We start from the raw sequence: 258,028 nt of genomic DNA, 5'->3' as shown, positions 1-258,028 counted from the left end.
TCTGAAAGATAAGTTCTATTAATGCCCCACGTCCCGTAGTGCCAGCTTAGGATTGGGATAGACGAAGATCCCGTGCCGCTCCTGATATCCATCGTAAGTCTTCACAAAGGACCTCCCGCGGAGAAAGAGAGAGTGACGCTGCAAGCCAACGATTGGAGATATGGGTGCCTTGGCCTAGGATAGCCTCATTTGAAAACTGCACACTTTGCGTGTAGTAAAACCAATACAATTGCAAGAAATCTCGAACATGTTTTCAAGCTCATACTCATTATGGCGATACCGCGCTGACAAATCCCCATCAAGCAGTAGTTATCTGACAGCTTTCGTACTGCATTATCCATAGCCACTTGAGTGGGTTGGACTATCTCACGCAAGACATGAGAGATAAAATGCCAATGTCGCACGGGCTGAACGGAGCTGCGTTCCTGGTTTGATGTCAGATCTGCACCTCACAAATCCCCGCACCGTGTCCGCTCCGGCCAGCAGTGCGGGTCACGGCCAGATAGCATCAGCTCGCTCAGGGACCAGGGCTTTACTGGAGCCGCCAGCCTCGGGCGGACGAATCGCGCTGCAGAGGTGCGTGCCGAATGTTGGCGCTTATCTAAAACCATGCTTCAATCTGCTTTGTAGAACCGAGAGTAATAGCACGACCTTACGTATTACATTTTGTTAAGGCGGCCCAAGCCGTAGTTTTTTTGGATTTCCCAGCTATTTTGGAATATAGGACAAGAATATCTCCATAGTTAATGCCGCATTTCGTAGAAGGGGGATTTCCTGTGTGAGCTAATCGCATTAAATCAAGAAAGGTGTGCGTTTGTTGGCAATGGAACACCAACCTAGCGACCTTCAATGGTTAATGAATACCACACTTTTGTAAGATAAAATACCTAATGACTTCAATGAGATTAAATTGACATCCATTGTCGCATAGCCTTCTTTGACATGCCGGTTCCGCGACTAGGCGTTCACAGTTACGACATAATCATTGTTGGGGCTTAACCTTGGCCTTTAGGTACCCTGCCTTACGTGGCCTTGGTTGGCAGGATGGTGCCTGACCACTGCTGTGCTGTGGCCGTAACTATCCCGATAAATGACCAGTAAATGTTGGCAGCATGACAGTCAGTGTTATTGACAGGTGTGTGAGCTATACACTTGTGCATGTTCATGAGGCTGAGAACGAGCATAATCGGCTGGATCGGTCCATATTTTCAGATCAGAGACATCCTCAGAATTGCCAGACAGGTGACGGCTTCATAACACCAGCATGCAAAGTATTGTGACGTAAAAACTCGTCTGCTTGAACACTTGGGACGATTTTTCCAAAGAAAGGGTGTGATACGTGAATATTACGATTTTTCGCAATGTGAACAGATCGTAAATGTTATGGCCCGAGCAAGCATCAAGTACTCATATGACAAGATAGGTGTCACCGATGCTATTCAATCCGACGCCAAGTGTCCAGTCCATGGAATTGAATTTAGTGACACTCTAGATTGATTAAGTGAACCGCATCGCGGCCACATTTTTTTGGCACTGGCACAAAAGCAATGACGTGGAATAAGACAATTTGAAATAACGTGCTATTTATAACCGTTACAAATTTACCGTAAACGTTAAGTTATAAATACTTTAAGTTTTTCGTCATCCGCTGCTTTTTTTATCAGCCAAATTCACTTTCTGAGGCTCACACATCCGTATGTATGGTCCTCTACGGTGGAGCAGCAACAGCTTCTTGGAAGCATGAGCTCATCTCATATTGCAGCCATGTCAGTCCATCAAAGGGCACAGTTGCTGCTGACAGCTGCATAGGCTGGAGCTAGGGTGGACCTTGACCAGTATACACGAATAAACGTTGCTGAAACTGCTCCGACTCTGAGCAGACCGAGAAGACCTTTGACCGTTCTGTGCAGACAGCTACTGCTGAAAGCTGTCTAGTGCCTAATGTAGTTTTTTCTTGACCTATGCGTGGGTACAACATGTACATTTCTCAGTTTGACCGCCTGAATATACTAATGAAGTGTTACCGAATGACGATACATGTGTGTCGTATCCTTTTACACTGTTTGGCACGATCAGACATCCTTTTCAGCATTCATTTAATAGCGGACCCTTCCAGCATCACTTTGGTCAGTTCAAAGTCAGTGTTGGTCAATATATGCGAGTTGCAAATGCATTAACATGTACATTATGTTCTTGATTTGCATATGGAATGTAGGGCTAGAAGTGCTCAGATGATGTCTGCACGCGAAACATACTTGTGCTTATTCAAGCGCCGCCATTTTATGGCCTCCGTTTTCTTTCGGGATTCAGGTCCGTCCGGGAAGCCAGGGGATGTGGATTGGGTGGTTGGTGGGGTTGCTGACAGGTCCTTTTATCGAACTGGTAGAGGAGGAAATTTCAGGTTCAAGCTGCAAAGCTAGAGACTAGCTCTGATTACATTCCCAAGACCACATAATTTACTTACCAGGAAGCTCTTTTCATCGAGCAAAAAATGACATTGCTTGAAACAAGGAGACAAAGCGTAGCGCCGAACAAATTTACCAAGAAATCGAAAACTTCTCCAGCCGATTCATTGAACCATTTGAAGAAACGTTTCGAATTGCAAAACGATCAAGCGAAAACATATGCAGAGGTATGTCAAGACGAAATCGAAGCTAATCAAGAGACGATTCGAAGGCTACGCAGCGAGATATCAGACGCTAGAAAAAGCCTCATCAGCGCAAAAACCAATGAAGGCTTGATGAGACAGGCTCTTCGTGATCATCACCCTGGAAGCAGCATATTTCGGGAATGGGAGCCAAGAGATGTCAATGAAAATGTTGATTACAAGCTTAGCGGCATGCGGAGCAAACTCAACAGGCTAAAGCATGCACACACGATGAAGATGAAGCATCTCAAAAGTTTGTTGCGCACATTCAATGAAGCTGTCGACGACTCTGGGTACCTCGATCTGGAGGGACCGATGGGGGATACGAGATGTCTTGCTATTGAAAATGAGATATGCGTGAACGACAAAAAGCTTTTGGAGGCCGAAATGATTGGTCACACTTACCGGCGCATTCGAGATCAGCTAGCAATGGAGGCGTTATCTAGTCAATCAGCTTTCGATGCTGCCAGTAAACTGCTACGCAATCACGAAGAGGAACTGGCCATGTGTCAACGATCACAAGGAGATGCGGTTAAAGGAAAAGAACTAGCTGACGCAGAAGTGTACAAATCAGAGTTTGACTTGCATCATTTCCGAAAGGATAGGAAAGTTGAGATTGCTGAATATAAAAAGAAAACCGAGGAAGAGAAGCATGAATTTACAATTCTTTGGAAAACAATACAGGCCCATTTCGCTGCACAAGAGACTATGCCACTGTCGCAAATGACGTACCACTCCAAGCTTTCGATCATCTGTAGTACAGAACTGCATGATGCTGGTGGTCTTTTTGAGTACAGTGAAGAGGAGCTCGAGCTAATGAAGAACGTAACAGGAAGTCATACAGTGCCGGAAGTGGCCGAGAAATACGAAAAACAAGAGGGCACGTACCAGTACGCCAAGGCGTTCGTGAATGAGCTGGAGGTGCGCAAGTCGGCACTGCTGCAGCGCCTGGACGAGCTGACTATCGTCAGGAATTCCCAGCTGCTCCGGGCAGAGTCTGAGCAGGAGGCCCAGCTGCGCAGCGCCGCCGGAGACGCTCGCGCCGCCGCCCAGCCGGCCCGCTGGAGCCGGGTGGCTGCCTGTAGCCGCGTCACGCAGACGCTGGCGCGGCTCCGGCAGCTGCTCGAGTACCTGTCGACGGTGTTCGTCAGCGCCGGCCTGGTGGAGCCGCCGCCGGCGCACGACCCGGCCGACACGGAGAGCCACCTGCACAGCCTGCTGGCGACGGCCGGCGCCGGCGTCAGCGCGCTGATGGCCTCACTGCGCGGCACGGAGCCGGAGCGGGCGCAGCGCGCCGCTGCCGCCGCCGCCTTCCTGATGACGCGCTCCGAGCACCGGGTCTCCAAGCGGCGCACCCAGCTGGAGGACGACACGGCGCGCGACGACATTGGGTACGTCGGCACCGACGGCGACACGACCGGAGACGACGCCGTGCCGTCGCGAGCCGCCATCAAACGGCAGGCGCACATGATCCTGATGGCACGCCAAAAGTCCGGCTCCAGGAGCAGGAAGAAGTAGCCTCCGGTGCAGACAGACGTCAGGTTCAGCTAACGATGGGGCGCCGCCCACTCGTGATCAGCTCGTAGGCCATCAAGGCGGTTGCCGGAGAGTGACTGCTGGGATCAATGACCAGGGCTGTAGAGCACGGAAGACTGACAAACGTTAACAGTCTGCAGGGTCTGCAGGTGCTGAGGAATAATCATTGTGACTACTAGGTCGGTAAAATGATGGGACCCTGAACCCTAGACCCTAGACAGTTCCTGGACCCTAGATCTATACAGTGGGAAGATGGGACTTCCAAACGCGATCGAGGCTGAGAGTCACCAAAGGTCGACCAGCGCAGAAGAGTATTCAATTCATCGTGTTAACTGACATGCATGCTCATCAATGGGGTGACTTTTAGTGAATGGAAGTCGGAGGCCGCAAGCCACAACGAAACCTGAAATCGACAACTCTTCACCTTGAACACTGATGAAGCCAATAATGGAAAATGCGACTTAAGTGAATTTACAGCAATGTTAATGGTAAGCATGTTCGTGGTTAGTTGGTTAAATGATGATCGAATTCACGTGTAAGCTTTCTTCAATGTGAATATATGTCCACAATCCCAGTTGTGTTGCGTAAAATACCTATACTTGTTCAATGCATACTGATTCATGCTAAGCACGCTTAAGCACACCAACCGCTGCATTTCATTACCAGCCATCAGCGCTCCTGACCTTGGGCGGTGTCCTGGCATCGGACGCGCTGCAGATCATATCTGCAGCTGGTTAGTGGACCAATCTCTTGTACCGACAGCATATCCATTCATCAGCGCGAGTCTACCAGACGCAGCGCCCAAAGAGCGCCTCGGTGGCATAAGATATGCGCAAGTGAATTTTATTTTCACTAAGCCGATTAAACATGAGCATTTTGCAAGAGATATGGGTTTATTTCGAGTCTATAGAAGCTCAGACGGTATGAGCGTTAAGAAAAATTGGGATTTTATCCAGCTGATGAATGACAAACGAGACTGTTTGAAACTTAATCACCGGTGCCTCATCAACTCCAAACTTTGTTTTGTTAAAGAAAAACTGGGACACCCTGATTTAGAGGTCATTGATCCAACCTGAAAGGTTGTACTTAAGGTCTTTTTATCATTCAAATACAATAATTTGTCATTGAAAAAGGCTGCCAAAGCAAAAACATTGACAAATTTTTCTTTCTATCTCAAGCCTACTGCAATTTATGTTTACCTTTTTTAAAGAAAAAAAAAAAACATTGATTTTGGGCGAGCGAAAGGCGCAAAAGGTACGGTTGTAATGTTTCCGTAAGGATGCTTTTCAGTGGAGTCATCTATCTGAAAGGACCTGGACGATATGAGCAGATCAAGAACGAACGCTTCGATATTTTACACATTAACGCCAAAACCACGACCACATGCACTTGCACATGGTTATGAGAACATGCTCTCGGCGACTGAGTCCACCGACGGCCGGGTACTCAGCTGCTCCTTGTAAACTTTTCAGTTCTTTTCAAAGATTATTGACAAATCACAGGTTTTATAGCTGATCGGAAACATCGTGTCAAGTATCCATGCTCTTCAAATATTTTTTCCTTTAATGCATGAAGTTCAATGAATGTTTATCTTTTTAATGTGAGAGAAAACATAGTGGCTGGTTCTGTGAGAAAAATATACAACTTCAAATTTTTATCAGCGATCAGTCAGCTCTTGTCACTTATGAGGCACTCCATACAGTCTGCACCAGTCGACATGTTACGACTCGAGATGAGGCACTCCATACAGTCTGCACCAGTCGACATTTTGCGACTCGATGAGGCACTCCATACAGTCTGCACCAGTCGACATGTTACGACTCGGCCATATCTCAGACGTCCGGCGCCCTGCCAGTCGATGGCCGTGATGCGACGGCGACAGTCGAGGACAGATGCTTGCCTTGACCTCGTTTGCTTTCTTTCAAGATCTGCATTGGTCTGGGCAGTCTACAGAGTACGTTTAATACTAAGCCTCGTCTAAAACTAATATTTCCGAGGCTTTACACATAGCCTCGGAAATAATAATTTTGAAGTTACAATGAACATAGCATGTGGCAATATTGATGGTGAGCTTATTCGTGGCTCTTGTATGAATGATGGAATTGTGGACACAATCAAATTCCTGCTTAACAGCACTTACTCTCATTCGCGCAAAATTCTTAGGCTCATAACAGTCACAAATGAAAGCACACAGGCACACAACTTGAACTAAAGAATACTATTGATGGTTTTAGAATGTCCAATGATTGGCTCTTGTGAATGTTCCTGCGTGGCCTAGCATTGTTCTGCAGGCATTAATGTATGTACCTAACTGGCCCAATGTATATGTACTGCTACTTGTTAGAACTGTCACCTCACCTTGTCACCTCACATTGTGTGTGTGATGCAAATAAATGTGATGATGATGATGATGATGATGACTAAGAGCAGCATATTTCTGAGTTTTGCACAGCTAGGATGGGAGGACTTTGTCAGACCTCAAGCGCCAGGATATTCACGAATGTTTAAAGTCACGGCGATCAAATAAGCATGCATGCAATACGCCAATGCCCTGCCTGCATAAGAATGTTCCGTGCCTCCTTATTATGCATAATACTTTTTCAGCATTATTTGCTTTTGGTACTAAAAATGTATTGCAGTTATTGGTGACATTTTGGTGACATATTACAAAACAACTGTAATATTTTGAAAGGAAGAACGTCGGTAAAAGCGGTAAAAGTACCAAAACAGCTTCTCCATCTCATGCAAGACAGCAGCTGAAAGCTGGCAAACGTCATATGACGTGCTGCTTCTTTTCAAGGGTAAAACACAATTTGAATGCAGTCCGTCACACTTCTTTTTATGGTGCTCCATTCGTTGCACGTCTCGAACCGTGATGGATCAGTTTGCCATGGTTTTGAGCCGCGCAACATCAGAAAATGTCTACCAATATGTTTTACAAAGGCTGTCCGTCGTTCAGGATCATATAAGCAAATAGTTTTGAGGTTGTTTGTTTACCGAAGTAACCACATACAAAACCAGAAGAGTTTTGAAGTTATTAAACACTTCTAAATCAGCTAGAAGTGCTTGATATCGATATTGCAAAGAGCAATACTTACTTAAACTATTTATAACCCTGTGCAACGTATCGTTAAAAAGAAGATTTTTTTTCGGCTGATGCGAAACGCATTGCACTTTTTCAACCGCAAAATCCGAGTTTATCCCCCGAACAGTGATTCTTGGTATGTGCGGCGTGGGTGCGGGTCCGAGCTGTGACACCCACTGACCACTCAATCCCCCACTGTGCAGACCCTGCTGCAGCGGTCACACAGAGAGTGAGCGATAGCCGTCAGTGCGTGGCCTTGGCGTCATGTTCTGCGTCGGGTGCGCAGCTCCACTCCATGTAGATGTTGTCGACGTCAAGGCTAACCGCCAGCTCATGGAAGGCAAGCGCGCGACTTCTTGCGCACACCAAACACGGCTTGACCGCGCTGCAGGGATCAATGTCTGCAGAGCGGACCGGGTGCGTGAATCTAGCACGCGCGGAGCTCCTCAAAGGTTGTTTCTTGGACCGGCTGAGGTGATATTTCCAAATGTGCTCCTGACATGGCACTGGAGCTGCGTTTGGACAACGGTGAACGACGGTGCGGCTGAACGGGATGGTGATCTATACATATAGTTCGTGGCTGCTTGCCGAACTCAGGAATGCTGCCAATGAAAATTACGTGTTGTGCAGTGACGCTCGCACGCTGGCATTATGGTTATGAGAAGCGCGATCATAACAGAAAGACTTATGATCAAATTTATTGTCAACTGCATCGCTTGACATCTTTGTCATGTACTGGCAAAACTTTTATGATGATCATTAGTGAGTTATTCAGTCGAGCTTCTCCTTTGGTAGATCATCTGATGGTCTCTGGAGACATGCAGAAAAACAATAGAATGTAATCCTAACGTGACAATTGGCTAATGATAGTCTATCCTTGCTTGACGTGCGACGATGGTAGAAAGGGCAATCCAATTAGCAATGTGACGCTTTTTTACCAGTTATTTTCAATGGACTGCAAGGTCAGCTTATTATCCTCTGCCATAAATATTATCGATGATGCTTTTATGGATAACTGCATTGCTATGAAGATCTATCACCTTTGGAGCTGTCCCTATCTCATACAAAGTTCGGAGAAAATGGGCATTGGCTCGCTGATCGGTTGTACTAATACACTCGACGCCAAAAGGAAAAAGCATGACATCTTACATCTTCCATTTAGGTATGTTATTTGTAAGTGTGGCATAGTTGAGCAAAGAATCTTGCGGTAACCGAAATACAAAGTGTGTGTGTATGTGTGTGAGTGTTTTTATTTTAGACGTTTGTTGTGAATAATGACGTAGCTTATCGTCTCCGAATAATGTTCTCTCTGATCTAGGGAGCTGACACAACTCACTTCGGACTAAAATTGCGAAAGCGTCGCTCATTGGCAGCCAGGAGACACTCCAATGGGCGTGCTTAGCCTGCTCGGTTGCCGGATATGCTTGCTAGATTAAGTTGACGTTGAACCTGATGATACTTGACATTTGCAGAGTACAGACACATTCCATTCGCGCTTTGTACGCGGCTTCGGCCGCATTCATACGTTTATTACCCTGATATGCCCTGACATTTATTGCTCAGGACCAAACGCTTACCCGGCGCCTGTCCGGTGACCGTCCATTGGCCGTTCCTGTGCTCTGGCTGTCCCGCAAAGCACGCACTGCGCATCAGCACGACACACACAATAAATTATTGCCAGCGAGTTGAAGCTACCTACCTACGAGACCAAGATTACTATCGCACCAACCAAGCATATCCACTTACGGGTAATTAATCGCTTCACGTGTAACACGCTTGTCATGGATTCAGTTGGCATTGAGACCTCCCCTGGCTCATTGGCGTGTGTCTGGCTGCAGGGATATGGGACTGACTACGCTAGGGGAGCTTTGTGAAAGGTGATGCCACTAATCCCCTGTAAATGCATCCGGGATAGCAGCGTCTTCAAGGTCGCCTCGTCTCGTCAAAGCTGGCTTAGCAGCATTGTGGCACCTGTGAGCAACGGCAGTCTGGGATCCATGCTGGACGCGGCTCTGTTGCTAGCAACTGCAGGTTGAACTGAGTATTGCACATAGTTACATCATAAACACTGCAACCATACCAGTGCAATTCAAAGCTAAATAACGAGTTGAAGACTGCATCGTTTCGAAAAATGCTACAAATGTCAAAATTTCAAAACCAAGGGCCAAAGGGCGCTTGAAATTATTAAAAAAAACGTGACGAAACATAAAAAATAAAACTTAGTTGCACCCCTTAACCCTCACCCGCACATGGAGGGGGGGTGGGGGTGGTTGCCACCCCCTTCAGGTAGTCTTTCTACTCTGTACTCAACATTTTTAGAGCTAGAAGCCTGATTTTTCGTATAGCTGCTCCTCTATTCTTTCTTGATGTCCACTGAAAATTTCAAATTTCTGTGGTTTTTGGTTTCGGAAATATGACCTTGTTTTTCATGTCATGTCATGACCCAAATGACCAATTCTCAACATCTTGCGTTGGCTATGGGCCTTGTGAGCTTTTGACACCTTGATTTCGGCCTTTTTTGCCAGTCTTACCTCCCACCTACCATGGAACATGTTGTTCGACGATGCACAGATGTCAAGGTCAGGGTCAAGGTCAACCTAGGTCATCCAAAATAATGGCGTTTTAGGTAAGCTGAATTTACTTTTCGTGAAGTTTTTTTTTGACAGCATTTTTGGTAAAAGCTACTCAGATCATGATTTCATGTAATATGGACACGTAAACAATCGGAGCACAGTGCACACATCAGAATACACACAGATACACATAGACATACAAACACATATCATTGACCTTGACCTAACTTGACCTGAAATGACCTCAGCAGCAAAAACTTGGTCGGGTAGTGTGACAAAGAGGTTCTAGCTGGCTTGGCACCAGAAAACGGCATCGTTATCGGTATATGATAAGCAGCGCACTTGATATCCAACGGTGACCCAAAACAGCAACATTTTTTGGTTTGACCTGACCTGGAAGGTCAATGACTGACCTGAGAAGGTAAAACTGGGTATCATTGGATTTGTCTCTTCCCAAAGAATCTCTTTGGTCTTACCGCGAAGGTCTATCTCCAACAGGAACGAAATGGCGCGGGGGTGCAACTCCCCCCATGTGCGTTCAAGGATGGGAAAATGGCATGTGCGGGCGAGGATTAAAAGCCTCCTATATCGGAGCATTGGTCATCGAATCGTAGCACCGCACTCTTATTCTGATTTAGAGAACTGTATCGTTCAGAGACATAGTTTACCTTGTCGTTAGTCGGCAATAGTTTTCAATAGCAATAGCTTTCCTTGAAGCACTTTTGCACTTAGATTCATCCTCTGGCGTATGTACCCCCGACTCATTTCCCTTGGTTAGCCAACTGACCCCGGCGGCCACCACTATCCACTAACCCATGTTGATGTTCAGCTGCAGCTATCATCGTCCCTGTCCCTGTTATCATCCCTCGTCTCTGCTGTCCCATTCTCGCTCCGTAAGGCTGACAGCTGCCTGAGCTGCGGTCGAACACCCCCGCCCCATCAACTGTTCAATCCTCCCCTCCTGCACCTCAGTGTCTCGTCAAGATAACGGTACCGCCAGAGAAGTCCTGGTGGTAAGTACCGTCACCTAGCAGTCTGGGAGAGAAGCTGCTGCCTACCCACAAACATCAATCGTGACTAATACCACATTAACCCAGATAATACCCGACTGGGATGACAAGAAGCATTCCAATTAATGATAACAATGTGTCGGGACCTGGCATCCCATGCTTTTATAGGGCATACTTGTTGTGAAGGCCTTCGTGTTTATTTTTAGGAAAGCTTGCTTCATGGCTCATACCTTGCTGCAAAACTTGCTTCATGCATCAATAACACGAGTATGCAGATTATTTCCGTTGTTTCTTTTTTAGGGCTTCGTGGCGCGCTGGCTGCTGTCATTTTGCGCTCATTTTTTGTTGTTAGCATAATGTAGAATCACCAGGACATGTATGTAGATGTATACACCTCATACGTAAAACAGTTTTAACAAAAGCAGATATGTAGGTAGCTGCACAGGGAAAAAATGGTATAAAAAATTAAGAACTTAATGAAGGTGGAAGAGATTTTTGTGTCGTGGAATGACCGTCAGGGCGGATGGGCCACGGCCACTTGATGTCTGAACCTATAACATATGTAAATTTTCCTTTGGTTTCTGCTGCATTTGGATCAGAGTGGCAGTTTAACCTCGGTAAATTTGCAGTGCTCTCACAGCACCGGATCCGTGTTCCCTCGACAGCAACACCTGCATCTGCACTTACTGCCCTGCAGCTCAGAGTTCCACCAGACTATCGGGGATTTCCTGAGGCTCGAGGAATGAGCCCTGTCATGCGGATATGAGCCTAGTTCCGTGGGTGTTCACCATAGTCGGATAACATCGCGAGCTGTGGAAAAGTGTCTATCGGAGACCGTTACTGAAGGCGTGGGTAGTTGCTGTGATAATGTTAGTCATGTGCTAATAATAATTACGGAGCGAGCCAAGCGAGCGTAGTCTTTCCTTAGATTAACGGAAATTTCTGAGTATGAGCGGCCGGCCGGCCGGCCGGCCGGCCGTGGTCACGCTTTTGCGACGCTTATATCTCAGCAACCACTTGACCGATTTACACGCGGTAATTTTTGTAGGGTAGCTTCATTCCTTCTACCAAGTATTGGACTATTCCCGATGCATGTGGGTGACCCCTTATGCACGTGCCACGTGCAAAACGAAGAGGTGTCACTTTTGTAATTGTTGCAATATCTCGGTAACTACTTGGCCGATTGCGCTGAAAGTTGGCATGTAGCTAGGCACCCACTTGGCAATGCATATCCATGTGCCAGAGTTGGGGTGCTGCTGCACGTGCGCACGTGCAGGGGTCGATTCCAGATCTCGAGAACGGCTGGACCGATGGCGCTCAAATTTGGTACATGGTTAGGGACCGGTTAGTAGGGTGCAGTGCAAAAGTCAGTTGGGACCCATTTTGCACGTGCGCACGTGCAGGGTGCCGCTTCCAGATCTCGAGAACGGCTGGGCCGATTGTGCTCAAATTTGGCACATCGCTAGAGACTGGTTAGTAGGGTGCCGTGCACAAGTCAGCTGGAGGTACCCCCTCGAAATTTCGCACGTGCAAGGCTCACCCTCTCGCTCGCTCCGTTAGTCGCCCCAAAAGGCGTTATACTGGTATTGTATATAGGCATGCATACGCCGAAATGTGATAAATGGGTGGTTTGCATTCAAACTGCACTTTGTTAATCACCTGTGCGACATAAACCCTGTGGCATGTGTTGCCTGCAAAAGTGTCGTCAGCAACCCGGCGTTGTTACGCTAAACTATAAGCATCATCTCATGACACCCGGTCCGTAATAATACGGCTCATATTGCGACAAGCACGGTGAAGCCCTTGTTCCATGCAACACTTACTGCCAAGACGACCGCTCTGGTTTGGAGGATGGCTGACATATGGGTGAGAGTTGGCAGATTTCATGTCGGCCGTGCGCTGTCGCGGTTACCACACATAGACTGGATCGAAATGGAGTCTCCCTTGCACTGGCAGTTTCGGATATTGTAGTGTTAATATATAATAAATAAACTCAACTATGCAGTTGATTTCAACAATATAATCCTACCACTCTGCTTGATTTATGTTCTTTCGTCTGGCATAACAAACTCCACATTCATAAAGCAGAACAATCAGCACGCTAATCGCTGTAAGAAATAGTTATTTGTTTAGGGTAATATGTTCCACTGTGTTTATTTTCTTTGTATCTGGCTCAGTAACACGAGACCACCTTCCAAAGCTCTCATACAATACGTTTATCAAACTCAGCCGATTCATGCCGTTCCTTGCATCGTGAAGCTGATGCCGCTGCTTCCTCCTACAAAGCGATCCGCCTGTTTGCTGAACACTGCGATTAGGATGAGATACATCCAAAGTGTATTCCAAAACGGTTACGATAACAGCTCAGATTGAATACACAAGGTCTCTCGCTGTCTAGATCGATGTAGGTCCGGATGGACTGAGGCGGGCCCCATCACTCAGCAGCCTTCTCTATCCTCCGTCGACGCCTGATGGTCAGGTGGTAGCTATATGAGAACTGAGAAGCTAACCGCTCACCTAAGTTCCTGCGCAACATTACCTGCATCAGAGAAAAGTATTGGACTTGAAGAAGAACAGCATGAAATTGAGTCAGGACTGCAGAGAGGCTCGTTACTGCTTCCTGATAGTCAAATTCGTGATAATAAGTGTAAATATGGTGACATTGAACGGATCCGTCTAATCCTTCCACCTTCGCGTCTCGGTTCGTCGGTCTGACATTTAACTATTTCTTGGTCTGCGACCTCGCGCCTCCCAAACACCAAAGGCCTTCCCATCCATGAACCGATCAACTGTCCCCTGGCATCAATAAAAATGTCCATCCTCCCCCGGTTCCTTCAAAGAGCCCTTCCCTGCGTCCCCCTATACGACTGGTTCCCCATGCCTCCCTGGAGGTCCCGCGGCGTCTGCCGGCTGCGCCTCCTCCCTTCCAAGGCCGGTGTCCGGCAGCCACAGACGTCACCGCGATGGCAGACCGGCGTCTCACAGCACGAGCGCTGACTTTTACACCCGTCACCGTCGCCCATAGCTTCGGCTTTGGAGTGGTGCCGCCAGAGTCACGCTGGTGGGACTGGCGTCACCGCAACTGTCGACGGACCGCTGCAGTGCAGACATGAGAAGGCCGCAAACGGCGTTTGTAAACCATCCGGGGCCTCACGGACGAATGGAACAGAGACGAGGACTCGACATTTGTCATATTGACTTTGCAAATATGCCTGTACGATATGCAAAATACAATAATCTTATTATTCTGATAGACAATGTTGATATGCATACCTAACTAATATCCGTTTTCACGACGGGTTATCTGGCGAATGCACCTAACTTGACCAATTTTGCAGCAAATCTTTTTTTACAGCAAATCTGTTCATATCATGAAATTATTTCAGTTTTTTTTTAAATAAAAGATAAGATGTGATTATTTGCAAATCAGGCGTACCTATAAGCAACTGTGCAACCCAAGCTGATAACTACCAAGAAACACAATGAACCTAATTTGAACAAAAAAATGCACGGGCACCAAAGTTGCACCAACTGTGAACCAAATGTGTACTGCAGATAGCCGTCGTGAAAACGGCTATTGTGCATCCTGGCTGTTACAGGTTGGATTGTTAGCGAAGGACCCTTGTCAATGGAACGAAAACAATGTTGTGCTCATTCAGCGGGGTAAGGGCATAAATGTGAGAATGGGCACAAGAAATAAATAAGAAAATAAGAAATGTTTCACATGCCCATGATTGACTGAGGACTGAGTAAAGATGTCTTTGCCAAAAGATGTGACAAACAGTTTTAAAAAGACGCTATATACACACAAGGTGAGTCGCTCTCGAGGAACAGTTCTGTCATTGAGCCTACATACGTGCATAATGCAGCTGGCCTTCTGAAATCCGTGGTTCCCAAGGTGACAACAGTACAGCACATCTGAAGAGCTATCATCGGAGGCTGTTCGATTTTTAATGCCATAAAACTTAGCTTAACCGACTAAACTACTGAAAATGAGCTTTTCGCGTCTCCAAAATCCTCTAGAAGCGTTTGATACATTAAGCGATGACCTTTGCGGCTCGGCTATGCATAGCCTACAATTGCCGATGATAATCCCATATGCATGTGTAGGTACTATAAAGTTCTTAGTCGTGAGTTTATAGCTCTTACGCCCGTAGAAAACGTTAATTTTTGTTTGAAATCGTATCTCAAAGGCATTGAAGCAAACAAGCTATATTCATATGCTATGTATGTACCTTTTGTTAGCCAAGTGTTTTATGCGTGATTCTTACATGGATGATCAAAAGTGGGTTTATTTGAATAGCAACAAGCATATAGCTAGAGGAAAAGGTTCCGTCGGATCACAGCGTTTGTCCTCCGAGCTAAAGAGTTTCTCGGAGAAAAAGATGAGTAGGGGAGAGTGGGGCAAAGCGGCCACCCGTCGTTTTAGCCCTCCACAGCTGGCGTCGGCTCCAATTTATGGTTGCCAATTATACTTCTTTTCACGGTCGTTCGAATGAGCCACACCGGGTTTCTAGCCCATTGCAATTGTTCTGTGATACACGGATAAACATTTCTTTCCAGGTTACTAGCTGTTTTTACGGTTTGAAATTTTGTTTTATTCCACTACCGTTTCGAATTTTATTCAAGCGATTTCGTCTAATATCAAATGTGGTTATAGTAAGTACATGTCTTTTACCAGTTTTAATGCTTTTGCCCACTAATAGCTGAGCTGTTTTTTTTTTGTCTCGCACGGTATGCTCGGGGAAAAATAGACGGGGCAAAGTAGCCAGCTATAAGAATTGGCCATAAATTGCTTTCATCTGGACAACAGCCGTTATTGCTATTGAAATGTGCTGTCATGTATTAATCTCGGCCACTTTTCGGTTACATAAGCTACCCAAATAATGCAATTAAATGTTTTTTCCATGAATGCCCTTTCTTCGTTCACCTACAGGCGGGAAGATGACAAACTAAACATCTGTCCTCGCTTAAACCTTGCCACCATCAAATACCCTAGTCGAACAAACGTGAGGCAACTATTCTGTTTCTCATATCGGGACTTTAGAAGTCGCCGGTGGCCGCTTTGCCGCAGGGTATGGGACAAAGTGGCCAAAATGCATAGGTTTAAAGTTTTGCTGATATCTCCCATATGTGAACCCCTTTGGAAATGAAACGCAGTTGAATCTTTCCAAGTTTGAAAATCAAGCGTCGGCATCGTAAGAAGCGTTAGGGTGGCCCTTTGCTGCTCGTGACGAGACGAAGCCGAAGGTATCGATTTCAAAACCGCAGGTCCTTATAGTTGGCCCTCCAGATTACAATAAAGTAACTGAATCTCAAGAAAATTAAGAACCCGGGCCCAGACCTCATTTTTTACGAAGCTCCAGCTCAAGCAACGGCAAAATGTCAGGAGTTCTACCCGTCTTCTCTCCGCTGCACATAGAAAACCGATAGGTCTGGCGTGAACAGATCATGTATCCAGATCATGTTCCATGTGCCAGGAGACGGAAATCCGCACTTCACTGGATTGTACGGATAGTGTAAATCACTTTTACTGATCTCCCTCCAGTGTTTGACCACGACACCACATCTAGTCGGAGGTCACGGCCGCGACTTTTGTTGGAAATAGAGGAGCCCACTTCCTCCTACATTCCGTAACAGATAGCTTGCCAGGTAGGCGCTAAAAGGACATTTTCACACTTGAGCAGGCCTTGGGTAACATGTTTCCAAGAAGCATAAACAAGCTAGGCACCACACCTAGCTATTTGACCTAGAGAATGATAAAAATATGACACAAAACGAAATGTTAATGAAAATCCACTTACAAGTTGGATCAAAAGGAGTTGACTTGCAATGACCCCCGTCCGATGATCTCCTTCGCGGATTTTTTTTCCAGGCACAAATCTCGCATCGATGATTCCAGATCAAGAGGACAGCTTGGTACCGCCAGCACTGACCCGGATCGGGCGGTCAGGTGACCTCACATCTGAGCCAGGTCACGCAACCCCAGTTCTGACCTAAGTCAACCAGTCAGGTGACCTCATGACTGACCCAAAGTCAGTCGGTCAGGGAAACTTATTTCTGACCCGGGTAGGTCAGTAAGGTTAGTCAGTTAGCTCTGACACAGGTCGCGGCTGGTCAGACGACCCCAGCTCTGACCCGAAGTTGACCGGTCAGCTGACTTCAGCACTGAGGTCGGTCAGGTGACCTCAGCTGTGACCCAGTCAGATGACCTCCGCTCTGACCTAGGACAGTCTATCAGGTGACCTCATCTCTGACCCGAGGTCGGCCGGTCCGGTGACCTCAACACTGAGGTCAGTCAGGTGACCTCGGCTCTGACCTAGGACAGTCTATCAGGTGACCTCAGCTGTGACCCAGTCAGGTGACCTCCGCTCTGACCTAGGACCGTCTATCAGTTGACCTCATCTCTGACCCGAGGTCGGCCGGTCAGCTGACACGGCCAGTCAGCAGCTGCTGCTGCAGCGGGACCGGTCCTGCAGTGATCCTGGCCGCCCCCGCCCCCGCCCCCGCCTCCGCCTCTCGGCGTATCACGGCCGCCGCCGCCCCCTATATAAGCGGCGGCCACTGCTCAGTGGCGGAACCTCTTTGCTCTCTCGGTGGGACGTCGGAACCTCTCCGGTCAGTGCTAGCGGCGGCCAGGCCAGCGGCGGCCCGCCACTCTCTAAGACATTTCTGTGTGCACCTGCGTCCGCTCGGGTCGGCTGCGCCCTGTCGCTGACAGTGTTCTCCGCACTCTGTTCCAGTGCACGATGCGTCTGTTGATCCTGCTAGCGGCGGCGGCCGTCTGTGTGAGCGGCCAGCAGAGGTACGACTACAGGCCGCCCTGCTCCTACCTGCCGCCGCCGCCCACAGAGCCGGGTGAGTGACACACGCACACTCTGCGAGTGGGACAGATACTCTGAGTGGGACCAACACTCGGCGGTGCTTACAGAGTGATATGCATTCTCCGTGGAGCCCTCTGAGTTGTATATGATAACGCCGGAACTACAAGGGTGCAGAAAAACATCAGCGATCTCTTTGTCTTAAAAGTAATCAGCGATCTCTGAAGAATGCATTACCCGAGTTCTGAAACATATTCATTCAGCAGTAAGCATTCGTCCAAGGTTTACGTGTGGTATACAAAATCACCAGAACTTCTCAGCGAAATGCAAAGACAATCAAAATAACTCTCGGAGTTAATCAAACACTCGTCGTAAACGCCTTTTTGGATGGACAGTAGTTTCTTTTCAGAGAAATAAGTATAGCTGTAACCCCAATATCAGAACAGAAAACCGAAATTCCGCCATTGGAACACACACTCAGACTATATCATTGTCTCAATGATACTTTCGATATGAACACTTTCGTTTTCCTTCGCCCACCAACAACTAAGCTAACAACCACCACTCTTTTAACCGTCAGTCTCATAAGTCCTGCTCGTTAAGGCGTCTGAACCATCTAAGTTACGAAAACATTCAATAATATGAATTTCTAATATGATTGTAAAGTGTAATAGAGAAATGTCAATAGTATCAATAACTTACACCTTCATTTTAAACCGAATGAATGCCCGGTCTTTAGAGTTGCCTTTTATATGCATTGAACGAAGTGCACAGATGGATTTTAGATAAAAAAGCAAAATGATAAAAAGAAGTGATGGCTTTGAAAACGGCTAAAATTTGTCAGCTCATAGCCCTAAATTTTACTACGTAAGCAAATTTAAAATATATACACGAGAACTAACGATGAGCCAAATTTTTGCGTTTGCAAAGAAGTATGATATGACGAATGGAATGTCACATCAATTTGGAGCTCCCTCTTTTTAATTGGCTAAATTATGTCAGAAAATATACGATCTAAAGCAATAATTTTGTCACATTACGCTAAAAAGGATAAACCTTAAAAAAAACTTATAGACCAGCCACTTTTCAGAGTTCTTTGAAGATTTGGAGCTTCCTCAGAAGTCATCTAATTATCCGACAAGAACACCCTACGACCAGTTAGACCCCCTTTTGACATCCATGTCCATGTTTCAGTGTGCACCAAGCAATGCCCGTCGAACAGCCGCTGCGAGATCCAGCAGGTCTGCGTCCCCCGTAAGTAAACGTCTTTTACCAAGTTATCACATCCGGTGGGCTTGGAACGTGCCGTGACTCTGACTGTATCGGTCTCATTTAAGATAAATTTAAAAATCACTTCCCATTTGAGTTTCGCATAAATAGTTCACTCGAAGTTTTTAAACATTTACGCACATCATGCGTCTATGCTTCATGTTTCCGTTTCAAATGCTTCTGTGCAAATTCTTTTGCACATTTATGAAGAATCAACGCCAGAATTTATGGTGTCAAGTCATCGCGCTGAGAAATGTTTATTCGACTTAAGGAAGACAGCTAGAGATTCTGATGACAGCTGCGAGTTCTCAGTGAAATTAAGCAATTGATTATTTAATTCTAGAGAGCCGTGTTTTCTTTCATGGCACCACGCGTTCAATGAAAACGGTCACACTTATCTGGAACCGCACGTGTTTGATGCCCTAGATGGTTCATTTGCATGTTTCCCACGATCTCAACTACAAAAACAGCGTGTCTGCGGGCTCAAAACGCACGAACCTTGTTACATGCTGACGTGACGACACTGACCTACTGTGACCAGATAGCTTTCATTCATTGGAAGTTAAACAGTCGTGCACGTCGGAACCGCATGAAAGAACATCTGACGGATACCGCAATCCATTTGCTATCCCACCTCCCGCTCACCAAGACTGTGAACAGGGGCTAGATTGGGTTATCTGGGGTTATCCTGGCATTTCCTGACGGAAGTGCTAAAGGGACCGAGACAAATGCGATAGAACCGGAGGGGCGACGGAATCTGATTAGTTCCTTTCGTTCCAGTGGAGAACTGCTCGACCAAGAAATGCAAGGTCAACGAGTACTGCAAGGATGAGCCCCAGGGCCCCGTCTGCTACCCCAGTAAGTGACCAGCTCGGAGCGGGGAAGTTGGGCTGGATACGCTGTTACTCTGCGTTGCAGTCGCCAGAAGCGGAGCGAAGCCTCGCGACAGGCCACCCACCCTGGTCTAAATATTGGTTTATCTCGCAATGTTTCAGGCAAAGTAATTTAGCATTTTGATTATAATTTCCCATCATTCCAAGCTTAACTCATGCAATGATGCGCTTATCTTAAAAAAAGTCTGATCGGCGTCGTCTGCCGTTCAAATTCCAAGCAATTCAAGAACTAAAAACATCCCAGCCAACAAATGCCGCGGGGGTCGACGTGCATAGCTGGGGCCAGCGGGCACAAAGGCCTCTCGTCAATTATACGCCGGCTGGCACGGTCAACTTTTTACGGCAACATGCATGTCGCATAAAAACAATCCAGGAAGGCGGCTGTCGACGGCGTGTCGGATGGCTTCCCCTCTCGGCCTGGCCGTGAGCGGGCGGCGTCTCCACGCGGCTCCCTCAATCCGTCCATCTGTCTGTTCACAGAGGAGACGTGCGCTAACAAGAGGATCCCGTGCAAGGTTGGCCTGGAGATTTGCCGTGACACTGCCAGCGGCCCCATCTGCGAACCCCGTGAGTATCGACCGACACCGGCGCACGATCCCTGTGTACAGATCTATAACACACGGCAGGTGGGGACAGTCTGCCACTCATAATCCGGATTGATCTCATCCACACAGTCGTGTTGTACAGACTCAGCCTTGTCTATACGGATGGCCAACCAGTTTTACCCTCCTTTCACTCTATCCCTGTCAGTACGCATTACGCATAAGCGGAGCCTCAGAGTATAAGTACCGTTTAGATTAACACTTTGCACGGTCGACGATCACCGTCTCCGTAACCGGATCCAGAGCAGGTGACCATCTCCGGAGCGCCCGTGACCGCTCCGCCGGCTTACCTCGTCCCCGGATTTCGCGGAGATCCCGCTGGAGTCTGAGGGGCTGAGCCTGCCGTCGGCCTCGGCCGGCCCCGCTGCCACATGGGGGTCTATCGGCGGTGGCCAGTGTCTTCTGCCGCCGCCGGGGGTCGACCTTGGTGGAGGATCAGCCGACTCGGTGCGGTGGCAGAGCCCCCCCCCCCTCCCCCTCCCGCGAGCTCCTGGAGGCGCGCCAGCGGCCTTGGGCCATTTGGCGACGTCGTAAAATACCTCGCCGCGGGATCTAAAAAACCAGCTCTGCCTCTCGCTGGCTGGGAGGTCGCGACGGCGCGGCCTTCCGTAACAGTGCGATCTTGTCGAGATGCACGTCTTTGGGCGATGTCGCCGCCGCCTGCATAAAAAATCAGCGGCCGGCTCAATCACGGCCGGCTGATACAGCTTCTGCAACCCATATCCTACTGTGGGCGACATGGATTCCGTGGGCGGACGGACTAGAGAGCTGTCGATAACAGTTGAATCACATTCGGCTCGGCAGTGATGCCCGATGATATTTCCTGGGACCAGCCAGTCCTTTATCCAAACATAGGAATCTATATTTATTTATGGCTGATACCTACGTGTGTTGTTTGTACATAACTCATCCACTGTTTCATATCTTGTATTTATATAAGGCCACCATATGTATCATGCTGCCAATATATTGGATATTTGCCTTGAGCCTCTGTACAGTTCCAAGCCACTGGGGCTGTTTTGTATGTATGTAAATTGTATGTAATTGCACAATTACATTTGCCGCTTTGCGCGCGGTGGCTGTACATGCCCCGCCCAGAGGTCGATTTATGCACGTGCGCACGTGTCTCAATGTTCATCGGGTGGTTGCAGTGAAACGCGAGAAGGAGACATGCGCCAACAAGAAGGTGCCGTGCAGGTCCAACGAGCGCTGCGAGGACCGCAGCACGGGTCCCGTCTGCGTGCCAAGTAAGACCTCAGAGCCAGCGTCTCTCCATGGGCCATCAACAACTCCATACAAACATACAAACGCACAGACATGCATGCACGCACATATTCGTGCATACATTCATACAAACATGCATGCATTATGCATTCGTACATACATGCATACATTTGTTACATTTACAGACCAGATACACTGACACACAAATATGTAAATACATGCACCTGCCGCGTAAAATGTACATAAACATGTGTTATAACTTATAAGTATGCTTACGGCTCGCAAATGTAGTATATATGATTCAATGTACATATTTGTTTTATTATCATTCGTTCAATATTTTCGGTTCATTTTGTGCATATTACGCTCCACGTCTTCTATTCTCTGTATTATTCGATCCTTTATTCTGCACTACTTCTCTGTTCTTTTACTTGCATGCAATCCACTTCTACGCTTTTACTCTACCATTTACTTTTCTTACCTGCCTGGTTTTCTTTTCTCTTTCTTTTCTTCTGATAGTTTTCTAATAGTTTTTTTCAAGTACATCAAGGGGTTGTACATAGAATCACTTACTGTGATTATACCGAAATCATGGCTGAATTAGATACACTCGTATTTACCGCGCTAGTGTGTAAATAGTTGTTTTATTGTACAGTGGTTGATGAGTCGGGTTTGAAAGTGTAAATATCATCCTCGGCTCCCTGACGGTGGATTTCCATCTCAAGCTGTCGATGGTGATAGCCACAAACCCTGTGAATATGATTCCAGTCGGCACCAAGGAAAAGGAGACGTGTGCCAACAAGAGGGTGCCCTGCCGCACGGGAACCGTCTGCGAGGATCGCTCCTCTGGCCCTGTCTGCGTCCCGGGTAAAAACGCTCCCGAAACACCCCTGTAACACCTCCCATAAATATCGCCGCGAACTAATCATCCAACGACTCCGACAGGTAAACTTTTCTAGCTAGCTGGTGTGTTGTTGTCAAGAACAAGTGTACATATGTAAATAGTACGGATGCACAGTGTACATAATTTTCTTATAAGGAACGATGTCAAAAAAGCTCTCGAGCACACTTGTTTATGGTATACGAAGCATGAGAAAAGCTACAACGATCGTGCATTTTCCTGAATTACAGTGGAATCCCGACCAAACAGCAAGGGACTCGTAATTATACGACGCCCGATGCAGGAATCCTCCAATGCTCTTCATTGTTTCCTCTGATGATATTTCATCGATTCCAACTTCCCCGTCCGTTTCCGCTTGTTTTCCTCCCCATTTCACTCTTCTTTGGTCCGTGACAACCATCTGCAGTGTAAGCAGCAGTACAATGTAGCCTGCAGTTCAGCCACCAGCGATTGCAGCCGGCGTGTTTTGCCACTTTGCTGCGGTCCATGGCTGGCAGCCTCTCTGCCTCTCCCTCCTAACTCTCTGGTTACCTGTACCTCTCACTGGTAACTGATGGTCACGCGCAGTGTCCTAACCGCCGCACCGCGAGGCCCGCCGTGCGTGCCGCCATAAAACTGCAGCCACACGGGCACGATCACCGATTTACCCTTCCATTCCTCTGTACACCTCTCATCTTACATTCCCTTTCCCTTGCCCAGTTGTATCTTCCCTTGTCTACCCTCCTTTCGTTACCATATCCCACTCCATTTTCCTAACATAATTCCCTCCACTTTTTTATACGAAACTTGCTAGTTGCTTTAAAATAAATCACACTTTCTACAATACTGAAAATACTGCACTGTAGCTGGTTATGTAAGACATACTCGTCCGCTAAAATAAGCTCACTTTCGATGTATATCATTGTCCTATATGTTTATGATACCTTACCAGTGTGATATTTACACAATGTAATTATTGCATCAATAGCCGGTACGATGATCATCTCTTCAGCAGAAACAATAGTTCGTTGATCGTATTTATAAAGGATACACGTAGAAGGAAAATAAAACTCGTTGCTGAATAGGTACTCGCACAAAAAGTTTAAAGAGCGACCCTTACTTCTTTAGCCTTCATATGACTCATTATTTGTTTTAGATTTATCAGAATTGCCTGCTGAAGAAGTATTATAATCGTACCGTCTATTTGCATGTAACAACTAACTAGTCCAAATACACCCCTGGACAAGCGGACAGTGCGCGCCGCCGCCTATACCAGGTCAGTCTGCACCCCATGCACCCCATGCACCAGCTTGACCAGTGAGGTCAGCTGGGCGACTGTGCATGGCGGCCTGCCGCTCTAACGCGTCGCGCCCCTCCGCCCCTCCCCCTCTGCAGTCCCGGAGACCTGTGCCACCAAGAGGACCCCGTGCCGTACCGGATACAAGTGCGAGGACCGCAGCTCGGGCCCCACCTGCGTGCGCAGTAAGTTGGACCACCCTCCTCACCCCCTCTAAGGTCTAGGTCCAGGCGGAGGTCGCTGCTCCAGGGCATCCAGACTCGCTGGACTCCGGTCATGGCAGCACCGCGTGTGAAATAGCTGACCGGCGATGGCCGCAGCTTTGTAAATTTGTTTCCCTAACACTGTATGATTTTGTACGATATGCATTGCATGATAGTCATACTTTCCGGCATCAGCCGCCGACCGCGTTCGGTCGGGTCGTGCTGCGAACGACAGGTCTGATAGCCTGTGAGATCCCACTCCCGACGCTGTTTTCTACGCCTTCCGCTGACTGTTGCTCTCTCGCCGCAGTTCCTGAGACGTGCGCCAACAAGCGTCGCCCGTGCAGGGCCAATGAGAAGTGCGAGGACAGGCCCACCGGCCCTGTCTGCGTGCCTGGTAAGTGTTTCACGGCGAAACCCGCAGTTCCAGATGTCCCTCGGATCCTTCGATCCCAAATATGTCTCGCAATGTCAGAGGGACTGAAATCCTGTCGTAATCATTTCCGGGATTTCTTGGGTTGTCTGATCTTCATCTCCTCGTTTCGCTTACTGGTACTCGTTACAAATGCAACTTTATTTGCAAGCTACACATTACATCGTTTAGGTTCTGTATGTCATCATGCACCATGATGCAATGCAATGCATCTGCGCCATAAGGGGTATGTAATGTGATGCTGATATGTGAGGGACAGGTTGATATGTCAAAACGTACCCGTCTGTCTTGTTGCTGATCGTAGCGCGTTTGATCCACAGACCGCAAGACGTGCGCTGACATCAAGTGCTCGGCCGGAGAGATCTGCAACGATCTTCCCGACGGTCCCGACTGCGTGCCCGGTACGTGGCTCCAAAGTCAGACAGCAGGCCTAGTGGCTGACACATAAACCTCTGAGAACTTCACCGAGTCAGGTATCACCATACAGTGCAGCTTATTCAGTCAGGGTGATGCATTCGTTAAAAAGTTACGCATTTCAGTCTCAGGGGAAAAGTATAACGGACAAAGTCTCGGTATCCGATTACAATACAAGGAAGAAATCGAAAAGAAACGGTGTCGGGTGTGCCATAATGTCGTGCTGACCAATACGCCCTCGTTCCCTCAGATGTGCCTTCCTGCGAGGGCTTCTTCTGCCGGCGCGGTACCAACTGTTACATCCGTAACGGCTCGCCCACGTGCCTGCCCAACACCTGTGAGGTCCGCGAGTGCCGCCGTGGCCTGAGCTGTATCGACACCCCGAGCGGCGCCCTCTGCCGGCGTGGAACTCGTGAGTACCGGGGAGGGCGAAGTATTTACGGAGGGTAGCACATTACATGGCTAGAGATATACTGCAAGGACGTCTGATAACATTCGTCAACTGATTTGCCTCAAAACGTATGCTATTCAGTGCTGAGTTAAATCGAGTTTTTCCTTTTTTCCTTGAGGGATTTATTTCCTCAGATCTCGGATCTTCTCTCTGCTCCTTAGTTACAATTTAGTCTATTGCAACCAATAAACCGTCACCTTTCAGAACTATCATGCCATTTCAATGTTTTCGCACAACCCACCACACCTCATTGCGCTTTGGCTGACCATCGCCCTTCCTTTCGTTACAGCTTCCCGCAGCTGTGAGGGCAAGTACTGTCCGGATGGCTCCAAGTGTGACGAGTCTGGACCCGAGGGTGCCCACTGTGTCAAGATCTAAACTGCCATCACGTTCACGGGCACGCGGAGCGTCCACCTCCCAGGGAGGCGACCGCTACCGCTGTGCCCTCCACATCACCAAGTCCGGATCAGAGCAGACGACATCAATAACTGCAACAAAGTCTCATTGAAAGAGAGCTACACCGACGTACCGGCCAAACTTTCAAACCGCGGCTGCGACCGCGCAGAAATGGCCGAGAGAGAGTGAACCCATCAACAAACACCATTTCCTTTACAACGAATCATCGTCAAAAGTTGAAATATATTGTAGAACGAGAGACGCCGTTTTTGTCTGCCGGTTGCTTTTGTTGGGAAGACTGGGAAACGTATCTAGGAATATCCAAATGTAAAAATATAATTTTGCACATGCTCTGCAAAGTGTGCCCATGAGCTGAGCGCACTAGAAAATAAGCTGGCAAGGGTTATGAATAGTTAGGTGCAGAGTCCGTAACGTAACGCGTTAGCCATAAGTTCCTTGACGCAGCGGACTTGTAAACTTCACCAGGGCTGTAGCCTGTATGTGGCTCGATCGTGGCACATAAAAGCGGCATATTAGGGACGTTTGGTAAGCTCCTGGACCACTAACGACATGACGTAAATCATAACTGGTGTTAGAAAGAGCGTCAAAAATAATGTAAAAGTATTTCAATCACTTTAAGCAGACATGTGCATGGATCCGAGAACATGGATCTGGGATCTGGTCCCACGGATCCTGATCTCGGATCCGACTGGATCATAGATCCAGCTCTGGACTTTATCGAGAGATCCGTAGGGATCACAGATCCGAGTCTCATTTTTTGCTTGAGATCCAGTGAGATCATAGATCCACACTTAATTTTTGTCAACACATACACCAAGAAAAAACTTGTTTCAACTCACAAACATACTGTTTTAGTGATTTTATGTGATACTGATTTCTGGTCATCTCACGACCTTAACCTTAGGGAAAAAGCTTAAGCTGACCCGTAAGGTCAAAATCGGTCCATTCAAGGCATCTCGGTGAGATACTGATAGCACGTCATAATCCATAGTTTTGTGGCACTTATTGGCATAGAAACCTTATAAAACATGGTTTCAAATGTGGTGCATGGTGGGATCCACTCAGATCATAGATCCATGCTCTTAATCTATCGTCAGATCATATGAGATCATGGATCAAAAATGCATTTTTCACGCCGGATCCGGTGGGATCATAGTTCCCAACCTGTACTTTGCTTCGAGATCCACTGAGATCATAGGTCCATCACTCGGATCCATGCACATGTCTGACTTTAAGATCAATTCAAAGAATAGGTCACCCGAGATCACTTAAGGCAAATTTTTCCGATTTTCAAGTTCCTTGGCGATTCGTCTCATGGCTTGTACACGACGTCGACAACTGGAATATCATACAAAAGGACTCGACAGCTCTTTTGAAGCCTTTCCGCCTCTTGTCTTCGAACTTGACCTAAAGTCAACACTTCATAAGATAATCTTGAGCGGCGCAGCCTTCTGAGAGCAAAAACCGTTAAAACCGTCCTTTTGTAAAACATGTTTTACAGTAGTAATGGCAATTAATACTGCGTAACAACTAATTACTGCGAATTGTTTTGCATACCTAACAAACATGTTTGCACGATATTGATTTTACCACCAGCGTGGTTTTCTCACCGAGATGCCTTGAATGGACCGATTTTGACCTTACGGGTCAGCTTAAGCTTTTTCCCTAAGGTTAACCCTCGCCCCGTTGGGGGGGGCCATTTTGGCCCCCCCCCCCCTGTGGTTTTTCCTGAATAGCAAGAAAACGGCGGCGCGCAGCGCCGCCAAATTTTCAGTACCTTTTCGGGCATCAATTTGACACCTTCACACCAAATTTCAAGTCTTAGGTCACCTTAGGTCAGGAGTTATTGAGGTCAAACTGAGGTCATGTTCGAGCAAAAATGAGCAAAAAACATGCAATCTTGAAACGCTCACCAAATCTACAGTTATCAAGCAATTTCAAAGTTCTTTATATGGTCTAATAGACAAAAAGCGGCGCTACAAAACTGCTATCTCGGATTTTCAAAATTTTGGGTTTTTGACCCAAAAAATTTCAAAAAATTGATTTTTTTAGAAAAAACTAAAAAAAAAAAATCCAAAATTTTTCCGAATTTCGAAAACACCGGAATATATGTGATAGTCCCTGCGCTCTTCTATATACATACCGAATTTCAGATCGATATCTCGTTTTTTGGCCAAGTTATAGCGAAAAAACTGTTCAAAAATGATAACGTCAAATTTTTGAACTCAATTTTTTAGCGATTCTAGACCTCGTACGGCAAAACAAAGACCACCATTGAACTCCCCGTGACGAGCTGCATCGATTCGATACCCATTTTATGCAAAAATATCAACTTTGAAATTTGACCTTATTTGACCTGACCTTGACCTGACCTTGACCTGACCTTGACCAAAACGTGACCTAAGCTGGTCCCAAAGGCTGCCTGACCCACATAATCGCATTTGTCATGTAAAATGGACCATAAAACATGTATCACACGACACTTTCACATTGTGACCCCCCAGTGACCTGACCTCAGTGACCTGACCTGGTATCAGTGACCTCAACTAGCAAAATATGTGTTTGAAGAACATTGCACCATCGATGATTTTCAATGAAATGCATTTTACTCGATTTTACAACGCATTTCTTGAAATGCCTGTAAACGGTGAAAATTGGACCTTTGACCTGACCTGTGACGTCATCGGTTTGACCTAGGTCAATAAAATTGGGTCACAAGGTAGTTCCCTGATAGGGTTATCCAACACCGTTTCCGCTTGTCGCTACGTTGCGTGGTTCTCGAGATCTTAGGGGGGGGCTAAAATGCCCCCCCCCCCCAACGGGGCGCGTTGCTCGGCAGAGCCCAACGGGGCGCGGGTTAAGGTCGTGAGATGACCAGAAACGATTCCGCGCGCCATTCGAGTCGCATTGCTGAGCTGAACACATCCAAGTTTTCCGATGGCTTTAGTTGCTTCATAACTCACTGTTGAATACCTCCCTATCTCATCCCCCACTGTTTTCTGGCTACCACAAACAGCGTACCGATGCGACATCTATAGGGGAGAGCGGGGAGAGTTGTATCATGTCCAAGTTGTATCAGGGCGAATTGTGCCAAACTTATCCAATGGATGGCGCTCGCGACACGACCAGCCGACGAGGTTTTCCGGGCGCCATCTTTCCCTGTTCTGTCTTGTGGCTGAGTGGACGCGTCTCGAGGTGAGAGCCGATTTTATGTTTTTTTAATGTCATTCTAAAAAAATAAGTTGCAAGAAAATGTGTGTTCTGGGCATTTAGATGTGCACGAATTTGAAAGATCTCCGTAGCGGTGGTGAGGGTAGGTTCTAAGGCTGCGTGAGTGAAAACGGATTTCTCCAGCTGTCCGCTGTTTTTTAGCACGAGGATGTTTTTTCCAAGATGGCGGCTAGGTACATGTTGTATCAGAGCCGGGTGGGGTATGTTGTAACATGTATGTGTGTATGTATGTATGGGTATGTTGCTTTTGATCGCGAAAGCTAAGCCCTGGCTCGCGTTTGTAGGTAGCTAGTCAATGCTCGTTCCATTTCGGCACAATGTGTTGGCTTCTTTGCTCTTAACGGGCCACTTTTGCGTCTAGTCTGTTGATGTTTCGTTCGAATTGCATTGACCTAAGTTTGGTCTAATAAAGTGAAGCCTTTGAGCATACCTATGCATTGTATTAACCCCATTTAATGTTGTTGTTATGTTCAAAACCAGTAGCAAGCACACTCCCTGAAACGTGAAATAGTGATACAAATTACCCCACCATGTGATACAACTCACCCAAGCCATGGGGCAAGTTGTATCAAAAACATTGTCCTATTCGGGAGACCGTAGAAGAAAAACTGGTAGAGGTAGCGGAAAAGTTACTTTGCACAAAAAAGCAGAAGAATCAAGGATGGGGATGGTATGGAAATAATGAGTTTATCACGGATAGTTACGAGGTTATGGGTCTCGGAGTAAAAACTGATACAACCCACCCCACTCTCCCCTAAGAGACCAGTCTCATTAAAGCTTTTATTTTGTCCGCATCTCAGTTTTATACCAAGAACGATCATATGCAATGTGCGTAGCGTATGCAATCGTTGCCAAACCATATGCTGGAATAATTGCTTACATTTTGTCGATATCCATGAAGACATGGCCCGCATGTCGTCCTCTTTCGCCAAAGAAGTTTGGCTTGAAGTGCGTTCAAAGTAACGCACTGACTTTTCGAATTTATATTCAGCCCATGTTGTTTTTAACGTACCTACCTATTTTTACAGACATACGTACGGTTTAGGTTGTATTATCTATTTAACAATTTCGTTAGCCTCGTAGTTGGACGGCTGCAATTTTTATGTCTAGTTGCGTCAGACGTCGGAGCACCGATGAATGTTACCAGGAGGATAACAAATTTCAACTATTCTTGGCGGAATATTTAAATGAAAGGTTTAAATGATCTTCATCCAAGCTGCGACTCCCGTGACAAAGCGTCCATGTCTCCCAATTTACATTTTATTTAAAGACGTGACTCTCGACCACAATTCCGGAGCCAAATCTGTGAAGTCAGCATCAAAGACGGTCGCTGAGCGGTCGGCTGAGGGCCCTCGTCGGCTGACGTGAGGACGGAGCGGTGCGCGCGGTGACGCCGGCGGTCGAACCGTCGCCGCGGGCCGCCCGCGGCCGCCGCGGCGCCGTGCCGCATCGACACGATCAGAGCCGCTCCTGGGGCCGGCGCAGTCAGCGACGGAGATAGATCTGACTGCTCAGCGGTACATGGGGATGTCTACAGTCAGCGATGGGGATATGACTGGTGTGCTCAGCGGTATAGCTGTACTGAGCTGTCTGATCAAAGTTGTAAACTGAAATAGCGAGTCAGAAGTCCAGACTGGCCCTTCTGATTAGCGGTACAGACTGAAACATCGTTTCATAAAGTATTTATTCACCAGAAGTACTTACGGGCTGAGTTTTTTTCTGCATCGATTCAATAGCCATTAATTTCGTATGAAAAAAATCCACATAAAATACGTCAAATTTAAAATACAAATACCACATTCACACTGTTCTCAATAAACAGAACATTACTTAGCCCTTAGGTAGTAAAAAACTGACGTTGTCTTTTAAATTAACTTCTCTGCGTTAAAGGCACTATCCCACCTTTAACATGGGGTTTGAGTTGAGATAGCCAAGTTTGCGGCGAGGTTCAGAAACCACTATCTATCTAGGTTGCAACCCCCGCAGCCTCTTGGTGTTAAAGAAATTCGTTCCCTTCATTTGAAAATGGGCCTTGTACAAGGCCCTATCTTCAACATGGAGCGACCGTTAGTGTGACGTCACCTCGTTCAGTCATTCTGATTTAAATGGGTTTGTTCGTTGAAAAATTGCTTAAAACTTGGTCTGAACTTTGTTGTGGTGCCTACAGAGTAAAAAGAATCAGCTTTATGACAGTTATGTGGCCTGGGGAAGGAGGTAATTTTGGGCTGTGACGTCACATATTTGAAAGTTTGTGTTTGGAATATGGGAAGCCTAAGATGTTTAATGCAAAATAAATGCCAGAACCGTGTTCCTGGTCATCCAATCTATAAAGTCGGGCACAATTTAACTGGTTTTAACAACATTTTTGAAGGTGGGATAGTCCCTTTAAGAATCGATTAAAATAGATTTGCTTTTTGAATGAACACTGCATTATAGGCCACCTAAGAGGCGTTCCACGACAAATCGACAAATAAAAAATTAAATTTGCACCCTCATATTTTATTATTCGTTGAAAACTGGTGTAAGGGGTTGTGATGGGCGGGGAATCCAGCTGTGGCAAGGATTTTTTTCTTCGAACAACAGTTTCCGAGATATAGCCTCGGGCAATTCCTGGAGTTCGCGCTGCAGCCCTATGTTTGGCGGCCTATAACTCAGAAACTATTGGTTTTTTACGATCAAAACTTTATATGGTTCAACTCACAATCAACCAAGAAACATTTTGGCTATCTCGGATTTTCAATTTTTGAAAATTTTGATCACGTGACCTTTTGTCCTATTTTTCGAAGAGTGACCTTGATATTTTCCCCACTGAAAGTTGCAATTTTGTCTGATGACGATTAAAGCCTTTTCGATTGTCACTCATATGCGATAATAAAAAAGTGGTTATCGCCCTGCGTTGACCTCGGGTCAGGTCATTTTTATGACCTGTCCATTATTACGAGCGGGAGCGACAGCGAGATCTCGAGAATAAAGCAAGATAGCGACACGCGGTAAACGGTAAAGGGTACACACACACGGATAAGGTCTATAATTTTTAGTGAGGTCATTTTCAGGTCAGGTCAAAGATGACGTCACAGGAGCTAAAAGGAAGTCAAAATAGCGGCACTATACATATATATGAAGTTTTTCTCGAATAACTTTCAAGGTATCCCAGCTAGGAACAAACTAATAGCACCATCGTGATCCTCTCGTCGATCTGCATCGAAACATATGTATGTTGACCTCGAAAGGTCGAAAGGTCAAAAGTTGACCTTAGATCACGTGACCTAAGGTCAACTTTTGACCTTTCGACCTTTCGAGGTCAACATACATATGTTTCGATGCGGATCGACGAGAGGATCACGATGGTGCTATTAGTTTGTTCCTAGCTGGGATACCTTGAAAGTTATTCGAGAAAAACTTCATATATATGTATAGTACCGCTATTTTGACTTCCTTTAAGCTCCTGTGACGTCATCTTTGACCTGACCTGAAAATGACCTCAGTAAAAATTATAGACCTTATCCGTGTGTACCCTTTACCGTTTACCGCTTGTCGCTATCTTGCTTTATTCTCGAGATCTCGCTGTCGCTCCCGCTCGTAATAATGGACAGGTCATAAAAATGACCTGACCTGAGGTCAACGCAGGGCGATAACCACTTTTTTATTATCGCATATGACTGACAATTGATAAGGCTTTAATCGTCATCAGACAAAATTGCAACTTTCAGTGGGGAAAATATCAAGGTCACTCTTCGAAAAATAGGACAAAAGGTCACGTGATAAAAATTTTCAAAAATTGAAAATCCGAGACAGCCAAAATGTTTGTTGGTTGATTGTGAGTTGAACCATATGAAGTTTTATCGTAAAAACCAATAGTTTCTGAGTTATAGGCCGCCAAACATAGGGCTGCAGCGCGAACTCCAAGAATTGCCCGAGGCTATATCTCGGAAACCGTTGTTCGAAGAAAAAAATCCTTGCCACAGCTGGCTTCCCCGCCCATCACAACCCATTAGACCAATTTTAAGCAAAAAAATAAAATATGAGGGTGCAGGGCACTTGTCGATTTGTCGTGGAACTAAGCTAAGCTAGTCGATGGCGCTAAATTAACACGCGCAGTGAAAGGGGGGGGCGGATTCCACCCACCCCTCCTGTTTTTCGCCAATAACTCGCGCCGCAACCATAATATTAATGTGAAATTTTGGCTACCTGTCCCAAATTGAACTGCAGATCTTCTCGTGCAAGAAATAAGAAAATCGGGTCGCAACTTTTCTAGTAATAGCGGTGTAAAGTCAAACATCCTGCCGCCGCGGCGGCGCGCCGGCGCGGCGGCCGGCGCTAGCCGTTACGCGCCGCCTGAATTGTAGACTGTGCCGGGGCGGGACGGTTCCGTCTTTACATCGCGCTCCCACTGGCGGATCCAGGGGGGGGGGCCACGGGGGCCATGGCCCCCCCCCCAAAGGCCTAAAGTGGCCTGTTTGGCCCCCCCAAAACGCCAGAAAAATTGCTAAGAAAATATACCTTGATGGAGGTTTTTAGCCACTTGGTGAAGTAAAGCTTTCCACAGCATTATATGGAAGCAATATAGTAGCAGTGAGGGTCAGTCAAAAGTTGCGCGAGCGGAGTCGACCTTAAAAAAAAAAGACTGTTGTTGGCACGTGTTTATGGCGCGGCAGCTGGTAGTTGGCGGTGTTTCGCGTGGTGTGGCATCACTGGCGGATCTGGGGGGGGGGAGAAGGGGGGGGGGCACTGGAGCCTGAGGTGCCCCTGACAGGCCCGTGGTGCCCTTGCTAGACCTGTGGTGCCCCTGGACCCTGGCAGGCCTGTGGTACAGTCCACAGCAGAAGTAATGTGGGGTTTCAGTCATGGGTATGTTCTGCTTCTGAAGCTTAGGAACGATTAGCCAGACTACAATGAAACTTTGAATGTAGCTTATATGTATCGTCACCCTTGCAGCTGCAACTTTAGCTATTGACATCTTCTTTTCAATCACTTCGCATTAAACAATCGCCAGTCAAAGCCAACCGTTGAGTTTGGTAAAACCCTACATTACTTTAGCGGTGGGCTGTACCTCTGGCGGGCCTAGGGTGCCCCTGCTAGGCTGCTGATGCCCCTGGGACCTGACAGGACTGTGGTGCCCCTGACAAGCCTAAAGTGCCCCCAACAGGCCCGTGATGCCCCCGACAGGCCCAAGGTGCCCCTGCGTGATGCCGTGATGCCTGCGAGGCCGGTGGTGCCCCCTGCGAGGCCGGTGGGGCCCCTGACAGGCCCATGGTGCCCCTGCTAGGCCGCTGGTGCCCCTGGGCCCTGACAGGACTGTGGTGCCCCTGACAGGCCCAAGGTGCCCCTGCAAGGCCGGTGGTGCCCCTGTAAGGCCTGTGGTACCCCTGCTAGGCCTCTGGTGTCCCTGACAGGCCCATGGTGCCCCTGCGAGGCCGGCGGCGCCCCTGGGCAGGTCTCTGGTGTCCCTGACAGACCTGGGGTGCCCCTGACAAGCCTGTGGGGCCCCTCACAGGCCCGTGGTGCCCTTGCTAGGCCTGTGGTGCCCCTGGCGGGTTGGTGGTGCCCCTACTAGGCCGGTGGTGCCCCTGACAGGCCTGTGGTGCCCCCGGGCACCAAGGGGGTCATGACCCATGTGGCCCCCCTTGGATCTGCCACTGATGCATAATATATTGATTTGTAAAGGCGTTATGGCTTATGCAATATGCAATTGCAGGCACTTGGTATCCCTCACTTATCCCTCATTGGGGCTCTGGCGGGCTCCTGAGGGCCCACGTCTATCTCCGGGAGCCCATATAGACAGGCTCCTTTGGGTCCTCTCCTTTGGGTCCTTTCAGTACACTATAGCATAAGAGGTCACCATGCGAGTCCTATACATACATCTGAGGGCGTACCCTGATGTCTGAGGTACCCAACTGCAGCTCTAATGGTCTCTTCTTACACTGGCGGATCCAGGGAGGGGGCATTTAGGGCCATGCCCCCTTCCCAGAGGCCTAAAGTGGCCCGTTTTCCCCCTCCCCCAAACGATAATGAAACATAGTTCAATCAGGGCGTGGCCCAGGAGCCGAGTTAGACAGGGCTGTTTTACCACCTCCCGGCCCGCAAAGGGACCCAAGCACTGACTCGAAGCGGGTTAAAGAGACCCTCCCACCTTCAAAAAAGTTAATGAATTGGCATGAAAGTGATGTCGCTAGGTTCAGAAAGGGCGAAAACGAATATCTTCCAAATTTTATCGAAAAATATTCACCGGTTTTCAAGAGATTAGACTTTTATTTTTGTTTACTTTTTGGGATATCCGCTGCTGTTCCTAGCGACTTTATTTGAAAGTGCGGCATTTGTTGCGCGCAAAGCAGCCTATACCACCGCATGCTACCAAACGTTTTAGTAAAATATTAAAAAATCATTAGATCTCCGCTGAAGTCACACATTCAGAGGGGTATCCAAAAGCATTAGCCCCTCTGAATCAAATGCAATTTTGAAATTCAATATTTCCGATTTAAGGCATTTCTCGATGTTGTGAGTGCGTGCCGAAACCGGTAATTGTGAGCCAGGGACCCCATTTTGGTTATCTCAGCTCAAATCTAATGTTAAGGTGGGAGGGTCCCTTTAACTGGTCGATAAAAACAATGGTAAGTGTTTACAAAGTAATATAAAGGCATGGGTCGGGTGGGCTACCATAATACCATTTATATATTTTTCTTTTTAGTTAAAAAAAATTCATAGTGTCAGGGCTGTGACGAAAAATAAGTGGCCTAAATCCGATGAGAAAACAGGATTTGGGGGTACCCTAGGTTTGGCTCCTGCATGAGTTGGCCCCCCCCAAAACGCAAGCCTGGATCCGCCAGTGCGCGCTCCTTACCGCTGATTATCTTCGATTCGCGTCGAATTTTGTGAGAAGACTAAAAAATGTACAGGCAATCTCATGGTAAAAGAATTTTGAAAATCAGCCGGTAACAACTTGAGTTATGAGTATGTAAACACAAAATTGTGATTGCCGCGTTTCCCGCGTCGGCCGATCCCGCTTCAGACGGCGACATCTTACCCTTAGCAGGCTTCTTGCTGCCATACTTATTGTTGGTTTAACTTAGAAATTCACATTACATACTCACAAATGTATTTTCTGTCGTATAGTGAAAGAAAAAAGAAAATCGGCCGGTAACTTTTTGAGTTATCGGCGTGTAAACGCTAAAAAGTCACTCATATGGCAGATTTGACCACATTTGACCTCATTTGACCTTGAAGATATTGACCTAGGGTCATGAAATTCACACACAACAGAGTTCTCCAGGGCTTTCACCTGCCCTCCAAATTTCGTCTTTCTTGCTCCAGTGGGAGCTGAGATCTTGGGGGGGGGGGCGGCATCCGCCCCCCCCCCTCCACTGGGCGTAGTACTCGCAACCCTTCCACTGCGCGTGTTAAATAAGCAGCAATAATGCTGACGTGAGGACGGTCCTACACTTCGCATTACGCATAAGTGTCCTGGCTTTTCCTAGAGTCTGAGAGGAAGAGTATATTTCTTCCTATGACTACCTCTCGTACAATCCTAAAACATGTCACGTTCCCGACAAGACAGACGTGAGATTTCGACGCCCTCAGCTCATGAACTCCCCTACGTTCGAAACGGGACAATGGCCATCCCAGCCCGTAATTGACGCTCCACAATGGGCTGCGGCCGTCCGCCGGCCGCCTCGGGCCGGAAGTTCGCGTACCGTGTCCCCCTGTCAAGGTGGCCGATCGGCGATCGCGGCTAACGAGCGGTCGGATCTCGGCGTCGGTCGGCAGCGTCGAGCGCCGTCCCATTCGATCGGCACCGGTGGCCGCGCGCGCCGCCCCTCTGCCGTCGGCGGCGACGGGACGAGTCCGTCGGCGGCGGCGGCGGCGGCGGGCCAGAGCAAGATGGCGCCCCGCTGAGAGGAGTGCGCGGTGCGATGGTGCTGCGGCGGCGGCCGCTGCAGCGCGCTGATGCCGCCGGCGCGGCGCCGTGACCGGCCCGGAGCGCAGCTGCAGCTCGGCCCGCTGCTCTTCGGACTGTGGCTGCTGGTCGCCGAGACGGGCCGCCGCCACCCGGCCGCCGCACACCGCCTGCAAGAGTGCCTTTCCGCCAACCGGAGCCAGTGCGCGGCCCCGGCCGGCGGCGACGGGGCCGGCCTGGGCTCCGGCTGCCCGGCGCTGCTGCTGCTGCGCCGCCACAGGCTCAAACACTGTCCGGAGGTCAGCCTGTGGTTCACGGTGCCGTGGGACCTGCGCAGCGCCGCACCGCTGCGGTGTGACCAGAGCAGGCTCGAACACCACCTGGCCAGCCTCGCCGTGCGTGATAGAGAAGTGGGCGCGATGTATGAGAGTTTCGTGAGCATCCTGGACCGATACGATTGTGACGCGCGTTACTCCGTGCTGCACAACTGTTCAACGTGTAAGGTGAGTGCGGCGCACGCTGCAGACCGCAGAACCAACGATCCGTTCTGAGTTAAGACGCACGAACTAGGTATTGCGATAAACACGCTACCGTTACCTAGTGAATGGTTGAATGAATGGCCGAAGCGATGCTTTCTTATTTCCAGCCAACTGTTAATAATGACCCCTGTGGCCTTCAAGCAGTTCTCGTGCTATCAAATGTAAGGGTAAGTGGTAACGAAACTGGCAAGACGGCGTAAGCTATAGAAGCTTAAAAACTTCACAGCACCGGAGTCTAAATGCGGCTGCAAATGGGACGTTAGACCCGAGGCTCTAAACGTTTATCTTGGTTAACACTACCTGTAACTGATCGGAGAGGGCCAGGAGAATTGTCGTGGCTTAGTGAATCTCGGCGGAGTGAAGCGAGAGAGGATTGGGACGCTTAAGTCCAAAGGTGACACAACAGGTTTATAGGATCCAAGCGTGGACCAAACGAGCAGGAGCCAGACTCCATCGAGGCACATCAGTCCTAACGGTGTGCCCGGCGCACCAGCCGCTGGTCGAATCAGTCCAACGTGTCCTCCCCTCATACTTTGATCCCACGTCCCTTGAATGAATATGAGGAAAAACAAACTTAAAAAGAGATACGAAATATTTTTCCGCGCTGCTTTTTCATTAGTTCAGAGCCAAACTGTCAAAGAATGTCAAAATCAGGGAAAATTTACTTTGATGACCCCGGATGATTGTACCCTTGGCATGGTCTGAAAGATAACCTATATTTTTATGTTTTACTGTTTTGACGACCTTAGGGATACCGCTTACGTTATGTCGCTACGTGGCCCAGTTAGCGCCGAGCTAGATGGAGCCGGGAGGGGACGTAAAAACTTCCCGGCGTACACGTAAATGTGTTACGATCAGACCGGGTCCGGCCTGGCTCAAGCTAACGGAAATCTCAGAGCGTCCGGCTGTCCACCTGCCTGTGAGCAATGACGCATTGCACTATTGCCATGTGTCGTCGTTGTCGGTGGGGGTACTACACTTTGCGCACGTGCAGGGCTCGCTTCTGCATTTTGAAAATGGATTCACCGATGACTTAGAGTTGACACATCATTGGGAACCATCCAGATGGATGACCGTTGCGCTTAGAACCTACCAATATTGCAAGTTTCAGCGGGTATTTCCCCGCTGTATCGGTACATTCGTCCTCACTCCACACATTTAGTGGTAACAGTGAAGTGTAAGCAATGAAATTTCCGACCGATATTTATAGGTGCTTTCCTCCCAGGCAGCGTCTCTCTCACAAAACCGTGCGTGGGTACTTGAAATGCATGTAGGTATTTGAGTCAAAGGCCACCGTATGTCATTGACTTTTGCTGACCCCATGCACACGGCAATGTTTCAGGTTAGACTTCAGATTGAATAAGCTTGTGATTCCATGTCCAATTTTCCGTATTCAATCCCTCCCGTATTGGCCTTCAGCGTCGAATATATAGGTGGTAGTGGGGGCGGGGGGCGGTGGTAAGGGCACAGCCATTTGGCACCTGATCAAGATAGAGCTTCGTGGAAAATCTAGCGTGTTGCCAGGTTGCCACCCCCCCCCCCCGGTAGTGTTTCTGCTCTGTACCTACTAAACATTCACGTACCTAATACGATGGGTGGGAAAGGGAGCGGGGGGGGGGGGGGTAAGACTGGCAAAACAAGTGTCAAACTGTCAAAGGTGTCAGACTGGCAACTCAAGGTGTCAAAAGCTCAAAAGACCCATAGCCAACGCAAGATATTGGGTAGGCCCTATTCGTCATTTGGGTAATGAGTCATGACATGATCTGAAGAACAAGGTCATATCTCCGAAAAAAAAACAGAAACTTGAAATTTTCAGTGGACGCTGAAAAAATAGAAGAGCAGCAATACGAAAAATCAAGCTTCTAGCTTTAACCTGCGCCCCAGTGGCGGTCTCAGCCAACTTCGCCATAATTGGGGGGGGGGGGCATATGTTACCACCCACCTCTAACTAAAAAACTAAGAGGGCTAGAAAGACGCAGTAAAAGGCAGTCAATAGCTCTCAATGCGTACGTTTGAAAATATTTCAGTCATTTTTCATCTTAGAGCAATATTGGGGTCACCAGAGGTCATCAAAGGTCAAAATTTGCAAAATGTCATAATATTTTTCAGGAAACATGCCGTTAACTCAGGAACTATGATAGCTAGAAAAGCGCATGAAAAAGCAATCGATAGCCATTTAACTCTTCTTTTGATAAGGCCATATCAAAATTGACCTCAGGTCAACGGTTAAGCCTCCATAGGTCAAACATTGTGAAAACAACTGTTTTTGGATAAAACTTTTTCACGAATACCTTTTGAACCAGCAAAGATGAAAAATTGGCCATGGCACTATCGTGTTGCTCTCCTTCAGTTTCTTCGAATATATATATATATATATATATATATATATATATATATATATATATATATATATATATATATATATATATATATATATATATATATATATATATATATATATATATATATATATATATATATATATTACCCGGAAAGGTCAAGGTCAAACTTTGACCTGAGGTCAAGGTCTCGTGGTGACACAAATAGGTCATGTTGCATATAATTCGATGCGTCTCGAGTCTCGACAAGACAAACACAATGAAGCCATCCCCAGCGTTTTATCTCTTTCCAATCGAGAGTTATTGGCAAAAATATGTTTGTAGCCTCAAATGACTTCGGATGACCTTTCTAGAGGCTATCAGCAAAAAGACACCTTGGTCGTCACGGGTGGTCCAATCCATTGATTCTGAAATACTTGGCCTCTTCCTATGCATACACACGGATCTAGAGGCATTTTCATTTTTTTCCATTGACTTATAATGGATAGGTCACGCCACTGGCCTGACCTTAGGTCACGGATGTAAAAAATCCGAGATATACAAAGTAGGTATACCTAGGTGCCCATAACATCGTGCAATCCACCAAGTTTAAAAGCTCTCTGACAAACACTAGCTGCATGCTGGACATGATTACAAACTTTTTTAGGCTTGGTCAGTTAACTTGACCAAGTGACCTGACCTGACATGACCTGGGGTCAAAAATTTCACACCTTGTCAAAAATTGATGTACAGCAAGCTACGCCAAGCGGCGCGGCGCTTTTTTATTTACAAGCAAAAAACGCGACAGGGTGGTAACATATATACCCCGCCTCCACTGGGGCGAAGGTTAAAAATGTTTAGTGCAGAGCAGAAAAACTACCTTGGGGGATTTTACACTTTCCGTCAAGATTTGGAAGGCACATAAAGGTTTCATCAACTCGTTATAAAGCAATGGATACTATAGGTGGCCGGCGTTATACCTATGCCGGGCTTACCCCGGAAAATCAATGCTTTTATAAAACTCGGATTACGCAACTTTACGTTCGTTCCACAAAACCGATTTTTTGGGGAAAACACGGCCAATTAATTTATCTAGCTTAGAGGATATCAACATTTTATGCAGCACGCAAGGAATGTGATGAGAACGAAAAAGAGCTTACCCTGCCGGGCTTCCCCCGGCTTCCGCTATCCTCATATTTGACCTCAGGTCAACGGTTTGACTCAAAGAGGGCGAAAACCGTCAAAATAGATTTTCCTAATACAATATCCCGCAATAGCTTAGGGCTTTATCAATGTGTAGGTAATTTTACCTCCGTCAAAACCGTCAAAATAGATTTTCCTAATACAATATCCCGCAATAGCTTAGGGCTTTATCAATGTGTAGGTAATTTTACCTCCGTCATGTTTCTCTCGTCGGCACCCACCAACTGAACTATAATTTGACCTCAGATCCTAATCAAGGTCATGATCCGACCTGAAAAGGTCATGCTGCATATAGATAAAGTCGTTTTGTTGAGCTGAGCGTATTTCAAATGCTTTTATTCATTTATTTAGTCCTCAGAATCACCGACGGGATGGCCCATTGATTGACGAAGTCATTATTTAGAATTAATCTTTATTTCTCTTTCATGTGTACAGCAAGTTACTGTCGGAAAAGTGCCAGTGGCCTTTAAAGGTAGTGTGCCACCTTTGAAAGATTTCCCATTTATTTTTCTTAGGATAAGAAACTTCTATTTTTACCTAATATCGCAAAAAAAAATCAAAAATGGGCCTGGAATAGTGCCTTTTTCGCCTAAAAGTTTATCGGTTTTTCGATATGTATAACAACTGTAGTGGGCTAAGCTGCAAACAGGCGTCGGCAACAATCGCGAATGCGGCGCACATGTGACAATAAGCATAGGTCATTACAGAGTTACGACGTACGGGAATGAGTTATCAGCTGTCTAATCGTAGACAACACAATGTCGAGCCTTGAACTGTAAGCCTGTGTGTATTGGTATTGTTTCTTTTATTTGGCTGTCGAACATTATTTATGGTTTGAAATATGATTTTATGTAAAATAATTGATATGAAAAAGCCGTCTCTTAAGTTATGACCACATTTCACCACACGCAAGTGGCAGGAATGACAATGATCAGCTGACGCATTTTTCTTGGCCGAAGTCAGAGCGCGCGGCCCGACGCACCACCACCGCACCACAAAGTATGAGCAGAAGCCGCGCCCAAAGCCAGGGCCCCGGTAACGTGAGGTAGCCGAGTCGGGGCAGCGTGCGCTGACCCAAGCCGGGGCCGCAGCTTTGGGCGCGGTCTACCGCATCCCCGCGGGCAGCCCCGGGCTATCACATGACACCGGGAGGACGCGCGGCCCCGACTTGGGTCAGTGCACGCTGCCCCGACTCGGCTACCTCACGTTAGCGGGGCCCTGGCTTTGGGCGCGATCTACTGCACCACCTAACAGGCGTGTTCGAAACCGCAGGAGATGATGATGAACGGGTTTATCGAAACTTGATTGGATGAGCATATCGGTAATAGCGATTTCAGTGTGTGCATTTATTGTTCATAGTGGTGTGAAATGTGGTTGGGGTACGACCGACAACCCGTCGGGGCGAATTTCGCACTGGGGTAGGGTAGCCTGGGGCAAGACGCCCCAGATAATTTATTTTGCTAGATAACTTTTGTCCTACATCACCTGGAAGGCCAAATTTGTGCTCAATGCGTTCTTTGGACATTTTACTTTAAATTCCACCCCTCAAATTCATTCACTTATGATCGGACTCCCAGCTATGAAGTGATTTGTGAAGCAACTGCAAATGAGGCATTTTGCCCCAACCCCAGGGCAAAACGCCCCACGGCCTGGGGCAAGAAGCCCCATACTCTAGATTAAAGATTAAACATGCTAGTTGACTAAATCTTATATGAGAGGTCCGTTAGACCTTGGGAGGCACGGCACTGAAGTTAGCACCTTCCATCCTATCAGGTGTTCAGCTATGACACTATTGTATGAGCAGGTTTTTCACCTGCCTCATAAGGCCAAGTAATAAATTATTGCCATGCAACTGTCAACCAAATACTTCCTTCGCCATCCGGTTGCTGAGAAAACTACACATAAATGCATAGAAACTTACTGTTTGCCAGCTACCGAACATTAGGAAGTGGGTAGTACGAACAACACATGAGGCAAAACGCCCCATGGGGCTTTTTGCCCCGCGACCTACTGGGGCGTTTTACCCCATCACGTAGTTCGGTCAGAAAACAACGCCTTGCACTCCAGCAAGACATAATTTAACACGAACCAACCCGGCATTATAAGCGTTAGATAATAGTTGTTCAAAATACATAAAAGTCGTTAACCTGATGTGGACCATAAAAGAACGCTATGATGCATAACCTGACAACAAAACATAAAAATCACTCCAAAAACACATTTTTGGCTATATCTCCCTAAGGAGTCATCACAATTTCTTTCCAGTCTGGTCATATAATGATCATATAGTGCACGTTTTATAGAAGAGAGAATATTTCCCCAGATCCTTGCCAGTTCCGAGAAACATCGGTGAGGCGTTTTACCTCGGCGGGGCGACTTGCCCCGGTCTACCCTACTCAAAATTTGAAGAATTTAAGACGTTTCCATGAGTTTTGAAGGTATGGATAAGTTCTAAAAATCCGGTTCTCCTTATCTGGGCCATTAACTCCATACGGTCCAGGAAAGCTGGCACACTACCTTTAATGTCATTGCAAGGCCTTTCGAGTGGTCCTTGGTCATCAGCTGCAACCCATGTCCATTGCATACATATAGGTAGATATTTTGTGATTCTGAAAATATATTGTGATTCTGACATGTTTGTTCGAAGTTTGCCTGTAATCTGTTGACCGTCTATTGCTAGCGTACATACAGCCGAGGCGTATATCGCCGCCGTTGTGTAGCTATGTACATTTGCTTGTGTATAGAACTGGTATCAGCGTGATCTGAATTATGAGTTCTGACCGTCTCTGTCCCGTACAGAACGCGTACCGCCGGTGGCTGTGAACTATGTATGTAATAGTATGTGTACTTGTATAGTGTCATTGTGTTCAGTAACTGTAAGCTGTTCTGACCGTCTATCTCCTGGACAGGAGATAGACAGCAGAACTAGACGACGATCTCCTCGACAGGAGGCGTGCCGCATCCGACTGTGTGGACTATGTAGTATATAGTGTCGGTGTGTTCAGTACCTAATTGTGGTCTGTCTGTCCATCTCCCGTCCAGGAGGCGAACCGCCGCTGGCTGTGTGACTATGCATGCATAGTGTCTGTGTTCATTCAGTAGGTGTACATGCAGTGTACGCTGTTCTGACCGTCCATTTCCCGCACAGGAGGCGTACCGCCGCTGACTGTGCAACTGTGCAGTGTGCGTACATATGTAACATTCAGTTGCTGTACAGTGTACGCTGTTCTGACCGCCAATCTCCCGCACAGGAGGCGTACCGCCGGTGGCTGTGCGCCGTCTACCTGCCTTACCACGGCGCCAGCCCGGGCGGGGGCCGGCTGCGGCCGTGCCGCTCCGTCTGTCAGCGCGTGCAGCAGACCTGTCCGTACCTGCTACCGGCCGAGAGGGCCGAGAGCAGTCACCAGTACGCCGGAGAGCCCACCTTCTACTGCGGAGGTAACTGCTCAGCCAGCCACGGCCTCACCACAGCTGAATTCGCTGAATAACGTATATATTTAGGATGTTATTTTCTAATGATGCAACGTGCCTTTGAAAGGGCAGCTTATTAGCTTTTGTGTCTATATTTGGATCTTATCCTCATAAGGTCCGTCCAAATATGAAGTGTGTTATAAGATAAAATCATATTGATTATGTAGCGCGGGATGTCGTAAGCCAACCACTAGCCATCAAATAGCTTAATAAAATTTAAATTCACCCCTATCGCAATTATATCAATTTAACGAAAAGGCCAGCATTAACAACTCAGTAGATCTTGGACAACTAGCCGCTAATCAAACATTCAGAGCGCACGTAGCATTTCATCTGAAGCACCCATTCATTCAGTTGTACGTACACCCATTGTATTCAGTTGTATGTGTGTGTTCGCAGATAAGGACATCCCCGAGGTGGTACCTTTCGTCACGGGCGCGCCGCAGTACGGTGACGACGACTGCTGCTTCCACCCGGGCTGCGTCCGCGGCGCCGAGTGTGACCTGCACGGCTCGTGTCCGGTGCCGGCGGGACGCCGTGCCGCCGCCCCCTGGACAATACAGCGCCGCCGGCGCCGCGCGCTGACCTCTGCGGCCGACCGGCCGACGGCCGCCCCCGGCATCACGGCGGCGGCGGCGGCGGCGGCGGGGGCGGGGGCGGCCCTTTGGCTGGCTGTGAGGTGGAGCGCGCGCCGCCGCCGCCGAGCTCGAACGAAAAGTGCGCGCAGTAGTGACGGTTAGCGTATGCCTCCTAGTGGCCTAAGTTGTGAGTGAGCGAGTGCCGTGCGTGTTTCGCAGAGAGCTGTCCATTTGTGTGTGCGTGTGTGTGTGGGTGTGGGTGTGCGTGCCGGCGGTGGGCGGGCCGGCGGTTTTGTACGGCGCGCGGCGCACGGGTCCGGCCGGCCGGACCGTCTCCCGGCGCTCGCTGCGTGCCCACTGCCAGGGGCCGGGTAACGATCGGCCGACGCCGACGCCAGATCGATGGGCCTCGCGCTCCCCTCTCCCACTCCGGCGCCCTCTCTCCCGCTCTCCCACGCTCCTCGCAGCTTCTCTTTCTGTCGGAGAGACCGCTGAGCCAGCGCCGGTGACCACCGATCCTTTGTTACACGGGCCAGACGCCAGCGAGCGCCCGGCCGGCGCCAGCTCGCCCGTTATCACGCTGTTATGGTGGTGTGTTTAGACGCTCTGTACGAGAGCGAGGACAGTTGACCAAGTTTCAATCATGACATGTATCAAAGTGATGCCAAATAGAGGTTTCAAGTCAGGGATGTTTACTGTCTCGCCAATTAGTAGAGCGTTGCCGGAATGACATAGAATTACACATGAATTCAGAAGTCTGCTATGAAGGAGTGATGAGGTTATGAAGAAGCTCAAGTGAAGGTAAAGGCACTTACTATAATACTTACTATGATGTTAAATGCTCTAAGATGTTTATCATTGCTCTTTTTAGTAAAGGTGACATCGGCTTTATTATTGCCTTGAATCTTCTCGCAAGGGTGGGTAAAGTTGGGTACAAAATGAATTACCGGAACCCTTTTTACCGGTACGCAAAACCAGAACGTATGGCCCAGCGCCAGGCAGCAGCCGCCTGGTATTGGTAGACTGTGCCGCTCGACTGAGATGTAATGCGGCACAGCCTACCACGCCGTATAACTCCAGCCCGGGTCGGCGAATGGATTGCTGTATGGACTGGCCGTGACGTCAACATGTAGCGGTAGGAGCAGATGTCGGTGACCTGGGTCGGGTCACCGGGACTCGGGATCGTCAGCTGCAGAGAGGGAGCGGTGCCGTCAAGTTGAATAATGTGATAGGTACCCCTTGCGACACCACCGATCAGTGCAAGTGGAGTGACGAGTGACTATGGGGAGGGAAGCGACGTCATGTCAGGACTCCCACCGAGCGCACTCTTCTGTCTGGGCTTTGCTTTTTCCCACATACGTTCACTGAAGGAGACCTTAGCTTGACTTTTGATTGCTTCCACCAGCGTGGCTCGCGCCAGCCGGTCAGCGACATCTTTGAGCAACGAGGACACAATGTTCAGTGGTGCTGACTGAAGTAGGTGTAGTTCAAGAGTCGCTGGCAGGCACGTACCCAGGATTTCGCCCAGGAGGGGGCCACCTGCTTCCGAAGGGCCCTTAGGTCACCCGGGGGCCCCCAGGTCGCCCAGGCGACCAGGGTCCCCCATGCGACCAGGCCCCCGCTACCAGGGGCCCCCTTGGCGACTACATAGGGGCCCCATGCGATCAGGGGCCCATGCGATCAGAGGCCCCCATGCGACCAGGCCCCCCGGCTACCAGGGCCCCCCAGGCGACTAGGGACCCCAGGCAATCAGGGGGCCCCATGCGACCAGGCCCTTGCTGCCAGGGGCCCCCTAGGCGACCAGGGGGCCAGGAAACCGGGGGCCATCGGATGACTGCAGGGGCCCATCGGGTCATCAGGGGCCCCTCGGGTAACCAGGGGCACATAAATGAAACTTCGATATCACTTTTTCTTCCTAGTAAAAGACGTTTTATCCAGTGTTTGAAAAAAAAAATACCAAGGCCTGAGCGCCTGGAGCGCCTTCGGCGCTCAGGAGGGGGCCATGGCCCCCGTGACCCCCCTTGGGTACCTCATTGGTCGCTGGTTATTGTGAAGTGGAAGAGAAAAGAAGAGAGCTGTGTTACGGTGCCAACCAGACATTTGAGTGACTAGTGAGCCCATAGAGGCAATAGTGGCAAAGCGGCCATTAACTATTTAACCCACGCCATGTTGGGGAAGGGGGTGAGCACCCCACATCTCACGCCCCCTGCGGTTTTACGCGAATATCTCAAAAACTGCCGGGTGGAGCGCCACCATTTTTGACAAAGCTAATCATACATCTTGGTTACACATGTTAAAATTTCAGGCAAAGCTCTCTTAAGGTCAGCTCACTAGGTCAGGTCAAGTAACGTAACCTCACCTCAAACAAGATCCAGTGCATGCCATAGCTCTACAGCAGATGCCGGATCGCTTTAAAACAATCAGCAATTCATAAGGGCACAGTATGTGCAAAATCTTATCACAGCATTTTGAAATCGGTGACTTAAGGTCGGGTCAGTTTTGCGACCTCTTCATTAGGTATATATTTATATAAGTCAATTGAAGAAAATTGAAAGGCGCCTTTTTAACAAGCGCCATTCTAAACACTCACTCTCAAATACCGATTTCCAAGTACAAATGACATACTTAACCGGAAAGAAGCACACGTGTCCCCTCCTTAACCCTATTCCTGGCGGGCTCCGCCGGCACAAGAAACTGGCGGGGGGGGGGCCGATTCGGCCCCCCCCCTGAGATCTCGAGAACGAAGCAAGATAGCGACAAGCGGTAAACGGCATCGGATACGCACGGCCAAGATCTACAATTTTTACAAAGGTCATTTTCAGGTCAGGTCAAAGATGACGTCACAGGGGTCGAAAAAGTCAAAATGGCGGCGCTAGATATGGAGAGAGTTTTTCTCGAATAACTTTCGAATTAGTCAAGATAGGAACAAAATAAGGGCATCATCGTGATCCTCTCGTCAATCCGCATCGAATGATATATATGTTGACCTCGAAAGGTCAAGGTCAAAGGTTGACCTCAGGTCACGTGACCTCGAGGTCATCATGTATATCATTCGATGCGTCTTGACGAGCTGAACACAATGAGACCATCCACGCGTCTGTATCTTGTTCCTGTACGGAGTTATTGGCCAAAAACCTTTGGTGACCTTTGATGACGTCACATGACCTCACAGCTGCCCAACAGCAAAACAGACCTCAAGGTAGTGAAGGTTGATCATATATGAAGTCATGTATGGTATATGGGGCCATTCCGACCCGTTTTAGTGGTAAAAACAGGGAGTTGATTTTTCCCCCATTGACTTATAATGGGGAGGTCGCGAAATTGACCTGACCTTAGGTCACCGATATCAAAATTCCGAGATATACAAATTGCACATACTGGTACCCTAACTAAACCCTGAACAGAAGAAATTGATCGGTCAAAAACTCTAGCTCTGGCGTGATTGCAAACTTTTCTGAGGTAGGGTCACAAAACCGCCTCTGGTGACCTGACCTGAGGTCAGATCAACTCAAAATTTTCAGACATGTTGCGTAGAAGCCTTTTAGGAAAAGTCAGAAAATTTGAGCTTCCTAGCTCAACGCGTTTGGGAGAAATAACCAAAAAACCTCAGGGGGGGGGGCTCCTGAGGCCCCCCCCCCCCGCCAGGAATAGGGTTAAGTTAAGTCCCTGAAGTCATCTCAGGTCACGAAAGGTATGCAACAGTTTTCGCTAATAGCTTTTGATAGAGGCATATTAGAGCGGTGAAAACACCTTAGATGTGTTCAGCTCGACGATACGGGTCGATTAATGTGCAACACGACCTTTTCCAGTCAGGTCATGACTTTGACCTGAGATAACATTTACAAGTTGACCTTTCAATGTCAATTTAGAGTTCATTCGATGCGTCTCGACGAGAGGAGCACGATGCTGGTAAGAGTAAGCTCGTGCTACTTTTGAGTCAAAAGTTATTGCAGAAACAACTTCTATGTATTTTGCCGTTTTTTGCCCCCACCTGCACCCGGCCTTCGTGGTGCCGTCTGCGTGGCGCCGGGCGACCATCAGAGGTAAACTTCGATTGTGAATACGGCCACAAAAATAACCCCGTTACTCCTACCCCTATACCCATAATGGCCCTGATTGTGAATACGGCCACTGCAGGCTAAACCGTTAACCAATATAGGTCAAATCTGACGACACGATAGCGAATGGACGTTAAGAGAGCTATCGAATGCGCTTTTCCGCGGCGCTGTAGCTCTATCCGTTTGGGCTATGCGGCGCGCGGTTTGTCGAGTATGACCTGAAAATTGGCGAAATTTTTCCTTCGATGACCTCTGGTAGCCTGGCGTTTGACCTGACCTAAAGTGCTCAAAGTAATTGCTTCGTTATTTTTTTTAGCTCTTTCGAGCGCTGCCTAAAAGGTGGCCTGCCTAAGTGGCCCAGCCCCAGGAGCCAAGTTAGAAGCGTGGATGTTCAACATCAACCCCCCCCCCCCAGCAGGGCGTGGAAGTCTAGGAGCCCCAGTGGGTACGGGTTCATAAGCAATTTACCGAATGCTCTTGTGATTAAGAATATGTAAGTACGTTGCCCATAAGGTATTTGACGGCACGTTTAGCGGTACTGTTGACCTAAAGAGGTCAACAAAGGTCACTGCATATCAGATTGTGGCCCACCCAGTGGAGCCATATATGGCTCCCCGCTCCACTGAGCGCACTAGAGCGCACTAGAGCACACAAGGGCGCTGAAAATGGCACCAAACCACTTGCCAATGCCCCTAAAGTTTCTTTCCCACGATCCTCAAAAGGCCACGCGATGATCTAAGGTCATTTGCGGGCCAAGTCAGAAAAACGTCTGCACAGAAGCTCTTGAATCTTGAATACCATAGGCTCGAGTAAAAGGAATGATTTCGATCGAAAGCACATCATTCGAAATTCGAGCTAGATAGTCCATAGCCGTTTGATGCCTGACTTTCAACACTCTCTGGCCTCTGGGCTCTGAGTCTGCTGGGTGGATTCCAATCTTCTGTGCAAAATTGGGGATCGTTTGACGATCTTTGTTGATCTCAATAGGCCTGAAAACGCTTCATTTTTCAACTGTCGATCCCAAGCGTCACGAATCTGGACTGGGTAAGGTTTGTTTGTTCCCAGGGGCTTCACCGACCACCATGGTGGTCGGTGAAGGGGCTTCACCAGCCTTCACCTTCACCAGGGGCTTCACCGACCACCACCTTGGTGCACCAAGGGGTCGGAGGAGCCAGGAGGGGAGGGGGGGGGGGGGTCTGGACTCTGGACCCCAATAATTTTACTTTCATGATGCAGCCTTGTATAAGAGTGTGCACTTTTTGGTCGGACCATCCAATCCTGAAACCGTTGTGAAGCCCCTGTTTGTTCCTCATCTTTTTTGTTTGAGGTCCAACTGCACGCCGTGCACCCTTTCTTCCTCCACACAATTTACAATATTTGTTGACGAGATTTTTAATTTTCTCGTTTCTCAGACATTTGTCTCGAAGGCTAAGAGTAGTTGCAGAATACAGTGCCTGCAACCTGCATAATGTGGATAGGATAGGCGCTGCCACGCTTACCACGGTTCAAAGGCAATGATCCGCCTTCAAAGACACCGAAAAAAAAACTTCATCTGGTAGCGCAGTGCTACCATATTATAATTGAGTGAAAGTAGCGCGAAGTATTCAGTTACTGCGCAGACACGTGTTGTTCTGTCGACATCATTTACAGGTTTTATTTGATGTTGATGACGATAATCTTTCGCTTACTGGCTTATACTTCTGCTAAAAGAAACTAAATAGGTAATCGCAGTATCATTTGAACAGTGTCTCTTATTACCGGTATAATTGCCTACGTGTGCTGTAATTTGATTTCAATTTGTCTGTTGATGCATAGCAAGGCCGTATAAGAGATGCATAGTTTTGAATTTTTGGTATCGTCTTGATGTGGTTGGATTTCTATTTTGATTTTTGAACGAGGTATAAAAACGGTTGAAATGTTATTGCCATGCATGTCTGTGCTGTGAGGATAACTAAGAAGTAATCCAATGCTGGCGTTCTCGAGACGCCAACCGGCAAGACAAGTCCTAGAGGCGCCGAAAGGGCGATGGCCTCGCAATCACAGGAACAAGTGTAACTGCATTGCAAAAAATAATAGACGTTGCAAAAATAATAGCCTACAATGTCTTAAACTCAACAAGCTACAAGATTTAAGACTAAAAAGTGTCAAAAGTCCCACAATTTGTGTTCCCAATCCCATCTTCAAATATGCGCCCTCAGGCTACCTCTCTCGTCTCACTAACAGCCATCAAAAGGCCAAAAGTCTGGTGCAAGGCAGTATACTGTATACCATATACTGTCTGCTGATTGTGAGGTGATGTGATGAAGGTACCTACCTATTGCTTGGAAATTGGCACCTCCTAATTTCACTATATTTTTTACTTTTGTTTAACTTAACATTGGGTTGCATTTTATTGGACGGCTTTTTTGAAGTGATGGCAGCTTTATGATGTGTGGTCTAGTGCAAATTTTGACATTGCTTTGGGGTGTGTTCTGCTGCCTGCATCAATATCAATATCAATTATCTTATCAACTACTGAGATGGTTTTCAAGTCTGGTTAGACTTGAGACCTGTATGAGCCCACACTCTAAAGGAATGTATATTGCAGCACAAAATTTGAAAGATCACACTTTGTGCTGAAATGAGGTGAAGCTGTTTTCAGAGAAGATGTGGGACTGCAGTCTGTATTTTGATTTGCTAGATTGTAAAGCATTACATTACAATTATGGTTGACAAGATGCACCAGCTAGGATGATGAATTCGCATTAGTTCTCACCATCTAGATAGGAAATCTGCACCAGTCAGAACAAGCAAGACCTAATAACTTGTACTCACCCTTTATTATGTTGGGCAGCTTTGCATTACAGATTGTGTTGTTCAGCATGTCATTATCTATTCCTACACTGTTATGTGCAAACTTTGCACTGTACAAAAAAAAGGTGTCCACTGTCCATGGTGTAGAAAACGTGTCCATGGTGCACTGCACCATGGACACCTTTTCTGGATGTCCACACTGTTGACTGTACTAGAGGAAATCTTCAAAACCAAAGTGTGATTGCTAAATTTTGTGATGGTTGATTTTAATGAATATAAGAATTGTAGCCAATACATTTTTTCCTATCAGTATCTGTAATATGTATTTCTCCTTTGTAGTGCAGGTAAATTCTGAGAGAAAAGGTCATTGGAATTGCCAACAAGAAGAATATACTGTCATGAATATTCCACTGATCATTTTCCTGGTGATGCTGGGATGCTGCTCCAATGTTGTATTTTTGGAGTGTTTGACCAAGTGAGTACTTCCTATTCATTTAACTGTTAATAGTTATCCATTAGTGGTTTGAATATAAGAAATGCAAATTAGTTCATTATCTTCCCATTATTTTCTGAACTTTAGCAAATATTTCTTATATTTATAGATTAACAACAATTAGCTCATAATCTACAATAGAACTTGCATAAGGGCTGCATACATGCTTTTGCATAATGCCCTGTTTAGAAGCAAATACAAAGTTAAAATTAAGCTTTCTTTGACATGATGTATGCCTTTAATGTGTTGTGTTGTCTTCATTTGCAGGGTTCATCCAGGCTGTGGAAATTTGGTCACATTTTCTCAGTTTCTTTTTATTGCCTTACATGGTTTTATCTTCACCATGAGGTGTGGCAAAGAGCAGTCCAAAATCCCTTTAAGGTGAGTTTTTTTCTTTGTTCAAAATAATAGCACACCAAATTTAGACTCAGTACCATATGGCCTAATATGTGTATTTGAATTAAACATTTGTCTGATATAATGCATGCTTACATTGTAGACTTTATGGCATTGAATGTCCAAAGTCAAAAGTGCCTAAAAATATTTTACACTCAGCTATATTCATATGATCCTGTAAATCCTCATTCTACTATGTTATGAATACCCACAAGGTAAATTATCACAATCATTATTGTATGAATGATTTTATTGCAGAGAGTACATCATTATGGTCTGCTTGTTCTTTGGCTCCAGCGTTCTCAACAACTATGCATTGAACTTTGGGATTCCAATGCCTCTGCACATGATCTTCAAATCGGTAAGCATTTTTTTAAAATCATGTTCTACCTTATTTGTTTAGATGCTGTGTCTGTGTGACGAGACTGTTTATTGCACGTGTTCGGCTCCTCGTTTATTGTTTTCGTTTCGTATTGTCGGCCTTCTCATCGAGGACTGTCTGCCTGTTTCAGGGCTCGCTGGTGGCCAACCTGTTCATGGGAATGGTGGTGCTGCGCCGCTTCTACCCGCGTCACAAGTACGCCGCCGTGGCGCTCGTCACCGTCGGAATCATACTGAGCACCATAGCCTCCCAGGTGGGTGATGGGTCACCACGATAGCCTCTAAGGTGGGTGATGAGTGACCAATGACCATAGCGTCGCAGATCGGTGATGGACTGGACCACCCACCTGACCATGATGAACCAGCTGCGCCTCACAGGGCGCTTAAAGTAGGTACTTTAAAATAGTCCATGTATTTACATGAAAACAAATTAATCACGTTAGTTTTATGACACCGTGTCTGCGCATATCCCGTCTGACCTACCGTGTGTGTGTCCTACAGTCGGTGAAATCTGCCGAGAAGCCGGCGGTGGATGGTCCGACCAAAGCGCCCCCTTCCGGTCTGGACCGGAGCAGCCCGGCCACCCTGGCGCTCGGCGTGGCCATCCTAACGGCGGCGCTGCTGCTCGCCGCTCGGCTGGGTATCTTTCAGGAGGTGCTGTACCGTGACTACGGCCGACACTCGCAGCAGGCTCTCTTCATAACGGTCAGTGCAGCTCTGTTCTGTATATGTGGGTGGAAGGGTGGATGCTCTGCCGGCGCTGCTACGCAACTTATGGCTAACATGTTCATTGTTGACGTGTTCACGAACACGTTTCATTCGTGTTTCGAACTTTTATCGGCAAATCTGATATACCAATCTGATGGCTACTGCATCGGGTACTACCGTTTGTCTCGTTGGAACACGATCCATTCTAGTGTCAAAGCCTCTTATCTTAGAAGTCAGCTCATCTTGGTTTTTTAAACCTCAGTGTTTTTTTCTGCCTGGTTTAAAAAAAATCAACTGCTGTTAATTGCAAAACCCCCAGCCCTTGCTTTCTCGACAGCATTTGCTCCCACTAATACCGCGGTTCCTCGTACTTTCTCTGGAACACAAGACCGGTGCCTGACAACACTTTGCTTCTTCATAATTTGTCCGTAGCTCACGCTGCCAGTAACACCGTGGTTAATACGTGACTTATGGTACGTGTGGGAACGTTCGTTCCTCTTCTTCCCCGTCTTCCCCTCTCGCTGTTAATGCCGCTGTTACCTGCAGTATACGCCGCCTATAATAACGTTCTTCTCTCGGCAGCACACTCTCCCCCTGCCACTGTTCGTGCCGCTGCTGCCGGACATCTACCACCACGCCCAGCTGTTCAGCCAGTCGGAGCCCGTCCTGCTCGCTCCGTTCGGGGCCGTCCCCAAGCTGTGGCTGCTGCTCGGCTGCAACGTCGTCACTCAGTATCCTTTCATGGGGACAGCAGACATGGTGTTGCGCACTGAACAATGGTCGAGTGAAAAAAAAATGCGTTACGTCATCCGTGATATCGCTGATTGAAAGTCCTGCTTCTATCATCTGCTATCAGCTTGTGGATTGTCATTTGTGATATCCTTTGTGTCTGTTGTCGTGATCAGTAGTCTGCTGTTGCTTTTTCGCACATCTGTTTGTCTGTTGTGTACGTCAATAATTCTGTGTATGTGTCTATTATGGTCTGCTTGTGCCTATCTTTGTTTTTCTGTATCTGCTCCTATGTCTGTGGCCTGTGTCAATTTGAGTTTTGTCTATGAATGCGTGAGTGGATGAATTCATTGGTGTTTTACATGCGTACCACGTAACATGAGTTATTAAATCGTTCATCTGTATTTTACCATGCGCACCTGCATTCAGTCTGGTGTCTTTCCTTGACCTGCCTTCCGTCCAGATACCTCTGCATCAGCATGGTGTTTCGGCTGACGGAGCAGTGCACCTCTCTCGTCGTCACGCTGGTAGTCACACTCCGTAAGTTTGCCAGTCTGCTCTTCTCCATCTGGTACTTTTCGAACCCGTTCGTGGCGCAGCACTGGCTCGGCGCGGCGCTCGTACTCGCCGGGACACTGCTATTCACTGATCCGTGTGGGATGTTCGCCGTACAGACAATTATCTAGATGGCAACCGCGACAACTAGCTAGATAGCTACCCCGGACACTAGCTATACAGCCACGCCAGTAAGTAGTAACGTGGCTGCGGTGGCAACTAAATTGGAGGTTACCCCGACAACTAGGTATATAGCCATCCTGCCAAGTAGCTAGCCGCGATATGGCCTTAATCAGCTAGCCACAATGTTGCTCATAGCTACCCAACGCGGTGGAAACGAAGTTAGAAACGAAACGGTCTCCAGCTAGCCACCATGGCTTCCAGTTAGCTGCGCTGCAGCCAGGCGACGGCCCTCCACCAGAGCAGTGTGCTCGTATACGAGCTTTGCTGGTGACGACGGTGTGTTTGTCTCGAGACGGGTGTATTTATGTTAATATTTGCGCGCATTTTGCGGCATTTTTTACATGTTGCTTATACTCTGTGCCATGCGCCAGTTTGTGTGCCAGTGTGATTTATAAATGTAGTGTGGGGTGTCGGCATGGGCATTGCAAACACAAAAGTGCATGTATGCGTTCTTTCAGCTAAGGGCTTTATCCTGTATGATCAGCCAGTGGGGATGGTTTCTAGCGGCTCCTGCTGGCTAGTTCTGAACGGGGAGAGGTTTTCTGTGTGAGACCATCCCGTAAGTCGTCGCGTTCGGCCGGGTAAGGTTGTGATGGTTAGGAGGTCCAACTTGTTGTTCCGTCCGGTTTGGGTTGTAACACGCCGTGTGTACGTTTAAACTTTCATGCAGTGCGACGGAATGGGTAACCCTTGACGGGCAGCAGTGTGCAGGGTATGTAGCCGCGGAGTCGGCTGGGCATTGTTGTCTGACTGCCCCTCTCAGATGACCCGATGTCACGCCGACTGGCGGTCGGTGATCGTTCCCGATGCCGGTTATCATACAGGGTGCTCAACCGCGAGCTTGTTGCGGGTGTGACCGTGGTCCATTTTTCTGTACAGGGTGACGCCATAACTGCTTTCATAATGCTGTGCTGTTTTTGTATCATTGGGTCAGTCTAGCTGACATTCAGTAGGATGATTAACAGCCACAGAACATTTTACCTAGGCTAGTATGCATGTATTCATGCACTCATTTCCGTGCATCATGCCAGTTTAGTTCAAATACGTCCAAGTGTACAAATGCTTCCTTTTTTAGCCTTTGTAGATATACAAGTTATACCAGCGGGAACAGTTGTATCTTGGTACATTTGCTGCGCGTGGTTTCTCCCTATTTATGATTTTATCATGATCTTTAATACACGATTTCCCCTCAGACCTTATATATAAGAATAACGAGTGCTTGACTTAAAAGAGGTTTAGATTCAGCTTAACCTGCGAGTTGTTTGGCTCGCGAGTTGCAGGATAGTTTTAAGGGTCATTCTACAGGTGTTCAAGTCTTGAGCTCGTCGTTAAGCGTCGTGTGAATGGCTTGTGCCAGGTTGCAGTGCCTTACGTCCCTCAAACAATATGATTATTAGCTCTCGGAGGGAGTCCTACTCTTACCTATATCGTTCGTCACCAAGGCTATAGCACGAACACCTTTCCTGGGTACTGAAATGACATCAATCGATCCCGGCCTGACCGGTTTTCTTGCCGCTGCCACACAAAATATTGCTTTTTACCTCGAAAGCCTAGAGCCCGCATTTTCATGCTGGAGATAATCTTCAACAATGTCAATATCTGGCATAACAATTAACGTGCATTTTTGCTGTGCATGTGTTTTGTGTGCTTTATCTGCAAATGTTATTTACAAGTGTAGGAAGTTATAACTAGCTCCTAAGTAGATGTGTAACTGTGGTCAGTGGTGCCGCACCACCGTCAGTCTCAGTCTACAATCTACATACTGAGCAGCAGGACCTCGCCCCTCTCAGTGGGAACCGCTGTCTCCACGGGCGGGGTGGGTGCCGGTGGCGGCGTGGTGCGCCCTGTCCCCACCTTCCTCACACCGAACTCAGCCAGAAACGACAGCAGACTGAGCACCCAGCCGAGCAGCAGCAGCAGGAACACACCCTGCATGTGCTCCAGACTCAGACTGCGCCGGCGGGAGTCGGAGCTGGAACCGCGCGCGATGTCCACCAGCTCCGTCTTAACGGCGTCCAGCGACCAGCTGAACCAGATTGGAATCAGACCGGCCTCGCGAACCCGCAGGATGGTCCTGCTGAACAGGTCCGTCAGCATCGAGTACTTGGGGAGCATGACGCTGATCATGAAGTTCTGGAAACATTCGTCCATGATATGCAGCTGCTTCTGGCCGGTTTTGGTGGTGTAGTACTTCTGGATGTAGTAGATGAGCGTGTTTCGGTTCTCGATGTAGCCGTACTCCTGTGCGAACACTCGGCGCAGAGCGTTGTCGAAGTCGTAGTTGGGGATGTAGCGGGTGGCCAGCTGACGGTCCCAGGGGTTGGTCGAGGCGGCCATCAGCTCTCCGAGCGTGCCACCCCAGCTGCCGACCTCGACGCCGGTCTCTGCCAGCTCGCGGTGCGAGTCGATCGGCTCCGGCACCGTGGGGAACGTCAGGAACGAGATCAGCTTGGCGCAGTAGGCGAACCCCAGCACCATGGCTGCCAGCCGCCAGCCGATGTCGAAGCTGCGACTGGGCGCGCGGCGCGGCTCGATCAGGTGGGTGCGCGCCAGCAGCACGCCGAAGTTGTACATGGCGGCGCGCGGCAGAGAGGTGAAGGCGGCCCGCTCGCCGCCGGCCAGTCGCGCCAGCACCACCATCACGGCCACACTCAGCGTCAGGCTGGTGAGGATCGTCAGCCAGGCCGGCCACGAGAAGGGCCGCACCACGGCCAGCCAGTGCGGCAGCGGCGGCTTGTTCCACACCGCGAAACAGGCGTGCTCATGGTCGTACGGCCGCGTGTAGTCGACGTGCTTCCAACGGCTGAGCGTCAGGAAAATGTTGGCGATGCCGAAGTGCGCCCGCCGCTCCTTGACGTCGCCCACGAGGCCGATCCAGGTGCCGTTGGGCAGCGCCTCGCCCCACTTACCGCCGTCGGTCGGCTCGCGCATGTCCAGGGTGAAGTTATACACGTCGGCGAGTGCACGTGCCAACCAATAATCCATACCCACGTGATCGCCGCCCAACTTGTGATCTAGGTAGATGTTGCTAGGTTCGTGCTCAAAGCTGACGAATTTCAATCGTCTGCCTACAAAGTTAGCTGGAGGCGGAGACAGGCTAGGCGCTTTTCGGTTCGGTTTCCACCCTTGAACGTATCTCATAGAGAGGTCGAAGCCTGAGTAGAGCCAGAGAGCCACCCGTCGCACGGGGTCTCCAATCGGGTGTGCCACGTGAAAGTAGGGGAGGTTTTCCAGCACGCCGCTAGAGGCGGTGGCGGCTGCGTCGCCGGGTGGCACTGGGGTCAGTAGGATGTAGTGGCCTCGGTGGTCCCATACGCTGCCCACCAGGTAGGTGACCGTGTGCAGCCGGTCCAGAGAGGAGAGGGACGACAGCAGCAGTACGAACAGACGACACGCGCCGGCCTGCACCGCCGCCGTGTAGTGGGTGTTGTTCACGTAGCTACCCACCGAGGAGTACTGAAACGTAATGACGGAGGTGTTAGGGGTGATCGAGGAATCGTCCGTCTGGTCGGATTCTCAAGACTAGCTCATTCGCAGTATTACTTTCGTCTGGCTGGTAAACTTACCCAGACAACAGGTAATACAGTTACACCCCTCCGGCCTCCAGGGTGGCTCTTTGAGGTCTGGGTTACTTCTCCCACCCTTAGAATCGCTCCCCAACGGATTTGACCAGCGAGTTTCTACTCACTGAGGGTCGAGGGACGAAGGTTCAGTTCACTTTTACCTGATTAGACTTTCAGCGCGATGCTTTCGTTTCTAGATACAACTGCTTACCTGCACACTATAGCCTCGTCTCTCTGCCGAGACGTGTTGCGCTATCTTCTCCACCATGGAAGCATATCCCTCGTCAAAGATGATGCTGGCAGCACAGTTGTCCTCCACCTCAAGTGCGGCCGCCACAAACCCTACTGTTATGTGATCGCCCAGCGTATTGTTCCGTAAAGTCTGGTATGTTTCGAATGGATCAATATTCATTGAAGCTTCGGTGTCCATTTTTGTATGGCTAATTTCGACTGAAATGGACCGATTGTTTGCTCCTTTTGTTTTCGTGTCTAGTCGTCTGATAACGTTATCATCTGCCAGGGTTGAGTTGGCGAGTGAATCGGTCGGGGTGGCAATCTCTCCGTCTTCGAGTCCCACTCCGGGTTGGGGGAGCAGCGGAGTCGTCTGTAGGCCGCCCTCCGAGATCAGGTCAGGTGTCGTCACCTGCTGGAGACTGAGCTGTGCTCCATTCAGCACTAGGACGCTGACCAGGAGGGTGGTCATCCTGTGGCTGAACCTGTGGAACACGACGGGACACAGACAGGTGTCAGAGCCTGTTTTTTGAAGTAATCTGGTCTGAGTCAACTTTCAGACCACGACATGGATGTCACGGGGCATCATAATTCATATGTAGCGAAGAGAAGATCACAATTCAGACGCAATGCAGATACGATGGAGCAACGTTATGATAAAAAATGGGCCATGATATGATACCCGGCGCGTTTAATCGTACACTGGGGATGGAAAGGGAGAGGGTGTCACCCCTGACCATTTTCTTGTGATTGCTAGGGAAGCGTTACCGATAGAAAGCAGAAAGAGAAGAGTTGAGCATGCTCAACTTTTGATTCGAGCTTGATCTTTTGACACCAACCGCATTTTAGGGCCAGGGTTTAAGCTGACCTCAGAGATCACCGGCTGACCTGAGACTTTGTAGTTCGGGCCAGTGCTGTCTCGTGACGGTGCATGCACACGCTCGTATTTTTGCGAGTTTCTAGCTCGGTTGGGGGTGATAGGGGCAGGGCGAAACGGTTGTTCCCCCACTTCCCTTGGGCGAGACTTGTGTATAAAACCGGTAGGTAGGACCGTCGGCGAGGGTTGATCTGATTTCAAAAAGGTTACATAGCTGATTCAGAGCCGAGCAACATAACTAAATACGTTGTGTACAAAGTAAAGAAGTGAGTGATTCTTTCACTTTTTACGGTTGGTTGCACAATGCACATCTGACATCATACTTACCGACTGAAGTGTACGGGATGCCACGGTATCCTCCCGTAAGTTGATGCCGCTCGCCGATTGTCGACTCCCCTGGGACCGGGCTCTCTCGTCCCCGCACCAGCGATCCGCCGTCTGCACGGAGAATGTGCACGTCGCGCAACCGTACCCTTGTTTGGACAGAGAATCCATACATATCAGTGGGGAAATCTCGTATCGGTACTGACCAACTCCGCCCCGACTAATTGGTATGCTAATCGAATGCAAATGTCAGGCGTATCTTCTAATTAGGGTAATCAGGTGGGAGCCTTTTGCCTATACCAAGGGTGATAAGCCAGACTATCAAATAAAACATTAGGCAGTGATTTGGTATGGGGTCACAAAGTCCAAAGCAGCATGCATAAAACGGCAATGAGCTTGCGGAGCTGCCGATAGCAGTGGTACTTAACCTGGATGCTATAGTGACCTGGTGAGCCGGCGAAGTGCTGTAACTCCGAGCTGAGCACCCCACGGGCGGAATCTGCGACCGTAACCGGTAGAGCACCGGCCTTTATCGAGACCGTTTTAATTAACTACTGAGCTGTGGCGGCCAATCAAGCGAGCTTCCACCGTTTTTCTGATGTCACCTATTGAACTCTTGTCGACCTTTTCAAATCGAGCACTGGAATTTTTATGACACCTCTGTTCGCCCGAACAGTGGAGTGGAAATGTGGGGTCGATTTCTCCTTCTGAAGGCTCCACGTTGGTGTCTGAAGGTCTAACAGGGTCCCGGACTCCCGATAGCGTACGAGGTTTACTTAGAGCCCACGCTGGCTTTAGAGATCCGATCGTTCCCAATTTTTTTTTTCGTAGATCTCACTGGCTTCATGAATAAAGTAGGTACTGAAAAAAGAGCAGTGGACACTGCGTGTGTCATTGGTTATGTTTTTTTTTTGTGTGATGAGAATATGTATGATAGAACTCAATAATTACCCGACTGTTTGCAAAAATGACGTGAAACTTAATTGTCAAAACGCCAACAGGACCAGTTAAACTGCCGTTTTTATTTTCCTGAATGCCATGCCATACATTTGGTTTGTATTCGTTCACGCAGTGATAAGATCACTGACGAATAGGTAGTAGCCGTTAGCTCAGTGGCTAGTGTTCAGCACTGAGACACCTCACCGCTCACGCCGTTTGTGAGGGGTGGTCACCAACGCTCCGCCGTGTTGCTGACCTTCACTGCTGCTGTTGCTGTTGTTGCTGCTGGCCTTCACTGCTGCTGCTGCTGGTGCTGCTGCTGATGCTGGTCGCGACTCCACCGTCTAGTTAGACCCAGCCCGTGAGTGCTGACTCGGCTGACCCTCCACAATCCACCCAGCTGGACACTGGACGGTCAAACAGTGATTCCCGTCTAAAAGTATAGCAAACCGTTTGCGTTCACTCTCTGCCATTTGCATTAACCTCAAGGCTCAATCGACCAGGGGGGAGGTGTACGATAAGATATATGTATCCCTCGCCGGACCTATTGGTTTTCTACATACGCGCCGGCCGAGGGGGGCGGGGCGGGTACGACCCCCCCTCGCCGTTTCGCCCCTGGTGGAGCTAGCGCGTCGCGGAAAAAACGAGCGTGTGCGCCGTTACGAGACGCAGAGATTGGTACCCAATTTTAAGGTCCTAGGTCAACCGGTGACCTCTGAGGTCAGGTCAAGTGCCCCAAGGTACGGTTCAGTTTTTGGTGAATAACTTCGCAAAAAACGGCCGCAGAGCGCCGATTTTGGCAGCATCGTGTTCCCCTTGCTCAGGCGCGTCGAATGATATACTTTTTGTCCGGGTCAGGTCAACTTGGGGTGTTGACCTCAGGTCAAGGTCAGGTCAGCACCCCCAGGTCACGAAGTTGGTCGAAAGAGGTCATGTCGCATATCATTCGATCCGGCAGGCCTTCCTGAGTCCATTGGTGGCTTTCCCGACTCGCTAGATCAATTTGATCAAGAGTTATTGACGAAAAACTAATATGACCTTGATGACGTCATAAATGACGTCACGCAAGGTCAACATTGCGAAAGTGACGCATCTAACCTTGCAAGGAGTGCATCAAATCACGATTCTGTGTGCTTGAGATAGTTGGAGATCGTTCCCGGCGCCAGAATAGCAGTTTTCATTTTTCCCCATTGACTTATAATGGTGAGGTCACGAAAATGACCTGACCTCATATGACCTTAAGGAAAAATCCGAGATATGCAAGTTGTGGGACTCATAATGGATACTAGATCCTGCAAGTTTCATTTCCCTGTGACATCTCCTCTGGCAGTGAGGGCGTTGCGATGTTGCGACATCTGAAGACCGTGCAGAGGTTCACTTATGACGTCATAGGTCAGTGACCTGACCTGACCCAAAAATGCGGTTGGTGTCAAAAGATCCGGCTTGGATCAAAGGTCAGGTATGCCAAGTTTCAGCTCTCTATCGCCAGCGTGTTCGGAGTTATCGCGAAAAAAACCCTATGGGGGGCGGCACCCGCCCCCCCCCCCCCCCCATTGCATCGGCCGGCGAGGGATATACCTACCTACCTACCTAGGTAGAGGTTCCACAACTCATTGGATTTTGTTGGGGCTAATACGACAGATTTTATTTCAGCTCGGGGCTTATGAATGAGCCGGGCTGAAATCGGTATGGGGTTTATCTTATCCATTTTATATGAAGAGGGCAGTATTTCACCGCCTATACTTCTGCGATTAAAAGCTAACGTCTTACATTTGGCGCCCTGGACCGTTTTGCTATGGAAAGAAAACGTTAAGCGTCTAGTCAAAAAGCTCAAATTTTGAAATAGAAAGTGGGCGGAAAATGCATCTGTCAGGTGCAGTTTGGGCTGAGGCAAGGCTATCTAAACCGGCTCAGGAATCCTGGCGCCAGTCGTCTCAGCACAGAGAATCGGCTAAAGGCGGTACGGTTGACACGGAGACGGCAGGCCCCGGGCTACAACCATAGGCGGCGGAACGGGGGGGGGGTGCACCGTGCCCCCTTTGATTTTGGCATTTTACATTAGCCTACGGGCGTTGCATGGAAAGAATGGGACCAAAAGTCGCAGTAAGCATAAGCAAGTAGCCAGTAAGCACGCAGTATAGCGACCGAAGATGCTGGTTACTGTGGCGCGTGCAGCTGCCGTCTCCGTGCGGACACTAGTCCTTTGCCACGGCCCACGGGCATCCCTGTCCGAAAGTAATCTTGTCCCCGACGCCCCGTCCACGCACCGGCCCATGACAATAGTGATCTTGCACGACAATGTCGTCGGAGTCGGCACTCGCCATGCGCAGGAAGGCAAGCGGCGCAAGCGCCGGGCTGATGCCACCGCCACTATTTGGGAAGATCTTTTTCTATTATGTCCGTGGAAACTGGATGCCGATGCATGGCTGATCTCCATGTCCGTCATTCTTTATTATGCTTTCCCCGAAATAATTCATCTCCCTTCGAAATATATGATGTGGCAGCATTTCTCCCTTTACACTGGCTTTAGCCATGTCGTGCTGCCATATTCAAAAATTGACGCAACGTAGACGAAACAAAACATCAAGAAAATTTTTGATTGAAGTGTACGTTTATGCGAGAAAACCAAAATTTTGTAAATTTCGGGACCGTTGATGATTGTGAAAGTGTGAAAATCTCTCAAATATATCCTTTGAACTTGTCAGTGGCTCTGAACCGAATTGGAATCGCATTCGCATCTGTTATTACTTTTGCAAAAGACAAGCTGCTGCACCAAAGTCCAAAAGTAGGAACCAGTAAGATTGGTATCAAGTAATTTATTTTTCCTTGCACGCTGGCTTTTGTTTTGAGAAAATATTGTTTAGTTCAAATTCTACAAAATTTGAATGATAACAGTTGAATGATGCAGAATAATATCCATGCCAGATGAGAGATATGGTCTTAAAATTAGATATCTACGAAGTTTGATTTGAGCTATAATTTATTTTTCAGTTTGTTTGTTATTTGAATTATAATACCTGGCTATATTGAATGTCACCAGTTAAGTATGTTTAGGCTCATAATGTGTCAATCACTTGGCCATCAAAAAACTTAATTGGAGTGATGTAAGCTGTTCTTTGTCATTGAAATTCCATCCTCGGCGAATGCTTAACTCAGTGCTGAAACAGAAAGGATGGAATTCTTCACCCCTCCCCCATCCTTGACCTTCCACCTGAATTTCAGCTGTGTTATGTCTGATTTTGACCTGTGACAGTGCACAGCTTTGAATTCCTGTTTTCTGCACAGCAGTTTGAACCTAAATCAAAGCGGCTGAGCCTTGGCCTAGTGTCACTAGGCACTAGGCAGGGCTGCCTCAGCAGACAGCCATGGGCCAGCTGTCAGCTGCATGGGGCACTGCCATCGCGGCTGTGCTGATACACACCATTGGCCTGTGGAACCTGCTCACTCTGCTGCTCTGTCTAGTCACAGTCGCTGTCAGGTATGCTATATTTTACTTAGTTGTGAGGTCTGATAAATTTTACCATGTTTCCAGTCAAACAATTTAAGCACAATTGCTTTTTAAAACAGTGGTTAGCTCCTGTGTAAGGTGCTAGGGCTTCATCTTTATGCTGCTTTTGGACTCAGCATTTCTTTGAAAATTGGAGAGTAACAAGGCATTATTTATTAAAGTCTCTAATGATTATTCCTTCGCTGAATAAGCATGCTGAGTATCTATGAACTAGCATTACTTTGAGCCAAAAACTGTGAGCTGTTATCTATCAGTGTTCCTCTGAACTATATTCCATTGTTTGCAGTTTTTGTCTTACGCTGTATTGGCAAAACGTGCGGGCGGCGGACGAGTACAGTGTGGAGATATGTCGTTCCCGGCTGCCACTGCCACAGCCGGGTCTGCCATCTGTGAGTTCCAGGGTGGTGGGATGTTAAGTTGAAGTGTCCAGATTTTTTAACGAACGAATTGTCAAAGCCTATGCTCGCAATAAACCAGGAGTTGACTCACAGCCTCTGATCACTTTCCGTTCCTGCCAGTCGCAATTTTTTTCGGAAAATTAGAAGTAAAATCAGATAACGGACTATTCTCGCTAGGTTTCTCATATATTTGAGCGCCGGAGGATCACGAACCAGGGCTCTCGCTACGGATAGATAGTCGATATATTTAACGACCTGCGGAGTGCGGGACGTCTTTCAGTTGTGCACCTGACTGATGCTCCACTTATTTTGTCGTGCCGAAACATCGAATGCCTGATTTAGCCTTCTGCGTGCAAGCTCGGCCGTGACAATTTGTTAATGACGATGCCCCCGTTCCCAGATCCTGGCTCAGCTGAGGTCACCGGCACGGGAACTGCGGCTGGACCAGCGGTACACCGGCTCCAGTCCCATAGACGAGCAGATCAAACAGGTGCTGCAGTACGCCTTCAGGGACTTCGTCAAACCCTGGTCAGTCAGCACATCGGCGCAGCACATCAGCGTCGGTCTTATCGATATCAGGGCTGTGAAGTCGATGGATTTTTGGTGACTCCGATTTTGACTCCGGCTCCGGTTTCCAAAATCGACTCCGACCCCGTTCAGTTGATTCTGACCTACTCCGACTCCAACTCTGACTCCGACTCCGCAACCCTGACCAATATCACTGTCAACGTTAGGATCCAGTGAGATAGCTTTTAGTCGTACAGTTTTTGAACGTTTACTATGTGTGACTGTTTTAGGTTCAGGTGTACGATGTTACCGTGTCATTGGTTGACGACCCGGTCTTGCCTTTCAGGTACTCCACGATCTCGGATGACCCGGAGTTCCTGTACGAGCTGCATCAGCTGGTACAGCATCTGATCGTCGGGCTGGCGTCCAGGTGAAGCGGCCGCCCGTGAATAATGCGATGAGGGTCGACTGAGGGTGCGGTGGTGTGGTCTGCGCGTGGATTGATTAGAGTGTGGCCTCCGCATTACCCCGCAGCTAGATTCAGAGATCATGCAGCTCGCATATGACGCGCAGTGCACCATTAAACTGCACTATAGGCAATTTACGAATGCATATCGCAGCGACGGATAGTTAAGCCTGCGCTCATGGTTCATATGTGCCTGATTGCACCGAACTGGATGGTTCCAGTCACTGAGTTTTACCTCATCTCGCTGCATTTCTCAGGGCGAAGGAGGTGGACTGGGTGCCTTATCTGACACGGAAGCTGGTCGAAGACGTGCTGCTGCACCTGCGGATGTTCCGGCAGGCTCGAAACAAGTTCCGGGTACGCGCGGGTTCGTGGGGCAGTGGCATGCCTTACGATAATTTCTGAACGACTTATCAATGCTGGTTGTACTTGTCTAATTATTCTCACGCGTTTACCGGTGTCGGAATTACTTGTGAGGTTAATTTCAAGTATCGAAATGTCCCAAGTGTTCTGTTCAGTTTACGCAGATGGCGTGTAACTATCGCTGAAACAGTGCCTCCGTCTGTTTAGGACCAGCTGGACACCAACAAGCCGCAGGACCTCGAGTCGATATTTTTCGACCTTGAGGCCGAGTTGGAGAAGAAGCGACTCTGCCGTGACCTGGTGTGCACGGTCGATACATACGAAAAAGGTAACGGGCGGCGTACTTACATCGGTGATTGATTGCTCACTCGCAGTGGTTAGATGCAGTGTTCCATTTTTCAGACTTTTTAATGGCAAGTCACACCTAATGGGAAAAATACTTTCATCCCTAAAATATGAATGACCGACTTTACTTCATCTCTGAAAAAGCTTCATGTATTCCCAACAGCCAGTTTACATGTCACTTGACAGTTGATGCACCCACATCCTTTTGTTTCACACCGTCAAGATTCTGACATGAAATCCTGGTTTATCAGTTGGCATACAAATTGGCATTACACCATTTTGCAAATATACTTCGGTTATTTATTTCCTTTTTCTCATCCTAGGATTGTTTTTCTTCATCGGCACACCCAACCAAAATCCAATTTTAGAACGCTGGTTAGATGCATCGCTTTGTCAATGAAATCCCAATAACTGGGTAGTGATAGCGTTGCATATGCCTATTGAGATTGTCGATGTGGAGCTATTTACGGACTCATGGCCCACTTGACTACTCCACAGTTTATTTATCCCTAGACGGGCCGAACCAGCTCTTCCCCCAAATCACCTACGATGCTTGTCTCGTTGATCTCAGAAGTACCCTTTCTCTTCACAGACTCCCTGTTTGACTGACCAACTGACTGACTCTCTCCCCTTCCCCTCTCCCTCCGGCAGATTACCTGCGGGACGTCTCCCGCGTGCTGCTCCACCAGCTGTTACCGGACGCCGAGTTCTCGTGCCGCGTGCAGCAGGCCGCCGCCGTCGAGCTACTCTCCCAGCTCGCCCTGCTGCCGCTCGCTCAGATGCTCAGCGAGCCAGACTTTGTCAACCGCACCATCGTCTGGCTGGTGAGGCTGCTGGCGGCAGTGCCGCCGACGCCGTTTGATGTGCTAGGCTATAGATATATGTCCCATTATACCCTAGCAGCTAGGTTGTGATGGAACGCTTAGACCTTGTCAGATCCGTGCGTGACATTCGTCGGCATTGTAGTTCAATGTGTGTGATTTCTTGGCAGGCCGCTTCGGCAGCCTCGATGTTTCTGCGATCGAGATATGGTTCTCATTGCGGGCTCATTATCGTTTCCTCTTGTGCATCTTCAGTCCGCCTCAGCAGCTGTTATTTAACCCCCGTGTACCTGCCCGAATTTGCCATCCACAACTTATCCTCTGACCGTTTACGCCCACTTACAGTGTAGTGACGTCACCATAGCCAGTGACGTGTTTCTGACGGCGCTGCGGCTGTCGGACGACATCGGCGAACTACACGCCACCCGAGACGCTGTCAACAAGGAGATAGCTCTGCTGGTCAGTCAGTTACCCAAAGCTCGTATATTAGCTTGGTGGTTTTAGCCCGTAAGCCTGTAATTTTGTTTCATGACGTACCTAATAGCATTCAAATTTAGCTGTGATTTTTCTTTATTTTACTTGCACATGAGCTGAAAGATTGAAACAGTGACGAGCTTGATTGTGCTTTGCCAGCGGTCCCGTGACATCGGTGGGGATGAGACTGACGAGGTCAAGGATCAGATGTCCAGCATGTTGTACGTCAGGAAGACCATCGACCACCGGATACACCGGCTTCAGGAGGGCTCCGACACCGACTCAGCCGGTAAATATACACCTGATGTGGGCGTTTATACAGTTACACCGGCTTCAGGAGGGCTCCGACACCGACTCAGCCGGTAAATATACACCCGATACGTGTGTACACACGCACAGTTACACTGAATTCAGGAGGAATCCGACACGGACTCGGGGTACCCCCGACGTTCCACCGCATATACCGGCTTCATGAAGGTTCCGACAGAGACTTAGCTGGTGCATACTTATTACTTACACACCCGAATTGAATTTAGTTTCGTTAGTTATGGTACAATATTGCGTCCCGTTACAAATACCAACGGCGAAAAAGACGGCCGGCAAGTGCCCTCCTCAGCTGGAGATCTGTCTAACTGTCCCCGCTCCGCAGGTCTGCCGTCCCAGATCGACTGGAACCGACTGCAGGCGCCGGGCTGCAAGCTCTTCAACCTGCCGCTGGACGTGATGCTGAAGAACAACGTGGCGCTCTCCTACTTCCTCGAGTACATGGCCACCATCGGCGAGCAGCACCAGCTCATCTTCTACCTGAACGTCGAGGGTGAGCATACAGAGCCGGTTGACGGACGACGGCGGCCGTTTGACGTGCAGTTACTGACTTTGTTATTGGAGTAACGAGGCTAGCGTTACCTAAGCAGCTTCTGAATTTCGGTGGCGACTGGGTAATGTGGTCCGTGAACGAATTTTCAGACAATGACGGGCTGCCCTGACTTGACTTTATCAATTTATCGTAGTTTGACATGGATAACCATCACCAGCTGACGCTGTCTCCGCAGGCTGGCGGATAGCGGCCGAGCAGCAGCTGAGCTCTCTCCGGCCCACCCAGCGGCGCGGCCGCAGCGCCGACATGGACCGACTCAGAGAGGCCGCTCAGAGCATCTACGAACAGTGCCTCTCGGAAAAGGTGCGTGACAGCATCCGACTGAAGTCTGATTGGATGCGTCGGATCGGATTGGAATTGTAAACTCCGTGGATTTACGGTGTTTGTACCCAGCAGTGAGAACACAGCTATTAGGGATGGTTCTTCGTTGTTGTATTACGAATGTGTTTCGTTGGTTCACGTATAAAATTACACTTTTAGTAATTTTTAACATTTCTTAGCTTTCCCTTAGTTCCATTCCGTAACTAGGTGTGCTGTTATATCGTTGCAGGCTGTCCAACGAACAACAAGCTCATATTGCATTTTAAATTGCGTATTCACTTCTGATAACCACAACAACCCCGTCCACTAGGCCCAGCCGCGAGTCCGGCTGGACGAGGCGATGCAGAAGCGTCTGATCTTCAGCATCAGGAGCGAGCCAACCGTCTGCGAGTCGTGGTTTGATGAGGCACAGCAGGCCATTTATGGACGTTTCCTGGTGAGTTGAGACGCCGCTGAGTCAAGCTGAGCCGCAGATGAGTCGACGTGAGATTTGAGAAGGGGCTGAATCAAAGGAACGGCTAATTTTAACTGAGCGACCGATGAATCAGGCTGTTGGCCACTAGCAAATGCTTCTTGGTCAACAGTGCATGCCTGGCTAGTGCGTTTTGCTTTATTGGTTAGGGTTGGAACTCTGGAGTTGATTTAACTGTATTCTTCACTCCGCTTATGTCAACAGGAGGAACGCATCTACCCGGCTTTCAAGAAGACCCCCTCCTACCTCAAACTTCTGGCCGAGCTGGACCTGCTCAAGGACCCGACCGGCGACGACGACGACTCGCAGTCGACGGGCAGCGGCGGCGACACGGCGTCAATCGGCTCGGGCGACCTGGCTGCCGACGAGCCGGGCGAGCCGCCGCCGCCGGCGCGCGACCTGGCCAAGGTGTGGCGAATCGAGACCGACGTGGCGGTGTCGGTGGCGCCGCGCGACACGGCTCGGTCCTACACGGTCTACTCGGTGACGGTGACGGTGATGGGCCGGGACAAACACCAGGAGACGTGGACCGTGCCCAGGAGGTACTCAGACTTCCACGACTTCCACGAGAAGGTTGTCGAAAGGGTGAGTGTCTAGATCCTATCAAACTCAGTGTGCTACTCCGTATTTAAAGCTTACCTGATACCCCTGCCACGTTGAATTTTTGATCATCCGTGATTTTCAAATGCTCAGAGACGCTAAGATTTTACGGTTAACAATAATTCCCGATCAGCCAACTGTCTTCGCAGCCAACTGTCCCGGATCAGCGTTTGCCATTGTTTATCCGGTAACCCAGGCTTTCCATTTTCCACAGTACCCGAGTTTAGCTGCTCTCCCGTTCCCCGGCAAGAAGACTTTCAACAACCAGACACAGGCGTTCCTGGAGCGCCGCCGTGCGGGCCTCAACACCTTCCTGAACATGATGCTGCGGCCGGACCGACTGGAAGACAATGAGGGCCTGCTGGCTATGGCCGTGGCGTTCCTGGAGATCCCCCAGTACGCCCGGGACCGGGGGAACCTCGAGAAAACGGTGAGTCACGGTTGAGGTGGAGCTATTGGGGTAGCCAGGGGAGGTGGACGGATAGGCGGACGATGCAGTCTGTCATGGCGCCGGGGCCGCTGGAGGATTAGTCACGGGCTAGGGAGTTTCTGTATCAAAGCAGGCCAGTGCGATTTTAGGCGAGATGCTGTCTCAGGTCAGGACTTTCGTACGCTACTGCCACCAATCTGTTGTCCTCACGTTTGCGACGTAGATACTCATCTCGTCCGTCTGTCTGACAGGTGGACAGTATCGTCACTCCTCTCCGCTCCTCGATGCGTTCGGTGGGAGACGCCGTGAAGTCTGCACCCGACAGCCTGCTACAGACCGTGGATGGCGTGGTGGGCGGGCTGAGCCGAGCCATCCGCGGTCCGGCCGGGTCGCTGAGGCAGCAGGCCGACACACAGCTGCTGAGGGACCCGGCGCTGCTGGACACGGAGGTGAGGGGATCCGGATACTCAGCTGGATACAGAGGTGAGGGGACCCGGCGCTGCTGGATACAGAGGTAAGAGGAAACACGGCACTGCTGGACACAGGTGAGGGGATCCGGACACACGGCTGCTGAGAGGCCCGGCGCTGCTTAATACGGAGGTGAGAGATTCGGACACACAGCTGCTGGATACAGACTTAGGTGAGCTGACCGACCTCACAGCTGCTGAGGGACCCGGCGCTGCTGGATACGGAGGTGAGCGGAAACACGGCACTGGTGGACACAGATGAGAGGATCCGGATACGCAACTGCGAGACCTGCTCTGCTGGACTTAGAGGCGAGAGGGCCCGGACTCGGCGTTGCTAGATACCGAAGTATGAGGACCTAAATGATTTGTGATATGGCTCAGTCTCATTATCTTTATTTATCACACGTCCTGTTTGTCGCTCTATTTTGTCTTGTCTGATCGGCTGTGGTATCCGACAGGGTGACGACTCGCCACTGCGGATCGTCCTGCTGTTCTGTCATGTCCTATTCTGTTTTGTCCTGTCTTGTCTGACGGACTGCTGTGTCTGCCGACAGGGAGACGACTCACCACTGCGGATCGTCCTACTGCTCCTGGAGGAGGTATTTGACCTGAGGTCCCGTAACCAGTGGCTGCGACGGCGAATGGTCACCATACTCAGACAGATCATCAAGGCCATGTTCGGCGACCGGATGAGCCGGCGTATCGTCGACTACGTGGCCGAGCTGACTGCTCCCGACCAGGCGGCCGAGTACATCAAACACTTCAAGTAAGTTCACACCTGTTTATCCCGGAACGAGGTGGGGACAGTCCTTGGGCGAGACGATGTGTGTTGAGGGGGCTCGGAGCTGGTGACAGGTATAACTGTAGACCAGTTGGGTTTACCGTTTAGGTAATGGACTATGGAGTTTGGTTTGATCGGCTTTGACGTATTGCTGATAGTACGCATTTAAATGCACGTCTTCTTTCTCTACTATCTACAGGCCCTCACCATCGCCCTCCCCTCTGACGGCTAACCGCTCGTCTGTGTTGCATTTTCAGGAACACTTTGTGGCCCAACGGAGCGGCGGCGCAGCACCAGCCGCCCCGCGACGACGCCACGCGCATGCGCACTCGAATCGTCGCCAAGACGGCCATGCTCTCCAGCGTGACAGGTGAGAGTTCATTCCAGATGCTTAGGACGTTACTTAGTACAAGACAGTGTTGTGAGTTCAGTACTTTCGGATAACTTCTGGCGACATTTAGCTTGGAATAACACCGTTCTCCAACAGTTCAGCATGTTCCGTGCTATTTATTCTCTAACTTCGTTCCGTCTCTCCTCAGACGAGATGAAGCATATCCTGGGCTCTGAGACGGCGCGCCGCGGCGTGTTCCTGGTGTTCGACCTGGTGCAGAGCCCGGTGCTGAACCGACGCCTGCTGTACGTCCTGCTGGAGGGAGTGCTGGAGCTGCTGCTGCCCGACTGCGACGTCACAGGTCTGATGGCGCGCCTGCACGCCCGCTCGCCGCGCGTCTCGGCCGATATCCCCGGCTGCCAGCGACGCCAGCCGGTCAGGAAGTGAGAGGGCGGCACGGGGAGAGGGCGGAAGGGATGGGGGAGATCACGGGGGAGGGTGCATGGCCGGTACCGTGGTCCTGTGGGGTGGGATTGGCGAGAGAAGGGGCCTCGGTGGTTGAATGAGTCATCGATAGCTGGTTCTGATGTCCTGAGTCCGCGCTGTGAGGTCCAATCTCTGAACTGTGATGGTTTATTCTCTGACCTGTGCTGGCACCGAGTAAAGTTCGAAGGACCGGACTCACCCAGACACAGCACCTAAACACGCATTGCCAGCTGGGACCAGTGATACGCGACTGTGAGGCAGATATCATGATGGGCAACAGCAGCTCCACGATTCCTTTCTTGCTAGCCAACTTGCCAGTAGAGTAGCTACAACTAGCGACGCTCTGTTAGCACAAACAGTAAATATGCACCATCGTTTCAAAACGAGTGGACCCAGGCCGAGGTGGGCGGTCATTCAGTTATCGACATAACGTTGGAATTGAACAATGACTCGAGATATTACGCTCCCGTGTGTACGTGTTTTATTCCATGCTTAGTTTGTAGCCACAGCTCTTGCAGCCAAGCGGCTTGTCGCCTACTCAGCGTTCAATCTCTACATAAGGATACAAACTAATCAGTTACAGTCCCTAGTCACAATTCCTCCTCGTACCAAGATCCGCGCCGACTAGCTTCGTCATCTCGGCCCAGGCGCTTATCCGAACGTGCACAGGTGGTAACTAGCTTCTGAGTAGTTTCTTGTATTTAGTTTTAGGTAATAATCGATGAGTTTAAGTGAGTTGCACGTTCTGGTGTGGACTGAGAACGTAAAATGAGATGTGTTTTGCTTTCACTTGACAAAGACTTTTGCTGCGTTCGACCAAAGATGTAAGCGAAAACTCATCCCGATGTCGCTAGATAATGGAATGCGGTGCACTTACATATGTGATGTTAGTCTTATGCCGGGCGTCGTGTCAGTACCTGAGTATTTGAGTAGCCTATTTTGTGTTATATTCTATCCAAGTCTAAATGCGTCAACAGCTGCGAGCCTGCTTGACACTAATATTTTGTCAGCAATCCATTTTTACTCGTGATAAATACAAGTGGTAGGGGTTTATGAATGTGTTTTATAGAACAACACTGGATCCAAGCATGCGTGCTTTTTTGCACAATCACGACATCGACTCGTTGAACTTATAATGACACATTCTGGAATTCTGTAGCAGATGCTTGTAACATGATTCATCCAGTCGATGGCTAAGAGAATAACGATTTAATTGTGATTCACCCAACATTTCCCGAGTTGAGAAAGACTCGTCCGACTAAGTGGCTTTATTTTATCATGACTCAGGAGTGTGGCAACGAACGCGAAGAAGGGTTGGTTGGTTTGAATTAGTAGCTTTGGCTGAACAAGTCGCTATTGGCTGAAACGAGAACGCAACCCGCAGCACGATGGTAAAACACGCTGACTCCCGTAAAAAAAACGCGATGTAGTGGGCGATACTAAACCAGTATTAATTCATCATTGTGCTGTTATAACTGGTTTGGGGATTCTCCGAACCTCGCTACAAAAGACGCAGTACATAAAATCTGCCGACCGGACAGTCGTCTGTTGTGGTTATTCCATTATACCACGCGGTCGGTAGCCCAGCTATCAATATAAACCGGTCTTTTCCGCCGGTACCGGGCAGTGTGCGCTGAGAGACCGTGCGGACACGGCGTGCATAATTACACTGCTGAGGAGTGTAGTGGGGCTGCACCAGCGTCCAGCACAAGTCGGCTGAGTGACGTCTTGTTCTACCTCTGGTTGGCGAATACAGGAGCGTCGCCATGCTGCTGCTCTGCTTGATAGCTGTCTTCGCAGGACGTCTTGCCTATGGTAATGTATGATAGGTTGATGAATGAAGTGCAGGAAGTGAATAGGAGGCATTTTTTTTTGCCAAGACCTAAAGCAAAATGGCATCTGTCCGTTGTTAAAAAATGTGTTCAAGTTGTATTTTCCGTGTAATGAGTTGAAGTGCATGCGACACTACGAGAACAGATACGTGGATGGACAGTAACGAATGCGCTATTCTCTGAAATAACCCACCTTTCTTCCTTGTTTTCAGGCCTACCCGGTCTGGAGTGCACTCTGCCCAGCGCCGCTCCCGGCGCCTGTGTTCTCCCCTCTGTCTGTGATCGGCCCCAGTCGGAGTCCCCCCTCTGTCCTGAGGGGTACGTCTGCTGCGGCTCCGGCGCCGATATCCCACCACAAGAAGCTGGGACAGGACGCCGGCAGCGCAGGCAGGCACAGTTCCCCGGCTTTGGAGGTTTTGGAGTCCCGCAGCAACAGTTCGGGCAGCAGCAGTTTGGGCAGCAGCAGTTTGGGCCTCAGCAGTTTCAAAGAGGCGGAGGTGTAGGAGGAGGAAACGATGTGGTGCATGAAACCAAATTCGTCGGAGGAAAACCGGTGAACCCTCGACTGGGGCAGGGCAATGGTATTATCGGCAGCTCGCCGTACAGACAACTGGACTTCAACAGCGTCCTCCGGTTTCTACGGAGAGGATGACGTGGAAACGGTTCATAGACATGAATTACGAGATTCTATATCGTCTGTCTCAGATGAAGGTCGATGAGGGCATTTGAAATGCTTACCAACCTGCCAATATGTCTTCGCTGGCGAAAATTATATGTATATTACTGGTGCAATAAACGATAAATGCCGATAAATAGTCGTACGCCGTTTTTGACAGTGCAACACAGCTAATTAAGAGCTTATCCATGTTTCATGCGTCCTCACATGCGGCGTCTACATACCTAGCCCCCAAGAGAGTTACATCTCGTTCCGTCGCCAGGATATTAAGCTTAAAAAAATATTCAACAGGCTCTTTATTTACAATAGATGGTCGCTGCGTATGACTTTCCCACGAAAGAGGCGCAGTTTCATCCAGGCCTCGACTCCCATCGACTTATGGAAAGGTTGTCAGACTCGCGGTGATCTCATCCATAGAGATCTCCACGAAAACTGACCTGACTCATGGCCAATGATAAAAAATCGGAGATATACAGAGATGTACGTTTTTCACAAATCTTGTCACTCATCAATCGCTAACAGCTTTCACGAAGAAATAAGTGTGCGGGGAAAAAGCATGCATAATACGGTGTGGCGCAGTCAGCACCGCGGGGGTTTAAATGTATCTTTCTTGAAATTCCTACTTCGTTTCGTCCACCGAAATGTTGGCTCAGATTAGACCGTATATACCTCATCCCCTCGTCTTTATCACATTCTTACCATGTGTTTGGTGCTTGTGACCTGCCTTGTGGCTTGATCAGTGCAGCTGCAGTCAGAGGGTACCTTAGATAGAAGGCTAGTAGATTATCCGGAGCCAGCTATCGCGGTGTTGTCGCTATTTCTGTTATTCGCCGAAGCTGGACAAAGGAAGGGATCTGGAACATCAGGATCATATTGCGGTGAAGTGTTGCGGTTGTTGACACCACAGTCGGATGGCGGGATATCCATATAAACCCGTGTCGCCGGTCGCAACCAGTGCAGTTTACGCTGGGCGGACCGGAGCACAGCATTCACTACCCGGAGAGTGTAGCGGGACTGGACTGAAGTCCGATACAGCAGGGTCAAGACCGGCATCCCCGAGTGACGCCAACAGCGTCACCATGCTTCACGGCTGGATACTGGCTGTCCTAGCAGGACATCTCGTCCACGGTAATACTCATTCTTAGCTACTAACTACGATGATTGATCATTCATGTCATATCAGGTTTTGTCATTCGTGGATAATGGATATCAGTAGGTACTATGAACTATGGTTTTTCATGTTTCGCTGCTAATTACCAACCAAAGTGGATTTATGTATTGATGCATGTCTGTCCTTTTCTTTTTGTCTTATGTCGTCTGATCAGACTTTTTGAGTGAAACCCCCCTCGCTTTTCAGGTCTGTTCGGTCTGGGGTGCCCTCTGCCCGGCGCCTGTGTGCGTCTCTCTGCGTGTGACCGGCTCCTGTCGGAGTCCCCCGTCTGTCCCGGTGGGCTCGTCTGCTGCGTCTCCGGCGCCGGTACCCCGTCACAGGGGGCTGGAGAACTCCGCCGGCGCAGGCAGGCACAACTCCCCGCGTTGGATCTCTCTTCATTGGGCCCAGGGGGTTCACAGGAGCCACTTCCGCCAATTGCCGGAGGGTTGCCAATTGACAGGAGCCAGGGCCAGGGCATAATCGGAACGCGGCCTTCCGGTGGGCTAAACTTTGATCGAATCCTGGGATTTCTTCAAAGACCTCGAGGCTAGAAACGGGGGACTTTGATGCTGAACGTAATTGATGCAATATTCTTTCTATGAAGGTCGGTTTAAAAAGCAAAGCATCTGCACATGGCTGTAACAAATTGTCTACCTGAACTAAAACAGCACGAATGATACACGACCGTTCGTTTAAAGCGGGATTATTTTTGCAAGACTTTCTTGCCTAGAATAGAGGACATAAACCTGTCATTTTCTTTGTGTCCTGCTTGCAAGTTCAGGCCAACGCTTCATGGCTATAGGTTGCAAGATGCGTTGCTGTGAAGCCTTATAGCTCCGAAGTAAAATGACAAGTTCGCGAGACTTCTGAGTACATGAATGAAACCGTTATGTATGTACCATTGAGTAACCTCCTTTGTGACTGAACCGCTGAACAATAAGATAATTTGGATGTACAAGCTTATCAGGCTGGAAACTGCGGTCGTGTAGTCAGCCACCATGAGATGTTACCACAATAGTTAAAACACTCCACACCCGGGATTCACGCTGGCAGTTCTGCTAAAACCGACAAAAGGTTGGTGTTGTTACGCTGTGCAGGGAAAACCGGTGAATTGTCCACCGCAGACTTGTTCATTAGACAGTTGGCTAGACTGTTCGACAAACTGAGGAGAATCGTGTCACAACATACCGGGACAGGCCGTTGACAAATACACAAATAAATGTATATTTGTCCGGCCTAATGAAATTCAGCAGGGCATAAGTTCCGCCTGAGTTCGAGCCTGAGCTCGGGCAGGGTTTCTTCCTTCGTGAAGAAAAGTCGTTAAGATTTGTGACCAAATGGCAAATATATTTGACGTCAGTTTTAAATAGAACCGTGGTGAGGCAACAACTTTCCTTCAGTTTCAAACGCCCGATAACGCTGTAACCTGCTTATCACCGATTGACTAGAATATTGGTGTCACACACGAGGTTATATCGGAACGTCCGGCCGTGTCCCGACTCGACTGAAATCAGAGCAGCTGGGGGCGAGCACAAATCATTGGACGGTGTTTTACTTATACGGTACCGCAAAGGTACAGATAACCGCGAGAGTGAGCGTTCGCTACAAAGCAGAGGACCAAGTGAGATCAGCCAATAGTGGACATCCATAACACACAGCGAGCTGAAACTTAGCACAAACCGAGCTCAGTTGATTGAATAGCTATACGAATGTGCTATACGAATACGCGGATGGACGTGAATAAGTCAACGATAACATAGTGGTGGGATACATTTAGTTGCTAAGCCAAGTGACAACACGACACACAAACTGAGATCACATGCGGACTGGACGGAGATCGTTGGTATTCCACCGTATCACCTGGTGGAGAATCACATTCACCGACTGGAGATTACACGCTCGGTACTCCAAGAAGCACCCACTCCATGCGTGCCTCCCATCTTCTCTCTTCCTCTCCCGCCCCTCAGAGAGCTCAGAACACACCTCTTTCTTCCCCTCCCACCTCTCTCAGAAGACGTCACTCTCGTCCTCGATGTTAACGTTGGCGCCGCTGGCCACTGGCCAGTTGATACCGTACGTGTTGGAGACGGACTGGCCCACCGAGGCGGCGTCCACCCGCTCCTTCTGCATCTCCACCTGCACCTTCAGGATGATCTTGTTCCAGTCGGCGTCCATCTGAAGTGAGGTTTATTGGCGTGAATGCGCGTATGGGCGCAGCCGCTCGACCGACAGGGTCAGAGAGAATACAATGGTTGAAGAAGGTGGCTAAAGCCCTGCAGATTTTTTGCACTCGTGAAAGTTGAGAATGTGATGGTGGCAGCGGCAAATTGCAAACCTGATCCATGAACGGTATCATATTTATCTATAATTAAATCCTCAAACAGGTACGGGATAATGATATGATTTATCATGAAATCAAATTCCTCCAGTCGTTTATGGGAGCCTTCTACAGATAGCCTGTTGGTTGGACGATCAATACTGAATGGCCATAAATCAAATACATCAGTTATGTAACCGGCTGATTAAAATGTCCTTTCGTAAGAACAGTTGATATTCGATCCATTCATTACAGGAAGCGTGTTCTACGTAGACTTCTACGTGGTTACAAATTCTAGAAATCGCAAACATTATAGGAAGAAATTAGTAATCCAACTTATATACCGGATGCATACGTTGCATAACAGTGGTCTCGGTGCCCGAATGACGAACGCAAAAAGAGAAAAAGACGTCGTGCTGAGAGGATAAAGTGCTCATAAGCATTAGTCCAGTGCAGTGCGCTGTGAATGTGGCAATTTCGTTGCAACTGCTGCAGTAATAAACCGTGCAACAACCATCGAAACACCTCACAAAACAACATCTGAGTGGAAACAAGTAAACACACCATAAGCCAGTGTGGTGCAGGCTGCACAATGTGTGGGAGAGAGCATGTCAGGGCCACCTAGCCAAGAACCACCGGCTGCTGTCTCGGGAGTACCGCTGCAGCAGCAACGACCGTCGAATACCGTCATAATGCTGACAACCAGCAGACCAAACACCATGCAAAAATGTGCTGAGAATCATCGAAGAAGAGCGTCGTGCAGTGAAGACTCGGTGGTTCCACAACAGGGACAAACACAGCCATGCATGGAAAAGCGACAAACTCGCACACAGACACACATACGGACTGTAAGAGCGACTGACGGCTGGCAGCTACTGTTCCGTCATGTCCTGAATCTCCTCGTTCTCGTCGGACTCGCGCTCACGCTTCTTCCGCTTGGACTCCTTCACCATCTGATGTCAGCACAGAGCTGGGTTAGGGGCTCGTGGAAGGGGACCCGAACGCTCCGGGGAGGGCGAAGGGTGTCCGATACGGCCTTCACCCTAGCTAATGTTTACTAGGTCCAGCGAATATTTGTGATTGGCACACGACGACCTGGAACTTAATGCATAGTTGATGGCCATGGTCTAAGATTAATTGTGTCTAACATTCAGATCTGCGGTGCCTAGAGAGTAGAGGTTCACACATGTCATCAGCATACCGCCGAATCAAGTTCACGTACTATAATACCCGAACACTCGAAAAATCTAATCCCCATGACTCATGATGCCGTAGGAGTCAGACACGAGCAACATTCGGTCTACGAAAGTCTGCTGTTTCTGCTTCACCTACCGACTTGTACTGCAGGAACAGCTGGTTGGTCTCCTCCTTCTCGAAGCGCTCCAGGTACTTCTTGCGGAACGCGATCACGGTGTCAATGTGCGTCTTGTACTTGACGGCCATAGCCAACGCCCTGACAAAGTAAAGGAATAAGGCAAGGAATGACTGATCTGTAGTGAGCGTTTAGGTCAACAGTAATAAGCGATAAAGGCATAAGGCCGGACAGATTAAGGTCCACTCGGCGTTCAACAACAGCGATTCGTTCAACAACAGCGATTGGATACATAAAACAGGAGTCTTTTGAGAACGGGAGGTTAGAATATATTGCCCTAAAAGGAGTACAAGAATTAGATGAGCGAATTGAAAGTTGATGGGGCCGGTGAAAGCTGCTACGCATTAGTTACGTTTGTCAAACGTCTTAACGGGAGCCTTATGAGCCGGGATCTGATGCGGCACTCACTTGTCCCACTGGTAGAGCTGTATGTTGAGCATGATGGCCCGGAACACCTGGTTGGTGTGGATCAGGATGGCCTCGGCGTCCAGCGGCGACCCCGCCAGAAGCGTCAGCTCGGCCGCCTGCGCCTCGGCCGACGACAGGTCCTGGAGACAGCGCGCGGTCAGAGACCACAGATATCGGTGCAAAAAGCACGGCGTCTTACCCTACAACCGGGATTGTGGCTCTGTGACAACGGAAGACATACTTTATGGTTGGAGCATCAAGTGAGTTATGACTTTTGAGTTTGCGACACTCATTTATTTTTCACTCACTATAGGGCAAAAAATTCAACCTTCGATGAGGCGAGCGAGCTAGATAGCCACCGGTTTTCAAGGCACAGTCTAAGCATCGGTAGGAGCTACGACAGTGCATCCCGTCCCTCCCATCCACACTACGAACCAGTGAGGCCGACCGGACCCACCTTGATGTATCGCAGGTACTCGACTTTGTCGGCCTGGTCGATACACGAGTAGGCGATCTCCGCCGTCTCCAGCTCCCGGGCCACGGTGGCCATGCCGGCCAGGCAGCCCCACAGCGAGTCAGACTGAAACAGAGGGAAGATACGGAGAGTCAGACGGACTCACAGAGAATCAGACTGCGACCAAATGAGGAACAATGGGTCAGACAGACCCACAACAAGTCGAATTGATGAGAAAAGGGGACAGAGCGAGTCAGACAGACCCACAGCGAGAGCATAACCTCATAGATAATCCGACTGAGACCGACTGAGGAAGAGAGCGCGTTAGACGGACCTTCAGTGTGTCAGACAGCTCCATGTCAAGTCAGACAAGCACACAACGACTCGGAAAGACCCACACGGGAACAACGAAATAGGTCAATTACACTATCCACGATCATGACTTCCCACTCAAACCCCCCTATCCAATTCCCTGGGCAGTGAGCACCCTATCAGCCAGTCCGTGGCTCATCCTCAGCCCACGACACACACCTTGATGAAGCGGCAGAGCCGCACGGCGTCGTCCCACTTCTCCTGGGCAACGTAGTTGTGGAGGACGGCCGGGTAGGGGGAGATGCTGGTGGCCACCTGACAGCCGTCGGAGCGGCGCAGTGACACCTGCGAGCCGCCGAACGCCGAGATCGACGGGTTCTTGCCGAAATCACTGCGAGAGAGAAAAGAGGGAGAGGGCGGTTGTTTCTCAAAATAAATAGTTTGCAGCCCGGACTCGCGGACGTCGTCTTTGGCCTCTGGTCGAGACATTGTATTCCGCTGAGCAGTTCCCAGTTCCCACCGTAATCAACGAGCTAGCTTAATTCCAACCCATCGGCCGTTTTCCGGTCGTATCGTCCGTTCCTGTTTCCTTTCGTCCTATCCCAACTAAAGTCCCAACGTCTTTTGAGCTCATCCTTCCGAGTCCAATCCCTTCTCCGCCTGCTAATTCAGCTTCTGTCTCACCTGCATTTTCCATCCCATCTGTCTAATCCCGTTCCGTTCCCCGCATCGCCCTATTTCCCCTTCCCCATCCCACTCACGGCGACTCCTTCTGCAGGATGGTCTTGGTGAGGAGCTCCTTGTCCACGAAGATGACGGCAGGATAGTACCAGACGGAGAGACGCGACTCCTGCAGGCCCGCCAGCATGTTGGCCTGCGCGCTCCAGCACAGAGAGTGCACCATCATACCTGACGTGCACGGGACGCACATTGGCAAGACGACAAAAACACAGGCAGGTTTATTGCATAAGCTTTAATCGGAACGTCAGGCGCAATATCAATTTCAATAATTCAATAATCCTGGTTGTGCTCCAACCATCGCATTCGTAAGTCTTCACGGATTAAACATTTTTTCCAGTATGTACGACCACAACTCGTGGAAACCGAAGACCGCAATTACCTCACTGAAGCAAAATAATAATTATCTAAACGCCTTCTTATTACAACAAAGGCCAAATGGGAGGCAGCAGACAATCCAGCACACTTCTATGAATCTTTCCACATAACAGCATAAATCTGAGCTACAACACGGAATTACTGACGCCCGAAGCTGAATATCGCCACGTACCGAGTCGCAGCACCTTGCGCGAGCCCCCGACGCGGCGCGTTGTGAGCAGGAACAGGTCCTTGTTGGCGTCCACGAAGGCCAGTTTCCGCTGAGAGGCCGGCAGGTGCTGATCGAGGGCCAGCTCGAGAACATCACATTTGTGTGTGAACGGTTTGTCAGTGACCGCCTTCCCCGTGGTGGCGTCCATCAGTTGGATCACTGACGATGGACGGAGGATGTAGTTATAATGTGGTTTAGGGGAGACGTCATCGGAAGACGTCAACGGTGAGGGATAGGAGTCGTCAAAGGTGATCTTGAGCGACACTGCAGCGGACGTGATACCACCTCAAAAACCGTCAACGGTTATATGTAGGGGAGCGTCTGATCGGTGATACTGAGTGAGCGTCAGCAGTATGATATGGGAAATGTCTGTGTGAACGAGAAGATATGTGAACACTATGAACATTCGTGGCGTATAACTGCCGTCTGCCGAGAACGGTGGTGATGCCCGTCCCGTCGTCACATACCCTTCTCGTTGTCGCTGTCCCGGCAGGCGAGTGTATCGTTAGCGAGCGACATGGTCTGTTCTGAGACCGAGTCCAGGCGCATTCCCGACCAGCGAGGGGAGCTCTGTAGACGCGCCTCGTACGTGTAAATGTACACACCGTTTCCGTCCACCAGTGCAAACACCCTGGGGAAAGGGTAGTACCCGGTGGTGAGTGGTAGGGTTAGGGTCAGGAACACTGCCGTTGCCTGCTGGTGACAGTCAATAACTCAGCGGAATTCCACGAAATCAGTGATCTTGTTAACCGAGTGGCCAGTAGGAAATGACATCAGCCACCGTTCGTAATAAGCCGAAGTGAAGAAAATTCAAGAAGACAGCAGAAAATACCGGTTTAGTTTGAATTAGCGGATTGACTATGAAGTGTAGAAGCAGCACGGACACATTAATCATACGGTAATAAACTTTGTTTGCAAACGAATGATGTATTTTTCAACCAACGATCACGTGTCAGGAGGTCTGTCAGGAGGTCTGTCTCAGGCAGTCGCGTCACTCACTGGGATGATTGCAGGATCAGGTGGACGTTGCCCTCCTTCAGCTCGAAGATCAGCGGCGTGTTCCAGTTGCGAGACGAGTAGATGAAACACTGGCCCGTCGTCGCCACGATGAGGAACCTGCAGCGAATACAATTCACGGCGATAATGGATGCATGTATAGCCCGGAACATGGAATGACAATTACTACAATCGCTATAATTAGTGTTGGATATAGCGTTATCGGGCATCCTGACCGTCACAGAAATGTGCAGTATTTTCGTTGTTGTTTGTGCACATTGCACAAGTTTCGCTGTACATTTTACATTCATAACAACCGACGGTAATAGCGAGTTACTCGTACCGGCCAGAACGCCGTTCCTTTCGCGAGCAGACACATTTCTGCGGGTTTCGGTAAGTCGCCTGACTGTAAAACTTGTACCTAGTTAGTCGTAATGACCACCCATCACGACAACATATTGACCACAACGACCGGACTTCGTTCGAAACGGGGTTACGACGGTATTTCCCTGGGTGTACAGAGCTGTCTCTTAGGAAACCAATCGGTTATGACTTGCATGATCATAAACATAGGATAGGACGGCGGGACACGAAAGTCGCTGACGTAAACAGTGAACTGTCTGCCCTCAGACATGACAACTTGACATGCTTACACTGCGAAGGTCATGCTCCTTTCAAGATTACATAAGCATCCGGGTGTTGGACGCCGAACTATGGGTTCTCATGCGGCCCCGGACTTCCCTTTCGTATTCGAACTAAGGGATTTCATGCAGCCCCGGATTTCCTTTCGTATTTCCGAGCTCCAATGATTGCCTGCACCTACCTCCTTCTGCAAAGCTCTCATGAGTCAGGGAAGTCAGACTGATTGTCTGGTGATCAGGGGAGACCCAAGATTGTACCTACATAGCGGATAGGTGCATCCCCGATTGACAGTTCATAATGACCATATCTTACAAGAACTGAAAGTAAAATGAACGTTAAGTAATACCTAACACGTTTAAAGGGACCCTCCCACCTTCAAAAAAGTTTATGAATTGGCATGAAAGTGATGTCGCTCGGTTCAGAAAGAGCGAAAACGAATATCTACCAAATTTCACCGAAAAATATTCACCGGTTTTCAAGAAATTAGACTTTTACTTTTGTTTACTTTTTGGGATCTCCGCTGTTTCTAGCGACTTTATTTTAGAAGTGCGGCGTTTGCGGCAGATGTTGCGCGCAAATAGCATATACCACCGCGTGCTACAAAACGTTTTAGTCAAACATTTAAAAATCATTAGATATTTGCGCTGACGTCACACATTCAGAGGGGTATTCCTAAGCATTAGCCCCTCTGAATCAAAATGCTGCATTTTTGAAATTCAATATTTCCGATTTAAGGCATTTCTCGATGTTGTGAGTGCCGAAACCGGTAATTGTGAGCCAGGGACCCCATTTTGGCTATCTCAACTCAAATCTAATGTTAAGGTGGGAGGGTCCCTTTAAAGTTGGACGGTAGTTCCTTCGGGCAATTTGACCTTTAGTGGCTAGCCTCCGATGAGACCTGTCCCTAAATTAAAATACCTACTGAAGACATGATGTCGAGATAATGCTTTGCAAGGTTGTGTTGTAATCGACACTTATACGGGTATTTTGGCTAAGAGTAAATTTTAACGCTGCTACCCATCACCAGCCGTTGGCACGGAAAACCAAGAAAGACCAAAATACTCCACGATATATGTGATACCTATTGTGTAGGACATTTTTTTTCGACTGGTGGCGTCACTGGCGGATCCAGAAAGGCGGTCTTGGACGCTGCGGGAGCATACCCCTAAAAAAATTCTCCAAATTATAAAAAAAAAACTAATCGGATTTCGATTTCTTACGCACTGTTGTGCGGTTTAAAACAAACTTTCCTCACAAAAGTTGTCAAGTTTTCGTTTTTAAACCGCAAATTTTCGTCGAGTTCGGGCGCTGCAGGGGGGGGGGCAACTGCCCCAAATGCCCCCCCCCCCATATCCGCCCGTGGGTGACCCCCGACCGACCGGGCCACGATATAAACCGGACAGAATCCTCTAGCGTGGCGGTCCCGAGAAGCGAACACTCGACCCGACAGCGAGCACTCCCTGGCGGACACACTCCGAACTAAGCTTGTGTTATGTGTCGCTAGTGGACACAGCAGCACAAGGGCTTCACGAGCGTTTCCAAAAATGGATGCTCGATCCGCCAGCGCGAGCAGCGGCGACCCGGCTCTGGGGGAGCGAGCGAGCGAGGGAGGGGGGGGGGGAGCGAGCGAGCGAGGGAGGGGGGGGGGGCTCTCACTGAGAACGGGCAGAGGCGGGCGGCGACGCGCGACTGACAGTTCGTTTAGGCCTTCGGGGACGTTGGTGGATGATTTTATAAAGGAAATTAATTGACGAACCAGCAGGGAGGGGATCTCGTCGTGAATGATTTATGTTGTTTCTCGAGCAGTGAGTGATTTGAGCCCGCCTACGTAGTGCTAAAAATATTTTGTTTTCGGAAGACCTCTGATTTCATGCATATTGCATATTCTTGTGATAAAAAGCTGTTTACTTTGAGCACATTTCAGCCTGACGACATGGAGGAATTGAGGAAGATAAGTGTGAAAGATAAGATTGGGCTCACTCGTCAACGGCTGGTGCGCCGCAGTAGCTGTGTAAAGCACGTCCTTAATGACGAACTCGATGGAATAGGCCAACCAGTCTACCAAACGGTTACCTCTGAGGAACATGCTAAAATTGCAACTGCACTTCACCGGGTCAGGTTGTCTGGTAGGGACGTGCGAGTGTAGCCCGGAATAGGGAGGTGTGGCCAGGGATGAGGACAGATTAGTTTTGATGATTTAAGACGATATTTATGTTTCTGTACTCACCCATATGCGAACGAGGTCATGATGATGCGATCCTGGAACTCGAGTTTCTCCCAGACATCGGACATGACATCCCGTACGCAGATAGTCTTCCGTCCAGTGAGGGTCGCCTCGAAATGGTTCCACTCCATCCGCCTGAGGGCAGCGAGCGGGCCACCCAATCAATCACTGAACTGATACGGAATGGGGTCAAATCGCTAACCGAACCGTCTGCAACGGCATTCGAGGCATAGACTAGGCCGTCTTTGCAACAAACAGATCACTCAATGACGTAAGAAATGTGTCATTTAGGTGTGAGCTACCTAAGTAATTTTCATATGTTTTTTCAATGTGATTAGACGAACGAGCCTTCTCATAATCAGCTGGACATGTTCAGAAATTACGAATTTTAGAAATTCGCCTTGTCAGCTGAACATGTTTAGAAATTATGAATTTAAGAAACTCGCCTTGTAAGACTGACAGTGTCCATACAGCATCATACTTATCTCTCGCATCACACAATCGAGCCTGCCGTGTCTGCGCCTCCAGGATCCCCTCCCTCCTCATCCCCACTCGGCACTCCATCCCTGCTGCTGCTGCTGCTGCACCACCCATTCTCACTTTTCGATGACGTGCGCGAAGATGACGTGTCCATTGGAGCACGCGCCGGCCACCTGGGTACCGTCGTTAGACCAGGCGATCCTCAGGATGCTGCCCGTGTTGGGCTTCTCCAGCGAGTGCGACCAGCCCTTCTTGTCGCAGAGGCGCAGCGTGTTGAACGAGCCGACCGCGAACTTGTCGCCGCTGGGACTCCAGGAGATGGCTGTGACCGGGTAGTCGTGGGCGACAGAGTTGTACAGCATGCGCCCGTATCGGTCCCAGATGCGGTACCTGTGTGAACGGGGCAAGTGTGCAGGGTTAGATGCGCGGGTGGGTAGCAATGGGTGCCATCGGGGGAATGGGAATGGAACGATGGGCAATGGAGGCAACTTCCGATGAATATATCGAGTAAAGGAATTATATATGCGAATGATGGTGCTAAGGATAATACCACTAAATTCGATTATTTTAATAAAGTTACGCGAATAACTGCAACAACACTGTTAATTATCTTATAAAATAAATATCAACCCATTTGCAGCATAAATGGATTGTGTGTATAACGAGCATTTATCCCAATCCCTTTCACTCCCAAACGACATCTCACCGAAACACCAGTCAACCGGCTAAAGAGGCGTAATTCCAGTTAGCTCACACACGTGTGCCCTCATCAATGTCACCGATGCAGTCTCAACTTTCAATGACGCACTACACATATCTGTACGGAAGGCTAAAATTACCGCGGCGCAACACCGCACGTTGCGGCCGATTCCCATTCAGCCGCCTGACGGATCAGGATTGTTCCGCTGGTTTGCGTCCGTGTTGCTGGGTCTGATCACCCGGCGGTATAAACGACGCCCAGAAACAGCACCAGCCCGCCCAAGCCGACACGTGGATATCAGGATAGCAGCCACCACGTGTAGTTCGGAGACGGAAGCCGACATACGCGCTGCAGTATTCGCCCGGTCGCTCCGGTTCTAACGGCGTACGGTCCCGGTCGGACCAGCTCAGACAATGCGAAAACGGCCGCCGCAACCAGTTCCCGAGCCAGGTCACACGTGCGGCGGAGACCGGCGTGTGCCGGCTTTGTCTGCGTTCGAGTATATAGTCCGCGATCGGACTGTAGACAGCACTCACTGCCAGTCCAACCTGCCTCGCAGGAACTCCCCGCCTCCCAGACCTCTCTCTCGTCAGCACACCGTTCGAAGACCGCCGGGATGGCCGCCGCACGAGTCTGGGTGTGGGTCGCCGTGCTGCTCTGCGCCTCTCTACTGCTGGCAGCGACCAGCGAGGCGGCAGCAGCCCGCTGGACTCCGCGCTCCGCCGCTGCCGCCGCCGCCGCGTGCGACAAGTCCCATCCCTGCTACAACTGCGGCATCTATTTCGACACTTACGTCTGTCTCTGCAACTGCAACTAGTCAACTAGGTGACGATCTCCACCGAAAGGGATGATCTTTACCAACCGCAGCCGTGGACGCAGTGGTGCATCAACACCAGGCTACCCACGGGGCCGGTCTACCTCAACTCGCATAGGCGGAGGCGAAACTCTTCAGTCTTCAGTCGTCTGGTTCAACCACCGACACAACAACTACAGTTTCTGCCGGGAATGGAGGAGCTCTACCGACCGCAGCCGTGGACGCAGTGGTGTATTAACACTAGGCTACCCACGGGGCCGGTCTACCTCAACTCGCATAGGCGGAGGCGAAACTCTTCAGTCTTCAGTTGTCTGGTTCAACCACCGACACAACAACTACAGTTTCTACCGGGAATGGAGGAGCTCTACCGACCGCAGCCGTGGACGCAGTGGTGTACCTATTGACACTAGGCTACCCACGGGGCCGGTCTACCTCAACTCGCATCGGAGGAAGCGAAACTCTTCAGTCTTCAGTTGTCTGGTTCAACCACCGAGACAACAACTACGGTCTCTACCGGGAGGAGAGGATGTCTGCCGACCGCAGCCGTGGACGCAGTGGTGCATCCAGCATCGACACCAGGCTTCCCACGGGGCCGGTCTATCTCTATTCGCATCGATGGAGGCGAAACTCTTCAGTCTTCAGTTGTCTGGTTCAACCACCGAGACAACAACTACAGTCTCTACCGGGAATGGAGGAGCTCTACCGACCGCAGCCGTGGACGCAGTGGTGTATTGACACTAGGCTACCCACGGGCCGGTCTACTTCAGCTCGCATCGGTGGAGCCGAAACCCCTCAGTTGTATGGTTTAACATGCATCCGGATCTCGAGTGTTCTGCTCTTGGCTATGAGAGACTGGCAATGATCTCGAGCCATACCTTGTTTACAGCTCGACATGTTCATTGAAAGCGTTATTTATTTACACAAATGTCTTTCAGTGGTTTTTCATCGCCGCATTCTACATCGTCATGCAGTACAACTACAGCCATCGTTATTTAATAAAGAATAATGACCGACGGGCATTTTATATTTTCATCTGGCAACGAGTTGTGGGAGCGTAATTAAAATTGAATGCCAGAACAGATTACAGAAGGTCAGAATCTCAGCTTCAAAGCGGCATAAACGTATTCCAATGGGTGTCTTCTGAGTATGTCCTTTCGATCAAGTCAAAACATACTGACCTCTATAATCTCACCGAACTTTCTTTCCCTCTCAAAGCCGACCCAATTACTTGTCCGCACCATCTCTATAGATTATCGCACATTAGCACAATCAAACGGAACCAAGCCACCTGCCTCAAACTTACCTGCAGTTTTTTGTTTTGTTTGTTTTGTTAGGTTAGGCCCTTTCGGTCGACAAGACCATTGCAGAGCCGGAAGGATGATAGGAATTAGGGGGAGACATTGGTCTGGGCAGGCACCCTAGTGAGTCGCCGGGGCTGAGCCCGTCCAGAGGACAGGCCACCCAGCCCCAAGGCACTCACTGCACCCGGCTACGGGGTGCGCTCCCTCAGGAGCAGCGGTGCCGCTCCAAGGGAGCAGCCCGCATGAGATAAAGTTGCCTGTCCAGCCCGGAAGGGGGTTGCGGCGTGGAGGAGAAGGATTTCTGTATCCTGAGGATAGAAGCACGGATAGGTGTGTTACCTGCAGTCCTCTGCGCCAGACGCGATGAAACGGTTGTTGGAGTTCCACGCCAGTGTGAGAATGGGACCGTCGTGGCCCTTCCACTGAAACACAGCATCATGTTAGTTTAATATTAATAGCACATGCAAGCTGTGGGGCGGCAGCTCAGTTGAAGTTTATATTCGAACAAAGTATACGGGTCATCAAACACGGAATTAGTCGTTGGGCTGAGATGCCTCTTTTCATCATAAGAATACAAATAATGTAGAACGGGATGTCGAATTCGATTCATGATAAGCTGCTGGAAATGTCAAAAAATACAAATTTTGTATTGCTCAGTGTTGTTTGTTCACTAAATTCAGCCCATACCGATTGAGGTATCGAACGATCCACAAACCGGTGGCTAAAGAAAACGGGACACCGATATCCAGTATCCAATCACAGTGCCTGTCTTGCTCTCAGAACTCTATAGCGGAATGCCGTACATTTATTTCATCCGCTCACCCGAGCCCGATCCTGAACGCACGAGTGGACAGTGGACGACGACCTGTCGATCTGGGCTGCCCACGTTGGGGCCATATGGGACCCATATGGAAAAATGGACGGGTCGTTAGCTGAACATAACCATTGAATAAGGTCTAAACGGGCTGCCCACATCGAACCCATGTGGGACCCATTTGGTGAAATGGACAGGCCATTAGCTGAACATAAATAATCGTTCAAGGTTCATTAAAATATTTGGGGGCCCGCCAGCCTATCACGGCCGGCACTGCGGCCTGGCGAACAGGCCTGGTGAAATATTCTGCGAAGTTTTTTATATTCTAGACAATATTTGAGGGTTTAGATTTTTTCGTATGTTTTTTTTTTAAGCTGATGTAGGATTAAAGGGACTATCCCACCTTTAACATGGGGTTTGAGTTGAGATAGCCAAGTTTGCGGCGAGGTTCAGAAACCACTATCTATCTAGGTTGCAACCCCCGCGGCCTCTTGGTGTTGAAGAAATTCGTTCCCTTCATTTGAAAATGGTCCTTGTACAAGACCCTATCTTCAACATGGAGCGACCGTTAGTGTGACGTCACCTCGTTTATTATAGTTATTCTGATTTAAATGGGTTTGTTCGTTGAAAAATCGCTTAAAACTTGGTCTGAACTTTGTTGTGGTGCCTACAGAGTAAAAAGAATCAGCTTTATGACAGTAATGTGGCCTGGGGAAGGAGGTAATTTTGGGCTGTGACGTCACATATTTGAAAGTTTGTGTTTGAAATATGGGAAGCCTAAGATGTTTAATGAAAAATAAATGCCAGAACGGTGTTCCTGGTCATTCAATCTATAAAGTCGGGCACAATTTAACTGGTTTTAACAACATTTTAGAAGGTGGGATAGTCCCTTTAAGGGAATGATATCGTTAAAACAGGCCCGCCAGGTTCGCTTTGCGACTTGTGCGCTTGAGCCAGAAACCGTTGAAGACCAATTTGAAGGATCTTCTTTCAAATCTATCTGGGCTTGCCCACGTCGAGCCCAAGTCGCGCCCATGTAGTGTGCGAGCTGAGTCATTAGCTGAACATAACCATTGAATTCCGGTAGTGTGGAATGCCAAGAAGGCAGAGTTGGCCTTGTCACAAGAGTCCCCACTCGAACCCTATGCCAGGGGAGGGTCACCCCAGCGTCACCTGTCGAGCTGAGCCGTGCCTGAGCCGGCGCCCCCGTGACAGGAGTCAGGACGGCCATCTGGGACCATGGGACGGCGCGGCGATACACCACGGAGGAGGGGGGGGGGGGGGAGGGAACGATGGGTGTCTGTGGAGGCCCTAGGGTAACAGCTAGTGGTGTCAATCGGAACTTGAATCCTCGGAATTCCGATTCTGTCCAATGTCTAATTCGGAATTCGGTTGGACAATGACAGTAGGCTTTGGACAACTTAGGACAATCGCTTGCTACACCTCAATATTTTTATCAAGTAGTCGCGTTTAACATTGCTTGGCTATTAGAAAGCTCAGCTTTCGATATGATTAACACTTTTGAGCGCTGGTAATGGTACATTAAAAGCAAATTAAATAGCAGTGTTGAGTGTAAACTATTGCGTAGGTGTCGGCCATCTTTGGAAAAATGGCTAGCTTGGACATTTTTGGATGGACAGTCCACGTAAGTATTGGACATTGGACGGACATTGGACATACGCTTTCTGAAATTGACACCACTAGTAACAGCTGTAAAGGCGCGCGTTTCCTGTTTTGGTTTCCGCGTCAGACGAAGAAGCAGACGAAAGAAGCAGCGCGCACATTTATTATGATATTGTAAGAGTTTTTTAATGCATGATGAGGCGTGTTCGTATATTATTAATGCTGTAAAAATAACCTCACAAGTTTGGAATATTTATAGCAAATTGACAGGTATAGCATAACAATTCATTTGACTATTGGTGGGCAGAATGGTCAAAAAGGCATTTTTAAAAATGCAAAGGGCATCAGGCGACATACGTTACATACGTTAACGCGCCTGATATTTGATGCCAAAAGAAAAGCACCAATCGGTAAGTCAAGACAATCGTTGAAATAACGTCGGAACAAGGAGGAAAATGAAAGAAATGAAACAAGGAAGAAATGAACAAGGAATAAATGAAAACAAGGAGAAAATGCGCGGTGACCATTGACCGCTGACGACTCAGTGTCCACGCCACGACGGATTCGGCACCAGCCGTCTCATTTCTGTCCCAAGGCCCTCCCCGGTGTTTGTTTTGTTTTTTGTTTTGTTGGGTTAGGCCCATTCGGTCTGACAAGACCATTGCAGAGCCGGAAGGATGATAGGAATTAGGGGGAGACATTGGTCTGGGCAGGCACCCTAGTGAGTCGCCGGGGCTGAGCCCGTCCAGAGCACAGGCCACCCAGCCCCAAGGCACTCACTGCACCCGGCTACGGGGTGCGCTCCCTCGGGAGCAGCGGTGCCGCTCCAAGGGAGCAGCCCGCATGAGATAAAGCTGCCTGTCCAGCCCGGAGGGGGGTTGCGGCGTGGAGGAGAAAGATTTCAATATCCTGAGGATAGAAGCATGTATTGTATGTATGTATGCATTACCTTCATGGACAATCCACGCGGGGCGTGGCGATTACAGTCCAGAGTCTGAGTCGGGCACAAACAAAAACATGCGGGAACAAGAAACACAGGCATACAAATTCAATCGCTGGACATTCGCTCTCTCTATATACAAACGGACGATTCAAGACAGCACACCGCACACGGATGTCGCACCTCCTTCCCCTGACACGGGTCATCGTCGGGCGGTCGTCATCGCCGGACAGACTGCAGCCTTGGCCGCACGGGCGAATTGGGCGGGGCGCTGTTCGATGACACCGGGAGGCAGACTGTTGAGTAGCGCCACGGCCCGGTAGGCGAACCGTCGCTTGCCAGTCTCGAGCCGCGAGCGTGGAAGGTGGAAAAGGTGGTCCTGTCGTGTGGATCTCTCTCGCGCGTCACTGTTATTCGTGAAGATGGCAGCTAGTGCTTCGGGCTCGCCGTTGCTTATTATTTTCTGCGCAGTTACCATGGTTTTAACATCGGCCATAGCTTTCGGAGGCATCCATCCGAGTGAATCGCGGAGGCCAGAGACGTGATCGAATTTCCGGCGGCCGAATATGACCCGTGCTGCAAACTTTAGAATTTTTTGGAGTCGGTCGAAGTTTTTCTGGGAGCCGTTTCCATATACAGTGAGGCAGTACTGGACGCGCGAGATGACGAGTGCAGTCACGATCGTTTTGAGGATACCGTCTGGGAGGCAGTGTCGTGCGTGGGAGAGGCCGATCAGTACGCCCGTGCAGCGACGGCTCAGCTCGGCCACGTGTGCTTCCCAGGTGAGTGCGCCGTCGAATACAACACCTAGGTTTCCCACCTGCGCGCACGGCAGGAGCTCAGCGTCACGGAAAGAGATTTTGAAGCGAGGCAGGTTACGTAGGTTTTGTCGGCTACCGAATACCATCAGTTGAGTTTTAGAAGCGTTGACTTTCAGGGCGTGTGCGCAGAACCATGCGTTAAGTGACTCTAGCGATGCCTCCATGCGCGAGATGAGACTCCTGATGTCGTTGCGTGGGCCGCTCACCAATATCTGGGTGTCGTCTGCGTACTGATAAGCGGTGGCGTCTCCGGCAAATAGTGAGAGGTCGTTGGAGAATATAGTGAAGAGGAGGGGACCCAGAGCCGAACCCTGGAAAACTCCTACGGTGTTTAGGAGCGGTCGAGAGGTTATCTTACGGCCGGTTTTGTCTTTCAGGGATACACTCTGCGTGTGTCCCTGAAGATAAGCGGAAAACCAGGAGGTCTCAATACCGTAGATTTGGAGCTTTTTGACAAGGAGTTCATGGTCAATGACGTCAAAACATTTGCTGAGGTCTATGAGGCATAGCATTGAGATCTCACCCCTATCGGTGGCGGCAAGGATGCTATCTGTGACTGACAGCAGTGCAGTCTCAGTGGAGTGTCGGGGGCGGAATCCGTGTTGGGTAGACGAAAGAAGGTGGTTATGGGTGAGATAGTGATAGAGCTGCTGATGGATTACACGCTCGATGATTTTCATGATTACGGGAACTAGGGAGATCGGTCTGAAATTGCTGGGGTCAGATGGGTTGCCAGACTTGAAGATCGGTTGAACGATAGAGTGTTTCCAGGGGTCAGGAATGTCGGAACGGGTGATTGAGACGTTGATGATGTGTAAAATGATGTCGCCAATAGTTTGGAAGCATACTTTTAACATGCGGATGCATATACCGTCAGTGCCACGCGCGGCAGAGTTTCGCATGTTGAACACTGTGAGTCCGAGTTCCCCGAGAGTGATGGCCCTCGGCCTAAAGCTGCATACGCCGACACGGGGTAGACGTACATTTAGATCAGTATCGTTGTTTTGGGTACTCAGTTCGGCGGCAATGCGGGGCCCGACAGAGACGAAGAAGGAGTTCAGATCGTCGGGAGATAGATCGGGCTGAATATTTGGACCATCTTTCTTTCCGGCGATCACTGATTTGATGCTTTGCCAGACTTTGTTTACCCCACGCTCGCTGATCTCGTTTTGGAGGACGTGACGGCGGTCTCGGCGTACTGGCCGCCGTCCACTGCGACGGAATTCCGTCCGGAGTCCGTCCGGAATGTCGCCGCACGCTGGCCGCATCCGGTCCGGATGCGGTCCGGATGCGGAGAGCTAATAAATGTTTCCTATCACTTATTACCAAATAGAATATTGCAAGTAACCAGCAGCGAATACGCTTGCCATTCTAAGGAAATAATTTTTACTTACTTCATGATGATCGAGTTCCAATTCTTCGTACAATTCACAATGTTCGACTCCGATACGGCCCCAAACCACATCTATTCCGGACGTTCCGGATGCGTTTTCCGCAGAAAAGTTCAACGCGTCGGACATCACTCTTCCGTCTCCGTAGCAACCGCATCCGAAACGCATGCGGAGAGCTGACGGAAAATCAACAGCTGATTGCCGTTCGGATGCGGTCCGGACGGAGCGCACACGATTTCCGTACGGACCGGATGCGCCCATAGGGTTCTGTGTTAAATTCCGTACGGACCGCACGCGTTCCGCACAGTGGACGGCGGCCTTAAGGCGGCACGGACGGAGCGGTTAAGAGCCTTATACTCGGGAGACTCGCGGCCTAGCCGACGTAACGCGGAGCGACGCCTGGACATAATGTCGCGGGTGGCGGCAGATACAGGGGGCGCTGTAGGATTTCTTATCAGCACATTTTTGAGGGGGGCATGGTCGTCGAAGACAGGTAGAAAGTTGTCTAAAAAGACCTGCCACTTGTCAGCAACAGACGTCGAGTTAAAAACTTCCTGCCAATCGACACTCAGCAGCTCTTGGTTGATAGAGTGAACGTCCGCTTGGAGTGAACGTCCGCTTGGACGTTCACTCCAAGCATGGAAAGGTGCCTCCCCGGCGGCCGGTCCTATGTCCATAAACAGGCCCGTTTCAGACCTCGCGGGACCATTCGGGGCTGGACAGTGGACGTGACATCACTGACTCCGCCCCGTCGGGGGCTCGGTCGGACGGAAACAGGCTGGGGACGGCGCCCACGGACGGCCCTCTTGTTATGGGCAGCTACTGGGACAGCACTCGCGATTTGAAGAAAATGAGCGGAAAGACCACAAGTGCACCGTGGCGCCATCTGTGTCACAGTGTGATCGGTAAAACGCTGCCAAAAATCATACGACGGGACGCTCATGCTTCATACCAACTAGTAAAGATGAAAACTAGTAAAATGGATCTAAATTTAATAAATCTTGACTAAGCAGCATTCCACGGTTCATCGACGAAGGACGGAGCAGTGCTGACTTATCAAATGATATAACAAGCATTCGCAATGCTCTATTTACTGTATTTACTAAGCAGGTGTACATTGAACAAAGTGCAGCAGTTTAGTGTAGCCATCAGCTGGATGATTTCACACGCAGCATCATCGATGCGCTGTTTAGTACGATTCCGCCCTTCTTCCCAGTAGCTGAACATAACCATTATGAACCGGTAGTTGGAAGACTTCCCGCCAGAGCAGAGGTCCGATTTCGAGGGCGAGCCCGGCACGAGCCTGCTAACTGCTTACGCGTGCGTCTGCCATACGTAGGCGTAGGAACCTCACGAAAAGTGTGTGTGTGTGTGGGGGGGGGGGGGGCAGCGAAACTTCAATGTTACTTTGTGGGAGCCTCAACCCCTATGAAGAAATTATTTGTAATTTTGTGCTCATTTCACCTTGTTGAAACCATTTTCTGCTCTTCGTTTTGTATTAAGATTAAAAATAGAGTATTGATTTAAAAATGTCTGAAAAATGGCGGGCCACCCCCCCCCCCTGTTCCTACGGCTATGCTCCCATATATAAGAATCATCCACTGCACCATAAGTATAACATAGAGCGGGAAGCGAAGCGCACTATTTACCCTAAGCGCACTATGCTACGCGTGAGCTTGTCGCCAGACGGTGTCAATTGTCATGGTGAACAACGCGAACACCGAGCGGTCACAGGTCATATACCTACAGCTAACTAGTGCATGTGAATCGCACTGCTATCCGCCATGAACGCTACAAAATCAAATACATTGCTTATGACTTGAGCGCTACACAGCGCTACAAAACACGCAAACAAGCCCATTCCAAATAAACCCATACCCCATCCATAGATTGCTGTTAGAGGCAAGCTCCATCATGTCCGATTTGGTCCGATTCGTCGGCCGCTCCTCCTCCCGTACCACGACCCTCCCCTCCTTCTGGCTCCGGCCGGAATGTTATCACAATTCACAGGGCTCCCAGCGGAGCCCAGGCCGGCGGTTCGGACCCACGCGCCGCCGAACCTCAGGGCTCTAGCGGAGAGATTGGAAACTATTATCCCGGACAGTTATGTTTAGCTACTGAAAAGGAGTCGGAACTGTACTAAACTCCACAGCGTCCACAGCCAGCGGAAGAATCAGCTGATTGTACGACTAAATTGCAGCACTTTCCTGTTCAAGAGAGTTATGATGATTTACACGCCTTTACGACGAACATGCCACAGTTTTCTAGTCTTTCTTTGTCTTTGTCAGAATAAATCGTTGCCAAGGCAAGTAGGGCTCACAACGGATAGTTATTGCATTCATGTTCGCGATGAAACAACAAAATAGTGGAGACAGTCATTATCCACATATCATGACTCATGAGCCGTTAGTAGCATAAACGGCGTGACTCCTAAGTTTTTGCTGGTATTCTTAACAAATCAAACAGAGTCGGTGCTCTTCCACTCTGCATCACTTAACACTTTCGTACGAAAGGAAAATGAAATAGAAGCGTAAGGAAGCCTCCACTATTTCCTAACTGCAGCATTTTAGCCTTACGTAGATGGCGCCACAGAACAATGTGGACACATCCACCCGCTGTTTCACCACACATGGGTGTGAATTAGCCGGCCGGCGCAGTAGCTGCCCATAACACGCTCAAGAGCTGGGCGCCATCTAAATAAAGCAACTATATATACCTACCGTACCTAAAATCTACCAGAATCTTGGCCATCGAGTAACGAAGTAGTATCAATGGCTGAAACTATTACGAAATAAACCGACCGTCTTTTCAACCAGGGCTGCGAAGTCGGAGTCGGAGTCGGAGTCGGCAGTTTTGCCCGGAGTCGTAGTCGGAGCTGGAGTCGCTACAATCTTACCGACTCCGACTCCAGAGTCGGAGTTAAAGGGACTATCCCACCTTCTAAAATGTTGTTAAAACCAGTTAAATTGTGCCCGACTTTATAGATTGGATGACCAGGAACACGGTTCTGGCATTTATTTTTCATTAAACATCTTAGGCTTCCCATATTCCAAACACAAACTTTCAAATAGGCCCGGGCAGCGCTTGTCGAACAGCTCTGCGGATCCGAAGGTTGGGACTTTAATTGTGAAAAACCGCCCGCCCGCCGCCAAACGCAAACACCGCCAAACGCACGCCCAAAACGCAAACGCAAACTTCGCAAAAAAAACAATCAACCGCCCGCCGAAAACCGCAGAAAAAAAAACGCAAAAAACGCCGCAAAAAAAACGCCCGTCCGCCGCAAAACGCAAACACCGCAAAAAACGCGAACACCGCCGCCACAAAAAACGCCCGCATCGCCCGCCGCCAACGGCGAAACGCCGCAAAAAAAACGGCCGCCCGCCGCAAACCGCAACAACGCAAATAACGCCCGGCCGCCGGCAACCGCAAAGCGCCGTAAAAAACGGCCGCCCGCCGCAAACCACAAAAAAAAAACGCTGCAAAAAACGGCCGCTCGCCGCAAACAGCAAAACGCCGCAAAAAACGACCGCGCAAACCGCAAAACGCCGCAAAAAAACGGCCGCCCACCGCAAACCGCCGCTAAAACGGCCGCCCGCCGCCAAACGCAAACACCGCAAAACACCCGCATCGCCCGCCCGCCCGCCGCCAAACACAAAAACCGCAAAAAAAAACGCAAATACCGCCGAAAAAAACGCCCGCACCGCACGCCCGCCCACCGCCAACCGCAAACCGCCGCAAAAAACGGCCGCCCGCCGCGAAACGCAAACACCACAAAAAACGCAAAAACGGCCGCCCGCCGCCAAACGCAAACACAAAAAACGCAAACACCGCCGCAAAAAAAACGCACGCCGTCCGCAAAACGCAAACGTTGACGCATTAAGACAAATATGGCGCCTTGCGGCAAGTGTGGTGCATTCATTTCTGCTGTTTAAGCAACCAACCCTCCATCAGCGCATCCTAATCGTCCCATGTTCGACAAAGTTACGCACATTCTGCGCTTTGCGGCAAAAATGGCGCTTTGAGACAAACGTGGCGCACTGCAACAAACTTGGCGCATTCGTTCCTGTCGCTTAACAATTCGTCCACCCATCAAATTCTAGCCCAATCGGACATAAACTGACAAAGTTATGTTTATTTGAATATTTCACTATAAAATATCTCCGCAACGGAGGTGCCCAGATTTGCACGTGTGCCACGTGACCACCGGTGGTGTAAACAGGACTTGTCCCCTCACCGACTGACCCAATTTAGTGTTCTTGGCTGGTTCTGTTTCCACGCTATACGGCCACCAGTTGGCCAAAACACCAATATGTGGGAGGTACTTGGCTCAAACACGTGGCCACGTGGCACGTGCCGGACCTCTGACAGCTTAACGGCTCACGCCACGTCATGACCAATACAAGTGGCCATCGGCATGTAAAAGATGACCCCGGCCGGTGTCACCGTCTCTGAACAGTGGACGGCTAAACTTGAAAAACGGGAAAATTTAGGGAAATTTCACCTTTCGAATATATAATTTCCCTAGAATTTTAAATTTTTCATTTTACAAAAAATCCAAGATAGCAGTTTTCTAGCCCCCTTCATTCTGTGTCCATACCCGTTTTCAGATCGACCCTATCATAAAAACTGACGGTCTGACGGCTATTTCCCCCATTCCTTGTATTTCACAATGCTAGTATATTTAAGCACCAAAATTGACCCCATGCCACGGCACGTGCAATAGCACGTGCGCAACGTGACTACTAGTGCGACAAGCTGGACTCATCTGCTCACCGGCTGCGTTGATTTGGTGTCGCTAGGTGGAGTGGTTTCCCCGCCATAGGACCCCCAGTTGGCCAATATCGGATTTTCCCGGAGGTTACCCCATCAAACACGTTTGCACGTGGCACGTGCTTTTCAATCGCCCCATATCTGACCCATACCATGTGGTAGCCGACACCCCGGGGCACAACATATTGGAGCATTTTCAAAATCTAACGTGGAAATTTTTTGCCAAATCGATTTCAAAATAATTTTTCGAAATCGCCATAGGCTCAACATGGGGTAACTGTCTGTGCCAATTACCCGAAAGTTCTCTAATTATATTTTAAACGGTTACCACCGACGGGTGGGGTGCCAGCCCAAGAACTGACCCTAAAAAAGTGGACAAATATTACTGAACAGATTTTGCGCAAATCGCATTTTCAATTTTTCCCCATGTTAACCCTATGGGAAAATGCACGTGACGATTACCCCAAAACGTGTCAATTATATTTTTTGTAACTTTGCCAGCAGGTAGCTCCCCCACACGGGACCAAACGCTGAAAATGGCAAGAAAATCTAACTATCCGTTTTCGCGGGGATCAAAATGACCAAAATCGCGGCCGAAACGCTAAACACCCCCCTAGAGAGGTAGCTCAGGTTGGGATTTTCAATAGAAAATCACAATTCTAAAGAATAGTGATTGTCTAATTGAAAAGTCCCAACCTTCGGATAGGCCCGGGCAGCGCTTGTCGAACAGCTCTGCGGATCCGAAGGTTGGGACTTTAATTGTGAAAAACCGCCCGCTCGCCGCCAAACGCAAACACCGCAAAACGCACACCCAAAACGCAAACGCAAACTTCGCAAAAAAACAATCGCCCGCCCGCCGAAAAGCGCAGAAAAAACGCAAAAAAACGCCCGTCCGCCGCAAAACGCAAACACCAACGCCACAAAAAAACGCCCGCATCGCCCGCCGCCAACGGCGAAACGCCGCAAAAAACGGCCGCCCGCCACAAATCGCAACAACGCAAATAACGCCCGGCCGCCGGCAACCGCAAAACGCCGCAAAAAGCGGCCGCCCGCTGCAAACCACAAAAAAGCCGCAAAAAACGGCCGCCCGCCGCAAACCGCAAAACGACGCAAAAAAAACGCCCGTCCACCGCAAACTGCCGCTAAAACGGCCGCCCCCCCGCCAAACGCAAACACCGCAAAAACACCCGCATCGCCCGCCCGCCCGCTACCAAACACAAAAACCGCAAAAAACGCAAACTCCGCCGCAAAAAAAACGCCAGCCCGCCGCCAACAGCAAAACGCCGCAAAAATCGGCCGCCCGCCGCCAAACGCAAACACCGCCAAAAACGCAAAAACGGCCGCCCGCCTTTGAACGCAAACACCGAAAAAAACGCAAACACCGCCGCAAAAAACGCCCGCCGTAGGCAAAACGCAAACACTGACGCATTAAGACAAATATGGCGCCTTGCGGGAAGTGTGGTGCATTCATATCTGCCATTTAAGCAGCCATCCCTTAATTACAGCGCACCCTAATCGTCCCATGTTCGACAAAGTTACGCACATTCTGCGATTTGCGGCAAAATGGCGCTTTTAGACAAACGTGGCGCACTGCAACAAACATGGTGCATTCGTTCATGTCGCTTAACAATTCATCCACCCACCAAATTCTAGCCCAATCGGACTTAAACTTACAAAGTTATGTACATTTGAATATTTCACTATAAAATATCTCCGCAACGAAGGTGCCCAGATTTGCACGTGTGCCACGTGACCACCGGTGGTGCAAGCAGGGCTTGTCCCCTCACCGATTGCACCATTTCAGTGTTCCTGGCTTGTGCTGTTTTCGTGCTATAAGGCCACAAGTCGGCAAACACACGATAATCTTGGAGGTACGCGACTCAAACACGTGGCCACGTGGCACGTGCCGGACCTTTGACAGCTTCACCGTTTACGCCACGTGATGACCCATCGACGTGGCCATCAGCATATAAAAGATGACCCCGGCCGGTGTCACCGTCCCTGAACAGTGGACGGCTAAACTCGAAAAACGGGAAAATTTAGGGAAATTTCACCTTTCGAATATATAATTTCCCCAGAATTTTGAATTTTTCATTATACAAAAAATCCGAGATAGCAGTTTTTTAGCCCCCTTCATTCTGTGTCTATACTGGTTTTCAGATCGACCCTATCATAAAAACTGACGGCCTGACGGCTATTTCCCCCATTCCTTGCATTTCACAATACTAGTATATTTAAGCACCAAAATTGACCCCGTGCCACGGCACGTGCAATAGCACGTGCGCCACGTGACCACTAGTGCGACAAGCTGGACTCATCTGCTCACCGGCTGCACTGATTTGGTGTCGCTAAGTGGAGTGGTTTCCACGCCATAGGACCCCCAGTTGGCCAATGTCGGATTTTCCCGGAGGTTACCCCATCAAACACGTTTGCACGTGGCACGTGCTTTTCAATCGCCCCATATCTGACCCATACCGTGTGGTAGCCGACACCCCGGGGCACAACATATTGGAACATTTTCAAAATCTAACGTGGAATTTTTTTGCAAAATCGATTTGAAAATAATTTTTCGAATTCGCCATAGGCTCAACATGGGGTAACTGTTTGTGACGATTACCCGAAATTTTGTCAATTATATTTTAAATAATTACCACCGTCAGTTGGGGTGCCAGCCCGAGATCCGACCCTAAAAATATCAGCAAATATAATTGACGAAATTTTTCGCAAATCGAATTTCCAATTTTCCCCCATGTTAACCCTATGGGAAAATGCACGTGCGGATTACCCCAAAACGGGTTAATTATATTTCAAGCGACCGATGCCAGCCGGTAGCTCCCCGATACGGGACCAAACGCTGAAAATGGCAAAAAATTCTACCGTGCCGTTTTTGAGGGATTCAAAATGACCCAAATCGCGGCAGAAACGCTAAACACCCCCCTAGAGAGGTAGCTCAGGTTGGGATTTTCAATATAAGAGAGGAGCTGTCTCTACAACAGATAATATGCGGGGTCGAAGGCGAAGCTCACTTTGTTGATCGCTTAAATCTACTGATTTTGGTAGCCAAACAGTAGGCCCGGGCAGCGCTTGTCGAACAGCACTGCGGATCCGAAGGTTGGGACTTTAATTGTGAAAAACCGCCCGCCCGCCGCCAAACGCAAACACCGCAAAACGCACGCCCAAAACGCAAACGCAAACTTCGCAAAAAAAACAATCGCCCGCCCGCCGAAAACCGCAGAAAAAAAAACGCAAAAAACGCCGCAAAAAACGCCCGCCCGTCGCAAACCGCAACAACGCAAATAACGCCCGGTCGCCGTCAACCGCAAACGCCGCAAAAAAACGGCCACCCGCCGCAAACCACAAAAAAACGCCGCAAAAAACGGCCGCCCGCTGCAAACCGCCGCTAAAACGGCCGCCCGCCGCAAACCGCTAAACGCCGCAAAAAACGACCGCCCGCCGCCCGCCGCTAACCGCAAATAACGGCCGGCCGCCGGCAACCGCAAAACGCCGTAAAAAACGGCCGCCCGCCGTAAACCACAAAACGCCGCAAAAAACGGCCGCCCGCCGCAAACCGCAAAACGCCGCAAAAAACGGCCGCCCGCCGCAAACCGCCGCCAAAACGGCCGCCCGCCGCCAAACGCAAACAGCAAAAACACCCGCATCGCCCGCCCGCCCGCCGCCAAACACAAAAACCGCAAAAAACGCAAACACCGCCGCAAAAAACGCCCGCAACGCACGCACGCCCGCCGCCAACCGCAAAACGCCGCAAAAAACGGCCGCCCGCCGCCAAACGCAAACACCGCCAAAAACGCAAAAACGGCCGCCCGCCGTCAAACGCAAACACCGAAAAAAAAAAACTCAAACACCGCCGCAAAAAACGCCCGCCGTAGGCAAAACACAAACACTGACGCATTAAGACAAATATGGCGCCCTGCGGCAAATGTGGTGCATTCATATCTGCCGTTTAAGCAGCCATCTCTTAATTACAGCGCATCCTAATCGTCCAATGTTCGACAAAGTTACGCACATTCTGCGCTTTGCGGCAAAAATGGCGCTTTGAGACAAACGTGGCGCACTGCAACAAACATGGCGCATTCGTTCATGTCGCTTAACAATTCATCCACCCACCAAATTCTAGCCCAATCGGACTTAAACTTACAAAGTTATGTACATTTGAATATTTCACTATAAAATATCTTCGCAACGGAGGTGCCCAGATCTGCACGTGTGCCACGTGACCACCGGTGGTGCAAGCAGCACTTGTCCCCTCACTGATTGCACCATTTCAGTGTTCCTGGTTTGTGCTGTTTTCGTGCTATAAGGCCACAAATCGGCAAACACACGATAATCTGGGAGGTACGCGACTCAAACACGTGGCCACGTGGCACGTGCCGGACCTTTGATAGCTTCACCGTTCACGCCACGTGATGACCCATCGACGTAGCCATCAGCATGTAAAAGATGACCCCGGCCGGTGTCACCGTCCCTGAACAGTGGGCGGCTAAACTCGAAAAACGGGAAAATTTAGGGAAATTTCACCTTTCGAATATATAATTTCCCCAGAATTTTAAATTTTTCATTTTACAAAAAATCCGAGATAGCAGTTTTTTAGCCCCCTTCATTCTGTGCCTATACCCGTTTTCAGATCGACCCTATCATAAAAACTGACGGCCTGACGGCCATTTCCACCATTCCTTGCATTTAACAATGTTGGTGTATTTAAGCACAAAAATTGACCTCGTGCCACGGCACGTGCAATAGCACGTGCGCCACGTGACCACTGGTGCGACAAGCTGGACTCATCTGCTCACCGGCTGCACTTATTTGGTGTCGCTAGGTGGAGTGGTTTCGGAGCCATAGGGCCCCAAGCTGGCCAATGTCGGATTTTCCCGGAGGTTACCCCATCAAACACGTTTGCACGTGGCACGTGCTTTTCAATCGCCCCATATCTGACCCATACCACGTGGTAGCCGACACCCCGGGGCACAACATATTGGAACATTTTCAAAATCTAACGTGGAAATTTTTGGCAAAATCGATTTGAAAATAATTTTTCGAATTCGCCATAGGCTCAACATGGGGTAACTGTTTGTGACGATTACCCGAAATTTTGTCAATTATATTTTAAATAATTACCACCGTCAGTTGGGGTGCCAGCCCGAGATCCGACCCTAAAAATATCAGCAAATATAATTGACGAAATTTTTCGCAAATCGAATTTCCAATTTTCCCCCATGTTAACCCTATGGGAAAATGCACGTGCGGATTACCCCAAAACGGGTTAATTATATTTCAAGCGACCGATGCCAGCCGGTAGCTCCCCGATACGGGACCAAACGCTGAAAATGGCAAAAAATTCTACCGTGCCGTTTTTGAGGGATTCAAAATGACCCAAATCGCGGCAGAAACGCTAAACACCCCCCTAGAGAGGTAGCTCAGGTTGGGATTTTCAATAGAAAATCACAATTCTAAAGAATAGTGATTGTCTAATTGAAAAGTCCCAACCTTCGGATAGGCCCGGGCAGCGCTTGTCGAACAGCTCTGCGGATCCGAAGGTTGGGACTTTAATTGTGAAAAACCGCCCGCCCGCCGCCAAACGCAAACACCGCAAAACGCACGCCCAAAACGCAAACGCAAACTTCGCAAAAAAACAATCGCCCGCCCGCCGAAAACCGCAGAAAAAAACGCAAAAAACGCCGCAAAAAAACGCCCGCCCGCCGCAAACCGCAACAATGCAAATAACGCCCGGCCGCCGTCAACCGCAAACGCCGCAAAAAAACGGCCGCCTGCCGCAAACCACAAAAAACGCCGCAAAAAACGGCCGCCCGCTGCAAACCGCCGCTAAAACGACCGCCCGCCGCAAACCGCTAAACGCCGCAAAAAACGACCGCCCGCCGCCCGCCGCTAACCGCAAATAACGGCCGCCCGCCGCAAACCACAAAACGCCGCAAAAAACGGCCGCCCGCCGCAAACCGCAAAACGCCACAAAAAAAACGGCCGCCCGCCGCAAACCGCCGCCAAAACGGCCGCACGCCGCCAAACGCAAACAGAAAAAAACACCCGCATCGCCCGCCCGCCCGCCGCCAAACACAAAAACCGCAAAAAACGCAAACACCGCCGCAAAAAACGCCCGCAACGCACGCCCGCACGCCGCCAACCGCAAACCGCTGCAAAAAACGGCCGCCCGCCGCCAAACGCAAACACCGCCAAAAACGCAAAAACGGCCGTCCGCCGTCAAACGCAAACACCGAAAAAAACGCAAACACCGCCGCAAAAAACGCCCGCCGTAGGCAAAACGCAAACACTGACGCATTAAGACAAATATGGCGCCCTGCGGCAAATGTGGTGCATTCATATCTGCCGTTTAAGCAGCCATCTCTTAATTACAGCGCATCCTAATCGTCCAATGTTCGACAAAGTTACGCACATTCTGCGCTTTGCGGCAAAAATGGCGCTTTGAGACAAACGTGGCGCACTGCAACAAACATGGCGCATTCGTTCATGTCGCTTAACAATTCATCCACCCACCAAATTCTAGCCCAATCGGACTTAAACTGAAAAAGTTATGTACATTTGAATATTTCACTATAAAATATCTCCGCAACGGAGGTGCCCATCTTCGCAAGTGTGCCACGTAACCACTGGTGGTGTAAGCAGGACTTGTCCCCTCGCCGGTTGCACCATTTCAGGCTTCCTGACTGGTGCTGTTTTCGTGCTATAACGCCACAAATCGGCAAACACACGATAATCTGGGAGGTACGCGACTCAAACACGTGGCCACGTGGCACGTGCCGGACCTCTGATAGCTTCACCGCTCACGCCATGTGATGACCCATCGACGTGGCCATCAGCATGTAAAAGATGACCCCGGCCGGTGTCACCGTCTCTGAACAGTGGACGGCTAAACTCGAAAAACGGGAAAATTTAGGGAAATTTCACCTTTCGAATATATAATTTCCCCAGAATTTTAAATTTTTCATTTTACAAAAAATCCGAGATAGCAGTTTTTTAGCCCTCTTCATTCTGTGCTTATACCCGTTTTCAGATCGACCCTATCATAAAAACTGACGGCCTGACGGCTATTTCCTCCATTCCTTGCATTTCACAATGCTAGTATATTTAAGCACCAAAATTGACCACGTGCCACGGCACGTGCAATAGCACGTGCGCCACGTGACCACTAGCGCGACAAGCTGGACTCATCTGCTCACCGGCTACACTGATTTGGTGTCGCTAGATGAAGTCGTTTCCGCGCCATAGAACCCCGAGTAGGCCAATGTCGGATTTTCCCAGAGGTTACCCCATCAAACACGTTTGCACGTGGCACGTGCTTTTCAATCGCCCCATATCTGACCCATACCATGTGGTAGCCGACACCCCGGGGCACAACATATTGGAACATTTTCAAAATCTAACGTGGAATTTTTTGCAAAATCGATTTGAAAATAATTTTTCGAATTCGCCATAGGCTCAACATGGGGTAACTGTTTGTGACGATTACCCGAAATTTTGTCAATTATATTTTAAATAATTACCACCGTCAGTTGGGGTGCCAGCTCGAGATCCGACCCTAAAAATATCAGCAAATATAATTGACGAAATTTTTCGCAAATCGAATTTCCAATTTTCCCCCATGTTAACCCTATGGGAAAATGCACGTGCCGATTACCCCAAAACGGGTTAATTATATTTCAAGCGACCGATGCCAGCCGGTAGCTCCCCGATACGGGACCAAACGCTGAAAATGGCAAGAAATTCTACCGTGCCGTTTTCGCGGGGATCAAAATGTCCCAATTTCCGGCAGAAACGCAAATGTCCCCCTAGAGAGGTAGCTCAGGTTGGGATTTTCAATAGAAAATCACAATTCTAAAGAATAGTGATTGTTCTTAATTGAAAAGTCCCAACCTTCGGATATGTGACGTCACAGCCCAAAATTACCTCCTTCCCCAGGCCACATTACTGTCATAAAGCTGATTCTTTTTACTCTGTAGGCACCACAACAAAGTTCAGACCAAGTTTTAAGCGATTTTTCAACGAACAAACCCATTTAAATCAGAATGACTAAACGAGGTGACGTCACACTAACGGTCGCTCCATGTTGAAGATAGGGCCTTGTACAAGGCCCATTTTCAAATGAAGGGAACGAATTTCTTTAACACCAAGAGGCCGCGGGGGTTGCAACCTAGATAGATAGTGGTTTCTGAACCTCGCCGCAAACTTGGCTATCTCAACTCAAACCCCATGTTAACCCGCGCGGGGCTGGGGGGGGGGTAAATTTTACCCCCCCTCGCGAATTTTTGCGATATCTCAAAAACGGCGGCGCGCAGCGCCGCCAAACTTTCAGTACCTTTTCTTACATCAATTTGACACGTTCCCTGAAAATTTGAGCGAAATCCGTCGGAAAATTTTTGAGAAATTGACGTTTTAGTGACGTCATGTTCGCCATTTTCGCCTCAAAAACGGCAAAAGTTCAAACGCCGCTAACATCTTCATTTTTAAAGGAATCAAGACGTAACAAAAAAGGTTATACGTAATTTTACTTTGTCTATCAAATGGCTATCTCGGTTTTTTGAAAATTTTGGATTTTGGCCTAAATTTTTTCAAAAAACTGATTTTTTTGGGAAAATCATTATAAAATCCAAAATTTTGAGTCTATCGAAAAAACCGGAATATATGTCAGAGAAGTGGTCTATGTGCACCCACATACCAAATTTTAGAAGAATCGGTTCAAAAATGTGGGAGTTATTCAAAATTTTATGACGTCACGACACACAAAATTTTCGAAAAATGACTTTTTTGGAAGTTCTAGACCTCGTACGGAAACAAAAATAGCACCATTCGATTCGCCGTGAAAAACTGCATCAGATAGACACCTTTTTAGGCCTTAACAACCAACTTCAAAATTTGACCTCACTTGACCTGACCTTGACCTGACCTCGACCTGAAATTCATCCAGAGGTGGTCCATATCACTTATTGAGTGAGCCTATTGAATTCTATGAGTAAAATGACCCATAAAACATGTGTCGCACATGCCCTTTTCTATATTTTGTTTTTTGGTGACCTGACCTGACCTGACCTGACCTTGACCTTGACCTCTGAATGATATTGTATGCAACGAATATTGTATTGGTAGCCTAAGAACACGTTTTGGGCGATCAGTCTCAGTCCATGACTCCATTCTTCGGCAACTACGGTGCAAGGCCGATACTGTAGAAACTTGCAATTTGTACCCTTGACCTGACCTTGACCTTGACCTCAAACTTTAAATTAAGTACATGTTTTTAGTAGTTCGTGATGAGAGCTTTCGATTGGCGTTTGAATTTTCCAAATCGGACCATTAGTTCGGGAGATAACAGGGGGGGTAAAATTTACCCCCCCCCCCAGCCCCGCGCGTTCGGCTGGAGACCCCAGCCCCGCGCGGGTTAAAGGTGGGATAGTCCCTTTAACACTGCATGGCTCAAATACATGCCCTTCACGTGGTTGTTTGGCGATATTTCGCTCGTTGACCTTTCAAAATAAGAGCTTTTGGACTCTGTTTTGGACGAGCATTGTCATTTAAAAAAAAAAAAAAACTGAAGACGGCTGCTGCGTTTTCAGCTTTTTTGACAAGCACTTATTTGCAATGCAATGCAATGCAATGCCTTAGTACATTCAAAGGGGTCGCTTCAGGCAAAATAAAAAGATCTCCGATATGAAGATGATTTCATTATATGGACTTTATGAGCAATGCCCGGAGTCGGGGCTGGAGTCCGCGTCGGAGCCAGACTCGATTTTTGAAGCTGGAGTCGGAGTCGGAGCCGGGGTTACCTCAAAATCCATCGACTCCAGTAGCGGCGGAACACCTTCAATTAAGGGGATTAAGGGGGGAGGGGCACTGCCGATTTTTTGGTCCCATTCTTTCCATGCAACGCCCATAGGGCTAATGTTAAAATGCCAAAATCAAAAGGGGCACGGTGCCCCGGTGCCCTCCCAGTTCCGCCGCCTATGATCGACTTCGCAGCCCTGTTTTCAACATCTGAAGAATATAAACGTACCTACATAAAAAACGATCAGAATGAAGAATCATTGACATAAATACAATGCATGTATGTATGTACTTGGGTAAGCGTTTTGTTCCACACTTCACCGCCCCTTGAACTGCATTGCCTGAGTTTCGAAGCAGAAAGTGTGACAGGTCACTGTGTGGTGATTTGAGTAGGTATGCCAAACCGTACTTTGCTCCACGCCGCGACAGATCGGATTGTCGCACGGGAGGGGGTGCGTCCCTCCTCCCGAAAATTCCCCTTCCGGTCGGACCCCCTGGGGAGTCACCGGGGTCGGATGTGGCATCACAGGACCCGGGCGGGCTCCAGTGGACAACGGGTGGGACTAAATGCTTACTTCGAAATCTAAGCTACGTTGCGGCATTGGCGGTTATGTGCGGCGTGTATGCCGCATGATTAGTAAGCGGCGACCACTAAATTAAAGACTCAAACGCTCCGACCGTTTCTCAATGAATAACACTGCATACCAAAAATGCCAACCGCTCTCGTCATAAGATATTCAGCTTTAAATAACTAGGTTATTATTAAATAAATAAATACATCATTATACTTATACTCATACTTAAATAACTACATCATTATTTTGAACCAAATTAATACTTTCAACTTAACTCACTCATTCCTTCCTTTGTTGTCTCCAAACAGTCTTTCGATTGTCTGGAAATCGTATGCTAAATCCCGTACCTGTATGCGACTGGTGCATATAAAGGCCGATAAAAGAATTTGAACAGGCTCTGGCATGCGATTTCCTGGCTACCCAAAAAAGTCTGTTTCAGTCTTGCTATCAAAACATGACCTCGCCCGCACAGGGGGGGGGGGGGGTTGATGCAACCCCCCCTAAGGTTTTTCGCGAATAACTCGCTTAAAAAGCGGCTGATCGCGACGAAACTTTCAGTACCCTCGCATTGATCAATTTAACACCCATCCTGAAAATTTCATGACCCTGACCCAAATGACCTTTGACCTGTGACCTACTTTTCGAGACCATGTTTGGCCGGAACCGCGATTCAGCATATGTCGGCTCGCATTAGCAGCGCGTTTGCAGTCTTTTCGTGGTTTCAAGCGTTCAAACATGTGATATGATGTTACCCACATGCATTAGGGTGGGTGTCAAGGTCACCTGAAGGTCAGGTCAGGTCATTGACCTTTGGTGACCTCGGTTCACTTTTTCGAGTGTGACATGTTTCTAGGTCAGTTTTTTCGAGCTGAATTCGAATTAAGCAACCACATGAACGTTTACAAAGTAGTTTTGGTGCCTTCGTAACATGTTACGAGGCTGTCAGAGGCGGTTGACACCTACTACAAATACCTGGCAGGACCTCTACTGCTTGACCTGACCTGACCTAACCCGACCTGGCCTAAATGAATGAAGACATCATCTGTGATCAAAACTAGCATGATATTCGTGATCAGCACCCCGAAAAACCCCATAGCAGCCACACTACGACGTTCTAACAGGTCCCAATTTTCCCGCCTTTTGGGTCATTGACCTGACCTGGAAGGTCAACCGATGACCTAGGACCTTAAAATTGGGTATCATCGGCTTTCTCTCGTCACGGGCAACACGCTCGTTTTTTCCGCGAAGCTCTAGCTTGATCAGGAGCGAAACGGCAAGGGGTTATACCTTATACGTTCGCGGCTGAGTATTAATTTGGTTCAAAACAATGATGTAGATAAGTTAGTTATTTAAATCTAAATATCCTATGACGAGAGCGATGGACATTTTTGGTATGCAGTGTTATCCATTGAAAACAGGTCAAAGCTATTGAATTTTTAATTTAGTGGTCGCCTCTTACTAATCATGCGGCATACACGCCGCACATAACCGCCAATGCCGCAACGCAGCTTAGATTTCGAAGTAAGCATTTAGTCTCACCCCGCAAAAATAGGGAGTTTTCTAGAATGGCTGTTAAGTTAAAATCGGTTGGAGTCGACAGTTTCAGCCAGAGTTGGGGTAATCGCCATAATCTTGAAGAATTCGACTCCAGACTCGGACATGTCCATTTTCACCAGTTTAGTACGCTGACACGAAATTTTAGTGTCAAGACCTACATCGAATATTTCGGGGTTGGTCAGGGCATTTTCTTAGCTGTGGATAAAAATCTGCGACATGTTCAAGTACCGGTCAAGAGTCATTAGGTCTTAAAGGCCGCGCGTAGCTCCTAAAAAACCCACTAAACTCTAAGAGCGGATCAGACGCTGGCTTCCGAGGGACTCAAACCGACCGGCGACCGCTGAGGGCAGTTTTGAACACCACTGCTTCGCCGGTACTTGTGAATACCAGTCGGGTCTCTCACTGTTGATTCTGAAGGCTCAGGCGCAGATCTTTGAGGGAACTTGGGTAGACCTGCGGGCCTCCACCGGCCTAAACGGCCCCATACTGGCCTCTAAGAGCCTCGGTGTCCAGGGGCCCATCACCATTTCTGAGGACCCATTTCGACTTTGAGGACCATCCTTACGGCAGGTCTACGAGGGCCTACAAGAATCTTTGGACACTGATCTTTGAAGATTTCTGAAAACCTTTGCTGACCAGTGACCTCCAATAGCTCAGCCGAGCCCTTGCGGCAACACATGGTTTTTGCGGACCCAAAACCGGCTTCTGAGGGACCATGTGTCAGTGTCACTGTGGGCAGGGCTGCAGGATCCGGAATCAGAGTCTGTGGAAATTGGGAGTCGAGAGCTTTGACCGGAGTCGGAGTCCATTTTGGCTTTGGAATCCGGGGTCGTAGGCGAGTCGAACATACATACACAAAAAATTGCATTCAAAATTTTTTACGGAGGGCGAACCGATTGCCTCGATAATTTTCAACTTCTTCTGGATGAGTATCGGATCGGTAGCATCTGCACAGTGCACAGGGGCCCGTCTAGGGGAGAGGGAGGGGGTACTTTGGACCCATTGTACACTCACTCCCCATTAAGCCGCACATGACTGGGATATTTTCCATAACGCGAGTGATTGAGGGGGGGGGGGCTCTCCAGAGCCCCCCCCCCATCTTCGAAACTACTGGGACGATCGTCAAAATTCAAACGGCGCCTGATAGCCCTGGAAAAACTGTCGAACGAAACCCATTTTCATTGACCTCGAGGTCACCGTGACGTTACAGGTCCGGTCAAAGTAAACATTATCAGCATTTTTGCTTGTTCACAATTAAGGCTCTGGCCGCCGGCTGACAAGTCCGATCAGGCTCATCTTTGGTTTGCGCACTCCTTGGTATATGCCTTAGCCCTTAGAATCTCTGAGGGTACCGAACTCTCACTTCGAATTTTCAGGTCAAGGCCAGGTCATCCTAGGTCACGAAAATTGTATATCATGTATCGGTCACGTGACGCATGTTTTATGGTCCATTTTACTCAAAAATTTCGAAAATAATGTCGTCTGTGTCAGTTAAGGTTATTTTCACCTGACTTTACCGGATCTCAGGTCACTTTCAGGTCAAAAAAGGTCAAATTTTGAAAAGTTTTTTCAACAAAAAGGTGCCTATCAGATACAGTTTGAGCTCAGGAACACGATGGCTCCATTTATATTGTTGTGCGATGTCAAAAACGTACTTAGAATGTTTTTAAAAATATACAGTTGTAAAATTTTGACAATAATGCAAATAACTTGGCTATTTTTGAAGATATTGGGCTGAAACGTGCTACAGTAGTTAATCAGTGTGTGTTAAATCACACATAGGGGAGAGTGGGGTAAGATGCCCAGGTTGGGAAAGACGCCCCACCCCCTCTAGCGGCGAAACAAAGAATCGAATCTGGAAATTAATGTTCTTAGCGTAAAGCAGAAGCCTGCTTTGTTAACTGCACAAAAATTTGCGAAGCTCAGTTGGGCAACGGCTGGCTGGTGATTGCATGTTTTTTATTTGCTGCTTTCAAAAAATATTTTGGTGTCAAAACATTGTAAATATCAAAGAAGGTAGATGATTTTTGCGTCCCTAGCCATAGGTAGTCGTGATACATTAACATGCGTGTACTGTGTCCCAAACAGTTTGTTTCAGGGTGTAGTTTTATGGCTAACAAATTGTACTGATTTAATGTTACTTCGGTACCTTGGGGTAAGATGCCCCCTGTCTTGATGGGGAAAGACGCCCCCCTAAATCCGTAGGCTGTCCTTCAAGCAGCCCGTCAAATCATTTATTACATACTTGTGATGAGAGACAAAAGCCGATCTGGGACTATTGAGAGTCCAGTACGGTCGGGTGCTCCCCATGCCGGTCTCTCGGCCCACACAGCGACTTTTTGGGCGGCATTTGACTCTGAGAGCCCTCACGACGGCCTCTGTGGGCCCCATTATTGGCTCCAGGGCCCCTCACGACATCCTTTGAGGGCTCCCACGTTGGCTCCACGGGCCGCGCTGGCATCTGAGGTCCCCACGATGGGCTCGAGGGCCCTCAAGCACCATGAAGACCTATAAGGGCCCCACGGTGGTCTCCGAACGCCACCACGGAGACTTGTTTGGCCGCGCTGGACTATGATGGCCCTAACGATGACCCCTGAAGTCTTACGACTACTTTTGACGGCCCTTACGATGATGTTTGGTGTCTACTGGTCTGGAGGCTCGAAGGGACTACTGATTCGTTCAGGCGATTCACGGGCCCATTTATGTCACTTATAGTGCACGGGGGCATCTTCCCCAACGCCAGGGGGCGTCTTTCCCACCCTGTGGGGTAAGATGCCCCCTTTCACTTCTTCAGGAAAATGCTTAATAGCAAAAAAGTTATCATATTTCAGGCACGAAATTGTGATATTTTTGGAGAAAAATGATGTCGGATTCCGTTGAAACTCCTAGTTTTTGCTTTCCGATCGTCATTTTCGAATAATATATGACATAGTAAAACCCTGGGCATCTTTCCCCACTCTCACCTATTCCTGTTTTTAAGTCAAAAACTTTTTGAAAAAAATAAAAATTGTAATTATAAATACAAATTTTTTCCAATTATGAAAATTTGAGATAGCAGTTTGATAGCTACGTGTATTTGTAGTCCTCTCATCAAAGAAATTGGATCTAGCTTTAAAACTGAGCTCTTGAGAGCGTTTGCCGTAATTCAATATTTCGCATCAAAATCGGCCGACATGACGTTACTCTGACGTCATTTCCGGCCAAACTATGATAGCTAGAAAGTTGCAATTTTGACACAAGATGTCAAATTGATGCCGCTGAAAGTACCGCAAGGTTCGTGTTGATCTGTCAAACGGTTTAGAAGATATTGCCGAAAAACGAGAGGAAGGCTCTGTAGAGCCCCCCCCCCCCCCCTCAGTCGTGCGCGGGTTAAAATACTGTGCCCTGCTTAAACTGACGTCACGGGAAATGGGTAAGCATTGATTGCCTGAGTTTCGAAGCAGAAAGCGTGACAGGTCACCGTGTGGTGATTTGAGTAGGCATGCCAAGCCGTACTTTGCTCCACGCCGCGACAGATCGGATTGTCGCACGGGGGGGGGGTGGGACTCCTCCCGCAAATCCCCCCTTCCGGTCGGACCACCACTGGGGAGGCGGCCCACCGGGGTCGAATGTGGCGGCCCAGGACCCGGGCGGGCTACAATGGACGACAGGCTGGGGAGTGGGGACGGCGCCGACGGCCGGCCGCCCTCTTGTTATGGGCAGCTACTGGGACAGCACCGCTATGTGAGGAAAATGAGCGGATGGACCGCAAGTGCACCGTGGCGCCATCTGTGTCACAGTGTGATCGGTAAAACGCTGCCAAAAACCATCCGACGGGACGCTCATGTTTGATGTTTTATAGCAACTAGGATGTAAAAATTTACTAAGCCTTCACACTAAGCTACATTACACGGTTACTCGAGGAACGACGGAGCGGTGCTGACTTATCAAATGATATAACAAGCATTCGCAATGCTCTATTTACGAAGCAGGTGTACATTATATAAAGTGCAGCAGTTTAGTGTAGCCATCAGCTGATGATTTCACATGCTGCATCCTGGATGCGCTGTTTAGTACGATTCCGCCCTTCTTCCCAGTAGCTGAACATAACCATTATGAACCGGTAGTTGGAAGACTTCCCGCCAGAGCAGAGGTCCGATTTCGAGTGCGAGCCCGGTACGAGCCAGCTTAGGGGTGCGTCTGCCGATAGATATCCACTGAACCATGATAATAACAGACAGCGTCGAGCGCACTTCATACCCTGAGCGCACTACGCTACACGTGAGCTTGTCGCTAGCCGGTGGCGGGTCGTGGAGAACAACTGAACAGTGAACACCGAGCGGTCACGGGTCACATACCGCTAGTGCTTGTGAATCGTTCCGATATGAACACTACAAAATCAACTAACTTACTACTGAACTGAACGCTATTAAACACGCAAACAACCCCTTCCAAATATACCCATACCCATACCCATTCCCCATCATTGCTGATTGCTGTCATTGCTGATTGCTGTCAGAGGCATAGAAGTGACGAAGTCTAAGCCCACGCTCTTCCCGTACCACGACCCTCCGTCTGGCTCCTGCCGGAATGTCATCACAGGGGCTCCCGAGTGGAGCCGAGGCCGGCGGTTCGGACCCGCGCGCCGCCGTACTTCACGGCTCTAGCGGAGAGATTGGAAACTATTATCACGGACAGTTATGTTCAGCTACTGAAAAGGAGTCAAAACTGTACTAAACTCCACAGCGCGCAGCCAGTAGAAGAGTAGCTGATTTACGACTAAATTGCAGCACTTTCTTGTGCGTATTACATCTGCCCTCTACGACGGTAACAGTGTTTACTGTATGCCTGGTCTATTCAAATACATTAGCCAGAGGGGTGTGGTAATAACTGGTGTAAGCAAATTGACCACGGTCAAAAATGCATTACCAGAATGCACTTAAAGGGACCCTCCCACCTTAACATTAGTTTTAAGTTGAGATAGCCAAGTTTGCGGCCAGGCTCAGAAACCACCATTTATCCTGGTCGCAACCCCCGCAGCTTTATGGTGTTCAAGAAATTTCTTCCTTTTACTTGCAGGGTGGGACCAGCGTGGTCCCTATCTCTTAACCATTACGGGAATCTGATGACGTCATCAGGCTTTCGAACGTCCGACTAAAACGTTTTGTAGCACGCGGTGGAATATGCTGCTTTGCGCGCAACAAATGCCGCACTTTCAAATAAAGTCGCTAGGAACAGCGGAGATCCCAAAAAGTAAACAAAAGTAAAAGTCTAATATCTTGAAAACCGGTGAATATTTTTCGATGAAATTTGGTAGATATTCGTTTTTGCTCTTTCTGAACCGAGCGACATCACTTTCATGCCAATTCATTAACTTTTTTGAAGGTGGGAGGGTCCCTTTAAGCCAACATTTTGGGATGTTCTCGTTCCTAAGTCGGCTAAGAGCTTCGGTCCAGAAAATAAATTTATCGTTGGCATCGTTGGCATACAGTAAAATACATACCAAACTCGGCCGGTGATAAATTTTCAAGACCTCAGTCCTTACTGATTTTTGAACTCGGCCTTCGGCCTCGTTCAAAAAATCCAGTAAGGACCTCGGTCTTGAAAATTTATTTACACCGGCCTCGTTCAGTATTATATATTTCCGTCTTCCTTTCTCTTTGTTACAAGAAATCGTTGTCAAGGCAAGTAGGGTTCAAAAAGGAGATATTGAAATTCATATCCTGGCGATGAAACAACAAAATAGTGGCGACAGTTACCATTCACTTATCAGGAGTCATTAGTAACATAAATGGCGTGATTTTATCCGCGGTTTTATTCTAAGTTTTTGTTGGTATTCTTAACAAATCAAACAGAGTTGATGTGCTTAGACTACTTACTCAACACTCTTGTACTTATGTTTTGCAAGGAAAATGAAAGAAATAAATAGAAGCGTAACGTAAGGGCGCCTCCACCATTTCCTAGCTGCAGCATTTTAGCCTTACGTAGATGGCACCACAGAACAATGTGGACATCCACCCGCTGTTTCACCACACATTGGTGTGAATTAGCCGGACGGCGCAGTAGCTGCCCATAACACACTGAAGGGCTGGGCGCCAGGCATTTATCGTATTTATTTATAGTCACCGTGGGCGCCACCATCCCGACTGTCTTTGCAACTAGGGATGCAGAGTCGGAGTCGCAGCCGGAGTCGGCAGTTTTGCCCGGAGTCGTAGTCGGAGCTGGAGTCGCTACAATCTTACCGACTCCGACTCCAGAGTCGGATTAACATGCATGGCTCAAAGTCATGCCCTTCACTTGGTTGCTCGGCAATTTAGCTCGTTGACGTTTCAAAACAAGAGTTTGGACTTTGGAAGTTGGAACCCTGTCTTGGACGAGCGTTGTCATTAAAAAAAAGCTAAAGACAGACGGCTGCTGCTTCTTCAGCTTTTTGACCTGTTCTACTTCTTAAACGTGTTTTTATTTTTTATGCTGTTTAAAAAGTACTTATTTGCAATGCAATGCAATGCCTTAGAATGCGCAAAGGGGTCGCTTCAGGCAAAATAAAAAGATCGCCGACATGAAGTGGATTTTATTATATGGACTTAATGAGCAATGCCCGGAGTCGGGGCTGGAGTCCGCGTCGGGGCCGGAGTCGATTTTTGAAGCTGCAGTCGGAGTCGAAGCCGGGGTCACCTTAAAATCCATCGACTCCGCAGCCCTGTTTTCAGCATCTGAAGAATATATACTTATGTACATCAAGAAACCGATCAGAATGAAAAATCATTGACATAAATACAATGTATGTACTTGGGTAAGCGTTTTGTTCCACACTTCACCGCCCCTTGAAATGCATTGCCTGAGTTTCGAATCAGAAAGCGTGACAGGTCACCCGTCACTGTGTGGTGATTTCAGTATGGTAAACCGTACCTACTTTACGCCGCGACAGATCGGAATGTCGAACGGTGGGGTGCGTCCCTCCTCCCGCAAAACCCCCTCTCGCCCGGACCGCCCAGCTGGGGAGCCACCGGGGTCGGCTGTGGCGGCCCAGGACCCGGGCCGGCTCCATTGAACGATAACAGGCCTAGGGACGGCGCCGACGGGTAGCCCTCTTGTTATGGGCAGCTATTGAAATAGCACTGCAGTTTGGCTATTACCCATTTGAACCAGAATGGCAAAAGCAAACCTCCTCAAACTTACGTCATCTTACGTTACATACTCGTACGTTACGGTGGTGGCCCTCTTGTAATGTCTTGCGTTATCCTTCATATATTTGGGCACGTTTGTGCACTGTCCTTACGTTACGTTACGTTTGCACGTTATGTATTGCTAGCATTAGCGCCCCATCGATGCAGATCCGATGAGATTTTAGGGTCCGCAAAAATAGGGAGTTTTCGAGAATGGCTGTGAAGTTAAGGAGTCGACAGTTTCAGCCAGAGTTGGGGTAATTAATCACCATAATCTTGAAGACTTCGACTCCAGACTCGGACAATTCCATTTTCACCAGTTTAGACGCTGACACGAAATTTTAGTGTCAATAGTCGTTTTCACGACGGGCCATCCGGCGAATGCACCTGATTTGAACAAATCTGCACCTAATTTCTTTTACAGCAAATATCTTCATTTTATGAATTCATTTCAGTGTTTTAATCGATGATGCTCTCTGATAATATGACAAAGCAGGCATATAAGCAATTAGTGCAACCCTAGCTGATAGCTGCTATAAAGAGACACACTGAACCTGATTTGACCTAATCTGCACCTAATCTGTACCAGATGTGCATCAAATGTGTACCAGATGGCCGTCGTGAAAACGGCTAATACCTACATCGAATATTTCGGGGTTTGGTCATGCAAAGCTCATGGTCATGCATTTTCTAGCTGTGGATAAATTGCTGCGACATGTTCAAGTACCGGTAAAGAGTCACAGGTCTGTTAAAGGCCGCGCGTAGCTCCTAAACAACCCACTAAGCTCTAAGAGCGGATCGGACGCTGGCTTCCGAGGGACTCAAACCGACCGCTGAGGGCAGTTTTGAACACCACTGCTTCGCCGGTATACTTGTGAATACCACTCCGGTCTCTCACTGTTGATTCTGAAGGCTCAGGCGCAGATCTTTGAGGGCAACTTGGGTAGACCTGCGGGCCTCCACCGGCCTAAACGGCCCCATACTGGCCTCTAAGAGCCCCATCGGTGTCCATGGGCCCATCGCCATTTCTGAGGGCCCATTTCGACTTTGAGGACCATCCTTACGACAGGTCTACGAGGGCCTACAAGAATCTTTGGACACTGATCTTTGAAGATTTCTGAAAACCTTTGCTGACCAATGACCTCCAATAGCCCAGCCGAGCTCTTGGGGCAACCGACAGGGTTCTTGCAGACCCAAAACCGGCATCTGAGGGGCCATGTGTGACTCTGGGCAGGGCTGCAGTATCCGGAATCAGAGTCTGTGGAAATTGGGAGTCGAGGGCTTTGACCGGAGTCGGAGTCGATTTTGGCTTTGGAATCCGGGGTCGTAGGCGAGTCGAACATACATAAAAATTGCATGCAAGAATTTTTAGGGTGGGCGAACCGATGATTGCCTCGAAAATTTTCAACTTCTTCTGGAAGAAGATGGATCCTCCATCCTTCTGGATGACGTCATTTCCGGCCAAACTATGATAGCTAGAAAGTTGAAATTTTGACGCAAGGTGTCAAATTGATGCCGCTGAAGGTACCGCAAGGTTCGTGTTGATCCGTCAAACGGTTTAGAAGATATTGCCGAAAAAAAAACGAGAGGAAGGCTCTGTAGAGCCCCCCCCCCCCCCTCCAGCCATGCGCGGGAATACTGTGCCCTGCTAAAACTGACGTCACGGGAAATGGGTAAGCATTGATTGCCTGAGTTTCGAAGCAGAAATTGTATGGTATTGAACAATCATGAGCGATCCACATTCTCCAAGTGCGTGGCGATTGCTGCTCACCGCACTTTGAGGTGAGCACAGAAAGTGTGACAGGTCACTGTGTGGTGATTTGAGTAGGTATGCCAAAAACCGTACTTTGCTCTACGCCGCGACAGATCGGATTGTCGCACGGGGGGGGGGGGGTGCGTCCCTCCTCCTGCAAATTCCCCTTCCGGTCGGACCCCCCTGGGGAGTCACCGGGGTCGAATGTGGCGTCACAGGACCCGGGCGGGCTCCAATGGACGACAACAGGCTGGGGCCGAGTGGGGACGGCGCCGACGGGCGGCCGCCCTCTTGTTATGAGTAGCTACTGGGACAGCACCGCTATGCGAGGAAAATGAGCGGATGGACCACAAGTGCACCGTGGCGCCATCTGTGTCACAGTGAGATCGGTAAAACGCTGCCAAAAACCATCCGACGGGACGCTCATGTTTTGATGTTTCATTGCAACTAGGATGTAAAAGTCTACTAACCTCGCTGAGCCACATTACACGGTTCATCGACGAGCGACGGAGCAGTATCATTGACTTATCAAATGATATAACAAGCATTCGCAGTGCTCTATTTACTAAACAGGTGTATATTGAACAAAGTGCAGCAGTTTAGTGTAGCCATCAGCGATTTCACATCCTGCATCCTCGATGCGCTGTTTAGTACGATTCTGCCATTCTTCCCAGTAGCTGACCGTAACCATTGGGAACCAGTAGTTGGAAGACTTCCCGCCAGAGAAGAGGTCCGATTTTGAGTGCGGGCACGGCGCGGGCCAGCTTACAGGTGCGTCTGCCGATAGATATCCACTGAACCAACACTGAACCATGGATGAAAGCAACTGAACCATGATAATAACAGAGAGTGTCGAGCGCACTATATTGATATACCCTAAGCGCACTAAGCTATGCGTGAGCTTGTCGCTAGCCGGTCACGGTGTCCAGTAAATGGTGAACAACTGAACGGTGAACACCGAGCCACCACAGGTCATATATGCGCTAGTGCATGTGAATCGCAAAGATATGAACGCTACGAAATCAACTAACTTACTACTGAACGCTATTAAACACGCAAAGAACTCCTCTCCAAATATACCCATAGGTACCCATTCCCCATCAATCATCATTAATCTGCTGTCAGAGCCCAGAGGCATGGAGGAGGTCTATGCCCCATCATGTCCGTTCCCCGACGGGGCAGTCGGCCGGGCAGCTCACGCTCCTCCCGTGACCACGACCGGCCTCTGCCTGGCTTCGGCCGGAAATCGGAATGTTATCGCAGGGCTCCCCAGCGGAGCCGAGGCCGGCGGGGGCTCTAGAGGAGAGATTGGAAACTATTATCCCGGACAGTTATGTTCAGCTACTGAAAAGGAGTCGAAACTGTACTAAACTCCACAGCGCGCAGCCAGCGGAAGAATCAGCTGATTGTACGACTAAATTGCAGCACTTTCCTGTTCAAGAGAGTTATGATGATTCACACGCCTTTACGACGGACATGCCACAGTTTTCTCGTCTTTCTTTGTCTTTGTCACAATAAATCGTTGCCAAGGCAAGTAGGGCTCAAAACGGATAGTTATTGCATTCATGTTCGCGATGAAACATCAAAATAGTGAAGACAGTCATTTTCCACATATCATGACTCATGAGCCGTTAGTAGCATAAACGGCGTGACTGACTGCTGGTATTCTTAACAAATCAAACAGAGTCGGTGCTCTTACACTCTGCATCACTTTCGTACGAAAGGAAAATGAAATAGAAACGAAACGGAAGGACGCCTCCACTATTTCCTAACTGCAGCATTTTAGCCTTACGTAGATGGCGCCACAGAACAATGTGGACATCCACCCGCTGTTTCACCACACATGGGTGTGAATTAGCCGGCCGGCGCAGTAGCTGCCCATAACACGCTCAAGAGCTGGGCGCCATCTAAATAAAGCAACTACCTACCTAAAATCTACCAGTAACTTTGAGTAACGAAGGAATAGGATCAATGGCTGAAACTATTACGAAATAAACCGACCGTCTTTTCAACCAGGGCTGCGGAGTCGGAGTCGGAGTCGGAGTCGGCAGTTTTGCCCGGAGTCGTGGTCGGACCTGGAGTCGCTACAATCTTGCCGACTCCGACTCCAGAGTCGGAGTTAACACTGCATGGCTCAAATACATGCCATTCACTTGGTTGTTTGACGATATTTCACTCGTTGACCTTTCAAAATAAGAGTTTGGACTCTGTTTTGGACGAAAATTGTCATTAAAAAAGCTGAAGACGGCTGCTGCGTCTTCAGCTTTTTTGACAAAGTACTTATTTGCAATGCAATGCAATGCCTTAGAACATGCAAAGGGGTCGCTTCAGGCAAAATAAGAAGATATCCAACATGAAGTTGATTTCATTTATGGACTTTATGAGCAATGCCAGGAGTCGGGGCTGGAGTCCGCATCGAAGCGGGAGTCGATTTTTGAAGCCGGAGTCGGAGTCGGAGCCGGGGTTACCTCAAAATCCATCGACTCCAGTAGCGGTGGAACACCTTCAATTAAGGGGGGGGGGGGGGGGGGGGCACTGCCGACTTCTGGTCCCATTCTTTCCATTGATGCAACGCCCATAGGGCTAATGTTAAAATGCAAAAATCAAAGGGGGCACGGTGCCCCGGTGCCCTCCCAGTTCCGCCGCCTATGATCGACTCCGCAGCCCTGTTTTCAACATCTGAAGAACATAAACGTACATAAAAACGATCAGAATGAAGAATCATTGACATAAATACAATGTACATATGTACTTGGGTAAGCGTTTTGTTCCACACTTCACCGCCCCTTGAAATGCATTGCCTGATTTTCGAAGCAGAAAGCGTGACAGGACAGTGTGTGGTGAATGGTGATTTGCGTACCAAGCCGTACTTTGCTCCACGCCGCGACAGATCGGATTGTCGCACGGAAGGGGGGGGGGGTGCGTCCCTCCTCCCGCAAATTCCCCTTCCGGTCGGACCCCCCTGGGGAGTCACCGGGGTCGAATGTGGCGTCACAGGACCCGGGCGGGCTCCAGTGGACCAACAGGCCGGGGAGTGGGAACGGCGCCGACGGGCGGCCGCCCTCTTGTTATGGGCAGCTACTGGGACAGCACCGCTATGTGAGGAAAATGAGCGGATGGACCACAAGTGCACCGTGGCGCCATCTGTGTCACAGTGAGATCGGTAAAACGCTGCCAAAAACCATCCGACGGGACGCTCATGTTCGATGTTTCATAGCAACTAGGATGTAAAAGTTAACTAAGCCTCACTAAGCCACATTACACAGTTCATCGACGAGCGACGGAGCAGTACCATTGACTTATCAAATGATATAACCACGGTGACTATAAAGATATAACAAGCATTCGCAGTGCTCTATTTACTAAACAGGTGTACATTGAACAAAGTGCAGCAGTTTAGTGTAGCCATCAGCTGGATGATTTCACATGCTGCATCCTCGATGCGCTGTTTGGTACGATTCTGCCCTTCTTCCCAGTAGCTGAACATAACCATTGGGAACCAATAGTTGGAAGACTTCCCGCCAGAGCAGAGGTCCGATTTTGAGTGCGGGCACGGCGCGGGCCAGCTTACGGGTGCGTATGCCGATGGATATCCACTGAACCAACACTGAACCATGATAATAACAGAGTGTCGAGCGCACTAGATACCCTAAGCGCACTAAGCTATGCGTGAGCTTGTCGCCAGCCGGTCACGGTGTCCAGTAAATGGTGAACAACTGAACGGTGAACACCGAGCCACCACAGGTCATATATGCGCTAGTGCATGTGAATCGCATCGATATGAACGCTACGAAATCAACTAACTTACTACTGAACGCTATTGAACACGCAAAGTCCTTTCCAAATATATCCATACCCATTCCCCATCATTAAACTGCTGTCAGAGCCCAGAGGCATGGAGGAGGTCTATGCCCCATCATGTCCGTTCCCCGTTCCCCGACGGGACACTGTCGGCGGCGGGCAGCTCACGCTCCTCCCGTGACCACGACCCTCTGGCCTCTGCCTGGTTTCGGCCGGAAAGGAATGTTATCGCAGGGCTCCCCAGCGGAGCCGAGGCCAGCGGGGGGGCTCTAGCGGAGAGATTGGAAACTATTATCCCGGACAGTTATGTCCAGCTACTGAAAAGGAGTCAAAACTGTACTAAACTCCACAGCGCGCAGCCAGCGGAAGAATCAGCTGATTGTACGACTAAATTGCAGCACTTTCCTGTTCAAGACGTTATAATGATTTACACGCTTTTAGGACGGAAATGCCGCAGTGTTTTCCGTCTTTGTCTTGTTAAAAGAAATTGTTGTCAAGGGAAGCAGGTTCAAAAATGATAATTTGATTCATATGCTGGCGATGAAACAACAAAATAGTTGGAGACAGTATCATTCACTTTTCAGGAGTGATTAGCAACATAAATGGCGTGATTTTACCCGTAGTTTTATTTTAAGCTTTTGCCGGCATCCTTATCAAACAGAGCTGGTGCTTACACCATGCGTCACTCTTGTACTATGGATTCGCCGCAAGGAAAATGAAAAACAAGCGTTAATAAGTAAGGGCTCCTTCACCATATTTTCTAACTGCAGCATTTTAGCCTTACGTAGATGGCGCCACAGAACAATGTGGACATCCACCCCAGGTCCACCCGCTGTTTCACCACACATTGGTGTGATTTAGCCGGCCGGCGCAGTAGCTGCCCATAACACGCTCAAGAGCTGGGCGCCAGGTATTTATAGTCACCGCGGGCGCCACCATCCCGACTGACTGTCTTTTCAACTAGGGATGCAGAGTCGGGAGTCGCAGTCGGAGACGCAGCCGGAGTCGGCAGTTTTGCCCGGAGTCGTAGTCGGAGCTGGAGTCGCTACAATCTTACCGACTCCGACTCCAGAGTCCAAAGTCGGAGTAACACTGCATGGTTCAAAGTCATGCCCTTCACTTGGTTGCTTGGCGATTTCGCTTGTTGACCTTTCAACACAAGAGTTTGGACTTTGGAAGTTGGAACCCTGTCTTGGACGAGCGTTGTCATTAAAAAAAGCTAAAGTAAAGACGGCTGCTGCTTCTTCAGCTTTTTGACCTGTTCTACTTCTTAAACCTGTTTTTATTTTTTATGCTGTTTAAAAAGTACTTATTTGCAATGCAATGCAATGCCTTAGGATGCGCAAAGGGGTCGCTTCAGGCAAAATAAAAAGATCTCCGACATGAAGTTGATTTCATTATATGGAATTTATGAGCAATGCCCGGAGTCGGGGCTGGAGTCCGCGTTGGAGCCGGAGTAGATTTTTGAAGCTGGGGTCGGAGCCGGAGCCGGAGTCACCTTAAAATCCATCGACTCCGCAGTCCGCAGCCTGTTTTCAACATAACATAAACGTACAGTCTGTCTTAAAAGTACCGCGGAAAGTGATGGTGGATCCATTGAGCCTGACCGAGGAAGGGCCTGCTATAATTTGAAAGTCACCGAACCAATTGACCTAGGGAATGGACGAGGAATGAGGATATCATTTGCTTCGGTGATTCAAATTTAGCAGGCCCTTCCTCGGTCAGGCTTGATGGATCCACAGTTACTTCGCGCCGTACTTTTAAGACAGACTGTACTTCAAGAAACCGATCAAAATAAAGAATCCTTGACATAAATACAATGCATGTACTTACTTGGGTAAGCGTTTTGTTCCGCACTTCACCGCCCCTTGAAATGTATTGCCTGAGTTTCGAATCAGAAAGCGTGACAGGTCACCCGTCACTGTGTGGTGATTTCAGTATGGTAAACCGTACCTACTTTACGCCGCGACAGATCGGAATGTCGAACGGTGGGGTGCGTCCCTCCTCCCGCAAAACCCCCTCTCGCCCGGACCGCCCCTGGGGAGCCACCGGGGTCGGCTGTGGCGGCCCAGGACCCGGGCTGGCTCCAGTGGACGATAACAGGCCTAGGGACGGCGCCGACGGGTAGCCCTCTTGTTATGGGCAGCTATTGAAATAGCACTGCAGTTTGACTATTACCCATTTGAACCAAAATGGCAAGGAAACCTCAAACTTACGTCATCTTACGTTACATACGTTACGGTGGTGGCCCTTTTGTAATGCCTTGCGTTATATTTGGGCACGTTCGTGCAAAGAGCCCCATCGGTGTCCAGGGGCCCATCGCCATTTCTGAGGGCCCATTTCGACTTTGAGGACCATCCTTACGACAGGTCTACGAGGGCCTACAAGAATCTTTGGACACTGATCTTTGAAGATTTCTGAAAACCTTTGCTGACCAATGACCTCCAATAGCCCAGCCGAGCTCTTGGGGCAACACAGGGTTTTTGCAGACCCAAAACCGGCATCTGAGGGGCCATGTGTGACTCTGGGCAGGGCTGCAGTATCCGGAATCAGAGTCTATGGAAATTGGGAGTCGAGAGCTTTGACCAGAGTCGGAGTCGATTTTGGCTGTGGAATCCGGGGTCGTAGCCCGTAGGCGAGTCGAACATACACAAAAAAATTGCATGCAAGAATTTTTAGGGAGGGCGAACCGATTGCCTCGATAATTTTCAACTTCTTCTGGAAGAAGAAGATCGATCCTCCATCCTTCTGGATGACGTCATTTCCGGCCAAACTATGATAGCTAGAAAGTTGAAATTTTTGACACAAGGTGTCAAATTGAATCCGCTGAAGGTACCGCAAGGTTCGTGTTGATCCGTCAAACGGTTTAGAAGATGTTGCCGAAAAAAAAACGAGAGGAAGGCTCTGTAGAGCCCCCCCCCCCCCCTCCAGTCATGCGCGGGAATACTGTGCCCTGCTAAAACTGACGTCACGGGAAATGGGTAAGCATTGATTGCCTGAGTTTCGAAGCAGAAATTGTATGGTATTGAACAATCATGAGCGATCCACATTCTCCAAGTGCGTGGCGATTGCTGCTCACCGCACTTTGAGGTGAGCACTGAGCACAGAAAGTGTGACAGGTCACTCACTGTGTGGTGATTTGAGTAGGTATGCCAAACCGTAGGGGAGAGTGGGGCAAAGCGGCCACCCGGGGCAAAGCGGCCACCCATCGTTTCAGCCCTTCATAGCTGGCGTCAGTTCCAATTTATGGTTTCCAATTATACTTCTCTTCACGGTAGTTCTAATGAGCCAGACCGGGGTTTCAGGCCCATCACCATTGTTCTGTGAAACACGGAAAAACATTTCTTGCCAGGTTACCAACTATGTTTACAATTTTTAAATGTTATGTTATTCCATAACCGTTTGGAATTTTTATAAGCGTTCTTGTCCATGCATTGCATGGTTATCGTACATGTCTTCTACCAATTTTAATGTTTTTTACCCCACTAATAGCTAGGCTGGAATATTTTTGTCTCGGACGGTATGCGCGGGGCAAAGTGGCCGGGGCAAAGTGGCCACCCCCCAATTGGCCATAAGTTGCTTCCATCTGGATAAAAAACATTATTTATATTCAAATGTGTCGTCATGCATTCATCTTGGCCACTTTTCAGTAGCATGAGTTACCAAATAATGCAATTAAATGTTTTTTTCATGAAAATCCTTTCTTTGTTTACCTACAGGTGAAAGATGATAAAGTAAACATCCATCCTCGCTTAACCTTGTCACCATCAAATACCCTAGTCGTACACGAGGCAACTATTTTGTTTCTCATATCGGGACTTGAAAAGACGCCGGTGGCCGCTTTGCCCCAGGGTATGGGGCAAAGTGGCCAACATGCATAGGTTTAAAGTTTTGTCAATATCTTTCATATGTGAACGCCTTTGGAAATAAAACACAGTTGAAATAGAAGGCAACTTAATAGGGATCACATTGGTATACAAAGAATCTTTCCAAGTTTAAAAATCAAGCGTTGGCATCGTGAGAAGCGTTAGGGTGGCCGCTTTGCCCCACTCTCCCCTACTTTGCTCTTTGCTCTACGCCGCGACAGATCGGATTGTCGCACGGGGGGTGGGGTGCGTCCCTCCTCCCGCAAATCCTCCTTCCGGTCGGACCGCCCCTTGGGAGTCACCGGGGTCGAATGTGGCGGCCCAGGACCCGGGCGGGCTACAGTGGACGACAACAGGCTGGGGAGTGGGGACGGCGCCGACGGGCGGCCGCCCTCTTGTTATGGGTAGCTACTGGGACAGCACCGCTATGTGAGGAAAATGAGCGGATGGACCACAAGTGCACCGTGGCGCCATCTGTGTCACAGTGAGATCGGTAAAACGCTGCCAAAAACCATCCGACGGGACGCTCATGTTTGATGTTTTATAGCAACTAGGATGTAAAAATTTACTAAGCCTTCACACTAAGCTACATTACACGGTTACTCGAGGAACGACGGAGCGGTGCTGACTTATCAAATGATATAACAAGCATTCGCAATGCTCTATTTACGAAGCAGGTGTACATTCTATAAAGTGCAGCAGTTTAGTGTAGCCATCAGCTGATGATTTCACGTGCTGCATCCTGGATGCGCTGTTTAGTACGATTCTGCCCTTCTTCCCAGTAGCTGAACATAGCCATTGGGAGCCGGTAGTTGGAAGACTTCCCGCCAGAGCAGAGGTCCGATTTCAATTTCGAGTGCGAGCCCGGTACGAGCCAGCTTACGGTGCGTCTGCCGATAGATATCCACTGAACCATAATGATGACATAGAGCAGCGAGCGCACAATATACCCGGAGCGCACTACTGCTACACGTGAGCTTGTCGCTAGCCGGTAGCGTGTCGTGGAGAACAAATCGCACCGATATGAACGCTACAAAATCAACTAACTTACTACTGAAAGCTATTAAACACGCAAACAACCCCTTTCCAAATATACCCATACCCATTCCCCATCATTGCTGATTGCTGTCATTGCTGGTTGCTGATTGCTGTCAAGGCATTTAAGTCTATGCCCACGCTCCTCCTCCCGTACCACGACCCTCTGGCTGACTCCGGCCGGAATGTTTTATCACAGGGGCTCCCGAGCGGAGCCAAGGCCGGCGCGGCGGTCCGGACTCGCGCGCCGCCGAACCTCAGGGCTCTAGCGGAGAGATTGGAAACTATTATCCCGGAGAGTTATGTTCAGCTACTGAAAAGGAGTCGAAACTGTACTAAACTCCACAGCGCGCAGCCAGCGGAAGAATCAGCTGATTGTACGACTAAATTACAGCACTTTACTGTTCAAGAGCGTTATAATGATTTACACGACTTTACGACGGACATGCCACAGTTTTTCATCTTTCTTTGTCTTTGTCACCAGAAATCGTTGCCAAGGCAAGTAGGGCTCAAAACGGATAGTTATTGAATGCATGTTCGCGATGAAATAACAAAATAGTGGAGAAAGTTATCATGAGTCGTTAGTAACATAAGCGGCGTGATTTTACCACGGTTTTAAACAAGTTCGTTTGCTGGTATTCTTACCAAGCCAAGCAGAGTTGGTGATTACAGCTTGCATCACTCTTGTACTATGTTTCGCAAGGCAAAGGAAATGCAAGCTCAACATGATGAAACCCTTCTCTAAATTTCCAAACTGCAGCATTTTAGCCTTACGTAGATGGCGCCACAGAACAATGTGGACATCCACCCGCTGTTTCACCACACATTGGTGTGAATTAGCCGGCCGGCGCAGTAGCTGCCCATAACACACTGAAGGGCTGGGCGCTGCTTACAGTGACACTGCGAGCACCTGACAGTATCAGGAAGACACACAACACTGCTAAATAAAATGTCTGCCATTAATGAAAGTATCTAAAGCATATATTCGCTTATATCTACGATGGGTAGCGAATTCAACGATATAGGCACGGGAACTAGCTCGTTTGTCATCAGCCTCCTACAGGACAAGACGATGACATTCACTGTTTTTATTTCATGTCACGCGAGGTCTGTCTGTTTCGTGTTATTATAAGATTTCGAACCGTAAAAAGCACATACATTCTATCTGAATGCATTCGAATAAATTGTTTCGACGGAAGGAAAGAAGTCACGAAGGTACAGATGTAAGGTATCTCGCTCAGCTGTGACCTTTTCTTAGTTTGCCCATTATAGCCGAGCAAAACTTTATACGACTCTGTTATGTGACTTATATTGAATCAAACAAATAGACGACATCAATTAAAATACAATGTCCGTGTGAAATGGATGAAAATGAAATCCTCAAGGCAATAATTAGATAAACGAAACACGTTATTCCGAAGAATGACTCCTCGCAGATGGAAATCAATTCAGGAATATGCATACAATGCCTCTGACATTAGGATTGTTTACTTTCGAAAGAAGGCTATTATCGTGCTCTCTTCCACTCTTTTAAAAGCGTATTGTGATAAAAGTTTACCATGCTGCCCTAACTAATCGGAGGGTCAACTCGTTGACTTCATCCCAGATCCCTCGGACACAGACTAATAAGACGGCGGTGATGGCCACCCGCATCAAACCAATCCCTCGGCCGAACTCACCGAGTTGGGTTTCGAGTTGGGTTGCAGCGGCTTGACGATGATGTTTTTACGCTGCGAGTAGACGACCTCTGCCGAGGTGGGTCCCCAGTCGGCCGAATAGATGGAGCTGTTACCCTGCACCAGCGTGGAGCGCAGCATACCCGAGCGGGACCACATCTTTAGTGCGCCGTCCTCGCCCGCTGAACAGAGCCGGGGGTGAGGTTAGGTCAGTCGTAAGAGGGGAAGGGAGATCGATTGACCGGTCAAAGGTAAGCTAATTCCTAAGGTCAAATAATCGGTCAAATAATGGCGGAGCGGTGTTGATCAATCAACATTTATCATCGTGTGAAGGCAAGCTTAGAGGGAAGGCATATGCTTCATCGATCGACGATCAGTGATCTAATGATGCTCGCACCGATAGGGAAGACGTTCATTTCGTTCATCCATACACTGGCTGGCGGGACATGCAGTGGCGTGAGCTGGCCTGGCCACTGAAATATTATATTTCTCATTAGCCGAGATCAATTGTCAAACAGAAAACGAGGGTCCAACAGCGGATCGGATAGAAGACGGTAGGTACCTGTGAGAAGAGCCGAGCCGTCGCTGCTCCACCGTGCCGACAGAACGGCTCCCTTGTGCGCCTCCACCGTCTTCTCAACGCGGCCCACCTTGTTCATCATGTAAAACTTGCCTGGGAAAGAGGAATAGACCATATATGTCTCAATGACAACAAGTCACGTGAAAATTCGCCCCGTACTCATTCAAATATAAAAGGGTCTGGTACACACAGGTCGGCAACATCGCACTGCGACGCCATCAGCCGTCCAAAAATCGCGTTTATCGCAAAAAAAAAACAGGAACGAAATGCTACATTGCTATACTTAAGAGCGCATTTAAGCAGCAACATGAACACATTCAGCAGTCAGCACCGGTTTCTCAGGACTCAGCATACAAGGCAGGGCGGGGAAAGGTGTGACGTCCAGCGTCGCAGCTCCTATGCTGAACCGTTACCGTGCGGCAATTGACGTTCCTCACCGTCGGCGGCGGCCACCACGAATATTTCGCCTCCCATGGTGCCGCCCTTCTTCTGGGCGGCGGGGGCGGACGACAGGTCGCGCGGCACCCAGTGCAGGTCCACAGGAAACACGTCGGGACCCAGATCGACTACCTTCTCCTGCTCCTGGCTCATCAGGTTCCAGCGCAGGATCGTGTGGTCATCGCTGAAACGATCGCAACAGATGGACACGTTTGACGTGCTCTTATGAATCCTAATATTTACCTGAAATGCATCATAACATGATTTAATGATCCATCAACAAGTTTGGTCTCTGAGCAGATGACACGGCTCTATTACACAATCATTAGGCATAAGTGTTAATATCAGTTCAAGTATCACGTAAAAAATAACTTCAGGTATTTACAGTTTGAGTGGGAAGTCAAATCACGGATGTAATTCGTGGTGAAAACTGAAAAGTACATTCAAAACAGTTCCTAATACGTTCAAGCTTACCTGATGGAGAATATTTCATCGGTGTTGCACCAACCAACAGCCGTGACTGTATCGTGATGCCTCGGCTCGGCAAGCATGGACGTTTTAAATCTCATTTTTACTTGTTAATAAGCACAGAAATTACCCAGAAACAGCACCAAAAACATATTAGTTTGACCACCCTATGACTTTACGCCGGCCGTTAGCTTTCTGCTTTAGCTTGTAGTCTTGTTTACAAAAAGAGGAATTCCGGAAGTATTGAATATGTTCAGGTATTGTCATTTTCCGGCCAACAGCCAATGACTTACCAGCATCGACCGAATGTGGTGAACGTCCACCAATGAACGGCAAGCATTTCGCTACCGAGCTGCGCTACGGACGCTCGTGCTCGCAGTAACGAAAAGGCATTTGTGGCGCATCTCTTTCAAATATGAATTTCATTACCAAAACTGGCAAAATGATAATAGGAGAATGATGTGTAATATTCCTTACTTTTTGTGGTCTAGTACTCTAGTAATAACATCGCGGTGTGACATAAAAACAGGTGGGGGTTTTCTGAAGTGGTATGTATGAACTTGTCCTTTGTTTAGCTTTCCTTCTTTCACAAACCTCTTCATCTCAATCTTGCACAGCACTTTTATGTGAAGCTTTTCCAGTTCAAGTTCAAGTAAGTAAGCAATGAATTTGACTTATTTTTATTCAGCATCCTCTCTTGAATCTTATCAGTTATCACACAACTTATACAGTTAATTGTAGCTGGAATCCCACATTACTTTCCACATGTGAACACAGTTCGCACTTCACAAGGTGATGATTAAGCATTCATGTCACAAGTAGCCTTCTATATAGGTAGCATTTATTGGTACTTATTATTACTTATTGGCACCAAAATTGATAGGCTCACTGGCCACTGCTCTTGGTGTGTTCTTTCCTGCTTGGTTGAGATATGAAAGGGCCATGAAACATTTCTTTAGATCTTTGGTTGTCTGCAATGCAAACTTAATTTGCTGGCATACAATTGCTCAATCTACAAATCAGCATTCTAATTTGTTTTTCTTCTCCTGCGTAAATAAGTAGACTGAGATGGTTTGTCAGGAAGCATTCTAAAAACATTGGAAATTTTTTCAGTATAGTATGCATTCAAAATTCAAATAATAATTATCTAACCTTATGAGCAGCTGACAAGGTACCAATTTTCTGGAGAAGAAAGGCATTTTCATATTTTTATTGAAATGTTGATTTACATGAGTAGAAGTGTTCAACGTTACAACATAATCTTAGAAGTTATTTGCCCTTGGCCCCTTTCAGAAGTCTCGTAGCACCCAGGCAGATGACTCCTGCAATACTGCGGCCCTGCCTCAAGAGGCGGCTGCTGGTACTGCTGTTTTGCCTAACTGCCACAGCATGTTTCATTCTGGGAGTTTGCGTCAGTGTGGTCATCCTTGAGCCTGAGCGTTCAGGTCTCAGGTGTTCAGAGTCCAAGCAATCAGAGCCAGATGGACCAGAGTACAAGGTGAGAGCCAGGTTGTCTTTGATTGCTAGTCAGTATATCAACTAAGTGTGTGCTAAGTGTGTGCTAGATATTCTGCAGTTTTGTTGTTTTGTTGGCTGATAAGGAGTGGCATTAGCTTAAAAAGTTAAAAGTAGCTGACAGGTTTGCTTTTATCAGTCCCTAAAATAGTTCCAAGCATGATAGGTAGTAGCTCAGTCATTGCCATTCATGTTCACTAAGTTTGTACTTTGCCGCTCTGCTTATAATTCTGCATTGTACATTATCATATCCAGTTAGCAGCAGCTCTCCTGCAGTGTCGGTAATGCCCCCACTCTCCCCTTTCCTCCAGCTGGTGGTGCTCGTGCTGACCGCCCCGGACAATGTGGAGCGGCGCGACACGCTACGCGCCACCTGGCTGCGGCCGCGCGGCGGCTCCCCGCCCCCGGCGCGCCACTGGTTCGTACTGGGCGGCGCCGCGCTGCCATCCGAGCAGCACTCGCGCCTGCTGGCCGAACAGAGCCGTCACGGAGACCTGCTGATACTACCGCACGTCACCGACGCCTACACCCAGCTCACTGAGAAGGTGCTGGCCGCGTTCGTCTGGCTCGGCGCGCACTCACGCCACCAGTACGTGATGAAGTGTGATGATGACACATTCGCCCGGCTCGGCCCGTTGTTGACCGAGCTGGAATTGGCGCCCAGGAGTCGATTTTATATGGGTTTCTTTGACGGTCGCGCTCGGCCCCGTCGGACGGGAAAGTGGGCCGAGCCCTCGTGGGACATCTGCGACCTGTACCTGCCGTACGCGCTGGGTGGGGGTTACATCCTCTCCAGTGACCTGGTATCATACCTCGCCACTGCCGCACCCCACCTGCGCCGCTTCAACAGTGAGGACGTGTCAGTGGGAGCGTGGCTGTCACCTCTGGCAATCGAGAGGCGCCACGACCCTCGCTTCGACACAGAGTGGGAGTCTCGGGGCTGCGACAACCGCCACCTGGTGACGCACAAGCATAATGTTGCGCAGATGACCGAGATGCAGCGCACTCTGGAGCGACGCGGCGTGCTCTGTGACAAAGAGAAGAGGGTTCGGGGATCGTACGTGTATAACGCGTCCGTGCCGCCGTCTCAGTGCTGTAAACGGGTCACGGATACGTCACTGCCGTGAGTGGAAGGGTTTAGTGGTAGGTCGGGGATGGGTCTTCATTTCATCATGTGTGCGGCTCAAGGAAGTGTGTTTCTCTTGTCTGAAAGTGACAGTGTTAGGTATGTATCACCTACTGGAGCGCACTTTTTAGTGATGAATTGGTGACGATCGTGAAAGTGATGTATTTGATTTTATACTTTGGCTTTATTTGTGCCACCGTATGCCTGATAAGGTGACTCCTGCCAGACCTGTACGAAATGTTTTTAAAAGTTGACGCTATACCGAAATAGCCACGACCTGAGGAAGGCGTTCGTTATCAGCATTTTAAGCCAGATCTTACCCGTCGTTAGCTACGAGTTGCTCCGATCACGACACATTGGAGGTAAGACTATCTAAGACGTTTTTAGTGGTGAGGTGTGGTGCGGTGAGTGACGGACACTTAGGCTTATGTTGTCTGACGGTAGATGGCAGCAATCGTCCGTGAGGGCCGAGGTTCTGCGACTGGTAGGCTGCCGAGTTATCAATGACTTTCTAGATTGATGTGAGTAGCATGTATTGCTGACATTATTTTGATAGTTCCTGTAGTGACATTGACTTTGTGACATATTACTTATTTATTATGAGAGCTGTAGGTAATGGTGCCCTGTAGGTATGCAGTATAATCGCTAGCATTACGATAAGTGTAAGATTGAGGTTTTAGTACGGTTGTGACAGTAGAAGTGCCAGGGTGTTTCTGTATTTGCGCAAATCACCAACAGGCTTGGCCCAATGACAGGTGAAGTCATATAAGTAGGTATATCACACCAAACACACTATAAAAATAATGATCTGTTCTAAGTAGAGAAGACTATAGAAGTAAAAGTAAAAATACCTATAGTGTAAAAAAAGACTATAAAGGCAGAGTGTAAATGACTACGTAGGCATAACATGGATAATTGTGGGTGGATAATTGTGCCGAGTTGGGGTAGCACGAGCTTTCCCAATTCCACGCCGGCTTGGCTTTAGAGCCACAACAGACGGCGGAGGTCAAGGTCACCGCTAGGGCGGCGGCGGATTTGCTGCGCCCGTGCTACCCCAACTCAGCACATTTGTCCACCCCTGAGAAGTGCTCGTTGCCACCGGCATCCAGCTTAGAATGAATCAATGACTGCATTTCGAGATTGGTATAGGCACTGCATTTTTCATGAACATCGTCTCGTCATCGCACCCATCTCGTAACTTATATGTATTGTGATCGCATGAAGGTGCCAAACACACTGCGATTTGATAGCACTAGGAATGTACACTTTTGTGGTTTGCGTTGTTTGTAGGACTACCCTACGAGCCACCAGTGCTACCTTCAATGTTGTGTCAGACCGTTACTAATGTATTGGTTGTGCAGAATGTAAGCGTTGTTTTAACATTTGAATGTCTCGCTCAGTCTCCAGTTCGTGGTCGTTTCTAGTCGTCCATTCCATTCTGCTCCAATTTGTGATTCGTGTTTCCAGAACAGATTCTCGAAGGTCTGGCTACTTCTTAGATATTTATTTCATTGGATCTTCGACATAAGCTTGTAAACGAAGGGTATTATTTGTGATAGCTGAAATTATGTGAATAAATCACATTGATTTTTATCCATGCGTTATTCCCTGGTCGATCGGTTGAATTCTCTGTGATGAGGGACACCGCGAAATTAGTCGAGTTTGCTCTTATCACGTCACTGTTGGTTGAAGCTGCAATATTTGCTCTGAACCGATGGGCCATGAGCTCAAAATTTTGGACTATCTTCCGTGTTTGCCATACACTGATCTGTTTATTCGCCGCAATATGCTGGGGTGTGTGTGCGTCAATTGCGTCATTTTGCGTGCGTCTTTCCGTTAATTTTGACTCATCTGTCGCATGGTCCGGGCGGCGTTAATTAAGGATTCTTCAGGTAGATTAATGATAACGGAACACCTGTTTTACTGTTTCGAACGTACCCGCGCCTGCTTCGTTAGATTTCTAACCCTCCAGCAACCATGAAGCTTGTGACGCTTTGTGAATCCACTGTATAGCATAATGGAGAGTTTGGTCCTTTGATAGGTGCACGAACCCGGCCCTCAGCTGGCACGTGCTGTGACGTCACCCGTAGAAGCGGTTCGCCCCCGCGCCGGTGGATCAGGGCGGGTCGGCAGGATGTCCTTGGTATGTCGGTCCGCTCTGCAGGCTGGGCCCAGCTCTCTGATCTCAACCCGCTGCCAGCTGTGAGCTGCCACAGCCACAGGAAGCTTACAGGAAGTGCCACTTCTATCCTCCGCTGAGGAATCACCCCGGTGTAAGGCTGTCGGCCGCCGCACGTCTATATAAGGCAATCCCCTGGTGGCCTCCAACCCAGCGGGCGATGTCATAACAGGACCTAGGCTCCCGACGTTAGGTACATTCTACAGCAGAGGGCGCACCTGGTAATCGAGCAGCACTCTCGTGGCAAAAGAAGTGCGTGTATGACACACCACCACTATCGGCAGTCCCAATTGCATTCAAGCAAGGTGCCCCATTCACGTTTGCCTCGATCATACCATACCTAGCGGGCTTTTCGCCCGTTTTTCACCTATCCCGTCGGGTGCCGTCGACGCCAGAGCCTCTAGCGGAGACGGCTGAAAGTGAAAGTCGCTTGCTCAGTGCTGAGCGAACCGTCACGAAGTGTGGAAGTGCGCGCCGCGAGCGCAGAGGGTGTGTTCGTGAGTGAGCGGGCGCCGCCTGCCAGCAGTGCCATGGCGGACGAAGACCAGTATGGAATCAGCCAGAGTGGCCTGGTGGCCCGCAGTCCGGAGGGACATGCAGCGCGTGGCATGCAGATCAAGGGCAATGAGGATGTCTGGATTGAGATCCAGGCGCACACCTTCAAGAACTGGGTCAACGAGAAGCTGGCGCCTTCGGGCCTGCTGGTTGAGGACCTGGTGGAGGACCTGCGAGACGGCGTCTGCCTCGTCACCCTCGTCGAGATCCTGCAGCAGAAGAAGCTGCGGAAGATTGCGCGCCCGATGAACCAGCACCAGTGGCTGGAAAATGTTACCACCGCGCTCAGAGCCATCGAGCAGGACGGCATCAAACTAGTCAACATCGGTGAGTGTTCCTCTTTGCCTCGTAGACCCACCTGACGATTCTAGAGCAAGTGTCAGTGCTCCTTACAGAGTGCCCCTCCCTGGAGGCCTTCCAGGGTAGTTGCAACTTGCATCGCCGGCGACAATGCACCATGATGTCATAATTGCGAGCCCTGCACACGTTTCACCACAAGATAAACTGGCCCTCAGCACATGACCCTCCCTCTGAGATCAGTCCCTACGTCGCTGGTGAGAGCCAGCCAGTCATCGCCTTCCGAGTTCCACCTCGCGTGAACTTGCCGAGCCCGTCTGAAGGTGGGGATGGGCGGGTGCCGCTCCGCTCCGCTCCGCTCCGCTCCGCTCCGCTCCCCTCCCCCCTCACGGTCTCGCTCGGCTGGTGAGGCGCCATGGCGGAAAACCGGCGCAGCTCAGACAGTGGGGGGGGGGGGGGGGCGGCTGCGCACGGAGGGGGCATTGAACGCCATACCTGGATACCGTGCAATGCACGAGCTCCAGTCCAGACAGTGAGATGTAGATTTAGATGGAATCAAAGGATAGTTATCCACATGCATGGTCGGAGGAGCACCTGTCATTCGGAAGCACACGGCTATCAAGAGAGCTGATAACCTTTATAAAGTCAAAGCTACATCGAAAAAGTGCTCAAGTGCTTGGCAGAGCTAGAATAGTGTTGTCTCTTGGAAAAGTGTTGGTTGAAAAGCGACGGTGCTGTCGCGACCAGCTGCAACAAAACCGTTTCATGCAACGGTAGCGAAGGTCAGGTGGCAGGCTGGCAACAAGGCTACTTCCATCAGATCCTCTGGATTGGATCACGCGCACCTGTTACTGCCCCAGAGTAATGTGCTCGCCACAGCCGCCTCCATCCGCCCTCACCCTCTTCCAGAGGCCCTGCCGTGACCTTGAGCCAGTTCTGCAGGGCTTCTCTGGAAGAATGCTCGTGTAGGAGGCACTGTAGTCCTTGCAGAGATGTGCAATGGCATACATAATTATGCACCTGTAGACATTGCTATGCAGGTGTCGTCCATTGTGAGGGAGAGAAGAGAATCCATGCCACCCGCCGTTGATTCTAAACGGAACTTCAGGCTGTATGAAAAAGGGAGACGTCTATATATGTAATTGAGTTGTAGGACCTTTCTTTCTTGTCGTTTACACGTATGGGAATTGTTTGTCATGTTGCAGCTGTGATTTGTGTCGAAAGAGCCGACTTATGTGAGTGTAAGGGTTATGTTAACCCATTTATGCCCAGGAATTTTGACCATCATGAAAATCGACGAAATCAAAATATGTTATGCTCCTACCAGGGCCTTGTATGGAATCGAAAATAATTTTTGCCTGCAGCAAAAGTTTCTCGAGAAAAACGTAAAAAACATGCGTTGCGAAATCGCAACGAAGGGCACACCGGGCGCCATCAGCGTTGCGAAAACGCAACGACGGGCACATCAGACGGACATAAAGTACACTGAACTGCCGCATATGCTAATATATTTTGACAAAACATCAATCAACTGTTGACAACTATTGCTTGAAAATGCGGAACCCACATCCGTCATGCTCTATAACCCGCCTAAGAGCCTCAGTGAGGAAGCATAACTTCATGATTCGCGAACGGGGAGATGGCAACACGGTCATTATCAACCATTTACGTTGTCCATTGCTGTTCATTTAAAGTTGTGGTCGACACGTATCCAGGGTGATGCTTCCTTTTTGGAAGCTAGACAGATCCATTACCTCCACCTATCAGACCCTGCACAGTGCACACTGAATACAATTAAACGGAGGATTGGGAGTAAACCAGTGCCTCTCGTATGCGCGCATATCCGCAATCATTTTTAACCACCCTCCTAGGAGTAAAGTTAAATTCCATTGCAGGTTAGTCGTACCCACTCTCAGCAAAAAGAAAAAAGGACCGATCCGGCTCTAACAAATTACCCGCGTAAGGCGTAGCGCATCACAACAAATCGACTCCCAGTTTATCATGTTTACACCTAATCCAAAATTTTCATGGCCCCACTCTCAGCGACCTTCACGTGTAACCTCTTTCTCGAGACAATGCCAGGACAGAATGGTGATTCGACGTCAATCCGTCCTTTCCATCTTCAGGATAGTTGAATCCTCCTCCACGCCTCATCCCCCTGTTCCGGGCTGGACCGGCAACGTATATCGCAATCGGGCAGCTCACATAGGAGCGCGCCTGTAGCCGGGTGCAGTGAGTGCTTGGTAGGGGGGAAGGGGATGGGTCATGGGTGGCGGCTGCCCACTGGCTGGGCTCAGTGTCCAGTCTACGATTGACCGTGTCTGGTCAGACAAATGTCTCCCCTAATTCCAATAATCCTGCTAGCTCTAAAAATGGTCTGATTAGATAAAAAGCCTATCAAAGTAAGAAAACAGGCGTATACTCCACATCAAGCAGCTTATGAATCTATGCGAGTTATGAATCCTAAAAATTATTATTTTCCCATGGGTCCGCCCTCATTACCCCTGCCGAAGGGCTCAGCTACCCTCAGAGGGGGCCTATCCCACTATTTGCCGACCCTCAGTTATCTTTTCTAACGTAAATGCTGGTAGTCAGCAGATTCTATCCAGAGAATGGCGATGCCTATCTGTCGCCTGATACCAGAATACATCCCCGTTATTCATTATTTATGCACAATGTACATAGTACATCCAATTTCCAAAGGACCTAATTATCTCTCAGCTCCGTTAGCATCGCCGACCGTTTGATGCATGGGTCCTTTTCCTACCATGCGATTTTCAGATGCATGGGAACACATTGCTTAGTGAACGAACAGCCCGAGGCCGAAAATCTGCGAGAGAAAAAGAAAGGAGTGTTTGTGGCTGTTTGAGCCAGCAAATATGAAATGTGTCGCAACATTTTACGTGCGAACGCACCTTGCACTAAACATACCTATATACGTCCCTCATGGCATAGGCGGCGGAGCGGGGGGAGGGGGCACCGGGGCACCGTGCCCCCCTTGATTTTGCCATTTTAACATTATCCCGATAGGCGTTGCATGGAAATGGAAATGGAAAGAATGAGACCAAAAGTCAGCAGTGCTCCCCCCCCTTAATTGAAGATGTTCCGCCGCTACAGCCTCATGGCTACAAAATGAGAGAGAGAAAGAAAGAGAGAGAGAAAGAGAGAGAGAGAGAGAGAGAGAGAGAGAGAGGGGAGAGAGTTGGGGAACGAGGAGGAGAGGGAGGAAGATGGGGGAGAGAAAGAGAGAACCCACAGCGTATCACGAGTGCAGTCTACTGTTGATATTCATACTTCCGCTACCCTGCCAATGTGCCCATCGTTGCGTTTTCGCAACACCGCTGTCTTTCCGATGTGCCCTTCGTTGCGTTCCCGCAACGCGACCGTAGTCATATTTGAAAATAGTCACAAACCCTTTTTGTAGCATTATTTCTTAACAAAATGCATATCTACGCTATTGTAGGGACTCTGCAGAATATGTTTACACAATTTTCATTACGATATTATTAAGCACTTAGCCTACTTATCTTGGTTTTCGTGACGTCATCACTCACAAAACCTTCGACTTCCCTCTGGGAGCTCTAGGCAGTAACTTACTGGCCGCACAGACTTGTAACTGCGTAGTATCATGCGCACAACCATGCTACACACGCTGAAACTTGTCTCATCGGTTAGTCTCTTTTACACACTTCTCAAGCTTCGATCACGTCGACGCTTGCTTGCGTTGCGAAAACGCAACGAAGGGCGTAAATGGGTTAAATCACGTGGATCATGTGAGATGGCAGACACTTGTTGTGTCTGTGGAAGGCGTGTGCTGTGTCGTCGCTGGAAAAGTTTTTTTTTTAGTCAGTGGGAAATATTTATTGATATGTCGTTGAGAGTCGTTTATTGAGTCGGTGGGAGACGTTTGCTGTGTCGGTGTGATACGTTTATTTTATATCACTGGGTGACGTTTGTGGAAGATGTCAGTGGGAGATGTTTATTATGTCGGTGGAAGATGTTTCTTGTGTCGGTGGGAGCCCGTTTATTGTGTCAGTAGGAAACATTTATTGTCTATTGGAAACGTTTCTTATGTCGGTGGACGGTGGGAGCAGAGAGCAATGATTTTTTGGTCTTATTTCAATTCAACTTATCATATTATATCATGAGCATAAGGTTATTTTTCATCACAATAAAATCGGTGGGAGACGTTTGATGTGTCGGTGGGAAACGTTTGCTGTGTCGATGGGATGGAGATGTTTATTGTTCGGTGTGTCGGTGGGAGATATCTGCTGGGTCGTTGGGAGAGGGAGACGTTTGTTCATTGTTGTATCGGTTGGAGACGTTTCTTGTGTCGGTGGGAGGCGAGTATTCTGTCTGTGGGAGATGTCTACTGTGCCGAAAGATTTGTCATGTGTCCGTGGGGTCTATTTTGAGAGGGAGAGAGAGAGAGAGAGAGAGAGAGAGAGAGAGAGAGAGAGAGAGAGAGAGAGAGAGAGAGAGAGAGAGAGAGAGAGAGAGAGAGAGAAAGAAAGAAAGAGAGGAAGAGAGAGGGAGAGAGAAAGAGAGAGCGAGAGCGAGAGAGAGAGAGAGCATGTGAGATGCTACAACTATGTAACCTGAAATGAAATGATAACGTTATATCGGCATGAGGTAGACTTGCTGGAATTAGAACTACTCATTAATTAAAGATGTGGGCGTGGCTGTTTCTATCAAATGTAAATCACTCACCAGACATGTTGTGTAAATCCGAATCAATCATGGTTTATTTAAATGACTCGAGATCGCTGCGGGTCAGATGACTAGGATAGTGTGACGTCACAGCTGAGGTGAGTTAGCCGAGCCTATCCCCACCGGGGAGTGACGTCATTATTATCCTCAAGGAATGAAGTGATTGGTCACCTGATGGGAATAGAGTCATTCAGGGAACCGATAGAAAGGGTCGAGAGATAATAAACAAGTCAACGGTGGACCGTCGGCTCCTCGTCATCTGGTGCTAGGAATTCGGCTCCTTAAAAAGTGATAAGCAAACGTATTTAGCACGATGACGGGATGCCAAAAATTATGTTTAAAAACGCCATGGCCACACACCATCACTTCATTGCTAGACAAAACACATGGCCCCGCTGACACGTCTAACCGCCGCGCGGGCACGACTGCAGACATTTATTCCTGCTAACAGGGAGCGCCGGCTGCCCGCTGTCGAGGAAAATTGGCCCACCAGGTATAAGCCGTGAGCCGGCAAGGGAAACACACAGTCATGCTGCATTCATCAGGAAGGGAAACGAATGAGGTGAACGGCATGGCGACAGCGGCGAGTGCCAAATTACAGCTGTTTTCCAATGCACGGTGTGAGGTGACATGGATGTCACAATGGTGTTAAGTTGCGCTGATGTATCTTCATGAAAAATGAGGCGTAGCAGAGCTTTGCCCGGTGTGGGCCCTGCCATCCAGCTTGAGACATTGCTGCCTGCATCGCTCACTACCAATTCACGTTTTCTTCATATGCCTAAAAACCCTTCGAATCGCAGCGCTAATCACAGTCACGGTTCTGTTAGTCGAGCTACCGCATTTTTGCGTCCACCCATACCGTATTCACAATGTGCACCCATCCGAACTGAAAACAGTCTCCGCTCGCGTGCGGTGAACCCCGAAATCGGCCGCGCGGTCCGCCACATACCCCGAAGGGGGTTGCCCTTTGGCCGCTAGCCATCCCATCTCGTCTGAGCGAGGGGGAGGGGGAGGGGCTGGTAAATAGGAGGGGAGAGGCACCATGCGGGTAAGGTCACTGGAGCAGAATGCGGGTCACGCCCGGCGCCCCGGGCACAGCCAGCGGTGCTAAGTGATAGACTGAGCTAGGGGGATCGATTGGCATACAGTAGTGGAAGGTCTGGCACGATTATTACCGTATCTTTTGTGGAAAAGTAACGTGCACTGCATGCGAACTGCAACTTTAAGATTCAGCTGAATCATGAGCAGAATAGGAAAAGCTGTTTAAGTAGCTCAGTTACGTTTCATATATTTTTAGTTGCAACATTGTCTGAATGTAAATGTGACGAGATACTTAGCCGCTTCATTGAAACGAATGCCTATAATATGATACACAGGCGGTATTAAAACGGATAGTTCGGCGTATAACTACAGTCAGAAACGCCCATTAGTGGTTTGTGGCCATGCTCAGCCAATTCGAGCTGACTGACTGAACCTAATTAATCATCCTTGGGAAGTCAGATGGCTACTGGCATAAAATTACGCTAATTACGTCCTTGCCGAGCTGTTTCATTCGAGCTTCAGCTTCAGCGGCATTGATGACTTGGTTGAATTGGGTTCAATAAAACGTTAAACGTTTTATTGAATGTTTGCTTAAGCATTAAAACATTTCACATTTAACTCATGATAGTTTACCGACTTGGAATTGATTGCAAAGTGACATCGCAACTTGCTCTAGGAGTTGATCTTCGTCAGCATATATCGACACCTTTTTTTTAAACCCCACATCTGCTCTCCCGTGAATTTCCGGGAGGCACGAAAGATCTCCTTTTAAGAGTGTCCAATCGTCCGATCCTGATCAAATATGTGTGTTCGTAGGCCTGTTCTGGTATTGCTTTTTCTGCCAAGACAGACAAACTTGAGAAAAATCGAGTGATTGTACCTTTTTTGAAGGTCTCTAACCAACTTGTCTGAAATTCACCGGAGAACAAATGTGGGGTTTAAAAAAAGGTGTCGATATGTTCGACCTGCTTTTTGACTAACTCTCATTGCAGTTTGGCGCCAAATAACACACAAGCTCGTGGAACGATGGTAGCATGCTATTTATTAGTTTATTAGATGCTATAAAATTGTGTTGTTTAGGTAATTTAATTAGGCCTAGCACCATTGTGCTGCAAGGCGTACACACGTTTTCTGAGCTGCTGACATGACCCATCAAGTCACATAGAGGAACAGCATTCCATCCTTCGGTTTTTATTCCATTCCGGCGTGACATTGCACTCATACTGGGTCACTCAGCCTTGAAGTTGATTGAGACATATTCACATGGGTTGGGGTGCTACTGCCTATGTAGGCATACGCATGATATAATTGTTTACACCTATGTGCGGTTAAAAAGCGCCACGGACCATTCAGCGAACGTCTGAAATGGGCAAAAGTTTGTTCTATAAGCCCACTCGAAAGAATAAACCGTTAATATTTCCCAATATATTGCAGCAATTCAATCACTGCATCTTCAAAGACCGATGAAATAGTCAGCAAACTATATGCGTGGTAAATCACCCAAGTGAATGCTATCCTCCTTGATCACTGACACACATCTAACCAACGGGCCATGTGAATCGACGCCTCTGTGATTCCATGCGGATGAAGATCCGCTGCCTGCGGTATACCGGTCCCCGCACGCGGCTCCCACGCGGATGGGCCCCCTCCCCACCCACCATGATACAGTGGGAACTGGGACGGATCTCGGCGATGTGAGCGGTGCCTCCGGGTCGGCCGGGGTCACACGAGGTCAGTATGAACAAGGTCACCGCTCGGCCGGCCGATGCTAGGCGCATCCACACGGGCAAGGCCAGCACGGTGTGTTGCGGTAGCGCCAAGAACAAAGGTGAAGGCGGGCTCTGACAGCGCAATAACAGTGCGGCAGTGGCAGTCGAAGCGTTAAAGTGAACGCAGGCTGATATAGAGGCTAAATAACAACTCGTTAATCAGACACTGGAGACGTTGAATCATAATTCAGGACCGTGATCAAAATGTTATTGGGCGCTGCGCTCAGGCACAGGAGGATACCTATTCCATTTTGTAAGATCGCAGGTCTTGGGCGGCAGTCATTTGCATGCAAATCAGTTTCGCACCTATATGCTATGAAAAGGACTATGTCACTATGGTGAGACAAACTACAAAGTGTGACAAAGTCAAAGCCTAAAAGCTGAAACGGCATGACACCCGCACGCATATGTTCTATCTACATACCTGCAATTGGGTGCATTCTTTTGTCAATATTACACAACCTTTTCTGGTTATCAATGTGTCCCAGGTGTTATTTTCCACCCAGGTGCGCTCACCACCCACCCACTCTTTTCTAATCTGCTGTCTGGGGTAATAGCCAATAACTTCTACCACTGCTTTACGCAGAGACAGGGGCGTTCACCCACACCCGCCCGAGTGCAGTCTGGGTCCGCCCTGCCCGCGCAGACCGCTCGCTGCGGCCGTTTAACCTCCCCCGCGTCCCACTGGCGGTCGGCTCGCCTCGGCGGTCCTCAGAAGTCTGCCCCAGGACCCGCCCCCTGACGGCCAGCCGGTCCGCCCACGCGACGTGGGCGTGGTGTCGACGTGACGTCACTATAATGGGCGGACCGTCCGTGACGAGGGACCAGGTAGATCGCGACGAGGTTCATCGATACGAGCAAGGCCGTATATACCGATACGGGGAGGTATAGCGTGGAACTGGGTGGAGGGGACACGGCTCGACACAATTCCAGCTCGTATTGGAACAGGAGAAACCGGGCGCGGTGTCCGTCACCCAGACAGGACATTGTTACTGCTTTAGACGGACGAGGGGTTTAGATTTGATCATTCTAAGCCCAGGTGTCCGTCCTATTTCCAATGCCCAGGTGTATGTAAAACGCGGTCCATTTTCTTATAAGGGCCTTCAGCCACACTAAGCTGTGCAACACTCAGATGTAGACACTAGACATATCTCTAAAGGCCCTGCTGTGTAAGCCCGTGCATGCTTCGAAATCCTGTTCAGTAAATTTGTCTTAGTGCTTATAAAACCAGGTCCGATAGATTCCCCAATGTAGGTAGCTTCTGACCCAGCTTCCAACATCAAGATGGAACTCTAAGGGTAGCGAGATGGTGCTTCGCTTCATCCTTACAGGCGCATGTTATATAGTTAGCGAGATATTCTCTCTTCGCGAGATATTTCGACGGCCGCGTCATCTCAATTTGCATCTTGACCTCTCAAAGACTCACCCAAATCACCGGAAACGCACGATTCGTCATCAAATTCCAGCTCATCCAGCGCCGATTCAACCAGTGACGTCACCACCCATCGACCTATGACGTCGTTCGTGACGTCACCGTGTAGCGGCGCGGCACTTTCGTTTTCCGAGCGTGCGGGCGGGCGGCGCCGACGGCCGAAGCGGCGGCGCGGCGGCGCGGGCGGCGCCCGGTGCTACTTTCTAGCGCGGCCGTTGAAGTCTCCTAGTGAGATCGACGCCGCACAGGAGAGTAGCCGCGCACCCGGCCGGCCGGCCGGCCGGCCCGGCTGGGGCGTCCGGTGACGCAACAGCCGCCGCCAAACACAACAATGGAAAGCGGCGGCGAACGCTTTACGGGAGGCGCGAGGAGCGGTGGGCGTGGGGTGCAGGGGGGGACTGTGTCAACGGTGTGTGTGTGGGGGGGGGGGGGGGGCACAGGCACGTGCGGCAGACACACGCACGCTACTGGGCGGATGGCGCTATAGCGGTGAATGAATGTGATGATGGTTAAAGTGCGTGAGGATCGTTTGCGTTTGATGACGCCTGTTTACGCTGAATTGACGGTGTATGCGGTGATGGAGGCCGGAGGAACAAGGGCCACGGATCGATCACATATTACCAGATTTGAATGAATGATCGTTGTGGGAACAACAATTACCTTAATCAAGGACTTTGCATAGGGCACTTAGACGCCTTTCTTCTGCTATCAAATATGTTCTTGCAGATGTGAAATACGTGCCCGCTTAGGTAGTTGCTTTTCTTTATTTAACTTGGACAACCATTAAATATCAGCAGAGATACGATATCATGCCAAGCGTTGCGCTATAGACCGGATGGTGTGTGTTTGGTTATAAAACCGTCATATCCTGTTTGAAGGCATGTGGCTGTTGCACGCTGTTATTGGCGGTCACGTTCGCGAGTCTCCGACAAGAGCCGTGACTTCCAGCTGTGAATTTGACCGCTATGGTTGAGGAAAGAATAGTCTCGTTATATCATGCACGTGAATGTGCTCTCCGCAACGCCAAAATATAAAATAAGCATGCCGTAAGGCGCTAATACAAGTTTGCACATTGTCTTTATGGCACTGTCAGCCATTTTGGAGCTGATTATCTTTAAAAAAACATTGTGTTATGCAAGAGCTAGCTGCCGCAAGTGCAGTTGTGTTTAGTTCATCCATGCCAAGAACAAGTTTGATTATTTAATAATCAAATCGAAATGTAAATGTTCCACTTTCCAGGGAGAGCTCAGCGTCTGCCTCTCCTGATCTTATCATCCAATGTATTCCATCAAGAAGGGCAAGGCCGTTCGCAAAGACGTGCCCACAAGCTGCTAGAAAGTCAACACGCAGCAGATCTTGCATAACTACTCTCTCATTCAACCTCTGGCGTGCCATGCTCCGTACTGCGAACCACTTCTGGCGCCAAGTGCCCTTTTCACTTTGGCACGTGAGTGGCCGCCAAATAAGGAGCGGGCGGCACGGGGCGGCCGGCGGCGGCAGCGGCGGTTCCGCCATTTCTGACCGGGACAGGAACGGCGGCTGCAGCGCCGTGGTGGCGAACCCGGCGCGCTGGCTGCAGCTTAGCGGCGAATGTGGCGCGCTCGCTGCAGCCGCGGCGGCCGGGTGCCGTCGGGCGGGGTGCGTGCGTGAGTGTGTGAGGGAAGGTCATTCGGCAGAGGCGGTGGAGACCAGCCTTGGACCCGCCTTCGAGCTACCGCCGGCCGCTGCCGACGCCAACGCACAGATTGTGGATCTGTTCCTGTACAGACGATTACGGGCGACCAGCTGCGCCAGCTGTCTGGTCTAGGAATGTGGTGGAATCAGCTGGTGCACGGATATGAGCAAACTCTAGATGGCTGCTGTGGCCTGTGAATATCATGAAATCATATATCACCAGCTGCACCCGTGATACATCAGACCAGTAAAGCTGTAGTCTGAGTCCGGACGGTGACAGATGTCAGCCAGATGTCCTTATCTGTGTTTGGAACGTGACATTTCATCCGATCCGGCTGTTGAACTGTTAACTTTGGGCATGACAAATCGGCAAAGGTCAACGAGGTTCTTTTAAATGTGTCATAAATTTGGACAGACTTTTCCTAATATAGCAGTGTCATGATCGTTAGTGTTAATGCACATACATTTTTTTCCGGACACCCTGAGAACACCCTGAGGAAATCAAATGTGTCATAAATTTGGACAGACTTTTCCTATATAGCAGTGTCATCATTGGTGTTATAATGTACATGCCATCTTTTTCCGGACACCCTGAGGTGTATTGGACATATGGATATTATAGTCGAGAGCTCTCATACTATGTTGAACGTCTATATATAGGTATGTACTGCCGACTTAAGCAATCATTTTGAGTTTCTTTAATCTTTTAGTAGTAAACCAGTTACCTAGTCCTACACTTTTCGAGTAGGCTCTGCTAGTGATTAGTGAATGATGACCAGTTGCATAGCAATGTGTAACTCATTAAAGAACAGTTAGCTTAACGTGCAGCATTAGCATAACGACTTTGCCGCTTGTCGCTTTGTAGACAGTTGTCTCCGCTGAGGGAAGAATCCGAGCGACGATGCCCATGACTGGTGATGCGTGTCACACTTCCTGTGCAATTTCGTCACAGGGCCGCGCCACTTCCATTTCCCATAGAGTCTTCTGCGAACCGCAGCGGTGCCGCAGAGCCGCCCCTGGTGACTCGTGACTCGTGAGTTGTGTTTCGTGACCGTGACTGGGCGTTCAGCAGTGCCCGGTGACCGTGTGATGACAGGCCGCTAAGGTTGGGTGACATTATGGAAAAGCTGTCGACGTGCGAAGGGTGAACGCGTGGTCGGTATTCAGGCTGGACATTCAGCTCTTCTGCTTGCGTATCGCGGGTGATAAGGTATTGGTAATGGTGCGTATTGGAACGTGCAGGTCGTGAAAGGCCTTCTGGCGAATTTGATGAAAACATCTGGGGTTTATTTCCTAGACCATTGTCCTCCGCAAATCAAGATATTGTTGCTGATTTCATTGTTCATTTTATTTGCTCGCAATGGTGGGTAACGCATATCACTGTATCTGCTCAAAAAACATTCCGCTGTAGTCAATCATCAAATACCGCATTATCAATCACCGTTCACCCTATAGACTACCATTTTTCTACGGCCCGGAGTCACCACACTGCAACGGTCCATGCCGTCGGCCAGTAAACCGTCTAACGTGACGGTCAGCACACACTGTATATCCCTTCCGGTGCTCAGCCAATGTGACGGTAGCATGGCCCGTGTCTCACGGGAGGTCACCGACCATCTTGTCTGCAGACCCGACTGCCGGGTTGAACTGGATCATCCAGCATGACGGTAACTGTGGTTATTTTCGTTAAGAAGTTTTTTTTTCACTTGGTAAGCACCGCCACGCTGGTTCCTTGTCTGACCCCTTTAGATGTTCTCCATAGGAACTGATTCAGTTCGTTTGTTCAGTTCCAGGGTCGGAGAATTGTCATAATCGCAGGGGGTGCTTTTCAGCACCTGATAAATGGAAGCGTCGAATTTTTGCGTAGAAAAGCGCATATACATAAGCACGCTTTCCCAACAGCCTTACTCTTCTCGCGATTCACGCAAAGCAGTTTGTGTCTCAGACGTAATTCGAGCAACCGTTGAAGGACTATTATATGGTGACCTTTGAATTTCAGGGGGTTCTCGTCGCTCGAGCACCCCCAAAACCCTTAATTCTCCACCCGTGTTCGGTTCTGCTTCGCATTTCTGTTAGTATGGCAATCTTGACTATTTTTTTTTTGCGTGTTAGTTGTGTGATATTTGCCATCGAGCGGTTTCGTTCCCTTGTAAGTTGTAACGTGTGACTGAAGAATGACAAGAGTTCCTTCCTGTAGGTTTCACGTTATTTCAACTTTGAATCAGATAAAGGCCGCGACTGCGCAGGGTGAACCACATCTGACCACCATTGTTGCATGTCTCGGTCCCATTTCCGGGGATTGGCATAAATGCCACCACTCCCGATCGGAAATCATCACGCCATGCAATGTCAGGTCACGTGACCTGCGAGCACATGGTGCGAGGTAAATCTCACTTTACTCGGCTCGTATGTCTGTAGAAGAGCACAGTCATTGGCGTTCCGACACCGTATCGTGAGCACAATGGCCACACTGGTTCAGTTTAAACGTATGGTGACGGCTGCGATTCTTGAGTCGTGTTGGCTCGTCCATTCACAATGATGTATTGCCTCACCTCTAGTTGTAGGTTTGGTTCTGATGTAACATTTGGAGGAGGTAATTGCACCTTATTAACTTTGACGTGTTCCCCGTCTGCTTGGTCTGACCTTTAGGCCACAAATTGAGTAATTTGCCCAATGAATGCATCTGTCTAATTAACCACTAATGGCTGTTTATTCGGATGACGTAACTGCTTTATATCCGCTTGTTATCAAATGATTTCGTAATTCGAATTGGTAACAATACGCGTCAAAAGGAAATGTCTTTCTTATCTATGTAATTCCAATTCCCGAAGATGCGTGACATTTGAATTGCCTATTCGTAACATTCTTAGTTTACTTTAGCTGAAGGTATCAAGCGCAATTGACAATCATAACTCGGTTGATACATCATCGGGTAGATGTTTGGTGACTCGAGTCGTAACCACACTTCGTACTCTGCCGCCCTCGGATCTTTCCAGCGTTCCATGTCTTCACCGTCATATAATGAACATGTTGAGCAAGAACGACGGCCAGTCTTTAGCTGGACGATTCATTACCTAAACGTGTTTCATCACCCGTAATTACGGCCGGCTCCTTCACTCGGCCGTGCATTCGATAACAAATGGGCTAGTGCGTGCACCACATGGGGCCAATTCTGCAGACATTCTATGCGCTGGAGGTGTCTGTCATACCTACGCGTGAAGTCAGCAATCTGACGTATAATATACATACACGGTATTTTACATGTAAAATAACGTTTCTTTATTTAGCGATAATTGCATAACCTGTTACGAGTACCTACTTTAACAATGGACATGTAAGAAAGAACAAGGATGTAAAAATGGACAAAATGATTCGTTGACACAGTTATATAAACTGCAAACATCCCGTCCTTCGTGACTGCTTGATCGCCAGTAGTGATGACCTCACCCCAGCTGAGGAGGCTATGTCGCCATCGCGGGGACGTGCGGGCAATGTCAAACGGCCGCTACCTCGTGACAGGGCCACCTCTGCCGCCGGCGCGGCGGGCGGAGGAATGCAGGGAATGGGGGCTGGCCGTTGATCCAACTCTCGTCCGGAATGGGAATGGGGCTCACGGTGTTGGGTTATCATTAGTCATTACCCTGTGGTTCACGTGTTGGTATTTCTGTGATTTAGGCGAAGTGCTGTTCCATGCACGACATTGGATAAGATTCTTCTGCATCATGCTCACTTTTGCTGTGCTGCTTTCCAGGAAACGTGGACATAGTAAACGGAAACCAGAAGCTGATCCTGGGCCTCATCTGGAGTCTCATCATGAAGTACCAGATCGGCCAGTCCAAGTTCCCGCCCAAGAAGCTCATGCTCTCCTGGCTGCAGGTGAGCCAATGCATCGGCAATCTTCTTTGCAGTTCAAAGCCGGAGGATCGAACAAATAAAGGACGGTATCATTCAAAAATGAAATGATAATATCAGACTTAAAATCAGTAATCACATACTCCCATAAACTATTATCTCCTGGACCCATTTTCGACTATCTGAGCCAAAATACGCAGGCCTTGTGTACGTTATTCTGGGACGGCGGTTTCACCTTCGCGCGGCTTTAGAATACGGAGCAGCAGCTCTGAGGTAAACACAGGCCGTACCTACGGCGACTGGGCGGACCGTGCGTGCTGGGACGATAACTTTGGGCCCCCATCACTCAGCAGCGCTCTCTCTCTCTCTGTGTCCTCCCCTCTCCCTCTCCCCACGCTCTACCCTGCTCCGTATCTGCCCGGACCATCTCCCGACGGCCCTGATCCATCAGGTGGCCATCTCGCATTTCATCTCGACCCGACACCCTCGGGGCATTCGCCGTCGGCGGTAATTAATGGTTTCACATGACACGATCAGTTTTCCGAATAATCGGATACTAAGACGGTATCATGCTGGCCAATAAACAACACGGCTCTGTTCATACACTGCATCTCCTCTGTTGTCTTGATGAAGAAATACACTGACCAACTTGTTATATAAACCGCATAGGCAGCGTTGCCTTAGCAACATTGTTCCGAAATTATTCAGGAGTTACAGATGCCGACAATCAATACGCGAAATACTTCAGTTCAGCAAGACTTCAGTTTCACCGCGGATGACAGTTCCGTTGCTGTTACCGAAGCTTTAGTCAACTTATCAATCACCTATTTATGCCTTCTGCGTCCGGGTGCAGCTCCAGGCGCATCCGTTTTTCCCCGGGATTTCTGCAGCGGTGTTCGCTGTGACCTCTCTGTGCCGGCTGTGACCCCGTGTCGGCGGCGCCGGCCGACCGGCTGCATACCTGCGCAAGCCGGTCGTTAGAGAAGAGTGCACTGCTGCTATCCCCGACCGGCAAAACAGGCCCGTGAGTCGGCTGATGGCGGACCGGAGCCGGAGCCTCAGCCGGAGCCGGAGCCGGAGCTCGAGCCCGGCCACGGCTGGAAAAAGGTCGGACAACACTCCCGGCCGGCGCAAGAAGCGGCCACACCGAGGCGCTAGCTGCGGCTGTTTGGTTAGCTTGCCAGGCACGTAGTGGGTGGCACTTCTCCATAGTTAATGGCGTCGATACAACACTGTCGTACCAGCCGTCAGGGACTCTTCGTCATAAGAGGGCCGTGGGACTTATGCTTCCACGGAGAGATCGCCCTGAATCCCATTCACCCTTCTTTTGCAAGCAACGTTAAAGGTAGTGTGCCACCTTTGAAAGATTTCCCATTTTATTTTTCCTAGGATAAGAAGCTTCTGTTTTTACCTAATATCGCAAAAAAAATCGAAAATGGGCCTGGAATAGTGCCTTTTTCGCCTAAAAGTTTATCGGTTTTTAGATATGTATAACAACTGTAGTGGGCTCACCTGCAAACAGGCGTCGGGCAACAATCGCGAATGCGGCGCACTTGTGACAATAAGCAAAGGTCATTATAGTGTTACGACCATACGACGTACGGGAATGAGTTATCAGCTGTCTAATCGTAGACAACACAATGTCGAGCCTTAAACTGTAAGCCCGTATTGGTATTGTTTCTTTTATTTGGCTGTCGAACATTATTTATGGTTTGAAATATGATTTTATGTAAAATAATTGATATGTAAAAGCCGTCTTATAAGTTATGACCCCATTTCACCACACGTAAGTGGCAGAAATGACAATGATCAGCTGACGCATTTTTCTTGGCCGAAGTCAGAGCGCGCGGCCCGACGCACCACGCGTATTTGGAAATTCCGACCTCGACGAGCATCAGAAGCCAACTAACAGGCGTGTTCGAAACCGCAGGAGCTGATGATGAACGGGTTTATCGAAACTTGATTGGATGAGCATATCGGTAATAGCGATTTCAGTGTGTGCATTTATTGTTCATAGTGGTGTGAAATGTGGTTGGGGTACGACCGACAACCCGTCGGGGCGAATTTCGCACTGGGGTACTCAAAATTTGAAGAATTTAAGACGTTTCCATGAGTTTTGAAGGTATGGATAAGTTCTAAAAATCCGGTTCTCCTTATCTGGGCCATTAACTCCATACGGTCCAAGAAAGCTGGCACACTACCTTTAAGCGAGGAGCTTTGTGGGCTAATACAAGCTACTGTCTTGCCAACCACCGCAGGTTTCTCATTTGGGCGGGATGTCGTAGGCTTATGATTAAAATTGCGCCTCCTAGATTCAATTATATTCACCTTTTTACGTCAAGCACAAATCACTGGCACTTAATTCACCATGCAACGAGCACCTGTAGGTATAATAGTTTTATTTACCGACGCGGCCTCGTCGCTTAGTGTCAAAAAGGTGCGCATCCTCCGACTAAAAACAAGTGACCAGGCATGGAACATTATGTGAATGCCAATTATGCTAGCTTTTTGCCTCTTTACTTCTACATACATACCACCCATTTTGAAATATTGTCATTAGCCATCCATCTGTTACGTTGCGAAGGACGAAACCGACACAAACCGCTTAACGACTTGACGCGAAGAAGATGTACAGGGTGTAACGAAATTATCCGGACATCTATTTTTTCGCCATATCTGCTCGCAAAGTTTCTTTTTTAATGTTAGAAGCTGGAAAATTGGATGAATGCATACCTCTGGTATCTGCTCTCAACCAGCAGTGACCTGACCTTGCGAAATGACTCTTGTTCTGAGTAAGAGTCGAGTCGCCGACGGGTTCATTTGATAGTTTTCGTTTAAGGCAAAGGAGAGAAGGGAGTACAGTCTCTCGTTTCGTAGTAAGGCTACGTGTTGGTGGCATGGTGGCATGAGCCAGAAGCTGGTCTGTCAGCAGCTGGACATCAGCAGCAGCCAGTAGCACATCTGCCTCAGGCGTAATAAGCTGGGACTTGGTGGCAGACTCAGCCCGGCCTCGATCGCAGAAGGCGCCCTTTGCCAAGTGGTGAGGAGAGTTGTCAAGATAGCGACAAGGAAACGGCACCAATTAATCCGCAAACTGACTCGAATTCTTACCAAGGCAGATAATAAGAGGTCCCACATCATAATTCACCGTTACCCGCTCTTTAACTTGGTTTTACTGCCCTTCAAACTGAAAAAGATGATGAAATTGACGGGAAAACAACCAGTCCACCACCTTTGGCCTCAGGCCAAGGCGTGACCACTGGTCGAAGGAAGACATGAATGAGATGGTCTGGTCGGATGGGAAGCTGTTCGAGCTGCGATGTCCGTTGAACCGTCAAATTGGTCATGTGTGGGCTGCCAGCAGCTCGAACATGCCGGCCGTCGCCGGCGTCAAGCATCCGGTCAAAATCCAGACCTGGAGCATGTTCAGCTGCTGTGCAATATTCAAGCTGTTCATGACGCCACAGAAAACCACATCAGTGACGAGTATTACCGGCGCAACATCCTGGCTAGCGATTGGTTGGAGCCACTCAACCAGACGGCGCAGGAGGGCTCTGTTTCTGAACGCGTACTGATGCCTGATTCAAGCCGCGCAGTCTTCATCCGGGGCGGCGCACCACCTTCAAGTCCCCTAGCAGAATGAGAAGCGATGCCGAGAGGACCTATTTTTCTTCTGGGCTAATGGGCTATGGCTTGGAAATAGTTCCCATCTCAATTCCATCGATATCTTATGGACTATTGTCCAGCAGGAGATGAATGAAGGGACACCCGCCACCAGCGCCGCCCAACTGTGGGCACAGGCTAGCAAGGCGCTGCTCTACATGAAACCCTCTGTGCTGGAAAACCCAGTGGCTGGAATGCTCCAGAAATTTGTACCTGCGCTCTTATGAAAGGTGGCTATATAATAATTCAAAAGAGAAAATATCAGATTGTCTTGCTTCTTAATTACAGCGCGAAGAAAGATGTCCGGATAATTTCGTTACACCCTGTAGTAACGATCAGTGAGTTGTCGCAGGCCTGCCAGGCCTGTCATTTGTGTGTACGTTTAAATAGAGCTGCGCGGATGCCGGGTTTTACCTGCTTTACAGCATGGGCTTACCACACGGCACGCAAACTCGCATTCAGGCGCTTTCATACTGTGTCACGGTGCCATAACACGTACACACACGGACGAAGCGCGTGTCCTCCAGAGCGGAAAACATCGTAAAATGAGGAACTCTGCGGCATGTTATGTCGTACACAGATGTAAAGTGAATAACGTTTATCAGGATCGGTCAAGCTTAGCTATTTTCAACATGTCTTACCCTTCCTATCGCTTCATTATCATTGTAGGTATCGGTTTTTCATTATCTCTCCCGGTCATATCTCATCGGCACACGGCGGCGTTAATGACCCAACAGTTATTGCCGATAATCCAGCTGTGATTAATGACATCATCACGAGGTGGACCTTTGTGTTACCAGTCCCTCTCTCCCTCCTTCTCTCCTCTACCCGGTTAAAACTTTGACCAGTCAACAGAGTAAGCTCACGCTGTGAGCACTGAGCAGCCGACTGAAGCTCAGCTCTGTCGCAGCTGCAGCTACCGGTGCACTGTAGGCCGGCAGCCCGGAAAAGCGCTAGAAATTCCTCCAAACTGACTGGCCGCAATATGAACAAAATATGTATCATTAAATCCCAAATTGATCGAAGAATACGATTCCGATGCCAGTTTTCCCCTAAGGTCAAAATTCAGGTCGTCAGTTGTCACCAAACACAAGACAATTTAGACTCTCTAGTGGCCACTACATTTACCGATTCTAATGATGATCTTTAGTGGTAATTTATTAGTTGGCCAATCGTTGTTTTGAACGAAATTTTCTGTCAGACTAGTTCAGGGCACTGTTGTTCACTGTGCCAGCAACATTCTTACATATTGCATCGCTTTTCTGCAAGATAAGTTAGCTTTTTGCAAGCAGCTGCAAGACCTAAATAAAAATAATATCTAAATTTTTAAATAGACTTTTATAAAAACGTTATTTCGAGCGGCTGAAAATGAACATCTTATATTAGCCTCTGATTACTCATCTTTCGTTTCATATACAGGGTGGGGCAGAAAGATTTACCTGTTTGTTTTCAGTCCATAACTCAAAAAGTTTTGAACGGATTTTGATAAAATTTTGCATGCTGCTTCCCAACTGACTCATTTATCAACATTAAGATCGTTTTTGCATTTCGTAATATTTGTTGGTGAGCTATGGCGAAGCTGACTAAGAGAGCCCAAATTGCGTCGCTAAAGTAGGTTGGCCATAGCTCCTGAAGCGTTGCCAAACAGCTCGGTGTTGCCGTAAAAACTGTTTGCAGTGTAAATAAATGACTTAAAAAGGCAGGGTTGGTGTCGACGAAGTCCATGCCAGGCAAAATAAGGGATATCTGCTTCAAAAAGCTGGTTAATATCGTGCACAAGAAGGTGTTTCAAGTTCTAGGCGAAGCATGCGCAAACTGCCAAGGGAGCTCGGTGTTTCGCCCAGAACCGCCAAGAGAATCATAAACGACGGCTTGGGCTTTATTTCATACAGGATGGAACATCGGCACCTAATTTCGGCGGCATCCAGGGAAAAGCGGCTACACAGGACCCAAAAAACATTGGAGGAAATCAGGAGCGCCGGTAACAAGGCATTCTTCTGGTCCAATGACAACATGTTCATGCTTGAGCCCCAGAGACACTCCCAAAACGTCAATTTTTTGGCAGATGGTTCATCCAGCATTGATCCTGCTATTCGCACCATTTTTCGTCGCCAGAAGCCTGCTGGTGTCTTGGTTTGGGCTGCCGTCGCATCCGACGGCTCAAAAGGATCCTTGGTCTTCATCAAGGAGGCTGTGAAAGTTAATGTACAGGTTTAAAACCATCTGCTGGAGGAACATGTTTTGCCTTGGGTCACTCAGTCGTTCCGAGACGGATACGTCTTCGTCCAGGACGGTGCGCCGCCGCAAACGGCCAACATCGCTCAACCGTGGTGGAAGACCCACATGCCTGGGTTCTGGGACACAGACATTCGGCCATCATCAAGTCCAGACCTGAACCCGATGGACTTCGCAATCTGGACCATCTTGGAGAGGAGGGTGTGCGCAGCAGCACACAGCAGAATCGCCGCCCTGAAGCTGGCCCTTGAGACGGCACCGTCGAATCTTGGCGGGGACACCATGCGGCGCTCGTGCCCCTCCGCAGAAGAACGTTTCGAGGCAGTGGTGAAGGACAAGGTGACCATATTGAGCCATAATGCCGTCGCTGAGAAGTGTACATGCTACTGCATATATGTGCCAGAAATCAATTTGATATCTTTGTTCAGGGCCGAAATATTTAAGAAAATCAAGAGGTAAATCTTTCTGCCCCACCCTGTAGGTGCTTTGCTGCTTTTCCCTGCTACTTTTCGAGATATGCGCCAGTAAACCACATGATGTAGGGGCAATTGTCACCTCGCCGCTCTACTGAAGGCCCGGCGCTCTTAAAAGCGCTGAAATTTATGAAAAACGAATGCTTATAATCTTAATAAAATATATGTCCCTGAGCTCAGAATTGATCAACGCACACAATGCTGTCAAAATTTTTGGGCCAAAGTCAATAATTCAGTCAGTACTAACCCCCAAACACAAGTCAGTGACAATCAACAACAAATTGCTCTTTAGTTAGACTTTTTGAGAAATGTTATTTCGAGCCGCTAAAAATGGCCGTGCCATACAAACCACTAATCATCTATCTCTCATGCCATACTCACAGTTTTTGCCAATGCCTGCTGCTCTTTGAGGTCACGTGACCTCACCATTAAAAGTAAATGGGGAAATAAGAAAACTGTTGTTTTTGCGCATGGAATGATCTCAAACTATCTCAAGCACACGGAATCGTGATTTCATGCACTCCTTACAAGATCCGATGCTTTAGTTTTGCATTTTTGACCTTCCGTGACGTCATTTATGACGTCACAGGGGTTTCTCGTCAATAACTCGTAATCAAATTGAGCCAGCGACTCGGGAAAGCCACCAATGGACTCGGGAAGACCTCCCGAATCGAATGATATGCGATACGACCTCCTTCGATAAGTTCGTGGCCTGATGGGCTCTGACCTAACCTTAACTCGAGGTCAACACCTTAAGTTGACCTTACCCGAACAAAAAGCATATCATTCGACGCGCCTGAGCCAGGCGAACACGACGGTGCCAAAATCGCTGCTCTGCGGCCATTTTTTGCGAAATTATTTGCCAAAAACCAAACCCTACCTCGAGCTTTTTGACTTGACCTCAGAGGTTACCAGTTGGCGTGGGACCTTAAAATCGGGTATCAATCGTTCCGTCTTACAACGGCGCACACGCTTGTTTTTTCCGCGAGGCTCTAGCTCCATTAGGGGCGAAACGGCGAAAAGGGGTCGTACCAACCCCCCCCCCTCGTCCTGCCGAGGGGGGGGGGGGGTCCGACAATAGGCCCGGCGAGGGTTAAGCAGCCGCACTTCTTTTTTAGCATGTTTGCTTGTCACTGAGATCAACAATTCAATCATAAATAATTTCTAGCGCTTTTCCGGGCCGCTGGCCCAGTGTGCGGTGCTGAGCTCAGCCGAGCTCGGCGGATCGCCGGGCGGACCGATTCGCCCGACAGACAGCCGGCCGGTCGGTCGGCGGCCGCCCACCGCCCGTGACGTCACTGGAGCGGGGTCGGAGCCGGCCGGCCGGCCGAGCCGCGGCCCTCAAGGTCACGCGGGTCACTGGGCCTGTTGGGCAATGCGCCGCCGCTCGGCAGGCCCCATTGTAGCTGGACGTCGCAGAGGAGAAGGCTCGTGCCGGTGACACGACGGCCAGGGGTCAACGGCGATGGGCCGACCGCCGACACCGCGAGGCCACGCGCTGGCTTCGTGCGAGGGGAGGTTGGCAGACGCGGCGAAATCAAACGGGGGGCGGCGATGAACATGGCGGTGCAGTGGCGGTAGGGGGAGGGAAAGAACCGGTTTAGCGCTGCAGCATACTTCCCCGGGCTGCCTGCTGACGAGCATTCAGAATTCCTTCACGGGGGAGGGACGATTGCAGAGAGCCGGGAGCGTGGGAGCGACACCTCGGCAGAGGACGGGAGGATGAAGCTGAGAGAGTGTGGGAAATTTATCGACAGGTCACCAGAAATGTGCGATTGATCGCTGATTTTCAGGCACTTGAAAAGTGTTAGAAAAGAGGTTTAAGTGCTGCGGCCATTCATTTCGTTGACAACTTGGTCTATCATGATCTTCAAGTGCGTCGCCGCTTGCAACTCCCCACTTCAGACTTAACTCGCCATAGACGTTATTCGCCAATCGCCGATCGTCGATTGGCATGAACAATAATACAGCATGCAATATTCTTGAAAGTTGCGATCTCCGAACATCTACGAAAAGTTATTGAGCCCGCATAAACTATCTTCGTAGTTTGTTTTAGCATCAGGAGTTCAACGGGCAATATCATATGCAAATATTTACGGAAGTGGGCATTGTCTTTCGTACTTGATAGTGTAGCTATCCAGAACGAAGTAGGTATTTGAACCAATCTGTTCCGGTAAGGCCTGTTTGCTGACGCACCGTCCAACTTAAAAAAAAAAGTATGAACCATTTCAAGCGCCGTCTATAACTTTCCATTTCTCTCAAGTGGCTATGAATCGTCTAGGATAAAACGCAAAGAAACTTTCAATCAGTTTGTACCTTTACCTGTTAGTGCTAATTTTCATAAAAAGTAAAAGTTGTCCCTGGCTTTTGAGGGCGAGCATTTCCCCATGGCGGCCTCTCCCATCTTCGATACGCTATATCTATTCTTGTTACCTATAGGTCCGAGACCACACAACGCACCCTCTGCAGTGCAGTTGAGCGGTCTCTAGGCATACCTGGTGCTGTGGCGGAACTGAGTCATAGTGGTCATATCGCGCTAACGGCGAGTGAGTCACAGACGTGGCTCTTTGTTGTTGTTAAAGAGGGAGGGGAAGAGGAGGAGAGGGAGAGAGAGGGAAAGGGGAGGAAAATTAATCGGAAAGAGAGTGAGAAGCTTGATTGTTATTTCTTAGTTATCTTATGGCACGATCAAGTCGATTAATTATTTGAGCTGCATGCATAATCTGTGACGTTCACATTCAAAATACCTTTCCAACGTCCCCAGCTTTGTACGAGCGCTGAGCACTGCAAACAGCCGAATATTTTCTCATTTATGAAAGCATTTACTATTTTCCCCTCGTTTCCAGGGTGTGCTGCCAGACTGCAAAGTCAGCAATTTCACCACCGACTGGAATAACGGTGTGAATCTGAACGCCCTGGTCGACTACTGCAAGCCCGGCCTGGCACCCAACTGGCAGAACCTCGATCCCACCAAGGGGTACGTATCTAACAGTTTAATAAAGGAAACGAGCAAAACGCATAGCCGTTTACTTCAGACGTCAATTTTTCCACAAATCTAGGGCTGGGGGGATCCATGTGATCGCAAGGCACATCGCAGTTGCGATCAAACGTAAGTTGTATCGGAGCAGATATTGGAGGGATCCATCGTATCGGAGGCTAAGTAGTTACGCAAGTTGTATCGCAAATGGTGAACATACGAAATAACTTTACGATTCTTCTCGGTCGATCGGAAGGCCGATCGTAGCGAAGTTTTACCTCTTTCTCAAGAGAAAAATATAAGAAATTTTCAAAATTTTCACAAAACCGAAACATATGTTAAACAAATATGGTTGGTGAACACGTGTGCAAAATTTGAAGTCGATTTCTTCAAAAATGGCGGCGCTAGAGCGTTTTAAATTTACACGTTGAAAACGGTCACTTTCACGTCATTTTTGAAATTATTTTTTTTTCAATTTTGAAATTTAAAAAGTGTTTTGGGCAATTTTTCGCGTTAATTGCGAAAATCTGACCCAATACATGTATCGCGCCATCAATGATCCGATACGCCATCAGAGGCCGCGCCGCGGACAGGTGGGCGCGGCGATACCTAGGCCGCGTGGGGGTTACATTGGTGTTCGGGAAGGGCTATGTCAACGCGAGGCAGGCCGCGGGGGAGCCGGTGGCGGCGCCGGTCCGTATTTGCCGGCGCCTAACAGCGGTGCGTTTATGGCGGAGGGAGAGCAAGCGGTATAGTGTCGGCAAGGCCGCACACAGGAGAGGGCACACGGGCCTCCCCCATTCGAGTTGGGGCCCCTAATCTTTAGACCGCCGAAGACCATGTAAAATGAACTGAAATAATGATTGAAAAGACCGGGAGGGCCCATCTCGTTCTCCAGCAGGCCCATACGAGTCCATAAATGCCCAGTAGCGCAGCCAGGGGTATTGTGGCGAAATTTCAATGGTCCTCAAAAGACCTCAAAGGGCCCACAGATGGGGTCACAGGGTCCTCAGATGGTCTCGAAGGGCCCTCGGTTAGCGTCAAATGGCCCTCATCTGGTGTCAAAGGGCCCTCAGATGGCCAAATGAAGGGCCACAAGATGGCCTCAAAGGGCCCTCAGATGGATTCAAATGGCTCTCAGCCAACGTTAAACCTACCTCAGAAGACCTTAAAGGGCATCAAAGGGCCTAAACCTGCGTCAGAGGGCCCTGAGCTCGCGTCAAACGACCCTCCGAAGGCCTTAAAGAGTCCTTAGCTTGTGTGAGAGGGCCCCCAGCTGGTGTCAGTGAGCCCTCCTCAGCTGGCGCCAAAAGTCCATCTGAAGGCCTCAAACGGTCGTCAGCTGGAGTACAGCGGTCCTCAGATGCCGTCACGCGGCCCTCAAAAGCCTCAAGGAGCCCTTATAAGGTCTCAAACGGCCCTCATTTGGCCTCAAAAGGCCCTCCGCTAGCGTTAACCGGACCTCAGAAGACCTTAAAGGGCCCTTACTAGTGTCAGAGGGCCCCCAGCTAGTGTCAGGGGCCCTCAGTTGGCGCGAAATGGCCATCAGAAGGCATCAAACGGTCCGTAACTGGAGTCCAACCGCAACGGTCCTCAGCTGGCGTCAAGCGGCCCTCAAAAAGCCTCAAAGGCCGCTTAGAAGGCAGCCAAGGGCCCTCATATGACCCCAAAGGGTCCTCTGCTGGCGTCAAACGGACCTCAGAAGGTCTCAAAGGGCGTCAAAGGGCCCTGAGCGCGTGTCAAATATAAAAGCGCCCTTAGCTGGTGTCAGGAGGCCCCCAGTTGGTGTCAGCGTGCCCTCAGCTGGTGTCAGAGAGGCGAGAGCCCTCAGTTGGCATCTACTGGCCATCAGAAGGCCCCAAACGGTCCTCAGATGGCGTCCAACGGTCCTCAGCTGACGTTAAGTGGCCCTCAAAAAGGCCTCAAAGACCCCTCGGCTGATGAAGAGGCCCTTAGCCTCAAAGGAAACTCAAGAGACGTTAAACGGCCCTAAAAAGGCTTGAAAGGGCCCTCTGCTGGTGGCAAAGGGCTCGCAATCGCATATGACGTCAATAACAGCTTTGTCAAAAACGGACCTGAGAGACCTTGCCGGTCCCTGGTTATAAGGGACTCCTGTCTCTTGCAGTAACCTGAGTGGCCCACGTTTACTGAGGGGCCCCTGGTTATTGAAGGAGTCCCTGGTTACTGGAAGGGTTATCAGAGGGTTCCCTGGTCACCTGGTGGGTCCCTGATCTATTGAAACCTCCCGATCATCTGAGCGCCCCCTGATTGCCTTGGTCTTGGCGTTGGCGTACAGTTTAAAGTCGTCGGCACACTGCGGCCTCCTCTTTCTCAACAAGTCCCTCTATTTCTTCTGCAGCGAGGGCGATTTCGTCAAAATACTCCTCCATCGCGAAGCCTCGTGCGCAGACGCAGTCTTCGGGGCGCTCGCTGCGCCAACTCTTGACGCCAACTGACGGGCTCCAAATGGAACAGATGGACTCCGAAACGAACGTGGGAATGCCGACACATGGTCCCTCCAAATTTACAGAAGAGGAGATGTCCCTGACAGCCCATTTGCAATAGGGGTCACTTTTACACTATAGACGTATGGGGAATTCGACCTTATCGACATGGTACTACGAGGTCAGCTGATCTGCTTGGCATTTAAATCGTAGTAAAACTGGCATTTAAACGCTGCGAAACAACTTACGTACAACGTAGCTCCGATGGGCCGCTCTTTCTTTTTCATCCCTCCGATTTTCTTCCGATCAAGAGAAGTTTCGTACCGAGAGAAGTTTCGCAGCCACGTCCGATATAACTTACGTTGGGCTCATGCCTGACGCCTCCGTGATCTAGACACTCTGTTGGCTGAGTAAAGGCCGATCGCCCACTGGTGGCAGTTCCTGCTCCTGGAACCACCCGCCACAGTGGGGTCACGACAGGGAAAAAAACAAAGAAGAAAAAAAAATTGTTGAGACCATGACCGATGGTCCGTCCCCTTCGCTGGCTCGTCTCTGACTGTCCTATATCCCGCGCTCCCCTCGTGCCTCCCGCCCCAGCCCGCCCGCTCCGCTTATCTCTCTCCCTCCCACCCTCCCTCCCTCTCCCTCGCTCTCTCCGGCATCTGTCTGCCCTCGCCCAACGCCTCTTAGCCGGGGGCCGCTAAGTTGCCATTGGGCTCATGCCTGACGCCTCCGTGATCTAGACACTCTGTTGGCTGAGTAAAGGCCGATCGCCCACTGGTGGCAGTTCCTGCTCCTGGAACCACCCGCCAAACCCCGCCAAACGGAGCGACCACGCAATAGGCCACGTAGCTAATTGTAAGCTCCTAAGAGTTTCCACAGCCACTCGTAGTGTTCCCTAGAGTTCGGGACCGGAACCATCCGGAGCGGTCTGCCCCCAAGGGCAGGAACCCGAGAGCTGGTCCAGCCCACTGTAAGCTACCAAGAGCTCACAGCCACTCGCCATGCTCCCTTGAGCTCGCGACAGGAAAACCCCCGTAGCAGTCTGCCCCCGGGGCAAGGAACTCCCAAGCTTAACCAGCCAACTGCGAGTTCCCAATTGAGCCCCCACGGCCACCTATCATACTCCCTTGAGCTGCGCCAGGAAACGCCCGTAGCGGTCTGCCCCGAGGGCATTAAGCTCCCAAGAGCTCGCGCAGTCAAGTGGAGAGCTCCCGAGAGCTGCCACGGCCACCCGTCATGTTCCCTAGCTCGCGCAGGGGAAACACCCGAAGCGGCCTGTCCATGAAGGCAGGAAGCCCCCGAGAGCTTGTTTAGCCAACTTAAAGCTCCCAAGAGCTCTCGCAAATCGCAGCCAGCCGTGATGCTCTCTTGCGCTCCCTAGAGCTCGTGGCATGAAACATACGTAGCGGTCTGCCCCTCCCCCCTCCCAGGGCAAGATGCTCTCAAGAGCTCGGAGCTCGCACAGCCCACTGTAAGCTCCCAAGAGCTCTCGTCAGTAACCCTAGAGCAATAAGCTCCCGAGAGCTCGCACGGGTACCCGTCATGCTCAATAGAGCTCCCGATGTGAACACTCTTAGCGGTCTGCCCCCAGCGGCAAGAGGCTCCTAAGAGCTCGCACAGCCAACTGTAAGCTCCCAGGAGCTCTCGACACTAGCCCCATAGAGGCTTCCCCCGAGGGCAATAAGCTCCCAAGAGCTCGCACGGCCATCCGTCGGCTCCCAAGAGCTCTCGACAGTAACACCCGTATCCGTCTGCTCCCAAGGACAATAGGCTCCCGCCGGCTCGAGCAGTCGCTTGGCTCCTAAAGCTTCCAACAGTAGCGCCTATGCGGTCTGCCCCAAAGAGCAATAGCTCTGAAGAGTTTGCGCAGCCACCCGTCCGGCTCCAACGAGCTCTAGACATTGGCACCCAAGCGGTCTGCCCCCAAGGGCAAGAAGCTCTCGCGAGCTCGCGCCGCCATCCTTCAGGCTCCCAATACTCGTAGCTCTCTACAGTAGCACCCATAGCGGTCTGCCCCCAAGGGCAATGAGCTCCCGAGAGCTCGCACAGTAACCCCTCAAGCTTCCTGGAGGTCGCGACAGAAAACGATCGTAGCAGCTAGCCCCCAGGGCAAGAAGCTCCAAATAGCTCGCCCGGCCACCGGTCAGGCTCCCAAGAACTCTCGACAACAGTGGCCTTGGTGGTCTACACCAAGGGCAGTAGTACCCAATAGCTCGCGCAGCTCCCTTCGTCAGGCTCCCAGGAGCTCTCGACATCAGCGCTCGTAACGGTATGTCCCAGGGCAAGAGCACCCAAAAACTCGCACAGCCACCTGACAGCCCCCAAGAGCTCTCGACAGTAGAATCACTAACGGTGTGCCCCCAAGGGCTATAAGCTCCCAAGAGCTCGCACCGCCAACTATTATCTCCCAAGAGCTCGCACGGCCACCCGTCATGCTCCCAAGAGCCCTGGACAGTAGCGCACATGCAGCCTGCCCCCAAGGGCAATAAGCTCCCAAGAGCTGGCAAAGTCCCCTCGTCAGACTCCCAAGAGCTTCGACTGTAGCGTCCCTAACGGTGTGCTCCCAAGGGCCATAAGCTCCCAAGAGCTCGCACCGTCAACTATGATCTTCCAAGAGTTCGCAAGCCCCCGTCATTCTCCCCCAGCCTCCCGACAGTAGCATCCACGCGGTCTGCCCCCAAGGGCAATAAGCTCCCCAGAGCTTGCACAGCCCCAAGTTACAGTACAGCCCCAACGCCCGCACCGGTCAGATGACCGTATAGGTCGCCGGCAGATACAGATAGTCGGACGGGTCGCTCTGGCGCGTCCACACACCCGGAGCTCACACCCGCCGCGGCCCGCGGTCCGGTTGTGAAACGAAAGAATTGCTGGCACGCAGCCCGCCGAAAAAGGCAGCGCGTTACGCCCTCCTCGTCGACCCAGTGCCGGTCCCCGCGCCGCCGCGACACGTGCGAACCGTCGCCCACTGCCCGCAGATGGCCGAGCCGTTCGCGCCTACACCCCCCCCCCCCTGCGAGTGACGAGGGAGGGGGTGGCGAGCGCCCCCGTGTGTGCCGCCGCGCCACTCGAGCCGGCCAAGCGCCCGCCCTGTCACCGCGCCCTCCCCCTCCCCCCACCAGGGATGGGGGCGCGCAGCTGGGCGGACGCCGCCCCGTGGCGCATCCTCCAATCCAGTAATTAGACCGGCAACCGCGCGTTGGCCGCGCGGTGGACCTTCGGCCCCCATCGCGTGCCCCTCCCCGCGCCGGGCGGTCGCGGCGCGGCGGGCGCGGACACGCGGCGGACAGAGAGAACAGGGCGAACAGCAAACATCGGGTAAGATAACCGGACCTCTTACTCCCGCCCAAGGCGAAAAGCACACCCATCTGGGAAGAGAACCGGGCCGCTCCCGGCTACCAAGTACGGCCTTGGGTGTCGCTCCTTGAGGGTCAGGCGCGGCGGCGTCCGGCGAGCGCCAGGGGGCTCCCGACAGTGCCGCACCCAGTGGCTGCGCCTAAGGGCAATAAGCTTCTAAGAGCTCGTAGGGCTGCTGTCGGTCCCAAAGGCAAAGCTCCCAAGAGCTCGTACAGCCTCGGCCGCCCCAAGGGCAAGAACCTCCCAAAAGCTCGTACAGCTACCGTCGCCCCAAGGGGAGCAAGCTCGCCCCAAGGGCAATAAGCTCCCAAGAGCTCATACAGCCGTCGTCGCCACTAGGTGCAATAAGTTCCCAAGAGCTCGTACCGCCTCAGTCGCCCCCGAGGGCAATAGGGCTACCGTCACCCCCAAGGGCAGCAAGCGCTAAGCTACCAAGAACATGTACAGCTACCGTCGCCCCCAAGGGCAGGAAGCTCTCCCCAAGGGCAATAACCTCCCAAGAGCTCGTACAGCCATCGTCGCCCCAAGGCCAAAGCTCGCAAGAGCTTGCGCAGCCATCGTCACCCCAAGGACAAAGCTCACATGAGCTCGTACAGCGACCGTCGCCCCCAAGGGCAGCAAGCTCGCTCCCAGGGCAATAAGCTCCCAAGAGCTCGAACGGCCGTCGTCGCCCTCAAAGGCAAGCTTCAAGAGCTCGGACGTGTGCTGAAGCCTTCGAGGGCAGGCAGCAAGCTCGCCTTCCAAGGGCAATAAGGTTCCAAGAGCTCATGCAGCCATCCATCGTCGCCCCCAAGGGCAGTGAGCTCCTTAGAGCTCATAGGCTACTGTCGCCTTCGAGGGCAGCAAGCTCGCCCCTAAGAGCAAAAAGCTCCTAACAGCCCGTACAGCCAACGTCGCCCCCAAGGGCAAGAAGCTCCCAAGAGCTACCGTCGCCCCCCAGGGGCAGCAAGCTCGCCCCCAAGGGCGATGAGCTCCCAAGCGCTCGTGAAGCCATCGGCACCCGAAGGGCAATAAGCTCCCAAGAGCTCGTACAGCTACTGTCGCCTCAAGGGCAGAAAGCCCGCCCCAAGGAAAAAATAAGCTCCCAAGAGCTCGTACAGCCATCGTCGCCCCCAAAGGCAATAAGCACCCATAGGCTCGTACGGTTACCGTCGCCCCCAAGGGCAATAAGCTCCCAAGAGCTTGTACAACCATTGTCGCCCCCAAGGGCAAAGCTCCCAAGAGCTTGTATAGCCTCAGTCGCCCCCAAGGGCAATAAGCTCCCAAGAGCTTGTACAGCCATCGTCGCCCCCAAGGGCAATAAGCTCCCAAGAGCTCGTACGGCTACCGTCGCCCCCCAGCGCAGCAAGCTCGTCGCCCCCAAGGGCAATAAGCACCCAAAGGCTTGTACGGTTACCTTCACCCCCAAGGGCAATAAGCTCCCAAGAGCTTGTACAACCATCGTCGCCTCAAGGGCAAAGCTCCCAAGAGCTTGTACAGCCGCAGTCGCCCCCAAGGGCAATAAGCTCCCAAGAGCTTGTACAGCCATCGTCGCCCCCAAGGGCAATAAGCTTCCAAGAGCACGTACGGCTACCGTCGCCCCCCCCCCAGGGCAGCAAGCTCGCCCCCAAGAGGAATAAGCTCCCAAGAGCTCGTACAACCATCGTCGCCCCCAAGGGCAAGCTCCCAAGAGCCCGTGCAGCCTCAGTCGCCCCCACGAGCAAAGCTCCCGAGAGCTCGTACAGCCTCAGTCGCCCCAAGGACAATAAGCTCCCAGGAGCTTGTACGGCCGTCGTCGCCCCCAAGGGCAATAAGCTCCCAAGAGCTCGTACAACCATCGTCGCCCCCAAGGGCAAAGCTCCCAAGAGCCCGTGCAGCCACAGTCGCCCCCAAGGGCAATAAGCTCCCTAAGAGCTTGTACTGCCATCGTCGCCCCCCCCCCGGGCAATAAGCTCCCAAGAGCCCGTGCAGCCTCAGTCGCCCCCAAGGGCAATAAGCTCCTCAAGAGCTTGTACAGCCATCGTCGCCCCAAAGACAATTAACTCCCGAGGGCTGTAACAGCTACCGTCGCCCCCAAGGGGCAGCAAGCTCGCCCCCAAGGGCAATAAGCTCGAGAGCTAGGACAGCTACTGTCGCCGTTAAGGGCAAGAAACTCCCAAGAGCTCCCACGGCCGCCCGTCAGACCCGCGATAGTGGCGCCCGTAGCGGTCTGCCACCCCCCCCCCCGGTCATCCCGCGGCGCTTGCCCGGTCGCCACCGGCGCTCTGCTCCTTCAGCGCACCCTGCCGAAGCTTGTCTAAGCTCGTTCTTATCAACCAGGAAGCAGAGATAGCAGAAATAGCATTTCTCGTCCCCCGAGCAAGTGATTGTTCAAGCTGTGCAAGCCAGTGTAACCTTTGTTCAACCATCTCCCGAAATGAACATTAGACAAATCGGAATGCCGAAGGTCCAATCCCAGGTGACACCACTAATCGGTCCGCGGCGTCGCATTGTATTCTGCCAACAACCACCGACCCGCACCACTCGGTCAAACTGACCCTCGACCGCTCACGCGGCTGCTCCTCGCCCGGCAAAGGCGGTCAAGCCACGCAAAGACGAGGGCACGTCAGAGCCCGCGTGGTCCGGAACAGCGACAGCCGATAGGTAGCCGTGGTGTGCCTGCGAACCGACGGCGCGCCGCTGCGCGCGCTTTAGGTCTGTAAAAAACTCAATAGACAACATCTGGGACCACCACGATCACCCCGTTCCGGAAGGGTCACTGCCCCCTCGACTCTCCCTCAAACACCATGTTCCTTTCTCCTTGGCCCTGTCCCACTGCCCGTCCCATGACTCCAGCGGACATTCACCCATGCCCCAGCTGTGAGCCATGCGGCCGGGCGCCGCCATACGACACCGTGACCGATAAGGCCGGGCTGTTTACTTTATTGGGTCTCCGCGCCCGGTCCGCCGCGCCCGGTCCGCCGCGCCGCGGCGCCGGCGGGCCCGTGGACCGCGCGGACAAAGGGAGGGCCATTCCCGTTTTTGAGCGGCATTTCACTCGATGCTGCTACCACGCTGCTATCGCATTTTGCGAGCTGAAGTCACACATGTGACGACATTTTGGCAGGGTTGGAGATACGGATGTACGGATGTCATGGAAACCCAATAGCACGTGTGATAGCGCACGCCGGCAGCGGCCGTAAACAGGGCCCCGGCCCGGCGCCTAGATCTGGCTGCGTGCGGAGTGCTTCGATGACGTCACCCACCCGGCTCCGCTCGCTCAGCCGGCGCGCAGGGGTTAAGCGCCGCTGCACCGTTGCAGCGCGCAGCGATACCAGGGTGCAGGTGGTCACGGGCCAAACCTGATATCAGCCCTGAAAATGTCACCCGAAGTCACCAAGTCACTGACCGCGTTCGCCCCCAAGGGTACCGCACCGCACCCACCAGCCCCCAAAGGCTTCAAAGACCAACAGCAGGCCCTCAGCCGCTGCCACACTCCATATGCACAGGGACGTCGGACCCCGTCCCGCTCCCCCGCCGCAGTCGGCAGTCGCGCTGGCAACCAGTCACCGGACTGTGACAACAACAGGAGACCAGGCAGGCGCTAACCCACAGTCTGGGTCCTCACGGAGCGCTCCCACGACCACAGCTGCCGCCGTGGCGCGCTTCAAGCGTCAAAAAGCTCTTGACGAAGCAACGAAAAAAAAAAACGTCCACGACCGTCTCTCCCAAGCCGATATTGCCAGCCTATTCAATTTGTAGCACGAGATGTCGGACAACACCATCCAGATTAGACAGCGCGTGCAATGACGCAAGTCGCGCGAATCTGCTACCCGCTGATTATACATCGACAGCTGACAGCCATGACAATAAGCTCCCAAGAGCTGGAAAGTAGCGCCCTCGCGGTCTGCCCACAAAAGCATCCCTGCTCTCGAGAGCGCAGGTGACTGCGCCCGTCAATCTGTCGCAGCACCCGGCCAGTCACACAACAGCGAACTCGGCCCTTCGCTTACCTGTAGTCAGTGGCATCTACTGACAAACCTCGCGTCATGAGTCGTCACAGGCGGTTGATTCTCTGCCTCCCAGCTCCTGCGCTGCGCTGAATCGCAAGGCACCGCCCCTCGGAGTACCATGCCACCACTCCCTCTTTCACCGTCACTATTCATAGCCTCTCTGTCACTCTGTCACTCCGAGTGTCACACAATGAGAGAAGCCAAAAAAATTGTTGAGACCATGACCGATGGTCCGTCCCCTTCGCTGGCTCGTCTCTGACTGTCCTATATCCCGCGCTCCCCTCGTGCCTCCCGCCCCAGCCCGCCCGCTCCGCTTATCTCTCTCCCTCCCACCCTCCCTCCCTCTCCCTCGCTCTCTCCGGCATCTGTCTGCCCTCGCCCAACGCCTCTTAGCCGGGGGCCGCTAAGTTGCCAATAGCACGGATCCCCCCAGCTAGTAAATTGACACAACCAATCGTCATGATGACATTCCGAAAAAGCTCTGTCCGATCGACGAATGCACGCTCCGACTACTTTCTTGTGTCTAAGACTGCATAGTGCATAGGTGAGCCTGGTGCCGGATGCGTCGTATTTGTTCCACCTGACTTACCATGCATCCGTCATTGCAGCGTGGAGAATAACCGCACTGCGATGACTCTCGCCAAGAAGCATTTCGGCATCCCGACGGTGCTGGACCCCGAGTACCTGTCGTCGCCGTACATCGACGAACTTTCAGGTAAGCACAGATTGCAAGGTTGCACTCCGATGTTGCAAATTTTGTGCATTTGAAACATAATCATGTCGTACGCATGATGCGTTTTATCTGCCTACATTTCACAAAATAACAAACGTTTCCATTCGCAATGCGGGAGTAAGATGTAGAATAGCAAACCGAGAGTGACATTTGTAACCGGTGCAGTTAATAAGCCGATACAATTTGTTTGTTTTTTCAACATCATGATAGTCATGCCATCATGTCATAAGAGCATATCGCAGCCAAAATGTGGGAAGCCCGGCGGCCGGTGATTGCGCTCTCATCAAAACGGAGTACAAGATGTGGACTTTGCATATTCGCAGAGGAATTGGTGATAAGATTCGCGCCGGTGCTGCTGTTATGCTCCGATCGCATGCTGGCAAAGGGCTAGGAACTTTTGAGTGGGGTCATTGGTGCAGTTTAAACGGGCAGATTACCCCATAGTTTCTGCTCTGATGGGGAGTTTGCCGTTGAGTTCCGGTCGGAGCGGACCGTGTGTCTGATCCTACGCTATACCTAGGCACTGCGTGTACTCGTAGGTAAGGTTTGTCATGCAGGTCCGACTTCAAGTTCACGTATGACAACAAGTTCTGGCCATTTCTGGCCTGCAGTGCTTTCTTTATGCCCATACTTTTTATTTGTCATTCCTGCTATTCAAATTTCAAACGTTCTGACCAGGAGATCCATTCAGATATCCTCACATAGTTCAATGTCAGTTATTGTCAATATACTACAGATATGAACACAGAGAAGATCAGAAAGTTGACTGTCGAACTCATGGCTGTACCCGAAGCCCTTATCCGACTCAATCGGTATAATTGCAATTTATATTCCTTAGCAATAATGCACGCGCCATGAGAACAAAACGATAGTTATCTGCCGACCTGGAAATGCTCAGTCGTCACATGTTCTTGAAGTTGTTACGGAGCGAGCGAAGCGAGCGTAGTCTTTCTTTAGATTAACCCGCGCCCTGCTGGGGGTCCTGGATTTCCACGCCCTGCTGGGGGGGGGGGGGTGTTTGAACACCCCCCTTGTAACTCGGCTCCTGGGCCACGTAGCGATACACGGAAGGCGGCGTTCGAAAGAGCGTAAAAAATAATGACGAAATCACTTCGGTCAATTTTTTGGTCAGGTCAAAGGTCAGGTCACCAGAGGTCATTGAAGGCAAAATTTCGCCGATTTCCAGGTCGAATGTCAAAAATTTCCAAGAAGCCAACGCATAACTCGGGAACCAATAGAGCTACAGCGCCGCGGAAAAGCGCATTCGATAGCCCTATTAACGCCCTTTCTGAGTAATCCTCTCAGATTTGACCTAACGTCAACGGTTTTGCCTGCAGGGGGCAAAAACTGCAAAAATAGCCGATTTTTTCGAAAACAGTTTTTCTGCAATAACTTTTGACCCAAGCCTTGTACGAGCTTACTTTTACCGGCATCGTGTTCCTCTCGTCAAGACGCATCGAATGAACTATAACTTGACCTTGAAAGGTCAACTTGAAAATTTGACCTCAGGTCAAGGTCATGACCTGACCGGAAAGGGTCATGTTGCATATCAGTCGATCCGTATCGTCGAGCTGAACACATCTTAGGCGTTTTCATCGCTCTAGCATGCCTCTATCAAAAGTTATTTGCGAAAAACTGTTAGATACCATTCGTGACCTAAGATGACCTCAGGGCATAAACAAGGGTCACGGACACCATTTTCAAGTTCAGTGTGTCTAAACCACTTGTAATTCGGTGTTTGGGAGTGTTTATAATGTCTTTCATCCAAAAGAGGCGCATTTCATTTTTCTCCCATTGATTTATAATGGGGAGGTCGCAAAATTGACCTGACCTTAGGTCATCGATATCAAAATTCTGAGATATACATTTTGTATATGCTATTACTCTTAGCAATCGCTGAAAGTTTCAAAGCGATCGGTCACTCGGTGTAGCTATGACAGACATTGAAAGTTTTTATGAGGTGAGGTCACTTCAAGTGACCTGGTGACCTGACCTTGAATGACCTTGGTCTGAAATTTTCACAACATGTGTAGAATTGATGTATGATAAGGTGTACCAAAAACGGCGGCGCTCCGCGCCGCCGTTTTTGAGATATTCGCGAAAAACCACAAGGGGGGGTGTTCAAACACCCCCCCCCAGCAGGGCGCGGGTTAACGGAAATTTCTGAGTATGAGCGGCCGGCCGGCCTGCCGGCCGTGGTCACGCTTTTGCGAGGCTTATATCTCAGCAACCACTTGACCGATTTACATGCGGTAATTTTTGTAGGGTAGCTTCATTCCTTCTACCAAGTATTGCACTATTCCCGATGCATGTGGGTGACCCCTTATGCACGTGCCACGTGCAAAACGAAGAGGTGTCACTTTTGTAATTGTTGCAATATCTCGGTAACTACTGGGCCGATTGCGCTGAGAGTTGGCATGTAGGTAGGCACCCACTAGGCAATGCATATCCATGTGCCAGAGTTGGGGTGCTGCTGCACGTGCGCACGTGCAGGGGTCGTTTCCAGATCTCGAGAACGGCTGAACCTATTGCGCTCAAATTTGGTACACGGTTACGGAGCAGTTAGTAGGGTGCCGTGCACAAGTCAGTTGGGACCCATTTTGCTCGTGCGCACGTGCAGGGTGCCGCTTCCAGATCTCGAGAACGGCTGGGCCGATTGTGCTCAAATTTGGCACATCGCTAGAGACCGGTTAGTAAGGTGCCGTGCACAAGTCAGTTGGAGGTACCCCCTCGCAATTTCGCACGTGCAAGGCCCACCCTCTCGCTCGGGCTCCGTTAGTCGCCACAAAAGGCGTTATACTGGTTTCTAAGCAACCGTATTTTATGGAAACTTATTGCATTATTTGCATTTTCTTCTGAATATCCGGCCTGTCCGAACAAGACAACATTTTAATCTTCCAGACCTCCCCTCCAATAAAGAAACATCCGTCATGTGCTCCCACGCACCTCCCCAACCATAGCAACAACAATGATAATCCCGGTCATTATGCTAACCATACCCAGCGCGGCCGGCACGAGACCGAATTTATCGAGGTCGGTTCGGAACGCACAGGAGCCTGTGGGCCGCCGGGACGATTTATGAGAGCTGGGTCACCGGGTTAAGGGCCACTGCGTTCAGCGCTCGTCAAGGTCACGTCGTTCCTGCCAACGACACGTTATTCATGGAGCTGCCAGACGTGAGAGGCTTCAGTCATAGGCAATGATGTGAACTGTGAGAGGTACCGCAAAGTGAGGGAAATTACAGGCGTTTTGATGGGTATGCTGATTAATTTATGCGTCACTTACTGACATTTATCGGTCTAAGAATATCATGGGCTAAGCAAAACGGTACCGTTTTCCACGAGGTATGTGACTTTCAGCTGAATTAGTTACTTGCAATCTTTTGTTGAAAAATGAATGGTTTTAGGTTGTTGCTTCACGATGTTTAAACAATCCACGTACCCACGAAACCCACGCATCCACATCCACGAAATTGATCTCATATTCAGATGAAGGCGCAAGTCGAAATATATTAATCTGTATTTTTCTTTTGAATATAATTACTAATATGAGCATAAGGTTATTATTAACATACCTAATAATTACATTCATAATGCTCAAAAGTGCCATAGCAAGATTACAATCCACGTACCTATCATTTTGATCCCGATGTGATTTTCCATTGCATTCTACAAAATAATACACCTGTAGTTATTGATCAAACGCCTATTTTTACTTCCCGCCTTCTCTCTCGTTTTCTGCTGTAGCCGAGGTCTTCTGTACTTGTAGTTTAATCACTTATATAGGCGTTATGATGCACAACACCTTTAGATGACCACTTTCTCTGACTCCGTGGAGCCTGTATCGCCCTTCGCGCTATGTCTGACTTTGCCTCTGTGCCCTGCAGGTATGACGTACCTGTCCTACTTCATGAACAAGGACGGTCCCGGCTACAAGTCGACGCTGGACTGGGTGCGGCGCGAACTCCCTGACGAGCGCATCAACAACTTCACGGTACGGCCTGCATCATCTCGCTCGGAGATAGCCAGAGCCCAGAGCCCATGTGCGTCCCTATTTCACAAAGTCTTCTCTGTAGTTTGGGTAGAAGTTTCTCAGAAGTAACTGATCCCACTGTTTTGAATGACCTGGAGCACAGTTCCTATCGATTATATTAAGTACACAACCTATGAGTTACAATGATAGGCAGAATACTTCTGGCTAATCAGCTAGGTTTTCATCGCGCTCACTGGGCTTATGAATCATCTGACACGCTCGCCCCACTGTTCACCTGCCTCTTATCGCTTCCACAGTCCGACTGGAACGACGGTGTCAAGCTGAACAAGCTGGTGAAGAACCACGGAGGTCGTCTTCCGCCGCCCGAGAACCTCAGCCGTCGGCCAGACAACTGGGAGGACAACATCCAGAAAGGTGAGAAGGTTGGGAAGATACCCCAAACGGTGAGAGACTGAGAGGACAACCCACAGAAAGGTGAGAGGACTGGGAGGATGGCATTCCGAAGGGTGAGAGGCTACGAGGACGGATTCCAGAAAGGTGAGCGAATTATATTTTTTTGTTGTTGTTGGCAGGCTTCTTTCGTTGTGTCCCTCACCTCGTGTCATTCAATAAAATGGAATTATCTCCTTCATTAGACATACATTCGCCGTTGGTTGCGTCTTCGCTTTCCAATGTGCCTCATCGCTATCCTGCAAACCCTCCTGCCGATACAATCTCATAAAACGGTGCCCTTTTTGTTACACTAACGGTGCATGCCTCAGCAACCTTTGTCAACCGTTGCATTTCGCCGCTCAGAGAGTAGTTCACCGTTCATCTGTATATCGTTCACAACCGGTCCGGGGCGGCTGCCGAGTGTCGAGCCTCAGACGGCCGACGCCCTAGTGATAGCAGTTCGGCTAACGGTTCCTGATTTATCTGTCTGCTACCTCTGCTCCATTGCTACTTTCTCCTGCACACCAGACGGACTCCAGACTCGCGTCCGGCTTCCATAGCCTTGATCCGATCAGAGGTGCTGCTAAAAAATCCTTTTTAGATCCCATAGACACCACACCTTTCTTCCTTGTTCGGGTAATCTACAATTGAAGCTATCGCATTGCATCTTCTATTAGTATCACTGATGTTAGTTGTCGGACTTTCGTCCCCGTCTTGAGTTGAGATGTTAGTTTCACAACGTTTCGGCCAGTTACTTCTCCGGCCGTCGTCAGGTGTTCTTTGGCCCTTAGAAGGACCTGGATGTTGGTGGCGTTGCGCCGTACGCGTCATACCGTTCGAAAGCTCCTGTAGTCCCGCTGACTAGTCCCGCTGACTACAGGAGCTTTCGAACGGTTTGACGCGTACGGCGCAACGCCACCAACATCCATGTCCTTCTAAGGGCCAAAGAACACCTGACGACGGCCGGAGAAGTAACTGGCCGAAACGTTGTGAAACTAACATCTCAACTCAAGACGGGGACGAAAGTCCGACAACTAACATCAGTGATACTAACACCTCGTCTCAAGCATTCAGAAGAACTATAGGTATCTGCTATTAGATTCTACTTTGAAGGAGGTATGTTAGCAGAATGAAATCGACAGCTTGCCTTATAGTTTACAGATTTTGTTTCGCTCATCGCAAGTATTTGCACGGTTAGTTAGTATTTCGTTTTCGGCATGACACGGTACAATACTTTCATCAAATGACAGATCCCTCATCAGCAGTCAGTACCCCCACGTCCCGATTGCTCGACTCTGACATTATCCCCCTCGCCCCTCCCCACAGCGGTGGACGCCGGAAAGCGGCTGGGCGTCCCACCCCCTCCGCTGACGGCGCGTGACCTGGCTGACCCCGAGGTGGACTACATCGCGCCCATGTCGTACGTGGCGCGCTACATGTGGCTGCCGCGGAAGGAGGTGTCACAGAACCAGCTGCGCGCCTCCTGTACCACAAAGGCCATCAGGGTCGGCGACCAGGTGCGTATAGGCGGGCTGGCTGCCTTAGGTATGTGTTTGCGGGGATGAGGTAGGTGCAGAAGGGGAATGACAGCGGGCCTGTGCTAGAACTGAGGGTAAACACTTAGGGTTAATATTACACTTCAGTGTTGGATAGCATATCGAATGGGATGTCTATGGGTTCACAAATCATGATTGAAACAATAATAAAGTGATACAACACATATGGTCTACACTCGACACTCTACACTGACCGCTTATTGGCGGGCTTACAACTAATAAGGCAGACATGTGGTAGAGCGAAGAAAGAGGTATCAACAAGCGAGCTTACGTAGAGTAAAATATGTAAAAAAAAAAAAACAATGAATGTCTATCGCAAGTCATATGACTCATATCTTGGCTTAGCGCCTGACTGACCCGACATGCATCTCTCCGTCACCGCCTTTTCCAGGTGAACTTCCGTCTGGAGTTCGACGGTGCGCCGGTGGACCCCTCGGAGCTCCGTCTGGACGTTCTCGGACCGGGCTCCAGGACCTCCCGGGTACAGACTCGGCCGGACGACACGGGTATCACGTGCAGCTTCACACCGGAGGTTATGGGACAACATCAGGTGAGAGATGGAAGCAGCAGGGGAAATAGCGGGGCGCTAAGGTGAAGGGACTGCAGGGAAGTATCTGTAACGTGAGACGAGAGAGGAAAATGCGGGACCACGTTTGGAGAATTGTCCTGGACTGGGGGTGCTCGAGCTCTCCCAATTCCACGCCGGCTTGGCTTTGGAGCCGCGGCCGGGCGGCGCGGGTCAAGGTCACCGCTAGGCGGCGGCGGATTTGCTGCGCCCGAGCACCCCCAGCTGGTCACAATTCTCCACCTATGTGCGGGACAATACGAAGCGAGATGTAAGAGATGCCAGGAACCGTTGGTGATTAAAGACTCGCTGAAAGACACACAGGAATAAGTATCGTTCTTGGGCTGGGAGACAGAAGTCACGAGTAAAGCTCTTAATCCTCCCAGACCCATACTGCACAATAATTCATACTGAGAGCGCTGCATGTTGCAGACTGCATATTATATGGGCCCGTGCTAACAAAGGAGGCAAGGAACTTCTAGCTATAGCCTATATGCACACATCAAGTAGCATGCAGTAAGCCACCAACTTTGCTTGTGAATGCACCGTGAATCACAGAGCATCATTCGACCACGGAACATCCTGCTGATACTGATGGGCATCAGCTTCACGTGAGGATGATATGCTATCTCCTGATGGGAAGACTAACCACATACCAGTGGAACAATGCCAGACCACCCGTGACCAGCCCGGTCAGCCGGCGCTGGGGACTGGGGAGCCTCCTCTCACGGGTTCAGGCCGATGTACCGTGAGACCTGAGACCACCACCAGCAGAGCTCCGTCCGTGGTGGCTTTGTTCTGTGCTCCGGTTACGTTATGTGTGTTTTGTGCTGAGTGCCGTTATGAGTTGCCCAAGCATCTGATGATTGTGATTAGAGACCGGTTCTGGTCTGTGCAAAACTTGATAACAAGTTTCCTGTTCGGTCATTTTTGTGTTGACTTGCTTCACACAATCAATGAGAGAGTCGTTCGCCAGAAATGCCGAGGTATGTTGGTTTTATGGCATTTTTGTGACTTGAAATCCAGCACAATAATCGTGTGCCATTGCACTGGCTGAGGTAGCAAAACTTTGCAATGCCTGTGTTTCTCCGTGATTGTATGTTTGCAAACAGCCTTTTGATAAGTAACAGACCTGTAGATTTATCGATTTCCATAAAAAGCAATGAAAGCCACCTATATATAGCTTGCAATATCGATCTCGTCCACTCATATGTGTCTCATTGTGACTCCCGTGACTGTGATGTCACACAGGTACGGGTGTACCACGAGAAGGAGCTGGTCGAGGGGTGTCCGTTCAGCGTGCGTGCAGTGCCGCTCATCAGCCTCCAGCCCCGACCGTCCGGGATCGACCCTTGCGCGCTAGGCTCCACCGTCGAGGTGCTGGTAAGTCGGGGCCAGGATTCCTATAAGTTAGGGCGATGTCTGAGTGGGCGAGTATCTCTAACAGTTATTGGTCACTGAACTGCCTGAATGATGCATTGTGCTCAGTAATATTTGATCAAATTAACGTACATTTTCTATAGCCAACAGGCGAAGAAGACTGTCATTCGTTGTTCTGGAGGTGAATTTCGTCATGTTTTTCATTTGTATTTGTTACATCGTGTAAAATAATGATTGATGTTGACTGGATGGTTAAACTTGTGCTGCCTCTTCTCGCTCTATTTGGCCTATTTGACCTGTTTCCGCTCCCCCAGATCAACCCGTCGGAGGCTAGTGACGGCCGGATCATCGTGACGGCCTACTCGCCGCTGCACCGGCCCCTCGACTGTCCCGTCTCGTGCACGGATGGCGTCTACTCGGCCAAGTTCCAGCCGGACGAGGTCGGAGAGTGGAAGATCCACGTCACCTACGAGGGACAGCACATCCAGGGATCGCCCTTCAACTGCTTCGTCTACGACCCGCATGCTGTTCGGGTGGGTTGAAGGGTGACGACAAGGGTTTGAAGGGTTAGGGTTAGGTGTACGCTGGACATTTTTCCATGGAGACATGAGTGTGAAGGAGGAAACGAGCTACATCGTTGGTCCTATACCGGAACGGCCTTATTCTGAGGTCACGAGTCCCAAACTGGCGCGGCGCTGCTAGAGCGTCACAAAGCTGCCCCCAAGCTCCCACCAACATTTGTTTCTCCGTAGCCACAGTGTTCAACCACTGCTCATCCTACGTCTGACCGAAACCGCTGACCCGATGCTCAGTGAATTTACTGCTAACACCAAAACTGGCCGTCACTGACTGTCACTGACCGTCACTGACCGTCACTGACCGTTCTCCCTGGCCAGGTGGGAGAGCTGGAGGGCACTGAGCCGGGCCGACCGTTCACATTTATCGTGGACGCTCGAGACGCCGGCTGGGGCGAGGTGAAGACTGACATCGTCTGGGAGCAGCGCTCGCTCCACCACACGGTCACAGAGATTGAGAAGGAGATGTACCGAGTCACGGTCACGCCACCCGAGTATGGGAAATACCGCGTCTATATCTACTTCAACGGCGTGGAGATCAAAGGTTAGTATAGGTCAAAAACGTCAGAACAGTAGTAGGAATGAATTGAGGTGGATATGTTCGGACACATACTTCTCTATACAGAGAGGTCGTGGCTGGGATCATATGCGTGAGCTGAAAGAAAATACGTGTGCAGTACTACCAATTTGTAGCCGCTCTGAAGTGACGTAACTTTTCAATACAGCCTTTTTTGGAAATACAGACTGTTTGCGACGAGAAGGTTTTCAATACATGAATTAATATCTCGCTTTCCTACCGCCAGGATGTCCATTCAAGCTCCGAGTCGACAAGAACGGCAAGCACTCCATCACCAAGCGGTCGGCCAACACGGCGGTCAACGCCAGCCGACTGAACGAGCTGAACAGCCGTCTGAAGGCCTCGCCGCCGCCGCGCGTCAAAAACCCCGAGGAGGATGTCCAGTTCATGAGGTCCACCCTGGAGGAGATGAAGAGTAAGTGACACTGCATGCTGGAGGTGGTTGGTGCTGGGGATAATCTGATGCTAACCCGTGGGCTGTAATCCGTGAGGGAGTAAACTGATGATATTTGTGCTGGCGTGCCGAATTTATAATCAATCCTACGGCACTAGACCAAATGATGCTAGACGAAGAGAGTGGCACCCGTTTAATAATAGCGTGTTTATTTCCTATCCTGCTGGTTGATTCAAAAAGACATTTGCACCACTTTGTACTACGTCTTAAGTTGTTTAAGTTTCACAACTAAAATCGAAAGGCAGAAACGCCGTCCGTCCCTTTGGTTCAACATAAAAAAATCAGGTCAAAAGATCGGCCAAAGGCCCCAAAACAATAAAAAAAGGAACCAGCTGTGAGTCTGGATTATAACTACCACGGTTTGATATTTCTTGGAGTAGAACTGAATATATTGAATAATGTCTATGAAATATTACTTTAAACTCGCAGTAACATGGCGATCAAACGACTACTCTAGCCTCATATAGCCGATAACTCTGTTTAACCCTGTTAACTCGTTCCGATGGAGCGTTAACCGTTACCACTCTGTCTCGGAGTCTGTATCTGTCTCTCTAACCGGGCCACTAACGCGCCTCTCCGTCTGTAGGTGGGTTGCACCTTCAGACCACTCCGAAACACGCGGACCCGTACCGCTATCGGGCCGACGCGCAGCTCTCGCCACCAGAGGTCGCGCGCCACCTCAGCGAGTGGTACCGCCAGCAGCGGGACGGCAGCGTCGGCCGCCGCTCGCCGCAGCCGCACTACACGTCCCGGGCCGACCACTACGTCAGCGCGCCGCCGGGACGGCCCCGGTCCCGGTCCGGGTCAAGGTCACGGTCTCCGTCACCGGCCGGAGTGAACTACACATCGAGAACAGATCGGTACATCAGCAGTGAGGTGCGGCCGACAAGCCCCCGGCCGAGGTCGCCCAATAACTACACCTCCAGCTACTCGACCAAGACGGAGAGGTTTTCGTCTCTCCCGCGCGGCAGGAGTCCTCCGCCGACCACTACACACACCACGAGGTACTCCAGTCTACCACGAGCGACGAGCCCGCCACCGTCAAGCACCAGCTACACCACGAGGACAGAGCGGTACCTGTCCTCCGAGAGGAGGGGCCCCAGTCCTCCGCCGGGAGGAACCCCCTCCAAACTGGAGCGTCAGATCGCGCCCGGTCCTCGCCATCACTCACCCTACACCAGCCGCCTAGACCACGAGCCGGCTCGGCCGTCCAGCCCTCCGGCTGTCCGGACTCTGACCACACGTACCGAGCACTACTCTTCTAACCAGCGCAGTGTGTCGCCGCGGCCGGAGGCGCCGAGTTACACCACCTCTCGGGAGCGGTATCTGAGCCCTCGCCGCCGGTCACCCTCGCCACCAGCCACGTCCACGTACACGCGCCACGTGGAGCGCCACGAGCGGCACGTGCAGCGGCGGAGCGACAGCCCGGAGAGTGGCGATTCGCCGCCGCGCCGCGCCGCCTCGCCGCCGCTCTACTCAAATACGGTGCAGTACCGACCGGAGAGACACGAGCTCTCGCAAACGCTGCTCAGTACGAGACATGTGAGCTCCACTGAGAGGCGGAGCACGAGTCCACTGCCGCCGAGGGGCCGGGACGAGGTAGACTCGCCGCGGGCTCTGCCAGGCCGGCCGAGGGTGACGCGACGGCTGGTGGAGGAGACGGAGATCGATTACGTCCTCCCGAGACGGTCGTCACCGTCGACGGACTCGAGTCCGGACCGACGAGGCACGCCCGGCCGGCTTCCCTCGAGGTCGTATAACGATCACCCAGAAAGGGAGACGCCGGAGAGGTTTATTTCGACCAAAACACATCGAGTGCCTGGTCGGGAGAGCCCAGAACCGAGATACACACCAGACAAATATACAACGACGAAGACGTACAGAACACGTCCTCGAGACAGTCCAGAGCCTCGGAGTACCTCCGATACATACACTTCAACCACGACGAAAACTCATCGAACGCACCAGTGGGACAGTCCGGACGACCGCTCACCGCCTGATCGGCACACCACAGTCAAAACATATCGGCCAAAGGAGAGGGACAGTCGCGAGCCGACGCCGGACTATTACACCACGAGTTCTGTGACTCGCGAGTACCACTCGGAAGACCGACACACGCTCGACCGCAGGACGTACCCGGAGACGTTCCCAGAAACCTTCCCTCCCCCGCGGGTACCTCGGTCGGACGAGAGATCCACCCCAGAACGGAGACCAGACGTGCTGGAGAAGTACACAGCCCCCAAACCATACCGGCCTGATGAGCGAGACACTGTGGACCGACGCTCCACGCCGGAGGCCTACACCAGCTCGATGACTCGGACGTCACGGAGGACTACAGAGGAGCGCACTGGTACCGAGAGACTGACTGTGCCGGGAAAGACGACCCAACGGCGTTCGCCATCGCCGCGTTCTGAGCCGCTGCGGCGGGTTGACCGGCCAGAACCGGAGGCACCCATCAAGAAAACTTCCAAAGTTGTGCGAAATGGGGTCGCTCGACCTGCCGATGATCCAAATGCGCTGCTGGATGATCAAATCCAGAACGTAACAGAGCGCTACTTCGCTCCCGGTGAGGCACTGCCTAGGAGCGACCAGCTCCTGCGGCGTAGCTCGCCTCCTCCCTCGCCCCCTGATGCCTCTCAGGCGCTGGACGTGCGTCGGCCACCGCCTGGGGGTAACTACGACGACCTCAAACAGCTGTTTGAGCGCTGCCCGAGCGCCGTGCGCCGGGAGTCCACCGAACCCGAGCCGGGTCTGCGGCTCGTGCGCGAGACAAAACGGCTCGAGGACGGCCGAGAGGTGACCCGAGAGGTGGAGGAGTACACGGACGAGAGGCGGCACTCGCACTCGCGCGTCGAGCGCTACAGGATCTCACAGCCCGGCTACGAGGCCACTAGCTTCCACTCGCTGAAACGGACAATCGTCAAAGGTACGACCAAGCGGTGGCGGCGAACTGGAGCTTGCACGGCTTCTAATCCGGTATGACGGACTGCGGCTCTCTCTCGCTCGTCTCCCAGCCTGTTTCTGCGGGCTGATGCACGGCATTCTTTCTCGGCGCGGCTGACGGCTCGTCGATTGGTTCCATCAATTGGTTTTGTACTACGCACTCCTGCAGTGGCATTCAGGTGGTGAATAATGGCTTGGGCTAACTTTTCCTACTAACACAGCTCCTTCGCCCCCGCAGTATGAGCTTTTGCGTCGTCTCAGAGCAGAAAGTACACGAGATATGGCTTTGCTTCGTAGCTAATAGTACATAGATGTGCTGAGTTTGTGCCAAGCTTCGTAGGGGCTAGTTCAGTGCCTGATCTAGTTGTTGCTGGTACTGGAATGTGGTTAGTGTTGTTGCCTTCCCTGTGCTATTCAGGAGATATCTTTTGTGTGCTTTCAGATCACCAGGTGATTCGTGCCGCTGATTACGACGAGAAGAGGAAGGCGATTGACCAGGTCACCAGCAACACGCTCAACTTCAACCAGATGAACCTGGACGGTCGGTCATTGACGGTTACACCCGAGGGCTAGCTGTGATGTAGTATCAGACTCATCCTCACAGAAAAAGTTATGCAGATAACTAGATGCAAATAAAGCATGCATAAAGACCTGTGTCTTACGACTGATTTTTTTTTTTTTTTAGCGTCGAATAATTGAAAGCGTATTTGGCTAAAGTTAGATGCGTTGCTCATGCATCCCATTTATCTTAGCAAACGTCACGGTGTAAAAAGTCAAAGTCATTTTCATTCTTATGCCATTTTACATTGTTTAGGCGCTGTCTCCTTGCTTTGGCAGCCTTTAATCCATCTCATATAAGCACAAGTCGACATTAAATTTTGTCTTTACCAACTCGCAGAATGGAACGTGCGAGATCGCTCCAGAAGCCATTCCTCGTTCGAGTACGACTACGACCCGGCTGCGCACATCAAGCACATCATCAAATCAGGTCAGTCTGGAGTGGGTGCCGTTTTAATTGATTAAGTTTGCTAGCTTTTCAAATGACAACAAGAACATATGATCATTTGTATATCCAGTAATCAAATTTTAGGGTTGAAATACACAGCAAGCATGCAGGCATGCAATTTACGGTTCATTTTTTTCATTTAAGTACACTGGTGAGTCTTAGACTAACAGCTTACGCCACCATCCCCTCTTCTTACAGCTCGGCCTGACTTCGACCCATCATCAGCCGAGAAGATCCACGTGCCACGGGCAGACAGGGACAAGAGCGGAACTCTGGACCGCTCTGGGACGCTGGATCGGTCTGGGACGCTGGACAGATCCACTCTGGATAGATCCACGCTCGACAGATCCACACTGGATCGCTCAACCCATGACCGCTCCACGTATGACCGTTCTACTATCGATCGGTCCACCACTGACCGTTCTACCATTGACCGTTCTACTATTGATCGCTCTACCAATGATCGGTCTACAATCGACCGGTCCACCATCGAGAGGACGGAGAAGTTTGAGCGCCACTCGGACTCCATTAGGGGACACTCGGAGTCGCTCCGAGGACTCGAGGAACAGGTGAGGAGGCGGGGATAAGATGGAACTTGGAAGCTCAATAAGAATGAGTGGCAACAAGCCGAAGTATATGTATACAATTTTCAAAGTTTTTTTCCCTACGTAATCATGTGCAATGCCGCAAGTGATCTGATAGGTGACATTTGTTTTCATTTGCTCACAAGCTATAAAGCTACATACATCCTGTTTGCAACTTGCAGCTAGCATTCCGTTCAGTCACAATCAATGACTGAAGTTAAATGATCTCAAATGTCTCCTGTTTACAGGTGATGCAGTCGTCGTCGCGTCTTCTGCAGTCAGCTGTCCACTCTGACGTCACCACCACCCACGGTGACGTCACGGTGCGCGGAGCCGGTCTGCGCACAGTGCCCGTGTCGCGGCCCGCCGAGTTCTTTATTACGGGCCCACCCGGTACTGCTAAACACGACATCAGGGTCACAATCAGAGGTCAGTAAACTCGATCGTCTCGATCACCTGAGTTCGGTAGCATTTATATATGTTAATCTGTATCAGTCTGTAATTCTATCTCCAAGATTATAGGTTACAATAAACAGTCAGTGCCATTAGATTCATCGCATAGGACACCGGATAACAATGTGGTCATTATTCAAATCATACACCTTCCGCATTTATGTATACAATGCCTCCGATTATATATCGCGTCTTGCCGAAAGTCATAGCCATTCGTTGTTCCCGATTGTATCTCACATACCGTTTCTTCCCTCAGATCCGTCAGACCGACGCGTACCGTGCACTGTTACAAAGTCTGGAGACGAGTTTGCCGTGAAATATCTGCCACAGGTAAGCGAAGAAGCACTCTTGTCTGTTTTCCCAAGTAATGCTATATTGGATTTCTTTACTACCGCCAGGTTACGCAGAACTCTAATGATTGTTCTTGGTCGTATTATCACATTTTTAAGCTGGCCTTTGTATTCATGCACTTTCGTTTGGTTATATTTAAGCAATTAAAGTGGAGCCGTAAGGGCCGTCCACCCTGAACCGGCACCCAGCCAACCCTCTCACCTCCCTCTCCCTCCCCCCCATTTCAGACGGTGGGTGACCACGAGGTGGACATTGAGCTGCGCGGTGACCCGGTGCCCGGCTCTCCATTGGTCAGCAGTGTCTACGACACGTCCCAGATCAGCGTGGCCACCATCCCCGACGGCACCGTCGGCAGGCCCGTCCAGTTCGAGAGTGAGTCAGTGGGGTAGCTGAAGGATAGAGGGAGATGACGCTATAAGTGGTTGGCTGCTTCAAAAAGGGTGGCTGAAAGAGCCTGTGTTAAATGTTGAACGCTACAATACTGTAAAACCTCTGATGGTATGGAAATATGCTAAAACAATATGGTATGCACAATATTACGATGCCCCCAAAACCAAACTCTTGAAACATGTGCAAAACGTCCAATTACAGCTAGCCTCATTCTCAGCGTGTCGGTTCCTTTCCTCGCATTTTTATCTCGTCTCCTCGACACATTATCCTATACTGACAGGAAGGTCCACAGCTGACCCGTAACCCCTCCCCCTCCGCCCCTCAGTTGACGGCTCCCGCGCCGGCGCCGGAAACCTGGAGATCCTGGTGAACGGCGGCCACGTGACCTCTTACGTCAAGGACCTGGGCCAGCAGCGGTTCATGGCCTCGTTCGTGCCGCACTATGCCATGAAACACGTGATCGAGATGAAATTCAACGACGAGGACGTGCCAGGTCAGTCCCGGGAGCTATTGTGCATTCGAGCCCCGGATGGTGTGTATCTCCGAATGTACCCTGAGAGCCCGACGTTACCCGTATAAACCACTGAAGTATGAGCCAACTTACGTAGGAATGTATTATATATTTTCAGTAACCTTTCCCAGTGTCGGATAGTTCTTTTTTCATTGAGCGAAAAAACATATGCTTCCATTGAAAGCATGATACCTGTTTCAACGCTTCTGCCTATTTGTGTTAGTGCATGTGTCTATTTTAAAAGCCGTGTCTGTCCATTTTACTGACCGTCTCTACAAGAAGACTCAGACGGGGCTTATGCTTAATGATTTTCCTAAGCGGGGGAAATTGCCTTATGCGTGAGAATATCTCGACAAAGTTCTACAACCGCGCTCCAAATTGTGGGCATCTCCCACTATTTCCTCATATTGTAATTCAGGTATTTTGCATGTACTTCCTGTGCGTTTTGGAACCTTCTCATGGTATAAGGATGCAAGTACTGTCCTGAGAACATGCTCCGCACCGTTATTGAACATAAATTGAAACGATTCATCCATACCGCGAATAAGCTGGTTCACCATCTCAATCTTCCCATAGATCACACTCGAGATAAAATTTGTGTTATGGTGTCAGGTGCTATTGTGCTATTGTATTCATAGTTACCGATAGCTCCCTGATAACTACAGGGTGATTTTTTTTACTTGTTAAAAAGTAATGAGGTTTAGTTGCGTTAAAATGCAAATATATATTGCAAAATAATATACCAGCATGACGAGCATTCTGGGACATTTTGATTTCATGCAGACACGATGTGAAGGAACGTCCATCGTGTATTTTACTTGTGCTTGAAGCTACCCCCTCTCTCACCGACACGAATCAGCCCGCCTGAGCACGTGTTGAACAGCACCGTGGACTCCTAGACCCTTTAGGCAGACTGAAAAGGCTCCTATCACCCATTTTTAGCTCTGCCAGAGATTTCCACTGTTTTCTTGTTATATCTGCCATAACTGGGTCCAAAAACTAGAAGTCTAGAAAGTGCAGGTCGAGGATTTTGGTACTGGCGGCCCTGGTGGTGTCTGATTCGCTGTTTTTGTTTCTCCCTGAAGAATGTTTCTTCAGAGGCTGCACATACGCCAGATGGACCGTTTGAAGGCTATTTATGACTATAGGCTTGTTCGTGCATTATTTAATGTCTTTCTGAGGCATCTCCTTAATGATCGTATGCTTCGAACTGCCTCAATGCTTCAAAATCATTGTTTTGTGTCGTTCCTTACTGAACGGCGCTGGACCATGCGTGCCCGATTGGTGGGACATTTTCAGGCTCCATTGGGGCCGAGGCCTTTGGTTAAAAGGGACAAATCATGACACCATACAAAATGTCCCACATTTATCTATCACGTGCATTACTTTTTTGCACACGATTTTTCGATTTAGCGACCACCATTGACGTTTACTTTTTAACATTTAAAAAAAAAATCACCCTGTAAGTTGCCGCGAGTTGAAGTGGTTCAGTTCTGTAGTCTCCAGTGACTCAAGGGCTATGTGCTCGGCGGCACGCAACTCGGCAGGATAGATGTCGCTCGTGAGAGGTAGGTATGTGCTGTTCTGGTTTGCGAGATGCATTTCATGTGTTTCATTCTCCACGCTCATGATATGTAAAAAAAGATAACTTCTGAATTTATGTGCTAATCATTAATTAACATCAAGATATTTACGTTTTTCTCAATGCTTACAAGTTACAGAAAGTTTGAAATTTAATTACTTTGACATAAAACAAAGAAATTAAACGAGCGGCGTAAATGACCTATCAGAAAGGTTTGTGGAGTCCGACTGCTTTGGTGTAATGGATGGGGATTGGGATAAGACGTCGGTTCGTTCACAGCTTTGAAGGCGATAAACTTAGATTATTTACTTTATAAAAGCAAAACTGCATTATTAGAGCTTCGCATTTTTTCCCATGTAAGAAGCTCGCAGTGCAGTCGAATACTTTATGCAGCATCGGCTATTTTTATGCCACATACAGTTAGCTACTCTCAAATAAGCATGGTCGAGTGTATCATTAAATCTTTCTTGGCTTAATACAGTGCAGGAAAGAAGGCGGTTGAACCTAAAAAAATGTCGACCAGTCAAGCGTCCAAATTGCATCTGTGCGTAGTGAACTTTTCCGTGCCTATCGCCGACTTTCCAATTCCCATGACCAGCTTTTGGAGGGAATTGCCATACAAACAGAGAAATCCCTTCGCTGCGCGTCGTGCCCGATTAGCTGGTATTTGGAGCGTGGCGACTCTAAGACGGTTCGCTGCACACACCAATAAAAATCGCAGCTTTAGTTAACACAGTAGCGAACGGAATCCAATAACAGAAGTTTTATTGGCATCTTTTGTCTTATTTCGCCGTTTAACACGCATCAAGGAACGTGTGATCCCATAAAAAGAAACAGACCTGTAAATGCGTAACTACTCGCAGACAGTTTCGCTCAAGGCCCTAAAACAAAGTTCCGCTTCATAAGCTGCTGTTTCACGTGTTCAGGGGCTCCTTAGAGCATTTCTTCAATATTCCACCCTTGGAACCACGGACATACGTATCATTGGTCATACAAATTCCAAGAAGGCGCTGAAGTGACTGACCTGACGGAACCGTATCCCTATCCCTTTCTAGCGCATTGCTTCAGCTCTTCATTTTTTGTTGATTTAGGTATGCGCATTGCACACATTTCCATAGCAGTATGTGATTACGGAGCGAGCGAAGCGAGCGTAGTCTTTCCTTAGATTAACGGAAATTCCTGAGTATGAGCGGCCGGCCGGCCGGCCGGCCGGCCGTGGTCACGCTTTTGCGAGGCTTATATCTCAGCAACCACATGACCGATTTACACGCGGTAATTTTTGTAGGGTAGCTTCATTCCTTCTACCAAGTATTGGACTATTCCCGATGCATGTGGGTGACCCCTTATGCACGTGCCACGTGCAAAAAGAAGAGGTGTCCGTTTTGTAATTGTTGCAATATCTCGGTAACTACTTGGCCGATTGCGCTGAAAGTTGGCATGTAGGTAGGCAACCACTTGGCACTGCATATCCATGTGCCAGAGTTGGGGTGCTGCTGCGCGTGGCACGTGCAGGGGTCGTTTCCAGATCTCGAGAACGGCTCGACCGATTGCGCTCAAATTTGGTACACAGTTAGGGACCGGTTAGTAGGGTGCCGTACACAAGTCAGTTGGGACCCATTTTGCACGTGCGCACGTGCAGGGTGCCGCTTCCAGATCTCGAGAACGGCTGGGCCGATTGTGCCCAAATTTGGCACGTCGCTAGAGACCGGTTAGTAGGGTGCCGTGCACAAGTGAGTTGGAGGTACCCCCTCGCAATTTCGCACGTGCAAGGCCCACCCTCTCGCTCGCTCCGTTAGTCGCCCCAAAAGGCGTTATACTGGTTTACCTATACGTAGAATGTATCACACATATCTAAAGAAATCGCCATCCCATCAACCCGCATACCTTACTTATTTGTTTGTTTTTGTTTGTTTTGTTGGGTTAGGCCCTTTCGGTCCAATGAGACCATTTCAGAGCCGGGAGGATATAGGGGGAGACATTGGTCTGGGCAGGCACCCTAGTGAGTCGCCGGGGCTGAGCCCGTCCAGAGAACAGGCCACCCAGCCCCAAGGCACTCACTGCACCCGGCTACGGGGTGCGCTCCCTCGGGAGCAGCGGTGCCGCTCCAAGGGAGCAGCCCGCATGAGATAAAGTTGCCTGTCCAGCCCGGAGGGGGGGGGGGGGGGTGCGGCGTGGAGGAGAAGGATTTCAGTATCCTGACTCCTGAGCATAGAAGCACGGAACGGTGATCATACCTTACTTACCGCTTATTCGGTGCAAGGGCACTCTGGTATGCATTCCGATCATGTGGTCGATGTCTCTCATGTGTGACAGACTCCAAGGGCACCACGCCCTGCCTTCAGAGGGCACCACCACTACCCCAGCCGTATCCCCCCCCCCGCCTACCGCCTCCGCCTACCGCCTCTTCTGACCCAGCCGCCTCCGCCGCCCCAACCCGCCGCCATGGCCGCGGTCGGGGCGGCAGACTAGCCCGCAACTTTCACTGGCGGCGTCGGCACGCATTGGGCCGGGTCACGCATAGCGCCAAACGTGGCGAGGGTGACCACGGTTCGTCGGAAGGTCATCTCAGGCTCAAAAGAAACGATATATACCATTCGAAAGCTGACGGTGAGCTGAATCCAAAAATGTAATTTTTATCAAAATCGATCGATGGCCTTTTTTGAAAATTGCGTTTTTGTAAAAAACTTTATAATCTTGTGTTCAAAGGGCTATCCCGGACATTCTTGAAAACATAAACATGTATTTTTGAATTCCAGTGAAAGATGAACGCCAAAAGAACAATATTTAGTGGAGCAATGTTTCCAAACATTAATATGCGTCTCCCACAGCCGACAATAAGGCGCAATCACACAGCTCAGTGTCACGATGGACTAAAGTCAGCCACACAGAAGCGTGAAATGACCCTTATCGACTTGCAGACCCGGCGCTGTCGGCTCACCTGACCGGTCACGGAATGAACGTTCGGCTCTCGTTCTACTAAACAAATGTCATATTTGTCAATTTAACTGTCCACATCGCTATTAAAGCTATTCAGGATACCTGTGAAGAGAATTCATTGTTCTGCTGGATTTACAACATGCTTTAATTTACATTTTTCTTGTACATGTTTTGTTCCATCCAGCTGCGCTCAGTGCCCGCGCAGGGGAAGTGAGCGGGGTTTCACTGTCAGAGACTGTACTGGTGACAGCTGCTCGGCCGTGCGACCGGTCAAAGGTAACCCTGCCCCACTGGGCGCTACCCCCACTCCACCCGAGCTGAGGCCGGTGCAACCTCTGACATTTCAGCGCGGCCCATTTTCCTTATATGGGCATGATACCAAGCTCAATTGAGCGAAGTAGACATGAACAAATGCAAATTAATGCATGATGTGAAGATGACAGAACAATGAATTTTCTTCACAGGTATCCTGAAGAACTTTAATAGCGATGTGGACAGTTAAACTGACAAATATGACATTTGTTTAGTAGAACGAGAGCCGAACGTTCTTTCCGTGGCCGGTCAGGCGGGCCGATAGCGCCGGGTCTGCGAGTCGATAAGGGTCATTTCACGCTTCTGTGTGGCTGACTTTGGTCCATCGTGACACTGAGATGTGTGATTGCGCCTTATTGTCGGCTGTGGGAGGCGCATATTAATGTTTGGAAATATTGCTTCGCTAAATATTTTTCTTTTGGCGTTCAGCTTTCACTGGAACTCAAAAATACATGTTTATGTTTTCAAGAATGTCCGGGACAGCCCGTTGAATAAAAGATTATAAAGTTTTGATAAAAACGCAATTTTCAAAAAAGGCCATCGATCGATTTTGATAAAAATTACATTTTTGGATTCAGCTCACCGTCAGCTTTCGAATGGTATATATCGTTTCTTTTGAGCCTGAGATGACCTTCCGACGAACCGTGTGACAGAGAGGCGGATGGAGAGCGCCATGAGGCGTAGAGGGCCCTCGGATTGACGGCGTATTGAGGGAGTGGTGTCCTGATGTTACCGTAGAGGCGAAAAGTCAGATTTCTAACGGTCGGGGTAGTGACACTTCCCCAGCTGAGTTGATCGGCTCGAACTTTTATTTATGTATGACTTTAGTCGTCCCACCATCGAGTTTTAGGCTTACGGGACCTTCCGTACCTATTCACAGGGCATGTATTTTACACTTAATAAGATAAAAATTTAGGCAATTGATCCTTCATTTCGCACATCTCAAACAAGAACACCACCATGTTAAATCACGTTACCTAACTGTCACACAACAGCTTTATTTAACCTTGACATACAATGCCGACTACTGTAGGCTTCATGCCATCCCCGAAATTCCAATGTGCACTACATCAGTTAGCCGAAGATAATCCACACCTAACCTCTCTCTGACCCCATTCCTGCCATCTGCCGCTGTCGACCGCCAGGCCCAGTCCCCATCACCCCTTCCCAAGGGCAGGTGAAATCCCGCTCTGAATTGACCCGCAGCTGATCTGACCCCGCCCCCCCCCCCGCCCCGGATAATTACGTGTGACTGCACCACCAGGGCCGGACCGTCACCCGCCCAATGCTAATGCGGCCTTGTTTGGTAACGGGGCCGAGCGGCCCGGCGTCACAGCCAGGGGTAATCGACCAGCCGGGGTGCCGGCTGCAGGGCTGCTCGACCAGGAGAGGTGTGGAGAGTCCACAAGGTGGCAGGCGTGGTGGGGCCAGGGACTTGACACTGGCGTACCAAGTACGACAAGTCCTTGGTGAAGGTATCATTGGAAACGCAGCGAAATCAATTCAATAGGTCGAGGCGTGGTCCATCTACTATAACCATTGGGACTAAATTTGTCCTGTCACATACGAGACAGGACAAACAGCAGCTGCGATAATTTTCTTATGGGCATGTCTTATCGAGGATTATCAAATAATACATGGATAGACGTACTTTGTTTGAAACTGACAGAAATGCATGTCTCTTGTATCGAATATTTGCCTCATGTGCTTCATGAATTTGTTTTTGTCACGATGTCTGCACAATGCACAGTCTGTGCAGTGTGCAGTGTTCATGTGGGCCCCACAGGCGGGAACTGGTTTAGTAAGCTGTCTGGGGCGGAGCGCTACTCAGCCCTCCCCAGGGCGTGTCAGGGGCGGCAGCGGTAAATGACGGGTGGACCTCCAAGTCCGCGCCGTCTGAGGCGATTGTCGGCTCCTCAGAGCTGTTCGATGAAGGCCTGGGCGGACAATCATGTCTGTTTTACACCGCCCGTGCCGCGAGACCGGGATAGCCGCCAGTCAGGGCGCGGGGCAGACTGTCACTCACTCGTTAGTGCAGACAAAGGGTGGCATGCAGCCTTGTGATCCAAAGAAGCACTACTCGCGTGTGCATTCAACAGGCGTGTTCCACACGAATGGTTTCTTGATTTGACCTTTATGAAGTAGACAATGGTTTGACCCGACGGCGGCTGGGCGGCTGTTTAACCGGCACGGCGAGGCTAGCGGAGTGTGCCGACCCGTTTCCACAAATACACCCCGCGATACCTGTTTGGTGTCGTGACTTCCCGCCGAGTCTTGTTGGCCGAGACCGGCCCCATGCAGCCACGACCGGGTCGCGCGCCGGCTGCTTGCTATGCTGAGCCTTACGTCGTCGTTCGCCGCTGCCAGAGCCCAGAGAGTCTGACGTCAGTGCCGCACTCGGGACAGACAGTTCAAAGGGTGGGAGAGACTGCGCACCGCAGTGGGGTGTGGCCTCCGGGTGAAATTCCGGGAATAGGAGTTCATCGCCGAGGTGGCCGATTTGTAGTGAAGCTCAGTACCTACATATAGTGGAGCTTGTAGAGAAGTTCGGGTAATCATTGTTTACTGTTCAGCTGCGACAGGCGAACTTCCGTCTTATTCCGCTATGCTAATACGCTTAGCCGTATTGTGCTGTGTAAGCATGATAAGACTGCTTGGTAGGTGTCTTCCAAATCACTTCTATGGAAAGCCCGACGCTTTCTTCAAAGCTGGATTCACCTGTCACGCTTCTGATCCTTCCCTTCCCATGCCGTCCTCCATGTGAACCGACCTTTCACTGGGGCATGTCGGCGGTGACATCCGGCACCCGTTTGGCCCTGATATCGAACGGCGCCGTCTGATGCGGGCTCTGACTCATACCGCCTGGCGTCACAGTCACCCGGTGCGGTTCTATGAACTGGCCCCGGCCCGCTGGACCTCTAGCCTGTCCAGCTGTGGTCTCAGCGGTGCACTGACACATCGGCGTCAAATTCAAGCTTTGCGGGAATGGTGATATAATACGGGTTTGATAACAATGGGAATCCGGGACCTACCATGCACCAGTGGCACAATTAATGTCTGATTTGATGACACATTTTTCTGGAAAGTCGATGTGGGTGCCGTTAAATCTTCACGGAGGTCTCTTTTGTTACCTGCGGCGTCGCCTGCAGCGGGTCCCCGATCAGATCGGTCTGGAGATGGCTCCTTTCCGGCGCGGCGGAGGGGCGACTCGGCAGAGCGGGTCCACACGGGGTCAGAGTAGCGGCGTCGGCCGACGGAATGCCACAGGAAATGGGGTCACCGGAACGGAATAGCTGAGCGAGCAGAGCGGCTTACTCGAGAGACGTGTTGTAAATGCAGAGGAGCCACCGGTGCGGCCACGCCGAGTGGTGTGCGATCAGCCGTGTCCGGCTGGACGACAGGCCTCCGTGACACATGTAATAACCAATGAAGTGAGACCGCCTCCGGCCTTCCGGCAGGCGCGGCTACGCGAGCGGGGCAGTCGTACGAGAATGACTTCGTTTTGGGTCAGTCTCACGTATTTTTTGACAGTCTCGTGTGGTCGGAAATGGGACGCGGCTGCTCATGATGACGGTTTCCCAGCGCTGGCCTATAGCCGCGGGTTAGTGCCAGCGGGCTGTTTCAGTCCCGTCTTTAATGACACCGAGATCGGACCGGTTTCTGACCGGTGCACGCCCGGCGCAGAGACCAGCGACGGGCCCGCTCCGAAACTACCCACCTGTTGGCCTCAAACCCCTCCGACCAAACCATCCCGCCTGCCCATGATTCGCGGCGGCGCGGGGCTGTTTTGCGGACCGGCCGGCGGACGGAGGGTCGTCCCACGGCTTGCCCGCGGCCGATGCCCGGCTCCTCGGCGGCGTCAGCGCCGCGCCGACCGCCGCCGAAGAGCTGGAATTTCTCCTGCGGCGGCCGGTGGCTCCACCGGCCCGCAGACCGGTGGCCGCCCGGCGCGGACTGTGATTGGTCGCCGCCGCCGGTGGAGGCCGGTAGAGCGGCGGCCCGGCCCCGGCCGACGTAGCGCACCGCCCGGCCACGTAGTTGGTGAGGGAGTGCAGCAGCGGCGACGACGGGCGGGCCGGATCGACGGCGCCGCCGACTGAGCGTTTCCGGAGACGTTGCCGGCTTTCCGACCGAGGAAAGCCGCGTGAAATAGCGAGAGAGAGACGCGTGAAGAGACACGGTGTGGGGATCGGACGTAGTGCGTGATCGGATCGGACGACAGCGGGTGTGTGTGGGGATCGGACGGACGGAGGCACGCCGCCGGGCAGCCGCGAAGGTGAGTCAATGCCCTACATTCGCGCGGCGTGGAAAGTCGCCGCGAGCCGCCCAGTGCGAGGGCGGACGGATAGCAAACGCTGGAGAAACCGCACTCTCCCATATTATTAAAGCCAGACGCTCAATCGTGCCCACCCGGGCTGTCATGGAGGGAGAGAGGGGGAGAGGAACCCCCAGCTCGTGCCGGGAGGCCGATGCTCCTGCATGGTAACCTTGAACGGGCGTCAGCCGGCTGCGTGATGGCTCCGACGCCCCCATACGGAAGCTGCAGCCATGTGTGCTGTGCGGCCGGGCTGCGGTATGGTTAACCACCCGATGAGGGCAGCAACCCGAACGCCGTCGTGCCTACTCAACCGCTTCGGCCGCTGTCGGCACGGCTAGCCTGCCTCAGCTGGCTCCATCGCCACCTGCCTTTGTGTCGATCTGAACACTCAGTCAGCAGTCGTGCTAACTTGGAAAACACGACGGCGGCTCGGTCCGCCACCCCATGAACCCCTCCCCTCTGTTCCCCGCCCCTACCCTCCCCCGTTACCCCGGAACCTGCCAGACCTGGCTAGCCATGCATCGCCGGCAGTGTTCAACAGACCGGCGAGTCTGTACTGAGACGTGCGTTATCGCTCCAAGTCCAACCGGCCGACCGCTGTCAGAAGCGTGCAGTTGCGCACGTTCCAACCAGCGCTGCACTAAGCAAGGTGACCCCCGGTACAAATCAAACCCGTTGTCACAGGGCTGTAATAGCGGTGCTTCGCTAGTCGTCTCTCGCCGCCGCCGGCAGCGGAGGCGGCGAAGGCGAGACGGCGGTGACTGCAGGGCAGCACATAACGGTAACACCAGCCGCCCGCGAGTCGCCGCGGAGACTGCAGAACTGCATAGGTAGACATCACCAAGGATGGGCGGTAGCCGAGCTGCTTGGCGGAGACTGTAACGGTGTACAGAAGGGTAGCACCAAAGATGGCTGGTGGAAACGAGAGCACCAAAGCGGTTAATTTTAACCAACGGAGGGTCCGATGGAGATCGTAAGCATGTGAAGATATGAGACGAACATGCTTGAGACAGCTCTATAATGAGATGAATACTCATGAGCCCTGTGCTGAGTCTTGATGATAGCCAACGCCCAGTCAGTGCTCCCAAGTCCATCCAAAGTCCCAACCATCCAATCCAAACATATGACAGCATACTGAATACGCTTTATCGTGTCAGTCAGTGCGCATGATGATCTAGCCTGGTCACTGTGTCGTTATAATCGGCTCATCTCGCCGACATTTTGGTAGCATTGAAGGATGGGTGAGGCGCAGGGCTTGTTTACGCTGTATAACATTGTCGTACATAGTAATGGACAACAAGTTGTTGCCTCAATATTTTTGTGTCATGCTTTCCTTGTCATACGGGTATCCTGTGGTTAGTCAATCTTCATACAACGAGGATGCATAAATAGACGTGCAAAGGTACTCTTCTACCATGCACGTTTGAACTTATGTTGGATAAATGTCAACTTTGCATAAATACCTACATAAGTTTAAGGGACATGGCAAGGGAAGTAAACAAGTTATTTTTATTTGTTATTTAGTTCTAGCTTTTCAGTCCATGTCATTATTTCAACGCTATGCCGTCTATGTAAATTATTAACGAAAGTTTTGCAGACGGCTGAAAGCGACACCATTCCACAAACAGCCTGAAACGAAACATAAAACGTCTGTCGGCTCACGCCAGCTCCTATCAGATCCTGCGCCACCCATAAAAACCACCCTGAACCCCCTTTGAAAGGTCGCTTTTTGAGTGTCCACCGCCTTGGTCACCAACACGGTGACAGGACATGACGCAACGCCGCCATCGTCGGCCGCGACGTGGCCGTAACGGCGGCGACTCTCACCGCGGGGCGTGGTGGACGTCTGTCTGTCGTCTGACACCGTGTGACACGCTCCGTGACGCTCTGTGACACTCTGTGACGCGTCAATTTCCCAACTGCTCTCCGTCTCGCGAACTATGCGGCCCGCTGCGGTGTTGCACAAGACGGCGGCGACGGCCCGCCACCGGAGCCGTCACGGTGGTCGTCGCCCGTCACGGCCGCCGACTCACGAACCGTGGCGTGACGTGACGTGATCGTGGTCGGTCCGTGACGCTGAGGCACTGATAGCTGGTTACTGAAGAGCCGCCAAGACTGACGGAATTATTTGTCGGCCTCCGCGCTACGTAAAAAGGAGCGTTGTGGAGACTGAGTCTGAGCTAAATAGATTCAGTTGGAAGTCGGTAAATGAGGAGAAAGTCGCTACTGAGCCCTCTGAGACACACCCAACACGTGTTTGGTTAAAACACAAGACTTCTTGTAAAACAGTCCAAGTCATTCCTCCAGCTGTTTTACATTCCTCTCTCATTCCCCATTTCACCTTAATCACATTTCGCCCCGTCATCAGCAATATGACCGCATCACTCACCTATCACACCCCACTAACACACACGCCCACCACCCACACTCCTCCCCCCTCCCCACACTGAGCTCCGACCGTAGTTCCCACGCCTGGCGTGTCGGGCCTGGCCCGCCGTGGCCCGTGGTGACCCGTCATACCTCTCCGGTTCTTCGATTACCTCCCGCGGAGCGTGCATCGCCAAGACCCGTTATGCAGTCGACCGGCGCGGCCGGGCACGGGGAAGGAATACGCGGCCGGGCGGGCGGGCGGAACAGCGAGGAACTCAGCGAGGCGCGGTGCGGACAGCCTAGCCGGCTGGACTGTGACCGGCCGGATGGGCGGTAGACAGCGGGCGGTAGGCGGTGGGTGATAATCGGATAGTGGGCGAGTTGTTGCCGGTTAAAATAAGACATACATACTCGTAAGCTAAGACAGTGGTCTGCTTTAGGGGGACGATAGTGGCGCCATGGAAAGCGCATGGAACAAGCGCACTTTCCATGCAAGTGCATGGAAAGCGACAGCCTGCAAGACGTAAACATTAGATGTTGAACAGGAATGTCGCTGGCGAATGCTGGACGCTGCTGGTTAAAATTTGAACGTGGGTGGTAGTCGATTATTGGAATATGTGGAGCGTCTCGTTAGTCACCAAACCACCTGTACCACGCGTTATCAAGCGTGCGGCGAATGTGGGGCGGCTGGACTGGAATCCGGAGCTGACCGGACTGTAGGTGAACCTGTCTCGCCGGCTGGACGCGTGACGATATCTCCGGACAGCGCCAGTGGCTCGCTTCGGTCGAGGGTCGCCCGGGTGGCAATGACCTCTGCACTTGGAGGGCGGAGAGCAGCGCTGTCACCAGAACGACACAGCGCCGGAATAATGGGTGACTAATAATGATTGTGGAAGTTGACCGTAATTTGGGGTGATTTTTTGCAAGATTATTTACTCCGTATTTGATAGCATATCTTATGTACGTAATGTATGTAAGCGTGTAGGAAATTCGTTTATTTGGAAAAGTAAGCGATTAATTTGTAAATATTTACAGTGTCTTATTTTCCGTTTTATGTATAGAAACCTTGCAGTAGATACTGAATTTGTCGCCTAAAGGGTTTTGTATCAGCAAAGTGTTCTGCAGCAGTATCGCTGTGGCTGGAAGTCAGCCCTACCGCCTCCAATAACTACCCGTCATCGTCCTGATGGTGTGGGCCGATGACGGCTCTGGAGGTGCAGCTCAGCCAGTCGGCCCTAATGATCCTCGGACGACCGGCCTGTGAATTGGGCGATAATTTGTCCGTATTGTGATCGACCACAGGTGCTGGAACGGGGTGATTGGGCTCGTCTTCTAGCTTGGTATGTTTTTTTTTTGCCTAGCCGTTCATGGTTAGGTTGGGCTAAAGTAAGCGAAAACAAAAGGAGCACAGCTGGTTCAATTAGGCGAATGACAGCACTGAGTCTGATTTTCTCTTTCGTCCATTTGTCTACAGTAAAATAAACGGGTCAGGCTGGGCAATCAAAATGTCTTAAGTTCATGTTTCTACATTAGAGCCGCCAACCGGACATTCCTAGCGAAGAAATATATACCGTAAAGTGGGGCTATTTGAAACGGATTTTACAGTTTTTGGCATCTCCCTTTAAGACGGTTCATATTTCTTATAGCATGTAAATTGCAAAAATGTAGTTCCCTGTGAGCTCTTTCATATAGGTGCATTTTGGTTCAGCTAGTAATAATGATTAAGGATATTTTGTAAGTTAAAGCCTGTCTCAAATAGCCCCATAGGGTGGGGCTATTTGAGACAGTTTTAGTTACGAAGAAATTGAACAAAATCGGTCACGCTAGGAATAATTTTTTAAACGCCATGCGATTGGAAATTAAATTTTGATCATTCTGGCAAAAATTATTTTTGCAAAGACAATTATATTTCCTTTGTATTCAATATTTTCCTTTTTCGTAGGATGCTTCATTTCGGTAGGTTATGAAATTGCATCACTATATGCTAAGGCTATCATAATATGATGTGACCCTAAACTTTCAAAATGACAGGATGATCATTAAGGACCATTTCAAAGTCAACGACAGTACAATTTTGAAAGAAAGTTTTTGTATATAACCCTGGTGGCGTGAAAACAGATATGCTGAAAGTCGGTGGGGCTATTTGAGACAGACTCGCTACCTTATGAAGCATAATGTAATGAATCAAACGAGCTATAAGATTTCCCAAAACATTTAAGTGAATGGTCTGCATGATTCCTTGTTCAATTGCACATCTTCATGCGAAGAAATAACAGAAAAATGTTAGGCGGTTTTGATTTTATGCCGATTTTCCTCGATCGCTGCATGCTATAGCAATGAACCGGTTACCCTACCACATCACTAGTACTTGCATAGGCTCACCTAACAGCACGTTCATGTGTTAAGTAATCTTCAGTGGTGTTTTTGGTCAACCAAGGCAGACATGTGTTGATAGTCGACTAAGTCAGTGACTGATGAAGCACATTTTAAGGACATTTTCATCAGAATAACTAGTTTGGTCACCAGCTAAAGGGTCATTATGTTATACTGCGAACATGTAAATATTGCTTGCTACTAAAAGTACCCAACATGAGCCCACTGCACGTTTGTGACCACGACCGATTCACCGGTGTTGCTCATGTCGAAAGTTCGATGCACTTCAAGTAGATGGTGGTAAGTCTTCTCGGGTGCAATCGCATCACCATTATATTCAGTAGCTATTTGGCAGCATATCGATTGAGGTTTGACCAGGTGGGCATCATCGGGATTCTGAGACAATGGGTTACGCAATCGGCAGTAACGTTAACAATGTATAATGTTTTCATGAAAAATGTGCTTAGCCTAAAAGTAAAATGTTAGTAACGATAGATGCAGTGCCGAAGCTGTTAAAATTTCAACTATGTTAAGCTGCAGGTAGGGGTCCTTTTCGAGCAACTTAAATTGTACGTTTTTCTGTATTTCGCATTTTATGCCAAATTTCTTTCAAAACTTTTCGAGATTTTCAAAAAGGTTATTCAGGTCATTCACTGTTCAATTCCACATCAGCCTAAGCAAAAATGGCGAAAAAATATCAAACGGTTCTCATTTTACAGGGATTTTACTAACCCACTACCTTACTGTTTCAAATAGCCCCACTGTCTCAAATAGCCCCACTTTACGGTATTTATAGTTTGTAACATGCGAAAGGACGCTCGAATCAATCAATCAATCAATCAATCACATTACATCAAGTCATTAAATATTCAATTTGCCCACATCCCAGGCATCCTCAGTCCTCACACATCCTAAACCCGATCATCAGCCACTAATACTGCTGCTACTGCGCTCTGACTGTGCCTCTTGCGACTGTCTGTGGCTGTTGTTGCGGCTGCTGGCCCAACGGCCGGCCGGCCGGTCTGCAGGCCAGTCCCACAGGCGCAGTGGTCGGCTCCCACGCCTGGGGCAGATGTTCCCACGGAGCGTGCTGCGGCCGGGGTCGGCGTCCCTTCTTTCTGTCAGCCCGTCCGTCCCGCCGCCGGCACAGGGCGCCTCAACCGGGCTGAAATGGGGCCCAGGGCAAGCTGAGAATGCCGTCAGAACATGGGGAAAATGTGGGATTCGATGGATAATTTTTGACCTGCGAACACCACTGAGCTCTTTTTTGCATGATCTCGAAAACAATAATTACCCTCATCATTTATTTACTGATGCCGAAGATTATAGCTTGAGAAAGATCTTACCGCTGGGTTCAGTAACTGCAGGATTTTCTAACTGGTTTGTAGAGTCCTGGTGACCTATTGTTAACCCGCGCCGTGCTGGTGGCCTGAACTTTCCGCCGAGTGCTGGGGGGGGGGGGGGCGTTTTCACGCCCCCCCGTCTAACTCGGCTCCTGGGCCACGTAGCGACACGCGGTAAGCGGCAATCGAAAGAGCGTCAAAAATAAGGACGAAAACACTTCGGTCATTTTTTGGGTCAGGTCAAAGGTCAGGTCACCAGAGGTCACCAAAGGTAAAATGTTGACTATTTCAACATTTTGGAAACTGCCAACGGCTATCTCGGGAACCGATAGAGCTACAGCGCCGCGGAAAAGCGCATTCGATAGCCCTTTTACAGACCTTTCTGAGTAATGTCCTCAGATTTGACCTCAGGTCAACGGTTTAGCCTCCAGAGGGCAAAAACTCCAAAAATAGCCGTTTTTACGAAAAACGTTTTTTCGTCAATAACTTTTGACTCATAAGCGCCATGACATTACTTTTGCCAGCATCGTGTTTCTCTCGTCGAGACGCGTCGAATGAACTATTCGTTGACCTTGAAAGGTCATTTTGAAAATTTGACCTCAGGTCAAGGTCATGACCTGACCGAAAAGGGTCATGTTGCATATCAGTCGATCCGTATCGTCGAGCTGAACACATCTGACGTGTTTTCACCGCTCTAGCACGTCTCTATCAAAAGTTATAGCCAAAAAACTGCTGGCGACCGTTCATGACCTGAGATGACCTCAGGGGCACACAGAGGGGTCACAGGTGCATTTTTCCTATTCAGTGTGTCATGTTTACCTATGAACCGATGTTTGAGAGCGTTTTGAACGATATTCGTCCAAAAGAGGCGCATTTCAATTTTCTCCCATTGACTTATAATGGAGAGGTCGCAAAATTGACCTGACCTTAGGTCACAGATATCAAAAATCCGAGATATACATTTTATACATACTGTTACTCATATCAATCGCTGAAAGTTTCAAAGTGATCGTTCAGTCGGTGTAGCTATAGCGAGCCTTTGAACTTTTTCTGAGGTAAGGTCACTTGACGTGACCTGGTGACCTGACCTTGAACGGCCTAGGTCTGAAATTTTCACAACATGTGCGGAAATGATGTAGGAACACGTGTACCAAAAACGGCGGCGCTGCGCGCCGCCGTTTTTGAGATATTTGCGAAAAACCTGAGGGGGGGGCGTAAAAACGCCCCCCCCCAGCACGGCGCGGGTTAAGACTTTTACAATTATGGTATCGGGTGTTAAGGGCTTCAATTACGTGCCTTTGTGATACAGTACGGATCACAAACTCGGTCTACTAGGCATAAGATGGTACAGATGTATCGGTGAAACGTTTCCTTAAATAGCCCCTAATCGCTTTGATAGCCGCTGGGTATCGCTTACCATCGATTCCATCAGTCAAACGTATCTTCGAGTGACGTTGATTGGTGTATTTCTGTGTCATATTTTTACCGTTCAGTTCCGCTTCAGTGCAGATCCTGACAGAGAGCTGCTACCCAATTGGGTTTTCACAAAATACCCGCGGCGGTATGTGGCTCAAACAGCCCTTCCTCGCCCCGCAGAGAGAGATTGTAAATGGGTGAATGAGGTCAACTCAGCAGCTCTCTCTCATTTGTTCGTCAGCGGGTCTGTATAACCACCTGCTGTGTGCTTTGACCGCTATCTGATAGGCGACACAGTGGCTGTTTGATCCGCGTCCGTTTATTAAATAGCAGCTCTATTCTTTTCACACATCTGAATCATGCTTATATGAAACCGCAAGGCCATGTGAGTGAATTGATGAGATTTTCTAATCTCTCACATATATGCGACGACTGAATTGATGGTTGGATGGACTTTAGCTGCAGTCCTACATGTGTTGTAAACATCTTGCATTTATGCTCCGATGCTGTATTTCCTTGTAACTTCTTTTTTAACTCGATGCATTTAGAAGGTGTTCAGATAGAAGCCGTTATCATGTGTGGGTGTGAACTGAGAACCAAAGAAGTTTTCCTCGTTATTTTTTGTGTAATGGCTAGTATTATAATTACGCATTCAGCTGTATTTTCCTTATCTTCACGCAGTTTAATATTGCCTAAACCTACAGTTCTAACTTGCAGCTTTTTCCGATTTTTTCTTCTTCTTCAATGATCGATAACACAGTTGGCATTTCCATGGGCCTGCTTCAGACTTTTTAGAATGCAGCATTTGTACGCTTTTTACCCCCCCCCCCCCCAAAAAAAAAACAAACAAGCAAAGATCTGTGATACTTACATAGAAACCACAAAACTGATTTGTTTATTGTGATGTTTAGAATATACCTACGCTAGTAACAATATGTACGAGTACATATACCTATGTATAAAATATTTCACTCCCAACGTATAGGTAATGCCTGTATGATTTTCGGAGTGATTGAGCATCTGGGGTAATGAGCATGGTGCAAGGCATTCCCGTCTAAAATTGTGGGCACCCACTTATTCATGTGTGGTGACATTGGTGGTCAGCTCGTAATTTTAGGGAAAATTTCATCACTTATGTGCAGGCTTTGCAACAAACCAGTGCGCAATTCGCTCGCCACCTACCACTTTTCTCACGAACCTGCCGTTTCCACAAAGTTTCGGCTGTTGATAATTGGTTCTGTCTATAATTTTGGTCACTAAACCAAGCATGACTCCACCAATACCGTGGGAATTCTCAATTCTTGCAAGCTGCATTACATGTTATTGTGTCACCGTGCAGCCGCAAATATTGCATCTTTCCCTCAGCACTCATCGCTTGCTCGGAATGATAGTCCGAAGGTATCGAATCGAATAATCGAATAATCAAAAGGAGCAACAATAATCCCCTTTGAACGTGCTTTTCTATACCCTCTGCTCACCTTCAAAGTTCGACCCCTCTGACCGCGTGTTCTCCACCCCTGCAGGCTCGCCGTGGGAGGTGGACGTGGGCGCGATGGACGCGTCCGGAGGTCTACAGGTGATGGGGGAGCACCTCAAACACTTCCCCGCCAACAAGCCGGCCTCGATTGACATCGCGGCGCCGGGCAGGAGCAAGGCCGACCTCTCTGTCGATGTTGTCGGTGAGTAACAGACCTCTGTCGAGGTTGTGTGTCGGAGTAATAGAACTCTGTCGAGGTTATGGGTCGGAGTAACAGACCTCTGTTGAGAGGCTGGTCAGTGCCGCCGCGTTCGCTGTCGTTTTTGTTGATTGATGTCTAGTTTACTGATCTCAGGCAGCTTTTGCCAAATTGTCAGGGAACTCAGATTTTTTTTTTCAATAGAAAAATACAATTCTAAAGAATAGTGTTTTAACTATTGACAACAAACCTTCGGTTATTGTGGTCGAAACCTGGCCAGCCACGTGAACTTTTGCCGCATTGTCGTAGCTAATGTGGTGGTTAAGGCCAATGGTGTTACGAACTACAGTTTCAAAAGCAACTCTAGTGCGGTCATTCATCATCATCAAGCATGGTATTTGCAAACTTTGGTTTAAAGTTGCAACTTGCACATGTAAAGAGCTCAAACATTTGTTGTACCGTTTCATTTATTGCAAGTGACTGCGATTAGAAACATGTTGACTTTTATGTACAGCGGCACCAGCTTTACTACTCTAACGAACAAAAATCTTATCTCCTATATGCTAGACCTCTTATGCGATCGGCGATCTATGAAATGTGACAGTGGCTTGTACAAATGGTTTTAGTCTGTATAATTCCTTTGGGAATGCAGGCAGCCATGTCCGACGCATATCAAAGGGAAAATCCGCTTCAATCATACCGTTTCTGTGCTGTAGAAACGTAATATCACGCTACTGGATGGCGATTGTAGAAGGAATGTTCGAACGTTCAGCTAACGGTATAACAATAATTGTTGATAAAGATCAATATGCGGGCTATTGGTTCAGCGAGATAACATAATTATCATTGAAGATTGCCATGATTTGGTGAATTAGATCACATTGGCGAGCATGCAGACCAGAAGTCCAAAGACGAAATAGTGGAGACCATTTCATTGAAACACATAACTAGATGAAAAATCAATAAATATTGTGTTTTAGGAGGTAAATGGAAAAGGACTTTGACAATGAATTATTTCTCCCACAAGTTCGTCACATGTCCTGACTTGAGCTTACGCATGCTGCAAGTTTCGCGTGTAAGATATCGTTTAAATTTCGTTCGTTTAATTGATGATATTCCATGAAGTGAAATGAAACAACCAAACACCTGCACATCTGGCTAGAGACCGGCCTGCATATACGGCAGATGGTAGCCGCCGGCGGACGCGCCAGTATAGCGCAGACAGTCGGCTGAGCTGACGGCCTCTCGCCACTTTCACCGACGAGACGGCGCGGCCCGTGGCGGGCGTTACGTGCGTCGGTCACGACACGTGCGACCGTTTGTGGCCGTACATCCGGCGCCGTGGTGTCACGGAGTCGGCGCCGGGGCAAGGTCGGCGCCGCGACGCCGCCTCCGCCGCGGCACCGTGCGGAACGGCCGGGCGGCGTTTTTCTTCCGGTGAACCGCCGCCGCCGCCACCGGCCACCGCTACCGCCGCCGCTGCCGCTGTCGCTGCTGCTGCTGCGTGTATACTGTTATTAGACTTAGTCCAATATCCTGAACCATGAGCGTCTTTCCTTGGTAATTGGTATCAAGATTGCTAGCAATTTCGTGGATATAACAAAGAAGTGAATAAGAGAACGAGAGCGGTGCAAGTCATGCAGAAACCGAGGACATTCCTGCGACATTCTTTGTCAGGAGCCAAAGTGCTTGATAGAAAAATCGCAGCAAATGAACAAGGTCTGCACGTGCCTCTTGTAGAAGCGTTGGAATGTCGCTACAACTCTGTAACGCACTTTTGTCACCTGTGTCGGCTTTTGACACGGCTGGCCAATCCGGCTTTAGTAATTCTAAACGGACTCCGCTAGCATACTTGGAATGCTTTCTTTGAGGAAAACTGGCGCCCCGCTGGCCGAGTGTACTCCGTTCGTGAGGTGCACTGTATAAGCCGTGACAGTGCCCGGCTGATATGGTCTGGTCAGCAGTCCGATCGGCTGCGACGCCATGTCGCAGCGTGAGCGGGCGGGGCCCGCGCCCAAATTGGACGGATATGTGCAGTGTGCAGTGCAGCCCACATGCTAAAATTGGATAGACATGTGCACTGTGCAGCATGCCTGCTAATATCGCTTACAACAAAGGTGCACCGCTAATGGAAGGATCGCTTTCGATCTGAGATCACAAGGACACAAACTGCACCAAGAGATAGGTACATAGGCGAGTGTCGTGTTTCTGCTTTTTAGTAAAAGTGCAGGAAACATATCCCCACTCCCCAGTCCCCTGTCAATCATTGTATCCCGTAACCCTTAGGCTGTTTAGTCCCTAGAGCATCATTTCGCTGTGTGTGACTCAACTCGCTTGCAATGCGAGAGGAAATCTGGGGAGGAAATCCTTCTCAACAGGAGTAAACATGTCGTGTTCTACCCAAATCCAATTGTCGGCTCGTGTTATCCGGTGAACGGCAAACTCCACTCGAATCTCAGTTCACCGAATTGGGGAGTTTGTTCGCGGAACTGTCGATGTCACGTAAACCTCTCTAAATGAACGCAGAATGCCATTTCCTCATTTCTTTTCCAGCATACTCCACATGCCTCTCACCCTGTGTGTTCAGAAACATGTGTGCGTCATGCTCACTCAGCATTTTCTCGCCTCCGACAGGTCCGTCCAAACGGACGGTTCCGTTCACACTGACAGAGAAGGGCAGCGGAATCTTCAAGTGTCAGTTCAACGCCTCAGAAGTGGGCAGCCATGTCATCAATGTCAACGTTGACGGACAACCGGTGAGTAATGACATCAGTAACGTAATTAGTGACATCGTGACGTCATGAGTGGTCTGATCAAAGACGTGATGCGTGACTTCAGATGTGATTAGATGAACGATGTGTTATTAGTGGTTGGAGCGTTCTATAATTTAGGGTACCACCGTATGGTGTATGGCATTGGTAACATGTATCCTGTATTTGGCGAGTGGCGTTATTAGCAGGAAGTTCGCCCATGACTGATAAAGTCACGTCATGAAAGTGTGACGTCACACATGACAGGGGAGAGAGGGAGAGAGGGTCCCGTGCCGTCCACGGGCCGTTTGTGCTGAATGGAGGAGGTGCCACGGTAGTTCAAACCGTCACAATAGAAACTGGGTTTCCAGTGTTGGGTCGAGGTTAGCCAGTCACTGGGATTCGTGTTCGTAGTTGTACATCTATTCTGTCGAATTTCAGACAGGAAAGTTTTATTTCACTTTTAGCTAACAGAAATTAAGTCGAAACGATACCTTGGTGGTTGGAATCCTTCTAAACCACGCAAAAAACGGCATCATAAATACAGTTATCGTTAAGCTACAATTATTATTAACACAGCGCGACTTTTTTATATCCTTGTTACAATGAAACACATAGTTATGTGCGTTTGAAAACAGGGCGCTTTGGAGCTAGTCCGCTTGATGTTTGAATGGGCTATCGGCCGGCAGTGCCGTTCAAACATTCCGACTGTGCGCTGTGCGTTACACATGTGTTATGCAGTGTTTACTGTACGTTTGGCGGCACGTTTCTGCGAGTTGCGCCGTTCTAAGACCGACTGTTGTGTTCTGTTTGCCCCAGATACCCGGCAGCCCGTTTGTATCGAAGGCATACAACGCGGGACTGATTCGGGTGTCGGACGTTCCTACCGGAGTGGTAGGCCAGACCTGCCAGTTCAGAGGTGAGTGTGAGCTCAGAGTTCAGAGTGAGTGCGAGGGAGACTCTTTGAATGACAGCGAGGATGATCAGACCACTAAATCGCCTAGAACTGCTTTTTGATTTGCATATCCTATGAGAGGAATATGCTGTTTACTAATACTAGAAAGTATAAATGTCACTGGGAGTCATGTCTTATACGTTTTCCGGCTTTGCTAATTAGCGTGAGTTAATCCCATAAGGAAATTAGCCGTTACACATTGCGGTATCTGATGCCAAAAATAGTTCATACCTACCTGAAGCAGCTGGCGAGACTGGGACAGCTCTGTGACACCTCTGTCTATCCCCCTCCGCAGTGGATGCCAGCCAGGCCGGCGAGGGCCAGCTGGAGATCTCCATCAACGAGGGCGAGGTGCCCAACCACGTGCAGGTGCTGGGCGGCGGCCGGTGCCTGGTCACATTCACACCAGAGATGCCCAAGACACACACCATCGACATCAAGTTCAACGGCGAGCCGGTGCCCGGCTGTCCGTTCGTGTGTCGCGTGCAGGGCAGCTCGCGGGTCACGGTGAACCTGCGGCACCTGGAGCTGCTGCCGGTGCGCCAGCCGGCCAGCTTCCTCATCCATATCGACGGAGGAGGGAACGCCGAGCTGGCGGTGTCGGTGCGAGGCCCGGCGCACTCGACACTGCCCGTCAAGGTGACGGGTAATGTGCGCAGTGGCTTCACGGCAGAGTTCACCCCGCTGGAGGTGGGCGCCCACACGGTGCTGGTCGAGTATAACGGCGCGCCCGTCAGCGGTACACCGTTCACCTGCAAGGTGTACGACACGGGACGCGTCACCGTCACCAGCATGCCCAAGGGCGCCATCGGCAAGAGCCTCCAGTTCACAGGTGGGTGACTCGTGAGGAGGGGGTGCGGTGGGGATGAGCTGCAACCGTTGCATGCTCCCTCGATGACGACACACTCGTTGCTGTGTGATATTTTGCGCATATTCCGTACAAGCTGTTTTGGGTAAAACGGCAACTAACAGTATTTCGCCATGCGACTTTTAGCAGTGTAATGCTACAAATTAGTTTAACCCGCGCCCTGCTGGGGGTCCTGGATTTCCACGCCCTGCTGGGGGGGGGGGGGGTGTTTGAACACCCCCCCCCCCTTGTAACTCGGCTCCTGGGCCACGTAGCGATACGCGGAAGGCGGCGTTCGAAAGAGCGTAAAAAATAATGACGAAATCACTTCGGTCAATTTTTTGGTCAGGTCAAAGGTCAGGTCACCAGAGGTCATTGAAGGCAAAATTTCGCCGACTTCCAGGTCGAATGTCGAAAATTTCCAAGAAGCCAACGCATAACTCGGGAACCAATAGAGCTACAGCGCCGCGGAAAAGCGCATTCGATAGCCCTATTAACGCCCTTTCTGAGTAATTCTCTCAGATTTGACCTAACGTCAACGGTTTTGCCTGCAGGGGGCAAAAACTGCAAAAATAGCCGATTTTTTCGAAAACAGTTTTTCTGCAATAACTTTTGACCCAAGCCTTGTACGAGCTTACTTTTACCGGCATCGTGTTCCTCTCGTCAAGACGCATCGAATGAACTATAACTTGACCTTGAAAGGTCAACTTGAAAATTTGACCTCAGGTCAAGGTCATGACCTGACCGGGAAGGGTCATGTTGCATATCAGTCGATCCGTATCGTCGAGCTGAACACATCTAAGGCATTTTCATCGCTCTAGCATGCCTCTATCAAAAGTAATTTGCGAAAAACTGTTAGATACCATTCGTGACCTAAGATGACCTCAGGGCATAAACAAGGGTCACGGACACCATTTTCAAGTTCAGTGTGTCTAAACCACTTGTAATTCGGTGTTTGGGAGTGTTTATAATGTCTTTCATCCAAAAGAGGCGCATTTTAATTTTCTCCCATTGACTTATAATGGGGAGGTCGCAAAATTGACCTGACCTTAGGTCATCGATATCAAAATTCTGAGATATACATTTTGTACATGCTATTGCTCTTAGCAATCGCTGAAAGTTTCAAAGCGATCGGTCACTCGGTGTAGCTATGACAGACATTGAAAGTTTTTATGAGGTGAGGTCACTTCAAGTGACCTGGTGACCTGACCTTGAATGACCTTGGTCTGAAATTTTCACAACATGTGTAGAATTGATGTATGATAAGGTGTACCAAAAACAGCGGCGCTCCGCGCCGCCGTTTTTGAGATATTTGCGAAAAACCACAAGGGGGGGTGTTCAAACACCCCCCCCCCCCAGCAGGGCGCGGGTTAAACTCGCGTCATCAGTCAGATACTACGACGTGGGCTAGTCAAATTTGCTACAAATGTTATGTAACGCGCCCTGAATGCCATATAACGTTAATTAAGAACGTCCAGCATTGTTACGCCAATCTTTCATCATACAGAACCCCGTTTAACCAGTGCCGGGCTTCCAAAGGGCGCACGTGGCGCACTATTTCGGGTCGGCGTGTTTCCTATCTACTTTAGCTAGCAGAGGAGGGGCCCTGGCGTCGGCCGGTTCAGACTAGGTGCGCCGCAGCCGTCCAAAACAGAGCTCGCGTGCATGTTACCGCTCTGTTAGGCAGTGCTGAGATCAGCGGCGGCCAGTTTTACATTCCATTCACGTGAGCGCAGCAGCGCCAGTGAACTGGGCCTAATCGTCCCCGTGCTGGACGCTCTCACGTAACTAACGTGGCTGGTTAATCCTTATCTCCACAACCCCGTACTCCAGTTATGAAAGACGTTGAAGGGGACACTTAATTAAAATAATAGACACTTTTATAAGATAACTACAATTCAGGTTTCACGTCAAAGGTAAAGCAAGAGCCTCTTTTAATTTGAACGTGTTCAGTAAATCACAAGAAACCTGAAAATCATTCTCTTCCGGGATGCTCATGATTTTCGCCATCATTTCAAAATTTGCAGCTAAATATGAAAACGTCTTTATACTTAGTGTTTCACAACGACAAAAACAAAGTTTCAGTCCCTCTTATTATCATAACCTACAGTTTAAGAAACCGACACCCAATCCCATGCATGAAATAATGACCCAGCGACGTAAGAGTCGCTCTCTGACGGCCTTGGCTGTCTCGCTCCAGACAGACCACTCTGCTGAGAGTGTCTATAAACAATGGTTCATTCTGGCCCTCCTGCCCCGCCGACCCCGCCATAAACTCCGCCCCTTTCCCCTCCATTCCTCGTCTGATGGCTGGGACTGCCCCATTGGAGGCCCGTCAGGCGCCGCCCGTATGACCCTCGCAAGAATCACCTGGTCTGGTGTGGGGAAGGGAAGAATAGGGAAGGGGTGTGATGGTCGGTTGGTATAGGCTACATGGAATACGGGTAGTCGGTGACGCTGCGGATTGAGGTCAAAACATATGTCAACAAAATGCGTCATTCGATTAATTGGGCTAGATTGTGAAAGTTGATACGCTATCCAGTCCCAGTCAACCCATCCAATTCAGTCTTCCTTCAGTCTCTCAGCCTCCTTGCGGCTCCAGCCTCAGTTTTCCCGCGTCTCTAGGCCAGTCAGCGTCTACTCTCTGAGAAGCCCCACCCAGTCTCCGTCATCCGCCGCCGTCCCTCGACGGCCGCCCGATCCCGTTACTGCCTGGGCGCTCCGCGGGCATGTGCCACCGCCTTCCGGTCCAGCCGGGCTGCCCGGCGCGCCTCCGTTCACCACAAAAACAGCTGCCAACCGACCGGCCGCCTGCCCAACCGCCTGTCTGCCTTCGAGGCCGGGCTGCCCGCCGCCGGCGGCTGTTACAGACGCCTGGGAAAGTGTACGGGTTTTTAGTGATGGGGAGGCTGGGTTATAGACGAGAGCGGCAAGTAGCGATGGGTAAATACCGGGAAAAGATGGTGTATTGAAGTTCTTTGTGCTCGGGAAAAAGGGTCGTTATGTGGGGTGTTAGGTGGCTGGATATACCAGGCACATAACCTATCGCACATTACAACAGGAAAACGTACATGTCTATCGTTGAAAGTGACATCCGCCACGACATCTAAATCGCAATCGAATTTCCTACAGACGCTCCATCCATAATTGCGCCCATGACGATGCTACACTTCTGACATATGTAATACTTACCCCCAAGTTTATGATATTCTCCATTCGTGTGAAAGTGCTATGTGCTCCGGGCTCCATCTAACCTCGGTTCTCCTCTTTCTGTCCACAGTGGATGCTAGCGAGGCCGGGGAGGGTAACCTGGAGATATCGATCAGCGCAGGAGGGCGCAACATCCCCACCCAGGTGCACCCGCAGGGCTCGGCACGATTCGGCGTCAGTTTCGTGCCGCTCGAGCCCGTCGATCACAACATCAGCATCTCCTTCAACAAGGAGCCCATCCCCGGTGAGTAACACATTGAGAATCGGTGCGTCCGTGGAGTTGGTCGTAGTTCAGAGGTGGTTTGGAAATAAGCGTTATAAGGAATGATGGAGCGATACACGCTATATGAGAAACGTCGTATAAGCTGCAGTCGACAGGCATATGTGTGAATAACGAATGACAAAAGTAGATAATATGCGATCATTTCTTACTGTGATTGAAACTGCTGAATAACCCAATGTAACGCAGCTGCACATCTTCAAAACCCAGTAAGATCACTATTTCATTAGTGGCGTCCGTGATTTTGCTTAGCTATGACAGTGTCTAATTAATTTTCACGCTTACAAAATCCATCTTTTAGCCTTTTTATTTCCTCATTTGGCCAGCTGTCGAACAATAGAGCTCCGGAATGGCACGCCACTGCCACCATTGTGGTAGGAGCCCGCACTCCTTCAGCGATTGTTCTGTGGCAAATGACCGGAACGTCAGCACGGGGAGGGGAGGGGAGGGCGACCGTCAGTGGTACCGTTTCCGTCCGATGAGGCTGGTTCGGACACGCCACCAACCGCCACAGCGGCCCGAGCATGATAGTGATGACTGGAGCCGCTAGAACGGCCGATAGATGGTCCAATGGTCGGCCGATGGTCGTTAACGAAAATGGGGTAATGATGTATTATGTTGGTTACATTGGGAATGTTGAGGGTGATGTTGTTAGCGGGATTGTGACCAAGAAACAGTTACACTGGGTGGTTGAAGGAACTTGGAACTACGCTGCTGTGTACACCACTTGTTGGTTCGTGGGAAGATAATAGATAGGAAGCCATTGGCACAGCACACATCAGGTAGACCGCCTAACGACGGGCGAAATGGCTGGCATTACTTGATTTCCGTAACAGAGCATTGCGGTCTCAAATTTATCTTTGAAATATTTAGTGATAGCCGTTTTATCTTTTGTAGCCCACGACCTTTCTTGAAGGACATTGGTACACGGTGGGGGCTACATACAAAAATTTCGTTTTACAAAAGGATTCTACCCTTCCATACGGCCTTGCTATCACCTATTTTTAGCACCTTTGGGTTAGCATGTAAGCTGACCGTCTCTCCCCTCTTTCTGTTCGGCAGGCTCTCCGTTCGTAGCACACGTACAGTCCGATCCGAACCACATCGTGGTCAAAGGCGCGTCTCTCGCCTCGACTGCCGTTGGCAAGTCGTCCTATTTCACGCTGAGCAACGTCTCTGGAAACGTCGAAGAGGTCGAGGTCAACGTCGATGGTGAGTATTGTCACGTACTGAACGTTTGGGGGACGTGATTTAAGACGTCAATTGGGACGTAAATTTGGACGTGTATCGTGGCGTGAGCTACCTACGTGTTTTGGTAAGGCTTTGTCAGCAGTGACGTATATCTGTGTTTCAAAGCGGGGTTATGGAACATGCTATATCGTCAGCCTTCTACTGATCTGAATTGTGTCTTTTCTTGGTAACCCTTTCTGCGTTCGTCCAATTCAATGCTTTGTTCTTGTTTTCTTTATCACCGATATACACTGAACGGGTGCACTCGGGGTACATTATTCAATTACAGAATAATATATTTTTATTTCACTAGTTTTGCACCAATTGTTCACTGTGTTGCTTCAGCAGCGTCATCACCTGCACAGAAAAAAGATAGTGTACCGTTAACTCTTCACGAATCTATTAGCACCTTAAAGCTGCTTAGTCAGTTCTCCGAATTCGTCTGTTTTGTTTGGTCCTTAGATTTTTTTTCTAATAGTTTGTTCTCTTTCTCTTTCAGGTCGTTATAGTTCCCCTAAAGTTCACTAACACCTGCTTACTAACGCTTAATGAATGCATGTGATTTAGTGTTAGTGCATGACGTATTTACAACTGACATTGCTTATGGTCATATGATCTTCATTAATATGTTTTGGCTGCATGAAATGAGTGGCATGTGCACAATACCTGTATGCAATCCGTTCTGCTTTGCTCGATCACGGGAGCGGGAGATCGCTGGGCTGAGTGGTTTGTGAAAACGCTCGACCTTTTCGATGGACCTCCGGCTTCCGTTTTCGCTTCACCGAGCAATGAAACTTAATTTCACTTGCTTTCATTTCACCGCCGTTTTCCATCGAACTCTGACCTCCCGGTCGCACGTGGGGTCAGGGGTCGGGCTCCTTTCGTTTGCTCGCCTTTGTTCCCACCACGCTAAACGTACGCTTCCCATCACTATACATAATACAGCAGTCCTAAATTCTGAGATAATAGAGCATTTAGTTAACCGGATCGTGTATAGCGTCCCTGATTTATCAGTTCCGTGTCAATCCCTGGCTCGTTAGCCCCCAGCAATGTAAATCGAACGGGCGGGGGATTGCGATGCTCGGGTTTATCATTGGTGCTGGGTTAAAATGAGAGGTGCGCGGTGACCAGAATCGCGCTGGGTCACCGCGCACCAGCGCTAACCGGCCGCTGCTCGGTATCGTACCGCTCGGCGCGGGGCACTAACCACGAGAGGGAACCCATAACGACCATGCCATGACCCGACCCGACTCGACTCGACGTTCAGGCCCCAATGGGCCGCCGGTGCCGACGCAAATCAAAGACAACGGCGACGGCAGCCTGACGGTGGAATTCAGTCCGCGGCTGGCCGGCGAGCACCGCATCCATGTGGCGTTCGGAGGCACGCCCATCCCGGGCAGCCCGTTCGCCTGCAAGGTCTATGACGTCACCGCCATCAAGGTCAAGGAGGTCACCAAGGGCGTCGTCGGCCGGCCCGTCACGTTCATCGGTGAGTCGGTTTTTTTTTGTGACGGCTTGGGTGTGGCTGCAGGGGGCGTGATGATTGGTTAACGAGCACCGGTTTGTGTGGGATGTTGTTTTACGGGCGTGATGCAAAACAAGAAAGCGAGAACAAAGTGTAGTTTTTTTTAGATAACTGACTGTGACCAACTTTGCGTTATCTTTTTGGTAAAAGTGACGAGCGTTTTCTCTCTCTCCTTCAATTCGCGTGCTGGAAACCTTTCAAAGCCTGTCGTGGTCCTTCGCGATCGAGCCGGGACTAACGAGCTCTCGAGTCACGACTCTCCTCTCTCGGCCGCTCTCCTTTGTCTCGCTCCGGCCGTCCGGCGGACCGTGATCCGTCCTCGTGCCCCGCCTGCCACTCTCCAATTCATCTCACCAGCTTTTATTGTCGAGATTTCCAGACCGGTGTTCTGAAAGCTGTCCAAACGATGGTGACAGGGTTTGTTTCTGGAAGTGAAAAGGTCAACTTGTTACGCTTTTGTGGCTCGAGTAGGTCTCCACTTGGCGGTTAAGTGGACGTGAGAAGCAGTTTGTAATTGATGTAGATCATGCTCACTTTAATTGCGCGAAGTTCTTGCGGAAGACATGTTTTGTTTGGTAACGTTACGGTACCTTTAATTTATACTGAAATGTTGATAACGCCAGATTTAGAAGTTAGGTATCTATTGAAACCAGAGGAAAGCTTTCAATATATTTGTTAAAAGTGCTAGATTATCCGTTTCCGTTGAACACTGTGACACCCTCGCGGCGCATAGCAGCTTACATTTAGCGAAATAATCACCACGAACGCATCACTTGCTAACTTAACACACTCATTTTCCAGTGGAGACGATGAACGCCGGTCCGGGTAACCTCGAGGTGACGGTCAACAACGGTCAGGTGCCGACCTCTGCGCAGTCGCAGGGGCAGCACAAGTACGCCATCTCCTTCACACCCAAGGAGGCCAAACTCCATCAGGTCGAACTCAAGTTCAACGGTGAAAATGTGCCTGGTGAGTCATCGGTGGCAGGGAACGGGTTGTGGACGATAATTGAAGGGAAGGATTTATGAATCATCGCAGTCAGTGCTATTATGAGATTTGATTTGTAGTCAAATTTTCATCTTACAAATTTGAACTGATATCTTTGGACTTTTATTTATTGGGGGACTGGTGTGTAATCTGCATCTGTCACAGATTCTATTTGATTCGAACTTAGCTCCACAATCAATTAAATTAGGCAATATGCCTACCCCATTTAACGCGTCTCTGTCTAATCTATCCCCCGTCTGCCCCTTCCGCAGGCTCTCCATTCAGCTGCGCGGTGATGGACGCCTCCCAGGTGTCCGTCTCCGGTGCCGGAGTCGGAAAGGTGCCCGTCGGACGGCAGACCTGCTTCAACATCGACACACAGGGCACACATGTGAGTAAATATGGGAATTACTGACTGAGACAGACTCAGCGAACGATGAGTTTACAGATGCCGTCTTACCTGTCTGCCCCGGTGATAGTTCGGGAAATAAAATCAATTCATCATTATCAAAACTCAGACTGGAAGGAACAATTCAGAAATCTTAGTGATTCAAGCACTGAGAGACTCGTGGACAGCTGTCTAATCCCTCCGCCCTTTCCTGTCCAGTTGTTCACAACAGCATCTCTCTGTCCGCTGAAACAACTTGATCGTATTATCTCTATTTACAGGAGCTATCTGACCTATCAGTGACGATTCTCTCGCCCCTCCGTCGACCCGTCTGTCCCCCTGACTGTCTTTGCTCTCCTTACAGGAGCTGTCTGACCTATCAGTGACGATTCTCTCGCCCCTCCGCCGACCCGTTTCGGCCGAGGTCTGGAGTGTCGATGACAACAGGGCCATGGTCGAATACACGCCCACCGAAGTTGGTAAGTTGACGGTGTCAGTATTGCATATACATATGTGTATGCGGCACTCTTTACCATAGCTATGAGCATTTAACTTATACAAAATAAATTATAAACTTAATGTTATTGTTTTAGTTATGTTGTCAATCTTTTTTTTCTTCTTTTTTTTTGCTGGCTTATTCATCTCGAACGGGGAAGTACGTAAGCACATTTATATGCTCCAACTTATGAGCGCTCACATAAGCGGGCTGTCGCGGCCCTGCAATCACTTTCGCTATCGTAAAATTTTACTCGTCCCGATATTCCACAGGTGACCACAGCGTTGAGGTGCGACTGGGAGGCATGCTTATCCCAGGAGCTCCGTTCGTCGTCAAAGCCTATGACGTCAACAAGGTCAAGGTCACCGACGTACAAAATGGCGTCGTCGGGAAGCCGGTCTACTTCTGCAGTAAGTAAATCTGCTGGTTAGAGGCCTATATTATAAGAAGAATGTGCCGGGTTGTCATGTTGTGTGCGTTCTCTACTGTGTTCTGAGTCACCGACGTATTCCTATGTCGGAAATTTATTGATTTATTTGCTTTTTGCATTGCTCCTCATTCGTGATTACACTTGTCAGGTCAGCGGAGAGACATTCGATATGCAAGCGGCTAACCCAACAGCGCTCCAGCGCTTTACCTTATAAATTCAACCCAGCTCTATTGACATGCTCCTACACCTTGCATTCACTTCGCGATCGCGCATGACGACATACTATGCATGCTCACAATCAGATTTATTACGTTGTGAAATGTATTTCTCACTGTCAGCAACACTGCTTATTAGGGGAATCTGCAGAGCGCAATGTTTCCCACACGTAGAACAATGTTGCGATGTTGTGTCGGGTGTATTTTTGCCGACGGCGAGACTCTCTCAGACAATAGCGCCTTACAGACGTAGTTAGTGATTGGACCTCCCACGGCGGCAATGTCGTTGTGAGAACAGTGTGCAGGATGGTGCAGGATTTCTCAGCGGTATTATCACATCGGGTGATGGCAAAGGCGCCCACCTAATGGCGGAGATTCACTTATACGTCAGTTATGTGTGTACATACAAGACGTAACTCGACGGTTGTGCACAAATTACACTTAGAGATGGCACAGGGGAAATATGAGCTGTACCGATGTAAGTTTATGATAGCAATGGCTATTAGTGAATGGTTTCCCCTTATACCTATTCGATGGGTTGGCTTGGCTGTAAGTTTTGCTCTGTTTTTTTTTTTCACCTCGGACATGTATTCAAGAGATTAATTATCAAACCTTGTACCGTCTTTCCTCGGCATCGTGGCCAGTGAAATGTGGATGAAATGTTCAATTCAACTATTGATCCTGCCGAAAGGGCACCTGTCATGTCCGGCTTGTCACTGGACAACCTGGACAGTGGGCATGACAACTGAGTCACGGCTGTTGACTTGTAATAGTGGCGACAATTTGTAACCGACCACCTTGCCGTCCAAGTTCTAAGTTCCATAGCAATTCGGCACCCATCTTAAAACATAACCCCGTCGTTTATCCTCATCTCTGAACCCACCTCTCCATTCTCCTCTCGCAGTTGACGCCAGCCAGGCCGGAGCCGGGAATCTGGAGATCATCGTATCCGTGCACGGTCGAAACGTACCCAACTACGTACAGTCGGAGGGTAACGCCCGGTTCCGGGTCAACTTCAAACCGCAAGAGTCGGCCAACCACATCCTCAGCGTCCGCTTCAACGGCGAGCCGGTGCCAGGTGAGGGGGAGAGACAGTGGAAATGGGAAGGAGAGGTAGTGCCAGTTAATGTGATAGGATAATAGGATTAGTGGAAATTGGAAGGGTGGCATAGAGAATGTTGCTTCTAAAACCGTGACATCGGATACAATTTTTTGGCAGAAGAGCCCGGCCTTTTCACACATTTCATCATGTTACTCGCCTAAGAGGTTTGTTATGCAAAATAAGTTGTTATGCATTATTAAGCATCTATTGCCCTGGCATCTGAGCTCTGACCGTCCTCTCCATTCGCAGGCTCTCCGTTCACCTGCAAGATCACCGACTCGTCTCAGGTGGTAGTTTCCGGCCAGTCACTAAAGATGTCGCCGCTGTCGCGTCCAGCCGTGTTCACCGTGGACCCGCGCGGCGTCACCGTCACAGAGTGTGTCGTCACAGGTGAGGCGAGGGCTGCTGCGGAACGTGGGGCCTAGTTAGGGGCACTGCTATAGGGTATCATCGGGGCTGAGAGAAAAGTTTTCGTCGCTCGCAGAGCTCGAAGGGTGCTCCTCCTTCGCCTAGCTAAGATGATACAGGCTCTGGAGGCTGATTGGTCGCTGACCTGTGGGTCCGCGGTACTAGAGGGCTCTGATTGGTCGATCCGCGTCACCCATTATCGATGATTGGTTGATTCGCGTTGCCAGCGGCCCTGATTGGTGGTTCCACGGCGCCAGTGGCTGACTGACGTATTCCAAACCCCTGTTTGGTTGAGATATTGATGACGTATAACACCTTCCCGCGCTATGACGTCATACCTCTGCTGACAGCCGGCTTTTCGGCTGCTGGAAGAGGGCAGCAGCACGTCAGCCGAAATTCAAAGTAGCTCGAATTCGAAAGTGGCGCATGTAGGTCAAAGCGCAGCTTTAGAGTGCAGGTGGTTAGTTCTTTATGCAATGTTTTTGACGTATTTTGTATTCAATATTTTTCGTGAAAGATAGCAGTTATTTTTTTTTTCATAGCGCAATGTGCGAGCCAGCCTGAAAACAGTACCTACCTACAAATCGAAATGCCAGCACCGCCTCAATTATCAATCCTGTAATTTTTTCTATAGCCTCGGCAAATAACCCTCAGAAATATAATGTAACGGAAGAAAGTCGTTGAAAAAAGCGCGAAAATGTCACCTCTCCTCAAGTCTCAACCCTCTCCGTCGAGCGCCATCTTTGGCTGACGTTTCCTGTCAGCCGATTATGAACAAGCCCATCAGCAGCGCGGTGTGGGCGGAGCTTATTCTCGGCTGACAAAGTTCTGTCAGCCGATTCTGACCAGGGCTCATACCAGCTGACTCCAACCCGAATGCCTCTGCTGACGTCTGTAGGCGGCGGCAGGTTAAACACGGTTCACCGACCGCCGGGCTACTGACACAATAACTATGCATGTGTTCGTTCGTGGATAGCCCGCAGCTGGTAGCATGAAAATAGCATCAGAATTATTCTGGCGTCGGTGCTTTCACCAGACTGCTTCATTCGAGTGGGTCTGAGGGGTGCCGATGCGGTTTCGACAGAAACTCTGAAGTGGTAATGGCTCGGGCTATTACCTGATTATGGATATACCTAGAGAGGTGTGATTGAACATTACGTCCTGGAGTTTACGCCAAAGTCCTTACTCTTTAGTGCACCTCCAGGGCGTTGGCCTTATAGGACTGCATTAACCCTCGCCGGCACAGGGGGGGGGGGGGTTGATGCACCCCCCTAAGGTTTTTCGCGAATAACTCGCGTAAAAAGCGGCCGATCGCGACGAAACTTTCAGTACCCTCGCATTGATCAATTTTACACCTACCCTGAAAATTTCATGACCCTGACCCAAATGACCTTTGACCTGTGACCTCTTTTCCGAGACCATGTTTGGCCGAAATCGCGATTCGGCGTATGTCGGCTCGCATTAGTCGCGCGTTTGCAAGCTTTTCGTGGTTTCAAACGTTCAACCATGTGATTTGATGTTGCTCCCATACATTAGGGTGGGTGTCAAGGTCACTTGAAGGTCAGGTCAGGTCATTGACCTTTGGTGACCTCAGGTGACCTCGGTTCACTTTTTCGAGTTTTACATGTTTCTAGGCTAGTTTTTGGAGCTGAATTCGAATTTAGCAACCATTTGAACATTTACGAAGTAGTTTTGGTGCCTTCGTAACATGTTACGAAGCTGTCAGAGGCGGTTGACACGTATTACGAATACCCGTCACAACCCCTACCGGTTGACCTGACCTGACCTGACCCGACCTGGTCTAAATGCTTAAAGACATCATCTCTGATCAAAACTAACACGATATTCGTGATCAGCACCCCGGAAAACCACATAGCAGTCACACTTTACGGCTTTCTAACAGGTTCCGATTTTCCCGGTTTTCGGGTCATTGACCTGACCTGGAAGGTCACCCGATGACCTAGGACCTTAAAATTGGGTATCATCGGCTTCGTCTCGTGACGGGCAACACGCTCGTTTTTTTCCGCGAAGCTCTAGCTCGATCAGGGGCCAAACGCGAGGGGGGGGTCGTACCAACCCCCCCCCCCCCTTGTGCCGTCGAAGGACGCAAAATGGCCTGTGCCGGCGAGGGTTAAAATAACGTTGGAACTTATATAGAAGAAGTTATAATGAATGTCAACGCATAAAGTGCTGATGTCATTACATGGCGATGAACGACTCTGGTTATATTGAATATTCTATTCCATATGCAGGCACTAAAGCCCATTCGTTTTACTTTTGTTTCTATGCATGTTATGCAATATCAGTAGAAACATTTGACATATGAGACACCTGCCTCGCGACCTTTTCGGTGAGCCATCACGACCGTGACGGCCGTGACGCCCTGACGGTCGTGACGGTCGCGTGACACCAGTGACGGACGCGATGGTGGGTAGGTATGGGCGTCGATGGCGAGTGTTTCCGAGAATAGGTTTGCCGACGCCCACCTTCAGTCCGGCGGTCCACTAGACAAATGGACATTCCACTCGAATGTGACAAACTGCGGCATAGAAGGCTGAACTGACAGGGCACCGAGCTCGGCTGTATTTGCTACCAGTAGGTACCCGTAAGAGCTGCAATTACAGTAATTATTGCAATTATTGCAATTACAATAAATCTTCGTAGGGGGTTACCATCAACTGATAACTACAGTCAGTGCAGGCAATGGGACACAGAGGTATGTACCGATGGATTGTAGAATGTAGGGTCATATCAAATGGCTAATTAAAGTTTGGCGCATTGGCTGAAGTCGGGGTACCGAGAGGTGTAAAACACATTTCGTAGGTGGATATATATTTTTGCTTAGAACGGTTAGACTGGGTTAGGTCCATACACATGCGATTATCGTATATTTAAGCCAAGAGTTAATTGATGAGTGCGGTTACACATTCGACAGCATTTGTGTTACCAAAGACCTCATCCAATGGCGTTAATATCTAGCTGCTCTGGATAGTGGGTAGATATTTAATTGGACGATACGTATGACCCAATCACGTCACGAGCTTAGCCTGGCTCGGTCCTGGGATTGGTACTCGTATGCGACCGCAGGGCGTGCTTACAGCACTTAAGCGGTCCCGGACACGAGAAGTCTCCGTTGCATCTAGTCATGGGTGTGAGCACCGGCGTCCATACAAGGGACATCTATCCCTCCAGTGCCGTCCCGTTCCATCGCCGGGCAGAAGTGTCGGAGTTTGGATCGGGAGCTGGGGCCGCGGAGGAGTCGCAGGCGGAGCCACAATCACGGGCGTAGCCACAGTCGAAGACGGAGTTGCAGTCGTAGGCGGGTGGGTTGTCAACGGCCGTGCTGTTGTTAACGGAATCAGAGGCGGAAGGTCTACCGGACGCTGATTGGGACACATCCTCCAACAGGTGTCCCCGCAGCATATCAGTCCTGTAGGACAGCTATCGACGCGGCCATCGCTGCAGTCTTCAGGCGGCTTTAAGTACCGGTTGCCACTTGCCGTGCTGCGGAAGGGGCGTCCCCGCCACCAGCGTCAGACTGAGAAGACAAAGTAGAGGCACCACCGTCGCCATGGCTGCGGACCAACTGCCCTCCGGCGGGGTGGCCGTACCCAGGCCAATCCGGTGTTACGTAATGTGACCGACCTTTACGGGAGGGGGAGGCAGTGATTGACACCCGGGGTGACCTCTGTATGACGTCTCGGGACCATCCTTTGACGGGTAACAAGTCAGGCCTGTCAACTATATAGAAGGTCAGCATTGCGATAATATTTCATCAACAGGGTTTTGTGAAGAAAGATCCTATTTCAGAAAAAATTTGTCCTTTGCAAAAAGATCCGCTTAGCAAGCACTCGGGACCGTAGCCACTAGCTACCCATTTAACCTTCAAATTTGAGAAAGGAAGAAACATTGTAACGCCGCCGACGGCAAACACAGTTGTGACAAGACGTGAGCTGCGCGGATCGGTGAAACTGTGAGGCCATCATGCACCGTTAGAGATGGAGACCATCCTCGAAGACCTCATTCAATGATTGGAGTCTTATTCAATGATTGTGAATGATCAAATACCTTTCAGCCGAGAGAACCCTTAAATACGAGTTTAAATTGACATTTTTGTTTTCCAATATCATTGGCTGCACTAGTGATTGGGTGGTGTTTTCTGTTCATCTATGATCTGTCCTATAGTGCATTAAAACGTGACTTGGCCTGTAAAATGAATTTTGTCTCTTTTATGTCCTTGAACCATTTTAATTATCACAGCAAAGCAGCGACCATAAAAAATGCTTAATTTATTCCTATGGCCCATGAAGTCAAATGTAGCAGGTAACACATTCGCCAGGAAGCGATTTTTTACAAGGAAGTTGTATGCTTGAGCTACGTAAAAGGTGAACGATGGCTAACGCTCCTTGTTCTAACAAAATTTGTTTTGCCTGTGTCCTGTACCTATGCCTAAATGTAGCTGTCCTCCGTCAACCGACATGCCTAATCTCCGCTGATAGGTACTTGCTTAAGAGTTGACTCGGACCTCAACAAGCTCTGGTAGTTGTGCTGGCGTTACTTATCCCAAGCAGCTGAGCTGACATATACACATGAAAAAAGTAAACATAAAATATTGCAGTACATCCTGCATGCGCAATTCGTCACAACCGCAGCATTGTTGGAAGCTGCATTTGGTAAACACAAGTAGTTAGTAGATGCCAATGCTGTCGAAATATCTTTGCCGTTCCGAACACGATCGACTCTGCGTTGCTTCCGTGCACCATGCCACTCATGGTGCTGTCCGCAGACATATGCAGGGCGAATATTAGGTATATGTGTGCCAGGGATGCCCGACCTGACGATATTATCAAGCTACCAGAACTGTACCGATGCTAGTGCGAGGAAACTTGCCGCCGCCGCAGTCGTCGTTGATGGAGAGGCAGGGTACAACGTCGGGGATCTTGGGTAACCGTGGGTTAACTCCTTTCACTGGCGGCGTATTATACATTATCGGTCTTGCTAGTCGACACTCCGTCATACAGGAGCCGGAGCAGCAGCTCATCCCTTTTGGACAGCGTTTCCCACCATGACAGAATGCAGGAATTATGTTTGCTGGATTCTGTGGAAGGGGCGTCCCGGCCACCAGCGTCAGACTCAGTAGACACAGCAGAGACACCACCGACGCCATGGCTGCAGGCCAACTGCCCTCCGGCGGGGTGGCCGTACCCTGCAGCGGCTCTCCTGTTATGTAACGTGAGCGACATTTACTGGGGGTGTCACTCACAGCACGTGACGTCCGTGAAGGTGCAGGACCGTCCTGTGACGGGTGACAAGTCCGGTCTGTAGGTACAGGGAATACGGGACAATTTTGAACCGCCGGGTGCCGATATTGTACGCCGTACGGTGGTACTTTCGTCATTCGCTTCGTTCGAATACATTTGTCATCTTACAAAAGTTGGGCGGCTAAGCTTTTACTACCTACGCGGTAACCATGTCCCATGAAGACTCAGTGATAAGAAGACGTGGTCACTGGTCACAAACGCGTCTCACGGCGCTTACGCCATGTATGTAGATACACCATTTGGACTCTGAGGCAACCCCGCACGCGACGGAGCGTTGCAGCGCAGCGCCTCTGCCTGACAGACGTGAGAGTGCGCCGATTACCATGGGAACCTGTAATCAAAACCTGCCGGGAATCACTGTAATGTTGGTAATGTGGGTGAGTCTTTTTAGCTTATGAAAACCGCAACAATAGCGGTAAGAAAGTACCTAAAGGATAAAAAATGAAACACTTACTCCACAAAAACGACTCTTCGCTGACACTCTGCGCTTCACTTAAAGCTAATTATCAACCGTTGTTGGATGTTGCGACATATGAGTTATTGCACCGTAAGAGTCTGATGTTTTAAAGGGACCAGCGATTGCCCTCCGTTCCGCTGCCCGCCTCTGGTCAGCCGTTCCGCCATTTGATGTCCCCACTCGGAAGGACGGTGTCCGCGTGGCGCGGTCCGTCCTCTGAGCTGTGCTGCGGTCGGTATCGGACGGTTCCCACAGATCGTCGGGCCGGAGCCGGCCGGCCGGTCAGCGGCGGGAACTGGGTCTGTCAGGCACTATTGTGGGACTGAGTTAGGCGGACGGTACAATAGCAGTGGACTGTCAGTGCCGCACCTGTGTCAGCTGGATCCGTCGACCGGTGTTCCCTCGAACCTGGTCGATGGATGAAATCGGAGCGAAAATTGGCGAAAACGTCTCAAGGAATCAATAACGTGAAATCCGATCGTTTCGTCCGGACCGAAGTAGAGTAATAGAAACTTTATGTTTGTAGTTCCTTTAGGTAATTGACGAATGACGAATACTTAATACTGATTATAATCACTTATATAATCACTGATACTGGTCTGTCATATAAAAGTGCTTTGCTAAAATGCTATTGAGAAGACTGTTATAGCTCAAAATCGAAAAACGGAGAAAATTTAACCAGAACACTGAAACTAGATCAGCCCCTTTCAATTGTCCTTCATTCTACAAAATTATTCAGCATCCTTCCCACTTGCATCCGTCCCTTCCACGGTGGTGTGAAAGTGCTCCGATGACTAGCAGTCGGCTCTGGTCAGCCCGAATAACTCGGACTGCGCCGGCCACTGAGCTCTGTAGAAAGTGAGGTGGCCGCCGCTACCGCAGGCAGTGGGCAGCGGAGAGGAGGCAGATGGCCAGCCAGCGCCGCGCGAGGGTGTAGTGCGGGCGGTGCTGTGAGGTGTGGTGTGTGCGCTGGTAGTACAGTGGTGAGAGAGGGGATACGAGGGAGACTGGTGAGTTGGTTTGGCTCATTGCGAGCCCCGCGTGTGGTGGTGATAGTGGCCGTTGGGCGTTGGTGGATTTGATGGTAGATATGACCCGAAAAGTGTGTTACTGTGGACGGTTCTGGCTTCTGAATGAAAACTGCACGGTAGGGTGTCTAAAAGGCTTATGTGGAATCCGTGTCGGTTGTTTGGAAGTAGTAGCGGCAGAACACCTTCAATTAAGGGGATGAGGGGGGGGGGGGCACTGCCGACTTTTGGTCCCATTCTTTCCATGCAAAAGTCTTCCATTTATTTGGATGACTTTGCATCGAGTAACTATCTGTTCCTTGGCTATTGCATAGATTGACTATAACTAATAGAGAGGCCGTTGGTGATTGCTATTGGCCAATCGTATCCTCTCACTTTTCTCACTTGAAAGAGCATTCTAGCCTGACAGCCCACATTGACTGGGAATACCGTCAAAGGCTGCAGAAACCGCCAGTCACGCTTCAAAAAATCGGCTTTGCAAGACATTGTCCGCGGAACGGAACATATATCTTGTCCCGATGTTAGGTATCATCGTTGAATGGCTGCTGTAGACAAAGCGGAGATTGCTTTGCCACTAACGGAATCATCAAATCCGTAATAGAAAATAAAGATTAGCACGAAAGCTGCCAGATACCTATCTCACTCGCGTAACCAATTTTAGTATCTGGAAACATGAAGCTCGGTGACTTTAATAAAGCACAAAACACTAACCTACGCTCAACGCGAGATGGAGACTGCAGTTTCACACACAAAAGTAGCACCAAGTTTTGATTGCGTGAGCTCGACGATTGACGAAAGCACACCGGAAAAAAACACTTGACCGAGGCATATACAAACTAAAAGGAATAACTTCGCCCTTAGATTCTTGTTCGATATTCTATGATGTGTATAATTTCCCCATTCATCGCATATTATCCATAATGTCCTAAAGCTTTTTCAGTGAGATGGTTGAGAGTTGACGATTCTCGATCTTGCACTAACTATACAAATCGCTTAAAGCACAACTGCGTCTATTTTTTTTTTTTTTTTTTTGTTGCTCGACAATCAGTTTTCATGCATGGGTACCCGATAAGCAATGCATGAGCAGTACATAATGAGGCTCGGAACAGGTTAATTGGACGTAAACTCCGTCATCTAGATATCACGGTTCAGTGAGCTTTTCATTCTTTCGTGTGATAGCGGCTTCCTTCATTAGCCATGCTTTCTTGCCTCGATATGAGATTCGATACACGTCATTGCACGTCTAAAAAATTTACTAAATGTGTTGCAAGAGTGAATGCTTTTGCCACATGGAAGACTGAGTGCTCTAGTTGCTCGTATTCCTGTTGCCAATTACAGGAGGTCATCCTAAGCTCTCCGTCATGCGACTTTGTTTTGCGCTGTAGTGCTGAACTCGTGTTTGCTGTGGCTGCCCAGTAATCTGTCATGTTTTACTGATTACCTAGCTTCATTTCTCTCTCGCCTCACGATCAGTCATTGGCTCACTTTGCCTCAATGACATCATCCCTACTTCTCTGGCCCCGGGCTTTGCACCACCTCCACTGCCCTTTCTACCCTGCTATCTCCGCTACTTCCACTAACGTCGTCCCTTTATTCTGCCCTCAGTGACGTCACTGCCGTATTATGTTCTGTCTCCACCGACGTCACGGCTGTATCTGTTCTATCCCCACTAACGTCACCGCCGTATTCTGTCCCCACCCCACTGACGTCACCGCCGCATTCGGCTCTACCCTCAGTGACGTCACCGCCGTATTCTGTTCTCTCCACTGACCACCGCCGTATTCTGTTCTCCCCAGTGACGTCACCGCCGTATTCTGTTCTCTCCCCTCAGTGACGTCACCGTCGGGTCAGTCGGTGCCGGTGCGCGTGCAGCAGGGCGCCAGCGGCCGGTACAGCGCCGAGTTCCAGCCGACGGAGGTGGGGCCGCACACGGTCAGCGTGGTGATGGACGGAGAGCCGGTGGGTGGCTCACCGTTCACCTGTAACATCTACGACGTCGGGAGAGTGGTGGTCACCGGTCTGGAAAACACCAAGGTGAGAGGGAGGGGGAGGGAGATGGGAGAGAGAGAAAAAGAAAGAGAGAGAGAGAGAGAGAGAGAGAGAGAGAGAGAGAGAGAGAGAGGGGGGGAGACCTTGTGAGACGATGGAAGAAAACGAGGATAGCACAGATGTGTGAAATGTCCCGGGAGGATATTGCACAACCTCGGGTATCATTAAAGCATTTTGGCTGTTGTAGTGGAGGAAGATTGCTTGCATTTGTAATATCGGTGACCTGTCACGGATATCTACACAATGTGCTCATTGGTGTTGTCTTATTGATAACTACAGGGTGGCCTTCACACCCGAGTAGAGGTTGCACACCGTGCATGATGTTGAAACGGATAACGATCCCCTAGATCGAATCCCGCCGATGCCTTCGATGGCCTCTAATGACCATTTCCTACCCTTCCCTCCCGTCAGGTGGGGCATCCTGTCACCTTTACCGTGGACGCCTCCCATACATAGGCGGCAGAACGGGGAGGGCACCGGGGCACCGTGCCCCCCTTTGATTTTAGCATTTTAACATTAGCCCTATGGGCGTTGCATGGAAAGAATGGGACCAAAAGTCGGCAGTGCCCCTCCCCCCTTAATTGAAGGTGTTCCGCCGCTACTGCTCCCATACCAGCAAGCGAACCGATGACACTGCTAACCTACCTGTCGTTTTGCAGGTGGGACGTCCCGTCACATTTACCGTGGACGCATCCCATGCCGGAGAGGGCACCCTCGAGCTGGTGGTGACCACTGGCAAAGCTACAGTGAGAGCCGAGGTAAGCAACAATGGACTGCAATGATCATCTTGTGAAGAATAGGTGAATCGGCAGCTGTTTTTATCATAAAACAAAGTATCGTGTTTCTATATGCGTGTATTTGTGAAGTTCCAGAAAGTCTTATTGCCGGTCGAATAAAGCAATTGTAATAGTTAAACATACTTGTGATGCTGCATTTAAAGGTACACAACCTAATGCAAGGCGAGGTATCGACCGATTGAACGGTAGACGCCCTGCGATCGCATCACTAACCGTTGGATGGCTGTTACAGGTGGCCGCCCGCAGCCGAGGCCTGTATGACGTCACATTCGTGGCCCAGGAGGCCATCCCGCACTTTGTCAACGTCACCTTCAACGAGGAGGATGTGCCGGGTAAGATGAATGCAAACACCGAACACTCCTTATTGCAATCTGAAGCCTAACTCGATCATTCCTTCCTGAATATCTTTGGTATCAAATTTTTCTGCAAAAAGTTTGGAAGGGCGAAAGCGTCTCAGTAATTTCGAAGCGATTTATGGCTTCATCAGCTCCTGATGTCATATTGCGGAAGTAAATGCGACGATGAGGTAAATATGGTCATTTTCATGCAGGGATTCATTAGTGTGGGCTTTCCAGTTTAGCTTATTATTCACGTTCTAGCTATGCCTACGCATCGTACGATTGCAACAGCAATTGATAGTGAGATTATATTGAGCTGACTATGAGGCAACTATAGTTCGTTTTTCTTAAGTTTGCCCCTCACTGTAAACGTCTTTTTGAACACAGCACGAGAATTGCTAGCTGAATTACTGAGAAAACTGGTTGGCGCACATTGATTTCACCAGATTTCACAGACGATCACTTTTATCAAATTTGTTTACTATTTCACAGACTCATAGCTCGTATTTACCCATACCTATAGCTCCACAGTGATAGACAACTTCTCAGGAATTATGTCTGAACTAATCAATAAATTGCACGGCGTTTAACATTAACGTTACATCGTCGGTGTTCAAAACTTATTTTGAAAATATTATTCATATCTCCAATACAATGTGCGCCAACCAGTTTTCTCAGTAATTCAGCTAGCAATTCTCGTGCTGTGTTGAAAAAGACGTTTACAGTGAGGGGCAAACTTAAGAAAAACGAACTATACCAGATTTTCTTCACCTCGCTAAAACCTTGACATCAATATCTCATCTTGATAATAGCGATGCACCGCCATCACATTACCACATCACAATCATTACCACCTCCCCTACTGATATCTACCATCACCCCCCCCCCCCCCCTCCCACAGGGAGTCCGTTCAAGTGCGACGTCCGTGAGCTGGACGCCCGCGAGATGCGCCATATTCAGCGGAAGGAGAGTAAGATGGTGACGGCCCGAGGGGACGGCCTCAAACAGGTGGTCAGCGGCAGCTGGGCCACCTTCGACGTCGACGCCAAGGGCATGGAGGGCGAGGTCGAGGTCAAAATCATCGGTAAGTTCTGGGGTGATATGCTGCGTGTTATGGCACCTTTTCATCCGTGCAGTGGTATGGACCGTTATAAAACATTTATCTTCTGCTTGCTGTTTGTGGTTAAATGGTTCATGCTGTGATTTTGGGGAGCATTGCTTCAGTGTTTTTTTTCTTCATCTAACCTCCCCTTTCTCTCCCAGGTCCACACGGCAGCGAGGTGCCGTCTCGTCTGACCCGTCTCAAGTCGGGTCTGTACCGTGCCGAGTACCGGGCCGCCGAGGTGGGTGGCTACACCGTGTCCGTCTACCACGGCGGTCAGACCATCAGCAAGCAGCCGTTCGTGGTGGAGGTGGCCGACCCGAACCGGGTGCGGCTGAGGCCCGGCGAGCAGCCCGCCGTCGGCAGGGAGGCCGTCCTCAAAGGTACGGGGATTTGATAGCTCAGCTCCGTGAAAATTTTGTTGTAGTCCTTCCAACCGATTATGCGTTTTAGTTCACCGAATATTACGTGGGCTAATTATATTGGCAGCGAAAGGTGACACACTTTCTAAGATCGCCTAAGTCTCATGTAACCGTCGCTTTGCAAACTACTGTCAAAATAAAGTTTCTACCCAGCTGGCGACTTCAGTCTTCATCATACGTCCACTCTGGACCCAGACTGCAATGTACGTTTCTATAGGCCTTCATCGTTTCCTGTCCACCGCCAATCTAACGTATTCTGCCGCCGTTTCAGTGGACGCGTCCCAGGCGGGTCGCGGCACCCTGTCGGTATCGGTGCGTGCCGCAGGTCAGGAGGTCAAACACTCGATCCGTGACATCGGCTCGGGTCAGTACGAGGTCATCTTCACGCCAAAGGTGGCCATTCCACACAAGGTCGATGTCAAGTACAACAGCGTGCCCGTCACCGGTAAGTAAAGCGACTGAACATCTTTTAACGTCTAATCAACAAATGTCAAAGCTAGAAACGGCTTATTGTGTAATGTGTTATTATAAAGCCAAATGATGATCAATCGTACAAGTTCGTAAATTCGATATGAATCACCATTGACCTCTGCATTGATTGAGGAAATTGAACCGTTAGTGATCACTGATCTGATGCCCAGGGGAAGTGCACATTTCGGTGTAGATCCGCTTATATCACGTAAAAGAGGCGAATTCAAGTTACTGAAAGGGGAAATAGCCTGTTCCGATAACACACAATGTGGCCACGACGTTCCTGCTATTCGTTTGACGCGTCTCACCGCCGCTCCTTGCTGTTGTCTGGTTGTGACCAGTGTTAGGTATGGAGACAGACAGTGCGGATTGTTCTTGTGGGCTGTGGTAGCGCTGATGGCTACGGCCGCAGCGAGCTGTGTTTGAAGCAGTGGCGGTGACTGCATATGTGGCTAGACCGAAACCGCCAGTGATGGGCTTGTGTCTATGACCATCGCGACTGAGTGTGCTATCGGTGTTGCCTGATAGGATAGCATAGAATTTACCGCTGCTCCCACCATGTCTCTATTCTGCGGCGACTTTCACTTCTCCCTGCCGTGGCTCTCAGGCTGTCCGGTCGAGATGGACGTCCGGAACCCGGCGCAAGGCAAATCCATCACGGCCTCGGGCCTGGGTCTGCACCAGTCGCGCGCCAACAAGCCCACCTCGTTTGTACTGGAGACGCTCGGCCACGCCGGCAAGGAGTTTGATGTGGTGGTCACCTCGCCCACCGGATCGGCGGTGCCCGTCAAGTGCTACCAGCAGAAGGACGGAAACATGTTGGTCGAGTTCGTCCCCGGAGTGGCTGGTAAGTTTCCATGGAAATTTGGAATGTTGGAGAGTTATGTCTGTGCCAATTTACAAACGATTTATTCATATGCGTTGCAATTTACAATTTACTATACTTACAATATTTGCTGTCGTTTGTCCCTGCGTGCAAATCGTGTGTCCTACATTTCTGAAGCAATTCAATGGGATTGTGATCCTATGGAATCAGTTCCTATTGACTACATTTTCCCTGATGTTACGCGATCGTCACAGCTTGTCCTCGTGATTTCTGACCACTGACCACATTTTCTGCTCAGGTCCGTACACAGTGGAGGTACTGCACGACATGAAGGCCATCCGTGGCTCTCCCTTCACCTGCCAGACCTACGACGCCTCCAAGGTAGTCATTGACGAGCTCAAGATCAAACAGTTCAGCATCAACGAGAAAATCGCCGTCAATCGTGAGTAATCGCTGAACATGCAGCCGTTCGGGATGGGGAATACACGGACTTTTCACTCAGCGTGCAACAAGAGTCTTGCATCATCATCTATTTATTAATCGGCCGCCCTCGGACTAAAAAGTATGCTTTGTATATAGTGTGAGTCAAATATAATCACGCGAAAAGGCATGGATGTGACGCTGATTATTTGTGTCAACAAGTGACTCATGAGCGTTGTTCAGTGGTTATGTTCAAACATTCGTTTCAATTCACTGATCTTCTTTCTAAGCTGCCGAAAAGTCATGACTGAAGGGGATGCGATCGTACTCCGTGTGTTATCAGAGTGACCTGTTAGCTTCTCTCTCACTCGTAGCCCTCTAATCCCTAGGGATGTCAATCGGATACCGACTTTTGGTATACCGTTGCCAAACCGATACCAACTTGGTATTTGGTATTTAAATCCTAATGTGATTGATATTCTGTTGGTATCATGAACACCCACTAATGTATAAGAGGCCAAGAAATCGGCAAAAAGTTGGTATTTCCCTCATGTTCCCAAGTTGGTTTGGTTTCGGTATTTCTCCACGGTTTTGGTTGGCATTTGGTTTGGTATCGGTGTTCCGATTTTCCGTAACTGACATCTTTACTAAGCCCCTCTTTCCTCTCTCTTATCCTCCTTGTTGCCCTCATCTCTCCCTCCGCAGTGAGTCGCCAGAACGCCGGTCTGGCCGAGCTGTACGACCTCTCACACTACTTCCTTATAACGCTCTATCCCTCCCTTCCCCTCACCCCTTCAGTGAGTCGTCTGAACGACCGTTCACACTACTCCCTGTCTTAAAACCCTCATCTCTCTCCTCCAGTGAGTCGCCAGAACGCCGGTCTTGCCGAGCTCGACGTGACGGTGACGTCGCCTCTGGGGAAGAACCTGCCGATCGACGTGACGGCCACCAACGAGGACGGCGAGGTGATCGAATTCCTGCCGACCGTGCCGGGACGCTACAAACTGGCCATCACATACGGCGGCGAGGAGGTGCCAGGTAGGGACGGTGGAGGGGTCGCATGGGTAGTGAGGGTCACAGGGAGGTGCTGAGAGGTATGGTTATGTGGCTAGACATTGTACTTTTGATGATGCAAAGAACCTTGTGTGAAATCGGTAATATTGTTTTGAAGATTCAATCATGTGCAACAATGCGTGTTTCCAAAGGCGAACTCATCCTAAAAAAGCCTAATTTTGTCGTTGGTTTAACTTCAAGTCGTCCTGACAGCAAAATATCCACATCGAAGTCAAATGTTTACTGCTTATTTATGTCATCTCTATAAACTAACCTATGTTTCAATCGGCACGATTAGCTCACCATACCTTATACCCCCACAGGCTCTCCACTGACGTTTGTCGTCGAGGAGGAGGGCATGGCACGTGCCACTGGAGACGGTCTGACGGCTGGACAGCTCGGTCAGCCGGTCACATTCAAACTGGATGCAGTCGGACTTATGGGAGAACCGCAGGTAACTATACCAGGATACCTACTGTTTTGGGTCGGAGAGGACCAAATCTGCCGGGGAGTGGAACATAGCACAATGGAAGTTGTTCGGGAAATTGGTGTTATTGTTTGGTATTTGTATCCTTGGTGGTTATTTTTCATTCGCCCTTGAAGGGGACTGTGGCTATTTATTCGCTAACTGAGGTAAACTGCGATCTAAATTTTCATGCGATGACAAATGTCTCGGAATGATGAATAAGTGATGTGCATGAATTGACCTTTACTTCGCTCACCCTCCTCCGATCCATGACTGACCCTGCCCCCCCCCCCCCCCCCTCAGGTCCAGGTGGACGGCCCGGACAGCGTGGCCAAGACTAGTGTCGAGGAGGAGTCGCCCGGTCGATACCTGGTCACCTACACGCCGCGAGAAGTCGGCCTGTTTGACGTGCGCGTCCTCTGGAACGGCAGGGAGGTGCCTGGATCGCCATTCCACCCCAAGATCGTCGACCCCAGAAAGGTGAGGGGGGAGGAGAATGTCGTGACGGAAAATATGTCTTTGTGAGAATGTCGACCAGAGTGAGTCTTTTTAACATCGATTTTTAATCAGTTGGTTTGTAGATAACTATACGTGACTTCTAATTTTAAGCTGACCCATATTTGTCCCCCAGGTGCGGGTGATCGGTGGATGGGAGAGCCAGCAGGACCGCGAGGGACGACTGGAGCTCTCCGTTGCCGAGGAGAAGAAACTCGTGTTCGATGTGGCAGAGGCAGGACCCGGTACGTTCAAAATGGTGCTAATAGCCGTTTTCACGACGGGCTATCCGGCGAATGCACCTAATTTGACCAAATCTGCACCTAATCTCTTTTACAGCAAATATCTTCATTTTATGAATTTATTTGTGTGTTTTAATCGATGATGCTCTCTGATAATATGACATAGGAGGCATATAAGCAATTAGTGCAACCCTAGCTGATAGCTTCTAAGAGATACACTGAACCTAATTTGACCAAATCTGCACCTAATCTGCACCAAATGTGCACCAAATGTGTACCAGATGGCCGTCGTGAAAACGGCTATTATGGTATTTCATCAGCATCGGTCGCTTTAAAGGAAATAGTTCACTTTTTAACATGGGTTTTGAACTGGAATAGCAGTTCCGTAGCTTGGGCTGAGACGAGCATAAATCAGGAGCTTTTACAGCCCAACGATCACCCTAAGCAAAGATATTCTATTTCTCGTCCCGAAAAAGGTGTCTTGCGGTGAGGATGTGTGCCTTGCATATATTTCCATCCAGTATGAAAAGAGCATGGGTCCCGAAAATTCTTCAGAAACTAGAGAAATTATATACGAGAACTCTAGAGAAATTCTCGTACTGATCAATTAGGACATTCAGGGGAACATTATCAGATCGAGCAGATCGCCCAAATGCCGGTGGCTGCGATAATTTCTCTGTTTCTGAAGAATTTTCGGGACCCATGCTCTTTTCATACTGGATCGCGTGTGCCTTACAGAAACTGAAAAGTTCTTCCTATATCAAAATATAGAAAAAAAAAATCTTTTGTTATAAAAAGGTTTTATTTTCTTTGCTGATTATTTTGAACATAAAAATCATAAATCGTTGCAAAAGAAATAATTTCGTGAAAGTGAACTATTTCCTTTAACAGACCGTAATACTGGCCTTAATTATGTTATTTCGCTAATTCGTTAAAAGGCTTATGTCCACGTTGAAAGTTACGTTCAGGCAGTGGAATTACACACGTGACCAAAGGGTTGGTCATTGAAAAATGCTTGTTTGCGCGACTTTTTTTTATGAAATGAGTCATTTTCAATACAATCACAGCTCACAGCTCACAGCTCACCGTCCAGTGTGATTTCTCGCGTGTTGCCCACGGTCTAACCTCCCCCTCCCCCACCCTCAGGGAAGCTGCGTGGCGAGGTGCGCAGCGGCAGTAACGCCACTATCCCGTGCCGCGTGGACCACCCGTCGGCGTCCCGCTCCAGGGTGTCGTTTGTACCACAGGAGGCCGGAGAGCACCTGCTGTACCTCTACTGGAACGACCTGCCGCTGCCCGGTTCACCCTTCCTCGGTACGGAGAGTAATATGATGTTCATTTAGGAAAGAAGGAAGTGTGGCGCCTGTGATCAAATTGCCACTTCATGGAGTTTGAAATGATGTAGCGTTTTCATAAGTCGTATTCAATAGGATTCGTTCGCTAATCGCTGGCGTATGGGGCGGTTGCATCTCTCTGTATCCTGCTTAAAAAAGCATTTCCAGCGATTGTATCTTTCTGTACCGTGTTAATTGACTGTGCTCCTGTATTTGCAGCGATTGCACTTATTGTGGCGTGATCACTGACTCCGTTTTCTTTCTTTTTTTTACATTTTTTTTATCGTGTTTATATATTCCGTCTCTGTTTCCGTTTTTAGCGTTCGGGGACACGATGAGCTCGTCGTCTGACAGTTCGCGGGTGGTTCTGCGCGGCCACGGCCTGGCCAGCGCCCGCTGTGGCGAGGAGGCCGAGTTCACCATCGACGGGTCGCAGGCCGGACCAGGTCAGGGCACAGTTAGTGACAGCAGCAGGGCTCTTTACGGTCACTATAAGTCAGATCACAATTGGACATTATTAGAGGACGAGTTCATTATGACTATTAGAAACTCTAGCTGATGAGTTTCTTGAATGAATGTTGAGCAAATATATTTTCATGATATACTGTCATACCTATCAATGGTTTTTCATTGTTTACCAGACATTGTTAATGTAACTAATCATGTCGATAGCTTGGTGTCTTGATTCTCCATCATCACATTTGCTTGTCAATCTTCCTTGAGTGCTGATTGTTGGCAAACGGAACCCATCACATTCTATTCTGACCGCCCTCCTGTACCCAGGCTCTCCCGAGGTGACAATGAGCGGTGTGAAAGCCGACATTAACGTTCACCTGCACCCGAGCGGTAACAACGTGTATCGAGCCGCATACACCCCGTCCGTGGCCGGAGCCTACCTGCTGAACGTCGCCTGGTCCGGCAGGTAAGGCGGACATTAGGGTGACGGGAAGGGCAGAAGGGCGTGCGGCAGATAGAAGGCGGGTTGGTCAGTGTGAGGGTCGACTAGGCATACCCTGGACTAGGCGTCGGTCGGTGGGATGGTTGTCTTTGGGCGAATAGGGTCGACTGAGGTGATAGGTTAATTTTCCTTACATATAAGAGTCGTCTGATGTGCGAACGTTAACCTTGTTGGGCGCTTAGCCTCGCTTGTTTAATCATCAGCCGTTCTCTACGTGGCCGCTAAGCTCCCATTATATCTAGTCAACGTCTTCCTCCCCGGTCTTACAGGCAGATCAAGGGCTGTCCTCTGAAGGTGACGGTGGCGGCCGTGGCAGACGCCAGCCGAGTCGTCTGCAAGGGAGACGGTCTGCGGGGCGGCGTGGTCGGTCACGAGATCAAATCCTTCATCGACACGCGCCGCGCCGGTCCCGGCGAGCTGTCCGCTCACTGCGTCGGTCCGCATAAGACGGCCTTCTCGGAGCTGTACGACCACCAGGACGGCACGTTCAGCCTCAACGTGAAGCCACAGGAGCCGGGACGTCACCAACTCATCATCAAATACGGCGGTAACAGAGCGCGGCCGAGGCGCGGAATAGGCTGGGAAGTGGGGTGTGGTCCTATTTTTAAAAGTACAATTAATGATGCCCGCTCGCTGCTGTCGGTAGATATGTCGGTTACCAATATGGTTAAATAGCCCAAATACCGTTTAAGAAACTTTTCTGTAATGTAGGATGATGACTCCCTTTCATCCTTGACATAAATGAACTACCTTGCACTTCTGACATAAAACAATAGCCAAGGCACTGTCTCTTAGTCGAACACGCATATATGTAAAACCAGAACTTGTATTGTTTCTTCAATGCCACATTTTAACCAAGCCAGAGGTCGCCTTACATCCCCTTTCACCCATCTAACCCCCTCTCCCCATCAGGAGAGCACGTGCCGGGCAGTCCGTTCTCGCTGCGGATCGCCGGCCCGCCGGACGCCAGTAAAGTGCGAGTGTACGGACCCGGTGTCGAGCCGGGTGTCCTGTCTCTGTACCAGTCGCGGTTCATGTGTGACACGCGGGGAGCCGGCGCCGGCCAGCTGACCGTCCGCATCCGGGGACCGAAAGGTGAGAGGGCGAGGGAAGAGAGGAGAGGGGCGGGATAAGACGGATGGAGAGCTGGTGAAAAAAGAAAAGGGAGGTTGGAGGAGTGAAGGGTTAGCGGAACTGAACAGAAAGAACAGTGAACCAAGTACTAACTACTGATGCAGAATGAGTGAAAGGGCGGAGTAGAAATAGATCTCGATCGAAATCGTTTGCGTCATTACAAGTTAGAGCGCGACATCCTCGCTGCGTACCCTTCATTTTAGCTTTATCAAGTCGCTTTAGATTTTTCATTTACGTAATCACCCACCGGCTATCAGTTTCATTGCACTAACTCCTTGTCCCCCGCCAGCGGCGTTCCGTGTGGAGATGCAGCGTGAGTCGCAAAAGGACCGCATCATCCTCTGCAAGTACGACCCCACCGAGCCGGGCGACTACAGGATAGAGGTCAAGTGGTCGGGTGACAACGTGCCCGGCAGCCCCTTCAACGTGGCCATCTTCGACACACAGGAGGAGCTCAACCGATACGTGCACGTGAGTGGCCGGGAGGGACGAGAGGGTGGTTACTGGTTGTCTTACTTCAGTGGATGATAGAGATAGATGTGGACCCTACTTCAATTGTAGCATTATTGAATGGAGACATCCAAGTTCCATGGTTTCGCTCTCATTCTCGATCAAACTAGACATAGGTATGGAGCCAACGCATGTCGCTGACTAAACGCTGTCCCTTTTCCCTCACAGTCTGGGTACTCGCCTGGTTCCAACAAGCTCGGCATGGGCTCCGAGTTCTACGGCTCCATCTACGGCGGCTACGGCGGCCAGATGTCGTGGAGAGGCTCCCAGGTCCAGCTCTAACTGCCAGCACCATCTGCCGAACAAATACGGTACTTCAACATCCGCCGCCGGCCAGAAGGTGGCTCGGTGGTCTGTGTCTAGCGCGAGCGGTAATGCCGATAGCTAGCCCATGTCCCGTTTATCGAAGCGAATACCGAGGATATATATTTTGTCGTTCGTGATGCGGGAGGTGGCGAGCGTGTGTTGTGGATTTGACTCAGTATATTCCATCCAGCCCATCGTCTCCTCTCTTCACTGTTATATTTACCGGCGAGGCCGCAAGATTGAGCGCCACATTATTGTGCATGCCAGCGAGTGTGTTGTGTGCGTAACTTAATATGCAGCTGTATGGGATTGAACATATGGGAAAGGATGGGAGGTCAGCGGACATGAAGAGTATGCGAACATAGAGAGGGGATGGCAGGGTCGGGCCCGGAGTGGGGGACTGAGGGCGACCCTCGTAAAGTGTGAGCCAATTCTGACTAATGTTTGTTGCAATGTTTCGTGATGCGGCCGTGCGTGGTCCGGTCCGGTGGTTGTCGGTCCCCCTCGCTCGCCGGGGTGGGGCGCCGGTGTTGACGTGTGCTAATTAAGGAGAGCAGAGTTGTTCAGCCGGTGACAACTAACTGAAGCTTTGCGCTAATACGATCGTGTAACAAATACAGAACAACTGCTTAGCTGCCTTTTTCAGCCATTGCGGAACATTATCATCCTCAGTCGATGCATCTTAACAAACGCCTCCACAAAGAGTCACAAAGAATGGCAATTAGGTATACATCTTTAACCCGCGCCCGGCTGGGGGTCCTGGATTTCCACGCCCTGCTGGGGGGGGGGGGGGGTGTTTGAACACCCCCCTTCTAACTCGGCTCCTGGGCCACGTAGCGATACGCGGAAGGCGGCGTTCGAAAGAGCGTCAAAAATAATGAGGAAATCACTTCGGTCGATTTTTTGGTCAGGTTAAAGGTCAGGTCACCAGAGGTCATTGAAGGCAAAATTTCGCCGATTTCCAGGTCGAATGTCGACAATTTCCAAGAAGCCAACGCATAACTCGGGAACCAATAGAGCTGCAGCGCCGCGGAAAAGCGCATTCGATAGCCCTATTAACGCCCTTTCTGAGTAATTCTCTCAGATTTGACCTAACGTCAACGGTTTTGCCTGCAGGGGGCAAAAACTGCAAAAATAGCCTATTTTTTTCGGAAACAGTTTTTCTGCAATAACTTTTGACCCAAGCCTTGTACGAGCTTACTTTTACCGGCATCGTGTTTCTCTCGTCAAGACGCATCGAATGAACTATAACTTGACCTTGAAAGGTCAACTTGAAAATTTGACCTCAGGTCAAGGTCATGACCTGACCGGAAAGGGTCATGTTGCATATCAGTCGATCCGTATCGTCGAGCTGAACACATCTAAAGGTCTGGCTACACTATGCGTTTTCTTCGTGCGTTTTTTGCGTGTTTGCGTGTTTTGCGTGATAGCGTTCTAGAAAAAGGAACGATATTACGTTTTTGTGATGTTTTTCACCTTAAATTTTAGTTACATAAGAGTTATATTAGCTTTTGTATATAACCAAAGTAAAAATTATATTGTTTATAACTTTTTTCCTAGAACGATATTACGCAAAACACGCAAACCTGCAAAAACGCACGCAGAAAACGCATAGTGTAGCCAGGCCTTAAGGCGTTTTCATCGCTCTAGCATGCCTCTATCAAAAGTTATTTGCGAAAAACTGTTGGATACCATTCGTGACCTAAGATGACCTCAGGGCATAAACAAGGGTCACGGACACCATTTTCATGTTCAGTGTGTCTAAACCACTTGTAACTCAGTCTTTGGGAGTGTTTATAATGTCTTTCGTCCAAAGGAGGCGCATTTCAATTTTCTCCCATTGACTTATAATGGGGAGGTCGCAAAATTGACCTGACCTTAGGTCATCGATATCAAAATTCTGAGATATACATCTTGTATGTACATGCTATTGCTCTTAGCAACCGCTGAAAGTTTCAAAGCGATCGGTCACTCGGTGTAGCTATGACAGACATTGAAACTTTTTATGAGGTGAGGTCACTTCAAGTAACCTGGTGACCTGACCTTGAATGCCCTTGGTCTGAAATTTTCACAAAATGTGTAGAATTGATGTATGATAAGGTGTACCAAAAACGGCGGCGCTCCGCGCCGCCGTTTTTGAGATATTCGCGAAAAACCACAAGGGGGGTGTTCAAACACCCCCCAGCAGGGCGCGGGTTAAAAAGGTAGGTACTTAAGGGAACGATGTCGAGGTTTATAAAACTTGAAAATCACCTCCTATATCGATGTTAAACCCTTAAATGATAGAGGGCAAATTTCCGTAATGTTGCAATAAAATGACTGTTGAACGCTGTTGCAGAACATTTATGCATATTTGTACTTCATCATTTACAACCGTACTTTCGTGAACTGTTTCGGTCTGGCCACGTCCTGAAATCGGCATGTCTCAGTCAGGTGGGTCCATGACACAACAGCAGTATGGAAATTGCAAACCAGTTTTAGAAATCAGCGTTGTTCCGGAAACAAATGACGAGGGGAGCTGTGAAGCTTTTAGCTAACTCATGATGAGCTTCGTTCGCTATGTGAACAGAGTGACTGCTTGCGTAGGAGCCATATAAATAAGAGGATATTGCTCTTTTCCGTTACCTTTATTAACCCGCGCCCCACTGGGGTCTGCGTATAACACGCCCTACTGGGGGGGGAGGGGGGCTCTCCATAGCCCCCCTCCTAACTCCGAAACTACTGCGCCGATCGTCAAAATTCAAACGGCGTCTGATAGCCCCGGAGAAACTGTCGAATCAAACCTAATTTCATTGACCTCGAGGTCACCGATGACGTCACAGGTCAGGTCAAAGTAAAAATTATTAGCATTTCGGCTTGTTCACATTTTGGACTCTGGCCGCCGTCTTACAAGTCAAGACTCATTTTTGGTTTACACACTCGTGAACAGATGCTCTAGATACCTTGAGGGTACCAAACCTGTACTTTGATTTTCAGGTCAGGGTCAGGTCATCACAGGTCACGGAAATATTATATCATGCGTTGGTCACGTGACACATGTTTTATGGTCCATTTAGGCCATAGATTTCGAATTTGATGTCGTCTGTGTCATTCGAGGTCATTTTGAGTCGAATTTAGCTTAGGTCAGGTCACTCAGGTCAAAAAAGGTCAAATTTTGAAGTTGAAAATTTTCAACAAAAAAGTGTCTATTGGATGCAGTTTGAGCTGAGGAACACGGTGGTGCTATTTATATTGGTGTACGATGTCAAATACGTACTGAACAATTGATTTGAAAAATTAATAATTGTGAATTTTTTTGCAATAGGTAATGCGTATAACTTGGCCATTTTTGAAGATATTTGGCCAAAACTTGCTAGAGATAGTCATAAGCATACGTTCTGTCACATTTTTCCGTTTTTTTTCGAAAAGTCAAAAACTTTTTGAAAAATATAAAAATATAAATTTTGAATATTATTTTATAAAATTCTCGAAATTTTCATCATTTTGAAAATCCGAGATTGCAGTTTGACAGCGCAGTCAATTCTGAGTGCTTTCATGCAAAGAAATTGGATCTAGCTTAAAAACTCAGCTCTTGGGAGCGATTGCCGTGGTTCAATGTTTTGCGTCGAAATCGGCCGAACATGACGTCACTCTGACGTCATTTCCAGCCGACCTATGTTAGCTACGAAGTTCAAATTTTGACACAATGTGTCAAATTGATGCAGCCGAAGGTACTAAAAGTTTGGCGTCGATACGTCAAGTGGTTTGGAAGTTATTGCAGAAAAACGGGAAGGGGGCTATGAATAGCCCTCCCCCCCCCAGTGGGGCGCGGGTTAACAAACAAAAAAACAATGAACTTTGAACTGAATGAACTTTGAAAACAAATGAACTTTGTGGGCATTGCCTCAGTATTCAATGAAATTATCGTACAGCTCGAAACTGTTCCCAAATAAAGGTACGAGTCGTGCTTGTTGCAACAATACAAATCAAAATGCCCTTTGACATTTCCTGGTAAGCTCATCGACATAATGGTTCAGTTGATTCAGTTGACCTACAAATGTCAACTTAGTAATTATTGACCGTGTGTCGATGACAGATAAACAATGGTGATAAAATGAAGCTATATGACAAAATCGGAAATTTTTACAATCTCCGGGGAGTTATCTTATCTACTGACCTCTCTTTTACCATATCAGAACGACATGGGCCCGACGTGGGCAGCCCAGATAGGTCGCTCCTCAGTGGTTATGTTCAGCTAATGCCTTGTCCGTTTCACCATATGGGCACCACATGGGCCCGACGTGGGCAGCCCAGATAGGTCGCTCCTCAGTGGTTATGTTCAGCTAATGCCTTGTCCGTTTCACCATATCAGAACGACATGGGCCCGACGTGGGCAGCCCAGATAGGTCGCTCCTCAGTGGTTATGTTCAGCTAATGCCTTGTCCGTTTCACCATATGGGCACCACATGGGCCCGACGTGGGCAGCCCAGATAGGTCGCTCCTCAGTGGTTATGTTCAGCTAATGCCTTGTCTCTTTCACCATATGGGCACCACATGGGCCCGACGTGGGCAGCCCAGATAGGTCGCTCCTCAGTGGTTATGTTCTGCTAATGGCTTGCCCACTTCATCATATGGGTCCTATATCGGACCGACTTTGGCACCCCCGATGGGTCGCTTCTCTGTGGTTATGTTCAGCTATTGACTTACACATTTCACCATATGGGTCCCATATGGGCCCAATGTGGCTGCCCAGATAGGTCGAACTGCAATAATAATAATAATAATAATAATAATAATAATAATAATAATAATAATAATAATAATAATAATAATAATAATAATAATAATAATAATAATAATAATAATAATAATAATAATAATAATAATAATAATAATACTAATAAAATAATAATAATAATAATAATAATAATAATAATAACAATAATAATAATACTAATACTAATAATAATAATAATAATAATAATAATAATAATAATAATAATAATAATAATAATAATAATAATAATAATAATAATAATAATAATAATAATATAAAAATAATAATAATAATAATAATAATAATAATAATAACAATAATAATAATACTAATACTAATGATAATAATAATAATAATAATAATAATAATAATGGTATTACAATGCAGTAATTCAGCGTTGAATCTTGCAGCCAGGATAGGTAGGGGAGAGTGGGGTAAGATGCCCAGGGTGGGAAAGACGCCCCACCCCCTCTAGCGGCGAAACAAAGAATCGAGCTTGGAAATTAATGTTCTTAGCGTAAAGCGGAAGCCTGCCTTGTTAACTGCACAAACATTTGCGAAGCTCAGTTGAGCAACGGCTGGCTGGTGATTGCATGTTTTTTATTTGCTGCTTTCAAAAAATATTCTGGTGTCAAAACACTGTAAATATCAAAGACGGTAGATAATTTTTTGCGTCCCTTGCTATAGTCGTGATACATTAACATGCGTGTACCGTGTCCCAAACAGTTTGTTTCAGGGTGTAGTTTTATGGCTAACAAATTGTATTGATTTAATGTTACTTCGGCACCTTGGGGTAAGATGCCCCCTGTCCTGATGGGGAAAGACTAAATCCGTAGGCTGTCCTTCAAGCACCCGTCAAATCATTTATTACATACTTGTGATGAGAGACAAAAGCCGATCTGGGACTATTGAGAGTCCAGTACCTACGGTCGGGTGCTCCCCATGCCGGTCTCTCGGCCCACACAGCGACTTTTTGGGCGGCATCTGACTCTGAGAGCCCTCACGACGGCCTCTGTGGGCCCCATTATTGGCTCCAGGGCTCCTCACGACATCCTTTGAGGGCTCCCACGTTGGCTCCACGGGCCGCGCTGGCATCTGAGGTCCCCACGATGGGCTCGAGGGCCCTCAAGCATCATGAAGACCTATAAGGGCCCCACAGTGGTCTCCGAACGGCTCAGGCCCGGGTGACCTACGCCCGGGTGGCCTACGCCCGGCTGACCTACGCACGAATTGCCTACTCCATCGAATGTCTACGCCCGGGTGACCTACCCCAGCGAACAATTCTGATTGGGGCCCAATTGGGCTGAAGCCGGACCAGCCCAAGTACGTTACTTGGGCTAGCCCCGGTCCAGACTGGGACCTTGCTTGGTTTTTGACACACCTAGCCCGACGCGATTCAGAGTTTTGCCCAGTCGGGCCCCACTACGACATGCCCGAGCCAAGTCCGGGTAATGGGATTCAAGTTGGGCTGAGCCCACGTCCTCCCATTGGCTTAACTATTGCGCCAACTTGTGGGCCCACGTGGGCTTGCCCGTGTACGTGAGCAGCGTTGCCGTTCGGACTCCGGGTGGGCAAGCCCAAGTCATTTCCGGGTTACGGGGACTTCGCATGGGCAGAGCCCGAGTTATGCCATCAGCTTAACTAGTGCGCTAACCTGTGGCCCCACATGGGTTTATCTGGTTTATAACTCGGGCAGGCCCATGCCAAATCCGGTTGGGTCCTGATCGGTTATTTCCTCCTGCCATGGGCGGATGCAGCGTTCGTGTGCCATGGGCGGATGCAGGCAGGTATGCACAATGCACCACGCATTATTATACAGTCATACACCCCCAAACTGTCCTACAGACCTGTTCAGTGGCAAACCACGACGACCGGGTTCTCGCACGCCTCTCCAGTAAAACGGAAATAATCAAAACGATATGTATTGAAAAATCACATCTGAGATGAGCAAGCTCAAAGCTGCTCAGTACATGAGTTTAAAACTCGTCAGCAGGGAGCACCTGCCCCTCCGCAGGGCGTGCCAGGCCCAGTCCGGCCACCAACACGTCCAGCTCTCCTTCGTCAGCCAGCTCCTGCTGCTGCGGCTGCGGTGGCGGCGGCGACGGCTGTGGCGACGGCGGCGACGCGGCGGCATTCTGTGAGCCGGCGGCGCTATTCTTTGCTCTTAGCAGCCGCTTGCCGTTCCGGTCTCGGCTCCCCGACAGCCATTTGCCGACGGCGGTGCCAACCTTTTGGCGGTCGGCGCCGCCGCAACGGCGAAGGACGGCTGTGGGCAAACAGTGACGAATTGTGTTAATGTATACCTCAGATTAAACTAGGTTTGCTGTTGTTAACTGTATATTTAACATATCTAACTTTACATTATTTGTATTTGAGCATTCAATGTACAACAAAAATACATTTTTTTCAAATGATAAGAAAATATGGTGATGAGCTTTTAGCAAGGGCCAATGGCACATAGGCAAATGGCTACATCACTGAAGCTTTAAGTGGAGCTAAAAAAAAATAAAATAATAAGCCAAAGGTGGCTGTGATTCTCTTACATCATCTACGGTCAAGAAACTAATGACATTCAGACTGGGCAAGACATACATCCTATTCAACAACGAGCTTGAGTCTGACAAACTCAACACATTCGAGACGTCTGCCGCAACATTTTCATCTTACGCACTTTCATCCTGACAGCCATCCAGCACAGGACTTACCAAATATGGCCTCGTAGACCTCCGTCCCTTCAACGGCCCTCTTTCCGTTTCTCCCTTTCAGGGAGAGCCGTTCGGCGAGGCAGGGCGCGATCAGCGCCCTCATCACCATGCGGACGTTGCGGTCCAAGTCGGCGGCCGCCATTGAACACCAGCCGCTGAGCTGGTCGACCTGGAGCAAAGTATTGCACACTTGAGCTGATGTCTTTCACATGCGCTACAGATGATGCTGATGCAGGTCACCACACACAACACCTCTTCCAGGGGACAGCTTTCTGCATTTCAAGTCATGCATAGTCATCCGACATCAGAAGCATTAATACATCAACAGGCCTTATAATTTCAACATGGGAGGAAAATGAGTAGGTAATAAATGAAAACTTCATGGCAAACTGTCCTGTACTAAGGCCATGGGTCACCACCGGAGGATGATACTTGCAGGCAGTGTACTCCGGGAACATAGTCTGGTCAATAGTTTTCATCCATCCTTCTCAAAGTGATGATCACGAACAGGATCGGTATATTCGGTACAGGCAAAATACATGTTAAAAAAAGGTAAACGGTACAAAAGTCTCGTATTGTTTATAATGAACCCCACACAGTTGCTGAAATAATACAGGCAGACACGTATGCATGTTTCATGTGCTGTAGAATAAGACTCTTACCAGGTTATTGAAGGCGCCGCGATCTTTTAGCCGCACGGCCAGCTCCTCGAAATCCTCCATCGTCTGGAGGGTTCGCTGACCTGTCGGTCTTTCACCGCCACCACCCATCGACTGGATGGCAGCAGTGTTTTGCCGGACGGCGCCGTCCATGGTCTCCACCGCCTTCAGCACCTTGCCCATCATGAGCAGCAGCTGGCGGTTCACTGAAACATAATCGTTCATCGGTTACCTTTGAAGGGCGCGTCGACGAGGGGATATGACGCTCAATCCAGAAAAAACATGACGTGTACAGTTGCACTGAACTTCAGAAAATCAGTGTTAGCAATATGTAACATACACAGCATACTTAATTCCAATGCCATTTTAGAACTTACTTTTACGCGTGGCTGCGCATCCATCACATACAGCCAACTTTTCTGAATTTTCGACGGAAGGTCGTGCGCTTGACAGCGGCGTCAACTCCACCAGGGCCTGGCGGCACTGACTTCTCAGCTGACCTGAGTGAAAAAACACGGGTCAATAGTAACACCTATGCAGTAAGTACAGTGGCGGATCGGGAGAAATGGGGTATCAAGTATCAAATAGTATGAAACATCAATTAAGTACCAAGAAGGACCCAATTCATTGATGCCATGACTGCCTCCCTGGACCGTCCTTATTATAAAAAATGCACCAACAGGGCGAGGATCAACGTCGGACTAACTGCGCAAACGTCGGAATCTCACCTGTCGGTGTTGACGGTGGCTGTGCTGGCAAGCCGTCGTCGTCTACTCGCCTCGGTTGGGAGCTTGTCGAGGCGTTCGTGATGCCGATTGGCGAGCGGGCGACGGCACCTGATGGTCCGGGCGACGATATTCCCCCGGATCTATGTGCTCCTGAAACATGAAGAGAGGAAGGACATTGCCCTTAAAATCGTTCTGAATGTCGAAAGAAATGCGTCGATAAGACGATTCTGGCGATGTGCTGACTGGTATCTTGTCTGTAATCATTATTTCACGTGATAATATGATAATGGTCCTTGCCGGAAAATTCAAATAAAAATGCATCTAGGAAGCAACTAGACGGATAACCAATCACCAGACGCGCGCACCTGCTGCGTCATGGCGCGAGGCGGCCAATATGTAAATTTGTGGGAAATGAACGCTACCGGGCATTAATTGTGTGCAACTGCCCATCAGGCTCCTAAACGCAATTACCTGCAACAGAAAAATCAGGAGCAGCAGGGGGCTTAGCAAGTCTGCCCCTCACTCGAGGTCCCAGGCTAGAGGCGTCGTCGTCGCTGTCGTCGATACTCTCTTGAAGGTATTCATCGTAGCGGGCATTCTTCCTGAAAAAATATCACACAAATCATCAATAAAGAAATTTTTCAGGTGTCAGTACAAAGCCTGAGAATAATGCTGGGAACATATCGATATCTCAGCGACTTCATATTGGAGTGGATAACTGACAAATGCAAATTTTCCCAAAATATGACCCTTGAGTATCATTACTTTGGAAAAGGAAAAGAAGCGTGCACGACGTACGTACCGTCTGTTTCGCTGAGCAATGTTCTCTTTCTCTGATTCACTATTGAGGTCACTCTCCATCTCTGCCTGCCTCTCCTTGCAGCGTGCCTTCTTCAGGTCATCTGTTCAGGGAAACAAATACAACTCAGTATCATGTGGAACTGAGTCCAAGCACCCACGCATTCAAAAACGGATATGACCGTCAGACATATGACTTTGAGAAGAGGCAGCAACCTATGAGCATCCGCTCCATATGCCTCTTTCCTATCTACTATGGTGAGCATCTACTATGGTGAGCATCTACTATGGATGGTGAGCATCTACTATGGTGAGCACCTTTTTGCCTTAGCTTTTGACCACTGGACAAAACATTTGTAAACATTCGCCATATAAGTGGCGCTACATATGGGCGGTTGGTCACAAAGAATCACCATTGTGCGAAACTATTCGGCGGTCTTCCTCTACAACTCGACATTGAGCAAACGGTTCAACATTGTGCAAAACAAATAGTCAATGGTCGAAACAATTCGGCATATTGCCATGCTAGCAATGGCTGAATTCGAATACAAAAAGGTGTGATAAAACTTAAACAATGCAATAGACTGGTGGTCCCTTTAGCCTCATGTCGAGGAACCATTATAATTTATAACATGTTGCTGTGAAGCGTGTTTTCAACAACAAAATGTTTAGAAACATAGAAATTTGGTGGAAATGTGGTAATGGTTGAAATATGAAAACTAATGCTTAAAGGGACCCTCCCACCTTCAAAAAAAGTTAAAGGGACCCTCCCACCTTTAAAAAAGTTTATGAATTGGCATGAAAGTGATGTCGCTCGGTTCAGAAAGAGCGAAAACGAATATCTACCAAATTTCACCGAAAAATATTCACCGGTTTTCAAGATATTAGACTTTTACTTTTGTTTACTTTTTGGGATCTCCGCTGTTCCTAGCGACTTTATTTAAAAGTGCGGCATTTGTTGCGCGCAATGCAGCATATACCACCGCGTGCTACAAAACGTTTTAGTCAAACATTTAACGGACGTTCGAAAGCCTGATGACGTCATCAGATTTAAGTGCCTATACCAATACATTGTGGCACTTATTTGCACAGATGTCAAAATCAAACTCAAATTTCTTTGCGATGAAGTAATTGCTGGAGAAACGGTTTTCACGGCACTGATTTTCAAAGAAAGTCCATCAAGATGGCTATCTCAACTCAAATCTAATGTTAAGGTGGGACAGTCCCTTTAATGAATTGGCATGAAAGTGATGTCGCTCGATTCAGAAAGAGCAAAAACGAATATCTACCAAATTTCTTGGCATGTAGGTAGGCACCCACTAGGCACTGCATATCCATGTGCCAGAGTTGGGGTGCTGCTGCACGTGCGCACGTGCAGGGGTCGTTTCCATATCTCGAGAACGGCTGGACCGATGGCGCTCAAATTTGGTACACGGTTAGGGACCAGTTAGTAGGGTGCCGTGCACAAGTCAGTTGGGACCCATTTGCACGTGCGCACGTGCAGGATGCCGCTTCCAGATCTCGAGAACGGCTGGGCCGATTGTGCTCAAATTTGGCACATCGCTAGAGGCCGGTTAGTAAGGTGCCGTGCACGAGTCAGTTGGAGGTACCCCCTCGAAATTTTGCACGTGCAAGGCCCACCCTCTCGCTCGCTCCGTTAGTCGCCCCAAAAGGCGTTATACTGGTGTTAAGGTGGGATGGTCACTTTAAACAAAGTTGTCGGAATGTCGCATCATAAATATAATCCGGAAAAAAAACAACCCACCTGTAATGAACAGGGTGCGAGCTGGGTGGGTTGACCATGTGTGGTCTGGCGCCGCGCTCTTCTCCAAAAGCCGGTTTTTTGCAGCGTCCGTCTTCGATGGTGGCCACCGCACCTCTCCTCGCCGATCACCATCGCCAGTAGATCGCCACCAACGGGAGCTTACCACGGCTACCTCATCTTCGTCGATAAATGCGACGACGCGATACATATCTGCGGTAATAACAGAGGTCAAAAGTGGCAATGGGTTATATTTAGCCCGTGACTCGCGGCTGTGGTATTCAGCCGAATCCACTCTGCTGGGGGGGGGGGGGGGAAGAGAGATGCAGCCCCACCCCGCTCCAAGAACCGGGATAGTCACTCAAAGCTAATCCGTGCCCAGTCGATTCAAAAAAATTACACAGCATACAGAATTCAATGCCGAAACGACCGTTCACGTGACTTGGGAGCTGCAATTTAAATATCTGCGGTCAATCTTAAAATGAAAACTGTGCAAAAATCATCACGAACGTGATACGAGTACATTCTACCAGGTGCGTGAAAAATATACCCAATCTTTGAACATCACTAGCTCATTCGGCTATTGTAGGTATTCGGCTATTGTAGGTAGAATTCTGAGCGTAACAATGCTGGAAAGACCATTGAATTCTAAGTTGATCTAATTCTCTTTCCTAAAGTCTGAAGCTCAAAACGCTATCACAGCAACCTAATGAGCTACTGCTGCTCAAAGATTGGATACATTTTTCTGGCACCTGGTATTACATTGTACACCCACCTGGACTTGCTGAATTGTTAATGGTGTCTTTTTGTTACAAAAATAAAGGAGAAGTTTGATATAGTTAGAGTGAACACACCCTCATGTAGTGAGGCTAGAAATCCAAAATGTTGGTGACTAGTCACAAAACTGGGCCTTGGTTCTTTTCCGGTGGTTCAGCCTTCAGAGACACAGTCAACTGGCCTTTAAAGACCAGATTCTCCCAAGACACTTGGCTATGCATTTGATGGCTGTCATGAAGTGCACATGGGTGGGGAGGAGAATAGGTAGGCATGTATGTCTAGTATGTGAATATGTCTAATCAAGATGATTGTGCAGCACTGGTACAGCTACAAAGGTGTTGTAATTGAGCTCTGCAAGAATACATTTTTGAATCATTTGGGGGTTGTGCACTTCCACAAACTCCAGTGTTGGTGCTGGTTTTGTCACTTTGAATATGCCTAACTTTGATGACTCAAACGGGTAGGAATAGAAGGGCTCTTGCCTCTCAAAACACTGTACTACAATGTAGGTCAGGTTTTCTTTTTTCACAATGTTTCTCACGACTGCTACATGCATGCCATCAAGAAGCACACAGTTGTCCCCAGCAGCAGTTGATATGAAAACTGGTCCTACTAGGTGCTTGAACTGTTGTCTCACTTCACCCAAACCTTCAGGAACTGGTCCGTCAGAATGCTCTCTGGTTAAGCGGAACAAGTTTGATGGAACCTTAACTTTGCCAAAGGTTTTTTGCTCAGTGATACGACGCACTATTTGAACTGTGGGAGCATTGGGTCGGCGTACACTCCTTTTCAGCCGATTCAGATAACTCTCATATGGAAAGCAAGAGACTGAATCCAGGGAGCCAAATGTTTCAGCATCGTCAGCAACGTGCAGCAGGCTGTGAACGTTGTATACCAAAAACTGTGGGCCAAAAAGCTTGCTAAAGTTTCTCACGAATGTTGAAAGAAGATCCCTCGCATATCCAGCATGTTCCCTGGCCAGCTTTGGAGAGAGCAGAATGCTCATGGCACTGGAATACAGCAGAAAAAGTTCATACATCTCAAGAGGAACAGCTCCTCTCAATGCAAACATGCCTGTGTAGAGCAAAAATTGCCGGAACTCTGTGGCTTTCCACATCCGAAACTCAGACAGACTCCTCGGTCTTCTAGCAAACTCCCTAGGAATGCAGGAGCGAAGACGACACAACCTTTCAGATATGCTTTCAACAGCTGTTGCTGGTAGGCGAATAATCAGAGGTCCAGCAAGCCAGAGCCGCACCATCATCCTCATGACACCAAGACAACAGAGATGCATGTAATCAAGTGGCACACCCTTGACCAGATCGAGGGGCAATGAGAGAAAAGGTGAAACTTTGTCCTTGTGATGATGAAGGTAATTCCGCTTTGAAGCGAATGATTGGTGACATCTTTCTGTGGCATCCATCTCAGGTAATATCAGTCGACCAGAAGGATGAGATTGACCTTTTTGCTCACACCTTTCACAGGCATAATATCCTGAATGACCCTTTATGCACTTCAAAAAAGCTCGTGCAGGTGCATCACTGACCAAGCTGTCAAGCACCAAATCATAGCTGCGTCCCATGAAAACAAAGCCTTCTTGACACAATGATTTACACTCATTGACAAAGTCCTTCAGATATGGCTCCAGAGGTGGTTTTCCTTTACCACAAAAAAGAGCGATGGGGAAAACCTCACATGTGACGTTTCTTATCATTCCCAAAATTGGCCACAAGGCCATTGCTGAGCTTTTGAACAGGGGTATGCCATCTATATTTATCTGCAGTCTCAGTTTTTGGGCAGATGGAGGACTGGGAAGTTTCTTGAACAGATCAATGATAACACTTTTCAGGCCAAAGTAGTGGTAGTCACCATCTCCCATTGGCGTGATTTTGGACAGGCGGGGTGTTCTAAGCAAAGTCATAGGATGCCTAGGAAGTGACAATGACGTGTGCACACTAAGAATAGCCAGCAATGCCATAACTGCTGCAGATGATATGCCATAGCTTACTGCCCACTCAGCAAGCTTGAATTGCAGTGTGTTGTTTTCCATGTTGTCACTGCCATCATCCTCTGTGTAATCTTGAGGTGTATCTGTGTCACTGTCAGATATCTGACCATCTTCTGAACCAGATTCCCAGCAGAAGGAGTCCTGATCACAATCCCAGTATACTTCATCCACATCCATTTGATTCATATCCATATTCAATCCATCATTAACTGCACTCGGCACAACTGAGTCCTGCTGATCTGTTTCATCTTGCTGCCTCAAATGTCCAGAAACAGGAGAGTCTAGAGGCTGTCTGTCGTCAGAGCCAGATACGGTTTCTTCAGTGCAATAATGGGTAAGTATTCGCTTCCTATACCTGTATTCAGTGCTGCGACTAACATGGTCCATCTGTAAAGTACATTAAAACTTTTATTAAAATTTTGCCTTTTAAGGCCAATCTACACTATGCGTGATCGTCCAGGAAATTATGTGTGTGATCTGCGAGTTTGCGGGTTTTGCAGAAAATCAGTACGCAGATGAAGTTCAGCTGATAGGAAATACACAGGGTCGGCTACACTGGGGTCACACAGATTCAGTCAGGGAAATCCCTGACGTTCAGTAAGGAAATGCCGGATAGTCAGGACGGTCAGGATGTTCCGTACCGTGAGAGCTACAAACTTTATTGCAGAATCTGCGAGATTGTGTGATATGACAGTTGTTGGCGCACTTGGTGGCGCACAATATGAATCCAAGTGATGTAATTATTAATTTTTCCTTTGATTTTCATTAGTTATTTATGTTTTATTAACAAAGCAAGTTATGTATGGATAAAATAATTAAGAAAAAGGTAAAGTTAAGTTTTTGTTACGTAACCATCCATTAGTTGCTATTATTACGTCAAAGTACAATTATATTGTCTTCGCCCTGCCCACTCCAGCCGTAGATTGGCTGATCAAATTTTAGTTTGGCGTCCTGTTTCCCCAACGGCTATTCATTTTCTTTTCTTATAAAATATGCATAAAAATCATGAAACTGTGGCAAAAACTAAATTGAGGGAATTGGTAGGTTTCCTTTAATATCAATTCTCTATTAAAGGAAATAGTTCACTTTCACGAAATTATTTTTTTTTTTGCAACGATTTATGATTTTTTATGTTCAAAATAATCAGCAAAGAAAATAAAATCTTTTTATAACAAAAGATTTTTTTTCTATATTTTGATATAGGAAGAACTTTTCAGTTTCTGTAAGGCACACGCGATCCAGTATGAAAAGAGCATGGGTCCCGAAAATTCTTCAGAAACAGAGAAATTAGCGCAGCCACCGGCATTTGGGCGATCTGCTCGATCTGATAATGTTGATGTTCCCCTGAATGTCCTAATTGATCAGTACGAGAATTTCTCTAGAGTTCTCGTAGATAATTTCTCTAGTTTCTGAAGAATTTTCGGGACCCATGCTCTTTTCATACTGGATGGAAATATATGCAAGGCACACATCCTCAACGCAAGACACCTTTTTCGGGACGAGAAATAGAATATCTTTGCCTAGGGTGATCGTTGGGCTGTAAAAGCTCCTGATTTATGCTCGTCTCAGCCCAAGCTACGGAACTGCTATTCCAGTTCAAAACCCATGTTAAAAAGTGAACTATTTCCTTTAACTCATTAGCATGAACTTTAACAAGACATGAACTAAAACACTAAACTCTTGGAGACAAGAGTTAGTGTCTTGTCTCCACGTAAAAGGTATGGAATTATTCTCACCTTAACACGGAATGCAGATCCAGTTAGTGCGCGGCAACCGCATGGGGAAGCGCACCCAAAACGCCGAACGACGGGAACAATCGGAGCAACGGACAGATGCACCCCCGCAGACGCCAACAAACGCAGTGGACGAATATGGCGGCTCCAGGATCGGCGTAAAATGGCGGCGCCCGACGCATGCGCCCAACAGACTTCCGCCGGACAGCGAAAATGAACTAGCAAATAAAACCACTTTTTATTTGATAACATGAATTTAAACATGGCATTTGACAGAAAGATCTAACAAAATATTTTCATACAAAAAAAAAATAATTATGATAAAAACAACATGTAAAACTGGGGAAATTATTCTTAAAGGGACCATCCCACCTTAACATTAGTTTTGAGTTGAGATAGCCAAGTTTGCGGCCAGGCTCAGAAACCACCATTTATCCTGGTCGCAACTCCCGCAGCTTTATGGTGTTCAAGAAATTTCTTCCCTTTACTTGCAGGGTGGGACCAGCTTAGTCCCTATCTCTT

General features: G+C 49.4%; 10 protein-coding genes and 2 long non-coding RNA genes across 31 annotated transcripts; 9 read left to right on the top strand and 3 right to left on the bottom strand.

Annotated features, from left to right (window-relative positions):
* The first annotated feature begins 17,386 nt into the window (after window positions 1-17,386).
* LOC122381848 (neurogenic locus notch homolog protein 3-like) lies at window positions 17,387-25,993 on the top strand. The gene is made up of 12 exons (XM_043366551.1): window positions 17,387-17,469; window positions 17,595-17,709; window positions 18,867-18,926; window positions 19,722-19,799; window positions 20,315-20,401; window positions 21,588-21,683; window positions 22,429-22,527; window positions 23,936-24,022; window positions 24,351-24,437; window positions 24,794-24,874; window positions 25,138-25,299; window positions 25,628-25,993. Exons 2-12 carry the CDS (start codon window positions 17,601-17,603, stop codon window positions 25,714-25,716), a joined length of 1,035 nt encoding a protein of 344 aa, XP_043222486.1. The 5' UTR covers window positions 17,387-17,469; window positions 17,595-17,600; the 3' UTR covers window positions 25,717-25,993.
* A 10,815-nt stretch (window positions 25,994-36,808) lies between these two features.
* LOC122381842 (transmembrane protein FAM155A-like) lies at window positions 36,809-45,741 on the top strand. Its single transcript, XM_043366544.1, has 3 exons — window positions 36,809-37,380; window positions 44,189-44,375; window positions 44,808-45,741. Exons 1-3 carry the CDS (start codon window positions 36,928-36,930, stop codon window positions 45,146-45,148), a joined length of 981 nt encoding a protein of 326 aa, XP_043222479.1. The 5' UTR covers window positions 36,809-36,927; the 3' UTR covers window positions 45,149-45,741.
* A 5,097-nt stretch (window positions 45,742-50,838) lies between these two features.
* On the top strand, window positions 50,839-56,476 carry LOC122381850 (UDP-xylose and UDP-N-acetylglucosamine transporter-like). 4 transcript variants are annotated; one of them, XM_043366554.1, is made up of 8 exons: window positions 50,839-50,942; window positions 52,177-52,312; window positions 52,598-52,711; window positions 52,985-53,087; window positions 53,239-53,361; window positions 53,609-53,812; window positions 54,398-54,546; window positions 55,008-56,476. In XM_043366554.1, exons 2-8 carry the CDS (start codon window positions 52,236-52,238, stop codon window positions 55,228-55,230), a joined length of 993 nt encoding a protein of 330 aa, XP_043222489.1. In that variant the 5' UTR covers window positions 50,839-50,942; window positions 52,177-52,235; the 3' UTR covers window positions 55,231-56,476. The 4 variants fall into 4 exon arrangements, with proteins under 4 accessions (XP_043222489.1, XP_043222490.1, XP_043222491.1 ...); XM_043366555.1 differs by having other exon boundaries at window positions 50,842-50,896; XM_043366556.1 differs by having other exon boundaries at window positions 50,859-51,095.
* A 561-nt stretch (window positions 56,477-57,037) lies between these two features.
* LOC122381846 (ionotropic receptor 21a-like) lies at window positions 57,038-59,920 on the bottom strand. The gene is made up of 3 exons (XM_043366548.1): window positions 59,916-59,920; window positions 59,489-59,561; window positions 57,038-58,738 (listed from the first exon to the last, which is right to left on the bottom strand). The coding sequence occupies exons 1-3, from the start codon at window positions 59,918-59,920 to the stop codon at window positions 57,038-57,040; spliced, it is 1,779 nt and encodes a 592-aa protein (XP_043222483.1).
* A 3,835-nt stretch (window positions 59,921-63,755) lies between these two features.
* Window positions 63,756-73,920, top strand: LOC122381825 (sorting nexin-13-like). 9 transcript variants are annotated; one of them, XM_043366518.1, is made up of 20 exons: window positions 63,829-64,001; window positions 64,502-64,694; window positions 65,011-65,113; window positions 65,523-65,650; window positions 65,976-66,059; window positions 66,353-66,452; window positions 66,666-66,786; window positions 67,455-67,627; window positions 67,970-68,083; window positions 68,258-68,387; window positions 68,748-68,915; window positions 69,151-69,278; window positions 69,607-69,732; window positions 69,973-70,353; window positions 70,583-70,798; window positions 71,050-71,221; window positions 71,287-71,312; window positions 71,820-72,031; window positions 72,304-72,416; window positions 72,586-73,920. In XM_043366518.1, exons 2-20 carry the CDS (start codon window positions 64,582-64,584, stop codon window positions 72,822-72,824), a joined length of 2,847 nt encoding a protein of 948 aa, XP_043222453.1. In that variant the 5' UTR covers window positions 63,829-64,001; window positions 64,502-64,581; the 3' UTR covers window positions 72,825-73,920. The 9 variants fall into 9 exon arrangements, with proteins under 9 accessions (XP_043222449.1, XP_043222445.1, XP_043222448.1 ...); XM_043366514.1 differs by lacking the exons at window positions 63,829-64,001; window positions 71,287-71,312 and adding an exon at window positions 63,756-63,822 and having other exon boundaries at window positions 64,505-64,694; window positions 71,050-71,247; XM_043366510.1 differs by lacking the exons at window positions 63,829-64,001; window positions 71,287-71,312 and adding an exon at window positions 63,762-63,822 and having other exon boundaries at window positions 71,050-71,247.
* Window positions 73,921-73,929: 9 nt separating this feature from the next.
* Window positions 73,930-75,513, top strand: LOC122381824. Its single transcript, XR_006256588.1, has 2 exons — window positions 73,930-74,678; window positions 74,908-75,513. It is a non-coding gene; the product is annotated as an uncharacterized LOC122381824 (long non-coding RNA).
* Window positions 75,514-76,306: 793 nt separating this feature from the next.
* On the top strand, window positions 76,307-77,479 carry LOC122381823. The gene is made up of 2 exons (XR_006256587.1): window positions 76,307-76,499; window positions 76,729-77,479. It is a non-coding gene; the product is annotated as an uncharacterized LOC122381823 (long non-coding RNA).
* Window positions 77,480-77,844: 365 nt separating this feature from the next.
* LOC122381820 (intraflagellar transport protein 80 homolog) lies at window positions 77,845-133,394 on the bottom strand. Of its 2 annotated transcripts, XM_043366504.1 has the most exons (17): window positions 132,935-133,157; window positions 132,460-132,644; window positions 132,005-132,115; window positions 131,446-131,624; window positions 90,211-90,293; window positions 87,177-87,446; window positions 86,580-86,711; window positions 83,714-83,830; window positions 83,182-83,345; window positions 82,676-82,873; window positions 82,149-82,296; window positions 81,607-81,778; window positions 81,079-81,201; window positions 80,622-80,761; window positions 80,174-80,294; window positions 79,685-79,794; window positions 78,610-78,699 (listed from the first exon to the last, which is right to left on the bottom strand). In XM_043366504.1, the coding sequence occupies exons 1-16, from the start codon at window positions 133,027-133,029 to the stop codon at window positions 79,714-79,716; spliced, it is 2,319 nt and encodes a 772-aa protein (XP_043222439.1). In that variant the 5' UTR covers window positions 133,030-133,157; the 3' UTR covers window positions 78,610-78,699; window positions 79,685-79,713. The 2 variants fall into 2 exon arrangements, with proteins under 2 accessions (XP_043222438.1, XP_043222439.1); XM_043366503.1 differs by lacking the exon at window positions 79,685-79,794 and having other exon boundaries at window positions 77,845-78,699; window positions 132,935-133,394.
* On the top strand, window positions 133,356-136,951 carry LOC122381821 (beta-1,3-galactosyltransferase 6-like). Of its 4 annotated transcripts, none has more exons than XM_043366508.1 (3): window positions 133,356-133,457; window positions 134,222-134,426; window positions 134,755-136,951. In XM_043366508.1, exons 2-3 carry the CDS (start codon window positions 134,244-134,246, stop codon window positions 135,568-135,570), a joined length of 999 nt encoding a protein of 332 aa, XP_043222443.1. In that variant the 5' UTR covers window positions 133,356-133,457; window positions 134,222-134,243; the 3' UTR covers window positions 135,571-136,951. The 4 variants fall into 4 exon arrangements, with proteins under 4 accessions (XP_043222443.1, XP_043222442.1, XP_043222441.1 ...); XM_043366507.1 differs by having other exon boundaries at window positions 133,356-133,476; XM_043366505.1 differs by lacking the exon at window positions 133,356-133,457 and adding an exon at window positions 133,531-133,580.
* A 1,176-nt stretch (window positions 136,952-138,127) lies between these two features.
* LOC122381845 (filamin-B-like) lies at window positions 138,128-184,721 on the top strand. Its single transcript, XM_043366547.1, has 14 exons — window positions 138,128-138,630; window positions 152,978-153,102; window positions 162,296-162,426; window positions 172,807-172,913; window positions 176,818-176,924; window positions 177,221-177,338; window positions 178,683-178,873; window positions 179,304-179,462; window positions 180,729-180,860; window positions 181,172-181,390; window positions 181,754-181,976; window positions 182,236-182,424; window positions 183,050-184,005; window positions 184,593-184,721. Exons 1-14 carry the CDS (start codon window positions 138,279-138,281, stop codon window positions 184,719-184,721), a joined length of 3,138 nt encoding a protein of 1,045 aa, XP_043222482.1. The 5' UTR covers window positions 138,128-138,278.
* Window positions 183,812-242,212, top strand: LOC122381819 (filamin-C-like). 2 transcript variants are annotated; one of them, XM_043366501.1, is made up of 40 exons: window positions 183,812-185,389; window positions 185,849-185,947; window positions 186,305-186,394; window positions 186,611-186,981; window positions 187,245-187,425; window positions 187,706-187,779; window positions 188,028-188,172; window positions 188,516-188,683; window positions 206,876-207,031; window positions 209,663-209,784; window positions 210,598-210,697; window positions 211,029-211,565; window positions 214,861-215,034; window positions 216,133-216,282; window positions 217,568-217,789; window positions 218,627-218,794; window positions 219,085-219,203; window positions 219,565-219,679; window positions 219,969-220,106; window positions 221,246-221,419; window positions 221,693-221,833; window positions 230,489-230,691; window positions 231,366-231,464; window positions 231,736-231,835; window positions 232,743-232,925; window positions 233,105-233,326; window positions 233,637-233,810; window positions 234,444-234,683; window positions 234,961-235,104; window positions 235,944-236,120; window positions 236,459-236,589; window positions 236,905-237,081; window positions 237,233-237,341; window positions 238,485-238,652; window positions 238,993-239,118; window positions 239,456-239,594; window positions 239,900-240,177; window positions 240,543-240,725; window positions 241,054-241,235; window positions 241,443-242,212. In XM_043366501.1, the coding sequence occupies exons 1-40, from the start codon at window positions 184,774-184,776 to the stop codon at window positions 241,554-241,556; spliced, it is 7,209 nt and encodes a 2,402-aa protein (XP_043222436.1). In that variant the 5' UTR covers window positions 183,812-184,773; the 3' UTR covers window positions 241,557-242,212. The 2 variants fall into 2 exon arrangements, with proteins under 2 accessions (XP_043222436.1, XP_043222437.1); XM_043366502.1 differs by lacking the exons at window positions 183,812-185,389; window positions 185,849-185,947; window positions 186,305-186,394; ... (3 more) ...; window positions 188,028-188,172; window positions 188,516-188,683 and adding an exon at window positions 197,565-197,808.
* Window positions 242,213-248,242: 6,030 nt separating this feature from the next.
* On the bottom strand, window positions 248,243-257,694 carry LOC122381818. 4 transcript variants are annotated; one of them, XM_043366496.1, is made up of 11 exons: window positions 257,510-257,694; window positions 254,840-256,160; window positions 253,764-253,772; window positions 252,992-253,201; window positions 251,231-251,330; window positions 250,900-251,030; window positions 250,429-250,578; window positions 250,078-250,200; window positions 249,704-249,906; window positions 249,042-249,210; window positions 248,243-248,602 (listed from the first exon to the last, which is right to left on the bottom strand). In XM_043366496.1, the coding sequence occupies exons 2-11, from the start codon at window positions 256,158-256,160 to the stop codon at window positions 248,313-248,315; spliced, it is 2,706 nt and encodes a 901-aa protein (XP_043222431.1). In that variant the 5' UTR covers window positions 257,510-257,694; the 3' UTR covers window positions 248,243-248,312. The 4 variants fall into 4 exon arrangements, with proteins under 4 accessions (XP_043222431.1, XP_043222435.1, XP_043222434.1 ...); XM_043366500.1 differs by having other exon boundaries at window positions 253,764-253,993; window positions 255,774-256,160; window positions 257,510-257,685; XM_043366499.1 differs by having other exon boundaries at window positions 253,764-253,923; window positions 255,774-256,160; window positions 257,510-257,685.
* Window positions 257,695-258,028: the final 334 nt, after the last annotated feature.

This window comes from Amphibalanus amphitrite, unplaced genomic scaffold, assembly GCF_019059575.1.
Source record: "Amphibalanus amphitrite isolate SeventyFive unplaced genomic scaffold, NRLGWU_Aamphi_draft 000128F_arrow, whole genome shotgun sequence".
NCBI lineage: Eukaryota > Metazoa > Arthropoda > Thecostraca > Balanomorpha > Balanidae > Amphibalanus > Amphibalanus amphitrite.
Note: the sequence above shows the minus strand (reverse complement) of the source record. Positions and strands in the feature narration are given on the sequence as shown.

What these genes read in the sequence shown, in the direction of transcription:
- LOC122381848 (XM_043366551.1), top strand. Translation starts at nt 17,601, where the DNA reads ATGCGTCTGTTGATCCTGCTAGCGGCGGCGGCCGTCTGTGTGAGCGGC. An exon ending in GCCGCCGCCCACAGAGCCGG is followed by an intron (nt 17,710 to 18,866) that starts GTGAGTGACACA and finishes TCCATGTTTCAG; the next exon opens with TGTGCACCAAGCAATGCCCG. An exon ending in CCAGCAGGTCTGCGTCCCCC is followed by an intron (nt 18,927 to 19,721) that starts GTAAGTAAACGT and finishes CTTTCGTTCCAG; the next exon opens with TGGAGAACTGCTCGACCAAG.
- LOC122381842 (XM_043366544.1), top strand. Translation starts at nt 36,928, where the DNA reads ATGCCGCCGGCGCGGCGCCGTGACCGGCCCGGAGCGCAGCTGCAGCTC. An exon ending in ACAACTGTTCAACGTGTAAG is followed by an intron (nt 37,381 to 44,188) that starts GTGAGTGCGGCG and finishes TCTCCCGCACAG; the next exon opens with GAGGCGTACCGCCGGTGGCT. An exon ending in GCCCACCTTCTACTGCGGAG is followed by an intron (nt 44,376 to 44,807) that starts GTAACTGCTCAG and finishes GTGTGTTCGCAG; the next exon opens with ATAAGGACATCCCCGAGGTG.
- LOC122381850 (XM_043366556.1), top strand. Translation starts at nt 51,011, where the DNA reads ATGCTGGCGTTCTCGAGACGCCAACCGGCAAGACAAGTCCTAGAGGCG. An exon ending in TGAGCACCATAGCCTCCCAG is followed by an intron (nt 53,362 to 53,608) that starts GTGGGTGATGGG and finishes TGTGTCCTACAG; the next exon opens with TCGGTGAAATCTGCCGAGAA. An exon ending in AGCAGGCTCTCTTCATAACG is followed by an intron (nt 53,813 to 54,397) that starts GTCAGTGCAGCT and finishes TTCTCTCGGCAG; the next exon opens with CACACTCTCCCCCTGCCACT.
- LOC122381846 (XM_043366548.1), bottom strand. An exon ending in CACAGCTCAGTCTCCAGCAG is followed by an intron (nt 58,739 to 59,488) that starts GTGACGACACCT and finishes ATTACGTTTCAG; the next exon opens with TACTCCTCGGTGGGTAGCTA.
- LOC122381825 (XM_043366514.1), top strand. Translation starts at nt 64,582, where the DNA reads ATGGGCCAGCTGTCAGCTGCATGGGGCACTGCCATCGCGGCTGTGCTG. An exon ending in ACCGCACCATCGTCTGGCTG is followed by an intron (nt 67,628 to 67,969) that starts GTGAGGCTGCTG and finishes GCCCACTTACAG; the next exon opens with TGTAGTGACGTCACCATAGC. An exon ending in GGGGGAACCTCGAGAAAACG is followed by an intron (nt 70,799 to 71,049) that starts GTGAGTCACGGT and finishes TCTGTCTGACAG; the next exon opens with GTGGACAGTATCGTCACTCC.
- LOC122381820 (XM_043366503.1), bottom strand. Translation starts at nt 133,029, where the DNA reads ATGAGATTTAAAACGTCCATGCTTGCCGAGCCGAGGCATCACGATACA. An exon ending in CCAACTCGAAACCCAACTCG is followed by an intron (nt 90,294 to 131,445) that starts GTGAGTTCGGCC and finishes GCTGTGTTTCAG; the next exon opens with TGGAAGGGCCACGACGGTCC. An exon ending in TCTGGCGCAGAGGACTGCAG is followed by an intron (nt 87,447 to 90,210) that starts GTAACACACCTA and finishes CCGTTCACACAG; the next exon opens with GTACCGCATCTGGGACCGAT.
- LOC122381821 (XM_043366508.1), top strand. Translation starts at nt 134,244, where the DNA reads ATGACTCCTGCAATACTGCGGCCCTGCCTCAAGAGGCGGCTGCTGGTA. An exon ending in CAGATGGACCAGAGTACAAG is followed by an intron (nt 134,427 to 134,754) that starts GTGAGAGCCAGG and finishes CCTTTCCTCCAG; the next exon opens with CTGGTGGTGCTCGTGCTGAC.
- LOC122381845 (XM_043366547.1), top strand. Translation starts at nt 138,279, where the DNA reads ATGGCGGACGAAGACCAGTATGGAATCAGCCAGAGTGGCCTGGTGGCC. An exon ending in CCATCAGGGTCGGCGACCAG is followed by an intron (nt 178,874 to 179,303) that starts GTGCGTATAGGC and finishes CGCCTTTTCCAG; the next exon opens with GTGAACTTCCGTCTGGAGTT. An exon ending in CGCTGCTCAGTACGAGACAT is followed by an intron (nt 184,006 to 184,592) that starts GTGAGCTCCACT and finishes GCTCGACCGCAG; the next exon opens with GACGTACCCGGAGACGTTCC.
- LOC122381819 (XM_043366501.1), top strand. Translation starts at nt 184,774, where the DNA reads ATGACTCGGACGTCACGGAGGACTACAGAGGAGCGCACTGGTACCGAG. An exon ending in CAACGGTGAAAATGTGCCTG is followed by an intron (nt 218,795 to 219,084) that starts GTGAGTCATCGG and finishes CCCCTTCCGCAG; the next exon opens with GCTCTCCATTCAGCTGCGCG. An exon ending in CGGGTCGCAGGCCGGACCAG is followed by an intron (nt 239,119 to 239,455) that starts GTCAGGGCACAG and finishes TCCTGTACCCAG; the next exon opens with GCTCTCCCGAGGTGACAATG.
- LOC122381818 (XM_043366496.1), bottom strand. Translation starts at nt 256,160, where the DNA reads ATGGACCATGTTAGTCGCAGCACTGAATACAGGTATAGGAAGCGAATA. An exon ending in ATTGCTCAGCGAAACAGACG is followed by an intron (nt 251,031 to 251,230) that starts GTACGTACGTCG and finishes ATATTTTTTCAG; the next exon opens with GAAGAATGCCCGCTACGATG. An exon ending in ATGCGCAGCCACGCGTAAAA is followed by an intron (nt 249,907 to 250,077) that starts GTAAGTTCTAAA and finishes ATTATGTTTCAG; the next exon opens with TGAACCGCCAGCTGCTGCTC.